At 42.0% G+C, this 288,358-nt stretch overlaps 4 protein-coding genes across 6 annotated transcripts; 3 read left to right on the top strand and 1 right to left on the bottom strand.

Moving 5' to 3' along the window:
• The first annotated feature begins 83,206 nt into the window (after positions 1-83,206).
• Positions 83,207-181,014, top strand: UBE2E1 (ubiquitin conjugating enzyme E2 E1). 2 transcript variants are annotated; one of them, XM_049871040.1, is made up of 6 exons: positions 83,207-83,373; positions 84,500-84,684; positions 89,018-89,068; positions 176,939-177,071; positions 179,229-179,376; positions 180,200-181,014. In XM_049871040.1, the coding sequence occupies exons 2-6, from the start codon at positions 84,533-84,535 to the stop codon at positions 180,295-180,297; spliced, it is 582 nt and encodes a 193-aa protein (XP_049726997.1). In that variant the 5' UTR covers positions 83,207-83,373; positions 84,500-84,532; the 3' UTR covers positions 180,298-181,014. The 2 variants fall into 2 exon arrangements, with proteins under 2 accessions (XP_049726997.1, XP_049726998.1); XM_049871041.1 differs by having other exon boundaries at positions 83,209-83,373; positions 84,593-84,684.
• A 1,763-nt stretch (positions 181,015-182,777) lies between these two features.
• NKIRAS1 (NFKB inhibitor interacting Ras like 1) lies at positions 182,778-199,673 on the bottom strand. 2 transcript variants are annotated; one of them, XM_049871042.1, is made up of 4 exons: positions 199,552-199,673; positions 191,725-191,835; positions 188,883-189,124; positions 182,778-183,283 (listed from the first exon to the last, which is right to left on the bottom strand). In XM_049871042.1, exons 2-4 carry the CDS (start codon positions 191,816-191,818, stop codon positions 183,041-183,043), a joined length of 579 nt encoding a protein of 192 aa, XP_049726999.1. In that variant the 5' UTR covers positions 191,819-191,835; positions 199,552-199,673; the 3' UTR covers positions 182,778-183,040. The 2 variants fall into 2 exon arrangements, with proteins under 2 accessions (XP_049726999.1, XP_049727000.1); XM_049871043.1 differs by lacking the exon at positions 199,552-199,673 and adding an exon at positions 199,312-199,487.
• A 105-nt stretch (positions 199,674-199,778) lies between these two features.
• RPL15 (ribosomal protein L15) lies at positions 199,779-202,957 on the top strand. The gene is made up of 4 exons (XM_049871038.1): positions 199,779-199,858; positions 200,497-200,678; positions 201,408-201,544; positions 202,605-202,957. Exons 2-4 carry the CDS (start codon positions 200,507-200,509, stop codon positions 202,908-202,910), a joined length of 615 nt encoding a protein of 204 aa, XP_049726995.1. The 5' UTR covers positions 199,779-199,858; positions 200,497-200,506; the 3' UTR covers positions 202,911-202,957.
• A 38,834-nt stretch (positions 202,958-241,791) lies between these two features.
• NR1D2 (nuclear receptor subfamily 1 group D member 2) lies at positions 241,792-277,771 on the top strand. Its single transcript, XM_049871019.1, has 8 exons — positions 241,792-241,914; positions 251,629-251,892; positions 252,799-252,887; positions 255,203-255,347; positions 258,306-258,934; positions 260,791-260,976; positions 263,001-263,211; positions 274,413-277,771. Exons 1-8 carry the CDS (start codon positions 241,899-241,901, stop codon positions 274,607-274,609), a joined length of 1,737 nt encoding a protein of 578 aa, XP_049726976.1. The 5' UTR covers positions 241,792-241,898; the 3' UTR covers positions 274,610-277,771.
• Positions 277,772-288,358: the final 10,587 nt, after the last annotated feature.

Here is a 288,358-nt window from a genome sequence, read left to right as displayed (position 1 = left end):
CCTGGGGTCACACAGGCCACCACATGGCAGGATGAGGATTAGAAGGCAGTCAATCTCACTCTATGCAAAGGGGGTGGCAAAATCAAAACTGACTTTTGTAACACTTCACACCAGTCCTGTGACTTCATCTTTATCCTTTTGTACCTAGGCAAGTAACCATGGGGGGACTGTCACTAGGAGGAATCCTACTTCTCTCAATAAAGCCATCCAGAGAGCTTGAGGTTGTTCCATCTCAAACCTATCCTCTCTCCATCCCCCCGAATCTGCTCATTTACCATTTCTCTGTTCTTCAGACCAGAAATAAAAACCCAGAGTGGAAGACGGTACAATCTTCCACGCCTTTCTGTAGCTTTAGCAGAGCATTACTTTAAAACCCTTATTCTGATCTTTGTTTCACGTTTACAAAAGTGGATTCCTTTTATTCCTTTCCCCTGACAGGAATAATCCCTTTGGAATTTAAGCTTTTAAAGAGTACCTCCTTGGGTTTTTGAAAGGTAGGGCTTGAGGCCGTTGGTTTGCACACCCTCCCCTTCCTGCCAAGGGGGGAGTCTGTGGCCGGTCCTGGCTGTGCGGGGGCCACAGGCCTTGATGAATTGTGAAGTGTGGCAAGCTCAAGCAGCCCTCCGGAAGGGGAGGTGGGGCTGGAGCACTCATTTCGCAGCTTCTCAGCTTCCCCAGTTTACCCTCCCCATTTCTGCACTAGTCAGCCACAGGGCGACCTTGAAAAGCAAGAGGCAGGGGCTGGGGGGAGGCTGTCAGCAGGAGGGGGATGGGTGAGCGGAAGACGATGACACTGAAATGTCACCCGCAGCCAGGGAGCGGCACAGTGATGCCACAGTGAGCTCACCCTAAGGCAGTGCTTCTCATTTTTCAAGGCTCCCTTGTTATTGAAACATGAAGACATAAAGACATGATGACATGGAGGATTAGAGTGGTGGACACTGTGATGCACCACTCAGACCCCCCTCAATGAAGGACTTGTCTCCCAGCTGCTGGGTGGATGATGGGTGGACAGCCTTCAGCTGTCAGTTCCCTCAGGAACTGCCTCCGTGTAGAGAGCCTCCTGGCCTAGGGTAACAACTTCCCAGGGTGGCCCACTTCCAGGGGTCACTCTGAAAGGCCATAGAGAGCTCACCCCAGGGTCAGCTGCCAGTGGGCCACATCACAGCTCCATCTCCAGCTCTGCTGTCTCCTGCTGCCGCTTCTCTCCCCCAGGTGTCTGTGCCAAAGAGACACTCGCCCCCTAATAAAAATGCTGAACCCTAGCTCCATCCCACAGTTGGCCTTGCGGGAGCCCAATCTGTGACACAGAGATTGTTTACATACAAGTTAGCACTCCTTCCATGTACAAACACAAGGCAATGTCATGCTTTCACATGATGATTGTAAGATTACTTTTTTTAAATATTAACAACTTGCCTGAGGTGACACAAGGTATGACGGAGCCCAGATTTGAACCTAGACAGGCTGGTTCCAGAATCTCTGCTCTTTAGGCACTAGTTTCACCTGTGTCTCATCACTTGGCACGTTTCTGGATAGTTCGCCCTACAGGGCTACATCTGGAGGTCAGGGATGATGTCTCAATCTTAAATATCATCCTAGTCAGGAAGGTAGAAAAACTGTGTAAGAATGTGAGAGAAAAGAATAACACAAACTTGAATATAAATGGCAACTCTCAAAGTAAAAAAAAAAATTTAATTAAAAACCTGACTCTTACAGAAAAGTAAAATGAGCCCTTGACAAATATTTATTTAGCTGTATTAGTTTCCTTTGACTGCTGTGGCAAATTACCACAGACTTGGTGGCTTCAAACAGAAATATATTCTCTCACAGTTGTGGAAGCCAGAAGTCCGAAACCAAGGTATCAGCTCCAAAGCTCTCAGGGAGAATTCTTCCTTGTTCTTTCCAGTTTCCAGTGGCTGTTGGCCTTCCGTGGCTTCCTTACCATCTGGTCACATTTCTCTCTTTCTGCCTCCATCTTTATATCACCTTCTTCTCTGTGTCTTCTGTTTTTCTGCCTCTTATAAGGACACTTGTCATTGGATTTAGGGCCTACCTGGGTAATCCAGGATGATCTCATGTCAAGGTCCTTAGCTTAATTACATCTGCAGATATCCTTTTTCCAAATAAGGTCACATGACGGGGATTTGGCCATGGACAAGTCTTTTTCGAGGCCAACATTCAATCTACTACATTCATTAATGAGGGAACCAGCAGAACAGTAAAGTTCATTCCAAGGAGATTTTGAGGAACTGAGGCTTATCTAGTCAGCCAGCAAAGGTGGGCTGAAATAAGTTTGCTAATTTAGAAACTAACTGGTTAGTATCTCACAAAGCAATGAAAGGGTACCCTTTGGGGTAATCTTTTCCCGCCAACAGAAATCTATTCAGATGAAAACTTGTAAGTTAACCTGTGGCTTCGCGGAGTCTGGACCTTAACCAACAGTAAATAGTAAGTCAAACAAAAGCACACCCCTAGAGCACTGCTGTCCAATAGAACTTTCTACAATGATAGAAATATTCTGTCTATATTCTACATTAGGTTGCTATGAGTCAGAAATGACTCGACGGCAACAGATTTGGTTTTGGTTTTTTGTATTTTACATTAGTCACTAGTCATACATGCTTAGTGAGCACTTGAAATATGGCTAATGAGACTAAGAAACTGGATTTATTTTATTTTAATTAATTTAAAAATAAAATAAATAGCTAGAGGTGGCTAATGGGTATCCTACTAGGATGAACAGCTCTAGAGAATTAAATAATCCCCAGCAGGGCCTGATAGACAGTGTTCTCATATGACACTGAAAGGACATATGGTTGCCTTATTTCGAAGTTTTTGTAATTTTTCTTAACACAGTAACAGCAGACCTCAGACTGGGTGACAATGCGGAGTGGTGTGGACTGTGGAGAATTGGCAACTGCATGTCTATGACATCAGGAAGGCACCTCCATTTAGTTCCAACCAGTTGCTGCCCTGTTGCCAGAGCTATTGATTTTTCAGAAGAAGCCACACACATGAGTTTTTATGCAAAGTCTCCTAATATTTTGATATTAGCCAATTGGTGATCTCTGCTCTAAAGGAAATGTGTGCATACTAATTACCGTCTCATATCCTGCTTTATTTCTCATTATTCTTGCTAATATGTGACACCATCAACACTATGCCTGGCACATATTAGATCCCTCAATAGTACAGTTCATTTCAGTTCAACAAACATTTATGGAAGCTTAGGAGGCAGTGAGTTTATATTAATGAGGTAGGAAAAATTCAGGAAAAGATGGTGGGAATGGTTGCACAACTTGAAGAATGTACTCAATGTCAATGAATTGTGCGTGTGGACATTGTTGGACTTGTATACCTTCTGTTGTGTATATTTTCAATAACAACAAAAAATAAAATAAATTATTATTTTTTAATTTATTGAGTGCCTACTGTATGCCAGAGACTGGCCAAAGAGAAGGTCATTATAAAGATAAATGACATTGCCCTTGCTTTCAGTCTGACAGAGACACAACACTGCAAAGTCCTTTGTAAAGTGTGATGATGGAGGTGAGCACCAGGTATCCAGAGAGTCAGTCAGCATGACCAGAGCTTAAAATTTGAAGCTGGAAGTGGCAGAAGTAAAGGTAAGGAGGTAGCAAGAGTCAGGTTAATTACAGTATTATAGTCTATAATAAACCAAAAACCAAACCCATTGCCGTCGAGTCAATTCTGATTCATAGCAACCCTATAGGACACAATAGAACTCCCCTAAAGAGTTTCCAAGGAGCACCTGGTGGATTCAAACTGCTGACCTTTTGGTTAGCAGACGTAGCTCCTAACAATTACGCCACCAGGAAAGGCATTTCATCCCTAGCTTATCAAGATCATGAACTGAATGAATGGATGAATAAATTTATTTCACAAATATTCTCCAGTGCTTGGCGCTGAAGACTCTGAGGAGATAGGTGACTAAAATAATGAGGCCTCTCCTCTCATGGAGCTTACATTCTAGCTGGGTGACATAAATCTTAAAAAAGTAAACAAAAACATAAATACTTCCAGATAGAATCCTTCAGCCTCAAAGAAAAGGAAACTGGAATAATAAAAAAAAAAAAAACCCGTTGCCATCGAGTTGATTCCGACTCATTGCAACTCTATAGGATAGAGTGGAACTGCCCCATAGAGTTTCCAAGGAGCACCTGGTGGATCTGAACTGCCAACCTTTTGGTTAGCAGCCGTAGCTCTTAACCACTTTGCCACCAGGGTTTCCAAATAAGATGCTTCCGGATAGAATCTTTCAGCCTTGAAGAAAAGGAAACTGGAATGTGGGGGAGAAAGATTGGGTACTGGAGAGGGTGCTACTCAGGAAAGGTGGTAAAATTGAGATTGGACCTGAATGTCAAAAAGCAACTACCCAGATAGTGACCTCGGTTCTAGACGAACAGCATTCCATGTTCTTAACAATAAACTCATTTAGTAAAAATTTTTTAGTAGCCGAGCTTAAAAAAAAAAAAAAAAAAAAATTAAATGACAATTACAGAATGTTTGAAAACAGGAGAAAGAATAATCACCTGTAATTTTATTACCTTAACATCATGTCTATTTTTAGTCAGAGTGTATTCCCTTCAATCTGGGCCCACAAACATATGTTCTGGATATAATTGATCTTAATCAACGGTCTATACAATCTTGTAGTCAGCTCTCTTCACTTAAGATGATAAACATTTTCTGTGATAATACATAGTCCTAACATTATAATTCTCAATTTCTGCATATATCCCATCCAGTGGGCCTAAAGTATATAATATTTAACATTTCCCCTGTTGCAGATTTAGAGTGTTTCACAAATTTTCATTCTTATGAATAGAAACATCTTGGCACAGCTGTGTTTTTCCTCTTCTCCTCTTGAATAACTTCCTTCAGATAAATTCCCTTTAAGGGCAGAAAACCTTGACAAAGGGAACACTTAAACCTAGAGCTTTGGATACCAGTTGTCAAATTGTTTTTCAAGGAGATAGTGTTAGGTTGTGTGTGTATGCGTGCGTGTGTGTGCGTGTGTGTGTGTAAGAATGTGAGCAGGCAAAAATACCAGCCATCATACTCTGTGAGGGTGGGGAGCTGGCCTGTTTTGTTCATTACTGTATAGGCAGTGCCTGGCACGCAATAAGAGCTCAATAATGGAGTGAATGACTGACTCCCAAGCTCAAGTTTTACAGCTCAGAAATTTGCAGCTGCATTTGTTGTTGTTCTCCAAAGGTCAGAAATTTACCGGTCAGGAGTGAATATTTTGCATCACTCTACTTTTGTAGCTTTGACTTTTGATTTAAAAAAAACTAGATGTTTAGAAAGACTGTGTTATAAACGTAGTCTGAGCACATGTTCCAGCTCCTTGGCAATCCCTCCAAATCCCTAGAAAAGACTTAAAAGATATGTATGTCTTATGTTATATACCCATTTGTATATGTGTGTTTATGTATCCACTCAGCCTCCTCCTTCCTGCCCCCACCCCCCATCACTGGATCCAGGCTGAGGTAATCAAACACTGTATTCACAGAGAGCCTAGTAGGAGCCTGGACTTAAAGACGAGTACTGTTTGACAGTGGGTTCTGAGGTGAAAATGTGTTAGAAGTTGGTTTACTGGGAAGTATTTCCATGAAGAACACATATGGGAGTGGGAAAATGGGACCAGGAAGGGCAGGAAGCCCCCCAAGTGTGAGAGCAAACAGAGTTCCTCAGAGCGTAATTTGGCTTAATCTGGGGAGCTCTGGAGACAGTGCGGGTCAACCTCGGAGGTGTCCTCATCAAGGAGTGAGAGAGCTGAAGGACTCACATCTCCTGTTCCCATTAGTCAATACATAAACTCCCAGGCACTTCTGGCTCTTGGTGTGCCCTGGCAAGGTGCAGTCTGGCAGCCTGAGGGTGGTCCTACAACAGGGACACAGGTGCTGGTTGTTGGGAATGAAAGCATGCAGGGGAACACCCTTATAGTCTAAAATAGTAAATGGATTTGAGGGCAGGTGGATGGAGCCCTGACAGCTCCTGCTTCACGCTCATAAGAACAATCATGAAGGATAATCTCCTGAAAGAAGACATCAAATTTAACAAATGTAAGAACAAACACTGAGAAACTGTAGTTAACTGAAGAAAACAATATGACTGTAGAATATTACATCCATAAAAATGAATCAACTGGAGATCTTAAAAATTAAGTGTTTGTTCACTAACATTAAGAGGAGAAAAGTTGGACTAAAGAGCTGAAGAACAAATTAGTGAGCGAGAAGTTTGAGCTGAGGAATTCCCCTACAAAGAGATGAAAAGTACGATGAGGAAGTTAGTAACATGGAAAATAATTTTGTAAGTTTCCATATCCAACTGATAACATTCTCAGAATGAGAGGACAAAGAGAAGAGATGGGAAGAAGAAATACTTAAAGAGATAACAGAAGAAAAATGTCCAAAATTTTAAAAAATTGCATAAGTCCTCAGAACAAAAGTACCCAAAAAGATCCAAAAAAAAAAAAAAAAACTATGCACATAGGGGTGACATCATGGTGAAATTCCAGAACACTAAGGACAAAGAGAAAGTCTAAATTTTCCCCAAGAGAAAAGCCAAATGATACATAAGAAAAATGTATATATATCACATTGACCTCATACTGCTCATCAGTGATGGTTGATGAAAGAACACAGTGAAAGTATACCTTTAAAATTCTGATGGAAAAGTTTGTGAATGTAGAATTTAAGTGAAAATATCATTCACGTGGGGAACATGTTCAGACAAGCAAGAACACAGAAACTATATCATCTACAAAACTTGTCTGAAAAGATTGTTAGAGAAGGTACTCTACAAAACAACAAAAATTAATTTATGAAGAGCAGAAGGATAGAGAAACAATAGAAAACACTGGTGAGAATGGGAACAGGTAACACGAATGTTAAGAAAAACACACGTACTATGCAAGCACTCACTGAACTTTGTAAAGTGTGCGGCAGATGATAGTAGCTTTGCTTATGACAGATAGTAGCTTTGCTTATGACAGATAGTAGCTTTGCTTATGACAGATAGTAGCTTTGCTTATGATCATCTTCAAAGAAAATGTCAACCAATGAACATTTTCAAACAGATAGCTTCTGCAACATTTAATGAATTCCGCTGAAAATTAGTAAATACAGGCACAGGTCCACCATGGTCTTGACTTGATGCGGTGAATGTATATAGTGGTGTCAAATTAGCATCTGGGAGGAGCCGCATACCCCAAGTGTTTGTCTTCCACTGGACCCAACAGTCTTTACCCATTGAAAAGGACATCCTGGACTAATACACACACCTGCTGGTATATATTCTGTCTTCCCAAACCACAGGTTCCTTATTTTGTAAAACTTTTGGTTGACTCAGAATGAATTTGTATAACTTGCCCTTCTGTTCTTTCTATTAGCGCACTGAAATTATTCCACAGAAACCTGTCAAAAGCTTTCAGACCTTTGCGTTGACTGGGAAGTGAAACTGAATTACAAATGACCTGGAGTCAGAGGGGAGAAACCCTTGTTTAAAGAGAAAGGAAGGAGCTGCTTCTAAACAGTTTTACTTCACTCCCCCTCTTAGAAGTTTAAAAATATTTGCTTTTCTCTGAGGGATTTGATCCTTTGGAATTGAGCTGCCTTCTTTTAGGGCAGGCGTTGGAATGTGGATGGCTGTTTTTGTTTCAGGGCCCCATCCACCGGCTAAAACACCCCATCTTTGTTTCCGGATCAGGGATTTCCATGAGCTGGTCTCCTTGGGGATTACAGGTTGTTAATTACTTTGCTTAAAAGAGGGAGCCCGGAGCACTACAGCTGGGCAGGTTCGCTAAAAATAGAGGCTCTAGGTTATTTTTAAAAAACCTCATCCAGGGATCATGACCGCGAGTCACATTTATCTCGGGAGTTTGCCTGCTGAAGGAAAAACCACAGGGCTCCTGCCTGAAAGGTGGTCACCTCTGCAGCACAAGCAGTCACCTCAGCCCACCAGTGAGGAAATGGAGAGTGTTGTGTGTGTGGAATTGTAAGACCCACTTTGGCTTAAAATAGATATTCCGTGTCCAAAGAACAGGAAGAATTTTCTCAGCACTGGCTGCTTGCAGGGCTCTTTTTACTTATCGTTAGCTTTGGTTTCCTTTTCCAGGCATATTCGTAATCTAATGAAGAAGTATTGGCTGAGGAGGACTCCCGTCCCATAAAAGGTATCAGTCTTCTCAGAGACATCCATTTCACTTGCTTACAGAACATTAAAGAGAAATTGGAAGTGATAAATGCATTAATCTGCAGCTACTTATGATTAGGCTGTTCGGGCTAAAATGGAATACATTATCTGGAAGACATCTTTTATACTCCCCAGGCACTTTAAAATAATGAAAACATATAAAATAATATCTAAGTAATTAAAGTAATGGCAAATAAAAACTTGGCATTATATGGAATTGCCTATTGGAGTAATAGATCTCTTTTGATAAGCCCTTTGTGATATTGCTATTAATTTTTAAGTAACAAAATATTGCTCTTGAACCAAAAATGGGATATTAACTAACACATACACTATTAATTGCTTTGCAAATGCAAAGTGCTAAATTCTGGTTGGTAAAAATAAGGACAAGAAGTTATCTAATAAAATCTATACACAGTGCACAGTTATGAATCACCTAAGCAGTGGAGGAGGCTCCATTATGAAGCCGTAAAATCAACGGTAAGATCACGCCCACAAGTTGATTTTGTACATCAGGAAGTCTGGTCTTGTCTACCCTTTTCCTCATGTCACATAGTCATTCTTTCCTTTAGCCCAGCCCCTTCCTTGATGACTCAGATATTTATTCTCCCATCCCCTTTCAGCTAATGGGTTCTCTGAGCCACAAAATAAGACAATTGCTTAAAAAAAAAAAAAAAAAAAAATCCAGTTGCAATCCAGTTGACTTCCAGTCATGACAACCCCGACTCATAGCGACCCCTTGTGTGACAGAGTAGAGGTGTGCAGTGTGCCCCATAGGGTTTTCAACTGCTGATTTTTTGGAAGTAGATCGCCAGTTCTTTCTCGCAAGGTGCAGCTGGGTAGACTCAAACCACCAACCTTTCAGCTAGCAGCCAAGCACCATAACCATTTGCACGACTCAATGACCATACTAGCACTTCTTAAGACAATGTCACCATCTTCTAGACGACACTCTGTCTCTAGACCAGCCAGTTCTCTCAGCAGTTTCCTATCATCATGAGGTCTCTGATCCCAGATAATGTCCTGCAGAACTGTCCTGACAGACTGCTTTGTCTTTATTCGTAGGCAGTGGGGGGGAACAGGGGGTTGTGGACCACACCAAGTGGCACTGTGGGGGTGACACCAAAATGATTGTCTATAAAATTTTTGTGTAGTGTTTCAGCACACATTTATTATTTTTTATAAAAATATTCCTATAGTTGATTATAACAAAAAATTTTTTTTCATAAGCCCAGTTTACATGTATCAACATACCTGTTGTTAGGTGCCATTGAGTCAGCTCCAACTCACAGGGACCGTATGTACAACAGAACGAAACACAGCCCGGTCCTGCACCATCCTCACAATCACTGCTATGCTTGAGCCCTTGGTTGAAGCCACTGTGTCAATCCATCTCGTCGAGGGTCTTCTTCTTTTTCTCTGACCCTCTACCCTACCAAGCATGATGTCCTTCTCCAGGAACTGGTCCCTCCTGATAACATGTCCAAAGTAATCAAGACAAAGTCTCACCATTTTCCCTTCCAAGGAGTACTCTGGCTGTACATCTTCCAAGACAGATTTGTTTGTTCTTTGGGAAGTCCATGGTATATTCAATATTCTCTACCAACACCATAATTCAAAGGCATCAATTCTTCAGTCTTCCTTATTCGTTGTCCAGCTTTCGCGTGCATATGAGGCAATTGAAAGTACCATGACTTGGATCAGGCACACTTTAGTCCTCAAGGTGAATCTTTGCTTTTCAACATTTTAGAGGTCTTTTGCAGCAGATTTACCCAATACAATATGTCATTTAATTTCTTGACTGCTGCTTCCATGGGCTATGATTGTGGATCCAAGTAAAATGAAATCCTTGACAATTTCAATCTTTCCTCCATAAATCATGATGTTGGTTATTGATCCAGTTGTGAGGATTTTTGTTTTCTTTATGTTGAGGTGTAATCCATACTGAAGGCTGTAGTCTTTGATCTTCATCAGTAAGTGCTTCAAGTTCTCTTCACTTTCAGCAAGAAAGGTTATGTTATCTGCATATCGCAGGCTGTTGATGAGTCTTCCTCCAATCCTGATGCTGCATTCTTCTTCATATAGTCCAGCTTCTCAGATTATTTGCTCAAGACACAGATTCAATAAGTGTGGTGAAAGGATACAACCCTGATGTACATCTTTCCTGATTTTAAACCACGCAGTGTCCCCTTGCTCTGTTCGAACAACTGCCTCTTGGTCTATGTACAGGGACCATATGAGCACAGTGAAGTGTTCTGGAATTTCCATTCTTTGCAATGTTATCCATAGTTTGTTATGATCCACACAGTTGAATGCCTTTGCATAGTCAATAAAACACAGGTAAACATCTTTCTGGTATTCTCTGCTTTCAGCCAGGATCCATTGGACATCACCAATGATATCCCTGATTCCATGTCCTCTTCTAAATCCAGCTTGAATTTCTGGCAGTTTTCTGTCAATGTACTGCTGCAACCATTTTTGAATGATCTTCAGCAAAATTTTACTTGTGTATGATGTTGAAGATATTGTTCAATAATTTCCACATTCTGTTGGATCACCTTTCTTTGAAATGGGTACAAATACAGATCTCTCCCAGTTGGTTGGCCAGGTAGCCATCTTCCAAGTTTCTTGACATAGATGGGTAAGCACCTCTAGAGCTGCATCTGTTTGTTGAAATGTCTCAGTTGGTATTCCATCAATTCCTGAGGCCTTTCTTTTCGACAATGCCTTCAGTGCAGTTTGGACTTCTTCCTTCAATACCATCAGTTCTTGATCATATGCTACCTCCTGAAATGGTTGAATGTCAACTAATTCTTTTTGGTACAGTGACTTTGTGTACTCCTTCCATCTTCCGTTAATGTACTTTGCTAACTTACTTTTTGAACCTTTTAATGCTCTCCAGTCAGAGCTGTCATTATTACCCAATTACAATGATGCTTTGAATCACATGCTTTTGTCTGGAAGTGCTACAAGCATGTGCTGTTGTTTTTGTTGTTGCTGGTATTTTCGTGGTCATTGATTTTGTGAAATTTTCTGGTGTTTTAGCTACAATATTGTGATAATTAGCATGGGGGGTGATACCATGAGTTACCACACTGGGTTACACCAACCCTAGTGACACCGCTGTTCATAGGAGTATAATTGATTTAGCATATCCTAAGTTTTTTTTTTTTTTTTTTAAGTTACCCCTTGAAGCTCATTTCAGAGCCTGAGCTAGGGTGAGGAGAGGGAGCCCACTAGGGCATATAATTTAAGGAGGCAATCACCCTCCAACTCATGCAAGTGTAGGGTTGGCATTTGCCCAACACTGAGAGCTCGTGCCTCCTTAAATTTTGCAAGAGGACACCTCACTCTCCTCACGTAGGCCCAAGTATTTCGTACAGTCCTACTCTTCCAGCTCCCAAGTTGCAGGTAGATTTCACTGAAAATAGATTGTGTTTTTAACTTCATAGCAATTAATAAACAGATTTCTTGTTAGCTGCTATTGAGCAGCCCCCGACTCATGATGACCACATGTACAGTGAATGAAATGCTGCCCAGTGGTGCACCATCCCCATGATCGGTGGTAGATCAGACCGTTTTGATCCCTAGTGTTTTCACTGGCTAATTTTCGAAAGTAGATAGCCGAGTTCTTCTTCCTAGAATCTTAGTCTGGAAGCGTCAGTGAAAACTGTTCAGCATCATAGCAACGCACAAGCCTTCACTGAAGATGAGGCCGCACACGCGGTGCACTGGCTGAGAATCGAACCCGGGTCTCGAGCATGGAAGGAGAGAATGCTACCACTGAACTGCTATTGTGCCCAGTAGGTAGAGAAAAAAAAAAAAAAGGTAGAGAGGGGAGTCTAAATGGAAGGGTACTTAGAACTGGGTACAAGGCCCCCTTTCCTTGTCTTGCCATGCTACCATCCCTTTCTCTGTGAGGAACTCTTCTTGTATTTTGTGAAAATTGAATCCCTGGAACCAATAGAATGGACTTCTCAGCTTCTGAAACAAGTTTGTTTTTAACATAATGAATCCTTTCTACCAGTGCTTCTATAAACTATTTAGAGGGAAACCAGATGCTATGTAGGTGCAAAACCATGAAATCTAATATTTTTTGAAGGTTACCTCTTTTTCTTCTTGGAGGCTTTGCTTGTATATTTACATATTAAAGGTTCTGAGAAACCCTGGAGAAGAAAAAAGCAGCTTGTTTAAATTTGTTTTAACCAGGATTTGACCACAGAACTCCCTTTTTGGTGGCGGGGGGCGGGTAAGGTAGAGGAAGCACCCTTACTATCATATGAGGAACTCAGTTTAGGACACCCTATTGGAGTCAATAGGACTTTGAACTTAGGACAGGAAACCTGGCTTCTAAGACTGCTCAGGAGTAATGTGACTCTTTTTCATCCTACTCTCAGATTTGTGGAAGCCCTGGTGGCATAGTGGTTAGGAGCTACAGCTGCTATCCAAAAGGTCAGCAGTTCAAATCCACCAGGCGCTCCTTGGAAACCATATGGTGCAGTTCTACTCTGTCCTGTAGAGTTGCTATGAGTCAAAATCAACTCAACAGCAATGGGTTTGGTTTTTTAGTTTGGTCTCAGGTTTGTAAACTGAGGGGTGGACCAGATCAAGGCTAAGGATTCTTGTGGCTGTAAGATGAAAGTGCCCTTTGACTCATCTCTTCCTTCCTTTACTGGCAATGACTCTCTCCTGATGGGTGGGTGGTGGGAGGCTGCAGGGGAAGGGAGACGGAGGGGTGAATATATAAAAATGCGTGGGCCCCAAGTTGGTGCTCTTGTATGTGGCTGCAGTTCGTGAACAAACTTTGATGTTTCATTTAAGGAGAATCCAAGGAAGGAATCTCAGTCAGGAGATTTGCTCTTCTTAAATATATCAGAAACCCATTTAGGTAAATCAAACTATGAAGTAACAGAGTAGTGCCATCCCCTCAGCTAGCTCAGAGACTGAGGAGTTTCTTAGGGGCTCCCGGGTGTAGAAACCCAGTACCAGGAAAATCTACCAATACTGCAACCCCCTAAGCCTTAAAATACTTTTGATAAGATTCAGGGTTTTTTTTTTTTTTTTTTAATTGTGGTAAATATGTAGATAGGACCCATTGCCAGCGAGTCAACTCCAAGTCATAGCGACCTTATAGGGAAAACCCTGGTGGCATAGTGGTTAAGATATATGGTGCTAACCAAAAGGTCAGCAGTTCGAATCCACCAGGTGCACCTTGGAAACCAAATGGGGCAGTTCTACTCTGTCCTATAGGGTTGCTATGAGTTGGAATCAACTCGACGGCAGTGGGTTTGGTTTTTCTTATATAGATAGGTAACAAGACATTTGCCATTTCAATAATCTTCACATGTATAGTTCAGTGACATTAAATACGTTCATCAAGCTGTGCAACCATCACCATTAACCGTTCCCAAATTTTTCCATCACACTAACAGAAGCTCAGTGACCTCTTAGCTTTGTGCCTTCCTTCCCCTCTCCCTCCCATCTGCTTCTAGTAACCACTAATAACCTTTGACCTCTATACAGGAAGGCTCAGGCTTTTGATTCTGCACCAAATTTTAGTGACTTCAGTTGATTTCAGCTTCAAGCAAACCTCGGATGTTAACACTGATTAATTGTCAACCTGATCTTTCTTCAAATCCATCAATACTTTTCAGGCCAGCAGAAAGAGGCAAATATTTGCCTCTAGTGCTAAAGTAGCCAACTTTTAAACAATAGACTTGGCCTGAATCCCTACTGACTATTCTTTACCATTTTCATCCACGTTTTGAGAGATCTTGTCTTGCAAACTGTACTTATTAAGTCATCGCTCATTGGTTTTCCCTTAAAAAAAAAAAATCCAAAACACTTATCATTTGGCCATCTTCCCAGCCAAAAGCAAAGGCGCTCGTTGTCTGATTTATATCGTTATCTGAGTTATATTTATTTCTTCAGCTTTAAGTTTTTAAAATTTCTTTTGTTGTAGTTTGTAGCTAAGTGAATGTACAGAGCTTTTATGACTCTGTTTAACAAAGTACCTAATGGATGCTAATAAATGCTTGTGCTGTTCTCAGGGCTGAAGAAAAGGAATTCACACACGTATTAATTCATTAATCATTTGGTTTCCAGTGGACTACTGTGGGAGCTTTCCTCAGACGAGCTTGTGTCACACTGAAATTTCCTATCCTTGGTGTAATAAACCTGTCACCAAGATCCTAAAAAATTGGAAAGGAGCACTTATTAAATGCAGACCTGTGATGCTGCACGGCAGTTCCAGCCCCACGCTCCAAGCACCTGTTTGCCCAGGGCTCCCTGCACCCTCCAGCCTCTGGTGGGAATACCTTGCACCCAGCCGCGGAGAGTGGTAGTTGGGTTGGCCATTCCTCAGAGATGGGGGATCTCCCTCTGGGACTGTGAGGTTACATTTATGAGCTCTCTGGGATTTGGGGTTTTTCCTCTATAAGGAACTAGACCTTACCATGTCTGGCTTAGTTCATCCCTGAATGTATTCATTCATCTGCTCAAAAAGCAGTTAGCTGGAAGTACCAAACCGCTGACATTAATGACAGATGGCCCCTCTTTCTTCGTTACCCCATCTAGTTGGGGAAAGAGATGTATCAAACATCACATTTCCACCACTATTGAAGTGGGTAAATAGTCTGAGAAGTAGCCATCCCCTCCCCACCAGTTGCTTTTTCCCCCATCGCACCCCCACCACCAGTTCAAGCTGTGAGTTCATTGCTTCAGATGAGGGATGTGCCTAGGCAGAGAGAAACAAAGACGTCTTCCTGCTTAAACTCCAGGAGCTGACAAAAATATCTGCAGAAGCAAAATGTTAGAGAGGATTAATGTTTGAGGGAAGAATTTTTCCCTGTGGGCTGCAGAGAGAAGAGACATGGGTGGGTCTAGGGAGAGAAGCCCTGTGTCCTGCTTTGTGGCAGAACCCCAGGGAGGCAGCAAAATCCCTAAAAGGTATGTGAAATCCAAGAGCTGGGGGCACCTGTACTTTGTTTCCACTAGAGCCCCACATAGGTGACAAGACCCTAGAGAGGAAACAGTTCTGTGGTGTGTCCAGGCAGAGGGATGTCAGTGACTCAGAGATTTCTGTCCCACAGGAAGGAACAGAACAGTGAAATGAGGTCCCCCCTTCATTACAGGGCCCAGTTAGTGTCTTTAGGTGACCTGAGTAGAGGGCTGACAGAGAACCCAAAGGACCCTGCCACCCATTGCTCTGACAGTACCTAAGCACAGTGGGGAAAGGGATAAACTTATTTAGGCTGAGGTGTCACCAGCCTAAAAAGAATGGAGACTTAAAATAGAAATCTGTGAGTTTTAAAGATTAAGTAATGTTTACTGTCTATCAGAGTTATGAGCTGAGAGTTCTATCCATCTCTGAAGCATGCATCTGGACTTCCAGCATTCCCTTGACCTTCTCAACACCCCCTTCCACCTGCCTCCCTGCTATCTTCCCAAACTGGTGAAATCCTTGCCCTCAGAGAAGTCAAATACTTGCCTCCCTAAAAGCCAAGAGCCTACCTCTCAAATGGTCAATGGGAATCTAAACCTGGGGCTTTGGATAAAGACAGGGCTAATGCCAAGGACTTAATTCCAAAGACCAACAATAATTGACCATGAGGAGGACCAAAAAGGGAAGATTATGATTCTCCAAGCCTGGACCAGGCTGACTGTTTAGTTGCAAGTGTATCTGGGGTGACTGGAGAGAAAGAAAGGCAAAGGGGGAAATCATCTGCCTTTTTCTGTTAATTGAGATTCCTAGTCTTTTTTTTTTTTTTTCTTCAAGTTTCCAGTGGCAACAAATTTGAGGGTGGGGTGGGAGAGAAAGGTTTAATTTGTCTTATCCTTGAACATATTATTCCTCCTTTGCCCCACAAGAATGATAAAAATCATGCACACCCATCCACACCCTAACAAAATATCAGATTTAAGCAGACCAAGCTCCTCTTTTTATAAAAATGTGAAACAAAATCCCATAATTCATCATATAATTTCACTGAAACCCGGTACCATACAAATATGTTTTGGTAGACTGCTTTTCTTTGGAAAGGAAAGAATGCTTTAATACTCAAAGGTTAAGATTTTGCCTGGGTAATTCTCCATTGGCTATAAATCCCCTAGCCTTCCACTCTGTCTGTCCATCTTGTTAAAAAATGAATGGCAACAAGTGAAGAAAATGTAGTAAAATGTGATAGCTCTGGTGGGAATCTGTCCAGAATTGTCAAACTGACCCATCTCCTGGTAGTGGAGGTTCATTGGAAGGTCCTAAGATCAATTCCTGTTCTTTGCCTTTTCACCTGCTAAGCCAGCCTCCTCTTAACTAGATCTCACTTTCATCAGGTAATTTAAAATATGGAATCTTTCTCCATAAAAGCCAACTCTCAATAGCTCACCCTGCTAATTAAAAAAAAAAAAAAGTATATGTGGAAACCCGAGATAATCCAGGTAACTAATTCTAGCCATTAATTTTGACCTTCTGCCTCACTGGGAGATTCACGAGCTGCTGAACCACCAAGAAATAAATGACTGAATTGGGTTTCACTTCTCATGTCCTACCATCTGGTGAAGGCGCTAATGAGCAATGACGTGCCCCACAGGAAGGAAGAAATTAGGGGAAGTAGGAGTGGGACGTGAATACCACATGGACGGGTAATCAAATCCTTGGTGACTCAAAGTTGCCAGGACTGTTAACCAAATCTGGCTTGGGTTCTACTTCTCCAGGTTTCATTAGCCATTAGAGATGAAAACTAGCTAGGCTCCTCCAGAAAACATTTCCCTTCTTCCGCTTGCCTTCCTTTCCTTTTCTCTTCCTTCCCCCACTCCCTTCCTTCCTTCTTTCCTTTCCAGAAGCATTGTTGAGCATATACAGAGTGCTTGGCTCACCATCAGTCTTACACTGGAATGCCAGGAGTCTGGAAGCAAACATGGAACCGCCAACCTTTCCAAAGTTGCTGCCAAGTCATAGTGCTCTGGGCTCTAACTAAATTCCAGGAGGAAAAGACGACTCAAAGGTGGGCTAATTTGTCTTTGTAGCTATTATTAATATCTGTTTTTTTTAAGCAACCGGAATGCCTATATTGTCTCCCTTTGAAAGCTTAACTTTGTCTCTTTCAATGTGGTCGCTGAAGAATGAACAAAAACCAAAGTTCAGTGAGTGAGGGGGGAAAGAGAGAGAGGGAATATTAAATAAAGATTTCTTCAGATGACTTAGTTGAAGGGCCCTCAAGCCAGGGTAAGTTAGAAAGTGCGGAACCATGTAATATATGCAAATCAGGAGATACTTGGCAATTTTGCTCCAAAGTTAACATGTGGGAATAATGAGAGGAGATTTTCCTCACTATAGAAAAATCTATATTTTGCATTTCCACTTATCTATTTTGATTTCCACCTTCACATTTTATTATCAGTGGCTGTAACTCTAAAAATGTGTTAAAACGAGTTTTTGCTTAAATAGAATAAAAGACATTGCTTCACCAGAGCATGAGGAAAAAAATAGTAATTCTGTCCAGTTGTATAAGCTGAAGCTATATTATAGTGATCCATTACTACTCTGTGTGTCTTTTTCTGGGCTTCTGTTAACCCTCATAACATTTAAACCATTAACTATAATTGCCTTCTAAAAGGGAAGGACAATGTGGGGAGTGTTTTCCCGTCTTCTTCAGTTCAGTAGCAAATACTAGTATTGGAACCAGATTCTGGGAACTTCAGCCTACACTATGTTTTATACACATATCACTTAGAAATCAGGTAAAGAAGATCTAATTCTGGTAGAATGTGAGAGCAGAGAGAAATACAGGGCTAGCGTTAGTCAAAACCAGGAGATTTGTACCTTCATCTCTCATTTTCAGCTGATTCCGTTTGGGTCTCCACCTTCCCTCCCAATTTGCTATAAAGTTCTAAATGTGGTGAAAGCATAAAATATCAGCAAATTTGATAAACACAGAAAAATCAAGGAAGGAAGGAAGGAAAGAAAGAAAAGAGGAACGGGAGAAAAGAATCAGGTGTTAGAGCAGAAAAGACACCGCTTAGAGTCAATGAAAGTGTGTGAGAATCCGAGCTCCACAATTCATTAGCTGTACGGCCCTGGACAAGTCGCTTATTCTCTCTGAGTCTCAGTTTCCTCATCTGAAAAATGGGATAGTAATACTTACCCCGCTGGGTTTGCTAACGGAATTTAAAAAGATAATGCACATGGAACTCGAGGTTAGCGCTCAGTGGTTTTCCCCGATGAACCTGCGTAAATTAAGGTTTAATAGCTCAACGTGTTGTCACTTCTCAGAGATAATTTTTTGCTTTCACATTTTTATAAGAGTCTCTGATGCTTTAACTCAAAAAAGGAAGCCCTGTGGGCATTTCCCACATTGTGGCAGATCAATTGAGAAAGATATGTTTGAGACATCAGGGCCTTTGGGGAGTTTATCCAATTACGCCACTAAGCTTTTTTTTTTTCCCCCTGGTATTTCAATTCAGATCCACCCTGAACCCAGGGCTGTATGGGTCACCAAAGAAAACCTGGCCTCTTTGTTTCTGTTGGTGGTATCATTATTTGTCCTGTCATTACGGCGGATGCTGGCCTGGGGCATGGCACTCAGATAGACATCTAGAGATGAGGTATCTCTGTGATGACTGACACACTCCTCTCAACAGTCTCAAGAGTCAGAGTTAGGGTGATCCTACATCCATGTTAGCCGGCGGCAGTGCCAGCTTACACCTGTTGTCCCTGAGTAATCATTAATAGCATCCCGCCTTCAGTCCTAAAGTTTTCTCAGTTTGAATAATAAATTATGTAATTAATCAGGGTGAAGTTTAAATGAACAAGGACCAGAAGTCACAAAAGGGAAAATGATCAAGTACCTGAATTCATGGAATCTAAAACACTCAGATTGCATCAATTGTAAGATGTACCACCGTGTTATGTACCATTAAGGAAGAAAAAAACCCACCAATTAAACTCTGACGTGCCATGGGTTGGCAGACGTAGCCTGATGTCAGAGATATTAAAATGTGAAAAACTGTGCATCTGAGAACTGATAACATGTGGTAGGTTTGGAAAGGGGAGAACTACGTCCATTCCATGTGGTAATGGTGAGGATGGCAGTTTATAAACCTCTTTGTCACTTTGTCCTGTCACCCTCCTGAGGGACCTGGGAAAGGAAGGGAAAGCAAAGCCACCCAGATAGTCATCTTGATTGCTTCCCCTCCCTGGTGCCTCACTTCCTGCTGGTTCTTCTTTTGTAATAATGCCTGTGACTGCCCCTTCCATTCTCCCTACCCACACCCGCATCCAGCCCTTAGCTCATTACTGAACAGTTTCCACAGTTTCTGAACCAGCCTTTCCACATCCATTCCCTTCTCCCTCCTAATCCACCCTGACACGAGCACGGATCTGCAATATGACTCTCAAATCTGCAGCCTTGATGCAAGCAGCCATCCAAGGTACAACAATTGGTCTGTGTTCACCTTGAGCAACAGAAGAAGAAGGAGAGTCAGGAACAGGAGGAGGAAATGGAATGTGTGGCTAATTGCCTCCATACACAACTGTGTCCATTGCCATGAGACCAGAACTGGATGGTGTGTGGCTACCACTACTGAATATTTGATCAAAAATTCTATAGAAGAATCCTGATCAAAGGGGGAAAAATTCAGAACATAATTTCAAATTCTCATATACTCCAGACTTCCTGGAGCATGAAAGTTGGGTGAACCCCTGAAACTATTGTTCTAATCTTTAAACCTTAAACCAAAACTATCCCCTGAGTTCTTCTTAAAACCAAATAATAGTTTAGATTAACTAGTAAAGAATGTCTGCCTTGAGTATTATGCTCTTTAAAGATCTATCTATATAGGATCAAATAGACAACAGCAACTCTAAATATTAGATAGGAAACTTAGGAGGCAGTGAATTTATATTCATGGTGGAAGAACAACCCAGAAAAGGAGGGTAAGAATGGTTGCACAACTCAAAGAATGTAATCAATGTCATTGAATTGTACATGTAGAAATTGTTGAATTGGTGTACGTTCTGTTGTGGATATTCTCAATGACAATAACAAAAATGAAATAAATTATTTTTAAAAAACTGCAGCCTTATATCACACCACGCCATTGATTGAAAGTCTTAGTGGCTCTTCATTCCTAAAGAATAAAACCAAAATGTGTCTTAGCCTACCAGTCAGGTCCTCCGGCATCAATCTGGCCCTTGGCCTCCTCATCCAGCTGTATCCCCTTCCACCAACCATAGCCAGGATTCCCACCTCAGGGCATTTGCATATTCCATGCCCTTAGCCTGACTGGTCCCTTCTCTGAGCCTGCTGAATGACATCATGTAATCATTACATGTAGTTATTGTTGAAGAGGAAAATTAATAACAGGCATGTTACTTAGGTTGTTAAAGTTTGTCTTATCCATGAAACCCAATATTAACCATAAAAAGTGTGACTCGTACTGCAAACCCTGCCAGAAGCTGCTCTATAGCAACGTACATTTGTCTCATCCTGCTAGAAAAGGATAGTTGTCAAACCATTGCCTCCTAATTTAAATCTCAAAAAGCCTCATGGCTGCAGGTGGGTGGAGGGCCACATTATTAGCAACCAGGCCAGAAGTAAACTTGCATCAGTTGATCTCAGTAAACGGGGAAGGAAGAGTTCAATCAATCATGTTAACATTAGCCAATGGCCGATCTTGCATATTTCTTCCTTTTCTCTTTATAAGCCCCATTGTACCTAGCTTCTTTGAGCCATTTGCTTTTTCTGGAGTCAAAATGGCCTCCCAATATGCATATAGAATAACTGCTCAGAATAAACCTTATGTTCAAATTTCGATGATTTTTAGTTATTTTTAACATTTGGTGTCGAAAGTGGGATCCAGAGACCATCGGGGATCCATCCAGAGAAGATCGCCAGGCTGAGTGCAACATTTTGTGGTGAGAGATCAAACACGTGATACTAAACATGGACCTCTTGCATCTAATTGCTCCCTCACCACAGCTAAGGAACTTGGTAAAAATCTGGGTTTGAGTTCTACTCCTTGTGTTGAACTCTCTTTATATTTGAGCAGTTATGGACTTCCCTTTTCCTTTGTAAATTACTCTCTTTTGTTGTTTGTTTGGGGAACTGGGTTCCCATCTGCTCTGTCCTTTTTTTTCCACTTTGGGGTATTTCTGTTTGATGTTAGGGGCTTATAGGGAATTTTTTCATTTGCGTTATCTGAATTCTCTCCTTGGACTGATTTCAAGGGATATCAAACTGAGTTCAATAAAAAATACCAGATTTGATTTGGAAGAGGCCTCAGGAAATACCTGGTCTGGTTTCGATGCAAAGGTTACCTGTCCAGTTTGGCTACAAGGGTTACTTGTCCAGTTTTGGGGCAAGGATTCTTGGTCTGGATCCAAGGGAGAGCTCCAGTAATTTTAAGATGGGTTGACCTGACTGAAACAGTTTGGAATTACATAGCTCCTTGTGTGCGTGTGTTGCCTTGTTTTGTGTTATGGTGTTTTAAGAGTGTTATGCTGTTGCTGATCATCATAAAATGGAAAATCATAAGGCTGAACAGAGGCATAGACCCTACAAGCCTGTTGTTTGAGCTGGCTGCAGACACCCAGTGAAATCATGATTCTCACCCAAGATGATATCCGCTTGGATGAAATCTGTGATGGGTCACCTAGAAAGGTGGCTGAGATCCTGTCTTTTTTTTTTTTTTTTAACTGAAAGCATTTTTTTTTTTTAATTGTACTTTAGATGATGGTTTACAGAACAAATTGGTTTCTCATCAGTTAGTACACACGTTCTGTGACACTGGTTAACAACCCCACAACATGTCAACACTCTCCCTTCTTAACCTTGAGTTCCCTATTACCAGCTTCCTTGTTCCCTCCTGCCTTCCAGTCCCTGCCCCAGGGCTGGTGTGCCACTGAGTCTTGTTTTGTTCCATGGATCTGTTCAATCTTTGGCTGAAGGGTAAACCTCAGGAGTGACCTCATTACTGAGCTGAAAACGTGTCCTGGGGCCATACCCTTAGGGTTTCTCTAGTCTTTGTCAGGCCAGCAAGTCTGGTCTTTCTTTTCTGAGTTAGAATTTTGTTCTACATTTTTCTGGATGAGATTCTGTCTTAAAGACGTCAGTTTTGATCTAGAGAGAGCACCAGTCCAGGTTTCTTTGGGGTCTTCTTGATACTGGTTTGTGGGATATCTATCTGTGAAACTTGTTATTCTTGTTGGGTATTTACTTTCTTCTCTTCTTTGTTTCTGTAGTCACAGTGAGACTATTTGCTGTACCTTCGATGGCTGTTCGCAAGCCTTAAGACCCCAGATACTAAGCAGCTTAGTAGCTTAATATGAAAGATTAAAATGAGGAAAATGCATAAGCCAATGGTCTGAAAGCTTATCTAGTCCCTGAAGCCAAATTTCTTACCTATGACCACAAATAGCAAGAAGACGCCCTGTTAACAAGGGGGACAGAGTCTTACGAACTTATATAGATACCTATTTTCTTAGTCATCTAGTACTGCTATAACAGAAATAGCACAAGTAGATGGCTTTAACAAAGAGAAATTTATTTTCTCACAGTCTAGTAGATTACAAGTCCAAATTCCGGGTGTCGGCTCCAGGGGAAGGCTTTTTCTCTCTGTCTGCTCTGGAGGAAGGTCCTTGTCTTCAGTGTTACCCTGGTCGAGGAGCTTCTCAGGCACAGGGACCCCGTGTCCAAAGGACGTGCTCTGCTCCCGGTGCTGCTTTCTTGGTGGTATGACGCCCCCAGCTTTCTGCTTGCTTCCCTTTACTTTAATCTCTTGAGAGATAAAAGGTGGTACAGGCCACACCACAGGGAAACTCCATTTACCTTGGATCAGGGAGGTGACCTGAGTGAGGGTGATGTTACATTCCCACCCTAATCCTCTTAACATAAAATTACAATCGCAAAATGGAGGATAACCACAGAATACTGGGAATCATGGCCTAACCAAGTTGATACACACATTTTTGGGGGGACAAAATTCAAGCCATGACACCTGTGTAGCCATAAAAAATAAGAACACTCATTAATAGTTTTCCAGTTCTGGAGGGATTAGGAAAAGAGAAATGTTTCATCTTTGTTTGCATAAATGTAGTCAATTAAATTGTTATAAGTTATAGATAGTTTAGGAGAAAAGAGAAAATGATTTCTTATATCCAGAAGACAGAAGATTAAAGATTAATAATCCTTTAGTCCACTCAGTCTTGTAATTAATTTCAGTTCCATTTATGCTGTATCAGCAGTTGTGAACCCATCCACTTTTTCACAGAATTCTGGAAACCTTGATTCAGTCTAGTGGTATAAGAAGCGCCATTTAGAAGTTCATATCCAAATACCCGGCGTAGTCCTCTTTGTGGAAAAAAAAATCCAGACCTGTGGTTTATGGCAGGCACCTTCAGGACATCAAAGTAAGAGCTATCTGTAGGTGATTAGACTTAAACAAATAACCATGGTTAATTTATTACTGACAATAATTCATACCACCTACATCATTTTATTACCTGCTTCTTCTTGTAAGCATCTGAATTTTCAACCCCTGCTTAGACCCACCAACAAGAAGGCATTAATTGGAGGCATTACAGGGAAACGAGATGGTGGCCATGAGCTTCAAGAGTGAAAGAGGGCATGACCACTCCATGGGTCTTTAGAACCTAGGCCTACCCTACCGTACCTTCCTGAGGGGCCAAGATCCGGACAGACATGTCTGGGTGGGTGCCTGTGAGGACTGGACTATAAGCGTTTGGGAAGCTTCAGGGAAAATCCTTGTGGCTGAGCTGGGCCTAGAGGAACTGGAGCCATCCTCAGAGGTGACCACACAGATACATACCTTTATGGGCAAGGAGCAGCAGCATCGGGGACCACAAAAATCGAAGACTTGGGCCTACCTCCATTTTTCTGCCTAGCATAAATCTCATAGTTCTTGTACAATCCAAGTGGGGTGCAGGGCATTACACTGCATTACAGCAACTCCAGAAGGGGCCATTCCTATCTTGTCTATGGTATACTCCCCCTTCACTTGTGCAGTGTACAATTTGAGTGACCATAGATACAGTGGCCCTGGCTAGGAACAGTGTTTGTGTGTGTGTGTGTGGGTGTGTATGTGTATGTGTGTGTGAAGCCTCTCAAATGGACTGATGTTGGACTTCTCACCAACCTTGAGAGTAGGAGCCTAGAACCTTAATTTTATTTTTAAAAATAAATGTGGTACATCTTGCTCTCCAAGTGTGGTTTAGTGATCTAATCCTGTAACAAAAATATACGCTTCTCAAGGACAGAAAGCATGTTTTGTTCTACACTCCTCCCCAGTGCTTTGTAAAATAAACACATGTTGACTCTGAATATAAGTCTGAGCACAGAATCTCTCTCTCTGGTAAAAATTAAATTTGCATTTTCCTGGGGTGATCAGTCCTAGGCAATACTGGCTTATGCCACTCCAACTCACTTGAGGCTAAAGGTCACTTTAATGTTTTGTAATGAAAAGTTTAATTGGCAAATGAGTTTCCATTCATATAGGTCAGTCTGTATGTGATCTTTCCAGGAGAGAATTCAAACAAAACTCTCTGCCATTGATATGTTTCCACACCCTTAAAACTTCAAGTCCCTTTGATCCAGAAATTCTACTTCTAGGAATTTATCCTGAGAAATTAGCAGGGAATGTGAACTAAGATTGATGCACATAGATGTTCATTGTAACATGTTAATTACAGCAGCAATAAAAGAATGCAACCTAAATATCTAACTGATGAAATGCGTTATGATACATTTGTATGATGAAGTACCATGCAGTCTTTCGAAATGATGTCTTACGGGTATTGAATGGGATGGGGGAAATGACCACCATATATATGTAATATTTCTAACCAAAAACCTGTTGCCGTTGAGTTGATTCCGACTCATAGTGACCCTACATGACAGAGTAGAACTGCCCCATAGAGCTTCCAAGGAGTACCTGGTATATTTGAACTGCTGACCTTTTGGTTAGCAGACGTTGTTCTTAACTACTACACCACCAGGGTTTCCATAATGCTTCTAAACATGTCATTAATATTGGAAAGTGGTGTGGTACATTAGATTATTGTTTAAAATATTCACTCTTCCCCATTCCTTGACTCTGGGTTCAGCCATGAAGCTTGCTTTGACCACGGAGATGTAAAAAGATATGAAAAAGAGGACTGAAAACAATTTGCATGATTTGGTTTGTTCTCTTGAGCTTTTGCCATTGCCATAAGAAGAATATGTCCAGGCTAGGCCATTGGTTCTGGAGAAGGATGACAGACATATGCAGCCAAACCAAACCACCCCAGCTGAGAACAGCCTGGTTCAGCCACCCTCCAGCAAACCCACAGATCCAAGAGAATAAATTACTGCAAACCCCACTGATGGTTTTTGTTGGTTGGTTTGTTTTAGTACACTTTATTTTTTAGAGAAGTTTTAGGTTTATTGAAAAATTGTGGAGAAAATACAAAGAGTTCCCCTACACCACTTAACCTCCTGTACCATTTCTTCTATTACTAACACCTTGCCTTAGTGGGGTACATTTGTTACAGTTGATAAACCTTTGTGTTGCTGTTGTTAGGTACCACTGAGTCGATTCCAACTCATAGTGATACTACAGGACAAAGTAGAACTGCCCCATAGAGTTTCCAAGGAGTGACTGGTGGATTTGACCTGCCAAATGACTGCATCCCTGGCCAACATCTTAACAACAACCTTATGAAATACTCGGAGCAGGACATCCCAGCTAAGTTACTCCCAGATAACTGACCCTCAAAAACTGAATGAGGTAATAAATGTTTATTGTTTTAAACTGCTAAATATTGGACTGTTTGTTATACGACAGTGCATAATTAATTTTTTTTAATTGCCGTTGAGTTGATTCCTACTCATACAGACCCTATAGGACAGAGTAGAACTGCCCCATAGGGTTTCCAAGGAGCACGTGGTGGATTTGAACTGCCAACCTTTTGATTAGCTGCCTTAGAAAATTAATACATCACCATAAATGAGAAACAAGTGTTACTTACCATAAATATGAGCTATCCTGAAAATAAATAAAACCAAAACAATGTCATTAAATTTTAATTAGATACCTAACCAAGATTCTAAACCTGGACCAATCCTCTTTCTTAAAAATGCATCTTAAACAAACAAAAAAACCCACTGCTGTCAAGTCAATTCCGACTCATAGCGACCCTATAGGATAGACTAGAACTGCTCCATAGAGTTTCCAAGGAGCAGCTGGTGGATTCGAACTGCCAACCCTATGGCTAGCAGCCCAGCTCTTAACCACTGCACCACCAGGGCTCCTAAAGACAATAGGAACTCTAAATCCATCAGCACTTTCCTGTATCCAGGGGATGTCAGAAAGTGGTCCTTCCCCATGGTCTCGGGGAACATCTAGCTCAATTGACATAACATAGTTTATAAAGAAAATGTTCTACATTCTACTTGGGTAAGTAGTGTCTGGGGTCTTAAAAACTCGGGAGCGGCCATCTAAGATACTCCACTGGTCTCACCCCATCTGGAGCAAGGGAGAATGAAGAAAACCAAAGATGCAAGGGAAAGATTAGTCCAAAGGACTAATGGACCACAACTACCACATCCTCCACCAGACTGAGTCCAGCACAACTAGATGGTGCCTGGCTACCACCACCAACTGCTCTGACAGGGATCACAATAGAGAGTCCCAGACAGAGCTGGAATAAAATGTAGAACAAAATTCTAACTCACACACACACAAAAAAAAGACCAGATTTACTAGTCTGACAGAGACTGAAGAATACTCGAGAGTATGACTCCCAGGCACCCTTTTAGCTCAGTACTGAAGTCACTCCTGAGGTTCACCCTTCAGCCAAAGATTAGACGGGCCCATACAACAAAACGAGAAAAAATGGGCACACCAGCCCAGGGGCAAGGACAAGAAAGTAAGAGGGGACAGGAAATCTGGTAATGGAGAACCCAAGGTCAAGAAAGGGGAGAATGATGACACGTTGTGGGCTTGGCAACCAATGTCAAAAAAAAAAATGTGTAATAATTGTTTAATGAGAAACTAGTTTGGTCTGTAAATCTTCTTCTAAAGGACAATAAAAAATTTTAAAAAACAAAAGTGGTCCTCCCTAGTCCTTCCTAGTCTAGTCCTCCCTAGTCCTTCCTAGTCTAACCCTCCCTAGTTCTTCCTAGTCTGGTCCTCCCTAGTCCTTCCTAGTTTAGTCCTCCCTAGTCCTTCCTAGCCTAGTCCTCCCTAGTCCAGCAGAACATCTACAAGGTAAACAAACACACCTTTCTTTTACTAACATTGACCAATCTTTATAGCATGACTATTATATTCATTTGCTAACAGCCTAAGTCTTTTCTCCAACTTGCTGAAGATTGTTCAGCAGAAGATTGTATTATTCTTCTAGCTTGAAATGGACCAAGTCTCTAAGAGAAGAATGAGTAATAGGAGTACCAAATACCCATCCTGCCACAGGTTATTAAGTTTTATAAGCAGATTTTCAAACAATATGCACAGCATAATTCTATTAACATATACACTTATTAACGCTTAGGAAAAAGACTGGAAGATATCCACTCAAACTTTAACAGTGGTTAAAGATTAGCCCCATAGGGCTTCCAAGGAGTGCCTGGTAGATTCGAATTGCCAACCTTTTGGTTAGCAGCCTTAGCTCTTAAATGCTACGCCACCAGGGTTTCCAAGAAGAGTATGCAGGGTGGGAAATACTTTATGGCCTTATCTGGAAAGTATAATCTGCCACATAAAACTCCCAGAATGTTGCTTTATAAAAAAAAAAATTCCAAAAATCCATTGCCGTTGAGTCTATTCCGACTCATAGCAACCCTATAGGACGGAATAGAACTGCCCTACAGGGGTTTCCAAGGAGTGCCTGGTGGATTCGAACTGCCAACCTTTTGGTTAGCAGCTACAGCTCTTAACTACTACGCTACCAGGATTTCCAAGAACAATATGCAGGGTGGGAAGTATTTTATAGCCTTATCTGGAAATATATAAACATTACATTACATATGCTATTTTCATTCAACAAATACTTAACTGAACACCTACTACGTGCTGGTTACTATGCTAGGACCTGGAGATACAGCAGTGAACATCACAGAACTGGTCCCTGCCTTCATGGGCTAACCAAACACTTCAGCTTAAAACACAAGAACCCCCTAGTAACTGACCAGATGAGCTATTGGGCTGGATGGTAATTTTCTAGTGAGTAGACCAGCCCCAGAGGACCAGAAGGTAATTCTGGCTATAGATTGTGTGTCGCTGCGATTGTGGCTGTGGTGATAGAGGCTTTCTTGGCAGCTTCTCTGAGTGGAAGAAGACGAGGCCAGAGCTCTCAAAGGGCTTAGAGTCCAATTCCATTTCATCCAAGCAGTTACTGAGGCTTTAACGCAAAGCAGCTGTTGGGCTCGTTAAACAGAAACTGAAGGAACCTGGCTGTACTATCTAGGCTCTTGCAACTCAGAAGGCAATCCTTGGCAAAAAGTAAGGTTGGAATTGCATAGGCATCACTGGGGATTTTGATAGAAATGCAGTATCTCAGGCCCATGCCAGAACCACTGAATCAGAATCTGCATTTCAACAAGATCTTCAGGTTACATGTACATGTGCCTCAAAGCCTGAGAAATCGATTAGAATCGATTAGATTATTGGGAACTAATACAAGGGAGGAAATGAAGTCCAAGAGGACAGTCCTAGCAAGGATTCAGGCTTTCCTTATTCCTCCTAGAGCTACCTGCCTTGTGTGGGAGCAATTCTGGATTCCTCAAATCCATCCCTTGGACTCTGATCTACCCCCGCATGGATAGCTAGCTAGCCTGTCCCCTGGGCGTGGAAGGTTTGAGGAATTCAGGAAAGTCTTGTGAAAGTGTAACTAGTACATCATCCCTTTAATAGCGATGACATTGAGATACCTGTGGCTGGACTACATGGAGTTAGCACCCCATTTAATATTAAAATTTCAAGGTAATTGGGTTCAGATTCTTTTAACAAAACTCATACACTTATACAGTGCCAGCTGTTGGCCCAAGTAGTTATCAAATATGAATATCTTTAACTCTCATGACAATGCTAGGAGTAAGAACTATTATTATTCCCATTTTACACATGGGAAAACTGAGGCACAGAGAGGTGAAGTTGCTCACAATTGTCATATGGCTGGTGAGTGGTAGAGCTAGGATTTGAACCCAGAATTAAGGCTCCAGGCTCTTAATAACTATACTGTACCTGTCTCCTGTAATTGCTTGTTAGTGTATTCTGTGGAAACTGAAAAAGACGAAATCATGCAGATTGTGGGTATGTTTGTGGAGAGGGGTCTACTTCAAAACTTAAACCCATTGCCATCGAGCAGATTCTGACTCATAGCAACCCTATAGGACAGCACAGAACTGCCCCATAGTGTTTCCAAGGAGCGGATGGTGGATTCGAACCATTGACCTCTTCGCGGCTGAGCTCTTAACCACTGAGCCACGCAAGGCTCCACTTTTAAACCTAGGGGTTAGTTTAATAAGAACAAAAACCCAGAAGCTAGAAGGTCAGAAAGTAACTAGGAACCCTTTGTGATCTGGTATATATTTTCTCAGTAGGGTAGAAGCAAAGATTTGTGTCCATGTCCACATTACTGAATAGCCAGATGGACTGGTTTCTCTTCCACCACCTCCCTAGCCAATCCTCCTCTGTCTCCTTAATAGGCTCCTCCCCTCAACCTTCTGCAGAGCCTCTCTTCTCTCCCTTGCTTGCTCTCAGTAATCTCAGCTGTTCTCTTGGCTTCCAAACACATATCCCCCAGATCCAAGTCTCCTGTGTGATCTTTCTTCCTGATTCTGGATCGTATTTAATTGCTTCCTGTTGTCTTAGTGAGGATGTCACAGCAACATCTGAAATTCCACATCTGGGAGGATGAGCCACATAGGTTGAAAGGACATCTGGGAAGATGACCCACATTGGTTGATACAGGGGAGATCAGCTGGGAGCCCAAAGTCATAGCACACTGGTCTCACATTCAGTTCACCCCAAAGAGCGTTCATCATCTCCCTGCCCAAGCCCACTTCCCTGTATCCCTGTGTCATTCCTGGCTCCCTGTCATCCTCTCTGTGAAGACTTGAAACCGTCATCATTTTGTCCTCCTCCCTTTCTCCAAATTCTAAGGAGACTCTGTCTTAGTCATCTAGTGCTGCCATAACAGAAATACCACAAGCGGATGACTTTAACAAAGAGAAATTTATTTTCTCACAGTCTAGTAGGTTACAAGTCCAAATTCAGGGCGTTGGATCCAGAGGAAGTCTTTCTATCTCTGTAGGCTCTGGAGGAAGGTCCTTGTCCTCAATCTTTCCCTGGCCAAGCAGCTTCTCAGGCACAGGGACCCCATGTCCAAAGGACGTGCTCTGCTCCTGGTGCTGCTTTCTTGGTGGTATGAGGTCCCCAACTCTCTGCTTGCTTCCCTTTCCTTCTATCTCTTGAGAGAGAAAAGGTGGTACAGGGCCCACCCCAGGGAATCTCCCTTTACATTGGATCAGGAATGTGACCTGGTAAGCGTGTTACAATCCCACCCTAATCCTCTCTAACATAAAATTACAATTACAAAATGGAGGACAACCACAGAATACTGGGAATCATGGTCTAACCAAGTTTATACACACATTTTTGGGGGGATATGATTCAATCCATAACAGTCTCCCTCTTCCAAAAACCAAACCCAAACCCACTGCCATCAAGTCGATTCCAACTCATAGCAACCCTACAGGACAGAGTAGAACTGCCCCCATAGAGTTTCCAAGGAGAGCCTAATGGATTCAAACTGCCAGCCTCTTGGTTAGCAGCCATAGCACTTAACCCCTGTGCCACCAGGATTTCAGGTCTCCCTCTTCAGCGAGTCTCAAATCCATTATCACCTGCCCTCCAGTTTTCCTAGCTGCTTCCCTGCCTTCCTCCCCAGCACTCCTACACACAGCTACAAAGCCCAGATCAGCTTGTGTCTCTCCCCGGCACTGCCCTTGACCTCCACCCATGCAAATCTAGAATAGATTTGCCATTCAGTGACCTCCTTCCTTGGTCTTTTTTTCGAAAAACAATCTCAAAGTTACAGAAAGTGGCAAGTATAGTACAAAAAAATTATTGTTCCTGAGCCATTTGAGAGCAAAAGTTGCTGACCGGGTGCCCTGAAAACTTTAGTATGTATTTTCTACAAATGAGTACAGTACAAACATTTTTTAAATCAGGAAGTTAACGACGACACGTTACTGCCATCTAAACCTCAGAATCCGCTCAAGCTTTGCCAGCTATCTCCATACGTCAATTTACAGCCAAAGGATCCAGTTAAGAATTATGTACTGTGTCCAGTTTTCACTTCTCTTTGGGCTCCTTCAATCTAAAACAGCTTCACATTATTTCCTTGGTTTTTATGGCTTGACTTTTTTGAAGACTATAGCTTACACTACAGGGTCACTATGAGTCAGAATTGACTCGATGGCAGTGGGTTATAGCTTACACTTCTTGGAGAATGCCCCTCAATTTTAGTTTGCCTTGATGCTGCCTCTTGACTGGATTCAGGAAGGAACTTGGCATCTTTGGCAGGAATATCGGCAGAAGTGAGACTGAGTTCCCCTCGGTGCATCCTATCGTCTAGTCATCACTCTCGTTTGTCTCATTCCTGATGCTATTTGTCTGGATCCCTTGATTAGAGTGTTGTCTGCCAGGCTTCTCATCTGTATTGTGACTCTGTCCCCTAAGCGTTTTGAAACTACATAAATATCCCGTTCCTCATAAGACTTTCAATTGAGTCGTGCATTTATTTATATCAGAACAGACTCGTGGTTTCCTATTTTACTCCATGTGTTATATATAGTCTGTGACTTTCATGACTTCTTGCTCTCTCTGACATCTCAGTCATCCCACAGCAATTGCCAACAGAGAGAAGTTTTCAGCCACCTTTTTCTTGGCCATGGAGCCCTGTGTTTATCAAAACCTTGGCTGTGTTCCTATACAGAGGATATTTGTTATCTGAGTATTGGTTACCCAGGTGCCTACAGTTAGGGCTTGCTTATGAGGCAAAAGTTGTCATAGCATGAAACTCTTTGCTGATGGACCATAGCACAGCCCACCCTCAAATAACGTCTGTTTCACACCAGCAAGCCGTCCCCACCGGTTACATCCACACCTTTGCAGTTTCTAGCAACATTCGAAATTACAATTCAAATTCCATGCAAATTGGTTCACAAGGTGAAACTGCAAATCTTGCAAAGGGTTTCATGAAGTTTATGAAAGTCACAGAGCAAGACTGCTCAAAGCCTTGAGAGAGACCCGAGGAGAAAACAGACAAGGAGGGTGAGAAGACAAAGGATCCAGAAAGTGCCTTCAAAATGGATAAGACCATCAAGTATTTTTGTAGAAAAAAAAAGACTGTCTTTATGAATGTAATGTAAAAGTCAGAAATGAAGTGCAGGATAGCATACAATCCTATCAGAAAAAAAAATAATAATAATTAGATTCTTGTTCTCAGAATTAGCACATAATTGAATTTTGTTAGAGGGTAAAGGTACTTTAAAGGTGGCGCAAGAGTTAAGCATTCAGCGGCTAACAGAAAAGGTTGGTGATTCAGACCTACCCAGTGGTTCCTTGAGACAAAGACCTGGTGACCTGCTTTGGTAAAGATTACAGCCAAGAAAACCCTATGGGGCAGTTCTGCCCTGTCGCGTAGGGTTGCTGAGTTGGAATCGACTTGAGGGCGCCTAACAACAAAGTTACTTTTATAATGTTGTTGTCTTTTTTTGTGTGTTTTTTTTTTTCCCCTAGGATAAAATCCCAATCGAATGCTTCACTTATCGTTTACTGTAAAGTGGGGGTCCCTCCTGTAAGTGGACCCACGAAGTAGCCTCATCTTGGAATGAGTTATCTAAGGGCTGGGCTCCTCCTGTATGTATCGCAGAAAACTCAAAGCTTCTGGGTGAAAGTGAGCCTCGATCTGCCTTGATGTCCCCTTGCATTTGTTACCCCATCTCCCAATTTCAAGCACATCTCCTCTTTCTCATCCCTCTAAACTCCCCAACCCCTGTGCTTATTATTTACTTTCTGATCTCACTTTCCTCATTTACCAAAGGAGAAAGATATCTCAGCCCAACTACTTCACAAAGGGTTGTTCAAATGAGTTCGTGGATAGTAATAATAGCTAATAAGAACTGAACCTTTACATTCAACCATGTGCTAAGAGTTTATGGTGGATTATCAAAGTGAATTCTCCCCAAATTTGTGAAGGTAGAAGCTATTATTATCTCGCATTTTACAGATGAGCAAACCGAGGTTGCCGGAGGTGAAGTAATTAACTGAAGTCCCTTAGTCATTGGAGAAGTCAAGATTTCAATCCAATAGTTCAAGCACCTAACCACTTAGTGCTTTGAAGCCTGTATGACGCTCTAAGATAGGCATTAATATTACTGTGCTTCCTTATATAAGCTCTGAACTCCCAAAGACCCTGAATGATAAGAGGAGAAATTATTAAAAGACATTCCTTGTGTGTGTGGCTGATTGTTTGGGCCCCATCATACTCCACTACTGGCACCCAGTGGCACCCACAGGCATTACTTAACCCCACTCAGACCAATGACCCTAATCTATGGGCCTTGGAAGTCCAATTTGGCAAAAGAAAAAAAAAAAAGGGTAGTAAAATAGGAGATCACTTCACCCCTGGCAAGGGCTCCTCACACAGTCCAGCCCTCCCCCAGCAGCTCTGGCAGAGGCTAAACTGGGTCACTCTGCCGTAGCTTTCCCAGGCCTAGGAGGGCGGGACTGTCCACTACCTAAGAGGAAGTTTTGGTTTCTGTTAGATAACAGAGGAGTAAGATATTTTTGAGGTTCTGTGGTGGAGGCCTGGTGCATAGTGGTTAAGAGCTATAGCCACTAACCAAAGGTCAGCAGTTTGAATCCACCAGCTGCTCCTTGGAAACCCTGTGGGGCAGTTCTACTCCGTCCTGTAGGGTCACTATGAGTTGGAATCAACTCAACGGCAAAGGGTTTTGGTGGTGTGAGCTAGAATTTACTGTTGACAAATGTAAATAGGGATGTTCAAAGGCTCACGTACAAATTGATTAAGAATCCATCCACACTTGCGAGTTTGTTCTCAACACTCTGGTTGGCTCCCTGGGACAAGCAGGAGAAGCTGGGTTTATACTGCCAAGGTCCCTTCCTTCTCTACAAACCATCCACATTTAAAGGGATCTTCTTTGCTCAGCCTGTGAGTGCCTAATCCCCACAGGACAGCCATTGCTGTACTTTGCATATTTAGTCCTTCAGACACATCGCTTGTGCCCCTAGCCAGATTCTGTAGGGGCCCAGGTTGGTGAGTGGGCGCTAATTTGCCTCACTGGCATAAAGAGTGTGTGTGGGACGACCAGCGACTTATGGGAGGGAAATTACAAGATGAGGACAACCTGGGGATGTTTGGATCTCAACTGAGGGCAGTAAGAACACCAGTTACACACATCTGAGGAGACAGTCAGGGAAGGAGGTGGGGGAGGGGGGTAGGAGAATTCTATTTGTAGATATAAGTAGTGGGAGGCTGGGAGAAAGAAAGACCCTAAACTATCAGACCTCTTCCCCATCTAGACTTTTGGTGGGAGGGCAGTGTTCATGAAAGAATCCTCCTGTCCTATAGACAAGGAAACTGAGACCCAAAAAAGCATCAAGGCTAGGACAAGTAGACCTAGATGGTAAAGAGTAGAGCTGGCGATCAACCCGGACCTCTTGAGCCCCAGGTCTGGGCTCTTCCACCCCATGCACCCCCTACCAGTGAGCAGCATTGAAAAAGAGCTAATGTGTATGCAAGGGATCTATTTTAAGATGGTTTTGGGTGGGTGTCAAGGACATCTGCTGTTTTTGCCCACTCACCACTGCTGCCACTTACAGTTGTTCAGGTGTCACACTGCACAAGTGTGCCCTGCTGAGGAAGCAAGTGGGCCAATATCCAGCTTTAGCTTTGCTCACTCAACTGTGCGTCCTGGGTGTGAAGCTGCTTCTGCCCAGAGTAAGGCCTGCCCTCACTAACTGATCACAAGGCTGCATCAGCCTGGAGGGGGCACCTTTTTCTAACTCATAAGGGCCTCATAAGGAGCGGTGGTGGCACAGTGGTTAAGCTCTTGGCTGCTAACTGAAAGGTCGGTGGTTTGACGGGTCACTCCTCAGGAGAAAGATGTGGCAGTCTGCTTCCGTAAGGATTACAGCTTTGGAAACGCTGTGGGGCAGTTCTACCCTGTCCTAGAAGGTCGCTATGAGTGGGAATAGACTTGACGGCAATGAGTTTGGTATGAACCAATTCATTGTCTTTTTTTGCATAGGCCAGCTTGTGTTGGGAGCCCTGGTGGCACAGTGGTTAAGAGCTACGGCTGCTAACCAAAGGGCTGGCAGTTCGAATCCACCGGCCGCTCCTTAGAAATCCTATGGGGCAGTTCTATTCTATCTATAGGGTTGCTATCAGTCCGAATTGACTTGACAGCAATGGGTGTGTGTGTGAAAAGCTTGTGTTGAGTTCTGCCCCTTGCAGTCAAGAGTCCTCACCAAAACAGTGAGAGAGTGAAAAAAAAAAAAAAAACTCACCCACTGCCTACTCATAGCAGCCCCACAGGGTTTCCAAGACCATAAATCTCTACGGAAGCAAACTGCCGCTGCTGGTTTCAAACTGCCAACCTTTCGGTTAGAAGTTGGTCACTTTAACCACTGCACCACCAGGGCTCCATCGAGAGAGTGAAAGTGTCACCTTACACGAAAACTCCTCTGGCCTCCTCTAGCAGATTCGTCAAGTGATCTTCCCAAATTTGAACTGATGCAGGTGTGTGCTAATAACACATCACACGCACCTGCCCCTACCCACACCCCCACCGCCACCCCTCTGGCTTGTTAGAAAGATCGGGTAGTATGGGCCTGTCCCACATGCATGTAAGTTATGTTGAGGTTTATTAGCACACACCTGTCCATCTCTTCTCCTGGTTCTGGAAGATGCTGGAGCTCTTATCCCTCAGGTCACAAACAGTACTGCCAAGCAAAGACCTGCATTTTAAATTCCACTGAAGCTCTTTCTGCAGAGCTGGGTAACCAAATGAGACAGCCATGGAAAATATATGACTTTCATTATTATGACATGGAAAGCAGAGCTGTCTAATTGCTTTTGTCCACTGGTGTATAAAGATTGAGACCAGATGTGTTCTTTAAAAAAAAAAAAAAAGGAAAGAAGAAGCTTGCATTGACCATTGCAGTTACTTTGAACAAAGCACCCTGATTCCCCCATCCCACCCCACCGCCCCCCCCACCCTCTTTCTTTCTCTCTCTGTCTCTCTCTAAAGGAAAAAAATGTGTTTAACGGCTTGTAATTTTTCAGAGCCTTGTTGATTTTGCTTTTCACAGAAGATGCGATCATGAAATTGGCCTTGAAAACTTTTATTTTTGCTTTTCTCAATTCAAATGGACATTTGTGGGACTACAGAACTGAGCTGCATGTCAGACAGACGCCCTTCTTTTTCTCTGGTCGGCTGCTACATTGCAGAGGGCCATGGCAGGAGGTGAGCCCCAATGCTCATCAGACCCTCCTTCTCTCTGCCGCCTGGCCCTGCCCAAGGAATGACGTTTTCGTGAGGACATCCACAGGAAAGAATGAAAAGATGCTCTTCTTTAAATAGAACCTCCTGGGGACTAGCTTCTGGGTTTCACTTTCCAGAAGAACCCTCAATCTGCTTCAACAATTTTGTTTTTATTTCTCCAGTTATTTTTAGCACACCCAGCCAATAGAGGCCAGCAGGCCATTAAAAACCAGTTGTCATGGAGTCAGTTCCAACTCCCGGTGACCCCATGTGTATCAGAGCAGAACTGTGCTCCATAGGGTTTTCAATGGCTGACTTTCCAGAGGTTGAACGCCAGGCTTGTCTTCCCAGATGCATCTGGGTATACTCGAACCTCCAACATTTTGGTTAGCAGCCAAACGTTTTAACTGCACCACCCAGGGATTCCCACAGTCTCCCTTAAAAGGAGGATATTTGAGCACACGTCTCTTGCACAGGGCCTTAGAAGAGAATGTGGTGTGACCCTGGGTTCTAAATTGTACCCGAGCCTGTGTTCCATTTATTGAAGTGCCAAACTCCTCCTTATAAGACAGTCACACTTCCGGGGGACATGCAGCATGAATCCTGGGGTCACATTACATGTATGCTCTGATAATGATAAACAGTTGGCCCTCTGTATCCGTGGATTCAACTAATCACGGATCTAAAATATTGATTGGGAAAAAAGGAAAGTTCCAAAAAGCAAAACTTGAGTTTGCCGAGTGCAGAGCACTGCACTGAATCCACACGAATGAAGGGATGTGTAGGCTTACCCTTCTGCAGCCTCCCGTCATCTCGCGACCCTCAGCCTCTCTCCAGCACTCATGGCTTGAGCATTGTTCACCTCCCGTCTTGTCATTATTCCCTAGGCAATACAGTATAATAACTATTTTCATAGCATTTACATTGCATCAGGTATTATAAGGAATCTAAAGATGATTTAAAGTGTGGTTTTTTTTAGGAGGATGTGGGTAGGTTATTTGGAAATACTATGTCATTTTATATAAGGAGCTTGAGCATCCTTGGATTTTGGTATCCTCAGGGGTCCTGGAATCAATCCCCTCTCGGAAACCAAGGGATAACTGTAATCATGTATCAGTTCCATTTTCTGAGCACCAGACACTTTCATTTTCTCATTTCATCTTTATAGCAATGCTGCAAGGGCCTCCTTAGCGTCCAGTCGCTGCCATCTCCGGGGGAAGAAATCAAGGCTTAGAGAGAGGCTAAATAATTTGCCCAAGGTTACGTGGCCCCTAGGCAGAGCGCTAGAACGTGTCCGCAGCCTTCCCCACAGCAAGGTCTCTGTAATGCCTGTTCTCCTTAATGCTATGTACCGATCATTCCCTTTGGAAATCACGTTGGAATTAATTTAAAGCAAAGGGCACTACGTTAGAAAGAGGGGGCCTGAATTTTGTGTCACTCTGAGTTGGAATGATTAGATATATATGAGCATGGAAACAGTGGGAGTGTGAAAATAAGGGCTGGGGAAAGTTGCCCGTTCCAGCAAACTATTTACAATTCTCCTATTCTTTCACACAATCATTTTTCCTTTCTCTAGGTGTTATCACAAAGGGCTGGCTGGCTGACTATAAAATATGTGAGGGTAATTAATGAAAGTCATTTCTTTTCCTCAAATCAGAGATAACCTGTGGGGGGCTCAAGGGGGGAGTGGACAGGACCACCACAAAGCTATGAGATCCCTGCAAATATTCTGAGATGCAACGGCATAGCTTCGGACCCAGGAATGAGAAAGAAACTTCAGCCTTAGAGCAGCAGTGAATTCTTAACCCTCCCCTCCCCCAGAAAGGTGATAGTGATGCCTTCAGCTGCTATCCAAAAGGTTGGCAGTTCGAGTCCATCCAGAGGTGCCTTGGAAGAAAGGCCTGGAGATCTATTTTGAAAAATCAGCCATCAAAGACTCTAAGGAGCACAGTTCTACTCTGATACATGTGGGTTCGCCGTGAATTGGAGTCAGCTTGATGGTAACTGTTGGTTTTTAAGGGAGACTCTTGTTCCACTAGCCCCACTAGAGAGAGACCTGAAGAAGCCCGCCTGGGAGGCCATGTTTTGAATAATATGGCTCCGTACATCTCTATATACCTCCATCTCCCCAAGTGATTGGAGTAGGGAAAGGCACCTGACACAGGACCAGTCCATCCCCAGGCTGGCCAGCAACCTTTGAATGTTCGGGAATTTGAATTGGGAAACCTGGAAGGACCGAGGCAGTAGTAGGGTAACATCTGAAGCTGAGGGGCGTGAAGGTGGGAGAAAGGGGATACTCTGGGAAGCAAGAACGCTTGAGGAAGCACAAGGGAGCAGCTCTGTTCTCCTTACCACGAACCTCCTTTTTTCCGGTGTGGGAGAAACGAGGGACACTTCATGCCTTGTGTATGGGTTGAATTGTGGTCCCAAAATGATATGTCCACATCTCAGCCCCCAGAATTGTGACGGTGACTTTATTTAGAAAATGGGTCTTCAGAGATGTTACTAAAGATCTCAAAATGAGATTATCTTGGACTATCTGGGCAGGCCTTAAATCCAGCGACAAGTTTCCTTATAACAGAGGAGGAGAAAGCTACACAGAGAAGAAGACTGGGTGAAGATAGAGGCAAGATTGCAGTTATGCAGCCACAAGCCTGGGAAAGCCTGGAGCCACCAGAGCTGGAGGAGGTAAGGAAGGTTTCTCCGCTAGAGCCTTCGGAGGAAACGTGGCCCTGCTGGCACCTTGATTTCAGATTTCTGGCCTCCACAACTATAAGAAAAAAAAGTTCTGTTTTAAGCCATCAAGTTTGTAATATTCTTTTTACGGCAGTCATAGGAAACTAACACAGTTTACATATCAAAATTGCCTGACTGCAACCAACACGTCTAAGTTAAGGGAATGCTTCCCTTTGAAAGATTTGCCTACTTTAAAAAAGGAGCCCTGGTGGCACAGTGGTAAAGCAATCGACCGCTAACCAAAAGTTTGGCGGTTTGAATCCACCAGCCACTCCAAGGGAGAAAGATGTGGCAGTCTGCTTCCAAGGAGATTTAAGCCTTGGAAACCCTATGCGGTCGCTGTCAGTCAGAATCAACTTGACAGCACACAAACAACAGCAACAAATAAGTAGCTACCGTGAACTAACATCTGTTTAGTTTCACCTCTAATTTATTTTACCTCTGCGGTTCCATTAAAAAATAACAGAAATAGCTACCATTTATTGATCACATACGAGGTACCAGGACCACCCCTAGCTGTCAGTTTGTTGTACTGTGGTGGCTTGTGGGATGCTATCATGCTGGGAGCTGTGCCACTGGTATTTCAAATACCAGCAGGGTCACCCATGCTAGACAGGTTTCAGCAGAGGTTCAAGGCTAAGACAGACTAGGAGGAAAGGCCTGGCAATCTACTTCCAAAAATTAGCCAATAATAATCCTATGTGGATCACAACAAAGTATTGTCTGATATAGTCCTGGAAGATAAGTCCCCTAGGTTGGAAGGCACTCAAAATACACAGTGGCTGTAACAATGGACTCAAGCAAACCAACAATCATGAAGGTGGCTCAGGACTGTGCAACGTTGTGTTGTGTGGTATATGGAGTCGCCATGAGTTGGCACAACACGATGACAACAATGTACCAGGAACTTTAATAATTGTTTTACACTTTTTTTTTTTTAACCCTCATAATCCTCTGAATCAAATGATAAGGTCATTTCCATTTTACAGTTAGGGACACTGGAGCTTAGAGAGGTGAGGTAACCACAGCTAGAAAGCAAGCAAAACCCTCCAGTCCAAGGGAGGGGGAATGTTCTCTGCTTCCACGTTCTGAGTGGTAGAGGCAGCAGAAAAGAAGGAAAGGTCTAAGGAAGCCAGGTAGGAGAGGCTCAGCAGGTTCACGCTGCCACACTGGACCAGGCACTTACGTGTGATGGAGCCAGGCTGTTTGGCATCACTTCAGGTAGAAAGAAGTTGGTCTCAATCCAGGTCCCAATGCTACTTACTGGCTGAGTGACCTTGGGCCCATTACATACCCTCTCTGAGCCTCAGTTTCCTCTTCTGAGTGACATGGATTATAGTGCTCCAGGTCTCATGTTAGGATTAAAATATACCTGCTCCTCACTTATCAACTATCTCTTTATCCGACATTTCCCATTTATGACAATAATAAAAAAATCTACTATCCGACTATTTTTCCTGTTAATGACGTACATCTGGCATTAATGAACGCCGAGGTGCAAGGTGAGAGAAACACTGGCTGTGATAGGTAAGGTTATGTGTCAGCTTGGCTGGGCAATGATTCTCAGTGGTTTGGCAGTTACGTAAGGATGTAATTTGGCAGTTATGTAAGGATGTAGTCATCCTCCACTTTGTGATCTGATGTGGTCATCCTCCATTTTCACATAATGCCAATTTCTGTGTAATGACCTGGTCTTTGAAACCTTGTTTTTGTTGCTAGGTGCCGTCAGGTCAGATCCAACTCATAGTGATGCCATGAACAACAGAACGAAACGTTGCCCAGTCCAGCACCGTCCTCACAATTGTTGCTATTCTTGAGCCCTTTGTTGCAGCCACTGTGTCAATCTATCTCACTGAGGGTCTTCCTCTTTTTCGCTGACCCTGTACTAAGCATAATGTCCTTCTCCAGGGACTGGTCCCTCCTGATAACATGTCAAAAGTAAGTGAGACAAAGACTCACTATTCTTGCTTCTAAGGAACATCCTGGCTATACTTCTTCCAAGACAGATTTGTTCATTCTTCTGGCAGTCCATAGTATATTCAATATTCTTCACTAACGCCATAATTCAAAAGGCGTCAATTCTTCTTAAAAAAAAAAAAAAATAGGTCTCCCTTATTCATTGTCCAGTTTTCACATGCATATGAGGCAACTGAAAATACCTTGGCTTGGGTCAGGCACACCTTAGTCCTCAAGGTGACATCTCTACTTTTTAACATTTTAAAGAGGTCTTTCGCAGCAGATTTGCCCAGTGCAATTCATCCTTTGATTTCTTGACAGCTGCTTCCATGGGTGTTGATTGTGAATCCAAGTGAAATGAAATCCTTAACAACTTCAGTATTTTCTCTATTTACCATGCTGTTGCTTATTGGTCCAGTTGTGAGGATTTTTGTTAAGGTATAATCCATACTGAAAGCTGTAGTCTTTGATCTTCATCAGTAAGTTCTTCAAGCCCTCTTCACTTTCAGCAAGCAAGACTGTGTCATCTGCATAAAGCAGGTTGTTAATGAGTCTTCCTCTAATCCTGATGCCATGTTCTTCTTCATACAGTCCTGCTTCTCAAATTATTTTCTCAGCATACAGATTGAATAGGTATGGTGAAAGGATACAACCCTGGTGCACGCCTTTCTTGATTTTAAACCACGCAGTATCCCCTTGTTCTGTCTGAACAACTGCCTCTTGGTCCATGTATAGGTTCCGGATTAGCACAATTAAGTGTTCCGGAATTCCCATTCTTCACAATGTTATCCATAATTTGTTATAATCCATGCTGTGTGGATCTTTGGAACCTAACCTTATCAATAAGTGAAGAGTGGGTGTAGACAGATACTGTGTTTGGCATGGAACAGAGGCTTTACAATGCTTGGTCTGAGGTGGGAGAAACAGCAGACCCTGAGGCTGGCAGTCCCTCCTGAAACCCCAAGGCATTTCAGAAACCCTTAAGATAACAGTCACTCACTGAAAAAAAAAAAAAAAAGCTTATAATTTTTCTCTTCAGGACACAAGCCAGTTGCCTTTGAGTCCGTTCTGACTCATGGCGACCCTCTGTGTGTCAGAGTAAAACTATACCCATAGGGCTTTCAGTGTTTGATTTTTCAGAAGTGGATCCCTAGGTCTTTCTTCTATAGGCCTTTCTTCCAGGTACCTTTGAGTGGACTCAACCTCTAACTTTTTGGCTAGCAGCCAAGCTAATTGTTTGCACCAGGATTTCAAATTGGTTCCCTCTGGTTTGAAGCCCTGCTGAGTATTTGCGTTTCTAACAAGTTCCCAGGCAGTGCCACATGCTGCTGGTTAGGGTCTAATTCTGAGAGCCACCAGTAGAGCAGTAGTTCTCAAAATTTATTATACATAAGGATCACCTGGGGATCTTGTTAAAATGTAGATGCTGATTTAGTATATCTGGTGGAAATGCAAATTCTCAGCAGGGGTTCTAAGCAGAACAAAGCAGTTTGAAGACCCTGTTTGCACTGCCCAGGAACTCCCTCCAGGGCATAGATTTCCCCTTTGTTTTCAAAATTAGCTTTTGAAGTATTGTTTACCAAACTTCTGTGATCAGAAGACTCACCTACAGCCTTGTTAAAAATGCACATTCCAAGGCCTCACCCTAGATAATTTGAATTATAGGCTACCAGGAAACCAGAGCCATACACCAACAAACAACAATTTTTTTTGTTTGTTGGTGTATGGCTCTGGTTTCCTGGTAGCCTAGTGGTTAAGTGCTACAGCTGCTCTCCAAAAGGCTGGCAAATCGAATCCACCAGGCACTCCTTGGAAGCTCTATGGGGCTGTTCTACTCTGTCCTATAGGGCTACTATGAGTCATAATTGACTGGACGGCAACAGTTTTTTTTTTTTTTTATGGCTCCGGTGGGCATAGTGGTTAAGCGCTCAGCTGCTAACAAAAAGGTAGAAGTTCAAACCCACCAGCTGCTCCTGGAGAAAGATGTGGCAGTCTGCTTTTATAAAGATTACAGCCTTGGAAACCCTATAGGGCAGTTCAACTCTGTCATAGAGGGTCGCTGTGAGTAGGAATCAACTCAATGGCAACGGGCTTAGTTTTAGTTTGGTATCTTAGAGGAGCCCTGGTAACGTAGCAGTTAAAGCACTCGGCTGCTAACTGAGAGGTCAGAGGTTGGAACCCATCAAAACATCAGCGGTTCGAATCCACCAGGTACTCCATAGGAGAAAGATGTGGCAGTCTGCTTCCGTAAAGATTACAGCCTTGGAAACCCTATGGGGCAGTTCTACTCTGTCCTATGAGGTCACTATGAGTCAATATCAACTTGATGTCAACAGGTTAGGTTTGGGTTTTAGAATGGCTTGTAGGAAACAGCCCCAGTGGTTCTAACCGAAAGATCGGCAGTTTGAACCCACTGGTGGCTCCACGGGAGAAAAGACTTGATGATACACTCCCATAAAGATTTCAGCCGAGGAAACCCTACGGGGCAATTCTACCCTACTACATAGGGTCACTGTGAGTCAGAATTGACTTAAGAGCACACAACGACAGCATGGGTCATGGGTACATGAATTCTTTAATAAGCAGTCACAGATGATTGTTACAACTAGAAAGGTTTGGGAGTCTCTCCATCAAAGCGGTGCTTCTCAAGCTTTACTGTGCACGCCAATTCCATGGGGATCTTGTTGAAATGCAGGTTATGGTCCAGTGTCTAGGCTAGTCTGGGGTAGGGTGGGCCTGACAGCCTGCATTTCTATCAAGCGTCTAGGGGATCCCGATGCCTGGTTAGGGGACAGCACTCCGAGTAGCTGGAGTAACTAACAAACACTGGTGTGAACTAAACATAGATGTCTTGGGTGTAACCCTCAGTCTACCGCTGCTCTCCAGCCTTTGCAGGACTTTCACATTTATGTTCTCACTTAACCATCAAAACAATCATGTGGGTGATCCCAGCACAGTGGTAGCCGAGCAGATTTTTTAAGGGAAATTGCAGCTTCCTATGGAGGTCCATTTATAAAAGCAACTTCCCTGCCCATGCTCACTCAGGCATTCAGTTACCAAATGGGTTGAGCTCCATCAGAGGTGCTGCTGCTCCCTAAGGAGAAGGAAGACAAAGGCTGGTGTGGGCTGGGCACACCAGTGTTCTCTCTGCTTGCCCCGGGCCGGGTTTCTGATCATGGAAGTGCTTTCGTAGCACTTTCAGAATGCGTCACCCCTTACAGAAATTTCCACCCTGGAATCTCCCCTCAGCTGCCCTGCCTGTCACTCTCACCACCTCAGTTCACCCCATGGCTCCCCTGTTGGGTGAGGCTTCTTCATCACTCCCCCAGGTATGTGAACATAGGTTTCTGCTTCCTTCTGCCTGGGCGTGCACACTACTCCCCCCGCCCCCTTAACTTCTTATTTAGAAATACTTTGAAACGTCCAGAAGAGTTGCACAAAAAGTACAAACAGTAAAATGATGTGGCCACTTTGGAAAACAATTTGGCAATTACTTTAAAAGTTACCATAAACTCAGCTTGTGCAAGGCAAGGTCATGGAAGCTCCACAGACACATTCAAAGCCCCTGAGGGACCGAATTGCTGGACTGAGGTCTGTGGGGACCACGGTCTCGGGGAACATCTAGCTCGATTGGCATAACATAGTTTATAAAGAAAATGTTCTACATTCTACTTTGGTGAGTGAGTGGCCATCTAGGTTACTCCACTGGTCTCACCCCTTTGGGAAAATGAAGAAAAGCAAAGATACAAGGGAAAGATTAGGACTAATGGACCACAACTGAGGCAGCCTCCACCAGACTAAGCCCAGTATAGCTAGATGGTGCCCAGCTCCCACCACTGACTCCTCTGACAGGGATCACAATAGAGGGTCCTAGGCAGAGCTGGAGAAAAACGTAGAACAAATTTCTAACTCATAAAAAAAGACCAGACTTACAGGCCTAACAGAGACTGGAGAAACCCAGAGACTGTGGCCCTTGGACACCCTTTTAACTCAGTAATGAAGTCACTCCTGAGGTTCACCCTTTAGCCAAAGACTAGACAGGCCCGTAAAACAAACGAGACTAAAGGGGCACACCAGCCCAGGGGCAAGGACTAGAAAGCAGGCGGGGACAGAAAACCTAGTAATAGGGAACCCAAGGTCAAGAAGGGTGAGTGTTGACATGCCGTGGGGCTGTTAACCAGTCATAAAACAATACGTGTACTAACTGTTTAATGAAAGCTATTCTGTTCTGTAAACCTTCATCTAAAGTACAATTAAAAAAAAAAAGTTACCATAAACCAAACCTGTTGCCATGGAGTCGATTCCGATTCACAGCAACTCTAGAGACAGAGCAGAACTGTCCCATAGAGTTTCCTATCTTTACGGAAGCCGACTGCCACATCTTTCTCCCACAGAGCAGCTTGTGGGTTCAAATCGCTGACCCTTAATCACTATAACCACTTAAAGAGTGCTTGAACACACTCTGCCACCAGGACTCATTAAAAGTGACCCAGCAATTCTTCCTAAGTATACCCCAAGGGAAACAAAAACATACGTCCACCTAAACGTACAGAGCAGCATGGTTCACAATAGCCGGAGTGGAAACAACCCAAATGCCCATCAATTGCTGAAGGAATAAACAATGTAGTATATCCATACAATGGAATAGTATTTGACTATAAAAAAGGAATGAAGTACTGATACATGCTACACCATGGGCGAACCTTGAAAACATTCGGGATTTCCTTTTAGGGTGATGAAAATGTTTTGGAACTCAACAGAGGTGGCAATTGCACCACGTCATGAAGGTACTAAACGCCACTGGATCGTACACTTCAACATGGCTAATTTCATGTCATGTGAATCGTAGCTCAATTGAAAAAAGCCCTGCACTAAGATTCGTGGGAAAATATATATATAGAAACCCTGGTGGCATAGCGGTTAAGTGCTAAGGTTGCTAACCAAGAGGTTGGCAGTTCAATTTCCACCAGGTGCTCCCAAAACCCACTGCTTGTTGAGTTGATTCTGACTCATAGAGACCCTATAGGACAGAGTAGAACTGCCCTATAGAGTTTCCAAGGAGCGCCTGGAGGATTCAAACTTCTGACCTTTGATTAGCAGCCGTAGTATTTAACCACTAAGCCACCAGGGTTTCCATATATAGGTATATGTATACGTATATGCGTATGTATACACACACACACATTTTCTGAACCATTCATGCCAACCAAATATTTAAGCATGTATCCTCTAAGAACAACGACATTCTCTTACATAACACCAGTAAAATTACCCAATTTAGGAAACTTAACATGAATGCAATACTATTATCTAAGCTACAGTCCCTATGTATATTTTGTCCACTGTGCCAATGATGTCATTTGTAGCAATTTCCACCCCCCCCCACCCCAGTTCAGGATCCAGAGTCATGCAACGTGTTTAGTTATCAAGGCTCTTTTACTTTAATATTTGTAATGGACTGATTCCTTGAATTGTTGGAATAAGACGCAAATTAAAAGGAATACTGAGAGAGTAAGACAAATAAGTACCCAACCAGGAGGTATAGTGAAACTGCTGTTTTGTGAAAAAAAATGTACTTGTTTTCACTTATTCATTTTCCCTTATGTGACCAACCTTTATTGTCCCCAGTGTGAGTTGTCAAAAAGGTGGAGTGGGGAGCATACTGAAAAAAATTCATTTCTTGTACAACTTCCAAGTATTTATCATACTGGGTGGCTTTATTAATTTTGAGTGCTGGAAGAATGGTAAGACAATAGTGTTGAATTAAAGAATAATACATGTATATGGCTCAGGTATTTGAAAAAGAGAGTTTCCATTCTATTATGTGCTTAATTTGGATAATTTCACATTGATTTTACTATTAAGATGATCCTTTTTACTGGGAAAAAAATGCTGATTTTTAAAAATCATCCAACGGACCATCACAGGTTCAGTTTGTCACAGTTTCCCTACAGCCTTGGACCAAACGCCCTGGACCAGTCATGTTTTCGTGTTTCCAGGTCTTTCCTAGAAGAGACCTGCATCATTGTCTGACAAAAGCAACACAGATAACCCAGAGGAGGGTGGTCGATGGGTATTTTAGGCCACTGCTTTTCAATTAAAAAAAAAAAACATTGCTCTCAGTCTGCCTTCTCTTGGGTCCTGTTACATTTCTTGGTCTGTCAGTTGTGAGATAGTTTTTAAAACAGTCATCATTTTCTGTTATTTAAGTAATACATGCTCACCACAGAAGAGGTAGAATGTGGCACGTAAAAAGAAAAAACAAGTCATAATGCTCACCCAGAAATTAAAGGAGCCAAACCAAACCTGTAGCCATTGAGCCAATTCTAACTCAAGTCAACCCCATGTGTTACGGAGTAGAACTGCTCCACAGGGTTTTCTTGACTATCCTCTTTATGGAAGCAGATTGCCAGGGCTTTCCTCCATGATGCCACTGGGTGAGTTTAAACCGCCAGCCTTTAGGGTAGTAATCCAGTGCAAACCATTTGCACCACCCAGGGACCTCATCCATAAACAGTTATATGTAAATAATTGTATATATATATAAATATTTAGGCATATTGACTTCTCTTTCACATACAAATATATATATACTACACACAAACACATACTCTGTATTTAAGCATAAAAAACCTTTGCTGTCAAGTCGATTCTGACTCATAGTGACCCTATAGGACAGAGTAGAACTGCCCCATAGGGTTTCCAAGGAGCAGCTGGTGGATTCGAACCGCTGACCTTTTAGTTAGCAGCTGTAGCTCTTAACCAAGGCTTCTTAAACTGTGCTGCAAAAAAACTAGCCATACATTCCACAGCAAATGTAAAGCCCACCTCTATCCCACCCCTGGCCAAACCTTCCTGCAGGTTCTCTGATACCCAACCGGTGACACACCCGTTTGAAAGCAAGGACAGCTTTTTCTACCCTTTGATTTCCTGGTGTATATATAAGGGAGAGCCCTGGTGGCACAGAGTTTAAGAGTTTGACTGCTAACTAGCCGCTCCTTGGAAACCCTATGAGGGCAGTTCTACCCTGTCCTATAGGGTCACTATGGGTGAGAATAGACTAGACGGCAACGTTTTTTTTTTTGTTTTTATACATAAGGACCTATTCCCACTCACCCCTAAGTAGCACTACCACCCCAACCTGACTGCTGGGCAAGCAAAAGGGGTACCAGGTAGAAGCCACCTCTTGCTGTTAGCTACCTGCACTTTCGCTTTGCTGCATCTCAGTTCAACGAAGTGACAGGAATATCTTCGAAATTTTTTCGACCAACAAAAATGAGGCAATTTTTAAAAATTACATTAGTGGGTGCATTGTGCCTATTGGAAGATAAAAATATTTTTGACTCATATATATTAAAAAAAAAAAAAGTCATGGGCCTCTTCCTTCAGACACGCATGTGTATGCTGAGGTGCAAGGCTGGAGGACTCCTGACAAAATAAAAGAAATGGTGGAGCTGCGAACAGAAATCCTAGGGTAAACACTGCTAAGCTAAGTAGTCCTCCTAATAATAGCCAATATTTAGCAAGCGTTGCTACTGGGCCGCATGTTACGCTAAGCACCTAACAGGCCTTATTGTATTTCCTCCTTCTTATAAGAATTACGGTTATTCTCCCTTGTCAAACTAATACAGGAGGCTTTGAGAGCATAGCCAATGTTGCTAGTAGTCTGTCCCTAGCCCTTACTATTTTGATGCGCCCAGGCCTGACTCCCAAAGGCCAGCCCCCACCTCTTTCTGAGAGCTGCCTTGGGCTGTGGGAACCCACTTTCCCATGAACATGACAGGTTGGAGATGCCCCTCAGGAAGCCCTTAACATAAGCCTGACAGGAATGGGAGTATAAATACCCGCAACTCCCTCACCTTGAGGCTGGGATGATTCTGAGCTGTGTGTTCCACACCATATCTGGAGTTTCCCCACTGGTTTAGGCTACAGTTGCCCACTATGGTAGCTGGCTTAGTAATGTACCCTTCTTCCTCCCCTTCCCCTGGCTGGTGTCCCTGCACCTCCCAAATAACGGACCGCACTTAATCGTCATCCTAGGGTCGGCTTCTGTGGAGGTACTCAACTAAAAGAAAGGCTGAATAACTTGCCAAAAGCTGCACAAGCAGTAAATAACAGAGCCAAGATTGGATCTGGAAAGTTTCTCTCCAGAGCCAACTCTCAGAGCCTCTAAGACATATTGCCTCCCCAACGTGGGTCTACCATGGCGACCCTGAACTCTGGGCTGGCAGAGACTCAAAGGGGTGGGGGAGAAGGAGGTACTTTATATGGTGCGTTTATAAGGCCCTGCAGTTCAGCCCCTAACTCACCACAACCTTCATGGCTACCCCAGCAAAGGAGACATCCCTTGTCAGCCCATGTCCCACCCTTGAAGGGCCGTGCACTCTCCTCTGTCTGTCAAACTAAGCTACCTGTGCCGGCCCTTTTAACCTCACTGTACTGTGCAGCATGCTGAGGGTCAGGCGGTGAGAAGGGCATTTGGGGGCCTGAGGCTCATACCTGGGCAGCTCGCCCACTGCTTGGGAGAGAGGCAATGGCGGCCTTTGTTCCAGAACCACGTTCCCGTCGCCTCGGTCTGGCAGAAGCCGGGGCTTTGCCCTCCCTGTGGCAGATGGGTGGAAAGTTTGGGCAGTCTGCAAGGCTGGCACAAAGCCCCAGAAGGACACACAAATGTCTTTGTGGCAGACGCCAGAGCTGAGTCGTGCCACAGAAAGCCTTGTTATATCCTTTAAAAAGGACAAGGCATCTTTCCTTTCAAGGGAAAACCCATGTTGCAGAACCACTAGGGAGTAAGTAGTCAAACAACATGAAATCATTATCCTTTGTTCCTCAGGGACTGAGTGTGAGGTTGCAAATTTCCCAAGAAAAGCATGTGATTCCTTTCTGTGAGGAATGATTCATTCCAGAAAAGCCTACTTTGTTCTCCTAGTGACAAGGAATTAGAATCAGTATCTTCAAAGTATAAACCAGAGCAACCTGCCTATTATCACGTAGCAGAAAGAATTCAGTTCTGTAAGACTTATTAAAATAAACCCATTGCCATCAAGCCGCTTCTGACTCATAGCGACCCTGTGGGACAGAGTAGAACTGCCCCGTAGGGTTTCCAAGGCTGTAATCTTTATGGGAGCAGATTCCCACATCTTTCTTCCTCGGACTGGCTGGTGGGCTTGAATCTCCAACCTTTTGGTTAGTAGCCGAGTGCTTAACCGTTGTGGCACCAGAGCTCTTAGTAAAATAGGGGGGATAATGATATGCAGAGTTTTCTGATACAGAATAGTTTAAATATTTTAATGTTGCTTTAATGTAATGCCAACTTGATGCTTACAAAACAGATTTATCATTCTAAAGTGGCAATGGTGCAAATGGCTAATGTGCTCAGCTGCTAACCCAAAGGTTAGAGGTTCGAGTCTACACAGAAGTGCCTTGGAAGAAAGGCCTGGCAATTTTTCTTCTGAAAAAATCAGCCATTGAAAACCATCTGGAGCAGAATTCTATTCTGACGCCCATGGGGTTGCCATGAGTTGGAATAGACTTGAAAGCAACTGGTTAACTGATTAAAAGTGGCAAAATATTTCTTCTGTTTCAACATTGCTTTCTCGTGTGTTTTTTTGCTACAGTCCCCTTTTTAGGTTAAACTGTACTTTAGCCCTCATTACGAACCTTCAGGTCATTACCTGAAATCTGTGGCATTCTGGGGTGAGCAGGAGGTGGCCACACCTGGATTTGCAGGGAGGAGGCAGGTCTGCATGGAGCCATAGGCCGCCCTCCACTCAAAGGCCACAGTGGTACCAGGGCAGCTCTGAGACCAACCATCCTCAGGATACCCTTTAGCTTATGGGTGCCCAGGCCGTCCTCTTGGAAAAGGCTCTCTCTCCCTTACCTTGCCTCCAGGTCCCCACAACTAAGACCACTTTGCCTCCCTCTCTCCCCGAGCACCTTCCTCTCCAGGTCTTGAGGGCTCCCCTCCTGGCAAGCCTAGTGCAGTCTTTCCTGCTTCCCTTTCCTATTGCCCTTGAAGAAAAGCCCACGAGCCCTTTTCACTTAAGGCTTTTACTACTAATAACAGGAAGACTGCTGGGGAGAAAGAAAATCAACAAACATGACAGAGAAGATTTTTTTAAACAATCATAAAATTGCCTAATGATTATTGTGAGAATTAAATGAGGTCATATAGAAAAAAATGTCCAACCAAAGGAGATAAAGAAATGGTAGAATTGCAAAGTCCTGGCATGGGACTTGCTAAGCTGAGCTGTCTCAGTAGTAACAGTCTTTCAATGTTCACAGGAGTCCCTGGGTGGTGCAAAGAGTTAACATGCTCGGCTGCTAATTAAAAGGTTGGAGGTTTGAGCACGCCTAGAGGTGCCTTGGAAGAAAGATCTGACAATCTACTTCCAAAAAATCAGCCACTGAAAACGCTATTGGAGCACAGTTCTACTCTGACACACATGGGATTGCCATAAATCACAGTCGACTAGACAGTAGCTGGTTTGTTTTGTTTTTTTAACGTTCACACGTTAAGGATCTAACCCAGCACTATCCAACAGAACTATAATGCGAACCACATATATAATTTAAAATTTTCTAGTGGCCACATTAAAAAAAGAAACAGGTAAAAATTGTTTTAAAAACCTATTTTATTTAACCAAATATTATTATTTGAACATATAATCCATATAAAAAATTATTGATTATTTTTTCATACTAAGTCTTAGAGACCTGTGTGTATTTTACGTGTAGAACCCATCTCAATGGGACCAGCCACATTTCAAGTGCTCTATAATCACATGTGGAGCCCTGGTGGCACAATGGTTAAGAGCTATGGCAGCTACTAAGCAAAAGGTTGACAGTTCGAATCCACCAGCCACCACTTGGAAACCCTATTGGGGCAGTTCTACTCTGTCCTTTAGGGTCACTATGAGTCAGGATAACCAGACGGAAATGGGTTTGGATTTTTTGGTATAACCACCTGTAGATAGTGGCTACCGTGTTGGGCAGTACAGGTCCTCCCTGCAAGATGAGAACCATTACTCTTCCTCTTTTACAAATGGGAAAACTGGGGCTAAAAGAGATTAAGTAACCTGCCAAGGTGATCAGTAGGGAATGGTGGTTTTAATATTAAACAGAATCCAGTTTGAATCCTGATTTTGCAATTCCTACTTCTGTGACCTCTGGCAGGTTGCTTAACAACTCCTAGCCTCAGATTCCAGAGGTGTAAAAGAGAAAAAATAATACCTACTAATAGAACAGTTGCAAAGATTAGAGGTCATGTATGTGGAGGCCCAGCAAGGGGTTGGCATGGTCAAAGAGCTAACAAAGGTTGGCCGTTTTGATAGAAAGGATTCAGTGAACCTTCCCCGTTAGGTTAAGTGAATAACTGGTTCCCGGGTCTATGAATCTGAACTGTGCACCTTTTCCTCTTGTCCACAATCCTTCCCCTGTGCCCAGCACCCTCCTGCATCCCTTTGGCTGCCCCCAGACCCATGTTGTCCAACCCACCTGTTCCTGCCTTCTAGGGTAGCTCCACATGCTCCAATCTGACCCAAGAATCTCTCCCTCATCGCTGTCTTATTCCCTGTGAGTCTTGCCTTTGGATGGGCAAACTGGTAAAACTAATGGGATCATAATATGTCTATTCTAGTTTTTTATTACTGCATAAAAATGACCCTAAAACTTAGGGGGTTAATACCAATAATATTTATTTTGCTCATGAACCTGCAACTTGGGCATTAACCCAACTACCAAATTTGAGAGGTATTTTTTGTGAACCTACTCAGTGCCAGGAACTATGAAGAAATCCGTGGACATAGAAATGAATACGATTTAGACTCTCTGTTTTTTTTTTTCTCAGAGAGCCAAGAATCTGGTAGGAATTCTCCACAGCAGTGCCTGCCTCCTCGTCCTACATCAGCCATTATGCTCCTCAGGGAGGTCACACCTCAGGAATTCCTTGCTGGTTTGTGGGTAGAGTTTCCACTCCAGGCAGCATCAGGGTCTGCACTTCTAGGGACTTGAGAACCCATGGTGGGTCAGGGAGGACTATAATGTGGATAAGGCTTCCTGTAAGGTATCCATTTGGAAATGCACTAAAGGAGATCCCCATTAAGTAATTCCATTTTATTCCTGAAGCTAGATTTTTTTTCACTTAAAAAACTTCACGGCAGTTAGACTTCCCCATAATCATACTTGTAAATATTCTCCTATTCTAGTTTAAGTACAAATGATTAAATTTTAAAAGTTCAACATCTTCTAAAAGCCCTTTCTGGGGTTTTTGGTTCAAGATGGCTGATGAAACATGTGCGCTTCTATCTCTTCACTGCCTAAATACCTAAGCGGCCAAAGAAATATAAGAATCTCATAAGCCTGTGGCAGTGTTGGGAGCTGAGTGGAATGCCATCAGGAGAGGAGACCAGTGAGGAATTTTGAGGTTACATGAGCAGCAGAGTCTCATGAAGCTGAAGGACTCAGCCCAATATATCCCAGAGAGAGTCTTTCTCTCAAAAGTGAAATTTCCCGGCAGAATTATGGAAAAAGCACAAGCAAGAAAAGAGGCAACAAGAACAGGGAAAAGGAGGGAGCAATGGGTGGTCGACTGGATAATTAATTAAAGGGCAGCGAAACTAGGCCATGCTCCTCAGGGGCTGACTTGAATTTGTCCCTGAGGAAAAGCTGTGAGAACCTGGTTATAAAAAGGAAGTTCCTCCTCAGAAAACTCCCTGATTGGGTACTGGGCCCACTATTCCCTGGGTAGTGCCACAGGTAACTTTCGCTACCATAAGGAATAGGTAACTCCTCATCTAGAAGATATCCAAAGGACACCTGGGTATATTCACCACCTCCCTTCCCTCTCACAATTACTGGAGCTAGGGCTGGGTCATCAGAACATGCATGGCTAACAGGAGTACAAGGAGTGGACACTCCAGCTATCAGTACTATTCATTCTAGATCATCGTCTACAAATATATGCAGACAACCCAACTTTACCAGATACTTGAGAAAAATCAACAGAATGAAAGTCATCTAAATTAATCAAGAAAAAGAAGAAAGCTTTAAGTTACATATTAAAGTGTTCTCAGATGTAGTCAAAGTTGGAAGACCAATAATAAAAAAAATAATAGACCAGGAGAAAATATTTGCAAACTATATGACAAAGGATTATTATCCATAATGTATAAAGAGATTCTACAAATCACTAAATGAAAGACAAGCATCCCAACAGAAAAATGGACAGAGGATATGAATAGGCAATCCAGTGAAAAAAATACAAGTAGCCAATAAGCAGAAATGCTCAATTTCATTGGTAATTAGGGAAATGCAAGTTAACTGAGATATATTTTTGCTCATCAAATTGGCAAATTTCAAAGGCTGATAAAATACGGTTTTGGCAAAAATGTGAGTAAGCAGGCAATTTGTCAATATCTATCAAGATTTTAAATTCTCATAGCCTGTGACCTAGCAGTTACACTTCAAGAAATCGAGACTACAGATATATTTGCATGTATGCACAAAAACATATGCAGAAAGAAGTTTATTGTGTCAGTCTAGTAGTAAAAACAAGATCAAAATTGGAAACAACTAAATGTCCCTCAATACAGATATGAATTAAGTACATGTGATACGTGTATAATATATGATGTACATGTGCAATGTAGTCATGGACAAAAAGTGGCAAATGTATGTATTCTGGCATGAAAAGATCTCTAAGTCATATTTGGTAAAAACAAAAAAGTCACAGAAAAATACTTACGGTATGATCCCATTTCTTTCATTCATTCAACACGTGTATTGGCCAATGACTATGTGGTAGAGCTTAGGATAGAGACTGAGGATTTAGCACTCGAGTCGGTGTTCCAGTGAGAGAGTTAGACAATAAACAAACAGATGAATCCATAACAATTAGATTGTGAGAAATGCAATGAAAGAAAACACCAGGTGATGAAAGAGAGGGTATTAGTTTCTAAGAGCTGCCATAACAAAGTATTATAAACTGAGGGGCCTAAAACAACAAAAATTTATTGTCTTGAAGTTCTGGAGTCTAGAAGTCTGAATTTATAGTGTCAGTAGGGCCATGCTCTCTCTAGGGGAGGATCTTCCCTTGTCTCTTCTAGTTTCTGATAGCCCCAGGCATTCCTTGTCTTATGCCAGCATAACTCCAACCTCTACCTCTGTGGTTGCATGGTTTCTTCCTTGTGTGTCTCTCTCCTGTGTCTCTCTCCTTACAAGGATATCAGTCATAAAGAGATTACGGCCCACCCTAATGACCTCATCTTAACTAATTACATCCTCAGTGACCCTATTTCCAAATAACGTATGGCCCATGTACTCTCTTTTAACTCAGTACTGAAGTCACTCCTGAGGTTCACCCTTCAGCCAAAGATTAGACAGGCTAAAACAAAACGAGGGGCAAAGACAAGAAGGCAGGAGGAGACAGGAACCTGGTAATGAGGAGCCCAAGGTCGAGAAGGGGAGAGTGTTGACATGTTGGGGGGGTGGCAACCAATGTCACAAAACAATATGTGTACTGACTGTTTAATGAGAAGCTAGTTTGCTCTGTAAATCCTTGTCTAAAATACAATTGAAAAAAAGAAAAGAAAAAAAAAAACATTGAGTCCATTCCAACTCATAGCAAACATTTTTTGGTCTTGACTTCATAGGCAACAGGTTCTTGGTCTTGAACACATATTTTTGGGGGGACCCAATTCAACTCATAACAAAGAGTAACTGGGGAAACCACTTTAGAGTGCGCTGAAAAAGCTTCTGTGAATGGGGTGACATTTTTTAAAGACCTTGAAGAATGAGAATAAAGCAGCTAAGTGAGGAGCTGAATGAAGACCTTCCTGGGCAGATGGGGAAATAAGTGCAAAAGCCTGAAAGAGGGAAAGGGCTTGGCGCATCCAAGGAAGAGAATGGGGCAACACAGTGAAAGGAAGCTTTGTGAGAGGAGGCTGGAGAGGACAGGAGATGTTGGTCCAAGGACAGAATGTTTGAAACGGACATTTTGGACATGATGCAATCACTGGTGCTGGCAGTCAGAGATGGGAGGTGGGGAGTGGGAACTGAGGGGTGGCGGGACATGTTACTGACAGGCTGAGGTACCAAGGTACCACATCCCTGATGTGAGTGTCGACATTACCTAGACCTAGAGCAGAAATCAAATGGAGAGAAAGATGGTGAGCCGGGGGATTAAATACTCAAAAAATAAAGTGAAGGGAGAGGGTTGATGACTTCATGGAATGACGCCCGGGGGTACAGTGAGTTGTCATGACCTTCCACAGTCATTTAGGTCTTTGAAAGAGGAAGAAGAGGGAATGGTTTGGCAATAGCTCTGAGGAGCAGAGTGAACATCTATTTCCCCTCCTGGCCCTGACGAACATGGTGTATATATATATATATACACACACACACGCATATGTACATATATATGTACATATATATACACACACATATATATAATTGTATTTATTTTGTTGTTGGTGAGAATATAAACAGCAAAACATACACCAATTCAACAGTTTCCACATGTACCATTGAACAATATTGATTATATTCTTCCATTTGTGTAACCATTCTCATCCTCCTTTTCTCAGTTGTTCCTCCTCCATTAACATAAATTCACTGACCCTGAGGTTCCTAGCTAATATTTTGAGTTGCTGTTGTTAATTTGATCTCATATAGATAGTTCTTAAAAGAGCATAATGCTCAAAAAAAAAAAAAAAAAACCAAATCCAGTGCCGTCGAGTCAATTCCGACTCATAACGACCCTATAATGCTCAAGGCAGATCTTTTTTACTAGTTAAGCTAAACTGTTGTTTGGTTTTAAGAAGACTTCAGGGGATATTTTTGGCTTCAAGTTTAAAGATTATCTCCTGGCAATAGTTTCAAGGGTTCATCCAACCTTCATGGCTCCAGGGAGCCTGGAGTCCATGAGAATTTGAAATTTGTTCTGTATTTTCCCCCTTTTGATCAGCGTTCTTCTATAGAATCTTTGATCGAAATGTTACTTAAAGATAGCCAGGCACCATCCAGTTCTTCTGGTCTCGTGACAAAGAAAGCAGTTGTTCATAGAGATAATTTTTAGCCACACATTCCATTTCCTCCTCCTATTCCTGACTTTCCTTCTTCTTCTGTTGTTGCAGGCAAATAGAGACCAATTGTTGTGTCTTGAATGGCCACTTGCAAACTTCTAAGACCCCAGGTACTACAGATTGAACTAGGAGGTAGAACAGAGGCACTAAACACATTATTAGGCCAATTAACTGGGATGCCTGAACATAGTTTTTTTAATGCATAGAAAATGGTCTGAAATGATATGTACCAAATGAGTAACCATGGATATTTTGTGGTGGAACTAGATTTGGGAAGGGGATTGGAGGGGATTTTCTCTTTTGACTCATATACTTCTATTTTGTTTGATTGTTGTTGTTGCTGTTTTTAACAATGAGTGTATATTCATGGTTTGTGCATTTTAAAACAATAAAAATGGAGGATGGGATTACTGTACACACACACACACACACACACAAAGGCAATACAATATTACACCATGCCCATCGCAACTATTAACAGAATAATTTCCACAGACAGTAACAAGTCTTGGGATATACAGGTTGGCATTACTGGATTCCCCTGTAGATTCTATGAAATGAGCAACTCGACAGGAGTTATGCTCATCTTTCTAGTCACTGTTCTAATACCAGAAATGAGCAGTAAAGAAACCATAATGGGTCCAGAGGAGCCATTATAATTGATTGGGTAGGCCAAGACAAGACATTCTTGAATTTTAAAAGGAAGCATCATTATGAATCTATCATCTTAACAGTTGCCTTGATAAGATTAACAAGAATTTTCATTTGAAGGTAATAATCAAAAGAGGACGACATCAGTTTCCTACCACTGTCATAGCAGAGCACCACAAACTGGGTGGCTTCAAACATGAGAAATTTACTCTCTCACAGTTCTGGAGGCTACAAGTCAGAATTCAGGGTGCCGGCAGGGACATGCTTTCTCTGAAGGCTCTAGGGGAAGAACCTTCCTTGTCTCTTCCAGTTTCTAGTAGCCCCAGGCATTCCTTGGCTTGCAGCGGCTTAACTCCAATTTCTGCCTCTGTCTTCACGTCGCCATCTTCCCTCTGTGTCTCTCTGTGTCTGGATCTCTTCTCTTTTTTATAAGGATACCAGTCACATTGAATTAAGGTCCATCAAACTCCAGTATGACCTCATATGAACTAATTCCATCTGCAAAGACCTTATTTCCATGAAATTATGTGTTTCCAAACATTTTTTTAAGTCAAGTTTTAAAAAAGCTTATTCCTCAAATGCCTGAAGCTCTCTACCCTGGCATTTAATCTTTAAACCCTTGTACCCTGTTGCAAGGACCAATGGCTAGGTATGAAATGATAATGCCAGATGTCCCCCTCATACACACGTGCATGATATTTTGCCCTTTATAAAATATACCAGGAAACTCAGGCACATGAGACAGAATCAGATCCTATCTATTACGTAGCCTTGTTTGTGGCACAAATGAAAAAAATCATCATATGTTTTATTACCCTTCTGAATCTATTTACAACCACCTGGACAAGTTATCAAGAAAGACCAGTCCTGGAGAAGGAGGACATCATGCTTAGTAAAGTAGAGGGTCAGCGAAAGAGAGGAAGACCTTCAACAAGGTGGATTGATACAGTGTCTGCAACAATGGGCTTAAGCATAACAACAATTATGAGGATGGCGCAGGACCAGGCAGTGTTTTGTTCTGCTGTACAGAGGGTCACTATGAGTTGGAACTGGCTCAATGGTGCCCAACAACAAGTCATTCTAAGTTTGAATTTTCCTTTAAAATGAAAAGTCCTATAATAAAAAAATAATAGAAAGGGATACTGTATTGGAAAAATGGTAATGGAACTATAAAAGGAATAAAAATGTATTATACTATTGCTGTTCTTTAAGATTTATTCAATGTGCATATATTAAAAAATACATTAGGATCCAGCCAACTTCCTAGACACACAGCAGCAGCAGTGAATCAAACTAAACAACCACCCTTGTTCTCACAGAGCTTTTATTCTAGTTGGGAAGGAGATCAATAAATATATGGAATGTCATGTGGCAAGAGCATGTCGTAAAAAAAAATTAACAAGGGTAGGGGATGGAGAGTGGCAGTAGTTTTTTTGGGGGGGGGAAGGTATCACTATTGTAGGTGAGCTGGTCAAGAAAGGCCTATCTGCTAAGGTGACATTTGATCAGAGACCTGAAGGAAGTGAGGGACTTATTCAAGCAGGTAAATAGGGGGGGAGTGGGGGGGGGGAATGTTTCTGACAGAGGGATCAGCAAGGCCCTGAGGTAAGAGAGTGCTTGGTGCATTTAAGAAGAGCTACAAGGCCAGTAAGGTCCTGGGTGGGGCAAAAGGTTTGTGCTCAACTACCAGCCTAAATGTTGGTGGTTTGAACCAGCCCACCGGTGCCACGAAAAAAAGGCCTGGTGATTTGCTTCAGTAAAGATTACAGCCAAGAAAATCTAATGCAGCAGCTCTAGTCTGTAACACACAGAGTCACCATGAGTCATAATCAACTCAACAACAGATTTCCTTTAGGAGGCCAAAGTGGCTGGAGTGGAGTAGCAACAGTAAAGGTAATAGAAAAGGAAATGGGGCAGGTGGTGGGGAACACCAGATCATGCAAGACCTCGTAGATGTAGGTTCAGATTTTGCTCAGAGTGAGGCGGAAAGCCACTGGAGGGTTTTGAGCAGAGAAGTAAAATGATCTGACTTACGATTTGTGGATAAAGGACAGCCAAAGGCCACAGTGGAACAGAGAGGCCGATTATAAGGCCATGGCAGGAATCCAAGAGAAAGGTGATGACAGTTTGGACTAGGAAGGTAGCTGTGAAGGTGGTAAGAAGTGCTGGGCCCCTCTTTTACTTCCTCTTGGTTGTCAATATGATTAAGATATAACTTCTCTACCAAGACATGCCTGGAGCAAGCCCAAGGTTACTGAGCCACCTTTCTGTTCGGGTGTGCCTTCTGCTTTGCTGTTGTAGCCATCTAGTGCTGCTATAACAGAAATACCACAAGTGGATGGCTTAACAAAAAGTTTATTCTCTCACAGTCTAGTAGGCTAGAAGTCCGAATTCAGGGTGTCTGCTCCAGAGGAGGCTTTCTCTCTCTGTCAGCTCTGGAGGAAGGTCCTTGTCATCCATCTTCCTTTGGTCAAGGAGCTTCTCAGAGCAGGAACCTTGGGTCCAAATGACACATTCTGCTCCCGGCGTTGCCTTCGTGGTGGTATGAGATCCCCCTGTCTCTGCTCACTTCTCTCTTTTATATCTCAAAAGGGATTGATGAAGATGCTATCTAATCCTGTAGATCTCGTCAATATAACTGCCTCTAATCGATCTCATTACATCCTAGCAATAGGATTTACCACACATAGGAAAATCACATCAGATGATAAAATGGTAGATACTCATACAATACTGGGAATCATGACCCAGCCAAGTTGACAGATATTTGGCGGGGGTGGGGGGGGAGCACAATTCAATCCTAGACCCTTGCTCAACTCTATTTCTCACTAGTCCTTCTGGAAGAAGTCTCCAAGTTGTGGGAGTCACTTTCTTTCTCATCCCAGATCAGAGTCCTTGCCAGGAAGAACAATATCACCCCCATAAAGCTTGCATCGAGAAGATTCCTTTGACCTCTCTGCCCTCTACTCCTTGAGCTTTAATGGCAAAGTCTCCTTACTCCTGGGGAAGACACTCCTGAAGGGTATACGATTTATGAATATTCAAAAGGACAGCTCAGGAAACACCATGGTTTACCCAGCAAGTTGTTGGACTATGCCAAACTACGGGAAAACCCTTTCCTAAAATCCCAGCATCAACACATTTGCAATTGAAACAGGTACCCCCCCACCCCAGGGATGCTTGCTTTTGAAAATAGGCCCCCCAAAGAGTGGTGCAAAGAAATACTGTTACGGTGCAACCTGAGGTATAGAGAGGAGATGTTTGGGGCCAAGGTGGTAGTCAGGGGAGATGTCTAATCCATGGCATTAGACAGCTGCCCACCTTCTCCGCTTCTATTCATTCAGTCATTCATTAACTCATTTACTAATCTATTCATCAGTTCATTTGGGAAATTTCTTGTTGGATACCTACTATGTTCCCAAGGATCCCTGGTGGTACAATGGTTAAGCACTCGGCTGCTAAAATAAAGGTTTGTGGTTCAAATCTACCCAGCAGCTCCGAGGGAGAAGACCTGGCAATCTGCTTCTGAAAAGATTGCAGCCTAGAAAACCCTGTGGGGCAGTTCTATTCTGTTGTGTGGGGTCACTATGAGTTGGAATCAACTCAACAGCACCTAACAACAACTGTGTGCCCAGCACAGATCTGAGCCCTGAGGTACCCATTGGAACCCCTTGCTGCTGAGTCAATTCCGACTCATAGCAACCCTAAAGGACAGAGCAGAACTGCCCCCATAGCGTTTCCAAGGAGCAGCTGGTGGATTGGAGCTGCCGACCTTCTGGTTAGCAGCCATAGTTCTTAACCACTGCACCACCAGGGCTCCCTGAGGTACAGAGATTTAAAAACAAAAACAAAAAATGCAGACAATTTCTGCTTAGAAGGAGCTTATACAGTTGAAATGCCACCTTTTATTCTGGATCCCAAAGGTCAAAAACACCAGAAAAAGGGGGCTGCAATGCCCAGAACAGACATGAGACCCCTGCAGGTCCTTTGAACCCTAAATTCCGGTGGTCTCCTGGGTCTGCCTTTAATCCCACCCCTGGTGCTGTTTTCTCTCTGAACACCTGGGGTCTACTCCTGAAATGCTCAAGTACAGGGCAGTTCCAATCTTAATTTCTAAATTGCAGCTAAAAGAAAATTAGATGAAAGGAAAAAAAACTCAAGCTCAGAGTATGAGCCGTGAGAAGCAGTTTGTATATTCACTGGTGTCTTAGTTATGTATATAACTAAGAAATATCACAAATAGATAGCTTTAACAAACAAAAGTTTATTCGCTCATAGTTTAGGAGGCTAGAAGTCCAAATTCAGGGTGCTAGCTCCCGGGGAAGGCTTTCTCTCTCTATCAGTTCTCAGAGAAGGTCCTGGTCATCAATCTTCCCTGTTCCAGGAGATTCTCAGCTCCCAGCGCCTCTTTCTTCGTGGTATGAGGTCCCCTCCTCTCTGCTTGATTCTCTCTTTAATATCTCAAAAGAAATTAACTCAAGATGCAACCTAATCCTGTAGACTGAGTCTTGCCTCATTAACACAACTGCCTCTAATCTTATGTCATTACTGTCATAGAGATTGGAATTTACAGCACACAGGATCATCACATCAGATCACAAAATGGTGGACAATCACACAATACTGGGAATCATGGCCTAGCCAAGTTGACACATATTTTGGGGAGACATAATTCAATCCATGACAACTGGTTTAAATTATTTCAAAAATATTCATCATGAAAATGCAAAGCGAAAAAATTTAGGATGCAAATGTATGAGACAGAATGATTCCAATTTGGTTAAAAAAAATGATATATTTATACACACATATAGAGAAAATTTAGAAAAGAAACACAACTAAGTGTGCCCAAGGTTATCTCAGAATGATGGATTTTCTTGAAATTTTTGTTTTCTTTATCTTTTCATTTTCCAGATTACTTACAGAGTTGTGTATTACTTTTATTATCATTAAAAAGCTACTCTCTGTACACCAGTGTTCATTGTAGCACTTTTCACAAGAGCCAAAAGGTGGAAACAACAGAAATGCCTATCAACAAACGAATGGATAAAAAAATGTGGTACACACATACAATGGAATATTACGCAGCCACAAAGAGAGAAAGGAAGTTCTGATGCATGCCACAACATGGATGGACCTTGCAAACATTAGGCTGAGTGAATTAAGTCAGTTGCAAAAGGATAAATACTGTACAATTTCACTTACATGAAGTAAGCAAATATACAGAAAGCAAAGATTAAAATGGTTACCGGGGTGAGAGCGAGGGGAAAAAGGGGAGTTTTTGTTTGGAGGGCAATGAGTTTATGTTAATGGTGGTGGAATATTTTGAAAAAGGATAGTGATAATTGTGACATGACATGAAAAATGTCATCAATGTCATTGAATTATATAAATGGGGACTTTTTGTGCTGGCCAATGTTTTGGTGTGTATTATCTTCACCACAATAATATATATTTTTAAAGCTATTCTTTGAAAACAAATTTCAATTATTGCTATCGTTTATGTAGTACCCTTTACTCAAATTTTAAGATGCCCTATAGATACGTGGGAGCTCTGGTGGCACAGCGGTTAAGAACTTGGCTGCTAACTGAAAGTTTGGAGGTTCAAACCCCCCAGCTGCTCTGCAGGAGAAAGATGTGGCAGTCTGCTTCCATAAAGACTGCAAACAGCCTCAGAAACGCCATGGAGCAGTTCTCCTCTGTCCTAGAGGATCGCTATGAGTCAGAATCAACTTGATGGCAACAATTTCGGTTTATACAGACATTTAGAAAGCTGCCGCTAAGCTCCAAGCACCTTACACATTTTAGCTCATTGAATTCTGAACAACAACCTTGAGCCTGTCTTCATTTTGCAGATGAGCAACTGAGCCTCAGAAAAGTAAGAAATATGGTCTTCTAAGTGTCTGGATAAGAAGATGTGCTCAGAGAGGCAGTACACTTAGTGATAGGGAGCACCACTGGCATGCGTACGTCTATTGCCTGGGGATCTTGTTAAAATGCAGATTCTGACTCAGCAGGTCTGGGGTGGGGCCTGAAATTCTGCATTTCTACCAAGCTCCCAGGTGATGTCAATGCTATTGGTCCATGGACCACCCAAGAGTGGCAAGGGTCTGGAGTCAAGGCTGCCTGTGTTAGAAACTCAGTTCTCAGACTTTAGATCCCTTAAATCTCAGTTTTCTCATCTGTAAATCAGCGATATTAGTTTCTACCTCGAGGGGTGGTTATGATTAAATGAGAAGATGATATAGGTAGCACATTTAGCACACTGCCTATCCTCTTGAGTGCTGAATAAATGTTAGACGCCTTTCCCAAACCCAGAGCTCGCTCTGTGTTTTGCACCATGCTTACTCCTCAATATCTGCCAGCCTTACTGGAATCTCTCAATGCCTCTCTTATTCCAGTGCCCCAAGCACAGACCCAACTCACCCACACATAGATGTAAATATTGTCTATGGGGCCTCTGTTTGCAAGAAGGCCCAGGAAAATACTAGGTCTTTCTTTGCTGGAGAAATTTACTTTGCACTTTTTAAAACAGGTATGGGATCTTTGGTTGAAATATTCGCTTGGGGGCTGAGAATTAAATTTTATGTTCCAGAACCCACCAAACAATTTTCTGGAAACGTTTAAGTTTTAAAAAATTAGTGCCAAAAACCTAGGAGGAAGGAAAGAGGCAAGTTTTTTGTCTCAGAGATACTTCAAAGGGTTTCCTCTTACAGAGATTGAAGGAGAGGGTGTTGACAGGGAGAAAGGGGGAGGAAAGAAGAGAGGAAATAGAGAGCATGAGAGACCCATGAGAGAAGCAGCATTTATTCACCAGGTCTCTGGCTCACTTTGTCATTTCTCTAAGGTCCAACTGTTGGAGGAACAGGCCTTCCTGAGGGAGTGTTAATTGTCCCTCTTGCTCAGATAAACCCCAACCAGGGCGAGGAAACAAGTTTGGATGGATTCTGGATGAAAGTCAATGCACCCTGAGTTTTGTTTTCCCTTCTTTGCCCCAGTGGAGGCTGGGTGAAGAGGGAAAGGTAGGCCGTAGCCTCGTGATGATTGGTGGAACATGCCCACCTACGCAGGTGCTATGGCTCAAGCCCAGCCTTTCAGATGACTGTCTCAGGGTGATTGCATAGCTTAATTACACAATCAGGTGGCTGTCTGTCAGTCTAGACAGAGCCCTGACTGCAGACGGGTTAGGGTTGAGACTGAGACAAGGACATGCCAGGCCATTCCAAAGGGGCCTTCAGGGGCCTTTCCTTGAATTCCCTCAGGTGTGGCCTGGCGGCTGGACTTCCTTACTCCGAGGATCCGACTCCAGTAGCCTGGTCTCATGAAAGTCCTAGTTGTGGTTTGTTTATTCCAGCGAGTGGCATCAGGACCCTGGAATTCTCTCCACAACACCACCCTTCTTGAGCAATACCTTCAGGTTCCCCAACTGGATGTACAAAGAGTACAAATAGCAGGGGGCCAATAAATGCACCACAGTGACAGCATTAGAAGGCACTATATAGTTTACAGAGCACCACCACACGGGGCTTTATTTGATCCTTATGTCAACCTGAGAGGTATGACTTAATAGCATCTTTTTATAGCTGAGAAAACAAGGATCAGAAAGATCAAGTGGCTGGAGCCAACTGCCCAGAAAGTGAAGTGTTAAATAATACTGAGGCAATGAAGCACGAAATGTGCAGTAAATAACATGATATCTAATCTAGTACAGAATAAATATTCCCTAACTGCACGTGAAGTTTGGTGGAATTTACATACTGGTCAGGCTGGGGCTATTTTAGGCAAACAGCTGGCTATTTATGCACCTCTGCATACGTCTTCATCTGTGGCTGGTTGACTGTTGTTTGTTCATTCACTTATGCGTTCATTTATTCATTCAACAAACACTTGTTGATTCACCTAAGGGGATATGAAAGAAGACACACTGCTCACCAGAGCTTCGAGGGGGAGGCAGAAAGGGAAGGGGTACTGGGGCAGCTGAAGACACTCAGGTATTTGTGAAGGTCTATATGAAGAGCTTCCTGCAGGCAGTTCAGAAAGGTGGGACACCAGGGAATGGTGAGAAGCCTTTTCTGTTGCTGGTACATGAAAGGTAAGTCTGAGTCTCAGCTTCTAAAACTGCATTTACAATCAGCTTCTTCTGTTGAGTTGTTCCTAAACTCTGCACAAAGCATTCTATTAAGTTTTGAAGTTGCACATTGTTAAGATTTGAGATTCCGTTGATGAAAATTATAAACAGCCAAGCCAATCAACTCATTGCCATCAAGTCAATTCCGACTCATAGTGACCCTATAGGACAGAGTAGTGCTGCCCCATAGGGTTTCCAAGAAGCAGCTGGTAGAATCGAACTGCCGACCTTTTGGTTAGCAGCTGAGCTCTTAACCACTGTGCTACCAGAGCTCTGATGAAAATTATAGTCATTATTTATTATCTACGGGCAACTGGGGAACTTAGGCTCTGGAGTCAGACAGTCCTGGATTTGAACTCTGGCTCTCCCACCTAACAGTTGTATGATCGTTCAAGTTACTTAAACACTCAAAGCATCAGTTATGTTATCTGTAAACTGGGGATGATAAAAGCAGTTACCTTAAATTTAAGTTGTAAAGATTAAATGAAACAATGCAGGCAAAGTGCTTAAGGCATAGAGAGCAATCAATGCATATCTGCTAGTATTGATAACACTGTACAATCTTTGGAGCTCCTGGGTAGTGCAAATGGTTAAGTGCTTTGTTGCTAACCAAAAGGTCAAAGGTTCAAGTCCACCGAGAGGTGCCTCAGAACAAAGGCCTGGTAAGCTACTTCCAAAAAATCAGCCATTGAAAACCCTACGAAGTATAGCTCTACTCTGATACACATGGGGTCACCACGAGTCAGAGTCAACTCAGAGAGCAACTGGTTTGGTACAACCCCCAAAAAGATAATTTTTAGGAGCCTTAGAGTGGAAAATGGTTATATGAAATTTTCATTAAACTATTTTTTATAACCATCCAGGCATGAAAAAAGATAATTATAATTTTTCAGTTTTGTGATATAGTAACCTTACCACAGCTTGCTGAGGTTTTTTTTTCTCCTCATTGGGTTGATATATGTTTTTAAATCTGTGTCCAAGGTCTTACTGGCCTTCATGTAAAATTACAACAAATATTTCCAGAGTAGGACTATTACAGCTACCAAATTAAACATTTCGTGTTTCTTATATTTGAAACAGAATGGAAAGAAACCTCCTAGTGGCTTCAGTGATCAAGATCTTAAGAAACGCATACAGTTTTCACAGCCATCTATCCCGTGTGTGGACATAAAATACCTGATGGCTTTGGCTGAGGGTTCTGGGGCACAGATGCTGTTGCCAAGTATGATTTCACACCTTGGAGAAGACAGATGCTCATCTGAGAGGTTTAACATAGATAATCCACTGGTGGCCATGCTTCTTTGGATAATTTTAACCTCGGCCTTTAAAAAAGAAGTCACATGGTCACCATGTTTGGGTATAATTGACCAGCTGATTTTCTTGATGCAAAAATCCTGGCAGAAAAAAAGGAAAAAGCAAGGAAACTTTTTTTTTTTTTTTTTTACAGAAACAGCAGATCTTTCCAGAAACCACATGGTCTGTTAATATTATTTTAGAACCAAGTAAAGCTATTTGGAAAGCAATATTTAAACATTTTTATGAAGTAAGCCAGATGTCAAACTAAACAGGACAAAAGGACTAGCACTATGAAGAAGAAAATACAGAATATCTGTTTATGGTGTCACTTCGTCTGTCTATCTCCCTCTAGGCAAAGCTTTTTTATTATTGTTCATGTGATTCCCTTTATTCTCCTGTCAGTAGCACTATAGCAGGCACTTAATAAAAGGTTTCTGATTGTTATTTTGCGTCCATATTGTATGTCTTATTCTGTAAGCACCTACTCATTCCGTGGTTATTAAAGTAATAGAATTACATCAGCAAACATCTGAAAAAGAGAAAAAGCAAAACAACATCATCTTGATCCCCTAACATAGCAACTGATATTTCTGTGTCCATACATCACTGTTGTTTGGTACTTACATTGGTTTTCTGCATAGGCTTTGTAGACCAAATGGTTGGTTGGTTTACATCCCATCTCCCTCTCTTTGACCTCAGCCACACGAATTAAACTCTCTGTGCCTCAGTTTCCTCCCTTGTACAATGGAGATAATGATATACTATAATGATAGCACCAATCTCTTACGGTGATTGCAAGGATTAACTGAAAGAGTGAATGGGAAGCTCACAAATAGTGCTTGATATAGTGATTGCTCAATGGTAGTTATTGTTGTCGTGGCTGTTATCACTGTTTATTTTCCCCTGTGGTTCTTACCACAACCCTTCGAGGTTACAGAGGCTAGTACTGGTTTTGTTTCTCACAAAAAAACTGAGGATCAGAGAAGTGTCATGGTATTGACAGTTCTGGCTTCAGGTTTCGTTGTGTTTTTTAAGACAAGTGAGAAACGCTGCATGTTTCAGCTTCTCAAAAGACGCCTTTTAAGGGACAACTGGCCATCGCACACTTCCTGATGTGATGCAGCGGAAATACACAGCGCCGCCTACCATTTGACTGTCTTGACAAGAATGTTCAACTGTAGTTCAATCACTCTTTTCTATAAAAACTCAAATTTATAGAATGTTGAAGGGGTTACATTAAACGGTACCACAAGGAAAAACAAGAAAATCCAGAAAATTCTCCAATACAAACTGGCTGGGTTGTTTCGACAAGACAATGCTACAATTAAAAGAAAGGGGGGAGGGAGGAAATTGGAGGATTGTTCTAGGTTAAAAGAGACGTTAACAAAGGCAATGTACCCGGTCTTTGATAGGATTCGAACCAAAGAAAAAATGAGGGAATTAAATATGAACAGACTATTTAGATAATACTAGGACTTTTTGGGTTAGGAAACTATTGCTAGTTTTGTTGGGTGTGATAATGGTATGTAGTTATATTTTGGAGAGGCATGCTGAGAAATTTAGGGGTAAATTTTCTTAAAGTCTGTAATTTCCTTAAAGTGATTTAGCAAAAATATAAATAAATAGAGCAAATTTGACAAAATATTATCAATTCTTGGATCTGGGTGGTAGGGTGAATATATGAGGATCTTTGTATTAATGTTTATAAATTTATGAATGCTTGAAAATTTTCATAATAAAAAGTAAACATATAAAGAAACAAACATAAACCAACCAAATAAAGACCTTTCTAGAAATCAGAAGCTGTGTGTTAAATTGTTCCAGACATGGCCCAGCATAGCTCCTTGTCCAAATGTCCATTCAGTGATGGTGACTCACAGCACAGCTCCACTTTCCATGTTTTACACCATTAGGACTTTCATGTATACTTCATAAGAAGAGGATGTAAAAGTCCCATATTGAAAAAGAAAAAACACCCTATACTCCTAAGCAAAACCTCTCTAACCATTCCTATGAAGGGCCAAAGCCTAAATGGTCTAGTTAGGGGGCTGCACCCCATTTAGATGATCAATAAGTACCTAATGGAATGGTATCAATAACAGTGTGTGTTTATAGTGTAAACACATTGGAGTTTTAACTGTTTTTTTATTTTAAGTAAGAGGATGGTTGATGATTTTGCTAAAGATTGATCTATAAGTAGGGACAGAGCTAAGAAAAGTTTATAGAATTTGAATTCCCAACTCTGGGCTCTGCTCTAAACTACTCATTTAGAAGTGAGAATATTTGAGAAGAGTAAATGTGTTCACCTTCCAGTTCATAAAATGTTTATTTTACTTTCCAGCCAAGTTCTAAGAAAATTACAAGTTTTCATTTCATTCTCTAGCAGTCTCCAAAAATAACATCTTAAATATATACCTCTTAGACCAATCCACCAACCCAAGGATTTATTTATTTTATTGTTGTCGTTGAGAATATACATAGCAAAATGTATGCCAATTCAACAGTTTCTACATGTACCATTTAATGACACTGATTACATTCTTCGAGTTGTGTGACCATTCTCACCCTCCTTTACTGAATTGTTCCTCTCCCATTAACATAAATTCATTGTCCCCTAAGATTCCTACCTAATCATTCGGGTTGCTGTTGTCAATTTGATCTCATATAGATAGTTCTTAAAAGAGCTTATGCACAAGGCAGATCTTTTTTACTATTTAAGCTAAACTATTATTTGGTCTTAAGAAGACTTCAGGGGACATTTTGGGTTTAAGGTTTAAAGGTTATCTCAGAGCACAAGTTTCAAGGGTTCCTCCAATCTTCATGGCTCCAGAAAGCCTAGAGTCCATGAGAATTTGAAATTCTGTTCTGTATTTTTTCCCCTTTTGATCGGGATTCTTCTACGGAATCTTTGATCAAAATGTTCAGTAATGATAGCTGGGCACCATCCAGTTCTTCTGGTCTCATGGAAAAGGAGGAAGTTGTTCATGGAGTCAATTAGCTACATATTTCACATCTTTCTCATATTCTTTTTATGTGTTTTTGTGTGTGTGTGCTTTAAGTGAAAGTTTACAAATCAAGTCAGTCTCTCATACAAAAATTTATATACACCTTGCTATGTACTCCTAGTTCCTCTCCCCCTAATGAGACAGCACACTCCCTCTCTCCACCGTGTATTCCCCCTGTCCATTCAGCCAGCTTCTGTCCCCCTCTGCCTTCTCATCTCCCCACCAGACAGGAGCTGCTCATGTAGCCTCAAGTGTCTACTTGAGCCAAGAAGCTCACTCCTCACCAGCATCATTTTCTATCTTATAGTCCAGTCCAATCTCTGTCTGAAAAGTTGACTTTGGGAATGGTTCCAGTCTTGGGCTAAGAGAAGGTCTGGGGACCATGACCTCCGCGGTCCTTCTAGTCTCAGTTAGACCATTAAGTCTGGTCTTTTTAATGAGAATTTGAGGTCTGCATCCCACGGATCTCCTGCTCCATCAGGGATTGTCTGTTGTGTTCCCTGTCAGGGCAGTCATTGGTTGTAGCTGGGTGCCATCTAGTTCCTCTGGTCTCAGGCTGATGTAGTCTCTGATTTATGTGGCTCTTCCTGTCTCTTGGGCTCATAATTACCTTCTGTCTTTGGTGTTCTTCATTCTCCTTTGCTCCAAGTGGGTTGAAACCAATTGATGTATCTTAGATGTCCGCTTGCTAGCATTTAAGACCCCGATGCCACTCACCAAAGTGGAATGCAGAATGTTTTCTTAATAGATTTTATTATACCAATTGACCTAGATGTCGCCTGAAACCATAGTCCCCAGACCCCCGCCCCTGCTACTCTGGACTTCGAAGCATTCAGTTTACTCAGGAAACTTCCTTGCTTTTGGTTTAGTCCAGTTGTGCTGACCTCTCCTCCTTCTCATATTCTTGACTCTCCTTCCTCTGTCATTCAGGCAAACAGAGGCTAATTGTTGCCTTAAATGGCCACTTGCAAGCTTTTAAGACCCCAGGCATTGCACAATGAACTGGGAGGTAGAAATGAAGCACTAAACATTTTATTCGGCCAGTTGACTGGGATATCCCGTGTAACCATGACCCTAAACTTCCTTAGCAGCTACTCTTTTGTTTATCCACTCATCTGTTTTCAAAACATACTATATAGCTACAGTAATCAAAACAGCCTGGCACTGGTAAAACAATAGACAAATAGACCCATGGAATAGAATTGAGAGTCCAGAAATAAACTCATATGTCTATGGTCAACTGATTTTTGATAAGGGTGCAAAGTCCACTGAATGGGGAAAGAAGAGCCTCTTCAATAAATGATGCTGGGAAAATTGGATTTACACATGCAGAAAAATAAAACAAGATCCATGCCTCACATCACACACAAAGATAAATTCAAAACGGATTAAGGACCTAAATGTGCAAGCTAAAACCATAAAATTCTTAGAAGAAAAAGCACGAGCAATGCTGTCAGGCCTAGGTTTTAACAATGGATTCAAACCAAACCAAACCCAGTGCCGTCGAGTCAATTCCGACTCATAGCGATTATCTAATGTAAAAACAGCAAAAAACAAAATGGGACCTCATAAAAATGAAAAACTGTTGTTCACCAAAAGACTACCAAAAAAGTGAAAAGACAAGCTACCGACTGGGAAAAAGTCTTCAGAAACTCTATACCCGACAAGAATCTAATAACGAAAATATGTATAAAACTTTGACAGCTTAACAACAAAAAGACAAATAACCCAATCATAAAATGGACAAAGGACTTGAACAGACATTTCACCAAAGAAGACTTTCAAATGGCCACCAAACACATGAAAAAATGCTCGGCGTAATTAGCCATCAGAGAGATGCAAGTCAAAACCACAATGAGATACCATACCACTCCCACTATTACGGCTAAGGTTAAAAAAAAAACTGAAAATAACAAATGTTCAAGAGGATGTGGGGAAATTGAAACCCTTACCCATTGTTGATGGGAATGCAAAATGGTACAGCTGTTGTGGAAAACAGTCTGGTGATTCCCCAAAAAACTAAAAATAGAACTACCATAAGCTCCAGCAATTCCCACTCCTAGGTATATACCCAAAAGACTTCAAAGCAGAGGCTCCAATAGAGACTTGCACACCAATGTTTCTTGCAGCACCATTCACAATAGCCAAAAGGGGGAAACAACCTAAATGCCCATCATCAGATGAATTGATAAGCCAAGGCTTTCTTTTAAGCTAAGACACAACTGGAACTAAATAAATTCTAAACATTGGAACATAAATGTCAGTGTTGGAAAGGATCCTTCTGATCCACCCACTGACAGAACTCAAGGCCACAATAGTGCCAAAGAGAAATCAAGGGTTGTGGATAACTGGCTTTTTCAGTATTCCAGAGTTTCAGGATATAAATTTTTACTTTTCATAATTATAGGGAAAAAATCTCTTTTCAAAGGGCCCTCAACCCCTTAAAAAAATAAAAATGTGGAATTTCAAGAAGAAGACAAACGTTCCCCCAAATTATCCAGTTCTAAATTTCTCTCCTATTGGCGACCCTATAGGACACAGTAGAACTACCCCACAGGGTTTCCAAGGAACATCTGGGGATTCAAACTGCCAAGATTTGGCTAGCAGCTATAGCTCACTGTAGCTCTTAACCACTGTGCCACCAGGGCTCCAGAGTGGGTACAAGCATCTGGAGTGCTCATAGATGTTGCAAAAAATGATCTTTTCAAACAAGAAGTCCAATAATAATAACTGTATTGCCCTCAGGAAACCAGTGGGCAAATCTTATTAGCGGACAAGAAGCATGTTAAGGAATTAAAAAATTTTCGCCAACATTTTTCACACTTGCTCAGGTTGTGATTGACAAACTTCCCAGAGAAGTCCCTCGTGTTTTAACATTCCTTGAAAATTCTAACTTGCCCAGTCAGTTTTCTTTTACATCTCTTGATTTAATACTTTTAAGAGGCTGGACTAACTTTCCATCTAAAGAGAAAGAGAATTAATTCCATGTAAAAAAAAAAAATTTTTTTTTTTTTTTTTAATGGACACAAATCCTCTAAAACAATCCTTCACCAGATAGTTTTCCAAACAATTTAAGCGGAAACGTCACTCACATACTTGGGCCGTTCTGACTCACTCTTGGAGCGGAACATTAGTGGGCAAAACACAGATGTTTTCTGGCTTACCTGCTTCTTCGTGCTCTTTCAGAGGCTCTTGTCAGCAATCAATCAACAGGTGGTTACTCAGCTCCTAGCATGAGCTTGGCATTGGCCTGAGCTAGGATAAGGCAGGGACCCTCCTCTCCTTTTGCTTACAATTTTTCGACCAACCGGAAATAACACAAAATCATATATAAGTTCAGATGGCTGCCTGTGCTATTCTAATTTGTTAATTTCGGAATAGCCAAGAAATCTGAGGACACTGAATTGAGCCATGAAAATAAATTAAGTCAGGATATGTGTTAGACTCAACTGAAAATAGCTATCATTGATTGGGCCTTTAGGTTATGCCAGGCACCGGGCTAAGCACTTTGCAGACATTTCTTGTTTAGTCTCCAAAAAATCCTACGAAGCGACTATTACGATCCCAGTTTTACATATGCAGCAACAGAGATACAGTGAGTTTAAGAACTTTCCTGAGGTCATGCAGTTAGTAAGTGGCAGTGCTGGGATGGACATTCAGGTCTGTTCATGCTCCTAACAGCCCTGAACTGTTCTTCTCTCTGGGGAGGAGGAGTGGGGAAGAAAGAGGAAATGGGAAAAGAGGGCAAGGAGAATCCCAAAGTCTTAGCCCCTCACAACCTGCAGGAAGCCCCACAATGATGTTTTTAACCTCAGCCACCAAGCCAAAGTGATCATGCCTGTAAAATACTGGTCACCTAGGGCTGCCATAACAAAATACTACAAGCTAGGTGGCTTGTAAGAACAGGAATTTGTTGTCTCACAGTTCTGGAGTCCAGGAGTTTGAATTCAAGGTGTTAGCATGGCCATGTTTTCTCAGTCTGCTCTAGGGGAAGGACCTTCCTTGTCTCTTCTAGCTTCTGGTTGTTATTGTTATGTGCCATTGAGTAGATTCCAACTCACAGTGACCCTATAGGACAGAGTAGGACTGCACCATAGAGTTTCCCAGGCTGAAATCTTTAGGGGAGAAGATTGCCAGGTCTTTTCTTCATTACACCACCAAAGCTTCCTCCAGCTTCTGGTAGTCCCAGGCATTTCTTAGGTCTTTAGTTTGTAGTTGCATCTTCTCATGGCTGTCTTTACTCTGTCTTTCTGTGGCTCTTCTTCTTTATAAGGACACCACTTAGATGGGATTAGAAACCCTGGTGGTGTAGTGGTTAAGAGCCACCAGGGTTTGGCAGTTTGAATCCACCAGGCACTCCTTGGAAACTCTATGGGGCAGTTCTATTCTGTCCTGTCCGCTGTGAGTTGGAATCAACTTGATAACAATGGGTTTGGTTTTCGGTCTGGCTACTCCAACATGACCTCACGTTAAATAATCTTAACATCTTCAAATACTCAGTTTCCAAACAAGGTCACATTCACAGGTGGGAGGAGGGAGCATTTCAGAACTTCAATGTATCTTTTTTGGAGGACTAGAATAATCCATAACAATCCCCCACCATTTTCCTGTTTTATACTTTACAGAGACCTAAAAAGACCTCTTAAAGTGATTAAAGTCAGGGATGAAGAAGGAGACCTAGGAATCTTCATTCCTACCCTGGCAGCCACGCAGTCAGGTTGGACAAATGTCTGTTCTGCTTAACCGTGAGATTTAGGGTTGCTTTAGGAAATAAGGTATGTGGGTATGTTTGAGTATTGAATTTGTGCCCACCCCAGTGCCCACTGCTAAGGGGATACCAAAGACTATGACATAGTCCAGCTCCACAGAAAGTGGTGCTGGGTAGAACAAGAGCGTGCTTGCCTCCATGGAGGTTAACTCTGGCTGTGTGCTAGTTGGCCACTGTTCTGTGTTTGAGGCATAAAGGTGCGGATTTCACAAATCCCCATAACCCGCCTTGACGCCCACAAGGGAAAGGTTGTGGCTTTGCTGCTAACTAGTTGTCTGACCTCAGAAAAGTTATCTTCCGTCTCTGGATCTCAGCTTCCCCCTCTGTTAATTGAATAAGGTACATTTGATGATCCCTAGAGTGCTTCCCAGGGAGCGCTGCTGGCACAGTGGTTAAAGCGCTCGGCTGCTAACTGAAAGGTCGGTGGTTTGAACCCACACTGTGGGAGAAAGATATGGCAGTTTGCTTCTGTAAAGATTACAGCCTTGGAAACCCTATCCTATAGGGTCACTGAGTCAGAATCGACTCGATGACAATGGGGTTTAGAGTGCTTCCAGCTTGTAATTCTGTGACTCTAATATCATCCTTTCCACGATGGGGGCTGGGGGTCACTTCAGGCCTTACCCTGTGGTCACCCATGCTCCTTCAGGGAGCAACAACACACATCCTACACGATTCTTGTTAACCACTAGATGGTGTAATCATTTATGGGTGAATGATGGAAAGGTGACAATAATACTACCATACTAAAGAGGAGGAAGGTTGTTATTCCCTTCCTTTGTAAATTTTTATTGAGTGCCTACTAAGCACCACACACTACCCTAAAAGCAGCTTAAACAGACAAATTCTCTGCTGTCATGGGATTTTAATTCCCAGAGCTTCAGCATTAAACATTGATGAATTAAAATAAGCATGAAGAATTAGGACTTAGGAGCTGCTTCCCAGGCTTCTTCGATAGTTTCCTCCCTGGTTTCCTTGCCTCCTCTCTCTTCTATTTGGCTTTTCAATTTGTGCTATCAAACTAATTTCAAAATACTTCTTAGGCCAAAATGCCTTTATTGTCCTTCCGGTGTACCTTTTATCCTGTAATGAAATCCAGGCTTCTTAGTTCACCATTGAGCCCTCCGACAATCTCCTGTTATCTACAATTTCATCCTTCTAGCCAACCACTCCTTTTCTTAGTCCTTCAACCAAATTAATCTATTCGTGGTCTCCCCAGTCACTTTCTGAATCATTCTTCTTTCATATCTTTTTGTTGTTGTTCCTTAAAGATTTAGTGGTTGGATTTTAAAAACTTACTGAAGTCGTACACACTCATTTTAACAAGTAAAACAATACAGGATTATTTAAGGAGTCAGTAATCTCTCCCCTACCTCCTTCCATTTTCATTCTTTTTTTATTTCAAACCTACAAGAAAGTCACAAGACTAATACAGAGAATATCCTTTTATCCAAATTCACCGTTGTTAACATTTAGTCATATTTGTTGTATTTTTTTTTCTCTCTCTCTCCCCACATAACAGAACCCGTTGCCATTGAGTCGATTCCGACTCATAGAAGCCCTATAGGAGAGAGTAGGACTCCCCATAGAGTTCCCAAGGAGCGCCTGGTGGATTCGAACTGCTGACCTTTTGGTTAGCAGCCGTTAGCACTTAACCACTCTGCAACCAGGGTTTCCCGCTCCCCACCTATACATTAACATTGTTATCTATTTTTCTGATTCCTTGGAGAATAGTTTGCAGAAATCATGCCCCTTTCTCCCACAATATTTCAGTGTGTCTTTCCTAAGAAAAAAGATATCCTCAGTATAGTTATTAAATTCAAGAAATTTAACATTGATATATTTTATCTAATCTAGCTTCCATATTCTAATTTTTTCAATTGACTCAGTTATGTCCTTTATCACTTTTTTTTTTTTCCTGTACAGTATGGTATTCAGTCCAGGATCACACATTACATTTAGTTCTCATGCCTCTTGACTCCCAGTTTTTCTTTGTTTTTCATGTCATTGACATTTTTAAAGATTAAAGGCCAGTTTCTTCTTCCCTTTTTTTTTTTTTTAAGTAATAAGATGTTCTTCATTTCGGATCTCTCTGGCATTTTTCCATATCTTTTTAAATGTAGTTTCAATACTCTGTGTTACCTCAAACCTTACTTGTCCTTCTAGGCTCAGTTATAATCCCTTCTGCCTTAGCCCTTGCTGAAGGCCAGAGAATACCTTTTAAACCCGTTGAACCAAACCCATTGCTGCCGAGTCCATTCTGACTCATAGCAACCCTATAAGACAGAGTAGAACTGCCCCACATGGTTTCCAAGGAGCACCTGGTGGATTCGAACTGCCGACCTCTTGGTGAGCAGCTGTAGCTTTTAACCACTACGCTACCAGGGTTGCCAGAATACCTCTTAGACTCCTTTATATCTGCCGCAGCACCCAGTACTGTGATTAGTACACACCCAAAACCAAACCTGTTGCCCTCGAATCAATTCCGACTCATAGCAACTCTATAGGACAGAGTAGAACTGCCCCATAGAGTTTCCAAGGAGCATCTGGTGGATTCAAACTGCTGACCTTAACCACCACACCACCAGGGTTTCCTTAGTACACACGGGGCAACTAGTAATTATTTCTTGATCAGTTGATTTGAGGCTCAGACATGAGTACTCTCTCCCACAAAGACAGCACTTGTCATGTAGGCTTACCAAGTCAAGATTGATTGATACCTTTGCTATCTATTGCTTCTGGGGTTTGCAATTATTGAGATAAATTTTGGGAAAAACAACTTACTTTATATGTTCAAAACTGGATCCTTGTGGGGAAGTTGAGATATATACATATAATTTTTTAAATGTTTCACAACAGATAATTAAGAGTGTGAAATAAAACTAATTTTTCTCCTACTCTTTCATTCCTCCAAATTTCAGTAAGCTAAAAAGGTGTTAAGTTCAGGAAAAGGTTTCAGAGACTAATGAACCGAACTGTTCAAACTGCAATACAATATATTCCAATATAATCTGTCCTTGTGTTATCAATGTACAGAAGGTTGAAAGAGGTTAGCTTGTTTAGAGAATAGGCCTCACAGAGGCAACCCTAAATTATAAATTGAGACAATTGCTTTAATATTAACCATTATCCATTTGTGGACATCAAACAAACCTTTTTGCCCTTGCTTGATTTTTTCTCTGAAAAAAAGCATTTGATTCTTAATCAAGTGATGGTAAATTTTGAAAATCACATGGTGTTCAATGCCTCCATGTGGTAGAAAAAATAATTTAGTTCTGTCCTAGCTTCCTGTAATAGTCATATTCAGGCCCAATAAAGTCAGACAATGTTTAGGGTCCTTCAAAGGTATATCAGTGTTTCTTTTTTTTTTTTTTTAATAAGTCCATGGAAAAATGACCTGTATTAAAGATAAAAGCCCCAGATCTAAGGCCTCATGGAACAGGCCCTTCTTTGCAGAACTTTCTTATTTTTCTGTATAAGGAATGAATATTTTCAGCCAAAGGAGTATAATAAAATGAAACAGATGTCCTGAAATCTGCAGTGAATCCATCCTTCCAGAAATTCTTTATAGAAATTCTTAATTTCAAATCAATTTTTTTTTTTTTGCAGAAAAAGGAAATCCTTTCTACCAGCTATAAAGTAAGATTAAATATATATATATATTAGCAAATGCTAATTTACTTGACAACTGTTTGGATATGAAATTGGCCAAACAGAATGGTCATCTTTATGAAATACTGTTTGTCATAAGCAACTGGCCAAAAATAAGAGTGCTGGAAAGTTAAACTGGGTCTCTTTTAAATCAACTGTAGCCGTGTCCTCCCAAGGGTGGGAATTCTTGTTCTTTCACCTTCTAGGGATCAGCCTATGACTGTAAGCACCTTGATCTTCAAGTACTTTACTTAAAAGCACTTGATACTCTAAAGATGACTTGAAGAAGAGAGCTGGATCATTCTGAGAACCAGGAATAGGTACTAGCAAACACTGGAGCCCCCTTTCTCAAAGCCCGTGGATGTTGCAGTGCTGCCCCACTTGGGCTTCTGTGATTGGACGCATCTTTTAAATGTCAGTTGAGCATTTCTGTTGATGAATTCAGTGTATGTACACGCGTTTGCTTGCACATGCGTAGATTATACGAGCAAGGATACGCAGAAAACTGCCCTGAAGAGGGAAATAAGAGGGATTGGAAGGAAGAGCTGAGGGCTCTTCCCTGACATATCCTTTGGTATCTTTTGAATCATAAAGCATGAGAATGGATTGCCTGTTCAAAATATGTTCATAAATGTAAAACAAATAACCAAGGAGGCTTACTCTCCGGATGGCAAGCAAGGAACTTCAATGGCAGTCATCCATTGGTTCAAGTGAATGTTAAAAATTCAGGTGATTCCCTCCCATTTTTTCCCCTTTCCCAACTATGTCTTGATAATATATTCTTGGAAATATTACCAAAGTTCTTTCATGTATAATATTTGCCTCCAGTGTAATGGATTTTCCAGGACTGACAAAATCATCTGTGGGCAGCAGGGGCCATAGCCACAGTTCTGCCACCGACTCACTGCATGACCTTGGCTTTCTTTGCCTTATTTTCTTCATTTGTAACATGAGGAGTTTGAACTAGAAGATTTCTCAGGTCCTGTCTAGTACTGGAGCCCTGGTGGTGCAGTGGTGAGGGACTCGGCTGCTAACCCAAAGACTGGCAGTTCAAATCCACTAGCCACTCCTTGGAAACCCTATGGGGCAGTTCTATTCTGTCCTATAGGGTTGCTATGAGTTGGAATAGATTTGACAGCACCGGGTTTGGTTTTTGATTTTATTGTAGTGGTAAAATCCTATGATTCCTTGACTATCTTTCACTTCAGAGGGTTTCTTAAGTTCTCACCATACACTCTTTAGGTGCCCTAACAGCATTCTGGAGAAGTAGGACCTAGGTGGGATTATTAATAATTTACTTTGTGTAACAGTTAATAAGCCACCTTCATTACAGACACACACTGATCCTTACAATAGCTTTGCCGGGCCACATAGTGCAGGTATCCCAGCCCTTTAGAGATGAGGAAACTGAGGCTCAGAGAGGTGACTTCAGGTCTTAGGCCTTGTAGTTAATATGTAGAAGAGCTAGAGGGTTGCAAACAAATTTTTTTTTTTTCTCTATGAGACAACAGTGTATTTAAAATAACATGACCTAAAGATTAGACTTTCAAGAACAGTGAATTCTTTTCTAAGCATTTTGAGGTTTTTATACCCGACTCAGTAGGTCATTCCAAAACCATAAAGCACTAACCGGGGGTTAGTGTGTGTTAGAGATAAGAGGGAATGGTACACAAGGGAGGGCTGGTATCCTTCCAGACCTGTGCTTGGGAAAGCACTCCCTATGTAGGAGGAGCCCTTAGATTACATGGTTTATTTCCCCGGGGACCAATCCAACCCAGGCATCAACAATGAAACAGAAAATACCATGCTCAGTTAAAAAAAAAAATTATCATAGTATCTGTTATAGATTGAATTGTGTCCCCCAAAAGTATGTTTTGTAAATCCTGACCTCTATGCCTGTGGTTATAATCCCATTTGGGAACGGGTCGTCTTTGTTATGTTAATGAGAGAGGATTAGTATAGGGTGTGTCTTAAATCAATCTCTTTTAATGTATAAAAGAGATTAAAAGAACAAGGGAAAGAAGCAAGGATGGGGGAAGAGAAATGCCAAGCCACAAGAAGATGGCCCAGGAGCAGGAGCTCAAAGAGACAGCTGAAAAAGAAAGAAAGCCTTCCCCTAGAGCCGGCTCCCTGAATTCGGCCTTCTAGCCCCCTAAACTGTGAGAAAATAAATTTCTGTTTGTTAAAGCCACACATTTGTGGTATTTCTGTTATAGCAGCACTCATAGATAACTAAGACAGTATTCAGGTATACGATTTATAGAAATCAAACTTAAAGAAAAAATATACCACCATCCCAGTCACTTCAGCAAATCAAATTTTTTATTTTCCTGTGATCCTACCAGGTCTTGTCTTTATATATACATATACATATAATTGGCTTTTTTTAATATATATAATTACATATACAATTTTTTTTACTAGTTGTAATCATAGTGCAGGATTGGATTTTAAAGCATCAGAAATCCAAATTTTCGTAAGATTATTTTCTTCACCCCCAACTAAGTTTATTTCATCTGTTTGCTTATTGTTTTCTGTTGAACTTTTTCGTCAGATGTACACAAAGTCTACAACCTGTTTTCTAGGAGATTTTTTGTTTTTAAGGACCATACAGCAGGGAATGTCATTATTTTTGTATGGTCTACCAGGACTCCTGAAACCAAACACTAAGAAAAGTTGTCCGGGGATCTTTTCAAAATCGATATGCATTTTGGTGGTTAAGGGATAGCTCTGACTGGGCAGGAGGCTGAAGTGATGACTACGAGGTTTCCTCCACCTTTTGGACTCCTTGATTCTATGGCAATACCTGGTAGATACAGGTTTCCTAGTAGGGACTGAACAAGAATCATACGCTATTATTGCTTTATGAGTCTTGATGAAGTTGGAGTTTCAGGATGAAGAGTAGAAGGGGTTAAGCTGGGCGGTGAGAATCCTTGTTTTCCTGGTTACTGGATATGTCATGGGCTTTATATCTTGTGTATATGGTGACTGAAACCACTGTTGCCACGGGAAATGATGGTAATTTGAATGAGATAATTTAGAGTGACCCATGGAACTCTGACTAGGCTGTCTCCTTAATGTAAAGATCCTGTGAGTGTGTCACTTGTATTTGGATGGTATATATCTCTTCATTTCCCTTCAACTGAAATGACAAATAGGTGAGAAACTGAAGAGTAATTTGGTGGCTTAATAATAGAAAGTCAATCTTATTTAAAATGCTAAACGAGGAACAATTTAGAAGAATTACTGATTATTCTAAAAATATTATTATTTGAATAGCATTTATGTTGTAGCTGAAGTAGGTACAGGGGTCCCCAGAACTTCCTAGCGAATTTCCAAAAATCAAACTTTATATCCAATGCTGACGCCCAAAAACGCTAAATCTAGTCTAATTCAGTATATGATTTATTCCCAGTGATTTCTCACATTCATAAACCTGTAACCCTCTGCTCTTACCTGTCATGAAATCATTTGTATCACTTTCAAAAACCCACATCACTTTCTATAAAATGTGACGTGAAGAATCTAAAATTTAGAATTGTACATGCCTCATGCCCTGGAGCAGAAAAGTCCCAGTTTGGGATTTTCTCAGAGGCGTGTCTAACTAAACTGACCTCTGCTCCTACCAGGTAAATTGCCAGAGAGAGAAGCAAGTGTCAGCCCAAAGGGAAATCCCTTTTGTGGGATTTCTTTTTTCCCCTTAAACTGATCACTTTTTAGGAGTTTCCATTGCACTCTCTAGTCCCAAGTCTTAGGCATGAGATTACCGTCTTATTCACCAATTTGCCAAACGCCTTTTCCAAAAGCCCTCTGTGGAAAGAACTTCTTCTCTAGTGACCCCCCGCACCTCTATTCCAGCTAGTACCAGCCGCTCCCAGCGCCCCCCGTCTCGGACCAGCTCCCCGTCTCCTACCCAGGATCCAGATCCCAAACCCCGTAAGAGAAAATTCACACCCCTCGCCCCTTCCCGGGCGTCCGAAGGAGGCGCCCGGTGGGGGTGCAGGTGTGGATGGGGAGGGGGACAGGGTTTCCCGGGGTCCCCCGTGTCCTCCCCGTCCCCCCGCTCCCGGAGGTGCAGGGGGAGGGAGCGCGGGTGGGTGGGACCGGGCGGGTGGGGGAGGGGTGAGGAGGAGGAGGAGTGTGTGTGCGAGCGTGTGTGGCTGGGGGAAGCCATTGCCTGTTTAATAGTTGCTGTTGCTGCACTTCCGCTTCTCTCCCAGCGAGAGAGAGACACGAGTGGCCAGGCCCAGCCGCAGCCGCAGCAGCAGCCGCCGCGGCGGCACGGAGGAGCCAGACACAAAGAGAGGTACGGGGATCCCCCCGTCGCCCGCCGCCCCCCGGCCGCGCCGCCGGGCCTCGGGGACACCCCTTGCCGCCTCCCCCAAGCCGCGCCGCCCGGGCCGCCGGGCACGGGGCTGAGGAGGGGCGAGGGGCCGGGGAGCCCCAGGGGTCCGGGGCCCGCCCGCGGGGGATGGGCAGGGACCCCGGGCCGCGTGGGGTGCGGGGGCCGCCGCGTCGGGGGCGAGGGGGGCATTGTGGCTTGAACTGTCAGCGCCGTCCCGGGAGCCCCCCACTGGCCACTGAGGGGGCCGGGAGCGGGGGGTGGGGGAGTTGGGGGAGCCTCGTTTTCCCCCCGGGCGGGGGCCCGCGGGGATTAACCCCTCCGGGGCGGACGAGCTCATTGTTATTCCTTCTCTGCGGAGGCCAACCCCCCCACACACCCGAACCCCCCACCTCCTAGAGGTGGCGATCGGGCGTGGGCTCAGGACCCCCGCCCTGGCCGCGGAGCCCGGAGCCGGGCGGCTGAGGGGCAGGCCGACAGGGAGGGGCGTCGGGCGCGGCGTGGGGGGCCTCGGGCCTCGTCGCCCCTGTCCCCGCCGGCCTCTCCCTTCCCCCACCCGGGCACCCGTTCCCCGCCTCCGTCCCCCGGTTTCGGCTTCCTCTCTTACTCCTCCCGCCCCTCCTCTCTTCCCGACCTCGCCAAACTCCGCTCCCGGCCCCGCAGCCTTGCCGGGGCCACAGGCCCCCGCGACCCCCAGGAAGCGCACAGAACAGTCCGAAGGCCACCCGGCCGCCCGGGTCTTTCCTCCTCGCCTCGTCGAGGCGCCCCGCGCCCCTGCCCTGCCCTCCTCCTCCGCCCCCTCGGCCTCCCCCCTCCGTGCCCAGAGGGGAGCCCCGGGGGGCGAGGGAGGGGCTGCCCTCGTAGCTCCGGACCGTTTCCCCCGGCGTCCTCTACTTGGGGCCCAAAATAAACAAACAAGCCGCGTCCGATTTGCCGAAGCCTTAATGGGCCTAGAGACTTTGAAAGCAATAAGAGGGAGGTGGGCGGCTGGGTGCACCCCTGCCCCGTGCCTTCCTGACAGCACCCGAGTTCCCTATTCACACTGCCTGCCTGGTTTACGTGTGTCTGTTTTGTTTCCCTCCTCCTCCAGGGGCTGTTTGCGGGGTGGGGTGGGGGGTTCGCTATGTCGGATGACGATTCGAGGGCCAGCACCAGCTCCTCCTCATCTTCTTCCTCCAACCAGCAAACCGAGAAAGAAACAAACACCCCCAAGAAGAAGGAGAGTAAAGTCAGCATGAGTAAAAACTCCAAGCTCCTCTCCACCAGCGCCAAGAGGTACCGTACGCTTTTCCACCGGCTTCCTATTTTTCTGAACGCCTCTGCTGCATTCGGTTTAGCTCCCAAAGAGGGTAGCTAAAGTGCCCCTCCTGGTTTGTGTGTCCTTACAAATGAAAAAGGGGCCTGGGAGGCCCTAATTATTCTCTCCGTTGCTTGTTCTGTTTTTCTTTTAATCATTGCCCACATGCAGCCGCTGTGGCTTGCCTCTCGCGTTTCTTGTTGAAGTTTGTAAGAATCCTCATTGCTTTTAATAGTGACCCCCAAACCCCATTTCAGGTTACTGGTTTTATTAATCGCTAATCTGTAACTCTCCTCACGGCTGCCGTCCCACTTCTTAATCACTAATACCTGCCCAGATAACTCCCTATCAAAATGTCTTACTTCCTTCTCACCTGTTGCACGCCTGATCTTTGTTGAATAGTAATTTATCCAAAAATTGCATAAAGAATAAATACATCAGTGGGGTAGAAATTTTAGAAGTTGAAGACAGGATTCCTGATGGAATTTAAAGGGATTTTTCTGGTTTGGAGAGTTGACGCAAATGAATGAAGCAATAAATGATTGTAAGCTGGTGTATTGTAGGTTATTTCTGGGATCCTTAATTTTTTTTCTCTTTAAGAACTTCACGTTACCAATTGTAGGAAAACGCAGTTTTTTCGTGCTGTCTTATGCTGTAAAAATGCTACTATTTTTTTCCAAGTTGAATTAAAGCAGTGGCTCTTTTTCCTTACTTTTTTCCTCTTACATCTCTGGAGAAAGCCACTTTTTACCTCTGTCATCCTTTAGTAATATCCTCGGATTCCTGTGACCCTTAAAATAATCTATAGCAGATTTCTGGGAACCCCCAGACACCTTTTCATAAATCCTTCTGCTCTCTGGTAAACAGTTATTAAACGTTAAAGTGGCATACTAGGAAAACAGTGGCACCCTGGTGGCGCAGTGGTTAAGAGCTCAGCTGCTAACCAAAAGATCGGCAGTTTGAATCCACCAGTCGCTCCTTGGAAACCCTATGGGGCAGCTCTACTCTGTCCTGTAGGGTTGCTATGAGTCAGAATTGACTTGCTGGCAACAGGTTTGGTTTTGGTTTTAGTTTAGGAAGATAGTAAGGAATCTGAATGGTGGGTTAGATAGGGATGTCTTTCTTAAAGGAATTTAAAATAAAATGGAACCTGAGACTTAGGTCTCTCCGTTGAGTAGTAAGCCAGAACTCAAGAGTTCAAGAGTTTGTTTTGTCATTTTCCCTGACTTGAAATTTGAAAAGTTGGTAAAGTGCTGATGAAGGGAATGACTTTTTATTTTAAATAGTGTAGAGATTTAAGTGCTAAGGTGTTTTTTGCAAGGTATTTCCCCTTTTCAGAGGGTTGGTTTGATTGCATCTCAGCTTCCCAGGAGTCCTCATTGATTAACCCAGTGCTAGCTAGTTCTTTAGTTCTTTCAGAACCCTGGTATCTAACCCTGCCCGCTTTGGATGAGGCCTTCCTTAAGCTCCCCAGGGCAGCCTCTGGACTCCCTGATCCTCATTCAGACAGCCTTTGGCCTGACCTGCCCAAGGCAGGGTATTTGGCTTAGGTCATTAGATAATTTTGTAATTTGCTGGTTATCTCTGGTGTACATGAATATATTGGAGTGAAGACACAGGTGGCAAACATAAAATAGTCTGCTTCGTGTCAGCAAATTACAGAGGGGGATTTTTTACTAGACACAATTCGTCCATTTATGCTAAGGAAGCTAAAAACTTTTTCTTTGGAAATGGCTGGGAAAGAGATGGTAGGTGTAGAAAATGAAAGGTAGGAAGCTACAAATAGTAATTTTACCTAAAAAGTTAACATTTTTTTTTGGCGGTAAGTTTAGTTTTCTGCATATCTTGCTGAAAGAGTGGGTATTAGTGTTAAGGCAGAGCTAAGGTTAATAGCAGGGGCCCCTGGGTGACCCCTACTAAGTGTTCCACTATTAGTTAAGAGGTTGGCAGTTCCAATCCACCCAGAGATGCCACGGGAGACAGGGCTGACAATCTGCTTCTGAAAGGTCACAGCTTGAAAACCCTATGGAGCACACACAGTTCTACTGTCGCACGATTTCGCCTCGGGTCAGGATCAACTCAGCAGCAGCTAACAACAGGTTAATAGTAAAGGTCAAAGTGGAGAGGGATGGTGGCGTATCCAGGAATGAGCTAAAAGAAAATTGATGTTAGTAGGACTCTGTAGAGGCTGCTCTGTGAAAATACCATATATTGGTTTGGAAATTAGATGTTGCCCGCAGAATTGGAAGTGGCACCAAGTCCAGAAGATAGGGTTTACAAGAAGCCTGAATTGGTAGACAGGTTACTAACTGCACATTGGAAAGTGGTTTCTAGTCCATGAGCCGAGGAAAGCCCCTACTGAGAGTAGTGTGGATAAGAATTACTCTGCGAATTCTTATGAATGAGTTCGTTTTGCAGATCTTTTGCCAGTACCATGGAAATGATGCAAATGCTTGTTTTAGAGATAAAGCGGATAAGGCTGTCTGGTATTACACTTTTTTGGCATTAAAGAAACAGTGACTATTTTACAGAAGTTGGGTTGGCAAGGAGAAGCCAAGTCAGTATGTATTTTCATGTGTCTTGTGCTCAGGGGGAAGACATTTTTGCCTATGTACGTAAGTCTTAACATGCAGTCACTCTAAGAGATACCAGGTAAAGAATCAGGAGCCCAGGGTTCCGAACTTTCAATCCATAACAATAAGGAGTCAAACAGCAGGGATGGGAGTGTTTCAGATCTGAAATTCTTACTGGTAGAATTTAGCAGAATGACACAGTACAAATAAATAGATCTCAGTAGAGATGGTGAACAAACCCCTCTCTGGAGTTGACCAGATTTGTAGGGGACAGGAAATGGCCTCAACTTTCCCAGTGGAGACCCTTAATTTATTTTGTATGTGAGAAAAACAATGCCTTTAAAAACCTATTTCCTCCTCTCACATCCAGCCAGCCACTCTTTCTACCCTCAGAAAACCTTTGGAAATAGAAAAGCATCCGTTGTGACTCAAATTGCAGAGTTTTGTGTGTGTGTTTAGTTTTTTACTACAGAGCTGCCTCTGAGATTTTTAAGTTGTACCATAGCCCTTAGGGCGTTATATGGTAGGAGGAGGAAAGGTTATAAAAATAGAAGGCACTGTTTGGAAGGTGGAAGAAGCTTCAAGGGCCCCAACTTTGTTGTATGTCTGGATGCTCTAGCACCTAGGTTAGCAGAAGACAAAGGCCAGGGGGCCAGGGCTTGGTGTCAGCTGCGTGGAGGCTTCGGCCTAGGAGTGGGGGGTGGACCTCTTTGTGAAATGCAAGGTTGGTGTGGAGGGAGAAAACTGGGCCTGGGGGGCTGTCCAGTGTGGGATGGAGGGGAAACCGTGGAGGATGGGGGCCGACTCAAGGGAAACTGAGGACGCCTGGGAAAAAGCAGGTCCGGAAAGGTGGGTGAGGAGTCAGAGCAAACGTGTAGGGCGGAGGCCGCGGCCCGGTGCACCTGTGCGGGCCGGTACTGGGGACCGGCCTTGCTGGAGGGGCGGATGGGGAAGTTCGCGTCCCGGCCTCGCGCTCGGCCTCGGGGCTGGGCGTCCCGGGGCGCGATGGACAGCGAGCTTGGAGGTTGCAGGGCGGCCCTCGGCGGGCACCCGCTCCCCGGCCCGCAACTTCACCCGCGCGGCCCCGTGCGCGCGGCCCGAACCGTCGGGCGCGCGCGGGGCGGGCGGGGAGGCGGCCGCGGAAGCCGGCAGAGTGGCCGCCTGGGAGGGTCCCCCTGTGTGCTAGGCCCACCCGGCCCCCCGCGACGGTGGGCAGGTCAGTCAGGGCCCGAGGGGCCGCGCGGGGAGCGGCCATGTTGGCTTCCTCACCGAGGACGCGGAGGGGCCGGTCTTGGGACCCTCAGCCTGGGACCGTTCCGCCGGGGTGGGAGTGGGGCATCCGGGGCTGCAAGCCTGGCCCCCGCGGGCCCCGAGGGGCAGGGAGAGGCCGGAAGCAGTCGCGTCCGCCCCCCGCCCCGGCTCTGACCCCTCCGTCCAGGGGTGCAGGGGAAGGATGAACGTGCCGCGACACCTAATACAGTTCAGGAAATCAGTCCTCAAGTGAGAAACTTTAGTTATTCCCCAAATGGCGAACCCCAAGGAATAGACGGCCTCAGTGTGCCAGGCAGGATTCGAACCCAAACATGCAGATAATAACAAGAAACTCAGCCCGCCTGCTCACTGCCTCTGTGAAAAAGTGTTTCTCTGCAGGGGTTAAGTTTCTCTGCCAGACCTATACGTTAGAGGTGGGAGGCTCCCAACGTCCTAATGCTTCCCTGTCTCTCTCTCCCAACTCCAGGATTCAGAAGGAACTGGCGGACATCACTTTAGACCCTCCACCTAACTGCAGGTGAGCTTCTTTTACAATTTTCTCTTTTTAAAGTTCCTCTAACCTTTATCTTCGGTTTTTTTTTTTTTTTTTTACTGTAAACCTTTGCTTTTGTTCTTTTGGTTGATACTTGTTTTGGTGCTAACATCAAGTTAACAGTTGAAGTTATTAACCCAAGTATGTTTTGATGAATCTCTGGCAAGCTCAGTACTACGGTGAAGTAACGGATTTGTTTGGAGTGGCCACTTAGATATGTATGAATCAAAATTGTAAAATAAATTTAAAGGTGTACTTTTTTCTAATTGTGGATCTTTAACTTATTGAGGATGGTATAAAAGCTTTTAGAGGCTCTGGTACATTTTGGTTTGGAAAACTGCTTTGCCGTATTAATCTCTAACTCCAGCTCTTCTAGAGTTAGAGTTGAATCAGACGCTGGATCTTTAAACTTATTCCAATGTATATAAATTTGTGTTGAGTTTTTGGCAGACTAAAGTAGGGAATAATTTGTGGCTTGGATAGAAAGGTTTTGTTTTAAATTATTTTACAGATTTAAGCTCTTCCATGGGTGTGTTTTTCATCCAAATTGTATATGTCTGTGTGTTTCAGTTTCAAAGCAATTTGAAAACAGCTTTTAAAGGGTTTGTTGGTCATCTGATTTATTTAGAATAGCCATTTTGCTACCAATGAGCCAAGGTGGATGACTCGATCACTTTACAAAATCAATGGTCGGTGGAGGAAGGAGCTATCTATTTAAGGGAGATTGTGCAATTCCGTAGTTCCCATAATTTAAAAATTACATAGAACATTTAATTCTTAGCGTATAGGATTGGCATTGGAATGGTCCGTGAGATTTCAGAAGTGTTTTAAATTTATAGCTTAAGGTAGAGGTTACAGACAAAATATTGAGTGGTCATACACAATTGAAGATAAACATGAAAATATTTGGGTCGACAAGCTAAATGAAATATTTTGCTCATTAACACTCAACTTTCCAAACTACAGTTAGTGGATCAAATGCAAACTTTAAAATGACGATTTTGGTTACATATGTTTTAAAGGGGTTAATTGGGGGCAGGATACTTTTTGGTGAAACTTTGCCCTGTTTTTTAAGGAAAGACATTGTGAGTTTGAAACATACTGTTTGTAATCATTCTTGAAGCTATCTTTCTTGGGTAATGCAAATCTTTTCAGATTGTTGAGAAAGTGGGTTAGGCTTTGGTCTATGATATTTTTTATTTTAATGGAACAGTTGTTCCCTTGGAAGCCTGGTAACCTATAGTTTCTCTTGGTTGTTTGTGTTGAATCCACGGACATTCCCCTTGGTAGATCTGTGCTGTGTAGTTATTGCCCCTGTTTGGTATTGTGTCTCTCTTCCATGTGTCTCTTGTGAGTTCAGATGGACTTGGCTGACCAGATTATAAAGGTTTTAAAGCACAGTTTCAAAACCAATAACATTTATTAAAATGTATAATGGCGTTCTTGTGAATGAGTGTAATCGGATTTAAAGTTGTAAACAATTTTGGAAGGTTTTCACGGGGTTAATGATTTTGAAAAAATAGGATGAGTACCATTTTATCTCAGCTCATATGTTAGAGACGTGAGCTGCTGAGCCCGTGTCTTAGTTACCCCATCAAGGTGAAACCCTTGAACGTTATCTGTGGTCTGGGGAAGCACCAACCTTGATGGCTGTTGGGGAGGAGAGCACAGTAAAACCTTGATGTACATAAGCATTTTGAGAAAAATCTCTTCCATTAAAAAAATCCCAATATGTTTGGCATCTTTATTTTACAAGAATGTATATTATGTTGTCTTTTAAAAATACCGATTTATTTTCTGAAGGCATTTTCCAGTCAGGCTGTTTAAGTAATGCAAATTAGAGTTTCTGCTTTTGGTTGGCTTACCAGTGTTACTGTCTCCGTGTTATGTAGTAGCCCCAATATGTTTTGTGTTGGTATCTTATGGGATTGAATTATTTAATTTTTGTATGTTCTTTATTGTTCGCGATGGAAGTGGATAGCTTAGTTTGGAGATCCTTTTTGAAGCTAGTTTCCACTGAAAATGTGTGACTTAAATGCTATCTTAAATGCATGCATGTTCATATTTTTATACCATTTTTCTACCCGCAGCATGAGAGCTTCATAGTTTGGTTCTTACCGAAATTGTGATTTCATCAGCTATAAATTAGATTTTCAATGAGTTAAATTATTGGTTTTCTATTAACGTATCTTATGTGTTAATCCCTTGTAGGACTTCCTTTCTTCAGTCGGTATTGTGTGTGGTTTTAAATTTAAACACAGAACTTTATTAATGTTTAGCACCTGGCACAAAGAAACCTCTCAATAAATGGTTGATTATTGCAGAGTAGTTGGGGGATTGCGTCAAAGATACACTGATTTTAGCACTTGGCAAAAATACTTAGACTTGAAGTTACTGAACTTCAGCATTTTGTGGGAAATGCAATGGCTAAATATTATATTGCATGAAAACATAGGTAACAAGGTTAAATCTTTAATGTTGTATATTATGTTGAATGGATTTTTTTTTAGAATAAAATAGAGAATATATTCAATGAATAGGTCAAAAGTATTTAAGTGAATATTTAAAAACTACTTTATATTGCCATAGAAATAAAAATCTTTTTGTTATCTGTGAACTATATACATATGTACAGATGAAATAGTCTCCTGACTGATTGTGCGTTAGATTAGGTGTCTTCCCCCATACTGTTTTGACTGTTAGGAAGAACACACACACATATACATATAAACTAATGTTATGATTCCCTAAAGCATGCCCTATCTTGGATTGTAAAATTATGCTTTATAGATAGCTGGTGAACTCTGGGCCACTAGAGTTGGTTTTGCAGCTGTTATTTATAGCCCACAGCTCAAGCTTTGCTAAATCAACTAGTTATAGCTGTATCATTGGCCTGTAGACATATAGATGTCTGTAGATAGTACATCTGTGTGTCATAAATGACATATTTTGTCCAAGGCTTTTAAATTTCAGATTTTTTATAATGGATACATTTGTAGTGTGAGTGAACTACTCATAGAGTGACTTGACACTTAAAAATTCAGGGTTTTTTGTGGCGGGGGGTGCTATATTAGGATCGAATGTCTTTGAGAAGTCATTACACATTTCCAGCATGAGGGAGAATAAAAAAGTTTTTGTTTCATTTAACTTTATTATATTTTGACCATTATTTTTGTTTCCTGAAATTTTTTTTGAAGTTTTTAATTTTTCTGGGAGAACAACAATGAAACCTGTGAGAGCTGTAACTGCCTTGTTTTTCTGGGTCTTGGAAGTTTTCTGCCTTTGACAGGGTGCAGTCTTACCGCTTTTCTGTCACTGTCTATTGGTGGAAAATACTTGCATTTTCCTTCTCTGACAGGTTTCTGCCTTTTACAGGTTTCACTGTATATCATGTAATCAGATACAGTTGGTTTTAAAGTTTGACAGCGAAGTTTCACTTGTAGAAGTGGATTTAATGGCAAAAGTGAAGAGCATTTAAAAAAAAAAAATAATGAGATTGAGAGGTTAAATTTTCTCAGCCTTTTTCCTTACCTACTAAAAGGGCCTAATACCTGGCTTTTCTTGTCTCAGAGTATTGTGAAGTTCAAATGAGATTAGGGTTTTCTGTATGTGTTAGATGGTGGTATTATTAGAAATGTTTCTTTCTTGCTTAGTCTCTTTTTCTTATATATTTTTGCGTATGTGTGGTAAATATATAGGTAACATTTGCCATTTCAGCAATCTTGACATGTACTATTTAGCGACATTAAATATTTCATCACATTGTTCAACCATCACCATTCACCATTCCGAATTTTTCCATCTGGATTCTTTTTAATAGCTCATCTTTCTTACTAACGTTGCCTTTTGTCGCTTGTATTTTAGATAACAGTTTTAAGCCGTTACTCAATAACATAGGAATGCCTGTTTTTGAAAAATCCGGATGCAGAAGTTTGTGGGATAGAAAGTGATCTCTTCAGTCCTGCTTCCTGCTCAGAGATGCTCCAAGTGAACACTTGGTGTGCATCTGTCCAGATAGGTCCTGTGCATTTACATTGTTGTAGTTCCCTGGCTTTACTAAACCTCCTAGGATTGGTGGTGAGACTGAGATGTCGGTTTAGAAGTCCTATGCTGCTAACCTGGGTTAGAAGGAAGGGATCCTTTCCTCCCAACAGGAAAGTTCAGTAGGTTTTAAGTGGTTGCATGGGCATAAGAAATGGATTCATCTGAAGTTGTTCCCGTCAAGTTGGCTCTGACTCACAGTGTCCTTATGTATAATAGAACGAAGCATTGCCTGGTCCTGTGCCATCTTCATGATTGTTGGGAGGTTTGAGTTCACTGTCAATCCATCTCACTGCCGTTCCAAGTCATTCTTAACAAAACTCCATATCATGTTACCTGCTGAAAAAGATCCTTCGTTTTATATACCTTTTATTCATCTGATGTTACTAAACACGCTGTCATTGTTGTGTGACATCAAGTCAATTATGACTCACAGTGACCCTATGGGACACAGTAGAACTGCCCCATCGGGTTTCCAAGGCTGTAATCTTTGCGGAAGCAGATTGCCACATCTTTCTCCTGCAGAGTGGCTGATGGGTTTGAGCCACCGACCTTTTGGTTAGCAGCTGAGCACTTAACCACTGCACCACCAGGCCCTTCCTGAGTGCTCTAGGGTCATAAATATGACTTAAATGTCTGCATGATTGCCTACTGTACTTTTCATCTGGAGTGTTACCACTGCAGAATATATGCCTTTATGCATGTGAAGGCAATGCTGCAAAATAGAACCAGGAGACTGAAGTGGCAGCACCGTTAAAATAGCACTCAGACCATCTAGATGGCTCCAGGTCAGGTTCCTGGGAATCGGATCATCACTTGTGGCCTGATTGGGTAGGAAGGAAGCAATCTTAGCCAGAAGTGAATTGGTTCCCAAATGTGTAGAACTCTCATGGCTGTTGTTGACCAGAAGACCGTGTGCCTTGAGTTGTAACCCTGTACTGTGTTAAGATATTGCTGTCAGTAATTTGAGAACAATGCTTAAAGCTTAGCAAGCAGCACTGCACAGTTTTTAGTGATTCTTGAAAAGGATGCTGATGGTAGATTCCTGTCACAAACCTTGAGTGCCTGGTAGGCATGAACACTGCCTTCAGGGAGTTCATACTCTAGCAAGGGCAGTAAGAAATGCACCCAAAGTGTGACTGTTATTTGGAAAGTAATAAATGCAAATAACATGTTATAAAGGTTCCGAGATGGGAGAGATTATTTTGACCTGGGTGTGAGGGGTTGTAACTGGAGCCAATTAGTGATCCGGGAAGGCTTCATGGAGGAGGCGAAAAGAAGGGTAGTGAAGGGTAGTAAAGGGACATCACTGAGTAAAGACATAGCAGAAGGAAGGTAGAGGGGACTGTTCAACAATAGTGAATAAACCTGCGACTGAAGAGTAAGATACTAGTGGGTGAATAAATAGAAGGAGATGGAGCTTGTGTTTCTCAGTGTCAGGCACTGGGGCTTTGAATTTTGTTTTACTGATACTGGAGAATCAGTGAAGCCTTTTGAGCAGGGAATGTAATAATTATAGCTGAGCATCAGGATAGAGACAAAGCAAGGATTAATTAGAGCACAGTGGGAACCAGGAGACTTGAGAGTGTTGCAGTGGGCCACATGGGAGGGAGGTTAGATGAGCCTTAGGTACAGGTGGTGGTCATCAGAATAGAGAAAAGAGAGAGGCGAAAGGCAGTAGAATCCAGAGAGCTTGACCACTTATTATTTAGGGGGGGACTTAAAAGGAAGTAAAAGTTGTTTTGGATGTTGGAGATGGCGATGACATTAGTAGAAGTGGATATGGTAGGAATATGAGCTGTTTTTCAGGAGGCAGAGAGGTTTATTACCTCCCCCCCCCACCACCCCGTGTTAAAAAGCAGCTTAATTGTTTTGTTGATCTTATACAGTGCTTAGCATATTGTTGCCACTTAGTAGGCCTTCAGTAAATATTTATAATTTGATTATACATTTGAATTTATTAATCAATAATGTCAGATCTACCTGTCTTAATTTTAGATAATATTAGAGAAGTAGTTAGAAACTTCCTGAAAGGTAAGGACCATTGCTTCTGTCTTTGATCCTGACCCTACATGTCTTCCCCCCACAACTTCTTATTTTGAAAAATTTCAAAGTTTTAGAGGAATTGAAAGAATAGTAGTAAGTACAGTGAATACTCACCCTTCACCTAGGTTCACCAACTCTTTTAAAATTTCACTGTGTTTGCTTTGTCTCTTTGGTCTCTGCATATTCATTTTGTTGAATCTTTGGAAAGTAGGTAAGCCCCAAGCATCGTACACTTCAGTGTGTTCAGGTTTTAAACCCACTGAATTTGAGGTGTGCTAGTGAGACATGGAAACCCTGGTGGTGGAGTGGTTAAGTGCTATGGCTACTAACCAAGAGGGCAGCAGTTCAGATCTGCCAGGTGCTCCTTGGAAACTCTATGGGGTAGTTCTACCCTGTCCTATAGGGTTGCTATGAGTCGGAATCTACTGTACAGCAGTGGGTTTGATTTGGTTAGTGAGACATAGAAGGAGTCCTGGTAACGCGATGGTTAAGTGCTTGACAGCTAACCAATAGGTTGATGGTTTAAACTCATCCAGCAGCTCTGCAGAAGATACAGTGATCTGTTCCCATAAAGATCATAGCCTAGGGAATCCTACGGGGCATTTCTACTCTGTCACATGGGGGGTGGCTTTGAGTTGAAAATGGACTTGACGGCACCTAATAACAATAACAGATGTTCAGCTGATTCTGGACCTGGCTTTGGGAGTCCACATCAGATTTAAAAGTTTCGGTGATAGGAAGAGTACATGAGATTGCCTAAGGGAAGAGGAGGATTGAGAATCACACTCTTTGGGATGCCTGCACATGAAGGGGCGGAAAAATGAAGAGGACCTATAGAAGGAAGAAGCAGAGAAATAGGATGAGAGTCACAAGGTTGTGAAAGCCCTAGGGGACACCAGTAAACGTTTCTCTTTGAGCTTTAAAGTGTAAGAATTTATGAGTATTACTTGATGGCAGTGAGTTTGGTGGTTTGGTGTTTGTAGGCTGAGAAGCAGCAGCAAGTAGACAGGAGAGAGTAAAAATGCAAGAGAACAGAGTTAATGTTTTTTAAACTTGATCTTAGAGAAGGAGGTAGAAGAGGGCATTGAGGTCACCAGTGGAGAACATCTGTTTAGAAAGGCTGATAGCGTGGAACTCTGACAGAGTGACCATTTGCTAGAAGATAAGAAGCATTTTTGGTGCTTGAGTAGCACCCCAGCTCCTTGTATAGAACCAGGGCTTCCAACCCCTGCTGAGCATTTGCGTTTCTGACAAGTTCCCAGGCCACGCTAATGCTGTTGGTTAGGGACCAGTTCTGAGAACCACTAATAGAGCAGTGGTTCTCAAAGTTTATTATACAGAAGAATCACCTGGAGATCTTGTTAAACGGTAGATTCTGCCTCAGTGTATTTGGGGTGGAAATGCAAATTCTTGGCAGGGGTTTGAACCAAATGAACTGGATTGAAGCCATGTATAGAGCTGAAAAGAAGCCATATCTGTCGCTAGTGTTAACTTGGTTGATTCATTCCCAGTAGACTTTAAGTGCCTTGAGAGCAGGAACATATCTTTGCCCCCTCATGGTGTCCAAGGAAGGGTGGATAAGCAATACATATTTGTTAAATTAAAACACAAACAGACCTAATTTGAATCTAATAGTTTAATAGAACATCTTCATTATCCTCTTTAGAAAATAATGGAAAGAGCCAGAGAAATTGCTGTGGCATTTGACAGCTGTCCATTGCTGGCAGTCTTTCTCATTTGGCACCCAAACAGTTTTGGCAATTTTTACCTCCCTGGAATCACAGAGGAGCTCTCTGGACTTCATGTGATACAAAGATGCTGCAGGCTGGTGAGGAAATGTATAAAGAAAATACCAGTACCTCTGGTTTGCATGTTTTGACTTTATAAGATCTCTGCCAACAAGTGAACATGGATCTGGGGGTGCTAAGTAGATTGGTCTTCCTGGAGAAGTTCCCCAGAGTCCTAAAGCTATTCCAGATAGTTGGCTATGTTAGAGACTCTGGCACCCAGCTGAGACATCTGACACATTCCCCATCACCAGTGGAGTGGAACAGGGTTTCATAATAAGCCCATTTCATGATTCAGCCTCTCTTATACAGCTGTGCTCTAAAGTGAAACAAAAGACCTAGTAACTGGTGGCAGAGTATGCTTCTAATCCTCTGGGAAACTTCCTACTCTATAGGCTAAGAAGCTCATCAAAGCCCCTTGCTTGAGAACGCTAATCCAGGAACTGCTGTGTGCTAATGGCTCTTCTCTTCAAACATAGATACAAGTGACTAAGGATTGCTCTGCAGAGCCCATGCCACACTACATGAATGATAAACCTGCAGAAGGCCAGTCGGGAAAGTCCTCCAGAAAGCCAAAGATTTTCGTAAGCACATACTCGAAAGCTGTCGCTGAATTTTGCCACCTGGGCAACATACTATCCACTAATGCGTTAGTTAACAAAGTAGTCAAAAACAGAATTCTCTCTCCTTTCCTAAAGAACATGACCAAGTGAAATGCCAGGCCAAAGTAAAGGATTGTTCTTATATAGCATTGCCACGGATGTCACGCCTGACTTGCCTGTAGTGACCTTAGTACTAAATCTTAGATAGTAATAATCAAGGGAACGGTCCCAGTAGGGTCTGCAATACGAAGACATGGGACGTGTAAGTTGTAATACCAGAACGTTGGACTTCTACGTTGTAATATCAGGACCTTGGATGTTTAAGCTGTAATACCAGGATGTTGGGCGTTATCTGAGTTGATAGATGGAATGTTGATGTGTTAGGAACTCTAGGAAGTTGCACAAAAAAGGCACTGAAGCACACGTTCAGGCATCAAGATGGAACAGCTCGGAGTGACCTCACCTGGGGGGAAAGTTTAGCTATGACGCAGCCTAAGAAGTTAGGACTATAATCAGGAAGCAGTGTTGCACAGGAGTGAATGCAGCATCCATAGGTCAGATCACATCCATTCATTTAAAATACCGCGAGTGCTGTGCCAAGCACTGCTGTGTGTCTGACTAAAACACACCTGGCCTCCGACCAGTGGAACTTGAATTTTAGCAGGTCACACAGACAGCAACGAAATAAAAGAGCTGAGTAACTACCAGCTGTGCTGGCTAGTAGGAAAGAAATTCACAGGGTGCAGTGATGGAGAATAATTAGAGGGGTCACTTAGAGACGGCCTCCCTAAAAACACATTTAGGCAAAGACCTGGATGATGAGAAGAAAGGAAATAGCAAGGGATGCAGGGTCAAGTAAACAATGGTAGAGATTTGTATTTCTTTCTAAGAACAACGGGAAGCCATTAAAGGTTTTGAAGCAAGGAAGTGACATTATCTCAGGAATATTTTTAAAGGCTCTTCCCACCTTTCCTGCTGTGCGGAAAATAGTTTAGGGGAAGGCAAGAGTGGAAAAAGGGAGACTCTGGAATATTGCTGTATTCCAGGTAAGTGGTGATGGCAGCTAGGATTGAGGTGGTGGCGGCGGAGATGGTGTTAGCACACCTGGACCTGCTGATGGAGTGCGTGTGGAATATGAGGGAAAGAAACGAGGATGCTGAGCTTCTGTGGTCTTAGCAAATCAAGTAGATGATGGTAACTTTCCTCTAACCTAAATAAATATTTCTAAGCGAATGTACATTAAGCGACTATAGTAATGTGTATACTGTTAGTAAAGCTAGCAATATCATTTACTACTACTTACTAGTATGTCCTATAGGGTCGCTATGAGTCGGAATCGACTCGTTGGCAGAGTGGGTTTTTTTTTTTTTTTTTTTACTAGTATATGATACTGCTTTGGACTTGTTCCTTTTTCTGACTATGGGGGAGACTGCAGTAGGACCGGGGAGGGGGTGTGTGTGTGTGTGTGCGTGTGTGCGTGTGCGTGTGCGTGCGTGTGTGCGCGCGTGCGTGCGCGCGCGCACTGTGGTGAAGGCAAGGCGGAACATGGGTCTTCTTTGGATGTGTTAAGTTTGAGATAGGTACCCGTGAGGCACCCAAACGAAGGTGTCAGAAAGAAGTTAGATACAGGTGAATTGGAGCTCAGAAAAGTATTTTGAGCTCAAGATACATATGCATTTGGAAGTCGTCAGCACATGGAGGCTTTTGAATGTATTCAGAATGCCTCTAGCTCACCTGGAGAGGAAAGACTGGTGAGAAGAGGGCCCAGGCTGGAGAGATTTGGGCCTCTGGCACTTAGGGGTTGTGTAGACTAGGAGAGAGAGGAGTAAAATCAAGAGAGTGTGGTGTCAGAAAGCAGTGAGTGAAGAATCTTTTGAGGTAGAGGGATCAGAAACTGAGAAATGATGCCATGAGGTAGAAAAAGATGAGGACTCTTGGTTATACAATTTGAAGTCTGTTGGTGACTTTCACAATATGGGGGTGGGGGGAATACAACATGGGGGTAATGTTTGTTAAGAAGGAATAGATGTTTATTTGCATTACTCTTCGCAGTTAGGAGAGTTCCCTGTATTTAACCAGGGATGTGATTTGGTATTATCTCACTTTTACACTTTGGGGCAGAGTTTTTAACATTTCTATTATTTTTCTGGGGAGGTCTAGCATTCCTGAAGGATTTTTGTGTGTGTGTGATTTCCTTCTCCCTCCCTCCACCAAAAAAAAAAAAAAAGTAAGCCTCTGCTTTATTAGGTTCAAATCCCTTGTGATCTTTATGACTAACATCGCAGTGTGGATATCATAAAGTTACAGTGCTGAGTTCATATACTACAACTTGGTGAGTCCCTTTTGCAGGGCTTAGTTTGAAATACTGGGCAGTTTGTAAATTGGAAAATCAGTAAATTGCTGCTGTCATCCTTTTAAACATTTTTACATGCTTTGATTTGCATTGACCTTTTGGACTCTGTTTTAACTAGTAAATGTACTAGAATGAGTGGGTGCACATGTTTGCTTTTAACAGAGTGCAGGTTGGAGCTCTGACTCTGACTCATGGTGACTTTACATAGGACAGAAGGAAAAGTTGCCTGGTCCTGTGTTATCCTCACAGTCACCAGCATGTTCAAGTCCATGTTGGGGCTCTTGTGCCCGTGCATCTCACCAACGGTCTCCATGCCCTCGTAGGCGCTCTCCTTCACCAAACTTGATGTCCTCCTCTAACGATGGATGCCTCCAGGTGATATATCCAAAGCAAGTGAGTCGGACAGTGTTTGCGTGTTCTGTTGTGATCCGTTAGGTTTTCATTGGCTAATTTTTGGGAGCAGATCGCTAGGCCTTTCTTGCTAGCCTATCTTTTAGTCTGGAAGTTCCGCTGACACCTGTCCACCATGGGTGACCTTGCTGGTATTTGAAATACTGGTGGCGTAGTTCCTGCATCAAAGCAACATACAAGCCACTGACAGCCAGATGGTCGCCTAAGTGAACTAGCTGGTATCTTTTTATTCATATCACAAAAATTATCAGTCATGGTCTACGTTTTTAACAGTCTCAAAGATATAGTATGTTTTATTGAAATTAACTTTGCTTAGAAGTGGAAGTGGGTTCTCTGGATTATGGTTGATACTTTTCACATATTCAGACAATTGGAGGCCATCTTCCACTATCCCTTTACAGTCACTAAGTATTTGGAGGAGAAATTATAAAAATAATTTTTTATTGCAGATAACTTTGACATCATTTTTAAATAGGGAATTTGATTTTATTTGCATGGCTTGAAGTTTCTGACTTGAATTCTGGTTCTGGAAGTTATGGGGAGGTGTAGGCAGCTAGTGGAGCATGTTGCTTGGGCAAAATGGTGACTACAACGTCAGGGAAAAGGGGTAGCAGAAGCCCTGGGAGCACTGAGGGTAGAACTAAGGAAATTTCAGGATTGGAGACATTCTTTTAATCCAGGGAGTATTCTTTGGAACACAAACGTTAGGTACTGCCAGGGTAAAGCAGATGTCAACCTATGGAACCACAAGTTTTGGCTACATAGGAACTTTGCTTCCCAAATAATTTAAATTTCTCCTATCACTGCTCACAGCCCTTCCTCTTCTATGGGAGTACATCTCAATTTCTAAACGTAATTTATTGGAACTGACTTTATAAAAATTTATTTCTTAGCAGACTTCACTAGAACACATTTATTCTAAAGAAAAAGAAATTGCTGAATTGGTATACCTGAAAGACCCTAAAAGAAAACATTTGTTTTATTACAAGCACCCAGCGGGATTTTTTTTTTTTTTTAATAAACATGAAAGAGAATTTTCTCTAACTTAAGTAAATATTTCAAAACATATTAAGTAAATATGTTAAAGGATTACGGTAATGTGTGTACTGAGAACAGCAGTAAAGTTAGCAGTATCGTATGCTAAACCAAACCAGTTGCTGTTGTCGGTTCCAACTCAGGGTGACCCCACGTGTGTCAGGAGAGAACTGTTCTGAATAGTGTTCTCGATGGCTGATTTTTTTCGGAAGTAGATTGCCAGGTCTTTCTTCTGAGGTGCCTCTGGCTGGACTCGAACCTCCAGCCTTTAGTTTAACATATTAACCATTTGTACCACCCAGGGATACTGCACTGACCTTGTTCATTTTTCTGAGTAACCTTCTCTGTGAAAGTCCTCAGAATGCATAGCTTTATTTTTCTCTGAGACTGGTAGTAGCCCTCCAGAAAACTTCTTTGGAGCTTAGTATCCTGAGATGTTTTCACATCCAAAGTGTATTTGTTACATACTAAACACTGTCGAGTGATATGGACCAATCCCGAAGTGTCACATGTCCAGGATACAGCTCTTGTTAGAACTGAAATTTGAAGCTGTTTCCATTCTCTCCAGCCATACTACTGGACCCTGTAGATGTAAGGATTTCTTCTTCTCAATTTCACTGTGACTGTTTACATTTATAAATATTGGAGGGAAATTGTCTATTGTAGTACCTGCAAGTTAAAATGCATGTTCATACAGTCATTTGTGGAAAAAGTAAAAAGCCATTAAAATCTTGGAGCCTAAATTTATTTCTGTTATGGAAATTTTGCAACTGGGAAGGACTGGATGCCCCCTTTCTCTGTCTCTGTGCCTTGTTTAATGTGAGGTGTATATTAATAATGAATTTGTGAGGAAAAAAAAGTGAGCATCCTATGAAGTGGTGACTTAGCAGAGAGAAAGTAACAGTAAATTGTTTTGTCCATTCTCTCCTTTCTGTCACCAGGTGGCTGGTACTGACTGTGTCTCCCTTTCTGTTCTCTTTATTTTCCAGAGCCACTCTAGAAGCCTTTCTACACATAGTGGTTTGTTATAGTCCAACTTTCATTTTCTTCCAAAGATTTAAACTTCCCACCCTGGTAGGAAGCCCCTCCAGGGCAGTTGTCTTCCAGTTCCGTTTCCAAGCTTCTCTGCCATCGCTCAAGCCCGTAATGTAGTGCTAGGTTTGAGGATGGTAACATTACTCATTGTCATTTGACCTGAAGGTACATAAAAAGAAATGCTGTCTTGCTGTTTAATGGGCTAAGTTGACTCTCAGTATGTACCTAATGGCATTATTGCAAGCTTAATTTGCAGTTTCCTTTCGGGTTGAAATCCTTGTCAGTTCACACGTGCATTTCTGGCTTTCTCTCACCCTGGTGTGCTCCCTGCCCTTCCTACCCCCTTCAAGGAGAAAAAAAAAGGGAGAGCCAGTTGGGTTATGTTTTTTCCGACATTTTCTTCTGGACATGCTCACTTGAGACCTAAAACTGATAGTCTGTGATACTCTTCAAGGAGAAGATAGGATTGTGTGTACCCAGAGTATGTATGAATGGTCGCTATGAGTCAGAATCGACTCGACGGCAGTGGGTTTTTTTGTTCAACTTCGGGGATAGGATTTATTCCTCAACAAGTATTTACCAAACCTAATGTAATTAATGTGATTATTAGTTAAGTTCCTTGAATGAGTTTTTAAAACATGTAATATATGAAACCTGCATCATTTGGATCATGAGAATTAACTGTTCTAATAGCAGATTTTTGCTTTTTCCAGTTAAATCTTACTCCTAGTTTTGCAACCCTGGCAGGGCTGTCAGTGACTCCAGGGAGGTGAATGGAGCCTCCCACGTGTCTTACCCTGCCGCCTCCTCTGCCTGTTCACCGTGATGCAGGCGGAGCAGTGAAAATCACTGACCACACAACCAGTACTTTGGTCTGAGTCTGTGCTGGCTATTCTGTTGTGTGGCCCTTTGACTTAGGATACAGCAATAACCAGCTGCTCCTCACAGTGTCCCTGCTGTCATGGAGATTACATTTATATGGAGGGAGGGAGATGGACAATACAAGAAACAAATATACGGGAGTTATTGCAGACAAAAGCACTAAGAAAACAAAGCAGGGCCGTAGCGTATAGAGGATTGGGAAGGTTGGGGTGTTGGTAGGTGCCATTTGGGGAGATCGCCGCGAATGATGACAAGGATCCAGCTATGAGAAGGGCATTTTAGCCTGAAGAACAACAAATAGAAAGATGCTGAGCTGAGGAAAGCCAGTGTGGCTGGACATAGTGAGGGCGAGAGTGGTAGGAAATGAGGTAGGCAGGGGTCAGTGTTTGTTCTTAAATTGCAGTAGAAAGCCATTGGAGAGTTTTAAGTAGAAGGGTGATGCACTACCAGAGTCGGCCTCTACTTCAATAATACATCACATAAAACTTCCACCTTATAGAGATTATGGAGTTACTCCTTATAAATTTTATTACCATTATTATTTTTGCATTATGTATGGGTCATTGACATTACCTTATGTACAGTTCCAGTACGTCTAGAAGTAAAATTTTACTAAAAATCAAGACATGGCTACTCAAAATTTGTGTCTCAACCCGTGAAAGGAAGTACAGCAGTACCCAGTCTGTCTTGACGGAAGATTGGATGGAAATGTAAACGATTGTGATACGTACATAGCAAACACCTCCTTAGCTGTCTGTGTGACCTGCTTGCCTGTGTCCCTAACTGTCCATCTGGAGTGAAGACAGCTGGCATCTGGCGGTAGAGGAGCATCAAGAGGTTGGCCTTCTACCTTGTCAGAGCAAGAACAACCAGTGAGATAGGTGGAAAGCTAGGAGAGTTGGTTAGCTTGGAAGTAAGCAGTCTGGGAGGCAGCTTGCTACATCTTCCACCAGTCCCCGCTTGGTTCCTAGTGGTACTCAAAAGATTTGTCTATACAGTGTGAAGCCCTGAATCCGCCTGATGTGACTCGGTGGAGAGCACGCCTTTCCAGCTTCCTTGATTTGGTACGACGCTTCAGTGGAGTAATAATTTTGCCATAGTTTTTTAGTTATGATAGCTGAAATATTTAATCTAAAGGGGACATTTAGGCCAAAAACAGCCGATAAGGTGAATAAATAGATTGGCTTAGTGATACAGTAATTCTTGAGTGTGTATATGAAACTTCAGTTACTGAATTCTTTTGATATGTTTATATGACACAGAAGTGACTTATAAAGTGTAATTCCAACATATCTTAATAAACTGTTACAAGAGGTTTTGGGGTTACGTTGATAAGGAATTACGTATCACTTCTTACGGAAGAAACCGAAGGAGCAGTTTCTCATGACCCTCTCCTCCACCCAGCTAATCAGTGGCTCAGAACAGTTTTTTTTTTTTTTTTTCACTTAACCGGTATAGAAAGGTTACACATACCATTCAAAATTCTTGAAGAGACAGAATTTCAATGCAGGCATTTATTTGCTCCAAGAGGGACAGTAATACCAATAATTAAAAAATAACCCAAAATACGGAAAGACCGCAAGTAATTTATATTTGACTTTGAAATGAATTTTGGTGGCTATATTTTAAAATGATATAAATGAGTGTGTCTGGTATTTTGGGTATTCATTTTATACAAAATAAGGTTAAAAAATTTTTTTCTTCGTTTTGTTTTAAGGAACAGTAGGAAGTCTGATTTATAATATTCTGGACAACTCTTCAGACTTACCATACAAATCTTAGCTTCTTTTTGCTTTATATTCTGTGTTGTGAAGATTCTAAAAATAGAATAAAAAATAATATTGATAGCTTTCTGAAGTATGTCAATACGGTTGTTATTCTCATTTTACTGAGGAAGAAAGAGAAGCATAAAATGGTTATATAGCTTGCCCAAGGTCATTTGGTGCTTTAAGGGGTGAAGCTGGTATTTAGGGCATCTTCAAAGCCTTGAATGTCTAACCATTGTGCTCTATTACCTGTTGTAGTAGCTCTGTGAATTGTAGACCTCACTTTGAGTTATTGCCTGTTAAATTTTGTTCAAAGAGAAAAATTACCAGACATCTTACTATGATTTTAAGATTTTCTCACCTACAGAACCAAATATACACTATAAAGAAATTCCAGAAATTAATCCTTCCAGCGGCTTTTCTTTTACCCAAAGTTGCTAATCTTTTTTTTCGTGTTAGAAGCCAAGTTTACTAATTTTGAATTTCAAAAGATATGGCTAGGTGGAGGGCTAGAGACCAGCCTGGTATTAGTTGATCTCAGTAAAAGGGGGAGGGCAGGGCTCAATCAGTCGTGTTAAGATTAGCCAGTGACAGATCTTTGATATTTCTCCCTCCCGTTCTCTTCGTACGCCTCACTGTATCTAGCCATTTGCTTTTTCTGCAATTAAATTGGCCTCCCTGTATGCATATAGGATAACTGCTCAGAATAAACCTTCTGTTTAAATTTCACTGAGTTTAGATTATTTTTAACACTGTATTTAGATTAAAAAAGACAGGTTTCTTTCAGTTTAGCCGTTGACATTGTTTCATCAGAGTGACCATCCATCACTACTTGTCTTCCGACATAGAAACCCATGATCACCACGACATTCCTTTTAAAAATTTAAGGCCTCCAGTTGCCCCTAAGAAGCCCTGATGGAACAGTGATTAAGAGCTTGGCTGCTAAGCAAAAGGTCAGCAGCTCGAATCCACCAGCCGCTCCTTGAAAATTCCGTGGGACAGTTCTACCCTGTCTACTGGGATACTCTGAGTCAGAATCGAATGGACAGCAACAGGTTAATTGCCCCTAGAGTTAAGCACCTGGGATTGTTGATGTGCTGTAGAAATCCCTTTGTACTCTGATCCCGGTCTACTGTCCCCATATAGTTATCCTTCCTATCCTATAAATTCACTAGGAGTCCCTTGGTGGTGCACATGGTGACCATGCTTGGCTGCTCACAGGAAGGTTGGAGATTGGAGTCCATCCAGAGGCTCCTTAGAAGAAAGTCTGCTTCTGAAATATCAGCCATTGAAAGCCCTATGGGTCGCAGTTCTACTCTGACACACACGGGGGGTCGCCATGAGTCAGAATTGACTTGACAGCAACTGATACAACTTACTGTGTTCAGTCTACGTCCTAGGATGTTCCCTCTCCCAACTTTGATCCTTATTAATTCTCCAGAGCTCGGATTTAAAAAAATGGCTCAGCCTGCTCATCTGTGACCCCGTGACGCTTTATACATACCTCTTTACAGCATTTGTCACATTCAGCTATGGTCAGTTGGGTCTGCCAGTCCAAGAGACTAAGCTCTTTAAACTGATTGTTCTGTTTTTATTTCTTGGGCCTAACGCCAGAGAGGCCTAAAAAGTTTGAATGAATTACCGGAACAAGTTACAGTACAGTAGTATTTGGTTAGTAGTGGTTGTGCAAATGTTATCAGTTTATTTCTTTAGATGATAACATCAATCACTGAGAAAGATTATAGTCAGGTTGAAGTAATGAATCCACTAAATAAATCTTAATCATTCTTTGGTATAAAACCCCATTTTTGCTATTTTATATAAATTTAACATTCTTAATATTTTTAAAAAGGTTTAATTTTTTTTTAATTAAAAATTTATATCAGTTTTACAACATATTTGGATAGTTACCAATGCTGACTGAAGCAATTGCTGGTAAAGGCATTGGAATGGCTGCATTATAGGAAGATGTAAGTTACTGTTTTTCATAAAATCTTAGGGTAACAGTCACCATCAGAAAAGGAGACTTGAAAGATTTTGTGTGACTGAACTTATAAGCTGAGCATTCAGCGTATGTCCGTGTATGTGCATAGAACTGAACTAGATTGGATGGAGATAGGAAAGTATGATAGATGCTTCCTACATAAAAGTAACATGAAACAGCTAGTGAGCAAGATACTGCATATTACGGCTCAGTAGCAACCTGCACTTGAAGTTTGTTTGTAATTTCTGTCATAATTCCTTTTCATCCAAACCTTATCGTGTGATTGCAGTGGTTTCCTTAGCTATGTCTCATTTTCCAGTCTAGTATTTCCAGTCATTTCCCTGACCCAGCACACCTGAAGGATATGGGACATGCCCATTAGTACAGTGGCTCACTTTGCAGCGATGAAAGTGAAGGAGGGGAGAGATGATCGAGGATGGGGGAAAAATAAAAGCCTTCTAGTGATCCTGACAAACTACAGATTGGGATTGGTATAGCTGGAGGAAAAGTCTCTCCCTCTTCTCTTCCTTGAGAGGAAATGGGGGAAAGAAGTGCTGAAGTGGGAGGATTTACAGATTCAGAGAATTGGAGGGAAAGGTAGAAGCCTTTTAATGACCTGAACTGAGCTGATGAGAAATGGTGAAGGAAAAAGGAACAGAGAAAGAAAAGGGATCTAGGAGAAAGAAGAGGACACGTGCCTTGGGGTTAGAAAGAGGGTCTTAGGTGTTCTCCCCCACAGGCTTAGTTTGCTACTTTGGGAAAACCTCTGAAAGAGAAGCAGAAAAAGGAAAAGCAAAAAGCCACCAGAACCTTGAGTCTGTGACCATTAGCATGGATCGATTGTCTCTGCTGGGCCTGAGTTCCTGGGGAGAGAAGCCCTGGCGTTGTCAGAATATGGCCATGCTGTGTGTTTCCCTTCCTCACCCCTCTTTCCCAGCACTCTTTTCTGTTTCTTAGCTAACTAGACACCTGGAATTTTGGCTCTAGAATAGCTTGAGAGGTATTTTTGCTGAGAAAATATCTTTAGGGAAAAAAATCTGTTCATATGTTTTTTTAAAAAATACTTCCTGGTTCTTGAGAATCCTTGATTTCTTAAATTCAGGTGCTTGATTTCTGGGCCAGGCTTACTGTAAGTAGCTTCTCGAGCCTTTCAGGATGGTATTCAAATTCATGTTAAGCCCTTCACATAAAGTCTTCTTGTAAGGTGGGTAGAGAGAATCTCAATTGTTATGCGTTATGGATTTAGGGTTCACAACTGCCAGTAGCTGCCATCTCTTGCCCTCTCCCCGCTACACACAAAAACAAAAACCAAAATAATGAAGAGTTGTAATGTTTAGATAATGGTCGGGATGTAGAGTGTTTTTTAGCAAGCTGAGGTCATCCGTTGAATCTAAAAACACATTGCAGTCCTAAGTTTAAAGGAGGACAGCACAGAAGGGAGAGAAGTGTGAGTAAATGCTGAGGGGGAGGCAGGCTTGGGGCTTTGGTTGTGTGGAAGCTTATGGGGCAAGAGTGTCATGCTTGGAGCTGTGGAGAATCTGGCACTGCTCTCTCTCTCTCTTACAACTGTTGTCCGCTCACTTAAATATGGAACATATTCCTGCCTGGCGAGTGGCCTTGCCATTCCTTTCTGTGTGTCATACAGCAGACAGTGTGCCTTGCCAGATGAGTGGTCACGGAGCATTATAATAGTCAGCATACTACAGCATTAGATCCACTGGGGAGGTGGTGGTAATGGAACAACAAAAACAGTAACAGCTAACTCCTGTTGGCCAATTACTGTAGGTTAATTCTGTTCTAATAGCTTTAAATGTGGGAACTCGTTTAACCCTTTAATGACCTGTGGGACATGCATATCCTACCCACTTTTTCTGGCTCTCGGGTTTCTTAGGACTCTGCTTTTCCTGCTAAAAGTATTTGCTGCCTTCCAGTGGGGACTTGTATAATGGTGAAAGGTGAAAGAAACATTTATTGAAGCAAAATACCAGGGGTAGCAGCCTTAAAGGTGAGGTAGTGTATCCAGGAAGTGTGATTGAGGAAAAACTTTGTTTTGGCTAGATAAGCTTTGTGAGTACATTTATGGTTTCCTTGTGATAGGAATTCCTGGTAGGTTTGGGTTTTTTTGTATGTGTGTCACAAGAAAACCTGGCACCCAAGAATCCTCTGGGGTTTGTGGAACCCATGTATGCCCAAATAATATTTCTCAAAATCCATGTTAAACCCGTTGCCGTCGAGTTGATTTCAACCCATAGCAACCCTATAGGATAGAGTAGAACTGCCCATAGGGTTTTCAAGGAGCAGCTGGTGGATTCGCCACCAAGGCTCCAAAATCCGTATTAAAACAAAAAAACAAAATAAAACCATATTACCAACCAAAAATTTAAACGTGCTCCGTGACTTAGCATGTTTCTGTTAATGAAAACACATGGTATCCAAAAAAAAATTCAGAGCAAAAAATAATAGGGTCATTTTACAGATGATGAATTCAAGGCATAAGGTTATATGGCTAAGAAGTGGAGGAGCCAGGAGAGGCCCACAGGCAAGCAGGCTTCAGGCCCCATATTCTCAACCGCTCCACTTTGGGGAGGGTTAGAAGGTTCAGTCTAAAACTGCTTTTGTTACTAGTTAAGAGTCTTTATGTCGTAAATAGGGCTGTTTGGGTGGCACAAATGGTTAAGTACTAGACTACTAGGCAAAAGGTTGGAGGTTTGAACCCACCCAGAGGTGCCTGAGATGATAGGCCTGGCAGTCTGCTTCCAAAAGGCCACAGCTTTGAAAACCTGTGGAGCACAGTTCTACTCTGCAACACGTGGATTTGCCATGAGTTGAAATTGACTCTACTGCAACCAACAACATGTTGCAAATAACAGAAATCTGATTCTAATTCAATTAAATAAAAAGGTGAGATGATTGTAAAGATACGAGAGTGTATGTCTGATAAGCCAAGAACTGAAATGTTATAGATCCCAGGTATAACAGAAGCCAGAGATTCTTCCCAACTCTCACCTCTCTGCAAGTGTGGCTTCATTGTTTTCTCACCTTGCAAACGGCTGTCTGCTGCCCCACAGCCTGCCTGGAGCAGCATAACCACAGACATGAGGGGCTGGTTAGTCCAGGCTGGCTGGCTCCTAGTCCAGTCAGCTGTTTCGGTAATTAAAGTGAAAGGGTCCAGATAACACTGATATCATGAGCCTTCGGTATTACCTCATCATGTGATTATCTCTGCTGTAAGAGCTTGGGGTCGAGTCTCCCAAATGTGGGTTCAGATCTTAGCCCTGCCTCTTATTAGCCCTGAGACTTTGGGCGATCACTTAATCTAGCTTCTCACATAACTTGGATCCATCAAGTTCTCCTTTAGAGGGCAAATATTTGCTACTAGTTAGGGTTATTTTTCTGAAACACATCTAATTATTTAATTCTTAACACTGAAATCCTTCCTATCCATGTCACTGCTGATGTCAGATGGGTCCTGGCTGAAAGCAAAGAAGACCAGAAAGATGTTTACCTGTGTTTATTGACTATGCAGAAGCATTTTCACTGTGTGGATCATAACTAATTATGGATAACATTATAAAGAATGGGAATTCCGCACTTAATTGTGCTTATGAGGAACCTGTACATAGATCACGAGGCAGTCGTTCTAACAGAATGAGGCAGTACTGTGTTGTTTAAAGTTAGGAAAGTATACATCAGATTGTATTCTTTCACCGTACTTACTCTTTATGCTGAGCAAATAATTCAAGAAGCTGGGACTATATGAAGAACAGGGCATCAGGATTGGAGGAAGACTTATTAACAAACTACATTATGCAGATGACACAACCTTGCTTGCCAAAAGTGAAGAAGACTTGAAGCACTTACTGATGAAGATCAAAGACCACAGCCTGCAGTATGGATTACACCTCAACGTAAAGAGAAACAAAAATTCCTCACGGTTGGACCAATAAGCAACATCATGGTAAATGGAGAACAATTGAAGTTGTCCAGGATTTCATCTTACTTGGATTCACAATCAACGCCCATGGAAGGAGCAGTCAGAAAATCAGATGATGCGTTGCACTGGGCATATCTGCTGCAAAAGACCTCTTTTAGAATGTTAAAAAGCAAAGATGTCACTTTAAAGACTAAGGTGCACCTGACCCAGGCCATAGTGTTTTCAGTCGCCTCATAGCATGCGAAAGTTGGGCAATGAGTAAGAAAGACCAGTGAAGAATTGACGCCTTTGAATTATGGTGCTGGCAAAGAATATTGAATATACCATTGACTGCCAAAAGAATGAACAAATCTGTCTTGGAAGAAGCACAAGCAGAATGCTTCTTGGAGGTGAGGATGGCGAGATTCTGTCTCACATACCTTGGACATGTTATCAGGAGAGGTCAGTCCCTGCTTGGTAAAATAGAGGGTCAGCAAAAAACAGGAAGACCCTCAACGAGGTGGAATAACACAGTAGCTACAACAGTGGGCTCAAGCATAGCATGGATTGTGAGGATAGCGCAGGACCAGGCAGTGTTTTGTTCTCTTATACATACGGTTGCTATGAGTTGGAACTGACTGGACGGCACCTAACAACAACATCTATGTCATTCACCTCTGTAACATGTCTCCTCACCCTGTAGCTCTTCAACAATGACCTCTAACTTCTCTTCTTCCTCCCCTTCCTTCCTCCAATTTCTCCTTTTCCCTAAATGGATGGTACTTGCTAGCTTCTCCTGGCAGCTTTTTATAAAAAAACAAAACAACTTCCCTTCCCTTCTCTTCAGTGCTAGGAAAGTTTTTTGAGGATGGAAATTGGATAGTTTTGTTCTTAAAGGTTTGTTTATAAATATTTGCTTAAAATTATTTATGTGATGGGAGAATTCACTTGAATATTTCTTTAAATGTGGTACTCACTAAATATAATGTCTGTAACTTTTTAAGTACCAGTCAATATGTGTTTGCCTAATATGTAAACAGAATTTACATAATTCTTTTCAAACTTTATCTTATAGGAGGAAAACATATTTCAGAAACTCAGTTTTTTGGGGAGTTAACTATAGACAGAGCCCTGGTGGTACAGTGGTTAAGAGCTCTGGCTGCTAACCAGAAGATTGACAGTTCAAATCCACCAGCTGCTCCTTGGAAACCTTATGAGGCAGTTCTGCTCTGTCGTGTAGGGTTGCTATGGGTCCAGATTGCCTCAACTGGTACAGTTTTGGTTTGGTTTTTTGGTAACTGTGGACAGGTGTAGTTGACTTTGGGTTTCCTAAGGCTTTTGACTTCCACTCAATCTCTTAAAACCTTTAAAAAAGGACATGCACAACCCTCACTTCCTTCCCTTCAGGGAAAAAGAACATTTTTAGATTTTACATATTGAATTAGCCTGATCACTTAATTGAAGTAATCATTTAAGACAGTCTAGATTTTTTTTTTTTAGCATTAAATATTCATATGTTCAACACAGTGGTTCTGAACCCTGACTGCTATTTTAACTACATGTGTTTAAAAAAAAAAAAAAAAGATGCCAGGGCCACACCCCACTGAATTGTCATCTCTGAGGCCAGGCCAGGCATCTGCATTAAAAGAAAACACAGACTCTAGTAGGGTAAGAAGGAAACCCTGGTGACATAGTGGCTAAATGCTGCAGCTGCTAACCAAAAGGTTGGCAGTTCAGGTCCACCAGGTGCTCCTTGGAAATTGGGGCAGTTCTACTCTGTCCTATAGGGTCGCTATGAGTCAGAATCAACTCGACGGCACTGGATTTAGTAGGGTAAGAACTAAGAGATTAATGCATATTTTGCATATAGCATACTTCTGGTGCTAATGTCCACAAAAATGCTTTCATGACATAGAATAAATTATTTAAACAAACTTAAAAAGCTATTCAATTTTAGAAACTTTTTTTTTCTTTTTTCAGACTTTAGAAGTAAAACCTCAGAGTAAAGATGAGTATAGCTGCATCAATTTGTTGATTCTTGTTAGAAGAACCCTGATGAGTTGAGACTGCATTAAATTTCAGGCTCTTGCTTTGTGGATAGTCTGCAGAAATAGTCCTTGAACTAAATTTCAGCGTGTAATAGCTTTATACTTAAAGGCGTTAGGAAAAACTGTTTTTTCTGAGTTTTAAGCTGTTTATAATAACCAGCTTTCAGCTGCTAATTTTATAATCTAGTTGTGGCAAAGACAAGATACATACTTCAGGAAGAATTTTTGAGCTTTTACTACTGATTTCAGATTTTTATTTTAAATGGGCCTTTCGTATTTAAAGCCATTTAGAATACAGATGAAATACATGGAAACGCCAAGAGGTTAAAACATCGTAGGGCCTTGTGAATAAATCTCTAAAGCAGAATTACTGTAACCGAAGTGAATAGGAACATCTAAAATAAATGCCCAGATAATGAAATTAGCCGTCCATTCATGGAATTGAGGAAATAACTAATTTAATGTTAGACGTAAAAAGCATTTTCTGGTTTGACTTTATTACTCACAGGTTTACACCTGTAATGTGTTCACTCATTAAACATCAGATGTCTCCCTTGTCCCAGGTGCTGTACTGAGGAATACAGGAAAACTAGACAGACTAGGTCCAGGCTCTCGTGGAAGCCTACAGGAAGAAGGGATATTAAACAAGAAGTAAAAGAACTCTGAATGTTACTGTGAAAAACTGCAAGGTGCTTCTGTTCCACTGGCCAGTGAGGAACCTCTCCTGCTGCTTCCGTAAAAGAGCTATATTGGCTTTTCTTGGAAATTTTAGAGGTGAAAGGGAACTTTTATCTAGTTCAAGTCCTCATTTTACAAAAGAGAATACGCAAATCCTGAGAAGTAGTGTTGACATCTCTAAAGCCACATAGCCAAGGACCAGTCTTCAGGTTTCTAACCACGTAAGCACTCTGCCCTGCCCCTAGGGCCATGTGCTAGTACGTGATGTGTAACAAACAGAACGTATCCAGAATCTGTTTATTTAGGAAAGTTTAGTTGAACTCCTGCTTTATGTTCTCTTTCTGCTCGATGCTGGGATTACTCAAAATGGAGATTAAGCCCTATTCCTAGGGAGAAAAGACACCCAATTTTGAGGTGGGGAGATAGAGTGAAATCTATAAATCAGTTATTTGTTTAACATATTGGTTGAAATGGTAGATTCTGGAACCAGATTGAGTTAAAATCCTAGCTTCTCACTTAATAAAAGGTATATAAATTTGGGAGAAACAGGAGTCTTTCTGCCTCAGTTTCCTCATCTGTAAGATGGGGACAATAATATCTACTTCATAGGGTTTTTAGGATTTAAAAATCTTCGGAAAGCACTTGTAAAACTGCTTGGCTCCTAGTAAGCATTCAATACGTAATAGCCATTATCACTATTAAAAAGCGTTCTTTAAAAAAAGTTAAAGCCCAAAGAAGTTAAGTAACTTGCCCAAGATCGTACAGCTAGAAAGTTTGGAATCTGGGCTTTAAATCCAGGAATTCTGGCCCCAGAGCCCATACTCAATTTCTGTTCACCTTTAAACAACTAGTTTGCCTGTCTTCCCACACCAGTTAACAAGGTTTTTAACTGAATGCCGTGTTCAGATTTAGGGGCGGAGTCCAAGAGTGTGTTCCAAATCTACCACCAGTACTAGAAAATCTCTCAAAATTCTAAGCATCTCAGGATATTGGTGTCTACAAAAGAGAGTAATGTGTTAACTCTGAAATATTTGGTGATATATTTGTTTTCCACTGAAGAGAGGCGGGGTTAAATTTTGGGAATGGTGCCCACTTCATCCAGGTCCAGCTTGCCATGTGTTTTTATTTCTAGCCATTGATGGACCTCAACTTGAAATTCAAAGAGTTTATGCTACGTTAAAAATAACAAGCTGTTCTTGAGAAATAGTAAACCTGAGAAGAACACATACTTTTGTGGTTACGGGGGGGGGGGGAGGGTTTTTTATTGATTAATCAGTAGATAAGAACTGCTTTAGGTGAAGGGAAAGACAACACTCAATACATGGAAGGTCAGCTCAATTGGACTGGACCAAAAGCAAAGAACTTTTCAGGATAAAATGAATGCTTCAAAGGTCAGCGGAGCAAGGGCGGGGGTCTGGGGAACATGGTTTGCGGGGACTTCTAAGTCAATTGGCAAGATAATTCTATTATGAAATCATGCTGCATCCCACTTTGAAATGTGGCGTCTGGGGTCTTAAATGCTAACAAGCGGCCATCTAAGATGCATCAGTTGGTCTCAACCCACCTGGAGCAAAGGAAAATGAAGAACACCAAGGCCACACGACAACTAAGAGCCCAAGAGACAGAAAGGGCCACATGAACCAGAGACCTACATCATCCTGAGACCAGAAGAACTAGTTGGTGCCCGGCCACAATCGATGACTGCCCTGACAGGGAGCACAGCAGAGGACCCCTGAGGGAGCAGGAGATCAGTGGGATACAGACCCCAAATTCTCATAAAAAGACCAAACTTAATGGTCTGACTGAGACTAGAGGTATCCCGGCGGCCATGCTCCCCAGACCTTCTGTTGGCACAGGACAGGAACCATCCCCGAAGACAACTCATCAGACATGAAAGGGACTGGTCAGTGGGTCGGAGAGAGACGCTGATGAAGAGTGAGCTAATTAAATCAGGTGGACACTTGAGATTGTGTTGGCAACTCTTGTCTGGAGGGGGGATGGGAGGATAGAGAGAGAGGGAAGCTGGCAAAATTGTCACGAAAGGAGAGACTGAAAGGGCTGACTCAAGAGGGGGAGAGCAAGTGGGAGTAGGGAGTGAGATGTATGTAAACTTATATGTGACAGACTGATTGGATTTGTAAACGTTCACTTGAAGCTTAATAAAAGTTAATTAAAAAAAATAACAAGCTGTGTTTTATAAAGGATTGGACGTAGTGTTTTTATGTTTTTGTTTTGTTTTTTAATTAGAGTAGCCTACATCTGATTTGAGTGAGAACAGTTTGTATGGTAAGTAGCATTTTTACCGTTCTCAATCATTTAAGGAACTTTCGACATGTGGACAATGAAATAGTATAGTGAATACTTTTCACTAGAAGACAGACTCTGGTCATATGAATAGAGAATTGTAAATCTTTCTCAGGCTATTGAAAATTTCCCTGTCTTTCCACTTGTCCACTAACGTCTGTTGCTTATTACTACAACAAGGAGCCCTGGTGGTACAACGATTAAGTGCTTGGCTGCTAACTGAAAGGTTGGTGGTTTGAATCCACCCAGCAACTCTGTGGGAGGAAGACCTGGTGATCTGCTCCTGTAAAGATTACAGCCTAGAAAACCTTGCCGGCAGTTCTACTCTGTCAAGTGGAGTCTCTGTTGAGTCAAAGTGATAGCTGGTCCATGACTTAGAATATTTAACACAAAATATTTAACTACGGTTGGAGTTTTATTTTTCCAGTCTGACAATCTATGCCTCTAAATTGGAGGGTTTAGACTGTTCAGACCATTTTCATTTAATGTTATTGTTAGTGTGATTGGTTTTAAATCTATTACCTTACTGTTTGTTCTCTTTGTTCTTCATTCTCTGTTTCTTCTTTTGGATTGGGTTGTTTTTTTTAATGATCCTGTATTCTTTGTTAGATTACCAGCAAAACTGTGTTCATCACTTTAGAGCTTATAAAATACATCTTTAACTTGTCACAGTCTACCTTCAAGTGGTCTTATAACCCTCCAGGTGTGGTATAAGATATTTAAACATTTCCCTTCAGGATTTCCCCCTCCTGGCCTTTGTGCATTGTTGTCATAAATTTTATTTCTATATATTTTTATAAACCCCACGATACATTATTATTAATTTTGCTTTAAACGGTTAATTATCTCTTAAACGGATTTAAGAAATAAATAAAATTCTGTTTCCCACAAATTTATGATCATTTTTGGTGTTATCTGTTCCTTTGTTGTATAGGTAAACAGGTTTTCACCTACCGTCATTTTCTTCTGCCTGAGGAGTTCTTTAACATTTCTTGCAGTCAGGTCTGCTATTGATGAATTCTTTTGGTTTCTGTATATCTGAAAAAGTCTTTATTTTATCCTTGTTTTTAGAACCGTATTTTTGCTGGGTATAGAATTCTAGGTTGACAGTTTTTTTTTTTCTTTCTTTCTTTCAGTGCTTAGACGTTGCTTCACTGTCCCTGGTTTGCATTGTTTCTGATGAGAAGCCTGCTGTCATCCTTGCCTTCGTTCCTCTATATAATGTCTTTTTCCCCTCTGGCTGCTTTGAAGATTTTCTTTTTTATCACTGGTTTTAAGAAATTTGATTGTGATATGCCTTGGTGTAGTTTTTGTCATGTTTCTTTTGCTTGGAGTTTGTTGTTCTTGGATGTATGGATTTATGGTTTTCATCAGATTTGGAAAATTTGGGCTATTAATTTCTTCAAATAAATTTTCTGGCCCCTCCCCCTTCATGTATTAGGCTGTTTAAAGTTGTCTTACAGCTCTCTTTACTCTGTATACTTTTTAAAGTCTTTTTTTCACGGTTTCGTTTTGAATAGTTTTATTGTTCTGTCTTAAAGTTCATTAATCATTTTTCTTCAGTGTCTAATACGCCATCCCCCAGTATATTTTCCATCTCAGATGTTGTATTTTTCATATATAAAAGTTTGATTTAGGTCTTTTTTTCATTTTCATGACTCTACTTAACACGTTCAGTAATTACTCTTATTTTCTTGAACTTAATGGAATATAGTTGTAATTGTTTACTGTTCTTGCCTACTAATTCTGTTACCTGTGTCATTTCTGGATCTGTTTCTCTTGATTGGTTTTCCCCTCATATTTTTAAGCTCCTTTCCATGGTTGGTGACTTTTTTATTGGATACTCGACATTGTGTGAATTTTACCTTTTTGAGTGCTGACTATGTTTGTATTCCTAAAAATATTCTTGAGCTTTGTTCTGGGATGCAATTAAGTGACTTGGAAATGGTTTGATCCTTTTAAGGCTGGCTTTCAAGCTTTGTTAAGAGTCACCAGGGCAGCCATAAAAGCTAATTTTTCCCCGCTACTGAGGTAATACCCTTCTGAGTATTTTATCCAGTGCCCCATAAATTACAAGGTTTTTCCTCTCTGACTGGTGGGAACACAAACTAGGGAATTGTTCTCTCTGTTCCTTTTGGGTAGTTCTTTCCTGGGCTTGTGATAATGTCTTCTCATGCAAGTTCTCATCAGTACTCAGCCTGATAACTTGAGGGGGACCCTCTGCTGATCTCGAGTTCTCTCTCTGCAGCTCTTCCTTCTCTAGTACCTGTGAAACTCTACCTGAATTCTCTCCCTCACCACAGGAACAATTATAGGCCTCAATGTGTTTTTTCTTTCTCTGGAATCACTGCCCTGCTCTGCATAAAGCCCAGTGTCTAGAAACAGTTGTTTTATATTTTTTGTTCATATTTTTAGTTGTTTAAGGTGGCAGGATAAATTTGGTCCCTGTTACTTCATCTTGGCAAGAAGCAGAAGTGACTTACAAGGTTCAAGACTTTTTTATATAAATAAAGATTAGTCATTAGAAAACAGTACTTTCATGTTATTCCAGCTTTTATATATTTATAATGACAACATTTACTTTTAGAAATGAGGGTGAACTGTTTGAAAAAACAGAAAAGACACAAACGGTTATTATTATTAAGCTTTCGTACAAATTTTATGTGTTTATAGATGAGTAAGAGTTAGAATTTATTTAAAATGCATCTTAACATTTGGAGGCTGGTGCTATTTTTGGATATCAACTGCACATTGCAGTTAGAATTTTAATTGTTTCAGGCTATTTCTTTGGAATAAACTATCGTGTTTTTTTTTTCTCCTGCTGCTTTAGGGTTAGGTGTATTTTGAGTACATGTGAATTCTAAGATGATTCCATGTCAAGCCACATCAGAGAATCTTCACATTGTATGTGTTGACTGTAGTAGGGTTTATAATGGATGGACTGTTCGAGGCTACGTTTCTACAAGTTCTGTTGGATTTGCAAACGAGAAGAAACGCTCTGTGTCTAATAGGAAGAAAGTATAGATGTCATGCACTCACCTCTCACACCTTTTCATTTTGGAAAAGTGCCTTTTCTATGCCAGTGCCGTTCATAGCTCTGGGATTCTACAGCCACATGTATAGTCACCATTAATAAATAGACAAACAAGAAATATAACTACTGGTTTGAGTGTGGTATTGTACTGTACTATTCTGACACAGAAATTTGAAATCTTGTGAAAGAGCCACATGCAGCTGAGAGTCCCAGTTTTTATATCATTGTCCTAGGTCTTTTTGTCTTGTGGGAGTGTGTTTGGGGGTTAGGTGGTTTGGAGTTCTCTTAGGAGAGGGGTGAAGATGCTCTGGTTGGTAGATAAGGGGTGACTGCTATTAGAGGGCAGGATAGAAGCTGGCAGGAGTCTATTTTCAAAGACTTGCACCCAATTTAATACTTCAGTAATCCCAATGATGTTTACATTGGATCAGAGCATATTTATCTTAAAACACTATAGATAAAAGTAATCATGGTATAAATTTTGATTTGAATGTGATGGATGGTAAATCTCAGATTTAATAGACTTTATGTTGGAATCAGGAGTGCTGGTAGTGCAGTGGTTAAAGCTCTGTACTGCTAACTGAAAGGTTGGTGGTTCGAACCCACCAGCCACCTCCTTGGGAAAAAGACCTGGTGATCTGCTCCTGTAAAGATCACAACATAGGAAACTCTATGGGGCAGTTCTGCTTTGTCTCATGGGGTTGCTATGAGTCAAGATAGACTCGACGGCACTCAGCGACAGCTCTCTGACATTAATTATGTTCGTCGTGTTGTGTAACCAGCACTACTGTTTGTTTTCAAGTGTCTCTTCTTACATACACTTCTGTTAAGACTTGGCAGTATTTTCAGTGATGTGAAGTCTCATTGCCACAAGTTATAGGTGTGCTTTTAGATTTTTGTTTTTTATTTTGACTCTTGAAGTCATACATAAGATTTTATATACTTTTTGAGGGAGCGAAGATTCCTCATTGTGGAGGAGTAAGTGGGATAGACAGTCACAACCCAGCCGGACTCGTAAGCTTGATTTTTTCCCCCTTACCTGATACCTAACTATGGGTGCTAGACACTAGGTCTGTGGCAGTCTCTTTCATACTGAGATATGACCTGTTATATGACCTCTGAGGAGGGCAGTGGCTTCTTTTATTGGAACAGAGAACCCTACAGTAGTATGATTATTGTCGTCACAGTATAACTTTATACCATAAAGTGTACCATAGTCTGTATTCTCTGTATATTATAGTGGTGCATAGTATGATTATTTGGTATAAAACTTTTTCTGTCAACAGCGTAGTTTGAGAACAGTTTCCCTCACGTTTCTCAGGTTAAAGTTGACTTTTTTGGGGAAGGTTTTGTTGTGTCAGGGGGTGGGAGGGAGGGGAGAGTGTTAGGGTCTCATAATAAATACCTTGACTTAGTCTGTATAAATATGATGTTAATGCCAGTCTTGCTTGCCATAGGATATGTGCTTCCTACCATATTGCCTAGCGCAGTAAAACCAAAAAACCAAACCCATTGCTGTCGAGTTGATTCCGACTCCTAGCAACCCTATAGGACAGAGTAGAACTGCCCCCATACGGTTTCCGAGGAGCGCCTGGTGGATTCGAACTGCCAGCCTTTTGGTTAGCAGCCGTAGCTCTTAACCACTAGGCCAACAGGGTTTCCAGCACAATAGTGTGTGTTAAATATTTATTGATAAACACTCTGAACTGTTAACTGCATGCTATTCTGCTGTTAAATGAGTCAGGGCTGCTGGGTTATGTATACCTCTGTGAAGCACTATTCGCATAATGACAGTCTGGATTTTCTCAGTGTTAAGTTTGCATAAATTTGTCTTAAAATCTTTGGTGCTGCTCGTATTAAGAGTATAATGTAATGGTATTTGAACACAATATTAATGCATTTAGTTGTTGTTACACATAGTCAACTTTCAGTGAATGAGAGCCATAAAAACGTACCTCCTACTTTCTCCACTCCTACCTTTCACGGCTATTTCCTCCCTCTGCTTCCTATTGTTTTTTTTTGTTTTAAACCAGCACCCTTTTACCTTGCCCTAAACATCCACATCGTAAGAAGCACTGTGAGGCTCTCCCAAGCTATGTTCATGTGCAATGACTGTGGCAGTTAGGACGATCAGCAATCCAAATGACTCTCGAATATGTCTTCATCCATCCTTGGCTGCCCTACCCAGTCAGTATTTTCAGTGACACATGGAACTTAAATTTAGTGTGTTATCTAAAACCTAATTCTTCTTTCACCCACATGCTTTTCCTGAGTTCCTTTATCTCTCTTATTTTGTGGCGGTTGTTGAGAATATATATAGCAAAACATACAATTCAACAGTTTCTGCATGTACGGTTTAGTGACACTGGTTACATTCTTTGAGTTGTGCAACTATTCTCACCTTCCTTTTCCAAGTTATTCCTTCCCATTAACATAAACTCACTGCCCCCTAAGGTTCCTGTCTAATCTTTCAAGTTGCTATTGTCAGTTTGATGCCATGTAGATAGTTCTAAAAAGAGTATGAGGGCGGAGCCAAGATGGCGGACTAGGCAGACGTTACCTCGGATCCCTCTTACAACAAAGACACGGAAAAACAAGTGAATCGATCACATACATAACAATCTACGAACCCTGAACAACAAACACAGATTTAGAGACGGAGAACGAACTAATACGGGGAAGCAGCGATTGTTTCCAGAGCCTGGAGCCAGCGTACCAGTCAGGTACGGCACAAGCACAGAGACCTGCTCCACCCCCCTGAACTAACCCCGGGAGGGGGACCAGCCGGTTCCACGGGCGGCGTGGGACGCAGCCGGTAGGAGAAGTCCCCGGGAGGCAGTGACTGATCTTGGAGCAGAAAGAGCAGCATCCGAGCCGGGGAACCATCCCGCAGGGATTTGGACTGCACGCAGGTACGCCATAAACACGGAGAGTTGCTCCACCCCCTGAACTAACCCCGGGAAGGGGACCAGCCGGGTCACGCGGGCGGCGTGGGACGCAGCCGGTAGGAGAAGTCCCCGGGAGGCAGCGACTGGTATTGGAGTGGGGAGAACAGCGTTCCAGCCAGGACACTCGGTCGCGGCACAAGCACAGGGAGCTACTCCACCCATCTGAACTAACCCCGGGAGGGGGCCCACCTAGTTCACGGGGGCGGCACGGCCACGCGGCTGGAGAGACAAGAAGTCCCCGGGAGGCAGCGACTGATTTTGGAGTTGAGAGTGCACGGTCCCAGTAGGGGAGCCTTGACGCTGGGCGTGGGGCTGGAAGCGGAGGATCTGACCGTGACTCCAGCGGGCCAGACCCCCTGGGGGCAATCTCCACACAGCCAGCACACATAGGCGACGCGCCCGCGGGAATCTCAGATATAACAGTCATTCCAAGCAAGACAAGCAACTCTGGCTATATTCTGAGGTGCTACTCTCCTATCTCTCTGTTCCCTCCCCCACCCTTCCCAGGCGGCTTCATTAACATCTGAATAGCCTGAGCCAAAGGGAGAACTCTGATAGGGATCTGACTGCAGTTTTTTTTTAGCGGATTTTCTGGAAAACCTAGTTTCCCAGTGATGGCTCGGAGACAACAATCCATATCAAACCACTTAAAGAAGCAGACCGGGACAGCTTCTCCAACCCCCCAAACAAAAGAATCAAAATCTTTCCCAAATGAAGATACAATTTTGGAATTATCAGATACAGAATATAAAAAACTAATTTACAGAATGCTTAATGATATCACAAATGAAATTAGGATATCTGCAGAAAAAGCCAAGGAACACACTGATAAAACTGTTGAAGAACTCAAAAAGATTATTCAAGAACATACTGGAAAAATTAATAAGTTGCAAGAATCCATAGAGAGACAACATGTAGAAATCCAAAAGATTAACAATAAAATAACAGAATTAGACAACACACTAGGAAGTCAGAGGAGCAGACTCGAGCAATTAGAATGCAGACTGGGACATCTGGAGGACCAGGGAATCAACACCAACATAGCTGAAAAAAAATCAGATAAAAGAATTAAAAAAAATGAAGAAACCCTAAGAATTATGTGGGACTCTATCAAGAAGGATAACCTGCGGGTGATTGGAGTCCCAGAACAGGGAGGGGGGACAGAAAACACAGAGAAAATAGTTGAAGAACTTCTGACAGAAAACTTCCCTGACATCATGAAAGACGAAAGGATATCTATCCAAGATGCTCATCGAACCCCATTTAAGATTGATCCAAAAAGAAAAACACCAAGACATATTATCATCAAACTCACCAAAACCAAAGATAAACAGAAAATTTTAAAAGCAGCCAGGGAGAAAAGAAAGGTTTCCTTCAAGGGAGAATCAATAAGAATATGTTCTGACTACTCAGCAGAAACCATGCAGGCAAGAAGGGAATGGGACGACATATACAGAACACTGAAGGAGAAAAACTGCCAGCCAAGGATCATATATCCAGCAAAACTCTCTCTGAAATATGAAGGCGAAATTAAGATATTTACAGACAAACACAAGTTTAGAGAATTTGCAAAAACCAAACCAAAGCTACAAGAAATACTAAAGGATATTGTTTGGTCAGAGAACCAATAATATCAGATATCAGCACAACACAAGGTCACAAAACAGAACGTCCTGATATCAACTCAAACAGGGAAATCACAAAAACAAACAAATTAAGGTTAATTAAAAAAAAAAAAAATACACATAACAGGGAATCATGGAAGTCAATAGGTAAAAGATCACAATAATCAAAAAGAGGGACTAAATACAGGAGGCATTGAACTGCCATATGGAGAGTGATACAAGGCGATATAGAACAATACAAGTTAGGTTTTTACTTAGAAAAATAGGGGTATATAATGAGGTAACCACAAAAAGGTATAACAACTCTATAACTCAAGACAAAAACCAAGAAAAACGTAACGACTCAACTAACATAAAGTCAAACACTATGAAAATGAGGATCTCACAATTTACTAAGAAAAACGCCTCAGCACAAAAAAGTATGTGGAAAAATGAAATTGTCAACAACACACATAAAAAGGCATCAAAATGACAGCACTAAAAACTTATTTATCTATAATTACCCTGAATGTAAATGGACTAAATGCACCAATAAAGAGACAGAGAGTCACAGACTGGATAAAGAAACACGATCCATCTATATGCTGCCTACAAGAGACACACCTTAGACTTAGAGACTCAAACAAACTAAAACTCAAAGGATGGAAAAAAGTATATCAAGCAAACAATAAGCAAAAAAGAAGAGGAGTAGCAATATTAATTTCTGACAAAATAGACTTTAGACTTAAATCCACCACAAAGGATAAAGAAGGACACTATATAATGATAAAAGGGACAATTGATCAGGAAGACATAACCATATTAAATATTTACGCACCCAATGACAGGGCTGCAAGATACATAAATCAAATTTTAACAGAACTGAAAAGCGAGATAGATACCTCCACAATTATAGTAGGAGACTTCAACACACCACTTTCGGAGAAGGACAGGACATCCAGTAAGAAGCTCAATAGAGACACGGAAGATCTAATTACAACAATCAACCAACTTGACCTCATTGACTTATACAGAACTCTCCACCCAACTGCTGCAAAATATACTTTTTTTTCCAGCGCACATGGAACATTCTCTAGAATAGACCACATATTAGGTCATAAAACAAACCTTTGCAGAGTCCAAAACATCGAAATATTACAAAGCATCTTCTCAGATCACAAGGCAATAAAACTAGAGATCAATAACAGAAAAACGAGGGAAAAGAAATCAAATACTTGGAAAATGAACAATACCCTCCTGAAAAAAGACTGGGTTATAGAAGACATCAAGGAGGGAATAAGGAAATTCATAGAAAGCAACGAGAATGAAAATACTTCCTACCAAAACCTCTGGGACACAGCAAAAGCAGTGCTCAGAGGCCAATTTATATCAATAAATGCACACATACAAAAAGAAGAAAGAGCCAAAATCAGAGAACTGTCCCTACAACTTGAACAAATAGAAAGTGAGCAACAAAAGAATCCATCAGGCACCAGAAGAAAACAAATAATAAAAATTAGAGCTGAACTAAATGAATTAGAGAACAGAAAAACAATTGAAAGAATTAACAAAGCCAAAAGCTGGTTCTTTGAAAAAATTAACAAAATTGATAAACCATTGGCTAGACTGACTAAAGAAATACAGGAAAGGAAACAAATAACCCGAATAAGAAATGAGAAGGACCACATCACAACAGAACCAAATGAAATTAAAAGAATCATTTCAGATTATTATGAAAAATTGTACTCTAACAAATTTGAAAACCTAGAAGAAATGGATGAATTCCTGGAAAAACACTACCTACCTAAACTAACACATTCAGAAGTAGAACAACTAAATAGACCCATAACAAAAAAAGAGATTGAAACGGTAATCAAAAAACTCCCAACAAAAAAAAGTCCTGGCCCGGACGGCTTCACTGCAGAGTTCTACCAAATTTTCAGAGAAGAGTTAACACCACTACTACTAAAGGTATTCCAAAGCATAGAAAATGACGGAATACTACCCAACTCATTCTATGAAGCCACCATCTCCCTGATACCAAAACCAGGTAAAGACATTACAAAAAAAGAAAATTATAGACCTATATCCCTCATGAACATTGATGCAAAAATCCTCAACAAAATTCTAGCCAATAGAATCCAACAACACATCAAAAAAATAATTCACCCTGATCAAGTGGGATTTATACCAGGTATGCAAGGCTGGTTTAATATCAGAAAAACCATTAATGTAATCCATCACATAAATAAAACAAAAGACAAAAACCACATGATTTTATCAATTGATGCAGAAAAGGCATTTGACAAAGTCCAACACCCATTTATGATAAAAACTCTTACCAAAATAGGAATTGAAGGAAAATTCCTCAACATAATAAAGGGCATCTATGCAAAGCCAACAGCCAATGTCACTCTAAATGGAGAGAACCTGAAAGCATTTCCCTTGAGAACGGGAACCAGACAAGGATGCCCTTTATCACCGCTCTTATTCAACATCGTGTTGGAAGTCTTAGCCAGGGCAATCAGGCTAGACAAAGAAATAAAAGGTATCCGGATTGGCAAGGAAGAAGTAAAGTTATCACTATTTGCAGATGACATGATTATATACACAGAAAACCCTAAGGAATCCTCCAGAAAACTACTGAAACTAATAGAAGAGTTTGGCAGAGTCTCAGGTTATAAAATAAACATACAAAAATCACTTGGATTCCTCTACATCAACAAAAAGAACACCGAAGAGGAAATAACCAAATCAATACCATTCACAATAGCCCCCAAGAAGATAAGATACTTAGGAATAAATCTTACCAAGGATGTAAAAGACCTATACAAAGAAAACTACAAAGCTCTACTACAAGAAATTCAAAAGGACATACTTAAGTGGAAAAACATACCTTGCTCATGGATAGGAAGACTTAACATAGTAAAAATGTCTATTCTACCAAAAGCCATCTATACATTTAACGCACTTCCGATCCAAATTCCAATGTCATATTTTAAGGGGATAGAGAAACAAATCACCAATTTCATATGGAACGGAAAGAAGCCCCGGATAAGCAAAGCACTACTGAAAAAGAAGAAGAAAGTGGGAGGCCTCACCTTTCCTGACTTCAGAACCTATTATACAGCCACAGTAGTCAAAACAGCCTGGTATTGGTACAACAACAGACAAATAGACCAATGGAACAGAATTGAGAACCCAGACATAGATCCATCCACGTATGAGCAGCTGATATTTGACAAAGGACCAGTGTCAATTAACTGGGGAAAAGATAGCCTTTTTAACAAATGGTGCTGGCATAACTGGATATCCATTTGCAAAAAAATGAAACAGGACCCATACCTCACACCATGCACAAAAACTAACTCCAAGTGGATCAAAGACCTAAACATAAAGACTAAAACGATAAAGATCATGGAAGAAAAAATTGGGACAACCCTAGGAGCCCTAATACAAGGTATAAACAGAATACAAAACATTACCAAAAATGATGAAGAGAAACCCGATAACTGGGAGCTCCTAAAAATCAAACACCTATGCTCATCTAAAGACTTCACCAAAAGAGTAAAAAGACCACCTACAGATTGGGAAAGAATTTTCAGCTATGACATCTCCGACCAGCGCCTGATCTCTAAAATCTACATGATTCTGTCAAAACTCAACCACAAAAAGACAAACAACCCAATCAAGAAGTGGGCAAAGGATATGAACACACATTTCTCTAAAGAAGATATTCAGGCAGCCAACAGATACATGAGAAAATGCTCTCGATCATTAGCCATTAGAGAAATGCAAATTAAAACTACGATGAGATTCCATCTCACACCAGCAAGGCTGGCATTAATCCAAAAAAAAACACAAAATAATAAATGTTGGAGAGGCTGCGGAGAGATTGGAACTCTCATACACTGCTGGTGGGAATGTAAAATGGTACAACCACTTTGGAAATCTATCTGGCGTTATCTTAAACAGTTAGAAATAGAACTACCATACAACCCAGAAATCCCACTCCTAGGAATATACCCTAGAGATACAAGAGCCTTCATACAAACAGATATATGCACACCCATGTTTATTGCAGCTCTGTTTACAATAGCAAAAAGTTGGAAGCAACCAAGGTGTCCATCAACGGATGAATGGGTAAATAAATTGTGGTATATTCACACAATGGAATACTACGCATCGATAAAGAACAGTGACGAATCTCTGAAACATTTCATAACATGGAGGAACCTGGAAGGCATTATGTTGAGCGAAATTAGTCAGAGGCAAAAGGACAAATATTGTATAAGACCACTATTATAAGATCTTGAGAAATAGTAAACCTGAGAAGAACACATACTTTTGTGGTTACGAGGGGGGGAGGGAGGGAGGGTGGGAGAGGGTTTTTTATTGATCAATCAGTAGATAAGAACTGCTTTAGGTGAAGGGAAAGACAACACTCAATACATGGAAGGTCAGCTCAATTGGACTGGACCAAAAGCAAAGAAGTTTCCGGGATAAAATGAATGCTTCAAAGGTCAGCGGAGCAAGCGCGGGGGTCTGGGGAGCATGGTTTGCGGGGACTTCTAAGTCAATTGGCAAAATAATTCTATTATGAAATCATTCTGCATCCCACTTTGAAATGTGGCGTCTGGGGTCTTAAATGCTAACAAGCAGCCATCTAAGATGCAGCAATTGGTCTCAACCCACCTGGAGCAAAGGAAAATGAAGAACACCAAGCCCACATGACAACTAAGAGCCCAAGAGACAGAAAGGGCCACATGAACCAGAGACCTACATCATCCTGAGACCAGAAGAACTAGTTGGTGCCCGGCCACAATCGATGACTGCCCTGACAGGGAGCTCAGCAGAGGACCCCTGAGGGAGCAGGAGATCAGTGGGATGCAGACCCCAAATTCTCATAACAAGACCAAACTTAATGGTCTGACTGAGACTGGAGGAATCCCGGCGGCCATGCTCCCCAGACCTTCAGTTGACACAGGACAGGAACCATCCCCGAAGACAACTCATCAGAAATGAAAGGGACTGGTCAGCGGGTGGGAGAGAGATGCTGATGAAGAGTGAGCTAATTATATCAGGTGGACACTTGAGATTGTGTTGGCAACTCTTGCCTGGAGGGGGGATGGGAGGATAGAGAGAGAGGGAAGCCGGCAAAATGGTCAAGAAAGGAGAGACTGAAAGGGCTGACTCAAGACGGGGAGAGTAAGTGGGAGTAGGGAGTGAGATGTATGTAAACTTATATGTGACAGACTGATTGGATTTGTAAACGTTCACTTGAAGCTTAATAAAAGTTATTATAAAAAAAAAAAAAAAAAAAAAAGAGTATGATGCTTCAGGCAGACTTTTTTTACTAGCTAAGCTAAACTGTTGTTTGGTTACAACACTGGAAGACTTCAGGGCATGTTTTTGGCTTAAGGTTTGTCTCTTTAATCCTGCCATTTTTTTTCTGGTTACAGCTACTGGCATCTTTATTCTGTATTCCAGTGGTATCGATTTAAGATGTCCTCTTGATACTTTTTTTTTTCTTGATACTTCTTTCATCATTTATATATTTTTAGGCTATTAAAAACCAAAACCCAAACCCACTGCCATCGAGTCAGTTCCTACCCATAGTGACCCTACAGGACAGAGTAGAACTGCCTCGTAGGGTTTCCAAAGAGCCGCTGGTGGATTCAAACTGCCAGCCTTTTTTGTTACCGACGGAGCTCTTAACCACTGCACCACCAGGGCTCCGATGGACGTGATACTTTCTCCTTTTACTTCTTACCCAGGAGCCAAGTGTCTGGCAATACATGTTTATGTTCTTAGGAGAAGGAGGCAGAATTGGTGGTTCACATATGGACTGTATCTTGTTGGCAGAAGAAAGGTAGCCTCCATTTACTAAATGCACTAGGCTGTGAGCTCTGGAGCCTCCTATATGACAATTCTCCCTTTTTTCTGAGCTCATCTGTAGGGGAATGTAGTCTAGATCCCTGCTTTCTGCATGGATTGTCCATATCAGAATTACCAGGGGCACTTGTTAAAGATAGAAATTCTCGCTTTTTCCATCTCTCCCTCCTCCATTGTTTCTATATATGAGGTGGGGAGGAATTTGCATTTTTTAAAAAAAAAGTCTCTGTAGAGCAGGAGTCCCCACACTTTTTAGGGAAAGGTCCAGATAGTAAATATTTTAGGTTCTGCAGGCCATATGGGCTCTATTGAAATTATTGAATTCTACCTCTAGCGTGAAAGCTGCCATAGACAGTATGTAAATGAATGAGCACGGCAATATTTTAAGAAAACTTTATTTGTGGACGCTGATATTTTAATTTCATGTATTTTTTATGTGTCACAAAATAATATTTTTCTTGAGATTTTAAAAAGTTATATAAAATTGTAAAAACCATTCTTAGCTCATAAAACTAAACCAAACCTGGTGTTGTCGAGTCAGTTCCAACTCATAAGCCATACAAAAATAGGCAGTGGGCTGGATTTGGCCCACACAGGTCTAGTTTGCGACCACGCCTTCAAAATGATTCTTAAGACAATTGAAGCTTGAAAACCAATGCTGTAGATCATCTGATGTAAGTATTATTTTTGAGAACTTTCTTCTATCACAAGAGAAGTTCTGATGCCTGTGGGGGAAGGGAGAGCCCCTGGGTGGTGCAGTTAATGCACTTGACAGCAAACCCAAAGGTTTGAAATTCGAGTTCACCCAAAAGCGCCTGAGAAGAAAGGCCTGGCAGTCTACTACTGAGAAATCAGCCACTGAAAATCCTTTGTAGCACAGCCCACTCTGACCCACATGGGGCCTCCGCGAGTCTGACTCGAGATGACAGCACCTGGTTGTTTCCTGAGGGAACGGAGTTCCTGGTGATCAGGAAGGAGGGGTTAAACAAATGTCCCGTAGTCTAATGTAGCATTTAACTTCCTCCTGCTTCTCAAACAGGTTCAAGATAATGGAAATGGTAACTGGAGTGTTTAATCTATATTTAATACATCTTGAATTATATCATCTGAGATGGAATTTTTAGAGATGAGAAACAGACTTTTTTGCTGTCTAAAGCTAGGTGCTATCTTGAAATAGTCTAAAGGCGGCGGAGGGGGCTAGGTGTGCCATGTGAGGTCAAAATGTTAATCATGTCCTTTCATATTTTAAGAAGTTAGCCAATTCTTGAAACTTCTAAAAGGGAATTAATTATATAAAATTATCATAATTTCTTCCCTGTGTTGGTGGAGTGGTCTTCCTGATCGATGTTACGAGAGAATAAACTTTGTATTTTCCCTTTGGTTCATCAGTAGTGTGACCATATAATTACATCAGGACAATAGGCATAAACAGTACTGACCCTGGGCACCAGACCCATACAGTACTGTTTAAATAAAGGGTGAATCAGTCCTTTAACTTTCTAGATGAGAAGATGTCTATTAGTGTCATGTTTCAGTAGAACATGATGATGTTAAAACAAGCATATTCAAAGAAAGGTGGAGATAAGTATTAGTAAGATGACTGTAATGGACGTGAAATTTATTTTTACCCCCAAGGGTAGAAATACTCTGTTGTATTAATATTTTTTGAAATAATTTTTATTGTGCTTTAAGTGAAAGTTTACAAGTCAAGTCAGTCTCTCACACAAAAACCCATATACACCTTGCTACACACTCCCAATTACTCTCCCCCTAATGAGACAGCCTGCTGTCTCCCTCCACTCTCTCTTTTCATGTCCTTTTCACCAGCTTCTAACCCCCTCCACCCTCCATCTCCCCTCTAGGCAGGAGATGCCAACATAGTCTCAAGTGTCCACCTGATCCAAGAAGCTCACTCCTCACCAGCATCCCTCTCCAACGCATTGTCCAGTCCAATCCATGTCTGAAGAGTTGGCTTCAGGAATGGTTCCTGTCCTGGGGCAGCAGAAGGTCTGGGGGCCATGACCACTGGGGTCCTTCCAGTCTCAGTCAGACCATTAAGTCTGGTCTTACTAGAATTTGGAGTCTGCATCCCACTGCTCTCCAGCTCCCTCAGGGGTTCTCTGTTGTGTTCCCTGTCAGGGCAGTCAACGGTTATAGCAGGGCACCATCTAGTTCTTCTGGTCTCAGGATGATGTAGTCACTGGTTCATGTGGCCCTTTCTGACTCTTGGGCTTGTAATCACCTTGTGTCCTTGGTGTTCCTCATTCACCTTTGATCCAGGTGGGCTGAGACCAATTGATGCATCTTAGATGGCTGCTTGCTAGCGTTTAAGACCCCAGACGCCACTCTTCAAAGTGGGATGCAGAATGTTTTGTTAATAGATTTTATTATGCCAGTTGACTTAGATGTCCTCTGAAACCATGGTCCCCAGACCCCTGCCCCTGCTACGCTGACCTTTGAAGCATTCAGTTTATTCAGGAAGCTTCTTTGCTTTTGGTTTAGTCCAATTATGCTGACCTCCCCTGTATTGTGTGTTGTCTTTCCCTTCACCTAAAGTAGTTCTTATCTACTATCTAATTAGTGAATACCCGTCTCCTACCCTCCCTCCCTCCCCCCTCTTGTAACCACAAAAGAATGTTTTCTTCTCAGTTTAAACTATTTCTCAAGTTCTTATAATAGTGGTCTTATACAATCAATATTTGTCCTTTTGCAGCTAATTTCACTCAGCATAATGCCTTCCAGGTTCCTCCATGTTATGAAATGTTTCACAGATTGCTCACTGTTCTTTATCGATGCGTAGTATTCCATTGTGTGAATATACCGTAGTTTATTTATCCATTCATCTATTGATGGGCACCTTGGTTGCTTCCATGTTTTTGCTATTGTAAACAGTGCTGCAGTAAACATGGGTGTGCATATATCTTCGAGTAAAGGCTCTTATTTCTCTAGGATATATTCCAAGGAGTGGGGTTGCTGGATCGTATGGTAGTTCTATTTCTAACTTTTTAAGGAGGTGCCAAATCTGTTTCCAACGTGGTTGTACCATTTGACATTCCTACCAGCAATGTGTAAGTGTTCCAGTCTCTCCGCAGCCTCTCCAACATTTATTATTTTGTATTTTTTGGATTAATGCCAGCCTTGTTGGAGTGAGATGAAATCTCATTGTAGTTTTGATCTGCATTTCTCTAATGGCTAATGATGGTGAACATTTCCTCATATATCTGTTAGCTACCTGAATGTCTTCTTTAGTGAAGTGTCTATTCATATCTTCTGCCCACTTCTTAATTGGGTTGTTTGTCTTTTTGAGTTTTTGCAGTATCGTGTAGATTTTAGAGATCAGGCGCTGATGAGAAATGTCATAGCTAAAAACTTTTTCCCAGTCTGTAGGTAGTCTTTTTACTCTTTTGGTGAAGTCTTTGGATGAGCATAAGTGTTTGATTTTTAGGAGCTCCCAGTTATCTAGTTTTTCTTCTACGTTCTTTATAATGTTTTCTGTACTGTTTATGCCATGTATTAGGGCTCCTAACGTTGTCCCTATTTTTTCTTCCATGATGTTTATCATTTTAGATTTTGTATTTAGGTCTTTGATCCATTTTAGTTAGTTTTTGTGCATGGAGTGAGGTATGGGTCTTGTTTCATTTTTTTGCAGATGGATATCCAGTTATGCCAGCACCATTTGTTAAAAAGACTGTCTTTTCCCCATTTAACTGTTTTGGGGCCTTTGTCAAATATCAGCTGCTCATATGTGGATGGATTTATGTCTGGATTCTCAATTCTGTTCCATTGGTCCATGCATCCATTGTTGTACCAGTACCAGGCTGTTTTGACTACTGTGGCAGTATAATAGGTCCTGAAATCAGGTAAAGTAAGGCCTCGCACTTTGTTCTTCTTTTTCAGTAATGCCTTATTTATCCGGGGCCTCTTTCCCTTCCATATGAAATTGGTGATTTGTTTCTCCATCTCATTAAAGAATGTCCTTGGGATTTGGGTCAGAATTGCATTAAATGTATAGATCGCATTTGGTAGAATAGACATTTTTATAATGTTAAGTCTTCCTATCCATGAGCAAGGTATGTTCTTCCACTTATGTAAGTCCCTTTTGGTTTCTTGCAGAAGTGTACTGTAGTTTTCTTTGTATGAGTCTTTTACATCTCTGGTAAGATTTATTCCTAAGTATTGTATCTTCTTGGGGGCTACTGTAAATGGCATTGATTTGGTGATTTCCTCTTCGATGTTCTTTTTGTTGGTGTACAGGAATCCAATTGATTTTTGTATGTTTATCTTGTATCCCGATACTCTGCTGAACTCTTCTATTAGTTTCAGTAGTTTTCTGGAGGATTCCTTAGGGTTTTCTGTGTATAAGATCCTGTCATCTGCAAATAGAGGTACTTCTTCCTTGCCGACCTGGATGCCCTTTATTTCTTTATCTAGCCTAATTGCTCTGGCTAGGACTTCCAGCACAGTGTTGAATAAGAGTGGTGATAAAAGGCATCCTTGTCTGGTTCCCAATCTCAATGGGAATGTTTTCAGGCTGTCTCCATCTAGGGTGATGTTGGCTGTTGGCTTTGTATAAATGCCCTTTATTATGTTGAGAAATTTTCCTTTTATTCCTATTTTGCTGAGAGTTTTTATCATGAATGAGTGTTGAACTTTGTCAAATGCCTTTTCTACATCAATTGATAAAATTGTATGATTCTTGTCTTTTGTTTTATTTATGTGGTGGATTACATTAATTGTTTTTCTAATGTTGAACCATCCCTGCATACCTGGTCCGAATCCCACTTGGTCATGGTGAATTATTTTTTTGATATGCTGTTGAATTCTGTCGGCTAGAATTTTGTTGAGGATTTTTGCATCTATGTTCATGTGGGATATAGGTCTATAATTTTCTTTTCTTGTGGTGCCTTTACGTGGTTTTGGTATCAGGGATATGGTGGCTTCATAGAATGAGTTTGGTAGTATTCCGTCCTTCTCTGTGCTCTGAAATACTTTTAGTAGTAGTGGTGTTAACTCTTCTGTGAAAGTTTGGTAGAACTCTGCAGTGAAGCCCTCCAGACCAGGGCTTTTTTTGGGGGGAAGTTTTTTGATTACCTTTCAGTCTCTTCTTTTGTTATGGGTCTATTTAGTTGTTCTACCTCTGTTTGTGTTAGTTTAGGTAGGTAGTGTTTCTAAGAATTCATCCATTTCTTCTAGGTTTTCAAATTTGTTTGAGTATAGTTTTTCATAGTAATCTGATATGATTGTTTTAATTTCAGTTGGGTCTGTTGTAATATCGCCCATCTCATTTCTTATTCCGGTTATTTGCTTCCTCCCCTGTTTTTCTTTTGTCAGGTTGGCCAATGGTTTATCAATTTTGTTGAGTTTTTCAAAAAACCAGCTTTTGGTCTTGTTAAATCTTCAATTGTTTTTCTGTTTTCTATTCCATTTAGTTCAGCTCTAATTTTTATGATTTGTTTTCTTCTGGTGCCTGTGGGTTTCTTTTGTTGCTCTCTTTCTATTTGTTCAAGTTGTTGGGATAGTTCTTTGATTTTGGCCCTCCTTTTTGGATGTGTGCATTTATTGATATAAATTGGCCTCTGAGCACCACTTTTGCTGTGTCCCAGAGGTTCTGATAGGAAGTGTTTTCATTCTCATTGGATTCTCTGAATTTCTTTATTCCATCCTTAATGTCTTTTATAATCTAGTCTTTTTTGAGCAGGGTACTGTTCAGTTTCCAAGTGTTTGATTTCTTTTCCCTGCTTTTCCTGTTATTGATTTCCACTTTTATGACCTTATGGTCAGTGAAGATGCTTTGTTATATTAATATTTTTTAAAAAATACATGTCATATATATCTGTGTGTATGTTCACACTTACGGATTTTGAAATTTTTACTTTGAAGGTAATGAATGCAGAGGGTAGACAATTCCAACAGTATAAAAGGCAATATAGAAAAAGTAAGATTATCCTTTTCCAGCTCCAAGGGCAATTGCCTTTGCCAGTTGCCTGTGCATCCTGTCAGAGTGACTTTAGGATATGCAATCCACAGGAATGGATACACCTTTCCGCCCGCACTTTTTTATATAAACACAAATGGTACTGTGTTACAGACACTGATCCGTACCTTGTTCTTTTTCACTTAAGATATCCTGGACCTCTGCCCTCTGTACATAGAAGTTGTTTTCACACTTTCGCTACTATATAGTGCTACAACATCATTTCATACATGTAAAAGTATACCTATAGGATAAGGCCTACAACTCAGATTTCAAAATCCAAGGGACTGTGCATTTTAAATATAGGCATTACTAAACATATGCCAGATGATGTATGGAAAAACACTTCCACCAAAAATATACAAGTGTCTTGTTTCTGCCTTACCAATAACGTATGGTCTTTGTCATTCTGATAACTTAAAGGAAAGATGTTTTAATTTGTGTGTCTTTTGGTAAAATTCAGTTTGAACTTTTTTTTAATCATTCAAGTGACTTTTTAGCTAAGGTATAATGATAAATCATTTAAACAAAATTTAAAATCACATGTTGGTAGCTTGTCACTTGTCTGTTCAATGTAATGTAACCCATATATATATTATTGTGCTTTAGATGGTTTACAGAACAAATTAGTTTGTCATTAAACAATTAATACACATACTGTTACGTGATGTTAGTTGCCAACCCCACAGCATGTCAACACTCTCCATTTCTCGACCTTGGGTTTTCCATTTGCATTCGTCCAGCTTTCCTGTCCCCTCCTGCCTTCTCATCTTTGCCCCTGGGCTGATACACCCATTTAGTCTTATATACATGGTTGAGCTACATGTATTATTGTTTGTTTTATGGGCCTGTCTCATCTTTGGTTGAAGGGTAAACCTTAGGAGTGACTTCAGTACTGAGTTAGCTTCACCAGTCTCTGTCAGACCACTAAGTCTGTTTTTTTTTTTTTTTTCTGTGAGTTAGAATTTTGTTCTGTGTTTTTCTCCCGCTCTGTCTGGGACCCTCCATTGTGATCCCTGTCAGAGCAGTTGGTGGTGGTAGCCAGGCACCATTTAATTGTGCTGGACTCTGTCTGGTGGAGGTTGTGGTAGTTGTGGTACATTAGTCCTTTGGACTAATCTTTCCCTTGTGTCTTTGGTTTTCTTCATTCTCCCTTGCTCCAGAGATAGGACCAGTGGAGGAGTATCTTAGATGGCCACTCATAAACTTTTTTTTTTAATTAACTTTTATTAAGCTTCAAGTGAATATCCACAAATCCAATCAGTCTGTCACATGTAAGTTCACATACATCTTACTCCCTTCTCCCACTTGCTCTCCCCCTATTGAGTCAGCCCTTTCAGTCTCTCCTTTCGTGACAATTTTGCCAGCTTCCCTCTCTCTCTATCCTCCCATCCCCCCTCCAGACAAGAGTTGCCAACACAATCTCAAGTGTCCACCTGATTTAATTAGCTCACTCTTCATCAGCATCTCCCCCCCCCCCCCCCCCCCGCTGACCAGTCCCTTTCATGTCTGATGAGTTGTCTTCAGGGATGGTTCCTGTCCTGTGCCAACAGAAGGTCTGGGGAGCATTGCTGCCGGGATTCCTCTAGTCACAGTCAGACCATTAAGTTTGGTCTTTTTATGAGAATTTGGGGTCTGCATCCCACTGATCTCCTGCTCCCTCAGGGGTCCTCTGCTGTGCTCCCTGACAGGGCAGTCATCGATTGTGGCTGGGCACCAACTAGTTCATCTGGTCTCAGGATGATGTAGGTCTCTGGTTCATGTGGCCCTTTCTGTCTCTTGGGCTCTTAGTTGTCGTGTGGCCTTGGTGTTCTTCCTTTTCCTTTGCTCCAGGTGGGTTGAGACCAATTGCTGCATCTTAGATGGCCGCTTGTTAGCATTTAAGACCCCAGACGCCACATTTCAAAGTGGGATGCAGAATGTCACTCATAAACTTTTAAGAGCCCAGATGCTACTCACCAAAGTAGAATGTAGAACATTTTCTTTATAAACTGCGTTATGCCATTTGAGCTAGATGTCCCCCAGACCGTGGTCCTCAGTCCTCGGCCAGTTAATTTGGTCCCTCAGGGCATTTGGATGTATCTGTGAAGCTTTCGTGACCTTGTCTTGGTCAAGTTGTGCTGACTTTCCCAGTGTTGTGTCCTGTCTTACCCTTCACCAAAATTACCACTTATCTGTTCTTATTAGTGTTTTTCCCTCCCCATCCTTCCCCTCCCTTATAACCATCAAAGATGGTTTTTGTGTGTAAACCTTTCATGAGTTTTTATGATAATCATCTCATACATTATGTGTCCTTTTGTGATTTACTTATTTCACTCAGCATAATGCCCTCCAGATTCATCCATGTTGTGAGATGCTTCACAGATTCATCATCGTCCTTTATCGTTCCGTTGTGTGTATGTACCATAGTTTGTGTATCCACTCATCTGTTGATGGACACTTAGGTTGTTTCTGTCTTTTTGCTGTTGTGAACAATGCTTCAGTGAACATGAGTGTGCCTATGTGTATTCATGTGACGGCTTTTACTTCTCTAGGATGTATTCGTAGGGGTAAGATTGCTGGTTTGTTTGGTATTGCTCTTTCTAGCTTAAGGAAACGCCATGTCTTTCCCCAAAGTGGTCGTACCATTTTACATTCCCACCACCAGTGCGTAAGAGTTGCAGTCTCCCTGCAGCCTCTCCACCATTTACTGTTCTCTGTTTTTTTGACTCGTGCCAATAATGTCAGGGTGAGATGGTATCTCATTGTAGTTTTTATTTGCATTTCTCTGCCGTCTAGTGATCGCAAGCATTCCTCATGTGGCTGTTAGCTGCCTGAATGTCTTCTTAGGTGAAGTGGCTGTTCATATCCCTTGTCCATTTTTAAATTGGGTTATTCTTTTGTTGTAGAGGTGTTGGATTTTCCTATAGGTTTTAGAGATTAGACCTTTGCGTGGATTTGTCATAGCCAAAAATTTTTCCCAGTCTGTAGGTTCTCTTTTTACTCTTTTGGTGAAGTCTTTTGATGAGCATAAGTGTTTCATTTTTAGAAGATCCTAGTTATCTAGCTTATCTTCTGGCATTTGTGTATTGTTAGTTATAGTTTGTATTCTATTTATGCTGTGTATTAGGGCCTCTAGCATTGACTGTAATTTTTTCTCTATGATCTGTATAGTTTTTGGTTTTATATTTTGGTCTTTGATCCATTTTGAATTAGTTTTTGTGTATGGGTATGGGTTTTGTTTCATTTTTTTTTTTTGTTGCAGATGGACATCCAGTTTTGCCAGCACTATTTGTTAAAAGGACTGCCTTTTCCCCATTTAATGGACTTTGGGCCTTTGTCAAACATCAGGTGACCATAGGTGGATGGATTTACATCTGGGTTCTCGATTCTATTCCATTGGTCAATGTGTCTGTCATTGTACCAGTACCAGACTGTTTTGACTACTATACCTGTATAGTAGGTTCTAAGGTCAAGTAGTGTGAGGCCTCCTACTTTATTCTTTTTCAATAGTGCTTTACTTTTCTGGGGCCTCTTTTCCTTTTCATATAAAGTTAATGATTAGCTTTTCCATCTTGTTAAAGAACGCTAGTTGGTCTTTGTATCAGGATTGCATTTGTAGAATCCTTTGAGTAGAATAGACATTTTTACAGTGTTGACTATATCCATGATCATGGTATGTTTTTCCATTTATGTAGGTGTCTTTTGGTTTCTTGCAGTAATGTTTTGTAGTTTTCTTTGTATAGGTCTTTTATGTCCCTGGTTAGATTGATTCCTAATAAGTACTTTATTTTTTTTATGTGCTGTTATAAATGGCATTGTTTTCCTGATTTCTTTTTCATAGTTGTTTATTGGTGTGTAGGAATCCAGTGTAATTTAGCACATATTTGAATGCTTGTTCCGGGACTAAGGTGATAAGTATATTCATCCATAACACCACTGCAGCACCAGGAGCCCTAATGAGCAAAAGAGTGCCGTGAATGCTCGTGGCCTTTTGCGTTTGGCTTCTTTCACCTAGCATGATGTTCTTCGGGGTCATCATTGTCATAGCATATATCAGTACTTCACTCCTTTTATTGCTGAATAATATTCCATTTTATGGGCATACCACATTTTGTTTATCCGTTTGTCATCTAATGGACATTTGGTTTGTTTCTACCTTTTGACAATTATGAAGAATGCCGCTGTGAGCATTTGTGTACAAGTTTTTATGTGGACATCTGTTTTCATTTCTCTTGGATATAATCCTGGGGGTGGAATTGCTGGTCAAGTGGTAACTATATAACATTTTGAGGAACTGCAAAATGGTTTTCTAAACCTTTTCTAAAGCAGCTGTACCATTTTACATTCCCACCTAGCCAACACTTGTTATTATATTTGTGTTTTTTATTATAGCCAGTCTAGTGGGTGTGAAGAGGTGTCTCGTTACGGTTTCAGTTTGCATTTTTCTAATGGCTAATGATGTTGAACATCTTTCCATATGCAAATTGGCCATTTGTATATCTTTGGAAAAATGTCTCAAGATCTTTCACCTATTTTAAATTTGGGTATTTGTCTTTTTATTATTGAGTTTTAGGAGTTCTTTATGTATTCCAGATAAAAGTCCCTTATCAGACATAAGATTTGCAAATATTTCATCCCATTCTGTGGATTGTCTTTTTGTTTTCTTGATGGTACTGTTTGCAGCATTTTTTTCTTACATGGTTCAGGCTTTTTGTGTCTTAAATCTTTACCTAACCTAAGATCAAAGATTTTCTTCTATGTTTTCTCCCAGGAGTTTCATAGTTTTACCTCTTATATTTAGGCCCATTATTCATTTCTGTTCACAATTTGGTTTTAAAGATTAAATGAGTGTTGGAAAGTTGGCTGGGAAAGGAGGTACTTGTCGCTAATGACTTATTTCTTTGTGGTAAATTAGTGAGAATAACTGCATGTAAACCTGTAGCCTTGCTTTGTACATTTTGGTGTTTAATAATTCTGACAGTCCTCTTTAAAAACTCCTGATTGTGTCAGTCAGCAGCATCTGTGGTGGTCGTATGTTATTTATCCACCTAACACTCCGTTAGGTGCCCTGGTAGCACAGCGGTTAAGAGCTCAGCTGATAACCAAAAGATCGACCTTATGAAGCAGTTCTGCTCTATCCTATAAGGTCACTATGAGTCGGAGTCAACTCAGCGGAAGTGGGTTTTAGCATCCCTTTGTGGTAACAGCACTTCTCATTTTATAATAATCCTTCCCATCCCATGTGTTTCATATGGATCCCCCTTTTCCCTCCAAGGGTGGTATATGACCCAAGTCCACCCTACTAAAACTCATCATCTTAGTAGCCACAGTGATTAGTTCAGAACAGGGCATTTGACCTAATCTGAACCAGTCAGAGCCATGACAGAAGTATTGGGGAGAGCTGCTTATTTCTCTTCCTGAAGTAGATAAATCAGTTGGCTGCGAGTCTTAAGCTTCTGATATCCATCTTTCCCAAGCCATCATATGTGGGCAAGCCATCATATGTAGTCTGCTTGTCTTGAAGCTCTGCTAAAACCTGTTCAACATCATGGTAATGCACAAGCCTCCACTGATAGATAGGTAGTGGCTGTGTTTGAGGTACACTGGCTGGGACTCAAACCCGAGTCTCCTGCATGGAAGGCAAGAAATCCCACCACCTATCTCACTACCACTGCTGCCTATTTTATAAATAGCCAGACTGTAAACAAACAGTAACTTTTGTGTATGCTGTGGGGAAATTAGCTCCTTGTGGCTTCTACAAAAGTTAGGAAATGCTGTTGAACACCTGGGATCATGATACTGCTTTTGTGAGACTGAATTTAAGTCCTAAAGTTAGATGAGAATTAACTGAGAAGTGTTATCTTTTTTTTTCAATTGTTCTTTAGGTGAAATTTTACAACTCAAGTTAGTTTTTCATATGAAAATTTATACACATGTTGTTGTGTGACACTAGTTGTAGTCCCCACAATATAATTGCACATTCCCCTTTTCCACCCTGGGTTTCCCGTGTCCATACAACCAGCTCCTGTCCCTTCCTGCCTTCTCATCCTGCTTCCGGACAGGAGCGACCCATTGGGTCTCTTGTATCTGTTTGAACTAAGAAGCGTACGCCTCATGGGTTTTATTTTACGTGTTATAGTCCAGTTTAATCTACGTCTGAAGAGTGGGCTTTGGGAGTGGTTGTAGTTCTGGGTTAACAGAGCGTCTAGGGGCCATGGTATATAGGGTTTCATCAGTCTCAGTCAGACTATTAAGTCTGGTCTTTTTTTGCGGATTTGAGTTCTGCTCCACACTTTTCCTCTGCTCCATCAGGGACTCCCTGCTGTGTTCCCTGCTGGTGCGGTCATTGGTGGTAGCCGGGCACCATCTAGTTCTTCTGGTCTCAGGCTGATGGAGTCTCTAGATTATGTGGCCATTTTAGTCCCTTGGGCTAATATTTTCCTTGTGTCTTTGGTGTGCTTCATTGTCCTTTGCTCCAGGTGGGTTGGGACCAGTTGATGCATCTTAGATGGCCTCTCTTAAGCTTTTAAGACCCCAGACACCACTCACCAAAGTGGGATGCAGAACATTTTCTTATTGACGTAGGTGTCCTCTGAAACCTAGCTCCAGCTACTCTGTCCCTCATAGTGATTGGTTGTGTTCAAGAAACTTCTTAGCTTTTAGTTTAGGCCAGTTGTGCTGACATCCCCTGTATTGTGTGTTTTCTTTCTCTTCACCCAAGATGATTCTTGTCTACTATCTAGTTAGTGAATTCCCCTCTCCCTTCCTCCCCATCCTTGTAACATCAAAGAATGTTTTGTTCTGTGTTTAAACCTTTTCTTGACTTATAATTGTGGTCTCATAAAATATTTGTCCATTTGTGACTGACTAATTTCACTCAGCATAATGCCCTCCAGATTCATCCATGTTGTGAGATGTTTGGAGGATTCCTCATTTTTCTTTATCATTGCATAGTATTTTGCTGTGTGTATGTACCATAATTTGTTTATCCATTTGTCTGTTGATGGGCATCTAAGTTGTTTCCATCTTTTTGCTGTTGTGAACAGTGTTGCAATGAACATGAATGTGCATATATGTATTCGTGTGTATTATTTCTCTAGGATATATTCCAAGGAGTCAGATTGCTGGATTGTATGGTACTACTTCTAGCTTTTTAAGGAAGCACCAAATCGTTTTCCAAAGTAGTTGTACCATTTTACATTCCCTCCAGCAATGCATAACTGTTACAGTCTCTCCACAACCTCTCCACCATTTATTGTGTTTTTTGGATTAGTGCCAGCCTTGTTGGGATGAGATGGTATCTCACGGTAGTTTTGATTTGTATTTCTTTAATGGCTAAGGATTGTGAGCATTTCCTCATGTATCTGTTAGCCACCTGAATGTCTTCTTTGGTTGAAGTGCTTATTCATATCCTTTGCCCATTTTTAAATTGGATTGTCTTTTTGTCGTTGAGGTGTTGCAGTGTCTTGCAGATTTTAGAGATAAGACTCTGACTGGATATGTCGTAGTCAAAAGTTTTTCCTGAGTCTGTAGGTGTCTTTTTACTCTCTTAATGAAGTCTTTTGATGAGCATAAGTGTTTGATTTTTAGGAGTTCCCAGTTATCTAGTGGTGTTTGTGCATTGTTAGGGTTTGTATTCTGTTTATGCCATGTATTAGCGCTCCTAGTATTGTCTCTCTTTTTTCTTCTATGATCTTTATCATTTTCGATTTTATAATTAGGCCTTTGATCCATTTTGAGTTAGTCTTTGTACATGGTGTGAGGCATGGGTCTTGTTTCTTTTTTTTTGCAGATGCATATCCAGTTATACCAGCACCATTTGTTAAAGAGACTGTCTTTTCCCCCTTTAATGGACCTTGGGCGTTTGTCAAATATCAGCTACTCACAGGTGGATGAATTTACATCTGGATTCTCAGTTCTGTTCCATTGGTCTGTGTATCTGTTGGTGTACCAGTACCAGGCTGTTTTGACTACCGTGGCGGTATAACAGGTTCTAAAATCTCAAGTAGAGTGAGGCCTCCCGCTTTTTTGTTCTTCACTAATGCTTTATTTATCTGGGGCCTCTTCCCTTTCCATGTGAAGTTGGTAATTTGTTTTCTCCATCTCGTTAAAAAAAAAGTCATTGGAATTTGGATCAGGATTGCATTTTGTCTGTGGATAGCTTTGGGTACCGTTGACATTTTCACAATGTTGAGTTCCAATCCGTGAGCATAGTATGTTTTTTACTTACGTAGGTCTCTTTTGGTTTCTTGCAGTAGTGTCTTGTAGTTTTCTTTGTATAGGTCTTTTATTTCCCTGGTTAGATTTATTTCTAAGTATTTTATCATCTTGGGGGCCATTGTAAATAGTATTGATTTGGTGATTTCCTTTTCAAAGTTCTCTTTGTTGGTGTAGAGAAATAAATCCAGCTGATTTTTGTATGTTTATCTTGCATCCTGATACTTTGCTGAAGTCTTCTGTTAGTTCCAGTAGTTTTCTTGTGGACTCTTCGGGTTTTTTTGTGTATAAGATCATATCATCTGCAAATAGGAATACGGCTTCCTTACCAATTTGGATGTGCTTTATTTCTTTTTGTTCCCGTATTGTTCTGGCTAGGACTTCCAACACAATGTTGAGTAAGAGTGATGATAAAGGGCATCCTTGTTTGGTTCCCGTTCTCAAGGGGAGTGCTTTCAGACTCTCCCATTTAGGATGATGTTGGCTTGTTGGCGTTTTATAAATGCCCTTTAAGAAATCAAGGAATTTCCCTTCTGTTCCTGTTTTGCTGAGAGCTTTTATCGTGAATGGGTGTTGGACTTTGTCAAATGCCTTTCCCATATCAGTTGATAAGATCTTGTGGTTTATATCTTTTATTTGTGTGATAGATTATGTTGATTATTTTTCTAATGCTGAACCATCCCTTCATACCTGGTATGAATCCACTTGGTCATGATGAAATTTTTTTTTTTTTTTTTTTTTTTTGATGTTGAATTCTATTGGCTAGAATTTTGTTGAGGATTTTTGTATGTATGCTCATGAGGGATATTGGCCTGTAATTTTCTCTCTCTCTCTCTCTCTTTTTTTATTTGGTGTCTCTACTTGGTTTTGGTATCAGGGTTATGCTAGCTTCATAGGATGAGTTTGGAAGTTTTCCATCCTTTTCTACTCTCTGGAATACCTTTAGTAGTAGTAGTGTTAACTTTTCTCTGAAAGTTTGGTAGACTTCTCCAGTGAAGCCATCAGGGCCAGGGTTTCTTGTTGGGAGGTTTTTTTTTTTTTTTAACCTCTTCAATCTGTTCTTTTGTTATTAGGTTTATTTAGTTTTTCTTCATTAGTTTAGGTAGGTAGTATGTTTCTAGAAATTTGTCCATCTCCTCTCAGTTTTCAAATTTCTCAGAGTAAGATTTTTCGTAATATTCTGTTACAATTCTTTTGATTTTATTTGTGTCTGTTGTGATATCGCCCATCTCATGTCTTCTTCAAGTTATTTGCTTCCCGAGGGGTATAACTTTATACATTTTTATATTTCTCTTGTTAATGAATATATGGTATCCTTAGATGCAAGGATGGTAAAACTTTGTCTCATGTACTCTGGACATGTTATCAGGAGGGACCAGTCCCCAGAGAAGGTAAAGTAGAGGGTCAGCCCAAAAGAGGAGGACCCTTGACGAGGTGGACTGACACAGTGGCTGCAACAGTGGGCTCGTACAAAACGATTATGAGGAAGGCACAGTCTGGGCAGTGTCGCGTTGTGTTGTACAAAGGGTCACTATGAGTTGGAACTGTTTCTGCAGCACTTTACAACAACAACGTGAGAGAATTGAATGCATGGATAGGCTGCACATTTATAAAGACGGATTTTTCCCTGACAGGTGTTAGGATTTTCAGATGTAATTTTTACTACTTTAGAGTTGTAATTATTTTGTTAAAATTACATCTTTGAAACTAAAATGGGAGATAGGTTTCGATTTACAGATTCACAGAGCAGTGTTTTCGAGTATGTAACATAAAAATAGAGTTCATTCTATAGTGGTGAAATTAAAGCATGCTTTAAGGAATCTTTGAGCTTAAATAGGTAAAACTCTAACATGTCTGTCTTTTTCCTCCTCCTTTGTGCAGTGGTTAAGCATTTGGCTGCTAACCAAAAGGTCAGCAGTTCGAGTCCACCAGCCGCTGCATGGAAACCCTGTGGGGCAGTTCTACTCTGTCCTATAGGGTAGCTATGAGTTGGAAGCATCTTGATGGCTACGGGTTTGGGTTTTTTGTTTTTTGGTTAACTAAGGGGTGTCAATATGCAGTTTTCTGTAGGAAGCATTTCCATCGTTCTTACTAATGTATGTATTTTAAGTTTTATTAAATTAAATTAGTACGTATTAATTATTGAGGAAACCCTGGTTAAGTGCTACGGCTGCTAACCAAAGGGTCGGCAGTTCGAATCCGCCAGGCACTCCTTGGAAACTCTATGGGGCAGTTCTACTCAGTCCTGTAGGGTTGCTATGAGTTGGAATCAACTCATCGGCACTGGGTTTGGGTTTTATTAATAGTTGATATAGGTTAGTTTTTGTATTATGTGATTTCAGTGTTGTACCTTCATAGTTATATGGAATTTTACTATGTTAATTTTGACCTTTAAAGTGAAAAGATTAGCTGTTGATTATTGGAAAGCCAATATGTGGCTTTAGAGTTTTGTGACAGCTGTCACTGACAGTTGTGTAGTCATTATTTCTATGGTGGTGTTAGCAGTTGTTGCTTCAGAAATACCTGCATGTCAGTAGTGCTTTGGTGCCCAAAGGAATTGAGTGTAGTGTTCCCTTCAGTTCCTCAGCCGCTCAGTCAGGTGTTACGCTGGGTGTCATTAGCCGTATTTTCCAGATGAGGAAGCTGAGGGCTAAGTTAGAATTTGCGCACTGTTCTAATTTCAGCTTTTCTGTGTGCTTAGTTGTATTATTAAGTGTATTTTTCAAGTTTTTGAAAGCAGTGGAAACCAGACATTTAAGACATTAAAGTCTTCTCTCCCCATCTGGAGCACGGTTTGAAAATCATTGCTGTATAGTAAGGCGTTTTTCCTAGTGTGTTGCCAAGGCCCAACAACTGTTAAGACAGTAAGCTAAAATTTCCTACTAAATTTATATCAGATTCTGACTTTGACTTCTCCTTTTGTCCTCCCCTTCATGCCCAGTAAAACTGCTCTGGCCCTCACGTATATTCAAACCCCTTTTCTAAACTGCATTCCTTCTTTGTATACCTTTCCAATAGGAGCTCCTGTCACCTTTGTCCCTGTGCCCTTACAGAGGGCATGGAAAGGCCTGTAGAAAAGAGGAGTCAGAGTTAAGAAGAGAATGAAGATTAATGTCCTCATAGCCAAGGGAAGAAAGTTTCAAGGAGGCAGGCTGGTCAGGCCTGGACTAAAAGAATGATGAAGAAAATGGAAAACACCATTTAATTTTGAGACTGGGAGGTTGTTGATCTTTAAGAGATTAGTTTACTGCAAAATGTTGGAGCAAAGGAGCCCTGGTCGCACAGTGGTTAAGAGCTCAGGCTGCTAACCAATAGGTTGGCAGTTGGAATCAACTCTGCGGGGCGGCTCTACACTGTTCTATAGGGTCCGACTATGAGTCGGAATTGACTCGACGGCAGCGGGTTTGGTTGGAGCAAAGTAGGATTGAATTGCAGGTAGAGGGAGGTGTATAGGTAGAAGAAGCAGAAAGCTGACCCTAATGGCAGGAGAAGGTTGCTGGAACAGTGGCTTGAAGGGTAGAGATGTTTAGGAGTATGCCAGGCTTTGATTCATAGTTTTTTTCTTTCTACATAGGAAAGTTTGAACTTTTTGTAACCAGGTTTTAGATCAATTAATAAAGTAGGAAAAAGGAATTTGATAAAAAACACAGGTTTGTCTTGGAAAAGACAACATACATTTCGGAAATGAAAGGGGAAAAGGAAGAATGAAGATAGAAATTTTTATGTGGGGAGAATTGGAGTTTGCAGGGAGCAAGGGATACCAAGATAAGTGAGAAGTCCTTATAAATAACACTTTCAGTACTTGAGGATGTTATTTCCAAAACCTACTCTTCTTTGGATGCTTGTCAAACCAGAGATGTGTACCTGCCAAGTCAAAATTACAGTAAATTTAGTGAGGAAGTTGTTTGGTGCACCGGAGTTCCACTTCACCTGCCACTTGTGAAGGATTTGTCTCTTATCAGTGTGGTGTCAGCCCGGTGGTGAGATGGACTGGCCTGTGGTTTGGAAGCTTTCTATGGACAAACTGAGAACCCTTAACGCTCTGCTTCTTTGTGAGCCTTCTGTGCTGTGGAAATTTTCGGTACATGTTCCTCTCCAGACTGCATCTGAGTGACGGAGGTTCCAGTGGGCTGTGAGGGCAGCGTTGGACTTGCCAAGGCTCTCATGAGAGTCTGGGAGCCTGAGGACAGAGTTGAGTGCAGGGCCAGTTGAACTGCTGGAATCAGAGCCCCAGGCTCAGTTCCTGTTCTAGTCCCTTCTTAGGCCTCTGTGGAAACTGCTGTGGCAGATACTACCCAGGGTATAGAAGCTGTTACCTACAGGAGTAAATTCTGGATTTCAGCACATTGGAGCCTGGCATAGGGCTGCTATTTTTTTTTTTTTTAGTTTATTTTTTGTCGTTGAGAATATACACAGCAGAACATACATCAATTCAACAATTTCTACATGTACAATTCAGTGACATTGATTACATTCTTGAAGTCGTGCAGCTGTCCTCACCCTTCTTTTCTGAGTTGTTCCTACATCATTACCATAAACTCACTGTTCCTAAGTTCCCTGTCTGATCTTTCGAGGGGTTGTTGTCAATTTGATCCTGTATAGGAAGATCTTAAAAGAGCGCAGTGCTTAAGGCAGACATTCATCACTAGTTAAGCTAAACTATTATTTGGTTTAAAGAAGACTTCAGGGGATATTTTTGGTTTAAGGTTTAAAGATTATTTCAGGGCAGTAGTTTCAAAGGTTCATCAGGCCTCGGTGACCTTAAAAAGACTGGATTCCGTGAGGATTTGAAATTCTGTGTTACGTTTTCCCCCTTTTGATCAGGATTCTTTTGTGGGATCTTTGATCAAAATGTCCAGTAAAGGTAATCGGGCACCATCCAGTTCTTCTGGTCTTATGACAAAGGAGGCAGTTGTTCATAGAGATAGATAGCCATATATTCCATTTCTTCTTATTCCTGACTCTCCTTTTTCCTGTGTTGCTCCAGGTGGATTGTTGTTGTTGGAGGCCATCGAGTTGATTCCGACGCTCAGCAGCCCTGTGTACAACAGAACAAAACACTGCCCAGTCTTTGCCATCCTCACAATCCTTGTTATGTTTGAGCCCATTGTTGCAGCCACTGTGTCAGTCCATCTTGTCAAGGGCCTTCCTCTTTTTCACTGACCCTCTACTTTACCAAGCATGATGTCCTTCTCCAGGGACTGATCCCTCCTGACAACATGTCCAAACTTTGTGAGATGTAGTCTCATTATCTTTGCTTCTGAGGAGCATTCTGGCTGTACATCTTCCAAGATGGATATGTTTGTTCTCCTGGCAATCCATGGCGTATTCTTCGCCAACAGCCTAATCCAAAGGTGTCAGTTCTTCCGCAGTCTTCCTTTCTCATGGTCCAGCTTGCACAGGCATGTGAGGCAATTGAAAACACCATGGCTTAGGTCAGGTGCACCTTAGTCTTCAAGGTGACATCTTTGCTTTTTAATACTTTAAAAAGGACTTTGGCAGCAGATTTGCCCAATGCAGTTCTTTGTTTGATTTCTTGACTGCTGCTTCCATGGGTGTTGATAGTGAATCCAAGAAAAATGAAATCCTTGACAACTTCAGTTTTTCTTTGTTTATCATGATGTTGTTTATTGGTCCAGTTGTGAGGATTTTTGTTTTCTTAGTTGAGATGTAATCCATACTCCAGGCTGTGGTCTTTGACTTTCATCCATAAGTGCTTCAGACCTCTTCTCTTTCAGCAAGCAAGGTTGTGTCATCTGCATATCGCAGGTTGTTAATGAGTCCTCCTCCAATCCTGATGCCCCATCCTTCTTCATATAGTCCAGCTTCTCAGATTATTTGCTCAGCATACAGACTGAGTATCCAGGTGGATAGAAACCAGTTAATCGTGTCTTGGATGGCCACTTGTAAGCTTTTAAGATCTCAGGCACTATACGATAAACTAGGTTGTAGAGCAGAAGCACTAAACACTATTAACTGGGATGTCCCGTGAAACCATGACCCTAAACCTCCAAACCAAGAAACCACATCCCATGAGGTGTTTGATTGTATGTCAGCAGCCTCAGCAGCTGCTCCCTTTTTTTTTTTTTCTTTTCTTTTGTTGTTGCTGCAAATACATCTATCACATAACTTTTGCCAGTTGCGCTTTTTGCAGGTCTATAACTTACTGACAGCAGTTACAACAATTGGCTGTCCAGGGCTGCTAAGTTTATTTTGTGCTGCCAGGACATTGAAACAAAATCACCATACGCTGTCATCAATATTTTATAAAAGGAAGGATGACTTTTTTAATCACAAAATGGGAAGAATTGATAACAAAATGGTTAAAATATTGAATAAATGAAAATTTATGAAAAATGTAAACGCTTTATCCTTTTCCCTTATTCTTTGCCATTTGGTGAAAACTCTGTGCCGGACTTGCATGTAAGAACCACTGACCTACAGCACTGAGGCTGTTCTTTTGCGGGGACCCGTCCCTAAATGCTCGTCCTTCTTCCCTGCTTAATGGGAATTTCTCTAAGCTTAGCCAACGCCATTCTCCTCACTAGTGAAAGAAAGGGAGTGCCTGTGGCTGGAAACTAACGTGCCTGGGTGCCTGGGTGCACGTGTGTGAGAGGCGGCAGGGAGCACGCTCCCCGTGGGAGAGTTTAAGTTGGGCCCGTTTCTAAGCTACTCTCGCTTGACCTCACATCTATTCAACTTTCCTTGTACCCATCTCCTCACGTTTTACCTTGTGTTTTAATCATTGTCATTGGCCCCTCTCTAAGCTGGGAGTTTGATGAGACTAGAGCTAGCTTTTATCATTTTTGTGTACCTTGTAAAAATTCTGCCATAGTTGTTAAATGAAAGTGAAACTGATGTCTAGCCTAAACCTCCTGCCACCCTTACCTCACTAAACACTGACCAAGCAGCACCTCGTGCCAGGTCTAGCTCAGCCTGCCTTGGCCCGAGGCCACACCCGTGTGCCCAGCCTGTGGAAGCTTGGTGGGTGGAGAGGAAACATGTTTAATCCTTGACCTGCTTTTCATCTCTTCTCCTCCGACTCTTCCCAGATCCTGACGTGCCTGCAGCCATCCTTCCACTTCTTTTTAAAGTCTTGCTTTCTTTCACTAGTGTAGGGAAGAATGAGACGTGGACATTTTCCTCTGTACCCGATGTCATCACCCTGTTCTCTTCACCTGAACCCATACTCATGTCTATCCATATTGCTGCCCTCATCTTTTTTACTTTAATCATCTGTATTGATGCACCCGTATCTGTCTGTCCTTAGCAGGTTCTTCACCCAGAAACATCAGCCCAAATGAAGCCTCACTCTCCCCTGCGGGACAGTGGGCATTCTGTAGAGAATGTGGGCTTTGGAATGCAGAGGATTGGGTCCAGCCTCTGCCACAGTTAGCTGAGTGGCCTTAGGTTAATTACTTAAGGTTTCTGAGCCTCGGTTTCCTCTAACACAAAACAGGGATATTGTCTCCAAAACAGCCTTTTAAAGAACCTTTTGTGGCTTTGCTTTACCCAATTCGTTGAATGCCAACTTTTCTCCCTGGAGGTTTTTTTTTTTTTTTAAACATTTTATTGTGGTTTGGGTGAAAGTTTACGGGGCAAGTTCATTTCCCAGTCGACAGTTTATACACATTGTGCTTCATGACGTTAGTTGCGTGCAGTTCCTCCAGTGTGATGGCACTCTGCCCACTTCCTCTCTGGGTTCCTCATTTCCATTCGTCCATCCTTCCTGACGCTTCCTGCCTTCTGAACTTTATTTTGGGTAAACGCTGCCTTTTGGTCTCATATGGTTGATTGTTCTAAGGAGCACATTCCTCACAGGTGTTACTGTTCACTTGGTAGGCCTGCCTGTTATTTGGCTGGAAGGTGATCTCTGGGAGTGGGTTCTGTTCCAGGTTTGAAGGGTGTCTAAAAGCCATAGTCTTGGGGGTTCCACCAGTCTCTATCAGACCAGTGAGTCTGGTCTTTTTTATATGAATTTGAATTTTGTTCTACATTTTTCTCCCACCCTGTCCAGGACCTTCTGTTGTGATCCTGATCAGAGCAGTCGGTAATAATAGCCGGGCACCCATCTAGTTTGTCTGGCCTCAGGCTAGTAGAGGCTGTGGTTAGTGGAATCTGTTAGTCCTTTGGACTAATTGTTTCCTTGAGTCTGATTTTCTTCGCTCCACGCGGGAAGAGACCAATAGTTGTATCTTACATGGCTGCTCACAAGCTTTTAAAACCCTAGATGTTACTTACCAAAGTAGGATGTAGAACATTGTCTTTATGGACTGTGTTATGGTGATTGACCTAAATGAAATGACCCCCGAGGCCATGGTCCTAAGCCCTCAAGCCCGGTGACCCAATCCCTCAAGGTGTTTCATTATGGCTAAGTAAGTTTTTGTAACCGGGCCGGCTGTGTGCTCTACCGTATACATGGATATATTTGCAGCACATACAGATACATATGTAGAAAATATTCTCTGCCAAACCTGTATATGCTCCTGGGTGTACTCCCATATGCCATCCCACACCTGTTCAGCTTACATGTCTATGTCTGTGTCCACTCATAAATTATTGTTTATACTGTTCTTGCAGGATCATGTATGTAATAGCATTTACTGTTGCTTCCTTTTACTCTTGAGTTCCCCCCAGTGTCTTCCTTTGTCTTGGTCATGTTGTGCTGACATTCCCCTTACTGTGTATTGCCTTCCCCTTTACCCAGGTTAATACGTGTCTACTATCTAGTTAGTGATTTTCCCTCCATACCCCTCCCATCCCTGGTAACCATCAAAGATTGTTTCTTTCCATGTGTAAACCTTCTCTTGACTTTTTGTAGTAGGGGTCACATACACTATTGGGCCTTTTGTGATTGACTTACTTCACTCAGCACAATGTCCTCCAGGTTCATCTATGTTGTAAAATGTTTTGCAGATTTATCATTTGCGTAGTGTTCCATTGTGTGTATGTACCATAGTTTATTCATTCATCCGTTGATGAGCACTTAGAATGTTTCCATCCTTTTGCCGTTGTGAATAGCACTGCAGTGAACATAGGTGTGCATATATCTATTTGTGTCGTGGCTCTTATTTCTCTAGGATGTATACCTAACAGTGGGATTATTGGATCATAAGGTATCTCTATTTCTAACTGCTTAAGGAAGTGCCGTACCATTTTCCACGGTGGTTGTACCTCTCCCTGGCTTTTAAAGTCCTTGATAGTTTGGCCTCAGTCTGCACATCCAGCAAGGAAATCTCTTTTCCATCTAGCAAACAGTTAAGTGCTAGACTATTGCCCGAAAAGTTGGAGATTCAGACCCACTCAGGGGCACCTTGGAAGACAGGCCTGGTGATACCAGAAGTTCACAGCCTTGAAAACCTTATGGTGCAGTTCTGCTCTGTACTCATGGGGTTGCCATGAGTCAGAATCGACTAGGTGGACACTAACAACAATGTGGGTTTTATTGGTTTTATGGTACTATTATAAAACACATTAGAATTTATTTTATTTTATACTTGCACTGTCTTATGCCTGGCTTCTCCAACTGCCTCAGCCACTGAAATTTTACTTTTATTTCCTTTTGAGGAACCATGTCCCGTGTGTAGGTTTTGCACACAGAGCAGAAGTATAAAGGTGTCTTGAATGTAGATTTGGGTCTCAACATTTATTATTGCTGAAGGAGAAAGTCAGGTTCTTTCCTCTTTGGCCTGCCGTTGCTGCTGTCTTCTCCTTGGCTTCTGGGCGCGTTCACCTTGGCTGAACGAAGATGAACGTCCTGTCCCCTGCTCAGGTTTCTGTGGGTTGGGGCTCGTGCTGGCAGCTGCTCCTCCACTGTTGTTGACTGCACCTCACTAACTTAGTTGTTTTGCTCAACAAATCTTGAGTACTCTGGTATTATCTTTTTACTAAAGTCCTAGCTGGTGTGCCTCCTCATGGCTTTGTGTGGTGTGCATTCTTCATGTATGTGCACATTAACAGAACAGTGCCTTTGGTTATCAGAATTCCGGTAGAGGTGCAATCAGCGGTCAGAAACACACTGTTGTGGGGGCTAGCCCATAAGTTTACCTTGATAAACGTACCTCATGCTTGTGCTTGCCTGAATGAGCCTGTTTGTGAGTTTTTAAACTTGCGAGCTTTGGAGAGCTGCACCAAGCTGCCAGGTGAACAGATTAAATGTACTTCTGATCCCTCATTTTGCTTTAATTTGTTCTTTCCAGTACACGTACACGTTTATTTGCTGTAAGCTGTGAACCTATTTAAATAATGTTTTAAAAAGAGCATTAAACCTGCTTGTTTTCAACCTCTTGAAATAAACCTAGGCCACATCTGCAACAGCATGCACACTACATTTTTAAACTCTTGCATGTAACAACAGACAAATCAATTAAGCATTTAACTCACGGTTAACCATTTCTGAACTAAAATCAGGGTAGATGGATTAATAAAGAGTTTTTTGAAATAACATATTAAGCGTATAAGGCAATACGCATAAGCTCACGTTTTATTTATTTAGAAACGAAGTGCTGCGTGGTAGCTTGTGGGTGGTGCTTGGGATGCCTGGTTAATAGCATCTCATCAGGTGGGCCAGGGGATGGGTCGGCACCTTCCTGCTCATTGAGGGTTGAGTGGATGCGTTGTATTTGTTGATGTATTCAGAGGACCGGTGGCTTATTAATAATTCTTTAGAATTGTCACTATGAAATTATTATTTCCCCAGGGACCGTTTTGTTCTCCCTGCTGCTGGTTCTGGTCCTGGTTATTAAATCTCTGTGGCCTCTTACTTTGGTCTCTTCATTATCCATTCATCAGATACTGATTGAACACCTCTTATGTGTAGGCTTTAGTCTAGGTATTAAACATACAACATGGAGCAAAATACTGTCTCTGTTCTCATGAAGCTTACATTTGAATTCCACAGGGGACAGAACAGATGACTAATGGGTCGGGTAGTGTAAGTGCTGTGGGAAAAATAAAGCAGGGTAGCGGCTCCAGTGAGAGGGGCGGATGCTATTTTTTATAGAGTGGTCGGGAAAAGTTTCTTTGAAACGATGCTCCTGGAGCATAGAACTTCACAAAGTAAGTGGGTATGCAGGGGTAGAGGCCCTGAGGCTGAGGCTGTAGTGGGCTGGGTGTGTCTGAGGAGCAGCCAGAAAGCCGGCCCTGCTGAAGGAGGGCAACCAGAGGGGAGAGTAGAAGAGATGTGAACAGAGGTCATCCGGGGTGCTGTCAGGTACAGAATTGGTATTCTGTTCTTGAGTAAAATGGAAGGCCACATGAGAGTTTGCGAAGCAGTTGACCTGACTTAAGTTTTAAAGGATCATCTGGCTCTCTGTGGAGATGAGCCAGCTATAGGAGAGGAAGGGCTGAAGTAAGGGGTCTGCTTTTCTACATATATAAACTCCGGAAAGGCTAACTGAAGGCTGAGTATAACTTTTCTGAATAGACTGATGTTTTTAGAAATGTTTTGAGTTTTCCACTTCTTAAAAGTGTTTTTGTTTTTTTTTTTGTGCTTTAAGTGAAAGTTTACAAACCAAGTCAGTCTGTCATATAAAAACTTTTATGCACCTTTTTTTATACTCCTAGTTGCTCTCCCTCTAATGAGACAGCACACTCCTTACCTCCACTCTCTGTTTTCTTGTCCATTTGGCCAGCTTCTGCCCCCTCCTGCCCTCTCATCTCTTCTCCAGACAGGAGCTGCCCACATAGTCTCATGTGTCTACATGGTCCAAGGAGCTCAGTCTTCACCAGTATCATTTTCTATCCCGCAGTCCAGTCCAATCCCTGTCTGAAGAGTTGGCTTTGGGAATGGTTCCTGGCTTGGGCAAACAGAAGGTCTGGGGACCATGAGCTCTGGGGTCCTTATAGTCTCAGTCAGACCATTAAGTCTGGTCTTTTTATAAGAATTTGGGGTCTGCATGCACTGCCCTCCTGCTCCCTCTGGGGTTCTCTGTTGTGTTCCCTGTCAGGGCAGTCATCGGTTGTAGCTGGGCACCATCTAGTTCTTCTGGTCTCAGGCTGATGTGGTCTCTGGTTTATGTGGCCCTTTCTGTCTCATGGGCTCATAATTACCTTGTGTCTTTGGTGTTCTTCATTCTCCTTTGCTCCAGGTGGGTCAAAACCAATGGATACATATTAGATGGCCTCTTGCTGGCGTTTAAGATCCCAGATGCCACTCTCACTCTCGAAAGTGAGATGCAGAATAAAACAATGTTTCTTGTTACTTCTCTACTATAGACAGTACAAAGCTATTAAAATCTAAATTACAGGCTTTTAAGTTCCTCTGTGATCTGTTTTCATTTATTCTCTCTAGTTCGGCTCCAACTACATTTCTGCAGGGGACACAAATCTCTGAACCAAAAGTTCTCCATTTTGGTCACACCCACTCTTCCCACCTCCCTCATAAAAAGCCTATTCAGCTTTCTAAGCATAGGTTAGATGCCATTACACTATGAAGCCTTCCCGGTTCTCCTTAGAATAAATTTCTGTACCATATCTGTTCCTTTTTAATGTTTTTGTTATCACTTTAGTTTGCACTGTGCTATGTAGTACAGTGTATGTTAAACTAAATGAAGTAAATCCATACTGTTGGGTTAATAGTTTATGTCTGAGTTCTGGTAACCGACAGATGATCGTTTGGAAAAATAACTAAAATACAATATGCTAGAGGTGATAGAGGAACGTGAATTGAGAAGAAGAGCATCACGTGGTTGTAATATCTTTGTTTTTCCTTTCCACATTATTTTCTTTTTGTTTTTATTTCTATTAAAATTACACACCAATGTAATTTGAAAAGTCTAATAGTTCTGTAAGGTTTGTTACCCAAAAAAAACAAAACAACTGTTCCTGCAGCCTTGACCACATTTTGCTGTGTAGTGGAACTACATGTACTCCTTGACCTGTGACAATGTTCCCTTCCAACGGATCCATCATGAGTCGGTCCTGATGTAAGTTGAATACCCCCTTTTTTTTTTTTTTTTAAGTTTTCATTACTATTGCCATTTATTATCAGTATCTTTATAAATCCGATCTTTATTTGTCTTTAGGGGTTGGCATGAGAGTGGTAACACTGCAGGTGTAAGTGTGGTTCGTAGTGACTCTGAACAGGTCGTAAGTCGGGGGCAGCGTCCTGCTCTGTTCTGTTAACACAGAGGGATCGCAGTGAGTCGGAACAGATTTGGTGGCACCTAACAACCACCACCTGGACTCTACTCTTTGAGCTATTTTCCTATTTACTTCCCCGTTTTTAAATAGCATACTTATGGGACTTGATATTTCAATTTTTGGCGATAGCTCTTGATTCAGAACAGTGGACTGTGAAGGTTTAGTTACATCTTCCCCAGGGGCACCCATCTTACCTTGTTTAGATCGATAGTCGTTTATATTATGTGAACGTTACTTATAGTTGCTTCATGTAGCACACTGTGATTTACCTTTCCTTTGCTATGTAACTTCTTTCCTCTAGAGTTATTCTCTACCTTTCTCCTCTCTTTTTCTCTCCCTTCTCTCTCCTTCTCTACCTACCCCGTAGTTTTCTATATGTTTTTGTTAGTTTGTTGTCAAGTCAGCAACTCATGACAACCCCATGCACAACAGAACAAAATGCTGCCCGATCCAGTGCCATCCCCGTGATTGGTCGCTGATCGGACTGTTGTGACCACAGGGTTTTCACTGGCTGGTTTTTGGAATTAGATTGCCAGGTCTTTCCTCCTAGTCTGTCTTAGTCTGGAAGCTCCTCTGAAACCTGTTCAGCACCATAGCAACGTGCAGGCCTCCATTTACAGACTAGTGACGGCTGCACTTGAGGTGAATTGGCCAGGAATCAAACCTGGGTCTCCCACATGGGCAGTGAGAAGTCTGCTGCTGAGCCATCTCTGCCCACCTCCTCTCCCCCTCTCCAGCCGGTTCATTTAACACTAATCGAACCCCAAATGCTTTCACAGTTGTCTAAACTGCTTCAAAAGACATTGAGATGCAGTGGGTATAATAAGAATTTTACATTTCCAGGAAGTCTTTTTTTGGACCGTTCTGACCTGTCTAGCCTGGACAGGCTTTCTGTCAGTGGTACACAGCTGTCGTTCTGGGCTCTCTTCTCCCTGTCTTTCTGGGGATTCCATTTACTGGTCTACATAGAATCTTGTTTCCTTTATCTTTTTTTTCTTTGTTCACTCCCTTGTTTTGTAGAGTACATCCCCTAGTAACTTCCTGAAAAATACTCCAGGGAGAGAAATTTTTAAGACCACAGATATCTGGGAAGATTGCTGTTCTTCCCTCACACTCGATTGATAGTTTGGCCGGGTATGGAATGTGTGTTCACAATCATTTTGAAGACAGTGTTCCAGTACTGTTGAAATCCAAAGCCAAAGCTGAATACGGATTCTTGGTACATTATCGCTGTTTTCTCCCTGGGAACTTGATATGCCTTAGGTGGGTCTCTTTTCATCTTTGTACTGCACCTTTTCAATCTGGAAACTCATGTCCTGTGAAGTTTTCTTACATTATTTTTGATCTCCTTGTATCTGTTTACCCTTTCTGGATTATTCTTATTCAAATCTTGGACCTTCTTCTGGCCAATTTTTGAGTCTTTTCTGTCCTATTTTCTACCTTTCTTTGTTCTATTTTCTTGGGAAGTTTTTCCAGCTTTATTCTTCATTGAATTTTTGAAATACTTTTATTTTTAATTTCCCAAAGCTCCTTTTTCTCCACTCCCCCCCGCCCCCATGTTGTTTTTTATATCCTTATTCCTATTTCATCAGTGCAGTGTCTTCTGTCTCTCTGGGTATTAATGATGTTTATTTTGAAATTTTGTTTTCTCTGCATGATTTCTTTTTTCTTCGGTTTACCATCTTCCAGTTTGGTTTGGTCCTTGGCTTCCATGTTAAAGACATTCTCTGGTTTTCTGTTACTTGGTTAGCCTTTTATGTCAGTATATTGAGGTCTTCCCTCTGGGCTTCTCGTGTTCCCTGGAGGAGATTACTTGGAGGGTATAGGTAGCTGAGTAAAGGAAGAAAACTGGAGATCTTCCTGTCTGGCGTACATAAGCTCATTTTTTATCCCCTCATTTCCAGCACAGCACCTCTGCCCTCACCCATATGAATGTACTCCGGTGAAGAAACCATCAATCTTGCAGGATGTCCACTGCCATGTAACAAACTACCATAGATTTAGCAGCTCAAAATAATACACATATTTGCTATATCACAGTTACCTTGGCTCGGCAGTCTGGCATAGCTTAGCTGGGTGGTCTGGTCCGGGCCTCACAAGGCTTACAGGCCTCAAGGTGCCGTGGCCTGTGTTCTCATCTGAAGCACAGGTTCCTCTCCCAAGCTCACGCAGGCGTTGGCAGTATTCAGTTGCTTGCAGTTGCAGGGCCTGAGGCCCAGAGCTCCTGCCGCAGGCCACCTGTGGCTCTTTAGCCCTTGCCACAGGCAGCTTATATCATAGCACCTTGCTTCTTCAAGGCCAGCGGGAGTCTCTCCAGTCAACCAAAACTGAGTCTTACGTAACATAGTAAACAAAACAAAAAAACTCATTGGCATGGAGTTGGTTCCAACTCATAGCAACCCTATAGGACAGAGTAGCACTGCCCTATAGGGTTTCCAAGGAGCGGCTGGTGGATTCGAACTGCCAATCTTCTGATTAGCAGCCGAGCTCTTAACCACTGTGCCACATGACATAGTAGTATATATAAAACATAGCCTGATCCAGGGAGTAGCATAGCATCACCCTTGCCGTGTTCTGCTGGTTAGAAGCAAGTCACGGCTTCCGCCCACACTCGAGTAGATCATGTAGGGCGTAACGTTGGGGAACAGATCACGCAGCCCATCTTACTTGGAATTTCACGGCTTCTTAAATACATTTTTAACCAGTCCTTATTTCAGAACCTTCCCTTGCCTCACTCCTCATTTCCAGAGGTGCCACAGATTCTTAAGTCTTTGGGGGGATTATGTGGTATACACAGGCTCGATTCTTGGCTTGGCCTGCCAGCTGAGGATTCCCATTTCTTGGATATGCCAAGTCCTTTAGCACTTACCCATTTGCCTTCTAGCTTCCAAACTTTTGTTACTATTGTCTCCTCTCCCATTCTTCCCATCCTTATACATTTAATGCCTTTTAAAAAAAAAAAAAATCCCTTACCGTCGTTTTGGAGAAATAAAAATGGGTGCATGTATTAAATCTTCCATTTTTATGTTCTGAAATATATTTTTTTCCTGTAGTTACAATTATCCTTTCCTTTTAAGAAGGAAAAAAAAAGAGAAAGGTTAAAAATTTCTGACGTGCTTCATTTTTCATATCCTTCTATTGGAGCCCTGGCGGCGCAGTGGTTAAGAGGTGCGGCTGCTAACAAAGAGGTCAGCAGTTTGAATCCACCAGCCACTCCTCAGAAACCCTATGGGGCAGTTCTCCTCTGTCCTGTAGGGTCGCTGTGAGTCAGAATTGCTCGACAACAATGGGTTTTTGGTGTAGTTTCTTTTCTTTAATCTGCTTATTTTCCATTCATGCTTATGCATTCTTAGCCCCATTTTGTACCTCGAAGCTAAACTCTCTCAGGCTTGTAATGACTATCTTCTTCTCTCTTAATCAGAATGTTCTCACCTTTGTCGTTCTCCATGGAGCCTGTCCTGAATAGGCACATACCTTACCAATTAATTCTCTGAGAGTGTGTTTCATATGAAGTTAGAGATTACTAGGTGACTTGTTAGTCCAGACCCTTCTCTGTTGGGGGATAATGCTTTGCAGTCCCTTGGTTTTAAATATTAACTGGTGATAAGAGTCGTTTTAGGAAGCAACCAATACAACACGAGGTGGCTGGCACTGCCATGGGTTAATTTACAAGGTGGAGTGGTGACTGAGTGGTGGCCAGTGGTGAAAAGTGCTGTGTATCTATTCATGGCCCCAGCACTTGATAGACTTGGGTGGCTGTGACATGTCACATGTGAATGCTCACCCCGGGCCTCTTTAGCAACTTTTGCAACACTTAGCTTTGTTGAAGCTGTTCTCTCTGTACTGTTCAGCTAGAAGTGTGTGCATAGACCAAGAGTCTGCACTTCAGTGAGAGAACTGGAGAAAGTCAGACCTCCCCTCCAGGCCCAGCCCTGGATTTGGCATAGAGGACACAGCCTTACTCGCTCAGTCTCTCAGCCTTAAATTTTAACAGGCAGGCCTGCTGGGGCCAAGAGAGAAGCCTCTGACTCCCCAAGTGCAATAATAGCAGTCCTCACCTTCTGACCCGGTTATTTCCTGGTGGCTCTGACTTGTAGATCCTGCAGTGGAGAGGGAGGGAACAAAGAGGTTGCAGAGGCCTCAGCTTCACAGAGCGTTGAGCAATGGGTGATGTTGTATCCGCAGGCAGGGGCTGACCTCTCATTTCAGTGCAGGTCATTCCGGTGATTGCTGGACCTCCCAGGGCCACTGTGAAGTAGAATGGACTGGAGTGGAGCTGAATTCCTGGACTGTGTCTGGGACCACCCTAACTTCTGAGCTGGGGAAATCGGAGGCCTGTCCTACACCTGCTTTTTTGCTTTAAAAAAAAAAAAAAAAGGGAATTGTGCTTCTTTCTTGTTCTCTCTTTGCCAATTAGGGGCATTACATTTGGGCTGTTAATTCACCTGAACTGATGCTTGTTTCCCCAAACCATCTTTGGTTTCCACTAAGCTGAGGATTCTTAGCATTTTCGGAGTTGTCACGTTGTTATTGAAATCCTCTTCGCTCTACACTAAGCGCTCTGAGTAAGTGCTCTGTGTAGAGTGTGTTTATTTTCAGTTAATTCATTTCTACGGAGAAAGTGAATTTTTGTTTTAAGATATTTTAATAACACGTGTCAACCCTTAGCAGATGACAAGATTTTCTCGTTCTTGTTTTATCCCAGCTTCCATCCAGATGTGAAAGAGACATGAAATAATAAGGTAGGAAAGGCGGACACCGTAAATTTGAATCAGCAGCTTCCGTGGTGAGTCCCAGAACAGGTGACTTCATTGTAAGCTCCGTGGAGGTAGTGAAAGGAGTATCACTGTTGGAGAACCTGGATTGTGCTGGCCAGAACCGTGACTTCCTAGCTTTAATACTTGTACAAACACGTTCCTTCTTCTAAATCTGTTCTCCCATCTTTAAAATGAGTATAATGTTACCTTTCCTAACAGGAAGGGTTTGGGTAAAGATCAAAAAATTTATGAAAGAACTTTGAAAAGTATATATTTCTCTGCAAGTGTAGGATATTCTTCTGCTTTCGATTGATGTTGACTGTTGGAATGATACTTTAAATGTATATTATTTGAGTCAGAATAAACTAATAGCTAATAAATTCTGGAGTACTGAGTTCAGACTTGGCTTGAATTTGGATACTTATTTAAATCAATTTGTATTCATCGTGACACCGTGACGAATACATCTTTTATCAGCATTCAAGGAAGAGGGCCCTCTCTTGGTAGAAGTACGCTCTGTGGACGTCAGGCTCCTCCCTGCCCTGTTCTGAAAGCGGAGCTGCATCCTGCAGTTGCAGTAAACTTGAGCCCCTTTGGTTTACACTGTCGCAGGCTTTGCAGTCTCCCTGGGCCTAGTTGTCCCTCAGCTCCATGGCTGGGAGTGTGGTAAAAGGAAGAGGATGGAAAAAGTTGCCTGAATTGAAGAGAGGAGGGGAGGGGAAGGCAAGAGAGTGAGATAATACCCGGTCAGTGTAGGTATTTCCAGTTTAAATGTCAATGGGAGCTTTAATTATAAGGCCAAAATCTGTCCTTTAGTGTGACCGCAGAGCCACAGGAGACCTGGACCTCCTTGTAGTTGCTGATGGTTTTCATAGGGTTGTGGTTGGTAATGGGAGCAGTGATAAACAATTCTTGTGAATGATTTTTCTAGATCCTTTACCAAAAAATGCAGTAAATCAGTGGGCCGCTGTTGAAAAAGTATTTGGACCCTAACAGGCAGGAATAGACCTGTCAAAGGGCCTCCCCTCCAGTCCTTAGCAACTCCGTTCACATCATTCAATGAAAACTGGGCTTAAATTAAAGATTTGTATGGCGGGAGTAAGAATACTGATTGCCCAGATCGAGTAATCCCAGCCTTTAGAGCACTCGGAAACCTTGCTTGCCCCAAGGTAACCGTAGTGAATTATTAGATTGCATCTCTTCTACCTTTGTTTTGTTCTTCAAAAATGGAAATAACATTACTATTATCAAAGAAGTACATGATCATGACTTTTTGAAATCCCAGTCGTTCAGATCTGTTAACAGGAGAAAGTAAATCCCTTGCATCTCATTCTGCGGGTGTAACCACTGTTAATGGTTTGGTCATATCGCGTGTCTCAGAAAAATGGAATTGTTCTGCATAACCTGCTTTTTTTCAATTTACAGAACGTTACAGATTTCTTTCCCTTTCAGTGTGCGTACCTCATCTCATTTAAGAGCCACATGGTATTACCACTGTATGGATGGACGTACCGCATATTATTTAACTTACCTCCTATTGATAATTTAGCTCATTCCAAAAGCTTCTCATCATACGGAAGGTTATTATAAAGATCCTTATACTACAGCCAGTTATGTCCTGAGGATAAGTTCTGAGAGGCAGAATTTCTGGGCTAAAGGGTCTACCTTACTTAGGCCTGGGGATGTATTTACCTGCCTGCGATCTAGAAAGACTGCTAGTTTACTCTTCCATCCACCATGGAGGGAGATGCCTGTATCCTCACACACATGCACAGAGGGTTGTCAGTGCTTTCAGTTCTTGTCAGTCTGATAGGTAAAAGGTCCCTTAATGTTTAGTTTGCATTTCTTTGAGTCTAAGTAAGATTGAGAATGTGTTTATTGGCCATATAGGTGTCTTCTTTTGAGAAATGCCTGTGCACTTTATCCACTTATTAGTGTGTTTCAAGTATTTTTGTATCAAGATAACCCTTAATTACATACTGCACAGAATCTTCACCCTTTTATAAGCTTTGTTAGTGTCCTTCTCTTAAGAATTTTAGGTTTTTAAGTAGTCACATCTGTTCATCTTTTCCTTTGTGGGTTTTTTTTTTTTTTTTTCCTTTGGTGGTTCCCAGTTTTGGTGCCTCCACAAGCAGACTCTTAAGATGAGGATTTGAATACAGGTAGCTTAGTTAGAGTTGCAAGGAACAAAGGTAGAGTAGGGAAGGAAAGACAGTTAATAAAGGGCACCTTATTAAGCCAGCCTTTACAGTGAAAGCTACCCAGGGGGACACTGGGATATTGGAAAAAGCACTCACCTCAGAACTATCTCACCCACCCAGTCATCAGTTATTGGCTGAAGGATGTTCTTGGAGATTATTCCAGTTAATTATTGCTCCATAACACAACGCCAGATGAAGAGGTGTAAACCAACCACCGCTTACATTATAAGCCCTCATGGCTCTGGGGGTTGGGTAGTGCTGGGCCCAGCTGCATGGTTCTCGCTTCGGTGCACCCTTGCAGATAGAGAGGGCTGGGGCTGGAGTCACCTGAAGGCTTCCTCACTCAAACATCTGGTGCCTAGGCTGGGAAGACTGGAATAGCTGGGGGCTGGAACAGCTGGAGCTCCTCAGGCATTTCTCAGCCTTCACATGGCCTCTCCACATGGTCTCCAGCAAGGAGGCCTAATAGAGGTTAAGAGTAGCTGCTGCTTACATGGTGGTCTAGGGTTTCCAAGCTACATGGAGAAAGTGACCCCGCACGTAAGCCAAGGAAAACAATCTCCCCTTTTAAAAAGAGGACCTAGCTTGGGAAGTCACACCACATCATTTAGATGTCATCACTACCAGCCCATATTCAGAGGGACAGGAGTTAGACTCCACTTCTTGGCTGGGGCGGGGAGTGGGGGAGTGGGGCGGGGGGAGTGTCAAAGAATCTATGGACTGTGTTGTAAAACCACCATAAAAAAAGACAAACCAAACCCATTGCCATCCAGTCGACTCTGACTCATAGTGATCCTATATAACAGAGTAGAACTGGTTTCCAGGGAGTGGCTGATGGATTTGAACTGCTGACCTTTTGATTAGTAGCAGAGCTCTTAAGCACGGGGCCACCAGGGCTCTGAGAACCACCTTGGAGAGTTAACTTACCTGCACTTCTGTCCGTTGCCACAGGCAGAGCAGCTTTCGGGCCCTGAGACGCAGCTAGGACAGCCGACGTGGGTGGGAGCATGCCATAACAGTGAGGCGTGAGGGAGACGGGTGGGGCATTGACAGCCCTGGTCAGGTTATCAAGATAAGAATGGCTTCCCGGTTCCCAAGGATATAAAACTATTCACTTATGTTTTCTTCTAAGCACTACTTGAAGTTTTTTGTTTTGTTTTTAATTCTTGGTAGGAGAAGGAACCAAACATGTGTTTTAATGGTTAGCTAGTTGTGCTAGTATTTTAACATAATCCACCCAGTGGTTCTCAAACATTTTGATTGCAGGACCCGTTTTTACTCTTAAATGTTACTAAGGATCTTAAAGAGATTTTGTTTATGTTAGAGTGTATAATTATGGGTTTTTACTATATTCAGAATTAAACCTGAAACATTTAAAAATATAATTCATTTGACATACAATAAAAACGTGCAACAGAGTAACATTTTTAAATGAATGATAACTATATTTTCCCAAACTAAGAAGTTCGCTGACAAGAGTGGCGCTGTTTCACATGTTGCAGACTGCTTCAGTGTCTGACTTAACGTGACAGCTGGAGTTTCCTTTCCGTGTCTGCACTCTGTCTGTGACACCTCCTACTGTGATTACCAGAGAGTGAGAGTAAAGAACAGTGTTAGACATTGATGAAAATAGCGTGGACCTGAAACGCCAGCTTGAGCTGAGAACGTTTGTATCCTCCAAATCCACGTGAGGCCTGCACCGAAGGAATCGTGGGTAGCCGGACCTAGAAGGAGGGTTGGGGTTGAGGACGAAGAACCAGCATGATGGCTGGAATTAAGATACTAGCAGGGGAATTCCAGGTGATGGGGCAGCGTGGGAAGGTTTTCTGAGATCTCTTCCTGAGTGGGCAACCGTGTAACATCCAAGTCTGAACACTGGGAGAGTGAAAGGGAACAATAAAAAAAATTTTTTTTTAATTTAATATTATTAAATAAAAGCTTTACCAAAACAGTCAAGTGATTATAGATTCACACCACGCAGTAAGTGATCGAAAAAAAATCACGGTGGCCAGACCATTCAGACAACTGTCTCTTGCTTTATAGCAAGATGTAGAACGTCTGTTTCTTGCATGTACTCGTCTCTGTCACTTTCCACATTCCTCACTGACCGCACGCCCCCTGCCTGCCCTGCTTGCAGCCTGACTTTGGCAGCAGTTGCAGTGTAGAGGCTAACCAGGAGGTGAGTGTAAGTGAACAGGAAACTTCTGGTTATAATAAGTTTTATAATCAAAGATGTGTTCTAGAGTTTTTCTTAGAACTGAGTAAAACCTAGCAAGTTTCTCTGGGGGAATTTTGGTGTCTTTTAATAGCTTTCCTTGTGACACAGTTGCCTTTGGGGACCAGCACCAAATGTATGGAGGGTACAAGTATTAGCAACTATGCCTTCTCCCCTCAGAAAGTCTGAGGAAGATACTCTGCTTTCCCGCCAGTCGCCTCTCTCATCCACAATACAGTTAACCCAACAGAAAAGCTGGTCTTTGCTTGTTTGGGCCTGCAAACTGTTACGTAGAAACAAGAGACTAGTAATTCATCTCTATTCACTCATTTGGATAGCAGTTTTAATATATGCTAATATGTGCATGTAACTAAAAAAAAAAAAAAAAATTCAGGACTCAGCTACATGGCTCTTAGGCAGATATCCTGGCTTTGGGTTATCTAGTGGGAGTAGAGGAGTAACCCCCACAGCTTCAGAACTTGATTCTGCTCTGACCGTGTTCTTCTCACTTCTCTGGGGGAAAGAGCAGGTTAGCGTCAGACTTCTGTAGTTCCTGCAGAGAGGACATATCGTCTCATCTGCCTTTATCCCGAATCCCTACCTCTTCAACCTTGTATCGGAGAATGGCTTTTGAGACACACTAGATGCTGATCTTTGAATAGCAGACACACACAGACACAGACACACACACACACACACAGACAGACACACACACACACGCACCCCAGTTCTCTCAGGCCCTTGAAGTAGAACTGGTTTGTCGTAGGCCAGACGTTAAAGCCTGATTCTTTAGCTCAGTTTACAAAACCTTGTCATTCGGCCATCCCTAGTTGAGATAATGACCCGGTGATGTCCGTGTCCTTTAGGTCTGCTCTTCTGTCACCGTCCCTACTGGAGCCTCTTGGCTGTCCCTGGGTAGTGCAAATGGTTAAGCGCTCAGCTGTTGGCCAAAAGGTAGGCAGTTTGAATTCACCCAGAGGCACCTCAGAAGATAGGCCTGGTGACCTGCCTCCGAAAGATCACAGCCTTGAAAACCCTATGGAGTAGTTCTACTCTGCACACATGGGATCGCCATGAGGAACAACACTGGAGTCTCTTAACCCTTTATTTACAGATTATCTTAAAAGCGGTTTTAAAAATCATATCCTTATTCTCTTTGCGTGCATCTATGTATTTTTCAGTATTGGAACATAGATTTCCAGAAGAGCTGGATTGTGACTGTTTTCTAAAGCAGAAGCATATAAAGTAAAACTACAATCGAATGACTGGTTGGGTAAGATTAAGCTGTTGTGGTGTTTTCTTACTTCACCAAATTTGGGAACACTGTCATGTAATCCTAAGCAGTAGTCCATATTTTGACCAGCTAATTAAATATTGTTAAACACTATTATACCCAGCCCTGTAGTGTAAGTGTGGGAAATTACTGCTCTCTACCAAAAAAAAAAAAAAAACCGTTGCAGTCACATCGATTCTGACTCAGCACCCCTATAGAACTGCTGCCCCGTAGGGTTTCCGAGGAGCGAGCAGCTGTTGAATTCGAACCACCAACCTTTTGGTTAGCAGCCATAATCCTTAACCACTATGCCATCAGGGCTCCTGCTTCGACTTGAAATCTGATGTCAGAGAGATGGTGCACCTAAATGACTGCAGCACTCTGTGTGGAACTCCACAGACAAATTTGGAGCAGGTTTCAAACGTGAACTCTACCATTTGTCTTCCTCCCACAGGCCACAAATCAGCCTTGTGCTTCATGAAAAGTTATAGCAGAAAATCCTTTGAATGTTAATCTACTTTCTGCTGAAAGAAGAGAATAAACACTTAGGTGGAGCAAATGCTTTGTGCTTGACTACTAACCTAAAGATTGGAGGATGAAACCCACCCAGCTGTACTGCAGAACAAAGGCCTGGCAACTTGTTTTTAAGATTAAGAAAACAAAAATACCCAAATCCATTGCCATTGAGTCAGTTCAAATTTATGGTGACTTCATGTGTTACAGAGTACAGCTACTCCACAGGGCTTTTTTTTTTTTTTCTCTTCCCATAGGGTCTTGTTGGCTGTAATCTTTATCAAAGCAGATTTACAGCCAAGAGAGCCCTATGGCGCAATTGTACTGTACTCTGTAACACGTAGGGTTGCCATGAGTCAGAATTAACTCAATAGCAACAGATTTGATTTTGGTTTTTGGTATGATGCGATTTGTGGGGGAGGCTTTGTGGGAAGACTTCCTAATGGGCACAGGTCATGTTTTCGATCCTGAGCGTCTGAGTCCATCTCTCTCCCATATGTTGGAAGATACACCTCGTTTGGGCCTGTTCTGTTCCAGCATAACAGCTTGGCCCTCGTAGGAATTCTTAGTGAGCACTAGCTTTTCGGGGGAGACCTTTAAGTTGACCCTTGGTCTAAATGTCCTTTCCAAGGGGTACTAACCTGAATGATAAGTCTCTAGCAGTACTAGAGCCTCTTCCTTTCTTCTCCCTCGCCTCCCCTCCCCTCCCCCAGCTTTGTATGACCATCTCTAACTTCGTTACTAGGATTGTGGCAGTGGCTGCCCCCTCCCCCCCTTAATAGCACTCATCAAGCCCTGTCACCAACCCATTAGTGACCTTAGTGTGGTTTTCTGAATTTTCAGGTTTTTTTTCTGCCATTCACATCTAGGTTACAAATGACTACTGGTTTATGAAGGGATGTTTAGTGTAGGAAAAAGTTTTTTTGTTTTTTATAAAATTCCTCAGGATGTGCTCAATAGATTGAGTGGAGCAGGTGGCTTCCCCCTGGAGAGGAAGTCTCTTGGGAGATCACTGGGGGGACCTGAGAATTGCCTCTGATAGATTGTTACCTTCGTACTATTTTAACATATTTTTGGTGGATTTCTTAGCAAGAGAAGAGTAAACTGAAGAGTGGGTTTTGCATGGTGCGAATGTTTGTCGTAGGGAATATAGAATTGATTGTGGATTTCTTCCTTATAAGCATTTTCGTAATTCGATGTTTGGGGTTGACTTTTTCAGTCTTAACATTGCAGGCGTTCGTTACCAGGGTTGATAGTTGTTTCTTACTGCAGAGTTGATAGACAGTGGAAGAGAGAGCTGGGTAATATAAACGGTGAAATTAAATCTAGAAGATTAGAAAGAGGACTTGGTATTTATTGTCACTTAATGTTTTCCATGGAGCCCTCATGGCATAGTGGTTGAGAGTCAGCTGCTAACCAAAAAGGTGGCAGTTCAAATCCACCAGCTGCTCCTTGGAAACTCTATGGGGCAATTCTGCTCTGTCATATAGGGTCCCAGTATGAGTCGGTGACTCGAGGGCGCCTAACAACAAGTGTTTTTCCATAGCAGGCTTTTCAAACTTTAACTTGCATAGGAATCATTTGAGGCTCTTATTAAATTTAAATGCAAATTCTGATACCTTAGGTCATGGGTCCGGAGGTCAGAGATTCTGCATTTTCAACAGACTTTCAGGGGATGCCGATGTTGTTTGCCCAGGGACCACACTTTGAGTAGAGAGTGTCTATAGAACAGTTAAAATGAAAAACCTGTTGCCGCTGAGTCGATTAGGACTCATAGTGACGTCGTAGGGCATAGTAGAACTGTCCCATGGGGTTTTCAAGGAGCAGTTGATGAATTTGAGCTGCCAGCCTTGTGGTTAGCAGCCACATCACTAAGGTATATGTAAATCTAACTTTTAATAATAATAGCCATGTATATTGAATTTTTTTTCATACCAGGCACAGAGCAGTAAAACAAAGAAGGTGGGCACTGAAGCCTGACACTAGGCATTCAGATCGAAGCTCTTCCCTTTACTAGCTTAACCTTCAACAAGTTATTTCACTTCTCTAAGCCAGGTTTTCTCCACCTTGGCACTAAGGACATTTTGGGTCAGATAATCCTTTGTCATGGGGGGCTGTCCTGTGCTTCACAGTATGCGTAGCAGCCTCCCTGGCCTCTACCCACTAGATGCCAGCAGCAGCATTCTCCCTACCCAAGTGTTGACAACCAAAAATGTCTCCAGACACTGCCAAATGGGGAGGAGGGGGTGTCACTCCCTGCTGAGAACCACTGGGCTAGGGCCATTGTTGAAATGTGCGTGGCTTTGAGAGTTCTGTGATACAAGGGATGCACGTCATATAAGCAAGTAGTTTGCTTTATCATGTCTTCTCATTTTCAGAGAACTTCTACAACTGTCATCATTTGGAAAACTTAAAAAAATTTTCGTTTGAGCAAGAGTATTGCTTTAGAGAACTAACTACAGCATCTTTTATAGCTTTGTTCTGTAAACTAGGTTTCTGATCAGCCACATGTGACAGAAAGCCCAAAATAATGACTTAAGAGTATGTTAAACATAAAAGTTAATTTCTTATGTAAATGAGGTCTTAAAGGGGGCCTTAGAAGCATTTGGGTGTATAATGACCTCTCAGTCATTAGAGATATAAGCCCCTTCTGGCTCATGACTCTGCCATCTGTAGTCTATGGCTCTTGTCCTTGTGGCTCAACATTCTTGTTCCAGGAAAAAATTATAAAGCAAAGCGTATATATACAACCAGTTCAGGAACCCTGGTGACACAGGGGTTAAGCCCTCAGCTGATAACTGAAAAGATTGGCAGTTCAAACCCACCCAGCAGCTCTGCGGGAGAAAGACCTGTCATCCGCCTTGTAGATTATAGCCAAGAAAATCCGTGGGGCAGTCCTGCTCTGTCACATGGAGTCGCAATGAGTCGGAATCAACTCAGCAGCACCCAACAGCATTCTCCTGTTGTCTTAAGAAGGCTACCCAGAGCTGCCATAACTTGTGCCTCAGTTGCCCAGAACTTAGTCATATGACCCATCTAGCTGCAAGGGAGTCTGAGAAATGTAGTCCTTATTCTCAGTGGTCCTGTACCAGCTGTAGATTGAAACTTCTGCTTAGCAAGAAGAGGACAATATGTAGAGTGGCCAGTCAACAGTCTTTGCCAGATCTGGCTTCTTGGGGATGATGGTAAACCTACTCAAAGTGCCAGTCCTTTATTTTTATGGAACATTAGTCATTGTACTGTGATATAGTACCAGGGATTATCTGGGATTTTTACGTAGGTAGAACTGAGCTTCTAATGCAGTTAGTCCTGAGCCTCTGCCCTTTTTTGAAATATGCTGGCACCCTGTTGCTACTCCACCCCTTTCTTCACTCTCACTTCTAACCCCTCCTGAGAATTTGCATTTCTAATAAGTTCCCAGGCGATGCTCATGGTGCTGGTTAGGGACCAATTCTGAGAGCCACTAGTAGAGCAGCAGTTCACAAAATTTATCATACAGAAGAACCACCTGGGGTCTTGTTAAAATGTAAGATCTGATTCAGTATATCTGGAGTCAAACCCAAAACCAAACCCAGTGCTGTCGAGTCGATTCTGACTCATAGCGACCCTATAGACAGTGTAGAACTGCCCCATAGAGTTTCCAAGGACCGCATGGTGGATTCGAACTGCCAACCCTTTGGTTAGCAGCAGTAGCACTTAACCACTACGCCACTAGGGTTTCCATATCTGGAGTAAAAATGCAAATTCTCAGCAAAAGTTCCAGCTGGAACCAACCAGTTCAAAGATCTGGTTTCCAGCATGTTTCTTATACTCCTGTCTTCCTAACCTCTCATCCTTTACTTTTTCAAGGAGTATGAGACTAAACTTCAGAATTATCCCTAAAATAATAGCAGAATTTAGGGTTTTATGTGTTTATATGCAAGGATTATTTCTTCCAATAAAAAATTTTTTAAAGTTGTTCAGATAGGAATATAATTTTTAAGAATTGATTATATTTTTGTTTTGCCCTACCGATGGAAAATTAAAATACCTTTGGCAACAGCAGAGTATCTGTAATAACTGAATACTGAGGAAGGGATGGGGAAGACTCAAACACATGATTTTAAAAAACAAAACAAAACGAATCTTAAACTTTATTTTGTGGAGTTATCCTGGGAAATTTTAAATAATCCCAGGGAGCACATCAAAATCTCATAAGAATGCTCTAATGATAGTTGTTTTAAAAAATTTATTAATACTTTTTTAGGATTACATCTTAAATAACTTGTATTGATTATATTTCATACTGTTCAAATCCTGTTGAAACGATACGGTTAAGCGGAAGTTACTACCAGTTGATAGTTCTTGCTTTGTATGCTCACCAGTATGGTGTTAATGAGGCATAGGAACTATGACCTGTTGCCGCCCTGTCCAGTGATCGTTGGAGAGAAGACAGGGTTTGCAGGATTTGAGATGAGGCTGTCAGCAGTGAGAGTCCTTGTCCTTGAGTTTGTTCAGTTGAGACATTGCCTGTCAGTCAGCAGACCGCTAAGGCACCAGACAGAAGGGTGTCGCAGCTCACGATGAGCCATGCTCCAGTGTTTATGTACCTCTGTGAAGGCAGAAGCCATTACAGAAATAAGAAAATATGTGTCAAAAGTAGAAGTGACTATCGTTTTTCTTAAAATGCTTATCATAGCAGATTTATTTTGACTAGAAGGAAAGCAAAGGGAGTTAAGGAGACTTTTGTTCTCTTTTTGCCTTGTGTAGGAGTTGTATACATTATGCTTTTATTTTGAAAAGTGGTTACACCTTCAAAGTATGGACACCTTAGGCTTTGGAGTAAGAAAATCTGAAGGGCACAGGCATTGCCTCTGTTCGCCTTCTAAGTCACATCCTCAAGCTGAGATTCTAATCAGTTACATTTCAGCATCTTCAGACCAAAAAAACAAAAACAGACCCACTGCCATCGAGTCAATCCTGACTCACAGCAACCCTAGAGAATAGAGTAGAACTGCCCCATAGGGTTTCCAAGGTTGTAAGTCTGTACGACAGCAGACTGCCACATCTTTCTCCCATAGAGAGCAGCTGGTAAGTTCAAACCACCCACATTTCAGTTAGCCATGCACTTAACCTCTGTGCCACCAGGGTTCCTTCGGCATCTTCAGACAGATAATATGTATTTTGTTTTGTTTTTATAAAGGACAGAATTTTACACTAGCTTTTATAACCCCAATGATACCTTAAATAGTGGGCTTTTAAAAAAATCATATTCTGCAAATCTGAGATGACCCAATTTAGAGCATCCTGATGAGAAGAAATGCCCAGCACAGACGGGGTAGAATTCATGCAAAATTGTGAGGTATGAGTTTTTGTTCCCAGCTTTCCTTACGTAATACCTTAATTTCAGCCCTCCCACTCCCCAGTTCAGGATTTGCCATACGTTCTAATCATTTGGATTGATTAATAACTAAATTACATGCCGTTCTAAAATGTACTTCAACCAGTGCTTGAAGTTGCAATTCATGTGTATTTCTTATTGCAGAACCCAGAGTGTCTTACCGAAGTCTGGTAAAGGCATACTTAGCTGAGGGTAAAGGTGGGTAATCATTTTATTGGAGAAATGGGTGAAGCAGCGTAGTGCTTGAACAGGTCTTTCTGTGAACCAAGCCCTCGTTCTCACAGGGGCCTGCTTAGAGTCCTAGACCTCTGCTCCCAGCTCTCCCCGATCCCCTCACTCTCTTTCTGCCTACTTTCTTGACCAGTAGAGCCTAACTTCTCCAGTGAGAATTTTTTTTAAAAAAGCAAAAAATTTTCAGGCCCCTCTGAGTGACTCGATGGCAAACACTTTGGTTTTATATCATAATTAAGGAGCTCTGGTAGCACAGCAGTTAAGTGCTCTGCTGTTGACTGAAAGGTCAGCCGTTCGAACCCACCAGCTACTCCGCTGGAGAAAGATGTGGCAGCCTGCTTCCATAAAGATTACAGACTTGGAAACCCTATAGGGCAGTTCTACTCTGTCTTATAGGGTCTGACTTTGAGTCGTAATTGGTTTGGTTTGGTTTTATGTCATAATTATTCTCTGTCATAATTCATTCAGTAGCTGTTTCCAGTGATTATCTACAATTTTTTATTCAGAAGTGCCCCTTTCTTTGCTTTTATTATGTAGTTACGTTTATGTTGAAGCCCTGGTGGTGCAGTGGTTAAGAGCTATAGCTGCTAGTCAAAAGGTCGGCAGTTCGACTCCACCAGCCACTCCTTGAAAACCCTGTGGGGCAGTTCTGTTCTGTCTGTAGGGTCGCTGTGAGTTGGAATCGACTCAGTGGCAGTGGGTTTATGTTTATGTTATTCACTTGATTCCCTAGTGCCCTTTCCCCACACTTTTTCTTGAACTCAGAAAAATTTACACCCAAACTGAAAGGAATCAACAAGTAGCAATCTTGATTTGGGTTTCTAGTTAATCACAGGTGACAAGCTGTAAAATGTCAAAGCTTGTGTTCCTGATCGTCCTACTTCCAGTAACTTGTACCAGTGCAAACCATCTGCTTAAAAGTCATCTGGGGAGCTTTTTAAATATATAGATTCTTGGGTCCCCTTCTGGATAGTCTAAACTCAATAGATCTGGGAAGGGGCCCAGGAATCTTTAATTTTTCAATTTAAAGTTCTGCAGAGTCTTTTGATGAACAACAAAATTTGGGACCTCCAAATTTCTGTAAAATACGTAAAATCTGCTTGTCGTGGCATACTGCTATACCTTCTGTATTCTTCTTTTATCTCGTCTCTGTAGAACTGGGCCTGTGCCACCATGCCACCTCCAGGGTAGACTGACCTCACTCTTTTTCCTCTGGGTGGTTTCTTAGCACCATCAAATGAAGAAAGCAGCATGGCTGTTGATTGCTAGTGTTTTAGGAGGCCGCCTGGGATGCTGAAAAACAACAAACAGCAACAAAACCCCTGAGTTTGAGGGCTTCCCGTCCCCTCCTGGCCTTGGTTCCTCGTCATCTGTGAAAAGCGTTTAGAGTAGGTGACAGCTTTTGCCTTTAAGTCTTTGATATCATGAACTGGATTAAAAAAAAAAAAAGATCATTTATTTATTTGCAACCTCTGTTAGTGTCGTCTTCATCTACAGCAAAATCTGTGTAAGGCGGGAACCTGTCAGAGAAGAAAAAAGCAATTTTCCATTAAAATGAGTGATAGAAAAGTGGTAAGACTGCATGCAGCCAGGCAAAGGTGGGAAACTTTCAAGACCCAGAAAAACAAGGCAGTTCCGTCCAGTTCCGGCTCTCACAGATTTCACTGTACTTAGCCCACTTTTCCGTTAACCACAGTCTGATAAAACCGGTGGTGTGGCTCTATCAGCCGCTGTCTGTAGACTTTCTGCCAAGTACGTACATTGGATGCAAACAGGCAGGCATGTAAGCAAACGTCAGATGACCAAGGACCAGCTCTACCGGCTAGAGATAAAGCAGTAGTTCGGGTAGTATCCTTTCTTTAGAGAGGTTACTGCACGTTCTCGTTCTCTCGTCATGTCATTTTAGTTCTGAAAACACTGTTGTGAGGCAGGTGGGGTGAAGTTAGGTCTAGGTTTAGTAACCAGCTCAAGGTCATGCAGCTAGTGAGTGCTGGAGTCAGCATCTGAGCTCTTTCTGCCTCCTCGTGGCCTGTGTGGCCAGTCTCCTCCCATTAGCCCTATTCTGTTGTCTGTGTTTTTCCCTCTTTTTTTTTTTTTTTTTTTACCACATCATGTTTTCTTCCCCAATTTTGTCCATGATTTTCTTTCTTAAGCTCATTCTCATGACATATGTTTCTGTTGCTTCTCCCCCTACCATATTTAAGATCGAAGAAATGGGGACACTGATAGGATTTTTTTTTTTCTTTTTGATTTCTTTCTTTCTCTCTCACCCTCTTCCTCCTCTTCTGTCTCTTAAATGAGGTACTTGCACCTGATTTTTAATCAGTTAGCCAAGGGCATCGGAGGGCAAGAAGGTTGTCTTGTTCAGTGTTGATACGCCTGACATTTAGCACCGCCCGGTACACGGGCATTCAATCAGTGTGTGAGGGGATGAATCCAGTTCAGTTATACCTTTATTTAAAACAACAGTTTTTGCCTGCTCTGTAGAAATTATTTTAAGTATTGACTGAGATATACAGGTCTCTCCAAGTAAAGACATTTTTGTTGGTTGGCTGATAAACATCACTATTCTTGAAGTAGCTGTTAATAGTTAAGCTTCCAGAAGCCCGGGGATGAAAAATTGTAAGTTAGCCACTCTGTACCTTTCCCCCTCTTAGAGCCAGGTTGTGAGAAGGCATTTTTAAATTAAACAAGACCATTTCACAAGGTGTCTTTTTCTGTCTTCTCATGCCAGAGTACTACGCTTAGCAGTTCGGGCAGGTACATTAAGCTCTTCTTAGGTTTGAAGAGTTGGAGGATAAATTAGAAAAAATTTGCTTATTAATTTACTTGAATAAAAAGCACCCTAGAAACCAGCACAACTAGTAGAGCAAATGCCTTGGAAAATATTGTGGCCAAATTAGGGTGTAACCATGTGTAAATCACAGTGATTTCACAGGTAAGGAGTGGGTTAACTTCCCAACTGTGATACTTAGAGAACCTTGATTATAGAGTTTAATATATATTGAAATGAACATTGAATACCTTATAATTTGATACTTGTCATCCTTCTCCTCCCACTCAACACAATTTATAATGTAAAAAGCACTGCCATCTATTGGATTCTTTTTAGAGTGAGATTATGGAGATAAAAAGGCCAGGAAGGAGAGCCACAGCTAGTGGGACAGAAATGAAGCTCTTATGCTTAAAATTTGTTGCCAGAAACCATGTAGCACTGAGCAGAAACGGTTATTTGGCACTAACTGAGCTTGTGTGAGATTTTTCTCTTTTTTTTAAAGTACTATTTACCTTTTCTTATGACGTATAAAGGAAAGATTTGAGAACTGCGTATTTCTTGTTTATTCATAGCGACGAAGGCTTAGAATAGTTTTAATGTTCCTTTTTCATCCAGTGTACCTGACTGAAAGTTGATGGGTTTGTTGCTTGCAGCAGTCGTTAAAATCTGTCTGAAAGATACGTGTGTTTTATGAAGAGAATCCACACATTAAATAAAAAGGGAGAGGAGAAGCAATCTGTCCCTTTTTTTTTTTTTTGGTACACTATACTGTAAAAGCCGAGATGGTTCCACCCATGTCTGCTTATCTGTTGATGTGTTTTTCCCAGTGCTGGTCCCAAAGGCGACAACATCTATGAGTGGAGATCCACCATTCTGGGGCCTCCAGGATCCGTGTATGAGGGTGGTGTATTCTTCCTTGATATCACTTTTACACCAGAATATCCCTTCAAGCCTCCAAAGGTAAGAAATTCCCCTGATTTATGCTTAAATTTACTAATTCCCTTAAGAGAAAGACTCTTGAGGTTTTTTTAATTGAGTTTTTAATCACAAATATTAGCAGATTTCTATTATGTGCTCATGAATCTGATGACACAAACACTGCTCTGGGTTGACTCTGCCTCATTTGAGAGCCCGCTTCTAGAGGTAAGCGCTTTGTCGTCGTTTTTCTCCCCCCTTTTCTTACTCTGTAACACATGGGGTCACCGTGAGTTGGAACTGAGTCCGTGGCAGCTGGTTTTTAATGGCCCTGAGGCACAGTTTGATATGTTTGTACCTGACCAGAGTCCACAGACCAGGGTCTGAGCCCGTTGCCACTCGTATGGACCAACCAACCAGGCTAGAAATCATCGTTTCCAAACAGTGTCAGCTTCCCGTTAGGGGGGCATGAGCTGCTTCTCCGTGGTCAGTGGTTGGGTATCATGTTTACTGTGACCTTCCACCTGGGGCTCACATGCTGGCTTTCCAGTTAGGAGGGTGAGGTATTTTGCAGTAAATGCATTTAAGCCTTTTAAGAGTGTATAGATCTGAAAGATATTTAAAGAGTTAATAATAGAGGTGGTGGCGGATACGGTAACAATATTTTCAAAGGTGTAAGTACTTCGTTTTGATGGTCTGTAAAATCATGCTATTTATAGTAACATGGTCAGCAACCCAGAATTAATCCCCCGTTTTCAACCCTACAGGAAAAAAGTTTAACCCAAAAACAGGAAAAAAGTTTATGAACAGCTAAAAATGATGTCAGAATATCCACACACTAAAGCAATTTGGAAGGAGCCCTGGTAGTGCAGTGGTTAAGCACTTGGCTGCTAACTGTTAAGTCAGCAGTTCAAACCCACCAGCCGCTCCGTGGGAGAAAGATGTGGCAATTTGCTTCTGTAAAAGATGACAGCCTTGGAAACCCTATGGGGCAGCTCCACTCTGTCCTGTAGGGTCGCTGTGAGTCGGAGTCAACATGATGGCAGTGGATTTGGCCTGAGTGTTAAAGCAATTAGAGAATCAGAATCTCCTCCCAAAAGCCTTGGATTCTGGCTTTTGACACCTTTTGGTCTTGTTCAGATCCTTATCTCCAGGTCTTGGTGTTCTCATCTAGGACAGGTGGGCAGTGCCCACTCACACGCAGCTGTCCTTGATTCTCACTCAAGCTGTCAGAAGGAAAACCTCTTGGGGATGGCTAGACTGCTAGATAGAGGCTCAGTTGCAGCAGCAAGAAGTAATTAAAAGCTGGTCATTTTTAAAATGTGGCAGAGTTACGGATAATTGTTTAGTGTCTTTCTGCGTGTTCTATAAATAACAATTAGGAGACCCAACAAAATAACCCACACTAACGTGGCCTGGCTTGATTTGTTGATTGTGTGATCTTTACCGATTGCTGGCTCCCCACCCATGGAGACTCCCTTGTGGTCAATTCTTGGATAGGATGGCTGCAGGATCTGATGTAAAGGTCAGAAAAAGCAGAAACAAATCTTACCTTCTGGTTTTTTTTACAGCTTTTTGGGTACGTGGTCATTGTTTGCTAAACAAGCATTTTGTTTATGTATCCATGGCAGTTCGAATCCAACAGCCACTCCTTGGAAACTCTGTGGGGCAGTTCTACTGTGTCCTATAGGATTGCTGTGAGTCCGAATCGACTCGATGGCAACAGGTTTATGTTGCACCTCAGTTTGAATTTATAATTCTAAAGCTTACTTTGAGGCAGTGTAGTACTATCAGTTAACACAAGAGGTCAGCAAACAGCTATTCAAATCTGGAAATGTTAGGAAAACATTAAAACCGCAAAAGATGAATTTGAGAAGTACTGCACTTACCTCGCGTTCTGTCGACGGATATCACTTTTAAAATAAAATGGACCATCCCTGAGATTAGAATCAAGGTGAAATTATAATCTCAAATTTATTAAAGTTTCTTAACCCATCTCTTGTTAAACTCAACGTTTAAGTTAAACTTAACGTTTCAGTTAAACCCAGTGTTAAAACTGTCGCTTCATCTGCTTTTTAAAAACGAAATACCAGGTTTTGTTCTTGCTGTTTTAAATTAGGGCTGCTCCGTTGAAAAGGTAATTTAGTGTAAAGAGTTTCATTGTGTGCTATTTAAATAGTTAATACTGCCTTATTTTTTTAGGTTACATTTCGGACAAGAATCTACCACTGTAATATTAACAGTCAAGGAGTTATTTGCTTGGACATACTGAAAGATAACTGGAGTCCAGCACTAACCATTTCCAAAGTCCTCCTTTCTATCTGCTCACTTCTTACAGACTGTAATCCTGGTAAGGTTAATAATTCCTCAGCTTGCCTATTCTTCCTCACCTGAAAAAGACTTGTTTCGCTTACAAAGGCTCTATTTACATTTCAGAGCGACACTGTACTAATTGGAGGTCCAGGTTTTGCCCTGGCAACCTGGCTCTAAGTAAACAGTGTAGAGGTAAACAGTGTACACTGCAATAGCCCCAAGGACTTCACAGTGTTATCGTAGTGCCGTAATTGTGCCATTGGCCGAGAGATCCTAAGAACATAGTGGGTGTTCGTTGTAGCCTGGAGCCTTGAACATGCCAGTCTCTGTTGAACTTAGCTTAATGCATAAGAGCGAAAAAGCTCCAATTGGGTGTAGTTTGTTGGGAAAGAAATGGAACAGACTAAGGAGGTGAAGCCTGACCAGGACTAAGCGCTCAGCATTCTACTTTGGTAAGAATTTTTCTCCCGTCCATGCTATGTTTTTTAAAGCCTACAAGGAAAAGCACCCAGAATAGTGGGGCGATGTTTTAAGATAAGGTTCCTGGGTGGCACAAACACTTTGCCCTGGCACTTTGAACCCACCCAGTGGCACTGTGGAAGAAAGGCCTGGCGATTTGCTTCCATAAAGACTACAGTCAAGGAACCCCTATGGAGCAGTTCTCTGTAACACACAGGATAACCATGAGTCAGAATCGACTTGACAACGAGAGTTTTTGTTGGTTTTTCTTTTGTTTCATAGGCGGGTTTGATCACAAATACTTTGTTGCATATTTCTACCCAAGCTAGCACGGATTTATTTGCTAAAGTTGAAAATGTTCTTTTCCTTCTGCATAAGTAATCTACACTCTTTTCTTCCAGCCGACCCTTTGGTGGGAAGTATTGCCACTCAGTATATGACCAACAGAGCAGAACATGACAGAATGGCCAGACAGTGGACCAAGAGATACGCTACATAAATTGGGTTTTCAGAATTCTTACATTATTTGTCTGTCACAGAAGAGAGCTGCTTATGATTTTGAGGGGTTGGGGGAGGGTGGGAGTTGGTAAAGAGTAGGGTATTTCTATAACAGATATTATTCAGTCTTATTTCCTAAGATTTTTGTTGTAACTTAAGGTATCTTGCTACAGTAGACAGAATTGGTAATAGCAACTTTTAAAACTGTCATTAGTTCTGCAATATTAGCTGAAATGTAGTCCAGAAAAGAATGTACATTTAGGCATTTGGGTTCAGTTGCTAGCAGTATGTAAATTTAAAACAGCTTAATTTTGTACAGGTTATACACGTGGCCATTTATGTAAAGTCCTTCCAAGACAACACACTTTTTTGTTTATTAAAAAATAAAATAAAATTGGAATTTGTTTTTCCTCCTTGGAGGGAACATTGATATTTAACAGAGTTTTTAGAGACTGTCATCTCATATATATAAAATGGACACGAGGCTATAAGACACCATATAGGAAATGAGTAGTTAACGTATTTTATTTTATATGCCAATCTACTTTATTGTGAAAAGATTAAAGGTTTGGATCAGGACTTGTAAAAACCTGTAGTGAAATACCTTAAGCTGTTAACTGTAAGGTGTGGACTAGGAGTCGCTCAGTGGATTGGTTATATGTTGTGGACTACTTAAGTCTGCATTTGTTACTGTGCTAATAAACATTATTAAAAACCACCACCCAGTGCTGCTGTGTTCATTTACTCTCTTTTGCATGTTGATTGCAGTCTGCAGATTCTTTCTTCTAAAGTTGATTGATCTTTACTATTACAACAGCCTAGAAGTAATCGCAGACAATATAAATAGATATAACTTACCAAGCACCTATGTCAGGATTGGCACATTAATTTACATAACACCCTTGCAGGGTAGATTTTGGAGTGTCTTAGAAAAGGTTATATAACCTAACCTATCATCTTTCCAAGATGAGCTCTACAGCAGCATCTTTGTAAAAGCATTTTCTAACGTGCAGACACTGTGGTGGCAAGTACATGGGGAGATGGATCTCTCCTACAGGTAGTGGACAGATCAGCTGGTACAGCCACATTAGAGGGTAATGGGGCAGCACCTAGGTGTACATACTCTATAACCCAGCAGTCCTACTTCTCTGTATCTCCCCACGGAAAAACTCGGCCAGGTGCACAGGATGAAAGCACACGTAAGTTTATTACAGCATTTAGAAAGAATGCAGTAACTCTGAGTATACTAACATAGATCTAAGTTGCATTCAGTAGAAAAACGCAAACTGCAGGTGATCTAGCATGTTATTTAATGTTAAGAATAATTATCCTTGAATGTACAAAGCACAGGAAGAAAGGTTAGAAGGATCAGTACTCAGTAACTGGGGGAGAAGGCAGAAGGTGATTTACATCCAAGTGATTTTTTTTTTTTTTTGACGAAAAATAAATTATACAGTAGCAGCGGTAGGTGATTTGTGACTGTCATGCCTTTTATACTTGCAGTAGTTCTTGGCTTGAATTCACTGAACTGAGCTGCCTGGGCATATTAAAAATATTCCATTTAAGAGATCACAGTTTACTAGATGTTTTAACATGTTCTTCGCTGAATAGCTTATTTCATATTTAAATCAAATAGTTAATTGTCTTCATAGTTGAAACCATAAATAGCTTGCTTCCTACATTTTAAATTAGTTATAATGCTGTCAGCTTTCTAAATACAGTCACCACATTGCTGAAATCCTAGATCTTCAGAAAACCATAGCGTAAACTCAGATATCTTTAACTTTAAGGCTACCTGTAGCCCAATGTTTTTATGATACATTTTATTCCAAATGGCTAGGTATCCAGAATACTATTGCAGAAGGTACAGTATTCCTCCTGGAAAGTGGAAGACTTTTATGGTCCTTAAGTTCTGAGCTGTTTTCAAAAGAACAAGTTTCACCCTCTTAACATTTGGTGTGTCAGTCAGGGTCTAGCCGAAGGGGAAAAAAACGGCTTTTGAAGGATGAATCTACTTCCCAGCTATCCCACATCCCGTTAAGCACACGGTCTGAGCTATGTTAAGTCATGGGTTTTGTCCTATTTGGCATAATCTCCACAGGAGAAAGTTCGGCGTACTTAGTACCCAGATTATTTACCGTTGATCCAGTAAACCAAAAACCAAACCCAGTGCCGTCGAGTCGATTGCAACTCACAGCGACCCTACAGGCCAGAGTAGAACTGCTCCATAGAGTTTCCAAGGAGCGCCTGGCGGATCTGAACTGCCGACCCTTTGGTTAGCAGCTATAGCACTTAACCACTACGCCACCAGGGTTTCCGTTGATCCAGTACAGACAGAAAAAAATGTTAAGTTTTAGAACCCTAGACGTTAGATGATTAGTGAACTCTTAAAAGTTTTATTCAAGCTGAGACAGAATTAGGATGACAACTTTTGAAACAAACTAAGGAAACAAACAAGAAAAAGTTACACATAGGTGCACTGCATACTACCCAAACTTTATTTTAGTGTTTTGACAACTGTAACAAACAGATAACAAAGGTGCCAATTTCAGGGACAGGTTTCAAAGGATGGGAATGCGAAAACATCTTTGAATCAGGCAATAATAAACATAAACCACATCTTTTAATTATAAGCTAAAGTGCTTTAAATTACTTCCTTAGGGGTTTTAAATATCACCTTACCCATGTCCACAGACACTTGAAGGCAACCACTATTTAACAAACAATTGTGGAATTAATGATTGTCAGTTCTCAGAGCTCGAGTTGCCTTTGTTTTTCCTGCCAGGCAAAGGAAAGCTGGATTTGCTCTGAGGTTGGGAAAGTTTACTGGCTAACAAAGTGAAGGGTTCAATCAGCGTTTTCCGGTCTGTAACAGTAACCTCCCACAGTCTCACTTTCTCACTTTTTGCCCACTGCTGTGCCACCTCAGCATCCACTTGTCTCTGCTCGGAAAGGTCGAGTTTGTTGCCTAGCACAACAATTGCTACCTGAAAGAAAATGGATTAAGATCATTCTCGTTGTTATGGATTGAATTACGTCCCCCCAAAATGTATGTTATAAATCCTAACCTCTATGCCTGTGACTGTAATCCCACTTGGGAATGGGTTGTCTTTGTTACTGAGGCAGGATCAGTGTGGGTATATCTTGAGTCAGTCTCTTTTGAGATATAAAAGAGATTAAAACAAGCGAGCAGAGCAGAGACGAGGAAGAGACATGCCAAGCCACGGGACGATCACCCAGGAGCAGAAGTTCAGAGACGAGGACCTTTCTCCAAGTCAACCGAGAAAGCCTTTCTCTAGAGCGGGCACCCTGAATTCAGACTTCCAACCTCCTAAACAGTAAGAAAACAAATTTGTTTCTTAAAGCTACCCACCTGTGGTATTTCTGTTATAGCAGCACTAGACAGCTAAGGGTCTGGTACCAAGAAGTAAGGGTGCTGCTCTAACAAATACCTAGTATGTGGAAGTTACGACATTGGGTAACAGGGAGAGGCTGGAAGAGTTAAGGTCCCTAATAGTAAAAGCCTAGATTGCCCAGAAGGGATTGTTGGTAGAATTATGGATGCCAAAGGTGATTCTGATGAGGGCTCCGAAGGAAGTGGGGAGAGCTATAGAGGAAGTCTCTATCATAGAGAATACATATGGCGCCAACAAAGAATGCTGCTAGAAATGTGGACATGAAATGTGCTTCTGGTGAGGCTTTAAAATGATGACCATGTGGCTGGACAATGGAGGAAGAGCAATACTTCTTATGCAGTGGCAAAGAACTTGTGTGAGTTTTGTTCAAATGTTTGGTGGAAGGTAGGATTCATAAGTGATGAATTCATCTGGCTGAGAAGATTTCTAAGCAAGATTTTAAAGAGGCTGCTTATAAGATGTGAGAGGAAAGAGATGGACTTCAAAATGAACTGTGCAAAATGAAAACAGAACTTAAAAGATTTGGAAAACTGTACAACCTAAGGACACATGTCCTAGAATGTTCACCATGGACGTGGCTACACAAACTTGTTAAAGAGAATAAACCTGTGACTGGTGGATCTAACCAACTACCACAGCAGAAAACTCATCAGCTTAGACTGAAAGGGACAGAGAAGGAATGGAAAGAGAATGCTGTCAGCCTCTTGGAATTCTACAGGCAGAAAACAAGCCAAAGGAGCTACATCTGTTGTCCTCCAAGAAAAAAACTATCCCTGGAGCAGCTCAGAGATCAGCAGAACTGTTGGAAGGAGCACAGGAAGCAGAGTTGCCTTGGTCTCAAAGGGTGGGGCCACAGCCTCCTGGGTTTCAAAGAGTTGGATCTTCTGGAGTATAGGGCTACTGTTAAGGTGTGCCAGAGGGATGGGGCTGCTGCCCAAAGCAGAGGGGTCAGGACTGCCATGCCCAAGGGGCAGAAGAATAGGGCCTGCTAGGAGCCGAGGAGGTGGTGTTGCCACTCAAATGGGCTAGGAGAAGGGGGCCACCCAAAGCTGAGGGAGTACAGTTGCTGTCCCAGTGGGCTGGAAGGCAGAGCTGAAGCCCAGGGCTGACCGGTCTCCACCCAGAATCCAGGAGGTGTGGCCAACACCTAGAGTCTGGAGGACAGGGCCAATGCCCACATGGTTTCAGAGAACTGGGGATTATTTTCAAACCTTGAGAGCCAATGTGATTTGTTCTGCTGGGTTTTAGACTTGCTTGGTGCCTGTTATCCCTTTCCCTCCAATTTCTCCCGTTTGTAATGGCAATGTCTACCTTGTGCCTGTTCCACCACTGTACTTTGGAAACATATAACTTGTATTCTAGATTTCACAGGTTCACAGATGAAGAATTTTGTCCCAGGATGGACTAAGCCTAAAGTCTCACTCATATTTGATTTAGGTGATTCAGAAGATGAGATTTTGGACTTGGAGTGGATTTAAAACTTTTGGGATGATGTGATGGGGTATGTTTTGCATGTGGCAAGGACATAAATTTTGGGGGGCCAAAGCGTAGAATGTTACGGATTGGATTATGTCCTCCCAAAATATGTGTTGTAAATCCTAACTTCTATGCCTGTGGTTATAATCTCATTTGGGAATGGATTTTGTCTTTGTTTTGTTAATGAGACAAGGTTAATGTAGGGTGTATCTTCAGCCAGTCTCTTTTGAGTTATAAAAGAGATTGAACAAGTGAGACGAGATGAGGGAAGAGAGATGCCAAGCCACATGAAGTCTGTCCAGACACAGAACCTCAAGGAGACAAGGACCTTTCTCCGAGCCAACAGAGAAAGCCCTCCCCTAGCACTGGCACTCTGAATTCAGACTTCTAGCCTCCTAAACTCTAAGAAAATAAAAACCTGTTTCTTCAGTCACCCACTTGTGGTATTTCTGTTAGAGCAGCACTCAGTAACTAAGACACTCATACTTTGCCAAAGGTAGCCCTATAAAAAATGGAGAAATAGGGACAGCTGCCCTTTAACAAACTGCTTCATTAATACTGATGGTCCATTGTAACCTGAATAAGACAGTAGGATAGCACCTCACTCCTAATTCCTGAAGCCATTTTTGTTAACAATGCTGATGCTTGAATTAACAGCTGATGAGGTTTTAACTTACGTATTAATAGAACTCATTTGGGAAATTAATATCTAGGATACAGATTAGACCCCCAGTACTCCATGTAAGGCCACACCTTCCTGCAGGATTGAAGAGTAGGCCCCAGACCTCCCATTCTCTTGGCAACTCTTGGACTCCTCCATCCCTCAGCAGGAGCTCTCCCTTCAAGCCCTCCTGTCATTCCTCATCACTCAGATTTTCATCTTCATGTACGTGCCCTGGTCTGACTCCCCTCTCCTGCTCCTCCCCAACTGCTGAAACTTACATTCTGCCCCCTCAAAAAATCTCCCTGTATCTCCCACCACCTCTGTTCTGAATGTTCGTTCACCTTCTTGCCTCACTGAAAGTTGGCTCAGCCCTGCAGCCCTCTCAACCTTGCTTTCCTTACCACTCCCCTCCTACAACGACCACTGGGGCTGGGAGACAGGAGGTGTTAAGGTGCCCCCTTTGTCCCTCAGTGCTGCCTCCAACAGTGTCCTTCCCTAAAAACGCCTGCTGAAGGCTCATGCCCTTAGTCTACTCCCTCCTATCCCTCCTCATTGCTGCTTATCACAGACCTGACTCATGCTTGCTCCCACACTACTGTCTTCATTCCTAGTGATTTCACTAACCATGTAGGTGACCCTTCCAAAAACCTGGTATCTCAGTTCCTTGACCTCTCCAATGATCTCATCATCCTCCTTACCTCAGCCAATGACTCCCATGATCACATCTGAGACCTTGTCATTACAATAACTACTCCCCTTCCTGATCTCGTTCCAAGCCTCCCATTCTGACCATCGTCTCCTACCTTCCTAGTTCACACCTAACACTCTGGCTCCAACGATTCTAAACACCACAATCGCACTATCTCTACCACGTTTATCACTGCCCCTCTACCCCCTTTAATTCCTCAGTTCTTCCTTATCCAGCTAAGATAGATCCTTTTTATTCACTCCCTTTACGATTTTATCCTATCAAATTCACCTAGCAAAACTCCTACCCCGTGCCTACACTACATACTTGATCATGGCTGGAGAAAAACACAGAACACTGCTGGCACGTCCCAATTCATAACCTCTGACCTCAAGTGGGCTGATGTTCTCCAGTAAATATATTACATTTCCTCCATTTACTCTACAGCTAGATAATATCTCATACCTTGGTCCTTTCTCCTCCAACTTCCAACATCTCTCCCTTTCTCCACTTTACTCTCACCTGATGACCATCTGTCTCGGTAAGAAAATGGAAGCAATTAGGAGAGAACGTCCACAACCTTCCACACATCCAACGACCTGCCATTTTCTAGGTCCATGGACACTCTGCAACCCATCCCTTTACCAGGACAAGGATGTCAGTCCAGCAAGTATGCCCTCGCCTACATCACCAGCGTTCTCCTCTCTGTGGAATTATCATCATTAGTACAAACAACGTTATTGCTCATCTTAAAAAAAACAAACCAATTTTTACACCACAACCTTCTCCAGCTCCTATGCCAGTCGTTCCCCTTTACAGCAAAATTCTTTCAAAGAACTGTGTTTGCTGTGTTCAATTCTCTTATATTCACTCCAATCAGGCTTCATCTCACTATTTTACTAAAGCTGTTCTTGTCGAGACCTCCACGTGGATTAAAGACAACGGCCAATTCTTAGTCCTTGGCATTTTCGACCTACCTGCAATATATGACTTAGTTTGATCACTCCCTCCTTTTTAACGTGTTGGCTTTACTTGCCTACTGGGACACCCCTATCTCTTGGTTTTCCTTCTACCTCAGTGGCCACTACTACTCAGACTTCTTTGCTGGTTTCTCCTCAACGCTCCAACTTGTAGATGTTAAGATGCCACAGGGTAATAGTGTTTCAGCTGAACTTTCTTTCACCTTGTCCTCCAACTGTCTATTGGCAACAAAGCAGTCAAAGTGATCATTTTAAAACAAGTCAAAAGGTACTCAACCTCCTTCATATGAAGAAAAATGAAACTAATATCATTCTCACCTAGCAGGCACTTGGTATATATGCAACAACTTGGATGAATCTCCAGGAAATTATGCAGAATGAAAAAAAAAAAAGTTGATCCCAAAAGATTACATACTGTATGATTCCATTTATATAATATTCTTGAAATGACAAAACTACAGGAATGGAGAACAGATTAGTTGTTGCCAGGGGCTAAGAAGGGGTGAGGTAGGAGGGAGGTAGGTGTGGCTATAAAAGGGTAACAAGAAGGATCCTTGTAGGGATGGAAATTTCAGCATCTTGTCTGTTTCAATGTCCATATCCTTGTGATATTACAGCTGTGCAAGATGTTACCAAAACTGGGTACAGGATCTCTCTATTATTACAACTGCATGTAAATCTACAATCATCTCAAAATAAAAAGTTTAATATTAAAATAAATAAAATATAAACATCTAGGTTAAGTGCATCCAGCCAGTGCTCTTATCCAGTACGTTATATGGTTCCCTAGATGATGAGTCGGCCATGTGAAGGTTGTCTGTTTAGCCAGTGAGACGTTTGAGACTATGTGGGCAACTCCTGTCTGGTGGCGAGATGAGAAGGAAGAAGGGGACAGGAGCTGGCTGGAATGGACACGGGGAATACAGGGAGGAGAAGAGGAGTGTGCTGTCTCATTAGGGGGAGAGCAGCTAGGAGTACATAGCAAGGTGTGTATAGCTTTTTGTATGAGAGACTGACTTGATTTGTAAACTTCACTTAAAGCACAATAAATAAATAAAAATAATAATAATTAAGAAGAAAAAAAACAACGACCCCAAACAACACAAAATTAAACTGCATAGTAGTCAAGATACGAAGTCATTAAAATTCGACATGGCAGTAAGCAAAAGGCAGAAAGTCAAATGCTGGTCCTGATCAATCGTAATCGGCCCCGTATTTACTGGACTAAGAAAAAAATTCTGAAGATTACACATACTGGGACTACAATTTAATCCTTTTAAATAATCAAAGTACCCAAAAGTCCATGCTACCGTTTAAAGAGGATTATAATTCACATCTGGCACTTTTAACATCTCCGTTTACCTCTTTTTTGTCTTTGAACTTATCGATTTCTTTCTTCAGAAGCTCCACTCTCTGAAAGGATTCAAGGTTATTCACACTGTACACAAGAACAAAGCCATCGGCCAATGAAAAATAATGCTTTGGCAGCTCCACGCCTTCCTGTAGGCCTCGGGTGTCATAAAGGTGTAACTGTTCCTTCACCCCCCGGTCTGTTTCCACTGAAGCCATGTACACATCTTCCATCGTTTCACAGTCTTCCATCCCTGCAATTACAAAGACATGGCTCTTTTGGGATAACTCAGTATCAACTCTTTACTCACTTTCTTGTCCTTTAGAAAACAGCTTTCTGGGTTCCCTATTTACCATATATAGTGACCACACTTCTATTTTACTATCTTTACTATGAAAGATGTTGCAACCTAAGTGCCCAACAACAGATGAATAGTAAACAAAACATGGTACATACATACAATGGATACTGAAACCCATTCCTGTTGAGTTGATTCCAATGCATAGCGACCCTTTAGGACAGAGCAGAACTGCCCCCATAGGGTTTCCATGGAGCATGTGGTGGATTCAAACCACCGACCTTTTGGTTAGCAGCCACAGCACTTAAGCACTATGCCACCAGGACAATGAATGCTACTCAGCCATAAACAAATCAGTTCCCAAATCGTCTTGTAACATGGATGAATCTGGAGGACTTACCATGAGTGAAATAAGTCAACTACAAAAGGAAAAACGCTGTATGACCTCACTTTTATTAAACGACAAGAATAGGTGAACATACAGAGACTAGTGTTCATTGGTGGTTATGGGGAGAGGAAAGAGGGGAGTCATTCTCTAGGTAGTAGTCATTTTTTATTTATGGTGATGGGAAAAGTGGCACCTAAGGTGGGTGAAGTTTGCACAGCTTGACTAGTTGATACCACTACATTGTACACAAGAAAAAGGATGAATTGGTAAACACTATGTTATACATAATTTTGCAACAACAACCACAACCAAAAGCATAGTAATAAAAAGGGACTACAGATGCTGATACTATTTAGATATAATCAATCACCTCACAGGATTAATTTTCTTGGTTTGAAGACTTTGGGTCACGGTCTTGTGGGACAATCCAGTCAACGGGCATTATATAGTTCTTAAAGTTTCTGTTCTACCTCCTAACTTGGTGAGTAGTGTCTGGGGTCTTAAAAGCTTATGAGCAGTCATCTAAGATACAACTATTGGTCTCTATTCATCTGGAGCAAAAGAGAAAGAAGAAAACCCAGGAACCTGAGAAGAAGCCTGACCACCAGACTAACTGTCTCCAGGAACCACTGACTCCTACCTTGAGACCAAAAGAACTAGACGGTGCTCAGCTACCACTACCAAATGTCCTGATCAGGGACACAATAGATGAGTCCTGATAGAAAGGGAAAAAAATGTGGACAAGCACTTCAAATTCTCAAAGAGTCCAAACTTACTGGACCCATGGAGGCTGGAGGAATCTCTAAGAGTACTGCCTTGAAGCAAAACTATTCCCTGAAGTCACCTTTAAACTAAAGAGCTCAAAAGGTAAAAAATGACACCCCCGAGTACTCTGCTCTTTTAAAAAATTATATGAGATCAAACAGACAACAGTTATTCTAAAGCACAGATGAGAGGCTTGGAGGGCAGTGAGACAAAATTAATGGAAGCAAAACAAGTAGAATGAAAATAATGAGAATGTTGGCACAAACTGAAGAATGTAAACAACGTCACTGAACATTATGTGTAGATATTGTTGAATGGGAACCTGTTTTGCTGTGTATACTTTCACCAAAAATACGATAAAATATTGAAAGAAAGAAAGGTAGTTGTTATAGTCAATGAACAAAGTGCTTTCTAAAAATATTTCTTCTGTATAGAAATAAAAGTAGTAATAACAATGAGGCAATGACATTTACTATTATATATTTTTAAAAAGTAACTGGTACAAGAGTCAAAGAACTTAATATATAAATCAGAAAATTAAAATTAGACTGATCTTTAAAGGAGCCTCAACAACCAAGTGGCCCCATTTTTTTCTCCATCAGTGAAAGACAAAGGCAGGGCTCATCAAATGGTAAATAAAATTAAGACAGAAATGTGCTCTGTGCTACTTGTCAGAGATGAACACTTTAAAGACCTATGACTCTTACTTCTCTAATATAAACCTCATTTTATTCTAAATTGTAATGTCTTGTCTTCCTTAGGAAGCATGACCTCCTTAAAGGCAGACATGTGATCTTCACTTCTGCATCCCCTCAAGGCCTAATCACAGCCTGTATCATACGGCAAGTATTCAATAAATATTTAATTCAATGTATGAGATAATGCAATTCACAAAATTTGGTCGCACTGCAGAAAGCAGCTTTTTAAACTCTACCCAGCAATATTGGAAAGTCATGTTTGAAATAAGAATATGAGATCATTTAGTATATTCCTAGGTCAGTGGCTTTATGACTCCTAGACCACTCTTCATTATATAAATGTACAGGAAACCACATATATGCAAAGATATATAAATACTTTTGGGATATAAATACTACATCTTTGGAAATATTTTTACATATATATGTGTACCTACATACACATATATATATATATACATACATACATATATACACACACATAGTAAGGACTGCTGAATTTCAATAATACCAATAACATCAAGATTTTTTTTTTTCCCACTACTTTTTCCTCCCCAATCTGTCCGCTTTTATGGCTCTTTTGGTCCCTCTAGATTACACCTTGCTTTTGTGTACCATCACCCATCTTTAGGTTTAGCATGACCAACGAAAGACCCCTAGCAGTTCCCAGAACCTAGAGGGGAACCAGGGAAAAATAATCTTACCAATAGTATGATTCCCATAAAGAAGCTGCTCCAAAATTGCCGTTTTCCCCACAGATAACAATCCACAAACTACAACCTTGCAGCCCTTGCCCATCTTCTCTCAGGATATCACTGTGAAGAGAACAGAAGGTCCTTCATGTTACATGCTGTTGAAACCAACCTTCTCTTTCTTTCTTCCAACAGTTGAATTTAATAATAGATACACGGGGGTAATCTAAATTTAAAAAAGGCTGTACTGTATAGAATAAGGTATTTCCTTCCAAATCCCACTCCCCAGTCTCCCATTTGCTACCTTGCAGCAATCGGCTTCCCAGTTTCTTATAAGTCCCTGACTTACAACACACCCGAGTTACAATGAACTGCACTTGTGACCGCCATTGATTTCACTTTTGTACATCTCATCGTTACTAATACGGTTTACATACAACGTTGCAGTGCCTAATTTGCTGATGTTATCATTCTCATGCCAACCCCCAAAGACAAATAAAGATCAGATTTATAAAGATACCGATAATAAATGGCAATAATAGTGAACTCTAAAAAACAAAAAAATGAGGTGTTTGACTTACATCCGTACCAACTTACAACAGAGTCATCAGAACAGAACCCCGTCATAAGTCAGTGACTACCTGTATGTTTTTGGAGATATTATGGATAAACATAACAATACAGGTATAGATATGAATACGTGTTTGCTTTCAAAAAGAATAAGCACATTTTATACAAAGAATATTTCAATACTGGTAAGTCAAAGTTGGAAACCCTGGTGGCATAAGTCAATAGGAATCCTAATTGAGTCCTAGATTAAACCAGTCCTTGAAAGACTGCCTACTTGTCAATGTTTACATGGAAAAAAAAATTTTTTTTTCAGTAAAACTTTAAAGAGGAATAAAGATAAAATTTGAATAGAGGCTGGATATAATTTTTTAAAGAAACATTCATGCTACTGCCAGCCTTTTTTCAGGAGTGAGAAATTGGATTTTGGTAGCCACATAGGCTCTCTTGGTCACAGTTATTCTGAGGAAGAATAGACTGAATGCTAGGAAAACTACTCAAGCACTCTAAAAGAAAAGGAAAAAAATTATCTCTCCTCGATCCCAGCTTATACCCAAGGAATTTTCTGGAAAGCTCTTGTTTTCTCACCCTAGGTACCAGAAGCCGAGACAGAAATGAATAACAAAGTACATTAGTAATTTACTGATTACAAGGACAATTCTTTAAATACAATAATTTGGTAAGAGAGTTCAAATTTCTACATTGCTTTTTGCCATCCCCCACCATCTCCTTCTTTCCCGAAATTCTCTCCTTATCTAGAGATGTAGAGCATGCTGTAGCCCAGGCTAAAAGAGATGTGAACCAAGCCTTGAAGTCAGAAAACAATTATAACAAGAAATTCAAAAAGCATTCTAATCAAAGGGATGCTGCTTATCTATTGGGGCTTATCTGTTTACTGGACTGTGGCAATGAAAAACCCAAGGCACACCTTAGTGGTGGCAGAATAATAGTTACAGATGTAGGCATGAGGGGTCCACGTCGCTTTCCATTTTGTTTTTGCCTTTCATCAATGCTGAAGACATTGAGCGACAAATGAGCTTCTCACAAGTCTTCTCTGTTTTCTCATAGTCTGTCATTTTTATGACTCAAAATCAGTCACAACAATAACCTGATGACAGGAAAAATTGTAATGCTACCACTGTAACCCAGTAATAACACAGCACTCATTTCCAGGGCAGTACACTACACGCCAGGAGAGAAATAACTCTCACTTACGTGACAGAACCATTATTTCCCAGGTGGCAGGCTGAGGATCCTTCTAAATTTTCCACGAATACTCATCACTTGCTTCCCAAAGAACCCCTTCTCTTAGGGGACTCTCTTTGCTTTACATTTCTAACATAACCTCGTTAGGAAAATTCTCAGCTTTTATTTATAAAGGCAGAGCTTTCTGTAACGTCGATCACTTACGGTACACTATTGCCCATGTCTGCAACCATGCCCTATTTTAAAAGGTTTTTTACACATACCTCTGAATTTCTGATTAATTGAATGTCATCTAATTTATCATAGGAGTCTACTCTCGCTCCATATTGTGGTTTCTCTGTAACTTATGATATCACTGGATCTTTCTTTCAAAAGGATTTTGACAGTAGTACTTAAATGTAAAGGAAGTTGCTACCTGGGCACACGGGAAGAGGATGAAAAGGAAATAAATCTGCCAGAGAACAGAAAAATGGTGACAGCACAGCACAACTCTGCTCTCAGAAAAGGTGGCTGTTGGACCCTGCATTCTCATTTTTCTATTATCTCAGTTATTTCCCTTCCTCGGAAAATGTCTTAAGCCTCAGTAGCATTTCTAAATACCAATCCCTACCTCCTCCCCACTTCTTGTTCAATCAAATAAAAAGACCCCTTACCACAGACAATACCAAAGATCAAAAAACCACATGCCTTCAAAGAACAGGTGCGTCCTGTTGCTGAGTGAAGCGGACAGACTGGGTATAAGAAAAAAAAATGCCCCGTGATACAGCAACAGGCCTTCTGTAAAAGACAGGTAAATGCAAGTACTGGAGGCCGCAGTAAACTGGAAAGGAACTCAGAAATCAAATATTCCAAAGAGGATTCTGAATTGTCTTAATACAAGCTCACTGCTGTCAGGTCGATGCCAACACAGCGACCCTACGGTACAGAGTAGAACTGCTCCACTGGGGCTCCTTGGTCTTAATACAGTCACTTAAAAGTGGTATACTACAATTGTACCTTGATTGCTCACAGATATTAGGATTTAATAGAAAAAGTTTGTTTTAAAAATATATTATTATGTATTTTTGTGTGTGTATATAAACTTTAACAGGAAAGATCCAATGCAGTCTTAAATACACACTGCATTGCTTTGCAGGCTAATCAATAGTTGCTGGAGAATAAACACATGACCTCGTTCATTCCTGTGCAAAACACAGCTGGTAAAATTTCTCTTTGAAGAACCATCAGAAACAGCTCCCCCAAATTGTTAGTGCTTCTGCTCTTCTATTACAAGGGGATCATTTTGAGGACTAAGATCCGCCTGACCCAAGCCATGGTATTTTCAATCCCTCATATGCAAGCGAAAGCTGGACAATGAATAAGGAAGACCCAAGAAGAACTCATGCCTTTGGTGTTGGCGAAGAATATTGAATACACCATCGACTGCCAAAAGAATGAACAAATCTGTCTTGGAAGAAGTACACCCAGGATACTCCTTAGAAGCAAGGATGGAGAGACTTTATCTCACTTGCTTTGGACATGTTATCTATCAGGAGGGGCCAGTCCCTGGAGAAGGACATCACACTTGGTAAAGTAGAGGGTGAATGAAAAAGAGGAAGACCCTCAACGAAATGGACTGACACAGTGGCTGCAACAATGGGCTCAAGCATAACAACAACTGCGAGGATAGCGCAGGACTAGGCAGCGTTTCATTCTGTTCTACAAAGGGTCACTATGAGTAGGAACCGACTCGATGACACCTACCACCAACAGCAACATTCTACTTTTACAAGTAAAACTTTTTTTATGCAACCAGAAAAATTTATTACTGACACACTGTTAACATCATAGAAGTGATGCTGTGAATCTAATCTCAAAATTGCCATCACGTGGGGAAAAATTTCTTTACTGTGTATTTATGTGAAAATTTAGAATATGTAAGGTGTGCAATACTTTTACTTATCCACATACGAATAAAATTTACATATAAAAGCATTAAAAGGGTCTTTGCAAACAATATTGTACACAGTAAAATGTAATAAGCAGAGTCCAATTTAGCATCCTTTCATTTATTCAGTAAGTATTTATGGAGGCTTGGGGGTGTGGTGGAAACCCTGGTGGCGTAGTGGTTAAGAGCTATGGCTGCTAACCAAAATGTTGGCAGTTTGAACACACCAGGTGCTCCTTGGAAACTCTATGGGGCAGTTCTACTCTGTCCTGTGGTGTCGCTGTAAGTCGGAAACGACTCGATAGCAATGGGGTGATGTTTGGGCAGTGCAGTGGTTAAAAGCTCAGCTGCAAACCAAAAGATCAGCAGTTCAAATCCACCAGTCGCTCCCTGGAAACCCTACAGGACAGTTCTACCTTGTCCTGTAGGGTCACTATGAGTCAGAATTGATTCGACCGCAACGGGTTTTACCGTAACAGTGCAGGACCAGAGAGTGTTTTGTTCTGTTGTACACAGGGTCGCAATGAGTCAGAAGCAGCTCAATGGCACCAAACAATATCCATTATATCAGGCATTAGGAACTAACTAGGGGGCAAAAACAGACATGACTCCTCAAGAGAATGGCCACTGGACACCCTTTTAACTCAGTACTGAAGTCACTCCTGAGGTTAGCCCTTCAGCCAAAGATTAGACAGGCCCACAAAACAAAATGAGACTAAATGGGCACACCAGCCCAACGGCAAGGACAGGAAGGCAGGAGGGGACAGGAAAGCTGGTAATGGGGAACCCAAGGTCCAGGGGGTAGAGTGTTGACACATCATGGGGTTGGCACAACAGTATGTGTATTATTGTTTAATGAGAAACTAATTTGCTCTGTAAACCTTCATCTAAAGCACAATTTAGAAAACAAAACACATGATTCCTGCCCTCAGGAATCTCAAAATCAATTGAAAATACAAATTCAAATTTTGCAAAACAGAAATTAGCACTGATTATTCATATTACCAGAATCTTCTTTCTAAATGATTCCTCCAACTTTGCAGTCAGTCATGGTTGATTCATTTCTTTACATCCCACATTTGATCCATCAGTAAATCCTGTTAGCTCTACCTTCAAAACACATCCAGGGCTACACCACTTACCACCTCCATCCCTATGGCCATAGTCTGAGCCACTGTCTCCTCTCACCTGGACTACCGCATACTTCTGCGGTACACACAACAATGGTTCTCCAACGACATCCACATCCTAACTCCTGAAACGTGTAAATATGTCACCTTACATGGTAAAAGGGACTTTGCAGGTATGATTAAGTTAAGGATCTTGTGATGGGAAGATGATCTGGGATTATTCAGGTAAGCACAATGTAATCACATGGGTCAGAGAGAGAAACGTCAAGATCCTATGCTGCTGACTTTGAAGATGAAGGAAGGGATCTCGGCCAAGGAATGTAGGTGGCTTTCCAGAAGCTGGAAAAAACATGAAAACTGATTCTCCCCTAAAGGCTCCAGAAGGAAAGTACCCCTACTGGACACCTTGAATTCAACCTAATGACACTTCTGATCTATAGGACTTTAGAATAATAAATTGGCGATGGTTTAAGCCCGTAAATGGGTGGAAATTTGTTACAACAGCAATAGGTAAGTAGTATAACCTCCTAACTGGTCTCCCTGCTTCCACCACCCGCCCCCGCCCCCTTCGTTTTAGCCTCAAAGCAGCAGAGATCCTCTTAAAATGTAAATCACACCAAGTCACTCTTCTGCTCAAAACCTTCCAATGTCTGCCAGTCTTACAAAAAGTAAAACCCCAAAGTCCTTATAAGAATCTTCACCTCTCTAACAAAAACAAACAAACCCAAACCCGTTGACTTCAAGTTGATTCCGACTCACGACCACCCTAAGTGTATCAGGATGGAACTGCACTCCACAGGGTTTTCTTCCAATGGCTGTAATTTTACAAAAGTGGTGCCACTGGTTGGATTCAAACTGTGACCTTTTGATTAGAGGCTGAGCACAAACCATCTGTCCACTCAGGGACCTCTCTTCTCTGACCCAACCCGTTCCCATCGAGTCAATTCCAACTTATAGCGACCCTACAGGACAGAGTAGAATTATTCCATAGGGTTTCCAAGGCTATAATCTTTCAGGAAACGACTGCCACATCTTTCTCCCACAGAGAGGGTAGTGGGTTTGAACTGCCAACCTTTTGGTTAGCAGCTGAGTGCTTTAACCACTGTGCCACCAGGGCTCCTTCTCCTCTGACAGCATTTCCTGATTTTATGGTTGATTACAGCCAAATTGGCCTTGTTGCTTTTCCTCTATGAATCTTAGTATGCTCCAGCCCTGGCACTTTTCCCTCTGTCTGAACAGGGCACTTCCCCCTTCCCCTGAGGCTCACATCCTAGAAGTCTTTCCTCAAATCTTCTTAAGGAGACCTTCCCTGAACAGTCCCTCTAAAATTGCTACCTCCACCCAACAGGCCCTCTACCCCTGTCCCTCCTTATTTTTTTTTCTTAACACTTACCATCTAACACAACCCATATCTTATGATGCTTACTGCCCGTTCTGAAGGAGGCTAGAATGTCTGCTTTGTTCACTGCTGCATCCTTCCCAGTTAGGACGCTGCCTGGCAAATGTTGTTGTGTTAGGTGCCGATGACTCTGTTCTGACTCACAGTGACCCCTCCACACAACAGAACCTAAATGTTGCCCAAACCTGCACCATCTTCACAATCGTTGCTATGTTTGAGCTCCCTGTTGCCACCACTGAGTCAATCCATCTCATCAAGGGTCTTGCTTTTTGTTGCTGACCCTCTACTTTACCAGCATGATGTCCTTCCCTGGGGACTGGGCCCTCCGGATAACATGTCCAAAGTAAGTGAGACAAAGTCTCGCCATCCTCGCTTCTAAGGAGCATTCTGGCTGTACTTCCTCCAAGAGAGATTTGTTCGTTCTTCTGGCAGTCCACGGTATATTCAATATTCTTTGCCAACACCACAATTCAAAGGCGTCAGTTCTTGTTCAGTCTTCCTCATTCACTGTCCAGCTTTGGCATGCATCCGAGACGACTGAAAATACCATGGTTGAGTCAGGCACACCTTAGGCACATGTTAAACATTTCACTTTGTTGAATGAGTCAATGAACCATGTGATGACTCTTACAATGGCAAAGCTGTGATTTAAATAATAAAAAAGGATAGAAAAATACTGCTGTTTGCCCTGGAGTGGATTCCGACTCATAGTTACCCCTTGTGACAGAATACAACTTCCCCACAGGGTTTCCTGAGCTGTAATCTTTAGGAAGCAGATTGCCAGGTCTTTTCTACCCTGGAGCGGCTGGCGAGTGCAAACTGCCAATCTTTTGGTTAGAAGCCAAGTGCTTAACCATTACACCTCCATGGCTCCTTAAAAATTAAGTAGTTACCCCCCCCCCAAAAAAGTTAATAATTTAGAACGTAAATACAATTCTTTCTTGAATCTTGGCCGCACTTAAAAACTAGAATTTGGAAGGGAATTAAAACCACAGGACCGCATCAAAATTGAAATACTCTAGAAACGCAATAAAAGCTAGTAAACTATTTTTCAGTAAAGAACGGCTTTTGCAAGCATTTTCTAGGCATTTCTTCCCAACACCCTGACACCTGCCAAACGGGTCTTGGCAAACAATCATTTTGCTTTTCTAAAACACCGTGGTTCTGACGTAGCAACCTGGGATCAGATCTGCACTCTGGAAAAGCACTGCAACGGAAAGGCGCCGAGCCGTCCTCCCCCGACCCTAGGACCCTTTTGGGGGGCGACACCCCTCGAAGCTGAGGGCTGCGGGGGGCTTCAGCTAGAACTGGCCGGAGGAGACGCAATGCGCGGCCCCCCACCCGCGAGGCCCGATCCACGAAGGCCTTACTGCGGGGCAAGGGGAACGTGGGTGCGGGGGTCTCTCAGCCTCCTCGGGGCCCAGATTTCGGCCCCGGTCCGGAGCGGGGAGCCAGCGCTGCACTGGGAACCCTCAGCCACTCGTCCGGGGAGCAGCTGGGGGTGCGCGCAGCAAACCCCCGCACACATCCGCGGACCCCGAGGTCATCCACGCACTCGCTGCACGGCCCCCAGGCGGTCCGCGGCCTTTAGATCCCCGCCCCCAACTTGCCTCCTTCCGGCGGAGGGAACGTCCGAGAGCCCCGTCTGCCAAGGCCTCGCCACCGACCCGCACGCTGTGGGACGCCGGCTGGCTCTCAGGTTCGAATCCTGCGGAGCAGGGGGCGGGACCATCGGGGAGGCTGCGCCCAATCCCGACAGAGCTCCGCCCACCAGGCTCGAGGCTCGAACTACAAGTCCCATGAAGCTCTGGGCGGCCGCAGCTTTCCACCGGAAAAAGAGCCCCCGGGTTGGGGGAGGAGCCCAAAAGGGATTGTGGGAGAAAGCCTTGTTCTTTTCCGTCTGGCGGCAGCCATCAGGTAGGCTGTGTTGGGAATTTGCGCTTCTCTATCCGCCGCTGATCACCTTTTGCTTCAGCCATCCGGGTTCCAGGACCGTGTGTCCTCGGAGGTCTCCCTTTCTTCTGTGCGGCGCGAGTTCGCTCAGGATGCGGGACAGCGCGGGAGTGAAAGGGCGGGCTGGGGGAAGATGTGATGGCGGCGCGAATTCGAGCTGGGCCCGGAGGAAAGGGAGGCCGGGCCTGGAGCGCCTGGAAGCGAGGCCGGCGGGTGGGGGGCGGGGGTAAGGTAAGTCCTTTTTCCTGGAGAGCGGATCTTCGGCGGCGTAGCGTTTTTTGCCGTGATAGTGCCGGCGAGGTCTCCTTACGGGCAGGGCCCTGGGGACGCCGCCCGCCGTAGTCACCCGCCCTTCGTGGCCCAGGCTCCATTCATTAGTCCAACAGGAATCGTAGCGCCTCCGTGCGCCCTGTCGCTGCTCAGCGCTGGCTGCAGAGGGGGCCGAGCGGACGTGGGGGCTGGGCCGGCTGCCGCCTGCCTTTCGCGCAGAGCCATTTTCATCGCCCGGGGTTTCCTCGTTGGTGGAGACCTAAGATGGACGGACGGGGTCCTGCCTTTCTACCGTAAACCCGTGGTTTTTAATACCCAGTTGTATCTCAAAGGTAAGCCGAGATGGGTGCCTACAAGTACATCCAGGAGCTGTGGAGGAAGAAGCAGTCGGATGTGATGCGCTTTCTCCTGCGAGTCCGCTGCTGGCAGTACCGCCAGCTCTCTGCGCTGCACAGGGCCCCCCGCCCCACCCGGCCCGATAAGGCGCGCAGGCTGGGGTACAAGGCCAAGCAAGGTGCGTGGTCCCTTTGCCTGGACGCTTGGTTAAAATTATACTCCCTGGGAAAAGCGAGAAATGGGGGATTGAGGACGAGGTTCTGGCTTCCTTCACAGAAGGGCTTTGACAGATTTTCTTTTTTAGTAGAAATGCAGACGATTTGTTTACTAGCAAATTACTGCACGTGGTTGTCTAGTGTAGCAAGTGTCAGTCTGTATGAGCTTGGATTAAAAGCAGAAGAGCAGTGCGTTGGGAATGAGAAGTTAGTTTACCCTTCTGTGTGATGGTTGATATCCAAATCAGTAATATAAAGCACTTCAGAAAAAACACTGGCATGTGTTCTTATTAAAGTGAGTTCACCCAGCCTAGCATTGTATCGTTTTATTTCCATCAGATAAAAAAACCAAACCCATTGCCATCAAGTCGGTTCTGACTCCTAGCGACCCTAAATGACAGAGTAGAACTGCCCCGTAGGGTTTCCAAAGAGTGCCTGGTGGATTTGAACTGTTGACCTTTTGGGTAGCAGCTGTATCTCTTAACCACTATGCCACCAGGGTTTCCTTCCATCAGATAACCAAAACCCACTGCCGTCGAGTCGATTCCAACTCATAGCATTTAAAAAAAAAAATTTTTTTTTTAACATGGTATTAATTTATGACCTGAGATCTTATTTAACGTTGGAGCAATAAGGCATTGAGCCGTCCACCCTCTGGCTCTCCATAAAACCATTGTACCCTCATTGTACAGGTTATGTCATCTATCGGATTCGTGTGCGCCGGGGTGGCCGCAAACGCCCGGTGCCTAAGGGTGCAACCTATGGCAAGCCTGTCAATCACGGTGTCAACCAGCTGAAGTTTGCCAGAAGCCTTCAGTCTGTTGCTGAGGTAAGTGGCTTTAATTTTGTGTACCAGTTACATTGGTCACCTCCTGGAGGTGGTGGGGGAGGAGGCCAGCACCTTTTGTCGTCGTTCCCTTGTGCCTCAGTGAGTCCTGTGGTGTATAAAATGGGGTTTGTGCAGCTTCACTAACGTAGGTGAAGAGCGTTTGCCACCAGTGCATGGAAACTGTCCGTCTTCATCGCTGATGTATCTGCGCCTGTTGTGTGTATATGGGAGTGTGTGTTTTGATTGATGGGTACCCGTGGAACGTTAGCTCCCCCGCCCCACCCCCCATGTACAAAAGCCAAGTTTTATGATTAGTAACATTTCACCTGACCTGTGAAGTGAAAATTCTACCTCTAGAGTTAATAGTGTATGCTTTTTTTGTTGTTTTGAACTATGTGGGTTTTATATATGTATGAAAATCAGTAAATTGGTGAGATGAAGCAAAGCAGCCCATCTACAAAGGGCCAAAAGACACTTGGAACCTCAGCTTTCGAAGGGCAAGAAACATCGCTTCGAGGAGCATATCTCCTGAAGTGTACTGAAGCTGCGCGTTCGTGTTCCTGATCTTCCAGTACGAGTTGTTGGTGTTTTCTTCTGGGTTGGTAAATTATGCTGTTGTAAGAGTTGGCAAACGGGGGCTTGTGGGCTCCCACTACCCAAGGACGGTCTTGACCTTTTTAATGCATTACTTTTATAAAATAGCAAATAAAATGTCTAGATGAGATTTCATGTACCCTGCAAAGCCTAAGAAGTTTGTTGGCCTCCTTAACAAAAAAGAGGGTCCCAGAATCCTAAATTTTCTTCTCCTGTTACTCATTACATATTCATGCTTTACTTGAGGAGGTAGTAATCAAAAGGAACAGTGTGTTTCAAACCAAGCTAAGCATGTCTGTGTAGCCAGTCTGCCTTACGCCACTTATACTCCCTGTCACTAGGCTGAATAGCCAAGCCTGTCTCTTGTCTCGTGGTGAACTACAGTTAAGAGTTAGACTCTTGTCTTCCTCATTTGCTATTATGGAAAATAGTGGAAGACTGACTTGGACCTTTTTTTCTATTCTAGGAGCGAGCTGGACGCCACTGTGGAGCCCTGAGGGTCCTGAATTCTTACTGGGTTGGTGAAGATTCCACATACAAATTCTTCGAAGTTATCCTCATTGATCCATTCCATAAAGCTATCCGAAGAAACCCTGACACCCAGTGGATCACTAAGCCAGTCCACAAGCACAGGGAGATGCGCGGGCTGACGTCTGCAGGCCGCAAGAGCCGTGGCCTTGGGAAGGGCCACAAGTTCCACCACACTATTGGTGGCTCTCGCCGTGCCGCTTGGAGACGGCGCAATACTCTCCAGCTCCACCGTTACCGCTAACACAAGTAATGTTTGTAAAATTCATACCTAATAAACAATTTAGGACAGTTATGTGTACTTAAAAGTGTTCTTTGTCTGTTAAAACAGTAGTTGTCTGCAGATTGTTCCATGAATGCATTGTCAAATTTTGAAAGTGAAAGTGCAATAACGCTTGACGACAATAAGTGATAGTGTATCTTGTTTCTAATACGGTAAACATTTGTCTTTGCTTTATCTTGTTAGGCAGTTATATGTCAGTGTTTAAGATGACGTGTGTGGTATAATAGGTGTAAAATAAATTCTGTAAAAGAGGAGCGCTGAGATGAGCTCTTTCTGTAGACGGGTGCATGTGTTGAAAACCTACAGCTTCATTGGGGTGATGCGATGCTCTGCTGTTTGAACCTCCCGTGGCTGGATTTTTTTTTTTTTTTTTAGTTTGACAAGGGTAAGTTAGGACCGACTTTGTAAGTGGGATTTTGCTTGGAGATTGTGAGATGGGATGGATACTATCCTAACCTTTTGTCATATGCAGAAAAGTTACGAAGATCGATTGGAGTCCACGTATTTATGTTTAATCCAGTATTCACGTCACCACAGGTCCTGAAAGGAAAAAAGGTTAGCGGTGCCACGATTTTTAGAGTAAGTGTTACAAGAGGGTTCTCTCATAAATGTAACAAATCTGGGTTAACCTCAACAGTTTCCTTGGTGTCCACCGTATTGAAATTGACATAAACGGTGAGAGCTTGTTAAATCCCCTGCCTCCGTTTCTGGGTTGTGTAGGATCCTGAATCTGATGCAGAATAGGCAGCAGCGGTGTTTACACTGAACTTTATCAAAATTGAACATTAGGAGGTAAACAAGGGAATTATTTTAATCTTGAGGTTTGCAAGCTAGTAATGCTAGGATGGGAAGACAGCTGGGGCCATTAGGTAAATACCTTTCAGATGTGAGGACAGAAAGTCTGCTTGAATCAAGATTTTAAAATACTTTGTGAAGTTTGCAGAAAGGTGTGATTGGCCGTAGTTACTCACCCAGCCCTTACAAACCACCCTTAGTTAAGGAGCTGTATCCACCCCCGTAAGGCTACCGAGGAAAGTCACGCCAGGCTCTGCTTTCCGCCTGACCTGAGGGGTCCCTCTGCGGTTGATGCACCCCTGATCAGACTACCTTCAGAACCCTTAACCATTCCACACACTTGCTAGCCTGTTAACTGTGTGGCCGCCATTTAAGCACACCACCACATGTGTTTGTTTTACCTCACACCTAGACTGGACCTCTGTTCCCCAAGGTGGATTTGAGCGTGTAGGAGATACAGGAGAGGAATTGCCCCAATTCTTTCAAATTCTGAGTTTGCTGACTTAATAGGCAATTTGATTTCATCATCTGATGGCTGGTTTCCCTGAACCAATGTCCTGGTGTTTTCTTTTGGGGTCTCAAAAGGCTCAGTTAAATGATTTCCAGAAAACGTTCGTAGCAGTCTTCATAAATGAAACCTTTTCTAAATTCCTTCTACTCAAAAAAAAAAAAAAAATTTTTTTTTGATTGTGTGTAGAAGTTGTTCATTTAAAGGAATAAATGTCTATGAAACAAGCCAATGGACCTTGTTATCGTTTGTCACCTAAATACTGATGCGCTTTAACCTTAACATGCAAAAAGATACTAAAATTTGATAGTAGAAACAGCGTAATTTGAGGGAAAATAAGAGTTGTTCTCTCTTGGTTCTTCGTTCATTGCATGAGTTAGAAAAACTCAATTTTTTTTTTCCCTGAAACTATTCCAGAAGCTTACTTTGGGGAGGATTTGGGCTGAAGGTCCACCTATTTTCAAGAAAGCCTGGTTCCTGTCCTTGCTATCCTTCTTGTCACCCAGCAAGAGTCTAGTTTTGACTTACAGCAACCCCATGTGACAGAATGGAACTGCCCCATGGGGTGTCCTTGGCAGTGATCTTTACATGAACAGATTGCTAGGTGGGTTCCAACCACCACCCTCTTGGTTAGCAGCCAAACGCTTTTGTGCCACCAGAGCTCCTTATACGAGGTGTAGGTACCTTTTTTGCCAGTGAGGAAACTTGAGGCTCAGTGAGCATCTGAAGCAACTTACTCAAGGTCACACAGTTGGTGGCAGTCTGAATTCAAACCATTCCTATAAACTTTTAACATCTTTAGATAATAACATGGTTCAAAACTCAAAGGATACAATAGAATCTGAAGTAAAAAGTCTCCCCATTCCCCAGCTCCCCTCCCAGGTGACAATGTGATCAGTTTCTTGGACTTTTGTCAGGAGTTGTTTTTATGAATTTATAAACATGTGTTTTTGCTTTTATTTTTGTACCCAAATAGCATAAAAAAAATTTTTTTTAAGTAATTATATATTTTAGAGCTGATTCTATATCAGTCATGAAGAGCTTCCACCTTTTTTCCACTGCACAGAATTCCATCGTATGGTTGTACCATCATTTGTTTAGTGTGGCCCTTATTGGAGAACATTGAGCCTTTTTCCGATCTTGCTGTTACAAAAGGGGAAAAAAAATTGTATGTCTTAGTTTATCTGTAAAGAGCCCTGTTGGCGAAACGGTTAAGCACCGCTAACTGGAAGGCCTGCAGTTGGAACCCACCAGCTGCCCTGAGGGCGAAAAGATCTGGCAATCTGCCTAGGAAACCCTATGGGGCAGTTCTAGTCTGTCCTATAGAGTTGCCGTGAGTCAGTTGACTTGACAGCTCACAGCAATAGTTTATCTATAGGATGAACTTCTCTGTAGGATGATTCCTTTAGGCAGATGAGAGGGTTAAAAAAATACATTATTTTAATTACGATTTTAATTTTGCCAGATGGTCTTCCATAGAGGTTGCACCAATTTACACTCCCACCATCAATGTATGAAAGGACTTGTTTATCCACAATCTTGACAACACATTATCCAATTTTTTGATCTCTGCCAACCTGATAAAGGAAAATGATACTGCTCTCTGGTTTTGTTTCACACATCTGAGTGTGGCAGAAAGCAAGCTATGGGCATACCAGGGCTCTTTCCCCCCCGGGCACACAGTTAAGCTATGTTTTCCCAACCTCTTACACACTCACTTAGGAGCTCTGGCGGTGCACTGGTTAAGTGCTCAGCTGCTAATCAAAAAGTCAGTAGTTCAAACCCACAGGTAGCTCCGCAGGAGTAAAGATTCACAGCTCTGGAAACCCTATGGGGGGGCGGTTCTACTCTGTCCTGTAGGGTCGCTATGAGTGGGCATCGACTTGGTGGAAGTGGGTTTGGCTCTTTGGTATACATTTAGGTAGGGGTGCTATGACATTCTGGCCTATAGATCCTCTCTTGCAGGGCAGTTAAGAGTTGGTATGCTTTCTCCAGTAGGAACCCTGGTGGCGTAGTGGTAGTTTTGCTGCTAATTGAAAGGTCAGTGGTTCCAACCCACCAGCCACTCCATGGGAGAAAGATGTGGCAGTCTGCTTCTGTAAAGATTAACAGCCTTGGAAATCCTATGGGACAGTTGTACTCTGTCACATGGTGTTGCTATGAGTCAGAATCGACTCAATGGCAAGAGGTTTATGCTTCCACATTGCCAACAGCTTTGGAGGTCAATGCTCCATATATCACAGCTACAAAATGGAATAGAGCTGCCCAACCCCGAACAGACTACCTGAGTGAGAACTAAGACTTCATTGTGTTAAGTTACTGTGTTAGTTGCAATAGTTCTCACGGCAGCATAATCTCACTTGACTATATAATTCAATAAATTTAGAATAATTTATATATTTAAGAGCCTTTTATATTTTTTACAACCACCTTCCATTATTATCCTTAGTCCATTTTTTCTACAGCAAGTCCACACTCTTAAGCATCATGCTATATTATTAAATGAATTAGAAGAGCAGCTGTTAGCTCGCTGCTGCTACGCTTTATCATTCTCAGCACTTAAGATTCTAGAAGCAGACTTTATGTAGAACAAGTTTTTGAAATGTCAACTCTTTGTTTTAGCCTTTCAATTCTAAACTCTAATCCCATCTGTAAATTCTGAAATTCGTAAGTCAAATTAGTAGGTATATTGTATCAGTCAGGCAGACTAGATTAGGCCAAGTAACAACACCTAAATCTCAGTGGCTTAAAATAATAAGGGTTTATTTCTTGCTCGTGCTGCATGGTCTCTGAGGGTTGGCCATGGTTCTTACCCCAGAAAGCAGGCTGATGGAATAGCCACTATCTGGAGTATTGCCAGTTGCCCATGGCAGAGGGCAAAGAGAGTATGGTACAGCATCTGCTCAGGTTGTCCGAAGCCTGAGTTTAAAGGATGAGGAAGTAAAATCTTGCTATCTACCTGGAAGGAGAGAGAACCAAATATTTGTGAACAGCTCTAGTGGCTGCCACAGACGCTAATGCATTTGGATTTTTTTTTTTTTTTTGGTTCTTGTACACATTTGGAGCCCTGGTGACACTGTGGGTTAAGAGCTCAGGCTTCTAGCCAAAAGGTCAGCAGTTTGAATCCACCAGCTGCTCCTTGGAAAACTTATGGGGCAGTTCTACACTGTCCTATAGGGCCGCTATGAGTCAGAATTGACTCAATGGCAACAGGTTTGATTTTTGGGTTTTTTTGTACACATTTAAGGTACTATGGAGAACGGTGTACCAAGGAGAAAGCCACGGCCAGAGCAGTCCGCGCTGGCAGAGAGGAGTACTGTATCACCCGCGTTACTTAGATGGCCAGCATATGATGATAATAAAAGCAGACTGACTTTTAGTCCGTTTTTGTTATTTTTAAATTCTCTAGAGAATATGCACCCCCTTATTGTGCCTGCACCCAAGGTGAACCACTCTCACTGCCCCCTACCTTGGTATGCCACTGGAGGAGAATCTTTTGTTGTTGTTGTTTTTAATTTTTATTGTTCTTTAAGTGAAAGTTTACAAATGAAGTCAGTTTCTCATACAAAAATTTATATACACCTTGCTATATACTCCTAGATGATCTCCCCCTACTGAGACAGCACACTCCTTCTCTCCACACTGTATTTCTGTGTCCATTCAGCCAGCTTCTGTCCCCCTCTGCCTTCCCATCTCCCCTCCAGACAGGAGCTGCCTACGTAGTTTCATGTGTCTACTTGATCCAAGAAGCTTACTCTAGAGGAGAATCTTTATCTTGCATATACACTGCATAAAATCTTTGCCTTCCATAAAAGAACATAAAAGTTGCTTCATTTGTCAAAATATGCTTACAATTCCATGGCCAATTTACCAGCCACTTTATTATATGACGTGACTTCTTTCCTGTTACCCATACAAATAGTCACTAAAAAACACTTCAGACTCACAGTGTCCAATGTGGGAGCCACTAGCCACATTTAAATTAATTAACTTGAGAAATTTAGTTCTGCAGTCACACTAGCCACATACTAAGTGCTCAGTGGCCACACTGGCTACCATACTGAAGAGTGCAGGAAATGTTTTTCACAGAAAGTTCTATTGTGTAGTACTGATTAAGACCCTTGACATCCTTTTCTCATTTTCTTTGGCATTTCCTAGTAAACAAAGACGAAGCCTCTGAAGCCTGGTTTTCTCACCCAAAATGTTTTTGATGTGAAGATTTCATATCGGGATAGTATTTGTAACTATACTTTTTTGAGTTATACCAATTAACATTTCTTTTGTCAGGCTGATATTTTGTTTTTTGTAAGTTTTTGGCAAGAGTTTTATCTCAACAGCACTAGGAAGGAATTGCTGTAATAGCTTTTCCAAGAATAAAAGTTTGGCTAAGAAGATCTTTAGTTTTTCATTGTCTTCAATTTGGCCCATATCTCCTGCCAAAATGCTGGATCCATGAAATCAGTGTTATGAATATTCATTATTCAGAGAGGGAACAATGCTTTTTATCAAGGGCTTATCTACGAAAAATAGTGCCTATGGCAATTAATTTTAACTTGCTGAGTGATCTCTGGCAGGTAGCCATGGAAACAGTGATGGCCAATAGAGACTGCTCATGAGCGCCCCCTCCTCAAGCAGCATCCGGGGCAAGCACCCTACTACTAGCCATACTTCAGTTCTGCCTCTGCTTCGGATTTGTCTTGGAAGGTCAGGCTGACCTGACATAGAGCAGTGAGGTGACATACTGCCCCAGGCTGCCACTTGACAACCAGCTGCTCCATAGAGACTGACCCAAAGCACGATTTTTACTCCACACACCCATAGCCTCACCCCCCAGTTCAGCCTCGGCTGGATATTTAGCTTATTCGTAGATATTAGCTATCTTTGTGAATGCTGCAATGAACAGCAAAGAACATCATCACTGTACATACAGTACAGCTTTCAATCTTTTATTGTTGTAAAAAATATATATAACATGACATTTGCCAATTCAACATTTTCCACAGGTACAATTTAATGATATCAATTACATCAACCATGTGGTGTAATCATCACCCATAATCACTGCCAAATTTCCCCTCACCGTAAACAGCAACTCATGCTCCCGAAACAACCAGTCCTCTTTCCCCTTCCTTCCCTGGTAACCAATAATGAACTTTGATCTCCATATACTTCCATCTTTTCTTTTTTTAATATGGGGGAAAAAAACAGGAAATAGGAGCTTTTCATAGAGAAAGCTGCTCAAGTTTTCTTTAAAAAAAGAAATCTACTGTGAAGGTAAGGCAGTTGGCCTGTGGCTTTCCGCCTCATAATCAAAGCATTCAAACATAATGAAGTAGTTAGAACTGCATAGCTCTCAGCTCACTCTCAAATCCTGGTAAAAGGTGATTGACCCTCCAAAATTGATTAAATCCTCTAACTTAATTGGTGCACTGTGGACTTCTAACTTGTTTGCTTGCAATTCTCATAGTCATCTAGAGAAAGGTTTATTATATGGAAGTCCTAGTTAGCTCAGAGACACTAATTGATGAGTAAGGTAATTTTCAGTCCTGTAATCACTAAATCTCTTCCTCTCAGAGTGTGAACAGATTATTTAGGTTCCAGAGCTTAATTATTAAGCTCGGATGTTTCACTGATCAGAAAGGAGAATTCAAAAATTGATTGTCCACATTTAAGAATCCTGTCCACTAACTCCTAGCTGGATTCTCCGGGTAGAATCTGTGAGCAACCACCACTGTCAACCTTTAAATGCCTTAAAATTTTGATTAAGATGGAAAAAAAAATGTAAATGCTCCACTCCTCGCTCCCATTTAGTAGTTCTTCAATTAGTTCATTTAGTTTTCGTATAATATAGGTTGGTATAATGAGTGCTCAGTAGACCTTCTCCTTTATGTCCTCACTCTGCTCTTCTTCTTTCCTCCTCTTGTAGTCAGTGAGAAGAGAATTGGGGGTCTAGTAAAGGAAGACCAACACCAAAACATAAGGACAAGACCAAGAAATGCCAACCCCAAGGATGGAAAGAAACTGCCACTAAGGGTGCTAGCTGCCAATTGAAAGGTTTGCCTAATGTAACCCGTCCTACAATGTGACTTGGGAGTTAAGGTGTCTAAGGCCACAGTCTAATTGATTGTTTTTATGTGACTTGTAGAATACTTCTGAAGTTCTGAAAAGGCTTTTAGCAATAGCATTACCATTGTTTAATAACGGTTGTATCCATATGTTAGAAAAACCGTTGTCTTCTTTAGATAAGATGAACCTTTCATCTCAAGGTCTATAAAAGTGGGACATTCTCCAAGAGGTGCTAGGCAGCTGGACTAGTCAAGACACCCCTCACCCCGACCCTCTAGGGCTCTTAGTGGTCACCACTGCACCTCCCTGACTTTCCCATAATATTCTGAGGCTGGGACTAGAAGAAATCATTTAGAGAGGACTTTACTATAGGGTTGCTAAGAGTCAGAATCGACTCGATGGCAATGAGTTGGTTTTACTAGAATCTGGAGCCCTGGTGGTACAGTGGTTGAGTTCGGCTGCTAACCAAAAGGTTGGCAGTTTGAATCCAACAGCCGTTCCTTAGAAACCCTACAGAGCAGTTCTGCTCTGTCTTACAGGGTTGCTAGGAGTTGGAATTGACTCTAGGGCAATGGGTTTGGTTTTTGATTTTGGTTACTAGAATATAGAGGTTAACAAAAGGGAAAGAATTAGGCATACATCTAACTAGATAATCTGGATTTACAAGATAAGGATTGCTCTCTGGGACTCACTCCACTGCCTCAGGCGGACTTCTTACTCTCCCTTCTGCCTGTTTTCATCTTAAACACAGAAGATAATTCTATGTATTATCTGGGCAGTAGTTAAAGGCAAGGGTGCTGGATTCAGGCTGCCTAAATTAGAACTCCTGCACTCCTACTTCCTGGCAGCACTAACCTTGGATAAGTGACTTCAAGTCTTTAAACCTAAATTCACTCATATGAAATGGGTAAAGCAGTAAACTCCACCTCCTAGGATTTGTCAGTCCTACCTGGAAGTAAAGTGTTGAAGAGCAAAGATATCACCTTGAAGACTAAGGTGCACCTGACCTAAGCCATGGTATTTTCAATCGCATCATATGCATGTGAAAGCTGGACAATGAAAAAGGAAGACCGAAGAAGAATTGATGCCTTTGAATTGTGATGTTGGCAAAGAATATTGAATATACCATGGACTGCCAAAAGAATGAACAAATCTGTCTTGGAAGAAGTACAACCAGAATGCTCCTTAGAAGCAAGGATGGCGAGACTGCATCTTACATACTTTGGACATGTTGTCAGGAGGGATCAATCCCTGGAGGACATCATGCTTTGCAGAGTACAGGGTCAGCAGAAAAGAGGAAGACCCTCAAGGAGGTGGATTGACACAGTGGCTGCAACAATGGGCTCAAGCATAACAACGATTGTAAGGATGGCTCAGGACCAGGCAATGTTTCGTTCTGTTGTGCATAGGGTCGCTGTGAGTTAGAACCGACTCAACAGCACCTAACAACAACACCTGGAAGTGGGGCGCTCTGAGAGTCTGGATGTCTAAGTCAAACTCTTCACAGATAAATATCTCAATAGTGGAAGAAGGGATGAGGTCATGAGGGCTTGAATGAAATTTCTCTAAAGAGTCAATTCGCTTCCCTCTAATTCTGCACTTCCCCAAGCAACCACTTAATAATTTGGTCTCTCAGCTGGACCAGGAATAGTTCTCTTTCTGCAGACCATAGGTCTGGATTGTCAGGTCATGTATCACTGATATAAAATGATCGTATTTAAATACCATTAGTGCTCATAAACCCCCTGCCAAAAAACAAACAAACAAACAAACAAACCCATTGCCGTAGACTCAAACCAAACCCATTGCCATAGGCTCAATTCCAACTCACAGTGAGCATATAGGACAGAGCAGACGTGCCCCTACAGGGTTTCCAAGGAGCGACTGGTGGATTATGAACCGCCAGCCTTTGGAGTAAGGGTCTTAGCTCTTAACCTCTGCTCCACCAGGGCTCCTTTGATTATTGGCCAAATTGCTTAACCACTTCACCACCACCCTTCAGCACTTAGTAATTCCTTGGTGAACTGATAACATTAAGTTTCCAATTATGTAAAATGTATTTAATTCCAGTGTATGTCATATCTGACTTGTACTTAATAAATCATATTACACCTTGATTACCATTTAGAAAAAAAAAACCTTTATACTAATGTTTTCCCTAGAATATTTGTAATTTGAGGCAATGCCGTATACAGAAGCAGACCCCAAGACAAGGATTTGTGTGCAAATGACTTATTCCGCAAGTGCTCTTGGGAGAAACCGACAAGGAAAGTGAAGCCAAGCAAGAGTGTGATTTTAGTCCAAATTTTACGGGAGTCATTTTGGCTTGATTCTGCCGGAACTCTGCCCCATAAGCTACATCTTTAGTTTGTACCAACTCGTGGCAAGGAAATTGGCCTTTTTGTTTTTTATTTTTTTACTCTTGCCCTGGCAGCCCCACTGGTTAAGAGCTCGGCTGCTAACCAAAAGGTCATCAGTTCAAATCTACCAGCCAATCCTTGGAAAACCTATGGGGCAGTTCTACCCTGTCCTGGAGGGTCACTATGAGTCAAAATCAACTCAGTGGCAATGGGTGGCTATAGTGTGGAAAATATCCCAAGCAACAGTAGTAGTAAGTAGCTTTAAAAATTTCACATTATTTGAGGGAATATTTAAAACTAAAAATAAAATTAATGCTTAAAGTCATATTTTAGATCGTCTATAAAAATTGTTTCTATGTTTAAATGTGCTTACAATTTGCTGGGGCTCTGAAACTTCTTTCTAAATTTTTTTTCTATCTTTTTTAAAAAATTGTTGAAAATATACGTGGCAAAACATACACCAATTTCTACGTATACATTTCAGTGACATTGATTGTATTCTCCAAATTGTGCTCAAATTTCTTTAACATAATGCTAACAAACAAGGGCTGATTTTTTTTTTTTTAAGTTGTAAGACATTTGGGAAATACAGAAAATTTAAAAATTATCTGAATTCCATTCAAAGAGAATCATGTTAACATTTTGGCTTATTATCTTCCAGTCCTTTTTATTATTATTATTTTAAAAAATATAAGGAAAGAGTCCTGGTAGAGCAATGCTTAAGCACCTAGCTGCTAACCCAAAGGTTGGTGGTTTGAACCCACCCAGCAGCTCTGTGGAAGAAAAGACCTGATGACCTGCTCCCGTAAAGATTGTTGCTGCTACCATGTGCCATCAAGTCAATTCCAACACGACAGAGTAGAACCCCCCAATAAGGTTTCCAAGGAGCAGCTGGTGGATTCGAACTGCCAGCCTTTTAGTTAGTACCCTGAGCTCTTAACGACTTTGTCACCAGGGCTCCCCCGTAAAGATTACACCCTAGGAAACTCTATGGGGCCGTTCTACTCTGTCCTATAGGGGCGGTATGAGTCAGAATTGACTCAACACCACACAACAACAACAACAGTGGTTAACTACATGGTCTGGACAAACTTAGTTCAAGGACAACTAAAAAACTAGAATACAGTGTATTAGAAAAAAAAAGTGGGGGGTGGGGGAAGGTCTACTTAAAGGCATCCTAGGGTCAGCAGTTTGAATCCACCAGGTGCTCCTTGGAAACTCTGTGGGGCAGCTCTACTCTGTCCTATAGGGTCACTATGAGTTGGAATCGACTCGACGGCACTGGGTTTGGTTTTTTTTTTAGAGATAAGAAGCGGTGAAGAATTTCAAAACCCAGTTCTGGGAGAATATGAGGAACCCAGGCAGGGTGCAGCATTGGGGGCTGCTTCACCCCTCGGGGTATTTGCTGATTCTGGAAGGTATAGATCAGAATCTGGGAGACTGAGAAGCCCTCTGATAATGGCCTTGATGAGCTAGACCAAAACCAAACCCACTGTACCATAGGGTTTCCAAGGCTGTAATCTTTATGAAAGCAGACCACCACATCTTCCTTCTGTGGAGCACCTGGTGGGTTTGAATTGACACCTTTTCAGTTAGCAGCCAAGCACTTTACCCACTAAACCACCAGGGCAGTTGATGGGCTAGAAGGATGAAAATGTAGGAATCTAGATCCACCAAGCAGTATGGGGTGAGAACACTATGATTTGGGATCGCCCACAGTCTATTCTCCACCAAGGGGCATGAGTGATGTTTCTGAAACAAGTCAGATCATGCCATTCTTTTTCTTAAAACTCTCCAACGACTTTCTACTTAGAGTAAAAGATAAAACCCTTATGAAAGCTTATTACTGCTGGTTGTTTCCAAGCTAGTTTTGGGTTGAAAGGGCCAACACCCCTTTTTTATAATACGATTTTATAATGCCTCCTTTATTATTTTGAAATGAAATACATGGATAACAACTAACCTACAAATATAATTTCAGAAAAATCAACATAATGCTCAAAGTATAATGCAAAGGAGAAATAAAAGTGATCTATAATAAAAACAATATATTACTTGAATATGTTAATTTCTGGAGTTAACTATAGCAGAAGACATAATGGAGTTGTAAGATGGTACTTATACCTGTAAGCAGAATTACCATGAATACATCCTGATACCAGGTGTGTGCGCTATCAGCGACTCAAATACCATAAACAGTGCTGCCATCAGCGACTTGGTATCTGAGATGGTTTTAAAACTCTTGGTAACATTCCAAACCAAACAAGCAACCTTCCGTTCATTCATGAGGCAATTATATTCCTAGAAAATGCAGGATATATTAAAACTGCAAAAATAGATACTTCATATAGGAAATGCAATTGAGTTCTAGGCTCAGATAATAGTTTTTTTCCCCTCTGCAAATGTCTGGTGAGACATTTGAACCCACACCCACTGCCGTCGAGTCGATTTCGACTCACAGCGACCCTATAGGACGGAGTAGAACTGCCTGGTAGAGTCTCCAAGGAGAGCCTGGCAGATATGAACCGCTGACCTTTTGGGTAGCAGCCGTAGCACTTAACCACTGCGCCACTAGGGTTTCCAGACATTTGAAAGTCGTGTTGAACACAGGACAATTCCCCGTTGAGTAGTCCTGTCTCTCACATTTGCAAGATTTCTGGGCTTACTGGTTCCCACCCACAAAATGCTAATAGCAACCTCTAATCATTGTGACAATCAAAAACTCCCCCACCAATTTTCAAAATGCCCCTGAGACAGAAGAACCACTACCTTTGAGATCACCCTCTCAGTCATCTGGTGCATAGTTTCCTCTCTGACCCCATTTCCAGCTACGATTCTCCTTGTTCTGCCTCTACAGCCACCCTGGTCTCCTTGCTGTTCTTCCAAGTCCATTAAATATGCCCCAGCTTTAGGGCTTTGCAAAGGCTGCTCTTTCTACCTGAAATATTCTTCCCTTAAACACAGACATAGAAATATAGACATGTAAGTTTAACATTGGGCAAATCTGTGGCAAAAGACTTCTTTAAAAGTGTTAAAAAGCAACGATGTCACCTTGAGGACTAAGGTGCGCCTGACCCAAGCCATAGTATTTTCAATCACCTCATTATGCGTGTGAAAGCTGGACAATGAATAAGGAAGACCAAAGAAGAATTGATGCCTTTGAATTATGGTGTTGGTGAAGAATATTGAATATATCACAGACTGCCAGAAGAACGGACATACCTGTTTTGGAAGAAGTACAGCCAGAGTGTTCCATAGAAGCAAGGGTGGTGAGACTTCATCTCATGTACTTTGGTCACGTTGTCTGGAGGGATCAGTTCCTGGAGAAAGACATCATGCTTGGTAAAATAGAGGGTGAGAGGAAAAGAGGAAGACTCTCAATGAGATGGATTGACACAGTGATTGCAACAATGGGCTCAAACACAGCAGTGTTTCATCCTGTTGTACAAAGTGGTGCTATGGGTCGGGGGCCAACTCAAAGGGAGCTAACAACAACAAGAAATATAGACGTGGCTTGCTCCCTCACCTCCTTCAGATCTTTGCTCAAACATTGCCTTCTCAGTGAGGTCTTCCAGACCCTTAGTGAACATTTCAAATTTCCTCACCCTTGCCCTTGGCGTACCTCTTCCCCTTTCCTACTTTATTTTTCTCCATAGCATTTTCACCTGACATTGTCTATGTTTTATGTATTTATTTCTTGTTTATCCAGCTACCCACTCTTCTCAAGGTTTTAAGCTTGATGCAGTCAGATTTCTTGTCTGTTTTGCTCCACTGCTAGGCTCACTATTAGCAGAATGGAGGGAAAGGAGAGAAGAGAGTGGAGGGGGGAAAAAGAGGGGGGAAGGTAGGAAAGAACAGCGGGTCTTGGGAAGTAACAAAGGGTCAATAACCCATTGCTGATGACTCAATTCCTACTGATAGCGATGCTATAGGACAGAGTAGAACTGCCCCATAGGCAGGGATGGAGCAACCAATAAGCAAGGTACACATAGGCTTAATTGTGCTTACTTACTAATCTGTAGCATACAATTTCACCTGGGTTTCGGATGTGGTGAAACCCAGGTGAAATTGTGCACTATACATAGATTAGTAGGTAAGCACAATTAAGCCCGTGCTCACCTTAAAAAAAAAAAAAAAAAAAGCTGGTGCATACTGTATTTACTGGTGAATCCACCCCTGCCCAAAGGGTTTCCAAGGTTGTAAACTTTACAGAACTAGGCTGCTTCATCTTTCTCCCACGGAGCAGCTGGTAGGTTCAAACTGCCAGTCTTTTGGGGCGATCATCTTTTTGGGAGAGATTATCCTGGATTATCTGGGTAAGCCCAATGTAATCACAAGGGTCCTTTAAATATGGAAGAAGGAGGCCGAAGAGGATAAAGGTCAGAGAGATGCAGTGGGAGAAGGACTTGGCTGGACATTGCCAGCTTCGAAGAGGGAAGGGGGGCACAAGCCAAAGAATGCAGACAGTCTCTAAACCAATCGAGTCGTTTGCTGTCAATTCCAACTCATGGCGACCCTATAGAACAGGGAACTGCTCCACAGTGTTTCTAAAACTGTAGTCTTTACAGGAGCAGATCAACAGGGCTTTCTTCCATGGAGCGTCTGGTAGGTTCGAACCACAGACCTTTGGTTTCTCAGCAGCTGAGTGCTTAACCACTGCACCACCATGGCTCCTTAGACTATCTCTAGGAACTGGAAAAAGCAAGAAAATGGGTTCTCTCCTAAAGCCTCCAAAAAGAAACACAGGCTTGCCAACACCTTGATTTTAGCCCAGTAGGACCCATTTCGGACTTCTGACTTCCAGTACCATAAGATAATGTATTTGTATTGTGTTAAGCCATTGAACGTGTGGTAATTTGTTAGAGACACCATAAATTCACTTAAGTAAAATGAGGAAAGAAAAAGCAAAGCTACAATTAGTTTGAGTTTATGGACTGATGTATGGAAAAGGCTTGATAAGCACTCCCCTTGCCTTTGAGTTAATTTCAACTCATAGGGACCCTAAAGGACCGAGTAGAACTGCCCCACAGGGTTTCCAAGGCTGTAATCTTTTACAGAAGCAGACTACCATGCCACATCATTCTCCCACAGAGCAGCTGGCGGGTTCAAAACGTTGATCTTTGGATTGATTAGTTGCCAAGTGCTTAACCACTATGCTACCAGGGCTCCTAATGTGGGGATTATAAACACCAAATTCAGGACAGAGGTAACCATCCCTCTCTAGGGGAGCCTTAGTGGTATAATGGTTAAATGCTCTGGAGCTAACCAAAAGGTCAGTGGTTTGAACACACCAGATGTTCCAAGAATAAAGATTTTCAGCCTTGGAAATGCTACAGGACAGTTCTACTCTGTCCCCTAGGGTGGCTATGAGTAGGCAGAGACTTGATGGCAAAAGTTTGGGTTTTTTTTCGTTTGTTTCTTTGTTTTAGAGAAGCTGAGGGGTCCCTGGGTGATGCAGAAAGTTAATTGCTGAAATAGTAACCAAAAGGTTGGCGGTTCACGTCCACCCAGGGGCACTTTGGAAGACAGGCCTGGTGATCTGATTCAGAAAAGTCACAGCCTTTAAAGCCCTTTGGGGCAGTTCTACTCTACACACATGGGGTCACTATGAATCTGAATCGATTCATGACAACTAACAACAACCAAACCAAACCTGTTGGCATTGAGTCGAATCCAACTCAGAACAACCCTATACGGCAGATAGAACTGCCTCATAGGGTTTCCAAGGAGCAGCTGGTAGATTTGAACTGCTGACGTTTTGGTTAGCAGCTGAGCTCTTTACCACTGTGCCACCAGGCAGAGTCTGAATTTCACCCCTCTTGGAATGTTGACTTCACACGGGTCACCTGAAGAACTAAGGAATCATTAGGATCACCTTCAAGGTACAACAGGAAAGAGCAAGTGGATTAGATGGAGAGGACCCTACTGAGCACTCACCACTGTACTACTTCGTCATTCTCTGAGGATTTAGAAGGCATTTACTACATGGATCTCTTAAGCAAACTTTTATAGATTAAAGAAAAAAAAAATCTATCAGAAAATGTGTTTCTGACATTCACTGGAGTTTTTTTTTTTTTGTGACAAGAGAGCAAGGATGGATGCCTTCCAGCTCCTGTCTGGAGGGGAGAGGAGAAGGCAGAGGGGGACAGGAGCTGGTTGAATGGACACGGGGAATACAGGGTAGAGAGGAGGAGTGTGCTGTCTCATTAGGGGGAGAGCAGCTAGGAGTACATAGCGAGGTGTGTATAAGTTTTTGTATGAGAGACTGACTTGAATTGAAAACTTTCACTTAAAACACAATTAAAAAAAAAAAAAAAAGAATGGATGCCTTCATTTAAAGGAAGGAAAAAAAAAAAAATCTCCAAAGAAAGTTTTACTTTCTCAGGAAGATGGGCAAACTGTGAATAATAACCATTGTGGTTAGCGTTAATTCTTGCAGGGTTGGTCCTTGTAGGTCAACCAGATCCCTTTCTTTTCCTTTATAAATTGAGCTGAAACAGTTTCTGCTGACCCGAGAGCGCTGGCTGCCTGCCCAGAAGTCCAGCCCCTGCAGGCACTGTGTAATGAGGCAATCTACAAGGCTGATCTCAGCACACTAAAAGTTCAAGCTGAGACTGAAATTCTTAACACATTTGCAGGATGAAAGCAAAATAGCCAGAGGAACTGAAACAATATGACATCATTCAAATAACTGAATCATCGTTTTAATCATTCAAAGAACCAATATCGCAAGAGATGTGTCATTATGACAGCATTGCCCACAGCTGCCTAAATGTATGTTTCCTTCTTACTTTACACCCATAATGAAACATAAGGATACAATTAAGGTTGGTTTTGGTTTATTGGAGTGGTTTGTTTTGGGCGTGAGGAAGGGTGAAAAGACGTTTAGTTTTTCTTTGTGAAAAAATTTTCTACACATATGTAATGACAAGGAGGGAGGAAAAGAAGAAAGGAAAGAAGGAAGGAAGGAAAGAGGCAAATGATAAACAGACAAACATACACACACACACACACCCCTTCTCATGTCTTTTGGATAAATAAAATGTTCAGTTCATCATTTTGCTACTCTTTGATAATCTAAATTTAAAAACCTCCTCTCTTAAGCACTGTTAACATTTACATATGTATTAGAAATTAGAAAAAATGAAAAATTGCATTTTTGTGGACATACGTATTAGGCTGCAGGTATGTTGTTGTTCTTAGGTGCTATTGAGTCAGTATTGACTCATAACGACCCTATGTACAACAGACTGAAACACTGCCCCACCCTGCGTCATCCTCACAATCATTGCCATGTTTGAGCCCATTCTTGTAGCCACTGTGTCAGTCCACCTCATTGAGAGCCTCTCCGTCTTTTTGGCTGACCTCTATTTCACCAAGCATGATGTCCTTCTGCAGGGACTGGTCCCTCCTGATAACATGTCTGAAGTACATGAGACAAGGTCTCCCCATGATTGCTTCTAAGAAGCATCCTTCCAAGACAAATTTATTCGTTCTTCTGGTTAAAAAAAAAAAAAAAACCTTGCCATCCAGTCGATTCTGATACATAGTGACCCTACAGAACAGAGTAGAGCTGTCCCATAAGGTTTCCAAGGAGTGGCTGGTGGATTCGATCTGCCAGCCTTTTGGTTACATTTTGGCCAAGCTCTTAACGACTGATAGTCTATGGTACGTTCAGTATTCTTAGCCGACCCCCATAATTCAAATGCATCAATTCTTCTTTGGTCTTCATTTTTCACTGTCCAGCCTTCACATACATATGACACAATTGAGAATACTATGGCTTGAGCCAGGCACACTTAGTCCCCAAGGTGCAATCGTTGCTTTCTAACACTTTAAAGAAGCCTTTTGAAGCAGACTTGCCCAATTCAATATGGCATTTGATTTCTCAACTGCTGCTATCATGGGCATTGATTATGAATCCAAGTAAAATAAAATCCTTGACAACTTCAATATTTTCTCTGTTTAGCATGATGTAGTTTATTGGTCCAGTTGTGAGGATTTTTGTTTTCTTTATGCTAAGGTGTAATTCATACTGAAGGCTGTAGTCTTTGATCTTCATCAGTAAATGCTTCAATTCCTCCTGGCTTTCAGCAAGAAAGGTTGTGTCGTCTTCATATTACGAGTTGTTAATAGCCTTCCTTCAATCCTGGTGCCTTGTTCTTCTTCATAGAGGTCAGCTTCTCAGATTATTTACTCAGCACACAGGTTGAATAAATTTGGTGAAAGAATACAATCCTTTCCAGATTTAAAACCCTGCCAGAAAAAAACCCTGCAGTATCCCCTTATTCTGTTCCAGTGACTGCCTCTTGGTCTATGTACAGGTCCTACATGAGCACAATTAAGTGTTCTGGACTTCCCATTCCTCGCAATGTTATCCATAATTTGTTCTGGTTTTTGCATAGTCAACAAAACACAGGTATACATCTTTCTGATATTTTTTGCTTTCAACTAGCAGCCAGCTGACATCAGTGATGATATTCCTTGTTCCATGTCCTCTTCTGAATCTAGCTTGAATTTCTGGCAATTCGCTGTTGATGTACTGCTGCGATCACTTTTGAATGATCTTCAGCAAAATATTACTTGTGTGTAATAGTAATGATATTGTTCAATAATTTCCACATTCTGTTGGATCACCTTCCTTTGGAATGGGGACAAATATGGATCTCTTCCAGTCATTTGGCCACGTAGCTATCTTCCAAATTTCTTGGCATAGAAGAATGTGCACTTCTAGCATTTCAGGTATTTGTCGAAACATCTCCGTTGGTATTCTATCAGTTCCTGAAGACTTGTTTTTTACCAATGCCTCCAGTGCAACTTGAACTTATTCCTTCAGTACTCACAGTTCTTGATCATGTGCTACCTCCTGAAATGGTTGAATATCGACCAATTCTTTTCGGTACCGTGGCTCTGTATATTCTTTCCATCTTCTTTTGATGCTTCCTGTGTCATTCATTTTTTTGCCTGTAGAATCCTTGAATATTTCAACTTGAGGCTTGAATTTTTTCTTCAGTTCTTTCAGCTTGAGAAATGCCAAGTATGTTCTTCCTTTTGCTTTTCTAACACCGGGTCTTTGCACATTTCAGTATAATACTTTACTTCGTCTTCTCGAACTGCCCTTTGAAATCTTCTGTTCAGTTCTTTTACTTCATCATTTCTTCCATTCACTTTAGCTACTGTACATTCAAAAGCAAATTTCAGAGTCTCTTCGGACATCCATTTTCGTCTTCTTAAAAAATACTGCAAGTGTACACCATATAAACCATTATGAAGAGCTGCTTAACAGAAAACACAAAGTACTATGTGATGTTGTTGTCGCTCGGTGTCGTTGAATTGGTTTCGACTCATAGCAACCCCAATGTGACAGAACAGAATTGCCCCATAGGGCTTCTAAGGCTGTAATCTTTACAGGAGCAGACTGCCACTGATTGGATTCAAACTGCCAATCTTTCTTTTTTTGTTGTTGTTGTACTTTAGACGAAGTGTCACAGAACAAACTAACTTCTCATTAAACAATTAGTACACCTATTATTTTGTTACACTGGTTACCAACCCCACAACATTTCAACACTCTCCCATGTTACCAGCTTTCCTGTCCCCTCCTGCCTTCTAGTCCTTGCCCCTGAGCTAGTGTGCCCCTTTAGTCTTGTTTTGTTTTATGGGCCTGTCTAATCTTTGGCTGAAAGGGGAACCTCAGGAGTGACTTCATTACTGAGCTAAAAGCTATCTGGGGGCGAGCAATACTCTGGCTTTCTCCAGTCTCTGTCAGACTCATAAGTCTGGTCTTTTATTTTTTATTTTTTTGTGAGTTAGAATTTTGTTCTACATTTTTTTCCAGCTCTGTCTGGGACCTTCTGTCAGAGGAGTTGATGGTGGTTGATGGGCACCATCTAGTTGTGCTGGACTCAGTCACGTGGAGGCTGTAGTACTTGTTGTTCATCAGTCATTTGGACTAATCTTTCCTGTGTGTCTTTGGTTTTCTTCATTCTCCCTTGCTCCAGAAGGGGTGAGACCAATGGAGTATCTCAGATGGCCACTCACAAGCTTTTAAGACCCCAGACGCTACTCACCAAAGTAGAATGTAGAACATTTTCCTTATAAACTATGTTATGCCCATTGAGCTAGATGTTCCCCAAGACCATGGTCCCCGCAACCCTCAGCCCAGTATTCTGGTCCCTCAGGGAGTTTGGAAGCGTCTACGGGGCTTCCATGACCTTCCCTTGGACAAGTCGTGCTGGCTTCCCCAATATTGTATGTAGTCTTACCCTTCACCAAAGGTACCACTATCCATTGTCTATTTAGTGTCAAACCAACAATTTTTCAAATAGCAGCTGAGTGCTTAACAATTGCACCAAACTGAAAATACTCTATAATTTCTAGCATTTGTAGTCATATATTCATGACTAGGGCACACTACTAGATTTTCTTTCTTCAAATTAATGACCTGTCCTGAAAAAAGGTAATGACCAAAGGAAAGATAGGGCAAAGCATTTCAACTAGACATTAGCAGTGGAATAGTTGTCTTTATGCATATATTTTTTAAAATTCCTAAACACGCAAATTTACAAATAAATTCTCTAGTTTGCAAAAACAGTTATTCATTAATGCTCTTTGCTTGTCACTGGACTAAACAGCACAAATACTCTATCAAATAATAGGCAAATTTCCCTTAAACCTGACAAAGAAGGCCAGAAGATCATCTTTTAAAGGGATTAATGACATACCCCGTACTTTAGTGTAAAGCAATGTTTCTCAACATTTAAAAAAAAAGTCACCCCCAAGGAAAAAAATTTCAATATAATTTAAATTCTCCCTAATGGGTCACAAATTTTGTAATATCTAAAAAAAATTTTGCCCTTCTGAAAACAGTTTTCACTCCCTTGGGATAGTTATTACCCACCTTGAGGTTGCGTGGTATAAAGAAAACAGGACAAAAAAAAAAAAAAAAGTGGGGGCGGGGGGGAAGAGGCAGAAGTAAAGGAATTATTTGCCTATAGGCCCTTATCCGCCACTCCCACATCACATAAGATGGATAGCACAGTGCAGGGGTTCTCAACAGTAGCACTCTTGACATTTTGGGCTGGATAATTCTTTGTTGTAGGGGGGTAGCCTGTGGATTGTAGGATGTTTAACAGCATTTCTAGCTGGTACCCACTAGATGCCGATAGTAAAACTTTCTCCTAACCCCCGACAAGTTTAACAACCAAAAATGTCTCCAGACATTGCCAACTGCCCTCTAGGGGACAAGCTTCCCCCCACTGAGAACCACCAGCCAAGAGTGATTCCTGAGAAACTGTCAACAGTGGAGAGGAGAACTAGTGGCCTGGAGTTCGGGGTGGGGGGGGAGAATATGACTTCTGTGTTTGAGACTAAATGACAAATACAGACAGCAAAATGATACTTTAGTTTTTTTTATTGCTGTTGTAACAAATAACCACAAACTTAGTGGATTAAAAAAAAAAACCCAAACCCATTGCCATTGAGTTGATTTCGACTCATGGTGACCCTACAGGACAGAGTAGAACTGCCCCATAGGGTTTCTAAGGCCGTAAATCTTTATGGAAGTAGACTGCCACATCTTTCTCTCATGGAGTGGCTGGTGGGTTCAAACAGCTGACTTTTTGTTAACAGCTGAACACTTACCCACTGCGCCACCGGGGCAGTTTTAGTGGGTTGAACACAATACAAATTTACTATCTTATGGTTTTGGAGTTGCAATATTGAAGGATTCTATGGGGAAAATATTAAACAATGCAGGAAGCATCAAGAGAAGATGGATAGAATGCAGAGTCACCCTACCAAAAAGAATTGGTTGACATTGAACCATTTCAGAAGGTAGCATATAATATAGGAACCGACGGTACTGAAGGAAGAGGTCCAAGCTGCACTGAAGGCGTTGGCAAAAAACAAGACCCCAGGAATTCCAGGAATAGCAGTTGAGATGTTTCAACAAATGGATGCAGCGCTGGAAGTGCTCACTCATCTATGCCAAGAAATTTGGAAGACAGCTACCTGGCCGACCAACTGAGAGATCCATATTTATGCCTATCCCCAAGAAAGGTGATTCCACTGAATGAGAAAATTATCAAACAATATGATTAATATTATATGCAAGTAAAATTTTGCTGAAGATCATTCAAAAGTGGCTGCAGCAGTACATCAACAGGAAACTGCCAGAAATTCAAGCCAGATTCAGAAGAGGACTTGGAAGGATCCTGACTGAAAGCAGAGAATACCAGAAAGATGTTTACCTATGTTTTATTGACTATGCAAAGGCATTCGACTGTGTGGATCATAACAAATTATGGATAATATTGCAAAGAATGGGAATTCCAGAACACTTAATTGTGCTTATGAGGAACCTGTACATAGATCAAGAGGCAGTCATTCTAACAGAACAAGGGTATACTGCATGGCTTAAAGGCGGGAAAGATGTGTATCAGGGTTGTATCCTTTCACCATACTTATTCAACCTGTATGCTGGGCAAATAATCCAAGAAGCTGGACTACATGAAGAAGAATGGGGCATCAGGATTGGAGGAAGACTCATTAACAACCTGCATTATGCCGATGACACAACCTTGCTTGCTGAAAGTGAAGAGGACTTGAAGTACTTAATAACCAAGATAAAAGACCACAGCCTTCAGTATGGATTACACCTCAACATAAAGAAAACAAAAATCCTCACAACTGGACAAGTAACCAACATCATGATAAATGGAGAAAAAATTGAAGCTGTCAAGAATTTCCTTTTATTTGGATCCACAATCAACGTCCATGGAAGCAAGAGTCAAGAAATCAAATGTCACATTGCGTGTGCAAATCTGCTACAAAAGACCTCTTTAAAGTGTTAAAAAGCAAAGATGCCACCTTGAAGACTAAGGTGCATCTGACCTAAGCCATGGTATTTTCAACTGCTCATATGCATGGGAAAGCCGGACCACGAATAAGGAAGACAGAAGGAGAATTGATGCCTTTGAATTGCGGATTTGCCAAAAGAAGGAACAAATCAGTCTTGGAATAAGTACAACCAGAATGCTCCTTAGACACAAGGATGGTAAGGCTATGTCTTACATACTTTGGACATGTTCTCAGAACGGATCAGTCCCTGGAGAAGGACATCACGCTTGGTAAATAGAGGGTCAGCAAAAAACAGGAAGACCTTCAATAAGGTGGATTGACACAGTGGCTGCAACTTTGGGCTCAAGTGCAGCAAAAGTTATGAGGATAGTGCAAGACTGGGCAGTGTTTCGCTCTGTAGTACAAAGGGTCACTATGAGTCAGAACTGACTCAACGCCTAACCACAACATAGTTTTGGGGGACAGGGTTCTGATGCAGTTCTCACTGGGCTACAACTGAGGTATTGGTTGGGCTACATTCCTTTTTGGAGGCTATGGGGGAGAGTCTGTTTTCTTGCCTTTTCCGCCTTCTACAGATTGTCCACATTTCTTGGTTCATGGCTCCCTTCCATCTTCAAAGCCAGTAATGTTGAGCCTGGTTGCTCTCATGCTGCCGCTCACTGACTCCCACCTCTGATTTCACACATCTTTGCACGGGATCTATCTTCCAGGACCTTTTGTGTCTTCCTTTCATCTCTGTTCTCCCACTTGGCTCCCCTCCCAAATGCTTGCCCTCACCATCTGAGTTTCTACTCATCATTCAATCAAAACTCACCTCTATTGTGATGGCATTTCTGACATTGTTATATTCCTCTATTACAGCTCTTTCTACACGACATTCATTTATTCATTCATTCCACAAATATTTATTGAGGAATAACCATGTGTAAGGCACATGGGATACGCCAGTGATGAGGATGGATAGGGTCTTTGCTCTCATGGATCCCACATTCTAGAAGAGGAGACGGACAATAAACAAGTAAATGAATTAAACAATTTCAGTCAGTAACAAGGATTGTGGAGCAAGGGTAGCACAACATTAAATAGGGATCAGGGAAGTCTCTAGAAGGTAAGGAAACTGAGATAAGATATGGAAGATAAGAGGGGGCCAGCCATGTGATGATGTGAGGGGAAAGGGTTCCAGGCAGAAGGAATAACATATGCAAAGGTCCTAAGCTGGGAATAAGCTTGTGTGGTTTGAGGGAAGGCCAGTGAAGTGGGTATGGAAGGGTGGTTAGAGAGAGTGGAAGGAGATGAGGTTGGAGACCCATAGGGGCCAAAAATCATACGGTACCTTCTAAGCCATGGTAAAGACCTTGGATTTTACTCTACTTAAAATGAGGTACTATTGGAAGGTTTTAAGCAGAGGAGTACCATAATTTGATTTAGATTTTAGGAGGATCACGCAGAATGAGTTGTTGGGGGGGGGAGGGGCAAGACTGGAGGCAGAGAGACCATGTAGGAGGCTTTTGTCATTGTCAGGATGGAGAAAATCATGAGGTAGAGAGACCAGGGAGGTGGTTAGAGAAGATGGTGCATTACACCATGTCCCCTGTAGCCTCCAAAAAGGAATACAGCCCAATCAACACCTTGATTGCAGCCGGTGAGACCTGTGTTAGCTTGCTGGCAAATCCTAAATGCCCAACTTGGTAAAAGATTAACTATATTCCACTCAGCCATTAATGAGCATATTTTAAAGACTATGTAATTGACCTTATACCTCACTAGAAGTCTTTGAGCTCCTTGAGGATAAAGACTAGTACTTTTTCATCCCCAGGGCTTAATATCGCCTGGCATATATCAGGTTACTAAAAGTGCTGAAGGATGTTTATAATCTTGCTATCCCTAGTTTGTTTTTATGAAGTAGTAGAACATTTTGACCTGGCCTTTTCCTCTTTGCTCCCTCAGCAGCTGGGTTACTTGGTACAAGGTAGGAAAAATGATTAGGAGACTTAGCTCAATGATTCAGTAGCCCAGTCATGAATTTTGTATCAATCCTGAAATATCTAAGGAGGGATTATCATATATTTTTTAGTGGATTAGATATGACGTAGAGTAATGTCACACACTCAGTGTAAAATAAAATCAAGAGAGACTTATTGGAAGGAAAGGCAACTCAAGCTGGGGAGGCACTGAATCCTACAATGTGAAATTCCGCACACTCTGAGGAGTTACAGGCATCCAGGCAATATTTATATTGTTAAACCAGGAACTAACGGTATAATATTCTGATTGGCTTACTAGTGATTTGTAAAAGTCGAGGGCGGGGTAACAAAAGCAGGGGCTTTACAGTGACTGGTAAATACAGCATACATGGGTTTACATGATTGGTTCAAAGACTTTTTTGCTGATTAGTTACTACTTGGTGACTATAGGGGGCTTCACAGGGGGTTTACAAGACATTTGCAAGACATTTCTTTCTGGGAAGATAGAGGTTAGATACGCTTTGTATCAAGGCTCTTTGGGAATAAGCTGGCAACATGCTTTCTTAGCTTGATTCCAAAGAAACATTTTCATAGATACAAGATTAAGTCCAGACAATGGTTAACTGTTACTGAGGTGAAGATAAAGGTTTAAAAGGGGTCAGGCCCAAGCCTGTACTAACCATTTCAGATATGCCAGTCCCCTCTACATTAAAAACCCCTTCACAGATTAAAAAAGAAGCAGAAACCATCAGGCTTTTTGTCAAATGCATATTGAATATTACTGGCAAAAATAAAGCTGACAATGGTTAAAACAAAACATGGTAAGATTTGACTAAAAAATAATAGTAGAATTAAATTTGGGCAAAATAAAATCTGCAAAATTAGATGGTCTTAGAAGAAATAGGTTTATGAGAGAAAGCTGCTAATAGTGGGATCTGCAATAGGCCTAAAAATGAGTCAACTCTTTTTTAACAAGATTTTTCAGAAAGAAGTTCAGTTTCTTTGAAAATAATTTTAGTAAACTCAAATGAAGTGGGAACTATTTGAAATAGTTTTTCATCATGTACAAAATTGATCATTTATTGATTCATTCACCAATAAGTTATTAAGTCAAATCGACCTAATGGATTTTTCCATATAATATTTTCTTGCTGAATATTTATCAATGTTGGGATAATTTTGATTAAGATGTTTATGTTCATAAACTTGTCAAAGAGTCAACTATCTACGGGTTTGAATGACTGCCATGAAAAAAATCTGGTAGGTGAAAACTTTAAGGCCAAATTGGCAGAATCAAAATGGTAGGATCAAAACAGTTTTTAACATAAAAATCAATTTTAATTCATATTTTCAAGTACTTTTTCATTACAAAGTTCACATAAAAAATTTCAAGGTTTCCAAAAATGCACAAAGGAAAAAGAAGAAAAACAATGATCCATAGCATCTTCCTTGAGACAAAACCACTGTAAACCTCTGGGGTATTTTTTTCACTGTATATTTTAAAATACACTTTAAAATTTTAAAACTTAGTTGTAGTAACACTTCATATGCAATTTTATGTACTGCTGTTTTCGCTTAACATTAGATTATAGACATTTTTACATTATGACATCATCTTCATAATTAGTCTTTTTAAAGGCTGAGGGAAATTTACTCTTTTGGTTGGGCAGTTAAGGATTTGCCAATTTTTTAGGAACTTATAAATAGTGCAATACATCATTTCACATGAAGATTTTTCTGGATTTTGGATTATTTCCTTAGGATAAATCCTTAGAAATGGAATTATAGGATCAAAAGATTTTTTTTTTTTTTTTTAATGTGGAAGAAAGAGATTGATTCTCATAAGTAGCATTCGGACCAGAAATGAGACAATGAAAAAGCAACTCAAATATCTAGCCTTCTGTGTTTAGCTGTACATGTTCTCCACCTGGGAACCCTAGTGGCGTAGTAGTTAGGTGCTATGACTGCAGACCAAAAGGTTGGCAGTTCAAATCCATTAGGCACTCCTTGGAAACTCTATGGGGCAGTTCTACTCCGTCCTATAGTGTCGCTATGAGTCAGAGTTGACTCAATGACAATGGGTTTTTTTTCTCTCCCTATAAATCTGGAAGACTGTGATGCTTAAAGGGAATTGGGCTTTTTTTTTTTTTTTATAGCTTAAGAAATAAAGTAGTACTACAAGTGTTATTTGGTTTTGTTTTTTTTGGTACAAGTGTTATAATGAAAAATAGTGGTACCTCACCCTATCCTTTCCCATCCTCCAGCCCCCAGGTTTAACTCTTTTAATAGTTCTTTGGGTATTTGCTTTCATGTTTCTAAGTGATATCTTTAAAATGCGATTTCTTTTATTTATAAACTCCAGGCATTAGCTATTGAATTCCTATCATGGAAGATGAGAATTTAGATACCACTTCCCTGTCACACGTACCCCATCTTGATACACCTCACGTGTGTGGGTATCCCGGCACACCCATACCCACGTGCACACACGTACCCACATGCTTCTCTTACTTCTCTCTCCTAATCTATGTTACATCACCTCTTTTTTTTTTTTATTAACTTTTATTGAGCTTCAAGCGAACGTTTACAAATCAAGTCAGACTGTCACATTTAAGTTTATATACACCTTACTCTGTACTCCCACTTGCTCTCCCCCTAATGAGTCAGCCCTTCCAGTCTCTCCTTTTGTGACAATTTTGCCAGCTTCCAACTCTCTCTATCCTCCCATCCCCCCTCCAGACAGGAGATGCCAACACAGTCTCAAGTGTCCACCTGGTATCATTAGCTCACTCTTCATCAGCATCTCTCTCCTACCCACTGTCCAGTCCCTTTCATGACCGCTGAGTTGTCTTCGGGAATGGTTCCTGTCCTGTGCCAACAGAAGGTTTGGGGACCATGACCGCCAGGATTCCTCTAGTCTCAGTCAGACCATTAAGTATGGTCTTTTTATGAGAATTTGGGGTCTGCATCCCACTTATCTCCTGCTCCCTCAGGGGTTCTCTTTTGTGCTCCCTGTCAGGGCAGTTATCGATTGTGGCCGGACACCATCCAGTTCTTCTGGTCTCAGGATGATGTAGGTCTCTGGTTCTTGTGGCCCTTTCTGTCTCTCGGGCTCTTAGTTATCGTGTGACCTTGGTGTTCTTCATTCTCCTTTGATTCAGGTGGGTTGAGACCAATTGATGCATCTTAGATGGCTGCTTGTTAGCATTTAAGACCCCAGACGCCACATTTCAAAGTGGGATGCAGAATGTTTTCATAATAGAATTATTTTGCCAATTGACTTAGAAGTCCCCTTAAACCATGGTTCCCAAACCCCCGCCATTGCTCCGCTGACCTTTGAAGCATTCAGTTTATCCCGGAAACTTCTTTGCTTTTAGTCCAGTCCAGTTGAGCTGACCTTCCATGTATTGAGTATTGTCCTTCCCTTCACCTAAAGCAGTTCTTAGCTACTAATTAATCATTAAAAATCCCTCTCCCACCCTCCCTCCCTCCCCGCCTCATAACCACAAAAGTATGTGTTCTTCTCAGTTTATACTATTTCTCAAGATCTTATAATAGTGGTCTTATACAATATTTGTCCTTTTGCCTCTGACTAATTTCCCTCAGCATAATGCCTTCCAGGTTCCTCCATGTTATGAAATGTTTCACAGATTCGTCACTATTCTTTATCGATGCGTAGTATTCCATTGTGTGAATATACCACAATTTATTTACCCATTCATCCGTTGATGGACACCTTGGTTGCTTCCAGCTTTTTGCTATTGTAAACAGAGCTGCAATAAACATGGGTGTGCATATATGTTTGTGTGAAGGCTCTTATTTCTCTAGGGTATATTCCGAGGAGTACCTCTTTCTTTTGTACAGCACATCCTTCAGTAGTTTCTTAAGGAAGAGTGTACAGAAGGTGAGTTTTTCAAAACTTTGCATGTCTGGAGAGGTCTTTGACCTACCTTTACACTTGACTGATGTCTTGCCTAGGTTTTGAGATTAAGGGTAAAATATTTGTTTCTCAGAACTTGGCAGGCATTCTAACAAGTTCCCAAGTGATGTTCAACGTGACAGTTGAGAAGTCAGATGACATTCTGATTTCTATTATTTTGTATGCGATCTAGATATTTTTATGATCTTTTCTTTAGCCCTAGTGTTTTGAAAATTTTCCATGACATGCCTTGAAGATAATTATGCTTTTCATTCATTGTGGCAATGTAATCCGTGGGGCTTTTAAACTGGGACTTTATTTTCTTTAACCCGTTGCCGTCGAGTCTCCAGAAATTTTTTCTTGAATTGTTTCTTTGATCATTTTCTTTCAGGAACTCCTGAATTAATCCTTAAAAAAAAAAAAAAAAAAATTCTTTTAATGTCTAAATCTTTGGGTTTTTTTTTTTTTTTTTGCTCTGCTTTCTGGTGATTTCCATGACTTTGTCTTCTAACTCTTCTGATACATTTTTCATTTTGTACATTTTTTTTTTACTTTCAAGAACTTTACTTGTTCTATGTTCCTTTTTTGTAGCAACCTGGTCTCATGGGTGCTCTGTCTTCTCTTACCTCTCTGTCAACATTGAGTGTTTTTTCTTGCTCCTTGTCTTGTTTCTGAGTTTCCATTTTCTTTCTGTCATGGTGGAACCTTTCCTCAAAAGTCTAGTGATCTATTGCCATCTGTTTATATTTGAATGAAGCATCAAAAAGCTGGTTAGACACTCTGTGTGTGTGTGTTTGGAGCTCTGGGGAGCCTTGCTGACTGGAGGGCTTTGCTGTAGGGTGCTAGTTGAGATCTGCTGCTTCACTGGGGGATTCCCCTTGTATTAGTCATCTTTTGTTGAATAACAAACTACACCAAAACTTAAAGCTTAAAACAACAGCATTTATTATCTCATAGTTTCCGTGAGCCAAAAATCTGTGTTCAGCTTAGCTGGGTCCTCTGCTTCAGGATTTCTTAGAGGCTGCAATCAAGGTGTTGGCTAGGCTATAGTCTCATCTCAAGGCTGAACTAGGGAAAGAGCTGCTTCCAAGTTTAGTTACATGTTTTTTGGTGGGACCAGGGGCAGACTATCCAAAAGGTAAGATAAGCACGGTGCTTCCTTTGCTTACCAGATCATCTGAGGTGAACAATATCACATTTTATGACCACATCAAAGATTCTGCTTCTAGGTATGGCTGGCATTTGTCTCTCTCCCAAGCCCACAGTACCTTCCTACAGAATCAATGCCTCTTTTTCAAATTTACGGTCCCTGACAGGGGTGAATGACCCAATAAGGAAGGTAAGCATGGGCTTACTTGTGCTTACTTGCTAATTTGTAGTGAACAATTTCACATGTGAAACCCATGTGAAATTGTTCACTACAAATTAATAAGTAAGCACAAGTAAGCCCATGCTTACCTTGCTTACTGTGTTATCCATCCCTGGGCAGGACCCAATTTCTTGCTGGCTGTTCATTGGAAACCATCATCAATTTTTTACTATGTGGGCCTCTTCATAGGATAGCTTAAAACTGGGGCTTCCAGCCAATTAGCAGCCAAGCACTTAACCCAAAAAACCAAACCTGTTGCCGTCAAGTCAATTTCAATTCATAGCAACCCTGTAGGACAGAGTAGAACTACCCTATAGGGCTTCTAAGCCTGTAAATCTTTACAGAAGTAGACTGCCACGTCTTTCTCTCTTGGAGTGGCTGGTAGGTTCAAACTGCCGACTGAAAGGAGTAGGATTGCTGGATCATAAGGTATTTCTATGTCTAGCTTTTTGAACACACACCATACTGTTTTCCGTAGTGATTGTACCATTTCACAACCCCACCAACACTGTATGAGTTCCAATCTCCCCATTACCTTGCCAGTATTTGTCGTTTTCTGGGCTTTTTTTCTTTTTTTTGATCAGTGCCATTTTTGTAGGGGTAAGGTGGTATCTCATTGTAGTTTTGATTTGCATCTCCCTTTTTTTTTTTTAATGGCTAGTGGGGAGCCCTAGTGACACAGTGGTCAAGAGCTCAGCTGCTAACCAAAAGGTCGGCAGTTCAAATCCACCAGCTGTTCCTTAGAAACCCTATGTGGCAGTTCTGCTCTGTCCTATTGGGTCCTGTGAGTCGGAATTGACTTGACGGCAACTTTTTTTTTTTTAAATCAGATTTGTCATTACCAAAAAATTTTTCCCAGTCTGTAGACTCTTTTTACTCTTTTGGTAAAGTCTTTTGATGGGCAAAATATTTAATTTTTAGGAGGTGCCAGTTATCTTATTTATCTTCTGTTGTCTGTACATTTTTAGTTGTGTTTTATAGCGTATTTAAGCCAAAATTTAGGACCCCAAGCTTTGTCCCTGTCTTAGTCATCTAGTGCTGCCATAACAGAAATACAGTAAGTGGATGGCTTTAACAAAGAGAAATTTATTTTCTCACAGTAATGTAGGCTAAAAGTCCAAATTCAAGGTGTCAGCTCCAAGGGAAGGCTTTCTCTCTCTGTCAGCTCTGGAACAAGGTCCTCATCCTTAATCTTCCCATAGTCGAGGAGCTTCTCAGGTGCAGGGACCTGGGTCCAAAGGACACGCTCTGCTCCCAGTGCTGCTTTCTTGGTGGTATGAGGTCCCCAACTCTCTGCTTGCTTCCCTTTCATCTCTTGAGAGAGAAAACGTAGTGCAGGCTATACCCCAGGGAAACTCCCTTTACACTGGATCAGGGAGGTGACCTGAGTCACAGTGGTGTTACAATCTAACCCTAATCCCCTTAACATAAAATTACAATCACAAAATGGAGGACAACCATACAATACTGGGAAGCATGGCCTAAACAGGTTGACACATTTTTCAGGGGACATGATTCAATCCATGACAGCCCCTATGTTATCTTCCAGGAACTTTATAGTTTTAGTTTTAACATTTAAGTCTTTGATCCATTTTGAGTGAGGTTTTGTGTATGGTGTGAGGTATGGATATGCAAATGGATATCCGATTTTGCAAGTGCCATTTGTTAAAGAGGCTCTCTTTTCCTTGTTGAATGGACTTTGAGCCTCTGTTGAAGATCAGCTGTCCCTAGATGGATGGATTTACTTCTGGGCTCTCAATTCTGTTTGATTTTCATGTTATTTTGTATAGATTGCACTCATTACGTGTCAGATGTAACCCTTTTACCTACTAGATTCTTCTCTGAAGGAGTGGTCCTATTCCAGAGTCATGAGGTATTATTGCAGTTGGGCAATAAAGGACCCAGGAGGGACAAGAAACTGGGTCTGTATCTGAAATAACATTCAACTCTCCTTTAGATCCATAGAGAGAAAAAAACTCCTCAAAAATAGAATGGAACCATCACGTGGAGTGAGGGTATTTCTGTAACCACTTCTTACCTGACTCTCGTTCCAGTCGTTTCTCCTTATACCGCTTAGGAAAATGCTGCCAGTTGGAGGGAATGAAAATACTCATCTTGGGAAGTACATCTCAAAGCTTTGACACGCTAATGTGATTTTCAAATCAGAGCGGACTGTGTGTGCATGTTATTTTTTTAAATTGTTCCTGTGGAACAATGATGGCAGCGACAACATAGCTCATCTCACACACTCTTCAAAACATGCCCTTGACACGCCACTTATGGAGAGATGAAGTCTATGATCCCCACCTTACAATCTGGGTGTGCTTGTGACTCCCTTGTAACCAATCATGCAGTAAAACGGATACAGCGTGGTGACTTCTGAGCTACAGCAGAAAAGCTGATACAGCTTCTGCCTTATTTTTCGGAACTCTCTCATGGGAGTTCGGAGCCGTCCTGCAAGCAATCTGATTGCCTGGAGACCACCATGCTGTGAAGAAGCCCAAACAGGTCCATAGGAAGAGACCACATGCAGCAACCCTGCAACTGCCTGAAGAGAGAGAGAGGCCCCAGCACAGGGGCCTGAACACAGAAAAATAGGGCCTACGGCAATTAGTGTTAAATTGCTGAATGATCTCTCATAGCTGGCTATGGAACCTGTGATGGCCAAAAGAAACTGCTAATGGCACCTCACTTCAAGCAGTGCTCAGAGTATGCATGCCACACGCAGGGCACGGCGTCCTACCTGCCACCCCAACCCCGGGGTTAGGCCTCTGTAAGCAGCCCAGCCAGCCCCTAGCTGCTCCGGCCCCTGCTATTCCAGCTCCAGCCACTGATTGCTACTGCCTGAGAGATCGTGGGCCAGAAATGCCCAGTCAGTGCTCCCCAAATTCTTGACCTGTGGAAACCATCAGAGATAATAAAATGATTGCTGTTATTCTAAACCACTAAGTCAGAGGGCGATTTGTTACACAGCCCTAGTAACTGGAATGTTCTCTGTAAAAGATGGAGAATGAGTTAAGGCAGGTTTCCTTAGTTACAAACAACAGAGACTGACTCTGGCTAACTGAAGCAAAATTAATGCGATAAGTGTCTAAAATAAGAAACTAGAAAAGTTATATTAAAAGAAAATGGAGGTAAACAAAATCTGGCACAATGGAATATTACTCAGTTGCAAAGAGAAATGAAGTCCTGATACACGTTATAATATGGATGAACCTAGAAAATGTTGTGTTAAATGCCATTGAGTCAGTTCCAATTCATAGCGACACTGGGTACAATAGAACAAAACACTGCCCAGTCCTGTGCCATCCTCATGATCATTGTTATGCTTGAGCCCATTGTTGCAGCCACTGTGTCAATCCATCTCATCGAGGGTCTTCCTTTTTTTCGCTGACCCACTACTTTACCAAGCCTGACGTCCTTCTTCAGGGACTGATCCCTCCTGATAACATGTCCGCAGTATGTGAGACGTAGTCTTGCTACCCTTGCTTCTAAGGAGCATTCTGATTATTGTTCTCCCAGGATAGAACTGTTCATTCTTTTGGCAGTCCATGGTATATTCAATATTCTTCACAAAACCACAATTCAAAGGCGTCAATTCTTTGGTCTTCCTTACTCATCGTCCAGCTTTCACATGCTCATCAGGTGATTGAAAACACTATGGCTTGGGTCAGGTGCACCTTAGTCTTCAAGGTGACCTCTTTGCTTTTTAACTTTTAAATTATGCTGAATGAAATATGTCAGACACCAAAGGGCAAAGATTGTATGATTCCACTTATTTGAAATATCTAGAATAGACAAATGCTAGAGACAAAAGTTCATTAATGGTTACTAGACCAAAAGGGGAGAATAGGGGTACTTTATTGCTTATGGGTACTGGGTTTTTGTTTGAGGTGATGAAAAACTTTTGTAAATAGATGGTAGCAATGGCTGTACAACATGGTGAATGTCATTAATATCACTGAGTTGTACACTTTAAAATGGTTAAAATGACAAATTTTTTGTTATATGTATTTTACCAGGATAAAAAAAAAAAAAGAACCAGGACTCCTTGGAGAAATGGCTGATTTTATGACTGGTGTAGGAAATATACAAGATGAACCTGAAAGGAAGAAGAAAAAAAAAAGAAAATGGAAGGAAGGAGATCATGAAAAAGAGCAGAAATCAGGGAAATTGAAAAGAAATGTACTCAATCAAAAAGGAAAAAATTAGGCCTTTGAAAAAGCTAGTAAAGTAGATACATCTCTAGAAGGACTGATAAGAAAAAAGATAAAAGCATAAATAAAATTAAGAATGAAAAATTATAGACTTGGTAGAGATTAAAGAGCTAATAAATGGAACACTGTGAACAACTTTATTCCAATACATTTGAAAACTTATGCAACACGGAGCCCTGGTGGCTCAGCGTTTAAGAGCTCAGCTGCTAACCAAAAGGTCAGCAGTTCAAATCCACCAGCCGCTCCTTGGAAACCCTATGGAGCAGTTCTACTCTGTCTGTAGGATCGCTATGAGTCACAGTTGGCTCGATGGCTACGGGTTTGGTTTTAGTTTATGTAACTTAGACAAATTCCTAGAATAATAACTTATCAAGCTGGCTCAGTGAGAGTATGAAAAGCTGTAAATCTGTGATGACCACCATGACAGCCACTAGTCACATGTGGCTACTGATCACTTGCTTGAAACGTGGCTAGCACAACTGAGGGACTGAATTTTTAATTTTATTTAGTTTAAATTTAAAAACTGGAAGAGTGTAAAATATTTTTCCATTAGTGCAACTTGATTACTTATGACTACATTTCACTTGAACCGTTGCATTGAGTAAAATACAACTGTTGCATTGTAGCGTTTGTGTTGGATGTGTGGGTCATCTCTAGTGTCACACATGAACACATCACCCGTCTGGTTAGAGTCAATGGATTCAGTTGGAACGATTTTTTTTTTTTTCTATTTACAGATGTAATATTGTAATGTGTTTATCTGAATATTTCATGAAGTCATAAAATGAGAAGCCACAGATTTACCTGGTGGTATCTATGTAAATCATACTCGGTAATTAAACTGAAATACTTATTATATTAAATATAATTAAGCTACTCTTCCAGTTTGAAAAATAAGCATGAACCAATATTTGAATTTAAAATAAAGGCATACTATTGGTACAGAATTACATGGCGATGCAGAAGCTGGTACCATGACAGGAACAGTAAAGAAAAAAGAGGCTGGAAGAAGGTAGATCACAAATGTCGTGATGAATGGCAAATACAAAACGCCAAAGCTGTTTGTTGACATGTGATGGTGTCATTGCTCTGACTGCTATTGTAATATACGCCGTGTATTCTTGTGTTTTAAACATTTCTCGGTTTTCACTTCTAATGTCCAAAAGCAAAAACCTGTTGCCATGGAGTCAATTCCGACTTATAGTGGCCATGTAGGACAAAGGAGAACTGCCCCATAGAGTTTCTAAGGAGCAGCTGGTGGATTCAAACTGCTGGCCTTTTTGGTTAGCAGCCACAGCTCTTAACCACTATGCCACCAGGGTTTCCCACTTCTAATACAGTGTATGTTAACAGATACAATCCACCAAAAAAAGCTCTTTGTGGTCTTCGATAATTTTTAAGAGAATAAAGGGGTCCTGAGGAGTCCCTGGTTGGCAGAAATGATTAGGTGCACAACTACTAGCCCAAAGGTTGGTGGTTTGAACCAACCCACAGAGGTGCCTCAGAAGATAGACCTGCCAATCTGCCTCCGAAAGGTCACAGTCTTGAAAACCCTGTGAACCAGTTCTACTTCGCACAGATGGATTCATCATGAGTTGGAATCTATTTGATGGCAACTAACAACAACAACAAAAGGAGCCCTGGTGGTGCAGTGGTTAAAGTGCTTGGCTGCTAATGGAAAGGTCGGTGCTTCAAACTCACCAGCTACTTCTCAGTAGAAAGATGTGGCAGTCTGCTTCCATAAAACATTTACAGCCTTGGAAACCCCAAGAGGCAGTTCTACTCTGTCCTATAGGGTCACCATGAGTCAGAATTGACTGGACGGCAGTGGGTTTGGTTTTGGTTTTTGGTAACAACAACAACAAAGGAGTCTTGAGATCAGAATGTTTGAGAACTACTGATCTAGAACATAGAAAGGCAAAGTTCAGGTGGAAAGCTATCGTGGTATTGGGAACCAGCAGGATTCATTAGAACATTTTAAAATGAGGAATGACCTTAAAACTGGCCTTGTCTTTAAGAAAACTCCATCTCCCCCCCCCCCCCCCCAATTCTTCTCCTTCCTCTAGGGTTCTCCTATTGCAGCACCTCACTTGGCCTATTTTGCTTGAGTTTGAGATTAGAGAATTCTAATATTTAGGCTCTTCCTTTCTTTGCCCACATCCAGATTGACTTGCCCTGGGTCCAGTTTCTCGGAAGGTCAATATAAAGGGTAATGTGGTAGCTCTCCCAGGTGACAATTTGCGTTTTTAACAGATAATTTTTGAAGATACAACCAGTCGCTTTGTTCGGTAGTTACTATTTTAGTCAGAGGAATGTGAGGTGGTAGAAAGCCATCATTAACAGTCTAAGAATCTGAACAGACTGAGCCATAGACAACAGTGGGCTAAGAAATGAGGCTCCTTGGGATGACAGCAGCAAAAGGCAATTTCCACTGCAGCTACAGCCCTCTGGGGACTGCCTACCCCGATGCCTCTCAGCATTCTTTTCTGGTATGGATGAGCTCAACGACTTCCAGGGGCCAGTGGCATGGCTGTGTCCTCTGAGGGTCATCCACAAAGCCTCATAGGAAAGAGGCAGTCTTATAAAAAACCTGGGTCGCACAGATGCAGATTTTCTTAGGCTTTGCTGTGGAAAAGTGGTTCTTATTTCCTTTAATATATACCTCCTTTTCACTTTCATTCTCCTTTTCGAATTTAAATGGTGGTACGCTCTTTCAGGATTTCTTTCTGTCTCCTAAGCTGTTCGTTTTAGCCTCATTTTACCTGTGTAGAAGCAATAGTGGTTGACACATAAAATAAAAAAGTGAGCTACAAAGTGTGGCCTGAGGAACTCTTGTATGAGCATCCCGTGGGATGATAAAGCTGGAGGTAGGGAAGAGGACAAGTGTGGTTAGAGCACCCTGGTTAGAGGGGTTAGGTGGCAGGAGAGCCTCTGGAGAGAAGAGCAGCGCCCACAGGCTGTGCTGGGCTTGACAGGTCAGGGCAAGGCATTTCAAAGAGCAATAGAAAGCCACTGGAGGTTTTGAGCAGAGTAATCAGATCTTACTTACATTTTAAAAATAACACTGACAGCCAGGCTGGAGAAGAGACTGTAGACAGACGCAAGGACAGTCTCCTGCAGGGGAATATTGATTGCAGTAGCCTGGGCAAGAGATGATGGCGGTTTGGTCCAGACGGACAGCAACAGCATAGGGATTGGAGACCTACTTTGAAGATAGAATAGCTCAGATTTGTTCATAGATTGAACGGGGTATAAGAAAGAGAGAGAGGGGAAGAGAGTGAGAGGGAAGGAGGAATGGAGAGAGGGAAAGATGAAACCCAAGACACCTAAATTTGCTGGCCTCAGGAACTGGCAGACTTACTGCAATAGTAAATTTTGAGATGAGGAAAGAACTTGTGTGTGTGTTGAAGGGACGGGAGGGTATGGGGGTGTCTCACATGTAAAAATGTTTTACATGCTACATTCTCTCCCAACATTTTATACCGAAAATTTTCATACCAAGAGCAAATTGGAAAGAATTCTACAGTGAACACGCATGTACTCACCACCTAGATTCTACAATTAATATCCTACTAGACTCCATCTATCCGTGCCTCCAGCCTGCAGTCGGTCTGATTTTGGTAACGCATTTCAAAGTAAACTGCAGACATCAATGTACTTGCCTTTACATACTTCAGCCTGCATGTCATCTGTCTCCTGTTATTTATTTATTTAAATGTAAAATTTACATACAAGGTGATACGGGCAAATCTTAAGTGTACCTTCGCTGAGTTTTGATGCACGGATACACCTGCCAACACTTTAAATTTGAGATGCCTGTGGGACACCCAAGGGGACATAATCAAACCGGCTTGCTGGATGCAGGAATCTGGAGCTCAGACGGGAGGTGAGTTTGGGAATTGTCAGGACACAGCTGTACCTAAGCTGTGGAAGTGGATGAGATCACCCAGCGGTCAAAGAGGGAAGAGAAAGGGCTGCGGTCTCAGAGCCCAGCGTTGACAGAAGTGGTGGGGGGCAGACGGGGACGTGGGGGTCAGTCAGGGCTGGAGCTGGGCCAGGCCGGGGTCCCAGTGAGCGGCTCTAAGAGGTCACCTGAGGTGTCACTGGGTGGGGGGGGGTCCCAGCTCCAGGCGGGAAGGTCAGCAGGCGGAGGAGGAAGAGGAGAGGGAAGGAGGAAGAGGAGAGGGAAGGAGGAAGAGGAGAGGGAAGGAGGAAGAGGAGAGGGAAGGGTACGGGGAGGAGGCAGACGGGGACGTGGGGGTCAGTCAGGGCTGGAGCTGGGCCAGGCCGGGGTCCCAGTGAGCGGCCCTGCGAGGTCACCTGAGGTGTCACTGGGTGGGGGGGGGTCCCAGCTCGAGGCGGGAAGGTCAGCAGGCGGAGGAGCGGGAGGAGAGGGAAGGGTACGGGCAGCAGGCAGACGGGGACCCGCAGGGAGACCCGGCTCGGGGCGGGAGGCGGAGGCGGGGGCCACGGGAGGCCAGCGAGGCAGGCGGAGGGGCGGGGCCGGGCGGGGCGGAGCCGCCGCAGCGGCCGGGCGGGCGGGCGGCCGGGCGGAGGGAGGGGGTGTGTGCGCGGGTCACATGGTCGCCGCTGCCCTCCCCGTCAGCCGCCCTCGCCGCCGCGGTGCGCTGGCTGCAGGAAGCCGCCGTGCCGCCGCTTTTGTTGTCAGGGGCCCCGCGAGGAGCGCCGCTCGCCGGCCGCCGCCCGCGCCTCCGCAGCCCGCTCTCCGGCCGCCGGGCCCGGGTCTCGGGCGTCGCGCCCGCCCTGCCCATGAGGGCGCCCCGCGACCAGCGCCGCCTCCAGCCCCGGACGGCGCGGCGCTGAAGCGGCGGCGGCGGCGGCGCTGCCCCTGTGGGAAGCGGGCGGCCCGGCCCCCAGCCCGAGGGCGCCATGGAGGTGAACGCGGGTAAGAGCCGGGCTGCGGCGGGTGGGGGCGGCGGCGGGGGGCTCGGAGCCCGCCGGGCACCTCGGGGGGCGGGCAGGGTGGGCGGCGGCGCGCTGCTCGTCCGCCTCGGCTCGGCGCCCGTCGCCCCCCGCACGAACCTCCGCAGCGCGGCCCGCCGGCGCCCGGCCCGGCCCCCCCTCACATGGCCTGGCCGCGCGAGCCACGTGCGCGCTGTGTTTACGTTCGGCGGCGCGCGCGCGCCGGTTGGCTGGGCGGCCGAGTGACGCGACATTACATAATGGGCGCTGAGGCGGTGGCGGCGGGCGGGGACACGTGAGGCCGCTGGGCTCCGTGACCCACATTCCCCGAGGCCGCAGGGACACGTGGGGGTGGCTGCGCGCGCGCGCGGTGGGGCGCGCGCCTGTGGGGGGCGCCGCCGCAGCCTCCCGGGAGGCCCGCCCCCTTGGAAGCCTCCGGGCTGTGACGTGGCCGCGATCCCCCGCCCCCGCGGGCTTGCACACTGCGGAGGAGGCCGCGCGTGCGCGCTGGGAGCGCCCGGGTGGCCCTGAGACAGGCGCCGCAGTGCAGCGGCCGCTTCCCGCGCGGAGAGGTGACCCCGAAGTGGCGAGCCGGGCGGGCAGACGCAGGGGCGCCCCGGGGGATGCCGGCGGCCGCAGACACTGCAGGTCCCCAGGAGGAAGTGCGGGCCGAGGGCCGCCACCCGTGCCGGGGGAGGGGTCCCGAGGAAGGCGGGGGGCTTCCCAGACGAGAAGGGGCTGGACGTCCTGAGCCGTGTCCCGCAGACAGAGGGCACAGCACCGTTGTCATCAGGCTGTTTACCAAAAGAAGAAGAAGAAAAAAAAAGGTTTCCTGGAGGAAGTAAACTATTCACACACCCTCAAGTATTAAAAAAAAAAAAAAGGTTAGAAAATCCCCTCTGGTCGGGAACCTCGCTGTGAGTGGGTCACACCCATTGCGGGTCATTCTGCTCAAAGTCTGCCTGACTCATGATCCTAGGTGACTCCCAGACATTGTATAAGACTGGTTGTTCGTTTAAACTGATATTTTTTTCAGCCAGGGAGTCCCCTACCTTTTCTGAACCTGATCAAGAGAATTCTGGCTTTATAAATCTTTTTTTTTGTTGTTTTTTTCCCAGAAGAGTATTGCCTCAGGACAATACAGTGTTCCCTTCCTCTTTTTTTCTGCCCCCAAACAAATGATGGCCCTTATACCTGTCTACTCTGTCACATGGGGTTGCTCTGAGTCGAAAATAGATTCCAGGGCACCAGCAACAACTGCCCAAAGCAAGTGAGCTTATAGAAGCCAGTTTTCATTTATACTTTTTTTAGTTTATCATATGGTCTCCCAAAAACCATGCCTTGATAATGAGCATGTGAATTTTCGATGAACAGCAGAAATAAAGTCGATTTTCAAACGTGTATTGATTTCCTAAGGGCCTAGGTAGATTTTGAGGATATTTTGATTCCCTGGTCCTCACTCAGTGGTGTTTTTCCTGATCTCTCACTATCTTGGTGGCTTTTGGGAAGTGACACTCAGAAGTGGACAGGCTCCTATGGAAGTTGTTTCACCACGACCAGGCGCCTAGTTGCCCCCTTTCTTTTGGACCCTGCTGTAAAGGAACTCTCTGGTGGGTTTGTTTGTTTATTTGGGTATTTTGCTTTGCTGACTGCCATGGATTGAATTGTGTCCCCCCAAAATACGTGGATCAATTTGGCTAGGCCATGACTCCCAGTATTGTGTGATTGCCACCATTTTGCTGTCTGATATGATTTCCCTGTGTGGCGTATATCCTATCTCTATGATGTTGATGAGATGGATAAGCGGCAGTTATGTTGATGAGATCTACAAGATTAGATTGTATCTTAAGCCGGTCTCTTTTGAGATATAAGAGAGAGAAGTGAGCAGAGAGACATGGGGACCTCATACCACCAAGAAAGCAACACTGGGAGCAGAGTGCGTCCTTTGGACTTGGGCTGGCATGCTCCCAGACCAAGGGAATACTGATGACAGGGACCTTCCTCCAGAGCTGACAAGAGAGAGCCTTTCTCTGGGGCTGGCACCCTGAGTTTGGACTTCTAGCCTACTGCATTGTGAGAGGATAAGCTAGCTTCTCTTTGTTAAAGCTGTCCACTTGTGGTATTTCTGTTACAGCAGCGCTAGATAACCAAGACACTGACTCACAGTAAACTTGAAGTCAACTATGACCTTTTCATGTCCATAATTTTGAAGCTAGATTTCATCCATTGTTCAGATAATTGCTTGGCCTGAAGTGCAGAGATTTGCAACCTAAGTTAAATCTTGTTATTCCTGGTAGTTATGATGCCCGGAACACTGAATTAGGGAATCCTGAACTATTGCTTCAAGGAAGAATACAGGGTTAGGTTCTTGGTAGCCTCTGGTCACGACATTTTCATCAATGGGTCAATACACAACCAAGTTTTATGGGTATTTCTGTGTAAAGACACCTTGTCTAATATAAGTAATGTGTTAACATTGAGCTCATGGCCAATAGCATTATAACTCATGGCCGAACCCAGCTTACCTAACGCATGTGTTTTCTCCATAAGGTACAGCACAGCCTTCTTGCACTTAGGAACACTGGACAGCACTTCAGTACTGTGTTTGGGGCCATCTTAAACAGCAAAATCACCAACAAAAAGCATAAAGTGAAAAATGTGTTACCAAATGGACACCAAACAAAAATGGCACCGTTTACACTATGAGAGCAGAAACAAGGCAGAGCATTGCCTTGTTCAGCCTCAGCCAGGAACGTGTGCGTTGGGTGACTCGACTCCTTCGCCGTTCCGAGCAGGTCCAGCTGCATAGGTTCTGTGAATGTTGATTTTGGGGTTACAGATAAATCTTAGTGAAGAGGCACATCTGTAAATACCAACCCCACAAGTAATGAGAATCACCTGTATCTTTCTTAAATTTTCTTTTTGTTTCCTGGCCCCCAGGTTTAAGGCTGTTACAAGCTGTTACCCAGTGTATTAAAAATTTTTTCCATCTGTCAGAGGTGGCTTTGTTAAGCATTCCCTTTGATGCCTTTGAAATTGTTGCTGCAAATATTCACTGGGGCGGGGCCAAATTCAGTGCTGTGTGGCACACCTGTGGCCCTTTGGCTTGATACTGTCGTGTCAGTCAATATACGTTCAGCCAGTAACCATTTCACGTAACTGTCCTGTACTCCATTACACTGTGTCTGCCGTCTCCGTGACTAATACAGATGTGAAATAGAGAAGCGATAGGAGAAATTGACTTGCTGTGTTATTATCACAAAGATTTTAGTTGAGTATACCAAATTCTTTTGAGTAAAAGGTAACTCGTACGAACTTTTTAAATACACATACAGTTTATATTTTAAAAATTCAGAAAACATTCCCGCATAGTCCATTCTTATTTTGACAGATCTGTTCTACTGTGTTTTTCCAAATTTGGAAAGGAAACATCAGAACGAGGCAAGGGTAAAGAAATCTTCACTTTGAGAGAGAAACAGCAAGATAGTGGGAAGACTCAGAAGTGAAGTAGGAAGTTGCTTGCAGATCAGTGGAGTTGAGGAATTTGGAAGGTAGCACGGAAGTAAGAACCTACAGAGAAACCACTGGGTCCGTATGACATTCAGAAATGAAGGGAAGAAGAGGGGTAGGAAGAGTTAGTTTTGTATATTCTGACTGAGCTCTTGTGATATTATTGTGGCAAACTAATAGCCTAGTATCTTTTGAGCACTTACTGTATATACCAGGCCCTTTATATGTGTTTGGATACCCTGGTGACCTAGTGGATAAGAGCTACAACAGCAGTTCAGATCCACCAGGTGCTCCTTGGAAACTATGGGGCAGTTCTACTCCGTTCCGTAGAGTTGCTATGAGTCAGAATTGACTCAACAGCAACACGTTTATATGTTTTCCTGCTTCGATTCCTCACATTACCTTTATGAAGGAAGGTACTGTGGCCACCATCTTAAAGATGAGGGGCTAAGGAAACTGAAGCTAAGTAACTTGCCCAAGTAAGTGGTAGAGTCAGAATTTCAACTCATACAAGCTGTTCACTGCTGGAATAGAGGTAAGCCTACACAGCGTCTGAAGGATTATGCAAAACTTGGTGGTCGGGCTGTTTTAGGGGTGAAGGAAATACTGCGTGAGTCTACTTGGTTTCAAGTGCTGTAGAGTCATAGTTAATGGAAAGGGCAGTCGCCTGCACAATCTCCCAGTTTAATCATTCCTCTCTTTTATAATCTACTTGCTAGTCAATTCTGGCCTTTTTTCCAGATACCAGATTACACGTGGCACCCCTTTTGCAGCAATTTACAGAGAGACAAAAGACTATTTTGCATTGCCATTTCATTCTTTTTTTTTTTTTTAATATAACCTCTTACATGGTACATCGTTGAATAATTTACACATTCTATAAGGTACCACTTAGATATTGTCACTTGGGCTGTGTTGTTTATCCCTCCTGATTTCTGTCCCTCTGGTGCTCTTGTGTGATACTCAGTAGTTTGCAGACATTTGCTCACATGGCGCTGGAATGGACGGTTAACATAGCTGTTTCCCAGGGGGCCTGTAAGGCTTTTTAGGGAATCTACCATGCCATGCCCCGGAGCCCCAGCACCTTGGACACAGTCAGACGTTTATGCTTCAATTAGATCTACTCTGCCATTCTGTGAGTAGGCTGTATTACTTTAAAATGAGAAAAGTGAAGCTCTTTGATGTAAAAATGTTTCATTCTGAGTCACAAGGCAAAAATACACATTCACGACTTGAAGTCAAGCATATCTTCCAGGATGGTGGACCGTGGGAGAGGGAAGGCTTTGATGATGGGTGAGCCTAGCATTGGGGTAGGAAAACCCCTGTATAAATAGGGAGAGTAAGTGCTTCCTAGCAATGCGAAATTGGATACTGACTTCTGGACTAGCCCAAGCTGACCACTGGGTATGCCCTAGCCTGGGAACCTGGCTCAGCTCCAGGGTCCCTTTCGACTAAAAATAGAGAAGATTGTGCCTCAGCTAATTTTAGCTTGAAGCGCCTAAGAAGAAGGTTCTGCCTGTTTCTGGAGGTGTTGGAACTTGCTGGTTCGGGGATTTTTACCCTTCCTGCTTTATCAAAAAACTGTGCAGGCAAAAAGCACTTTAATAATCCCCTTTATGAACACCATGTTAATCCTGTAATAATTGTGAGCAGATATTCCCAGTGTATAGAAGATGACTCTTGTTGGAGAGATTGAAAGTGACTTACTTGCCCAGGTCTTCTCAGTAACAACTAATAGTCTGTACTCTGGAGTTGGACAGCCTTGGCTTTCAAACCTGGCCCTGCCACTCAGTAGCTATGTTACTTAACATCTCTGAGCTCTGAGTTTCTCATCTGTAAAATGGGGTAAAGGAAGTTAATTTGCAGGGTTATTGTGAGGGTGAAATGTGACGTGAAATGGTGTCTTTTTATTCTTGGCATCCATTAGGTACTCGGTGACTTGTTGTTTTCACTTCCCTTTTTTCATTGAGTAGAGGAACTACTAGATGTGCTCCTTACTTTCTAGGAAATTAAAATGTAACCCATTTGGGTTGCTAACCGCCATGTTGATAGATTGGTATCTGGTAGCAAGAGTAGATGCTGATAGAACTAAATGAGTGTGGAGTGTTTTGTTAGCTTCTTCTGGATGGGTCGTCTTTGATTCCATGATGCTTGGTGGAAATGGTTGTTCTAAATGGTTGCTGAACTCTTCTAAGATAGGAATTGAATCTTAAGATTGATAGTAGCCCACTAATTTTTCTTAGGGTTGATTTTGGAGCTTTCGTAAAGGAAATTGTGTTTTGGGTGCTTAATAACAATACTTGTTATTGCTAAGTCAGTGCTTTTAACCAGTTCCTAAGCCTCATCTGACTTGAAGCCAAGGTTAGAAGACCTTGTGAACATAAATGGCTGACTCTGAATGCGGCCTTACCAAAGACCTGCTTCAAAGAAAAAGCAGCACTTTCTCACCTTTTATTCTCTTGAGATGTTAGGAAATGAATTTAGTATCCAAGGTGGTACTTTAGGAGAAGACATATGGCTGTGAGGCCATTCTTTAGGAATTCATTGAGGACTAAGAATAATATTTTTCTTTGTATGCTAGTCTCAGTGAAGAGACGTGTGAAAAATGAAGTGGTTAGCTAACAGGTGTAATTTCTAACGTAAATTACAAATCTCTGAAGTTTTATGAAGACAGGTGTCACAGTGGTTTTAATACAACATAAGATAGGCTTCTAGGTTAAAATTGTTTCTCTTTGAATTTACAGCTTCTTAAAGGTCTTCAAGCAGCCACACCAATGAAAACATCAATCTCTAAGACTGTGGGCCAGTTTGTGCTTGAATTTACTGACAGTGGCCACTCTTAAATTTAGTGGGCAAAGAACCACCTGTGGAACATGTTAAAATTGCACATTTACCGAGGGCGCATTCTCTAGATTGGGCAGGGCCTTGGAAACATGTATTTTGAAAAAGTCCTACTGACTTGATGTGGACACATTGTCAGGAGAGGTCAATCGCTGGAGGAGGACATCACGTTTGGGGAAGGAAAGTGCAAGGAAGACCCTTGGTGTGATGAATTGCCACAATGGACTCAGACATGCTGGCGATTGTGAGGATGACGGAGGACCGGGCAGTATTTCTTTTGTACATATGTTCGCCATGAGTTGGAGCCATCTCGAAAGCAGCTATTTGTTTAGTTCTGATGATCCATATTTTACGTAATCTCTCTAGATGATGAGAATAAATTCGAAGTTGGGAAGCTTTTTCTCCTTGTGTTTTTAAGTCTTAAGAGCCTTTAGACTTTAAAATCAATGGTAGGTGAAAATTCCTATTGTCAAAACTATCCTTGGTCTCTTTTCCATTGAGCACAGATGAAGTTGTTGGCTTGCGGCAGTAGTTCTCAAACTTCAGTGTGCGTCACAATTCCCAGGAGGACATGTCATAGTTTCTGATTCAGTATATCTGGGCTGGGAATTGAAAGTTTGCATTGCTAACAGATTTCCAGGTGAAGTTGATACCTCTGATATAGGGACCATACTTTGCGAATGACTGGTTCGTAGTTAGGGGCCTCTTTGCAAGAAAAATATGAATCTTAAAGCTCTAACTTCATACTGGGCAGGTGAGCTGCCTATGCCAAGGGAGCATTTGGGAAGTGAGTCCAGCTACAGGGAGAGTTGTTTCACACCTTCCACCTCAAGATTGATGCCATGTACATGCTTAATGAATAGGATACCCGTTGCTGTTAAGTCGATTCTGACTCAGGGTGACCCTATTGGACAGAGTAAAACTGCCCAATAGAGTTTCCAAGGAGTAGCTAGTGAATTTGGACTGCTGGCATAGCTCGTCATAGCTCTTAATCACAACAGAGGGTAGAATTGTCTACATTAATTTACATTTTTATGTTTAAAAATCAAGTGCATATAGTAGAATTTATGCATGATAAATTTGCATATAACACACTATTGTGTGTTTCTTGGTACAGCCCAAACCAAATCCAATGCCAGCAAGTCAATTCCGACTCATAGCGAACCTACAGGACAGAGTGGAACTGCTCCATTGGGTTTCCGAGGAGTGACTGGTGGATTCGAACTGCCAACCTTTTGGTTAGCAGCCAAGCTCTTAACCACTACACCACCAGGGCTCTTTGGAGTTGTAAGCAAGTCCCTGGAGAATTGTGATTGTGCTTCACCCTCAGGGTTTTCCCAGCCTGGGTGTGTATGATTGGTGCTTAAGTACATACCTGGTACCTAATTTCAACATGATGGATTAACCAAAAAAATTAAAAAAACCAGAAGAAACCAAACCTGTTGTTGTTGAGTCGATTCCAACTCATAGTGACCCTATAGGGGTCTATATGGTAGATTTAATCTATATGATAGATTAAAAGTGACTTCAAACCCTTCTGCCTGTTTTTTCTTGTCTGTACATGGAAGTCCCTGTCTGGTTCTTTTTGGACTTGTTTTTGGCTTTAGTATTTGGCTTTATGGCTTGTTAGTTTAAAAAAAAATTACTTGAAAAGTGTGACTCCTCTCTAAAAAAAGATTGGGGAGTCATTTCCCTTTAGCAGAAGTTTTCAGGGTGAATGCTTAATTGCAGCTATTACTTGGGGTATGTGGAAAATTCTCCAGTCCCTAATTTAGTAGAGTCATCTAGACAGTTGTCAGAGATGCCATGCCTGTCTGTCTTACGTATGACTCCTGGTAATATTTTATAGTGCTTTGGATTTGCTTTGTTCAGGTTATTAGACATGGGCTTCACAAAGGCAGAGAAATAGGTCTTAAAAATATTTGTGGCAGGCTTGTTACCTGTAGAGCACTATTCTAGATGGTCAGAGAATTAAAATTGGAAGGCACTGTTTGTGCACCACAAGGAGCCCTGGTGGCACAGTGGTTAAGCCCTCGACCGTTAACCAAAAGGTCAGCCGTTGGAACCCACCAGCTGCTGTGTGGGAGAAAGATGTGACAGTCTGCTGTAGAGATCACAGCCTTGGAAACCCCAAAGGGCAATTCTACTCCATCCTATAGGGTTGCTATGAGTTGGAATGGACTCAATGGCTACGGGTTTGGTTTTCGTTTAACAGCTCCATGAAGAGGGAGTTAGCGTCAGCCTTATGTTACTCTTAGGATGTACCTTCTTCCTTCAGGCTCCTTTAACATTTACCATAAATAGCGAGTCAGAAAAACAAGTAGTGTGTCTGGTTTTCCTGGAGATGAGTGTGTCTGTAAGTCTGATGGCAGAATTGGCTGGAGAAGGGAGAGTATGGAACTGGGAATTAGTGGATAGCCATGGAAACCTTCGGGGAGCCCCAAGCAGAAAGGTTTTGGGAGCAGCAGCTATGATAGGCTCCCCATTTAGAGGTAAATGACTTTATCCAGAGTTCCAAATGTTGTGTCTGTTCTTGGTTAACCTGTGTTTTATCCAGATGCTGGGGGAGGCAAAGGATGAACCCATTGTTTTGCAGATTGTGTCATATGAAGGTTTAATGGAGGAGGCAAAGAGGGCCAGAGCCAGGTTTCTTCGCAGCCAAAACAGTTCGTTTACTCTAAGCTCTGCGGTCACTCAGGAAAGTTTTTCAGTCCTTTTAGGACAAGATCAGGAAATGGAAAGCTTTAGGTTTGGGTCAGCTTGTGCTCAGGATCACTAAGCCAGAGAGAGCCTTCTCCCTTTTTAGATCAGTAGGAGTTACGTGCACTTTGAGCCATGTGGGAGCAGGAAGAACGGTAGGAAATAAGAGAGTAAGTTCCTTTTGGGTTAAGCAAACTTTTTAAAAAAATATTTAAAAAAATTAATTTACTTTTATTATGCTTTAAATGAAAGTTCACAAATCAAAGTCTCTCATACAAAAGCTTACACACACCTTGCTACGTACTCCTCGCTGCTCTCCCCCTAATGAGTCAGCACACTCCTCCTCTCCATCCTGTATTCCCTGTGTCCATTCAGCCAGCTCCTGTCCCCCTCTGCCTTCTCGTCTCACCTCCAGACAGGAGCTGCCCACATAGTCTCACGTGTCTACTTGAGCCAAGAAGCTGACTCCTTACCGGTATCATTTTCTGTCTTATAGTCCAGTCCAATCCCTGTCTGAAGAGTGTATGCAAACGTTAAATATCAGTAGCTCATTTCTAAAGTTAGTGACTGTTTAAATGAGCACACATAGAAGATAGATGTTATCTTATGTCTAATTACCTGGTTTCCCCCCTTTCCCCTTTTCTAGGAAGCGTGATCGCCTATATCAGTTCTTCCAGCTCAGCCTCAAGCCCTGCCTCATGTCACAGTGACGGTTCTGAGAATAGTTTCCAGTCTTCCTCCTCTGTCCCATCTTCTCCAAATAACTCTAACACGGACCACAATGGCAATCCCAAGAATGGCGACCTCTCTAATATCGAAGGCATCTTGAAGAGTGATCGAATAGATGGTTCTATGAAAACAAGCAAATCGAGTGTACCCGGGATGACGAAGAGTCATAGTGGAGTGACAAGTAAGTTAGTTTTCTAAAGGTTGCCACTGTTTTTGCAGATGGGACTTACTTTATCACCTTTTCACTTGGGGGACCATCATATTTTACATTTTCTCTCCCTCTGGGTAATAGTTGGTGAGTAGTTAGGTGTGAAATCAATGATACCATGATTGATTCTTGCCCTAGAGCAAGACAGATGTTTAGATACGCTGCCTGACCACGTTGCCTCTGGGGTACCTCCTTGTACACATGCCCACGGATACCTTTCTTCTGGACCTCTGGTACTGAATCTCGTCCAGTAAAGAGTACTTACTTGTGGTACGGGGTTTACTTTCATGAAGTCAGAGCTGGGAACATTTGGGATTAGGAAACAAAGAAGGATTGGGATAAACCAAATGAGTAGTGGGGTTTGGACCTGTGCTCCTCAGTGATTGTGGAGGTAGGATGAGCAGTTGCAGGAGAGAGTCAGGAAGAAATGGGACCTGTCGGCTCCTGCAGGTGAATTGAACTGAGTGTCTGCACAGCTGTCTGTGGGGACATCCCTTTGTACCTCGTATTGATCGACTTCACTGCCTGACTTCTTAATTCTTATCCATGAGGATTGTTTTCTTAATTGTGCCACCATACCTCATTTAAAGTAACTCCAGGTTTACAAAAGATCAGTGGATGCCTAAAGTCATCAGGCAAGGAAAAACCCAGCACTCAGAGGTATTTTCGGCAGTTCCATAAGTTGTGTTTAAAAGACGACTTTGGATTTGATAATTTGGTGTAAAGGTTTTTCTTTTAACTTTATAAAAGCAGATATGTATATTTTTTTAACGTACTCACAAATGGAACAAAATATTCAACTGAAAAGAAAATAAATGGTTTTCGCAAACACGGCAGTGCTTCTTCCGGCTTTTCACCTGGTGTCTGTTTGTGCCCTAGAATTCAGTGGCATGGTCCTGCTGTGTAAAGTCTGTGGGGACGTGGCATCAGGATTCCACTATGGAGTTCACGCTTGTGAGGGCTGTAAGGTAAGCTAGTGATTCTGGAATTCAAGAAATTGGGGTTAGGTTTGCCAGATTCCACATCTGCTCGTCTGAAAGAGAGAGAGAGACCAGCTTCTCCTCCGAAGTTGTAAGCATTTTATGTAGTGTATAAACATTGGTATATTTTGTATACATGTATGTAGCATACATACATGTATGTAGTGCATAAACAACTTGCTTTGAAAAGTACCGTTTTTAATTCCATGAAAGTACTCCTTTTTTCTTCAAGATTTCGATTACATTTGCTGTCTCAGTTAGAGACTACTCTGGTGTGAAACTAAACGCAGGAAAGCTCGTTCGTTTTGTGGCAGCCGCTGTTCCAGGTGGCAGGGAAGCAGCTAGGAGCAAAACAGGCCAGGTGTGAGTGTCTCGTTGGAACTTAGTCTAAACCAAGCTTTGAATTAGGTCTCATCAGATACTTGGACATTCTGACATGTCAGGTAATGGGAATTGGGATGTGGTTTATCTTCAGCAGTAATGCCGAGTAAGTAAAATAATCTTAGCTATAAATGGAACACTTGGGAAAGCTACATTTAATTCGTAAGTTTAGTAGGCTATTTCTTAGTTATCACCATAGAGCGTTTGTCAGATAATTCCAAGTGACATAGTCTGTACCTCCTAATTATACCCAGGCAGTCTCTTTTATCTGGCACAACCCTTTCTCCTGAGTATCAAAAATTAACACGCCAAGACGCTTCTTCTTGCGGTTTTCTAACTTAGAGCCAGAAGCAGGAATCCAGTTTGTCAGGGCACGGTGGAAGAATATACGTGGCGAAAGAGGAAGTGTTTTCTAGGGTGGCTCTGGATGAATCAGTAGCTCTTCGTGGCTGGATTGCTTCACAAGACTGTTGTCCTCGGGTGCTGTGGAGTCGATTCCGACTTCTGACAACCCCATGTGACAGAATAGAACTGCTCCATAGAGTTTCTAGGCTGTAATCTTTATGGAAGCAGATGGCCACGTCTTTTTCCCATAGAGCTGCTGAGTTTGAACTGACAACCTTTCTGTTAGCAGCTGAGCGCTTAGTCGTTGCGCCACCAAGGCTCTTTTCACAAGACTAGTTAGTATTTTATATAAATGTAGGATTTGCCCACTGTTTTTTTTTACAAAAATATGAAGTAATCGTCAGCTATTGTTGTCACTTTAAAGAGAAACAAAAACACAAATGAGCTTAATTGTGTATTCTTGATAAATGCACATATTTGTTTTATACCCTCTTAAACTGTTTCTCCTTCAGAACTTATAGTATCCAAATCCAGTTGTTTTCCAAATAATAGCATAGTACCAAGGAGGGCTAGTGGCGCACAGGTTAAGCACTCGGCTGCTAACCAAAAGGTCAGCGGTTCGAACCCACCAGCTGCTCTGCAGGAGAAAAGACCTGGCAATCTGCTCCCGTAAAGATTTCAGCCTAGGGAACCCTATGGGGCGGTTCTACTCTGTCGTGTTGGGCTGCTATGAGGCAGAATTGACAACGACAACAACCTAGTACCACAGTAATAAGATACGAAGTTGTCGTATCCCATAGCTACTTAATATAAATTTATGAAATGTATGATTAATAATGATATTTAAGGAAAACGCAGTCTTCATTATTTTGGTAATTGTGGTCTTGAGTTTTCTGTTCTCCCTGGAACCATTAAGCTGGAGATCTTTAAGATCTATCACAGAGCATGCACTTAAATTGTTTTTTGTACTAAAGGCAGCTGGCTGTAGCCCTCTAGCTTCTGGAATTGTCTTGCCTTGGGACATAAGTTGGTCTGTGGCCATGTAGTATAACACTCACCTGTTGCTGACATGTAGCCAGGAACATCTGGCCCAAGTAAGTAGGTCTTGCTGATGTCAGCAGGTGATGACCCAGGGAAGACCACGCTCTATTCATGTAAAAAGTCATGGAGCTCTAGTGAGGGAATCATAGCTGCTGAATACCTCTCACTGTCAGCTCTTTAGAATCAGTCATTCACATTTCAATAGCTTTAGAATTTGTAGGTGATGAAGAGTATGAGATGGAAAATGTGGCTGTCGGCAGGTCTGGTAACAGAGTAACGTGAGGTAAAAGGGGTGCTTTGGGGGTCAAGTACAGAGAACCTTCAAAGGAGAGAGGTGTTTTCTTCGGCTAGCAGGTGTAGATGCTTAATGGTACTGGTAAGAATCCAGTTAAATTCTGTGCATCAATATGTTTCTCTCTGTTCTAAGCCGAAATGATTCCCTAGTCCTATACCGGAGAGTCAGGCTTGGGGCGGTGCTTATAAAGAGTTCCTCTGGATGTTTTTAATTGCCTAGGTCTGTCTCCCTTCGTCCTCAGGGTTTCTTTCGGCGAAGCATTCAGCAGAACATCCAGTATAAGAAGTGCCTGAAGAATGAAAACTGCTCCATAATGAGAATGAATAGGAACAGATGTCAGCAGTGTCGCTTCAAGAAGTGTCTGTCTGTCGGGATGTCGAGAGATGGTGTGTGCCTAGTTTAAAGAGTGCTCTTTTTAAAGCACACCAGCTCCACTTTTATTCCTGAGAGTACGCCAGAGCGAGGAACCAGTTACCAGGGACCTGCCTGTGCTGAGAGTGAAGCCGATTTCAGAAAAACGCTCTTTGATGCCTAATTCATTCAAGTCACATTTTAGCATCATCATCCCAGAAACAGCTTTTGGATCAACTTCTTTGTTGTTTTTTGTAAAAAGATAGTTTTTTTTTTTCCCTATAAAATTTAAATAGCTTTTTTCTCCCCTCTAAATCTTTTGTTGGGAGCCCTGGTGGCTCAGTGGTTAAGAGCTTGGCTGCTAACCAAAAGGTCGGCAGTTTGAATCCACCAGCTGCTCCTTGGAAACCCTCTGGGGCAGTTGTACTCTGTCCTATAGGGTCACTAGGAGTCGGAATCGACACGATGGCAACGGGTATTTAAATCTCTTGTTAGAACATTGGGTTTTTCTTGATATAGGGATCCTGGGTTTTTTCCCCTTGATTTCTTAGCATTACTGAGGAACCCACATCTCCTTACGTGAATTATTTCTCTCACTTCCCAGCCCTTAGATGATGGTGGGCCTTTGGGGCTCAGATCATGAATGCGTGCGAAGGAGATGCAGAACTGAGAGAAACATTCGGGTCTGGAGTGGAGGTGGTTGCTCAGTTCTGATATGCTCTGTTCTCGTGGAACAAAAACTACTAGTATTATCTGTGAATGACGGCTTTGGAAGCCTTGATTCTTCTCTTGAGCTTAGGGAAGTTATTTTTGGAGAGTCTCATTTTGTTCTAAGTAATACAACAGGTTTCGGAGGGATTCTTCTAGTGGGGTTAATTAAGAATTGCTGAAAATGAGCCTGATACTTACCTTGGGAGAGGTCATTTAAGCAGTCCCTCAGGTGACCCTAACTCTGGCGTCTCACTGATGGAGAAATAAAGAGTGTATTGAATAATGTCTTTCCGCAGTTGATGTTTTGATTTTCAATTGCCTGAAAATTTTTTTTTATAGCACTAGAAATGCTAATCCAAGGTTGATGGATATTGTGCCTGCTGCAAAGGGTAAAGATGGTTAATCATTTGTGAAGGGAAGGCAGTGGAGGCAGAGCAGGGGGACTCAATAGAATTATCTTTGGTAGTGATAATGGGAGAGGCTGCAGTGAGATTAGCAAGGCTTTCTCACTGGGTGGACCTATTGAATTGTTATTATCTTTGTGTAAACATTAGATCAGAAAGAGCCTTTCCTTTTCTTACCTCCAAGGGTTCAAAACCAAACCCACTGCTGTCCAGCCGATTCTGACTCATAATGACCCTGTAGGACAAAGTAGAACTGCCCAATAGGGTTTCCAAGACTGTAATCTTAAGAAAGCAGACTGCCACATCTTTCTCCCGTGGAGCGGCTGGTGAGTTCGAACCGCCAACCTTTTGGTTAGCAGTCAAGCACTTAACCACTGCACCACCAGGCCTCCTTTACTCAAGGATTCCAAAACCAAAAGCCAAACCTAGTGCCATTGAGTCGATTCCAACTCGTAGCGACCCTGTAGGACAGAGTAGAACTACCCCATAGAGTTTCCACGGAGCACCTGGCGGATTCGAACTGCTGACCCTGTGGTTAGCAGCCATAGCACTTAACCACTACGCCACCAGGGTTTCCACTCAAGGGTTAGGATTGTTAAAAACAGGACACATTCTATGACCAGCTTCTGAAAGGATGGAGGATGAACAATCTCCATTTTATTTATTTCATTGACTAAAATACAGCAAGTTTATTTTCCAGCAACTGCATTTTTATTGATTGTGGTTTTTGTTTTTAAAGGATTTTTTTTTTAACCTTTTCATGACTATTGGGATACACAGTTGCCCACCCACTTTTTCTGCCTCTCAGGTTCATTGGGAGGTTGCTTTCCCACTGACAGTTCATGCTGCCATAAGGCAAGGGGCCTTTATGACTGTTGGAAACTGAAAAAACAGGCATGTGCTGCAAATTACAGTTTCTACAAGGTGTTGTATGAGGCATGTGTGTTTTTTGTAGAAGAAAGAGAAATCTTGAGAATTCTGGTTTGGGTCACTGTGTGGCCCTCTGGACCCTAAGGGGTGTTGGGTAGAATTAGTGGGACAATGTGTATCCCTTGGGACTTGGAGGGTAGTATTGTTGGAGGGGGTTCAAAAAAAAAATTCATACTGCCTACCAAAATTTCAACAACACTTAATGATTGAGCATGCTTCCATTAATGAAAGCACATGGTATCAGCAAAAAATTCAAAGCAGAAAATAATTTGGGTCTTGAAAGGGTTGAGGTCGGAATAGAAGAAAACAGCCCATTTAGTAGCTGTTGGGTCTTTTTTTTTTTTTTTTTCCACTGGGTCTTGAGAATAAGGATACGAAAATGAATTGACAAGGGGTCCGTTGTTTAGGGAGTGATTGTACCCTTAGTTTCTGTTAACATAAATGGACGTGGGTAGATGAATCCCACATGCTTTCTTGAGAACAGAGCCCTTGGCATTGTTAATAAAGTGCTGTGTAGTAATGCTGGGCTGCCTCAGACTATGGTTTCCATTAGTCAATTTCACATTTCTTTCTTAGATTTTTCTTGAGAACAGAGCCCTTGGCATTGTTAATAAAGTGCTGTGTAGTAATGCTGGGCTGCCTCAGACTATGGTTTCCATTAGTCAATTTCACATTTCTTTCTTAGATTTACCTTATAACTGAGAGAGACCTTCTCCTTAGCTTTGTTTTGGGAGAAAAATGGAAAATCTCTGTTTCCTATTCCTCATTCCCTTTGATGCTTTGAAAAACATAACCAGCAAGTTTAGAATAATTGGGGCCAGAAGCATATAGACATTCTTTACTTGTGTGATTGGAGGCCATACCTATCAGAGATAATTTTGTGTTATTCTTTGGTACTAACAGGTCTTTCTTCAGAATATTGATGTTAAATTTCCTTTTCTTCAATAGCTGTTCGGTTTGGTCGTATTCCTAAGCGTGAGAAACAGAGGATGCTAATTGAAATGCAAAGTGCGATGAAGACCATGATGAACAGTCAGTTCAGTGGTCACTTGCAGAATGACATGTTAGTAGAACATCATGAACAGACAGCCTTACCAGCCCAGGAACAGCTGAGACCCAAGCCTCAGCTGGAGCAAGACCACATCAAAAGCTCTTCTTCTCCCTCTTCTGATTTTGCAAAGGAGGAAGTGATTGGCCTGGTGACCAGAGCCCACAAGGATACCTTTATGTACAATCAAGAGCAACGAGAAAACTCAGCTGAGACCGTGCATCCCCAGAGAGGAGAACGGATTCCCAAGAACCTGGAGCAGTATAACTTAAATCATGACCGTTGTGGCAGTGGGTTTAGCAGCCATTTTCCCTGTAGTGAGAGCCAGCAGCATCTCAATGGTCAATACAAAGGGAGGAACATAATGCATTACCCGAACAAGCATGGCATTTGTCTTGCAAATGGACATTGTATGAACTTCTCCAACGCTTACCCTCAAAGAGTATGTGATAGAGTTCCGGTAGATGGATTTTCTCAAAATGAGAACAAGAACAGTTACGTGTGCAACACTGGAGGGAGAATGCATCTGGTATAGTGAAATCAATTTTTTTTGCTCACCTTGAATCAAGGAACGCTTTGAAGTTTTCTTTTATTCAGGGAATATACCAGCTTGGCGGGTCAGAAAACCTAAGAGATGTGCAGCATCAGTTTATACAAGATTTTCGGTCAAGTAATTTTAATAAACATCAGTTGCTGAGTGACCTGATTTTATACAGAGCTGTTGATGTGATTGATAGTAAGATTGGGGTTCAGATTTTATATAAAATATGGATCATGCAGAATTGGTCTTTGAATCCTTGGAAATCCTGTTCAAAATGTTTAAGCCTTCTAATTAATCAGTATCTTAGTAGCTTTGGGATTTCCTCAAAGGGCTGATCTTGTAGCTCGCCCCAGTCAGTAATTCTTTGATTTTTATGTCAAGAGTTTTCTTTAATGGTTATAATCCAAAAAAGGTCTTTGGATATAGAACACAGATGTTTTGTTGTTTGGGAATTTAGAATATTTTAATTTAACGGGCAGGTGTTTAAGGATTTTCTCAGACTTCATCCTATGAGTTAGTGTTATTTATATCATTCAAGTTTTTTTTTTATCAAATGCTCAGAACACTGTACATGAAAGTTCATAATTCAACTCAAATTTCATCAAAAACAGCAGCACCACACCATTTCCAGTTTAAACCATGAGGTTCCTTGGTAGTGCTTGGTATTTTCTACAGCCAGGTACTAAAGCCTTTTTTGCTTTTCAAAAATAGGCAACTCTACCCCAATCTTTGTGTAAGTTTTTTTTTTTCTTTGCAACTATTCGATTCCATGAATCTGAAAGGTGACCTTATTTATGTTTTATTAGACTCAGTAGCTGTCTTAAGAGTGGAAAAATCTGTAGGCCCTTAGGTTCTTTTTTTGTGATACTCCCCACCCACAGTTACAGAATCATCCCATTCTGGGCTCTTCTATAGATTTAGCAAGACTTTAAAGGCTGATTTTACTAAGAGAGTGTATGGCGCGTGTTTCTTAGTCTTTTTAGTTTTCTTATCATTTTTCTGACTTCCTGTCCTCCCCACAATTCCTCATTGAGAAGGCTCCCCTTGTCTCTCCAGTCATTGTCTCCAACTTGAACGTACGGAGGTCAGTGGTTACCCCATTGTTAATAAATGGTCAGTGCCCATCTGTAAAATGTGGGGTACATCGCTCTCCTTTCCTTTCCTTTCCTTTTGGAAATGACAGCATTGTAATTTCACCATTTTAGAAAAAAAGTGTTAGTCTCGAGATATTAACTAAATGTGGATTTGGGTCCTAGGCCCTTAGGCTGGTGACTTCTGTGGTTGGATATGTCGCTAAGCCTCTTAGAGTCTCATATCCTCATCTTAGACATTATAACATCTGCCATAACTAAATTCAACAGAGTTGAGAATCAAATACAGATGTGTGAATTTACTTTGAAAATCATAAAGCACTACATGCCAGCCTAAGGAGGCAGTTTACAAAATAAACTCTTAAAACCTGTACAGCAGTTTTTAAAAACAGCTTGTTGTAGATGGCATTTTTGCTTACACCCAAAGCAGACCAAACCCATCGCCGTTGAGTTGATTCTGACTCCTTGTGACCCTGTGTGTGACGGCGTAGAGCTTTTCCACAGGGTTTTCCTGGCTGGGATCTTTATGGAAGCAGAGTGCCAGAATTGCTATTTAAGTTAGGTAACTGTACGTCTTTGTATAGTAAGGCAGGTAGCAAATGGAGAAAGTGCTCAAATGCTTAAATCAGTAGATTTTACTCGTGGTTGGGGATTGTTTACACCTTGGGGGTTTCTGATGGTTGAGACGCTGCTTTGGAAACTATTTTTATCATCTCTCACAATTTAAGAATGCTTCTGTTTTGTGTATACCAGGTGTGTCCAATGAGTAAGTCTCCGTACGTGGGTCCTCATAAATCAGGGCATGAAATCTGGGAAGAATTTTCTATGAGCTTCACCCCAGCTGTGAAAGAAGTGGTGGAATTTGCAAAGCGGATTCCCGGGTTCAGAGATCTCTCTCAGCACGACCAGGTCAACCTTTTAAAGGCTGGGACTTTTGAGGTATGTTTTATTTATCTTGCATATGGATGCGGGGCATGTGGTATTTTATTTTCGTGGAAATTTTTATTCTGTTCAAGTAAGTGTTTATAGTCCAGAGACTGAAACTACCAACAGCAGAGTGACTACCTTGGGATCTTGGGAAGAGACCAGGTAAGTTCAGAATTACCTGGGGCTTGAACTCTAGGTGCTCTGTGTCTCCAGCATACCCACTTCCAAGTTCTAGTATTGCTTTCAGGTGTGGACTTTGCAGTTTCTGCAGAGTGTTAGATAGCCACTGAAAGCCTGGCCTGGCATTGACGGTGCTCAGTACAGAATAAGAAGGGCCAGTAGAATGTGGTTTTGTCTTAGGAGATTATAGAATATTTTAGAAATACATCAGATACCTCTTATGTGGTACCTTGGTTCCTTGGGGCCTTGCCTCACGCCAGGACCCTTGGCTACTTTTTCTACCCCAGCTTCTCTGGCAGCGATGCATTCTGCCTGGGCTGGGGGCAGCCACGGGCCTGGGGCAGTCAGTGCTGCCAACTTGAGTAGGACACAGTCAGATAGGACCTCTCCTGTGCCGTCTGCCCCAGGGCTTCCCTGTTGCCGCTGAGGTATGAGAAGCCTCAGGACCTGCTCAGAGCTCACTCATGTACAACCCAGAAATGCAGGGTGGTGGGTGAGGCGTTGATGTCTGATGGGCTGTACCTCTCTCTGAACCTTTGTTCAGCAGGAGGCAGGAGCGGGGGTACCAGGGCATATATGTTCACTTGCTCTCCCTGGATATTTTCACAACATTGAAGCATCAGGTGCTCTTGGTATCAGGTCGTAGCCAGCTCAGCAACATACCCCGAATATTTGCTGTCCCTCCTTCCCTGCTTTATTCTTTTTCCCTCACGCCTGCTTTCACCCGAGCCAGTGTCCACCCCTGTAGAAGCTTTGGCCTTGGGCTCTGTTTTCTGGGGACCAGAGGCTAGGACAGAGAGCAAACCATATTAATAAGTAAGGCAGGTGTGGAGTAAATTCAAGGGTAGCACCTGTAAAAAGCACCTGTAGGTCGGGATTTTCCGTTTACAGGAAGGAAATCATTAGACTTAAGATTTAAAGGCAGAAGGGACGGTAGTGATCCATTTTATTTCGTTCGTATTGGATGTTAGGTAACCAAGGCTCATAGAGGTGAAGAGACTTTCTTGGATGACCAGTAAATTCATGACATGCCCAGGAGAGCAACACATGTCCCCGGATTCCAAGACTTGTGTTCTTCCCACTTGTCATTTAGCTGTGTTCTAGAATTAGCCCCAGCTTCATTTTTCATAGAAGGCTCACTCTTTTTTGAGTAGAACAAATCTTTGTTTTTATTCAGTGTTCCTCTGGTTATGAGAGAAATGTGTGGCATAGATGCCACCATTTAGTATAATGGAGGAAGTGCTATAGATAAGCAAACTATAATTGAAAGATTTGGTTTGATTTCACCTATAATTTGGCGTTTAGGACACTTTTATTGTCGTAGTTTTCTTTGTATACAGTCTCTTTGGGTTATAGGTTCTTGAATAGTCTATTAGAGTCCATCTGGTGTGTTGCTTTGGCTGTATTTGGTGTTTTAATATTTCCAGGTGTTGCTGTGCATTGCACTGCTGCTCTTTTTATCCAGGGCTTAGAGACCCTGTGAGGTACTTGGCAGCCTAAAGAGTTTCTTTGTGCCAGGACTCAGCGTCAAGCTTCTTGGCATTATTGCCTACTTTAATTCTGTATTCGCATTCAGAATCTTTACTAATAGAGCTTCAGGGGACCACAGGACTCAGGTATTCCACCACTGGTGGCTGGAGTTTCTTTTGATGTTCTTGGCCTGTTTATTGCTTTGGTGTAAAGACTTTGTCCAAAGAAAGTGGTCCTGGGTAAAAATAAGCTTAGGTTTTTTTTTTTTTTTTTTTACAACTTTCTTTTCTATGCAGGATGTTTATTAATTGACTTGAATACTGAGCTCTGTCTTCAGTGTTATTATTGAGCGTATTGAAATACATTGAAGTCTTTTCTTTTTCCAGGTTTTAATGGTGCGGTTTGCATCATTATTTGATGCAAAGGAGCGTACTGTCACCTTTTTAAGTGGAAAGAAGTATAGCGTGGATGCTCTGCACTCGATGGGAGCGGGGGACCTACTCAACTCTATGTTTGAGTTTAGTGAGAAGCTGAATGCCCTCCAACTGAGTGATGAAGAGATGAGTTTGTTTACAGCAGTTGTCCTGGTGTCGGCAGGTAAGAAGGCTGGTTCGGAACTGGGCGACACCTAGAATGTGGAACCAACAGGGGAGAAGGTGGTACTGGACGAGGTTCCAGCAAGCCGTAGAGAAGGGAGAAGGCCTTAAGGAAGATGCTCAATTATGGGAACCTATTACTTTTACGTAATTTTTTTTTTTCCACCATGATAGTAAAAGTCCAAAGTGCTGTGATGATAAAATAATGTTTAGACCTGGGTGTGGGTTTACCACTCTCAGTCCTTCGCTTTTGTTCATAATTTTTTAAGAGTGTAAACCATTTCTTCGTGGACTTAATTTTGGGAAAATTGTATAACTCCAGGCAGGTGATACTAGTATGAATTTAGCTTTAACTAAAATATATATTAAAACAAAACAAAACAAACTGTTGCCGAGTTGATTCTGACTCATAGCGACCGTATAGGACAGAGTAGAACTGCCCAATAGGGTTTCCAAGAAGTGGCTGCTTTGAACTGCCAACATTTAGGTTAGCAGCCATAGCTCTTAATCAGTGTGCCACCAGGGCTCCGAAATATAATATGAGCTACTCAAAAATGGCAGAAGTGTCAAGAGGTATTAGGTTTGTTACAAAGATCAGTGTATTTTGAGTTGTAGGCTTTAGCCCAGCTCTGCCTCTGCAGTTTCTCTGTGACTTGGGTAGGTAATCTTATCCTTTTGGGTCTCGGTTTTCTCATCTTGTCACATGAATGGTTTGCATTGTGTGAGCCTACCGTGGTGTCTAGCACAGAATACTCAGTCACTCTGTGAGTGAATGACTAAGATCTTTGAGCCCTGACATCTGATGTTTATTTGTATGAGTCACCAATGGTGTTTCCCAAGATTCCTGCCCCTATTTTTTTTTTATTTGTTTTTAATTGTGCTGTAAGTGAAAGTTTACAGTTCAAGTCAGTTTCTCATACGCACATTATAACGTGACCCTAGTTGCTTTTACTGCAGTTATTTCTTACCCAAGCAGTTCAACTCAGACAGTAGCCGTGAAGGCAGAGATTGTTGCTGTCAATAGCAAATTGCAAATTGAGACCCAATGACTTTCCTAGGGACACCCAAGCAAGTGCCACCCATTTTTAGGTTATTACTGTTTTAAAACATTTGCTGAGAATTTTACAGTATTTTGTTATGACTTGTTTTTAGTTTCCTATTTAAGTGCTTCCTACTGTGTAAAGTTACAAAGTTTAAGTTATGTGCCCTAATTATGTGGCTAAACGATAAATAACTCTGAAGGAGAGCAAGTTCACTGTATATCTTAGAGGGTCTACACATACATCAGTGGTATAAAGAAAGGCTTAGGACATTTTGGAGCATGATAATGGTACTTCTTCTGCCTATCTCTACCTAGGTAGCTAAAAATGAATTTACGACATGGGAATAGTATGGGCTGTGTTTGCCTAGTAACCTGATAGTGCCTTTCACACTTTGCCTGCCAATTTGCAGAGTTTCTGGATAAGTAGTTAATACTGGTTGGAGGTGACCTCAGACTGATAAATCTATTACTGTGAAACCAAAGAATCAATACTTGTTAATTTCTTTACCTGGCGAAAGGTGCTGGGTGGAGACAAAAAGGGCATGAAGGCACAAGCTTGCTCTCAAAGCGTTTACGTTCAATTTGAAGAGGCAGAACTAACATAAAAAGCTTTGTGGTGTTCAGCTGTGTGGCTCTGACTGAATTAAGTACAGAAAGGAAGATGAAGCCACCTGAGAAGGCTATGTGGGCAAGACAGATGTGGAGCTAGAATTTGAAGGATGGATTGTTAGGTTGTTTTTTTTTTTGGTGAAGAGAAGATGGAGAGGCATGGGAGGCCATGAGATAAAATAGTGGGAGGGCCAGGTGGTTTGAACCTGGAGTTACATCGGGAGGAGCGGGACAAGAGGCTCGCGAGTTAGGGGGTGACCAGGTTATAGAATGACAGCTATGAGAGCTAAGCAGGGAAGTATTACCGGAGATATGGAGCAGCAGAAAGTCAGTGTAACTTCTTAAGTAGAGGAATGGTTGGGCATGAACAGAGCGATGCTTTACTCTTAACGTCTACGTTTTTATCATGGGTGAGTCATTAGGGCTGGTGAGTCAGGTTGAGAGGCTGTTGAAATAATATGCGATACGAAGCAGTGGAATGAACTCTGTTGAACTAGGTTGTATCAGGGGAGATGAAGAAGGGGCTATGTCCCAGAGTAAGAAGTCAGGGAGAAAGGGGCGAAACGGAACTGTTTGCCATGGACTGTGCTACTCACCTCATTTATATTTTCTACCAGAAACATGATTTTTGTGTTGTTTTCACCTGCTTTAGAAAAAGTTTTGTTTCTGTTTTCTGATTATGAGAATAATGTGGTTTTTTTTTAACCTTAAATTCTTAAGAAATCCAGACTTACTGGACTGGTTGAGACTGGAGGAATCCCCAAAATGGTTGTCCTGAGATACTTTTTAAACCTTGAACAGAAACTTTACCCTGAGGGGTCAGATTTTAGTTAAATAACAGTTTGACTCATAAGAATATCACCTGTGAGTACTGCATTCCTTTAAAAAAATCACCTATATGAGACCAAATGGTCAACAGTTACTCCAAAGCAAAGACAAGAAGGTAGAGGGGCAGGGAAACTAGGTTACTGAAAGGGAACAACCAGAACGGAAATAATGAGAATGTTGACACCATGTGAAGAATGTAACCAGTGTCACGGAACAGTTTGTGTAGAGATCGTTGAATGGGAACCTATTTTGCTGTGTAAGCTTTCACCGAAAACATAATAAAGTATTAGAGGAAAAAAACCAGTATGGGTTCTTTAAAAATTAGAACATATTAAGGTGAAAATAAAGATTAACATATCACCACCAAAAGAAAATCACTGTTAACATTAGGGGCCCCTTATCTGCCCATTGATTTATCCATTCACTTGCTTATATGATGTATGGTACATGGAAAAATACAGCCATGTGCCCCATAACATCTGTTTGGGCAGCATCTGACTACATACATGTCCGTGGTCCCACAAGGTTATACAGCGCTGGGAGGAGGAGAAGCCCCCGCAGGAGCGAGGGAAGGAGAAAGGCTTCCAGTCATGTGTTGCTTAATGTCCAAGATACTTTCTGGGAAATAGGACGTTACGTGATTTGGACGTTGTGTGCATACCATATTACTGTATTTTTACACAAACAGCGTGTGCTTTCTACGTTTGTCAGTGCCCTTGCTATTAAAAAAAAAAAAAATTGGTATAGTCGTGTTTACAAACATACCTAGCTGAGGGGAGGGCACAGTAGGTAAACAAATGAAGAAGGTGTGTGCGGCATTTGCATAAAAATACGGTATATACACACATGTCTCTTTCTGAGCCTCATCCTGCTCAGCTTGCCACTGGCTTGCTCACTCAGGCACAGGCCTGGCCTGCCGCCCCCTCCCCACACTTCCCGCCCTCTTCCTTCCCCATGAGCCTTTCTCCTTCCCTCTTTTGTGGGGAAGGGGCACAGGTTCCTCCTCCTCTTGGTGCTTTATAACTTCATGGGACCACGCATGTGTACCACGGATGTGTAAGTGGTCGGACATTGCCCGAACAAACATTACGTGGCGTGTGACTGTATGGTGCTGCACAGTGTCCAAATCACTTAACGTCCCATTTCACAGAACGTATCGTGGACGTTAAGTGACACATGACTGTATTTGAAATATTAAGTGGAAAAGACTGATTATAAAAGATTATAATACATTCTCATTTCTATTATATCTGCATATGAAGAAGTTCTTTGGGTGTTGCAAGCCATTTGCAGTTGTCCACAAAGGAACCCTGGCGGCGCAGTGGCTTAAGCATTTGACTGCTGACCGAAAGGTCGGCAGTTCAAATCTGCCAGGCACTCCTTGGAAACCCTGTGGGGCAGTTCTACTCTGTCCTATAGGGTTGCTATGAGTCGGAATCGACTCAGTGGCAATGGGTTTGGAAACCCTGGTGGCGTAGTGGTTAAGTGCTGTGGCTGCTAACCAAAGGGTCAGCAGTTTGAATCTGCCAGGCGCTCCTTGGAAACCCTATGGGGGCAGTTCTGCTCTGTCCTGTAGGGTCACTATGAGTCAAAATCGACTCGATGGCACTGGGTTTGGTTTTTCGGTTACGAATCTAAAGCCCTGATGGGGCAGTGGTTAAGAGCTTGGCTGCTAGCCAAACGTTGGCAGTTTGAGTCCACCAGCCACTCCTTGGAAACCCTGTGGGGCAGTTCTTACTCTGTCCTGTAGGGTTGCTATGAGTTTGAATCGACCTGACGGCAATGGGTTTGTTTGTTTTTTTTTTTACTGACCTGAAGGTTGGCAGTATAAACCCACCCGGCGGTGCCATGGAAGAAAGACCTGGGGATCTGCTTCCTTAAAGATTACAGCTGTGAAAACCCTATGGAGTAGTTCTACTCTGTAACACATGGGGTCTCCGCGAGTCAGAACTGACTTGATGGCAACTGTTTTTTTTTTTCCCTTAAATATATGAAGACAGTGGTGTGGTTCAGTGGTAGAATTCTTGTCTTCCATGCAGGGCACCCGGGTTCAGTTCCTGGCCAGTGCATCTCACGCACAGCCACCACTCCACTTATCTGTCAGTAAAGGCTTGAGTGTTGCTGTGATGCTAAACAGGTTTCATTGGAGCTTCCAGACTAAGACTAGGAAGAAAGGCCTGGTGATCAGCTTCTGAAAATAAGTCTGGAAACTGTGGATCACAATGGTTCAATCCTGTTGTACACGACCGTGAGTCGGGGGCCAATTCCACAGCCTAAGAGCAGCATATATGAAGTTACATAAGCACACACACGTACATGCACGAACCTATGCATTTTTTAAGTAACATGTTCTTTTCGCTTACATATATGATAGCTTTCATATCAGATTTAAATATCAGTTAAAAAGGACTATTGTTAATTTAAAAATCTAGACAGGAAAATAAAATATAAAAACTTGAGTAGGGTATAAAATTCCTTCCTTTCTCTACTCCCGGTTCCATTCTTCAGAGAACTTGATTCTAGCCATCTGTCTTTTTAATTGTTCTGATGGTTGCTTATATCTCTTTTTATTTAGTAGATAAAACTGATAAAAATACTTACTTTTCCCTCTGAGGTTTTGTTTTGTTTTTCATTTACTTTATATCAATAACTCTAATATACTCACCTTCTTTGGTCTTTCAATTTTATGTATTTGTTTTGGACACTTTAGGTAGAATCTCATGATACGGGAGACAGTATCGTCCTTCCATATCCTGGCTTCTTTAACTATACTGTTTCTTTTACATCGTCGTGAATTATAGCATGTACGTTCTGTTTTATAACTGGTGGTTTTCCATGTTTAGTTTATTGTTTGGTTGATTCTAAAAATTGAAGATAAAAACACAGCATTTACAGTACTGTGATCATGCAGATAGCCTTCACTGTGGAACCACACAGTGGACATGGCAGAAAAGGGGATGTAAATCTCTGTCCTAAATGTGTGCCACCTGTAGGGGAATGTTCCTAGCATCGGATAACAGCTGAGTTTTTTTATATTCTCTATTAATTGCTTAGAATTAAGCTACATTTTATTTTTTAATTAAAATTTTAATTGTACTTTAGATAAAGGTTTACAGAGCAAACTTGTTTCTTGTTAAACAATACACACATTGGTTGCCAACCCCACGACATGTCAACACTCTCCCCTTCTTGACCTTGGTTTCCCCATTACCAGCTGTCCTGTCCCTTCCTTCTTTCTCGTCCTTGCCCCTGGGCTTGTATGCCCGTTTAATCTCATTTTGTTTTATGGGCCTATCTAATCTTTGGCTGATGGGTGAACCTCGGGAGTGACTTCATTGCTGAGCTATAAGGGTGTCCAGGGACCATACTCTTGGGGTTTCTCTAGTCTGTCAGGCCACCAAGTCTGGATTTTTGTTTTTTATTGTTTTTGTGTGTGAATTAGAATTTTTTTCTACATTTTTCCCCAGCTCTGTCTGGGACCCTCTATCGTGATCCCTGTCAGAGCAGTCAGTGGTGGTAGCCAGGCACTATCTAGTTGTGCTGGACTCAGTCTGGTGGAGTCCGTGGTGGTTGTGGTCCATTAGTCCTTTGGATTAATCTATCCCTTGTGTCTTTGGTTTTCTTCATTCTCCCTTTCTGTTATGCTACATTTTAGTTCTCTTCATATTTAAAGAAGCTTTTTGTTTTCTTTGGAATCTACTGTTTTTTTCTTGTCAGAAGAAGTACTAGTCAATTTCTAGATGTCATTATACAATTAATCCTCACAACAGACCTTTAATGGGAGCTAGAACTTGTTATCTTCAGTAATACAGGCAAGGAATCTGAGGAACAGAGGTGTTAAATAATTTGCCCAAGGTCACATTTTTAATAATTGGCTGAGCAGGTATTTGAGCACCCATCAGCCTGGCTTCAGAGCTTTCCACTGCACCCTTGTTAATAGCTCTAGATGTTGAGGGAGAGAAAAATCTCAAAGATGATGATTGCCTGTGAGGTTGAAAGAATCCTGACGAGTTCTTTTTCAAACAGATTGTGTGAAGTGACAACAGTCATTTCCAGTGACTATCAGGGACTGGCATGTAGGCCTGAGATCAGGGCTCACCTAGATGGGGATTTTGATTGCCTCCATTGTAGTTTTTACTGAAAGAATTTAACTTCCATCCATGAGGCTGTAAATCTCCATTAAAGAAGATTTGTTGAGGAGCACAGGTTTGGGAGTGGGAGAAAGAACCACCTAAAGAAGAAAGATAAAACAAAACAAAACAAAACCCATTGCTGCCGAGTCGATTCCGACTCATAGTGACCCTATAGGACAGGGTAGAACTGCCCCATCGGGTTTCCAAGGAGCACCTGGTGGATTCAAACTGCCGACCTTTTGGTTAGCAGCCTCTCTGCCACCAGGGCTTCCAAAGAAGAATATAGATGTTGTAAATTAGACCGTACAGGTAGTGGTGAGACTCAGTGCACTGTTTAAAAGACACATTTCTGCTTGATTCCGTGCATTTCGCTAAAAGTCTCCAGAAGGTGGTTGTTTATGATCTATCCAGATTTGTAGTTAGCTCCCTTGGTCTTGAAATCGTGAAGATGATGGCTTGAAAAGTGGAGGTTTTAGAAACATTTAGTAAGGTTTACATGTGTAGACATCCGAGTCCCCAAAGTTATGAGTTGTATAGAGAAGCATGGTTATCCAGACACAAAGTTATCACTGGAGGACCCCGACCACTTGTAATAGTAGTTTCCACTGAAACATTCTTCCCCTCTTACCACTGGCTTCTTTCTTTGCCCATCTAGATTATTTTATTTTGGGGGATCACTGTTTTTCTCTCCCTGTTGATGGTATTATAAATAGCTTATAATGTGATGCACACCAATTATTTTCTTCTGCCAAAATATAAGTTCCCCGGAGGAAGGAATTTTGACTTGTTTTGCTCAGTGCCAATTCCCTAGTGGAACCCTGGTGGCTCAGTGGCTAAGAGCTCGGCTGCTAACCAAAAGATTGGCAGTTCGAATCTACCAGCAGCTTCTTGGAAACCCTATGGGGCAGTTCTTTGTCCTAAAGGGTCACTATGAGTTGGAATCAACTCAACTGCAACAGGTTTGTTTGTTTGTTTGTTTGTTTTGTAATTCCCTAGCAGCTAGAACAGTAATTAGTACATACATCCAATGAGTGTTTGGTAAGTGAATTAATGAATTATAAGAACGTGGTAAAAAGCAATTACTTGAATGTAAAAGATGAGAGAGACTCTTGGAAGCATTACTGGAATGCTTTAAGTGTATTTGTGTGGCCAAAGGAAAAAAAAATCTTTTGTCCATAAAGCAATTTCGTATGAAAAGCTGTGACTCCCAAACCATTAGTTAGCAGTCAAGTTGTTTCTTGTCCTGTGAGAATTATGACATAGTTGGAATAATAATCCCAATTTTGTTAACTATAAGATAAACTTGTTTTCACCATTTAGAGATAAACTTTTTTTTTTGCCTGTTACTATTAAATTTTAGTTCTTGTTCTAAGTGCTTGCACTGCACGTGACCTTTTTCATTTACCGGTTTTAATATAAGACCTTCTCAAACTCATTATAAAATACAAAAACAGGCATGAATGGCTAGAGAATTTGCTTCCTTGTAAGTCTTCCATCAATTAGAACCTGTCTGTAATGGAGGCCATTGGATATTTCTTGTGTGTTACTGCCTCCTCTGGCGAAGGGAGGAGATATAACCCTTACTGATGGCAAAAGTCCCTGGGCAAGCTGCATTGTTGGGTGTGACAGCTCTGACTCATGGTAGAACGAATCATTGCCTGGCCCTGTGCCACCTTTATTAGTTGCAAGTTTGAGTCCGTTGTTGGGGCTATTGTGTCATCCATCTCATCAAAGGCTTCCCTTGCCTTTGCCGGCCCTCTACTTTACCAAACTTGATATCCTCCAGTGTTTGGTCCCTCCTGATGACACATCCAAAGTAAGTGAGTTAAAGCCCCGAACAATATTCTGTGATCCATTGGCTAATTTTTGAATGCGGATTGCCAGGCCTTTCTTCTGAGTCTTAGTTTGAAATCTCTGCTGAAACCTATCTACCGTGGATGACCCTGCTTGTATTTAAAATACTGGCGGCATAGCTCCCAGCATCATGGCAACACACAAGCCACCCCAGTATGACAAACTGGCAGACAGGTGGTGGTCGCAAACTACATAGGCTTGGCTAATTTTCAGATACCAGAAAACCAAACCCTGTGCCATTGGGTTGATTCCGATTCATAGTGACCCTATAGGGCAGAATAGAACTGCCCCATAGAATTTCCAAGGAGCAGCTGGTGGATTCGAACCACTGACTTTTGGGTTAGCAGCTGGGCTCTTAAGCAGTGCACCACCAGGGCTCCCATTTTTAAATTTTTTTTAAAGATACTTTATTGCTGGTTCATGCTAAATCACTAATTTATTAACAGTTTCCTAAGGCCGCTATAATACAATATCACAAAGTTGGGTGGCTTTTAGATAAAAAAAATGTGTCATTTCACAGTTTAGGAGGCTGGAAGTCCAAGCCAGGGTATCAGCCGTATTGATTCCTTCTGAGGGCCCTGAGAGAGGACCTGTCCCAGGCCTCTCCTAGCTGCTGCTGGCTGCCGGCAGCCCTTGGTGCTCTTCTGCTGTTCGTAGGTGTCTCCCCACATGGCGCCTTCTCCCTGTTTGACTCCGCCTCCATGTCGGTTCTTCCCTTTTGTGAGACATCTCTCAGAAGGGCTTGGGATCCACCCTATTCCAGGATGACCCCTTAACTGATGATATTTTCAAAGAAAGACTATTTCCAAACAAGGTCACGTTCACAGGTCAGGGCTTAGGACTTCAGCGTGATTTTTTTTGCCACACAATTCAATCCATGATATTAACATTTTGTATGATGAGTTTAATAAACAAAATATGCTAAATGAATGTGAATTCAGGGTACTATAACTAGTACAGTGAAGTTGCATGGTGTATTATTCCTTTCATTACTGCATTTTTTCTCAGTGTTTTTTTTTTTTTTTTGATGGCAGGTGTTTTCAGTATTGGAATGCATACTTACTAAGTGAATGTGTTTAAATTTTTGGTTGGTAATAATGGATTTTGAGACATAGGATCTGGTAATACAAGCCAGCAATGAGGTGAGTGGCACTGTGGTGCCACCGATCTGTGGTGTGACAATATACCAATGAGAGCTAGGTAAATAATTTTTTTGCAGGTGCCTTTCTATTAGGTTACTTTCCAAATATGACACAGAAAAACCAGAACTAACCCATCAGGGCTCCCTAACTATCACACAGGAAAGCCATAATTAGGCTTGCAAGCCTTATCTTACAGAAATAAGGGGGAAAAAAGGCAAAAGCTTACAAAACTAACACATCCAGGAGGCATCACCTAATAGAATGCTCAACCTACACAACAGTGAGGCCCCAGCTCCCGTCTGCTGAGCTTCATCCATTTTGAAAGGGACCCACCTTGATGCTAAATGCATTAGAACTGGAACAATGTCTTACTTCTGAGATCTAAGAATCGGCTGGTATACCGTTAACCTAATGGTAATGAAAGAGTTATTACTGTATAACAAATTATCCCAAAACTAGTGGCTTAAAAACAAATATTTATCATACCACAGTTTCAGAGGAGTGGGAGAATGGCTGTGGTGTAGATGGGTGCTTCTAGCTTAAAGTCTCTTACGGGTAATCAGGCTGTTGGGCAGGGCTGTGGTCTCACCTGAAGGCTTGACTGGGAAAGGATCAGCGTCTAGACTTACGTGGTTGTTGGCAGGATTCAGTTTCTTGCAAGCTTTTGGGCTGAAGGCCTCAGTTCCTTGCTGGTTGTTGGCTGGAGACCACCCTCAGTTTCTTACCACGTGGGCCTCTCCATGGGGTAGCTTACATCGCAGCTTACTTTTCTCAAGGGTCAGTAAGTGAGAGAGCAGCTAAGATGGAAGCCACAGTTCTTCTGTACACTAATCTGAGGAGTGACATCCTGTCACCTCTGCATGTTTTGTTTATTAGGAGCAAGTAGTTAAGTCTAGCCCACTCAAGAGGAGATTCCGCGAGGGTGTAAATACTAGGATGAGGCCATGTTAGAGGCTGCCTACCACACATAATGCAAAAAAACAATCCAAACCCACTGCCCTTGAGTCAATTCTGATTCATAGCGACCTTATAGGACAGAGTAGAGCTGCCCCATAGGGTTTCCGAGGCTGTAAATCTTTATGGAAGCAGGCTGCTGGCATCTTTCTCCTGTGGAGCCACTGGTGGTTTCGAACCACTGACCTTACGGTTAGCAACTGAGTGCTTTAAACACTGCACCACTGGGGCTCCTCTACCACACGTGGTAACATACAAATGTGGACATATTTCTTATAAAGTAAATTTTTAGACTACATTATCTTGCCAATTAGAAGCAGGTGAAATCAGTAGATGATAGCTAATTTAAAAAATCAGAACCTCTAGTTTTTGTGAACAAAAATACCTAAGCACCAAAGAATTCCGATTTTTCAAGTGTGATACGTGATGTCTGTGCTTCAGAATATATGATATAGCTTAAAAATTCACAGTGGGGATTTTTAAAATGTTGTCAGTTGTTTTTTGCGTTTGTTCCACCGTATCAGACCTTGTTTTGGAGTCGTAAGTGAGACTGATGAGCAAAAACTGTGCCTATATTTAATGTTAATAATAGCGTATTGAAAACGGCCGTCACATCTCTCCATTCTTTTCTCCCCATTAGATCGATCTGGGATAGAAAACGTCAACTCCGTGGAGGCTTTGCAGGAGACGCTTATCCGTGCATTGAGGACTTTAATCATGAAAAACCATCCAAATGAGGCCTCTATTTTTACAAAACTTCTTCTCAAGTTGCCAGACCTGCGGTCTTTAAACAACATGCACTCTGAGGAGCTCTTGGCCTTTAAAGTTCACCCCTAAGACCTTTGTTCGTTCAAACACGAACTGATTCATGGTACCTGTACCTCTTGTGCTAAAATGCTTATTTATATGTGTATCCCATATGTGGAGATAGAGAAGACCTCTGAGACGTTGCGAGATCGTAGGCTCTCTCTGTCAGCATGCAGTAGCTGTTTGGACCGAGAACTCTTCCCGCCATGACCAGACGCCCACCGACCGCGTCGCCCGATAGACCAATCAGCTGTGTCGCACTTAAACTGGAGAAGTTACACTGAATTATAATCACACTGAATGTTACAGACTTTTTCATCTGCCAAAAACCAAAAATCATTTTGATCTCCCTGTGGTACGAATAAAACGCACAATCACAAAGTATAGGAGGACTTAGAAAGTTTAGGTTAAAGGTTTTAGAAGTTCTGGTAAATGATGGAAACCTTAGCTTCACCGTAAGACCATCTGACCTGGTAATGGGAGACTTGGGGAGTTAGGAGACGTCTCATTTTATTCTGTCACTGTTAAAGTGTGTGATCGTGGGCAGGCTACTCGGTTGCGGAAAGTAAGAACTGATCGTGTTCCCGATGCCCCAGCTCACAGACATACGAAAACACGTCTATAAAGCATATTTACCTCTTGGGAGATAGGCACTATGTAAATAAGGTGAAATTTTTGTTATAATTATCCATAATATTCTTTTCTTACTTGTGAGCATTTTTGGGGAATCATTTCACGACCCACACCCATCTATTATTCAGGTTTCCTGCATAGGTGTGGGATATCCTCCTGACACATATTCAGTGTTTATGGGTACATAACGTGTACATAATATGTATGTGAATATAGTTATACATAAATATATCTCTTCACAATATTTTAAACTGTGAAGAACTTTATCATACAATAAACTTAAAAGGTGTCAAAAGACCCAAATTAGGTGCATTTTACCTGTTGAGGACATGACCATTGCTTCAAGATGTTTAGATGGTAGAATACTGAATTTATGCTCTATTTTTGTTAATTTAAGCCACAGTTAATGTAAAAGTGCAACAAGCAGTCGAATCCAAATGTTAAAATATATGTATTTTAAAGTTCATCTCGGTAAAATAATTTGTTCAAGGTACTAGCTGTTTAAAAGTTCGTTCAGATTCTTACCTTGTGCTAGAAAAAAATGGTTGCATTGTGGCCCCGTATACACATGCTGCAGCTTGGTGAGGAGGAATTTTGATTCTTTTTGGAGACCTAATCAATATTTAAGAAAACTGTGTTTAACACGTTGGCACGTGTGTGCGCCCACGCACACGTGTGTGTATGTGTATTTTGAGTCCGCTTTTTTTCCCCCTGAGTGATACTACAGGGATTTTGTCAAATTAGGTTTAATTTATAATTTGAAAAATCATTTAGTGTGTGACCTGCAGACTTAGAAATGGGAGAGTCAAGTACATCTCGTCCACATTTCTAATATTGGGGTTTATTAAACAGAAAAAATGAACCTCTGTTGATGACAGTTGGAGAAATTAACCAAAGTTGAGAATTTTGTATACATTTCTCTGTTTCCCTGGAAAATAACAATTAATTAGGTTTTTTGGAGGGGCAAAGATTGCCTTCTGTATAATTTTTTGATGACATAAAATTACAAAAATGAAAAGAACCCAGTTTACTAAGCTTGTTAACTTTCATGACATTTGAGCAGAATTGTCTTATTTTGTAATCTTGCTAAACTTGTGGCTACTGGGACTTGAATTTCTGTGGCACTAGTTAAGTCAGTTAAAAAAAAAGTTAAACCCTCTCATCATGAAAGAGGAAAGATGATGGTGATGTCTCTGATATAGTGGAAACCATCCTTGTGATTTTCCTTAAGTAGGTCTGACTTTTATGGGATATTCAGCATAGTTTTCGTGAATTCTTTACATGATAGCATTATCTTTTTATAATTTTTTTTTCCTATGATAAACAAATGCATAGTTTTGTTGTATGGGAGATAGAAACAGCTTTTTGAAGTAATATTGAAAAACCTCAAAGATCATGTCAATCCTTAATTTTTGCCTTTTGCGTAAGTCTCTTTATAACGTGTATCTTTAAAACAATTACTAAGTCTTTAGGAACGTGTAATCAGAGCTATGCTAGCGTTGCTTACGAAACTTCCATTAGGTTCAGTATATACACGGATACAGCTATATCTAAGTACACAGATCCGCATTTTGTCTTATAAAATTTTGAGTAAATTCTTCCTGTGGATAACGGGAAACAAAATTAATAATTCGTATGCCTCTCATAGCATTTCTATCTCTGAGAATAGCCCAATATCAAAACTTCTCAAGTTAAGCCAGCAGCCTATATTACAAGCACATTCGTTGGTTGAGTCGTTGGTTATAAACTTAGTGAGGAAACTTGTGAGTCGGGGAGACACTGTCGAGTGGTGAGTACATGTACTGTACAAATTAAGTGAAGCTTTAACTCATTTTACATTTCAAAGTTAAAGTAAGGGCATTATGTCAGCAAACTTAAGGGCATTATGTCAGCAAGTGAAAAAAAAAATTTTTTTTCCCCTGTGCTTTTAATGTATCTCTTTACATGATCTGAGAGAGGATTCAAGCATTTAGAGAGAAATAGCTGAGGGAAAAGGGAACCATCTCTTGGGATGCTGCTTTTCCTTATGGCGATGGTTTAATTACAGATTAAAAAATTAGAAGGGAATTTCCGTGGATTAAGTGTATAGCCTTCATATCTATCTACATTTCAAGAAATTACCATTGTAATAAAATGAACCGTATGATTTATTTTAGGCAAACATCATTGCAAAGTGTAGAAGCTCGGCTGAATTTATTACCATGCACGAAAGTAAAATAAATACCTATCTCAGTTGCTCTTTTTCTTTTCCAATATAAAGTTTGCTGAATGTACAAGAAGAGTTTATCACTTAGAATATAGAATTTTTTTTTTTAGGGGTGGGGGGAGGGGCTTTGTCAGGAAATTGTTGCTTACAAAGATCGTGTTGATTTGATCCAAAATATGAAACTTGAACCTATTCTTGAACTAACATGGAAAAATAAAATGGCTATTGTTTAAAAAAAAAAAAAGTAGAAATATATTGTTGACAGCATATGAATTAAGTTCATTTTCTACAAACTGTAATTGATAAGGACATGGATAACATCCCCATGTTTCCCAAAAGTAACCTGTACATGGCGGGGGGGGGGGGGTGATAATAAATATTATTTCTAACCAAATGTGGGTTTTTGGTGGCTTTCTATTTCAACATTTTTGTAAAATCATTTATAATTTAACTAACTGAGTTATGGGCATAAGATGACCTCTCATGTAGATCTCTGGCTCAGTATTGAGGAATCTATATATGCAGGTTTCTTTTTTTAAAGATTTTAGAGTTTGTTCAGAGATTCCAGCAAGGACTACTGCTCTTTTCTAAAACCCGGACTGAGCAGTGGTTCACTGTATCTGGTAAGGTCTTTTTGGGAAGGAGGTGATGAGAGAGGAAGTGGGGCGGTGGGGCGGATGGGTACTTCATCTAGCCAAGAATCAGCCTTGGCCGATGAGATAAGGTGCTTCTCAGCAAGGCGGCGCTTTCTCCCTCTCCTGGCAAAGTCAAGAACAAACTAGTTTCTCATAAAACAGTACACATACTGCTTTACGACGTTGGTTAACAGTCCCACGACATGTCAACACTCTCCCTTCTCAACCTTAGGTTCCCTATTACCAGCTTTCCTGTTGACACGTGCCTTATAGTCCTTGGCCCAGGGCTGGTGTGCCCCTTTAATATCATTTTGTTTTATGGGCCTGTCCAATCTTTGGCTGAGGGGGGAACCTCAGGAGTGACTTCATAACTGAGTCGAAAGGGTGTCTGGGGGCCATACTCTCAGGGTTTCTCCAGTCTCTGTCAGGCCAGCAAGTCTGGTCTTTCTTTTTGGGTTAGAATTTAGTTCTATGTTTATCTCCAGCTCTGTCTGGGACCCTCTATTGTGATCCCTGTCAGAGCAGTCAGTGGTGGTAGCCGGACACCATCAAGTCGTACTGGACTCAGTCTTGGGGAGGCCGTGGTAGATGGGTCCATTAGCCCTTTGGACTAATCTTTCCCTTATATCTTTAGTTTTCTTCATTCTTCTTTGCTCCCAGTGGGGTGAGACCCGTGGAGTATCCTAGATGGCTCCTCCCAGGCTTTTAAAACCCTGGATGCTACTCACCACAGTAGAATGTAGAACGTTTTCTTTATAAACTATGTTATGTAAGGCAGTTTTTTAAATCAGCATGACCTGCAGTGTTTCCCAGACCAGTAATACCCCCCACTCTCTGTGGATATTAATATTAGGTGGGAGAACCGATGAAATTAAACCAAGGTCAGTGAGATGTCTATCCTGTCCTCTAAAGCTGACATGCATTGTGGATCCTTTAGGGATGGGTTTAATGGGAGGCAGTTTTTCCTAAACTTCCCCACCCATAACTTTTTTTTCCCCTTGTGCTGAGCACTTCCCGGGGCTCCTTGAAGAGTGTGCTATGAGGAGAAAAGACCCTATCACCCTTGTGCCCACTTTGGGTGTTGATCAGGACATTATTCAAATGCAGTGGGTTATTGTACATGTTTGCATTTTTTTCACCCCTGTTTTGCAGTCTAACAAACACTGCGTTCCAAATGAGTGTGTGTGTGATGGAAAACAAAATTGATTACGTGCTCTTCTGAATTTTGAAAATGCTACCTGTGATAAGTGAGCGAAGATAGCCAATTTACAGATGGCGTTTTTGTTTTTACATTCATTTGGGCCCGTGTTGAAATTTGTTAATGTTTGCTTTTCTTAATTCTCAGTCTGTCTAAAAGTTTAGGAACAGCCATGGCCTGTGTTCCAGTCACCACCTCAGAGGCTCTCGTCACTCTCTGAGCTAGTTGCTTTGGGGTGAGTTTCAGACACCAGAGTCTCAGATCCGCTTCCAACAAGACTCTGGATCTACTGGGCATAGGAGCCATAGTGCAGGCTTGGAGGTTTGGCACCTGTCCACACTGCTTGAAAGCGAACAAAGTGACAGGGCCAGCCCCCAGAATGTAAACATCCTGTCAAAAGTAGCTTTCCCATAATTTATAAGTTACTGAAGAGAGATCAGTGTTCTTAAAAAAAACTCAAATACCAAAATACCTGAGATGAACGTGGTGTTTCCAAATTTTTGTCCCCCATTTTTCCTGCTGGAATCTGTAAAGTCAAGTATGATCTAAAATTTCTGAGGTAAGTTCTGTGTTTTTTTTTTTTCTTATTGTCTCATTTTCCTTTGAATTCCTTATCCTTAACCTTAGCAGTTTCCCACCTATTACTTTGTAGATTAGCTTGCAAATTTTCATTTAATCCCACCCTTCCATAATAACCATTTTATTTCCTGTTTAGGAGCTGCAGTTAACAGACCCAGGCAGAGTAGTTTCCAAGGTGGAAAGCACCTACTTTCATTCTGTCTTGATCATCTCTTGGCTTCCTACAAAGACCGCTCTTTTTCTAAGCAATTTTACCCGGCAAGATTTTCAAGAATAGAAAGATGATTGTGTAGTCATTCATGAATTGCACACGTATTTACTGAACCTTTATGGGTCAGGATTTGCTTTTAAATCCAATTGCAAAATGAGGTTCTATGAAAATCCAAGGGACAAATCCAGATAGTGTGAGGGCTGTGTGCACGTGGAGTTCGTGGCTGCTCATCACAGCATCTTTACAAAGAGTTGTCAGACACTGCTGTTCTAGCTACAGTGTATGGGAGCCCATTTGGAAGAGGTTGTGAAATCTGATAACTTTTTTCAGGAATCTTGGGAGTCAGTTGTTACAAACACAACCGTTATTAAAAATTAAATTATATAAACAAACAATATCAGGTTCTATTTTAAAAACATAGTAGAGCCCATCATTTCCTCATTATTTTACCACATTGTACTGTTATTTACACCTTTGAGGTTAATGACCTTCCTTTTTAGCTGTATGGTAGAATACTTCAGAATGTCCTGCTTCATCAATGATGTTGCTCAGAATTGGCCGTGATGGGAGTGTTTATACCACAGAAATCTGCAAATGCTATGAATCAGGGTTTGATTTATAATTTTCTGGATTGTCTACACTTAAGAAAGCAATAGGGGAAATAATAATGCAGGTTACACTTTGGGTGTCATGTTTGTAGCCATTATATTGTGAGTGCTACAGAGAATTGAAGAAATATCCCAGCATTTGAAATGACGACCTGATTCGGCAAAGGAGTTACACCATTGGTGAACAAATTCTGACATGTTCTTTATTGTTTCAATTTTGTTTTGCTAATTGATATAAGTTAAAATATCAACCAGCATTCATGTCAGCACTATAAAAAAACCCCAAAAAGCCAAACCTGTTGCCATCGAGTAGATTCTGACTCATAAAAAAAAATAAAAAAATAAAAATATACTGACCCTATAAAAAATTGTTAATTACAACTTAGGCAGAAATCAAAGAGTTTTGTGAGAATTAATTGGCTATATGGAATTGACAATAAAGACAGGTGTATGTTTTCTTATTTATAAACTGTGTGCCGTACATCCTTTCAATAAAATTAGTAATAAACACACACATTTTTCTCCCCCAGAGAGCTAGTTGTCAAGCCTTTATCAGTATACCACTATTTTTGAGTAGTCATTTGATCTTAACCCCATGATGTAATACTGTTTCCTAGATAAGGAAATCAAGGCTCAGACAGTTTACATTACTCAAGGTCACACAGCTAAGTGGGGATGGGTTCAAACCCTGATATTTGGGCTCCGGGATCTGCTTTTAAGTGCTGTACCTTTACAGAAGAGGACCGGACTGGCTGGTGTCTCCTTAGCAGAGTAGTTTGAGTAAGTCTGCTTTTCTCTGATCTTATACCCAACTCATGGTGTTCTCTGGGAGTAGGTAAAAGCGGAAGCTCCTAGCAAAGGATTCAATGCATGTTGTTGTCAGGTGCCGTTGAGTGGTTTCCGACTAGTAGCAACCCTGTGTACAACAGAACGAAACACTGCCCAGTCCTGGGCCATCCTCACAATCGTAATGGCTGAGCCCATTGTTACAGCCAATGTATCAATCCATCCCGTTGAGGGCCTTCCTCTTTTTCTATGACCCTCTACCTTACCAAGCATGATGTCCTTCTCCAGGGACTGGTCCCTCATGATAACATGTCCAAAGTATGTGAGATGAGGTCTTGCCATCCTTGCTTCTAAGGAGCATTCTGACTGGACTTCTTGCAGACAGATTTGTTCATTCTTCCGGCAGTCCATGATATATTCTGTATTCTTCACCAACACCATAATTCAAAGGCATCAATTCTTCTTTGGTCTTCCTTATTCCTTGGCCCGCTCTCACATGCATATGAGGCCATTGAAAACGCCATGGCTTGGGTCAGGCACACCTTAGTTCTTAAAGCAACATTTTGCTTTTTAACACTTCAAAGAGGTCTTTTGCAGTAGATTTGTCCAATGCAGTGTGTCATTTGATTTCTTGACTGCTGCTTCCATGGGCATTGATTATGGATCCAAGTAAAATGAAATCCTTGACAACTTCAGTCTTTTCTCCGTTTATCATGATATTGCTTATTGGTCCAGTTGTTAGGATTTTTGTTTTCTTTATGTTAAGGTGTAATCCATACTGAAGGCTGAACTCTTTGATCTTCAAATCATTTGATGTCATTCCTTCAACTCCTAAATAAAATTTTCTCATGCTTAACTCATAGTGGTAGGAACAGATGTCTTCAAAAACCCTTTACAAACAACAAAGTCCTTACAGACATTAGCTGATTGTTTTGCCTTAGAAAATGCCAGAAATAGAGAAATCAGGAAAGGTGGAGTCCCTAGATGAGAAATGAGGAGGAGACTGAGAACCACAGCTCTAGAAGAATATACCTGGGGAACGTGGTCATATAATAATTTATATTTCCGTCTTCTTCTGACTTCCTGGTTGTAAGCTTCTGAAGGTCAAACACTGGGTCTTGTTTTTATAGTTCTAGCGTCTTACATAATGCCTAACAGTCTCTCAATAAATGTCATTTAGATTGGTTAACTCCTGATGGAAGGGCTTTTTGATGTTTTATTGGGGTTATAATCATAAAGAAATTTTTGGGTGTGTGTGCAAAACACACATCTCTAGACTTAATATGGTTGCAGGCCTTTTCTTAAAAAAAGAAGCCTGAAGTAGGACACCTATTAGATGCGTTCTTAATACCTCATGTTGCTATAGATTTCTGAATTGCTTAATCCTGAGTCCTTCTCTTGTGCAGTGTGTGTGTATAGTGAGTGCATTCTTTTGGGCCAGAGAAGAGGGCTGCCATTTAAGCTCCTTCAGAAAGTTGTTTGTTTCTTCTTTCCTGTTTGAGAGCTTAAGAAAAGGGAAAATACCCCCTCTTCACTCCAACATAACAAAGGATTCTAGGTGTTTGTATTTTCAAGTTCTCAAAGCCAGTCTGTAATAAGCAGACAATTGGCATTGAGAGGTATCACACTTTATTTTCTAGGGATTTTCTATTGTTGCTTTTCCATTTAATAGACAGTAGAATTACACGTTGCCATGGCAACCCATCCATAGCCAAAGCTGCCTGGGCCTTAAAGACACAGGGACCACATTTGGTTTTCTTCCATAGATCTGACACTTGTAATGCCGAATTAGAGCAGAGATCCTGCTCCCGCCTTCTTTTCCTTCCCTCCGCTCTTGTGGTTTCGGTGTTTACCAGGCCCTTGAATAGCCTAGTGTTAAAAATTGTATAATTTGGTCTCTGGTGTTCTTTTAGGAAAACAACCACATTGCTGTCTCCCATGTAGTTTTGCTACCTTTGTTGGTTAGCAACATACTGTGGGATTAGAAAGAAGCTTTGGGGATGATTGGCAGAGTTGTAGTCAACAAATTCCTGCTCAAACTGAAGGTATGACAAGTGATAAACTGTCATTTCTATGGCCACACTTTCTTCATTCAGTTGAGGCATCAAAAGAAGGTTCCGAAGCAACAGAAGACCCGTTCTTGAGACATTTCTGACTTGAGGGAAGCCAGGAGGGCCTGGCAGACCTGGGGATCTAGCCTTGGTTATGCTGAGACATTGAATTAGCAGGCTAAGCTGGAGGAGACATTGGAACTTCTGGCAACTGCTCTGGGTGGGTTTTCTCACTCCTTGAAGCTTTGCCCGAAGCCTCTGAATGCATTATGTTATAAGGCTAAGGCAGGGCTTGATCCCTCTGATAAGCTACTTTTGGAGCATACGTCGAGCCTAGGCTGTGAAATACTTCCAGGAGGCATGATTGAGAAGTTAAAGAATAGAACGAAACCCACCCTTAACTACAGAACTTGGAATTGTCTGAATTCTGCTGGTTAGGAAAATTTACATTACTACGGAAATGCTTTCTGGGGAGGTATTTCATCTCAGTCTTGCCTAATTTGTTTCCAGGCTTTACACCTGTTGTTCACAGCTGAACTTGATGGTGCTTTAAGGGAGCAGGGGCCTCTTTTTTGGTGTAAAAAGTTCTCTATTTCATTCCGAAGAAGAGATTGACTAATTAAATCCTGGTTGACCCTCTGTCATTGGGATGGCTTTGGCTTTACCCTGGGAGTTCTCTGAGAACTCGGAGACGTTCCAGAACTTCTCAAATGGATGATAACAGGAACAGAAATTTAGACTGGGGAGGGACCTCAGAGATCATCTCTTGTAACAGTTCTCAGACTTCACTGACCCCAGGACTCATATAATGGGTGTCTTAGTTTGGATCCTTTCCAAAGCAGACTCCAACACAAGAAGCGGGGGCAGGAAGGTGATGCCAGGAAGAAGAAGTGAGGAAGGGAAGAAGAAGAGGGAAAGGAGGAAAGTCAATAAAAGCTACACTAAGGAGCAAGGTCCCTAGGTAGCACAATTTGCACTTGACTGCTAACCTAAAGGTTGCCGGTTCAAACCCACCCACCAGTACCACCAAGGAAAAGACCTGGCAGTCTGCTTCTGTTAAGATTATAGCTAAGAAAACCCTACAGAGCAGTTCTACCCTGTAATACATGGGGTCACCATGAGTCTGAATTGACTTGATAGCACCTAACAGCAAAAACAGTGAGCTGGTTGCCATTGATGGTAACTGGGGCTCAGTCCTGTTGGGGACCTCCTGAATGTGCCTCAGAGTTGTCCCACCAGGGGACTGGGAAGTTGGGATATTTATCAACAGACTCTGTCTCTTATTGGTTGAGGGCTGCCCCTGAGGGCTAAGCAAACTACCACACACCAGAGAAAGCCCTTAGCCTGGGAAACAGAGAGGCCCGGACACGTGAGGTGGGAAGCCATAGGCAGTCTTGAGGACTGTCCACTGCAGTTGCAGGTAAACTCAAATGTGGGCCAGAAGGATACGGAACAGGACATCCATAATGTCTGCCTCAATTGATAACTTCCAATTACAGAATAAACTTCTGAGAGCGTACCCATGGTTATAGTGATAGTTTTAAAATCTCATCCGCAATTCTTGACACATCTTCCATTGAGAGATGGATATCCATGGCTTCTTCCCTTAAATCTGGGCAAACTTGTGATTGTTTTCACCAAGAGTATGACAGAAGTAACCTATGTGACTTCCAAGTTTAGGTCATAAAAGGCCAAGCAGCTCCCACCTTGGCTGCTGGAAGACTTGCATTTGGAGCATTGAGCTGCTATGTAAGAAGTCCAAATACCCAGAGAACATTATGTTGGAGAGGCCACATATAGGCGCTCTGGTCAACAGCCCCAGCTGAGCTCCCAGCCAATGGCCAACATCAACTGCTAGCCACAGGAGTGAGGCATCTTGGATGTCTAACCCAGTTAGATCTTCAGATATCTGCAGCCTCAGCCGACACCTGACTGCAAACTCTCGAGAGACCCCAAGTGAAAACTGCCCAGCCAACCCTGCCTGAATTCCTGACCTACAGAATCTGTGAGCAAAATTAAATAATTATTGCTTTACACCTCTAAGCTTGGAGTTCTTTGTTACGCAATAATAGTAACTGGAACACTTCTGCACAACTTTTAGGACCCTGGTGGTAATCCCCCCTTTCCTTCTCAATCAAGAAAGTGCTCACAGGAGTGGTATTTTTCTAAGGATAACCTCTAATCCAGTTGTACTCATATCTGAAAAATGTGTTATTGAAAGATCTCCATACTTACTAGTAGCAACTGACATGTCACACTATCCACATCTGAGGGCTGATAATATTTTGAAAAGAGCTTTGTGAAGAGACTGTTAGCACTTGGTATCCATGCTGTACCTTTTATTTCCTTGCTATAGAATTCTCCAATGTTATCCCGTTCCATTCAGTTGCTGAGAAGGCTGCAAAACTCTACGAACCGTTGCTTCATAAAGAAATTTCAATTTCTTTATCCAAAGCAGTTAGGATCAAGGACAAAAGGGGATGGAGAAAGACTCGTTTCACTAATCTGGAAGTCTTCCCAGACCCACTTCCCATCATATGCACGTTAAATTTGGACTAAAACTTTTAAGAACTTGATGTTCCAAGTGAAGAGTCAAGTTTATGATGTGAAAAATGTGGTATACTTTGAAGGGCTGGGAAAATAAAATTCTCTATAATTTTAGCCTTTGGTTCGCAGCCGTAGCACTTAACCACTAAGCCACCAGGGTTTCCCAAAATCATTTGGGCTTCGAAATAACTCCCATAATAAAAAACCCGGAAACCACACCCATTGCCGTTGAGTCCATTCTGACTCATAGAGACCCTATAGGACAGAGTAGAACTGTTCCATAGAGTTTACAAGGAGTGCCTGGTGGATTCGAACTGCCAACCTTCTGGTTAGCAGCCACAGCTCTTAACCACTCCACCACCAGGGTTTCCAACTCCTATAAGAGACAGTGTCAATATTGTGTTATGTAATGTAGTGGAGTGTAAGTACATTCAACATCACGTGGATTCCATTTTCCCTGGTAATACACTTGTATTTAGAAAAGAACGAGAAAAGCCTTAAGAAAATATGTTTTGGGTTTTTGAAATGTATAACATCAGTTAAAAAAATTTTTTTTTCCAAAACCTCAAACTATTCCAGAGTCCAGATGAATCCACGCTCCCGTCAAACTTACTGTTCAAGTTCAAATCCCTGAGGCTGATTTATCGCCTGCATCTTGCAGAAGTTGATAATAAATCCTTCCTTATGTCAATGTGAATAAAAATTGAGAGATGAATAATGATTAGTCTACTGGTTTTCTCTGACTCTGAGTAATTCACAGAGACGGCACGCCTGGGCTCTAGAAGTGTTAAAATGGTCCTAAAAAAAGATTTAGCTGAGTAGTGATCAATTCAGTGGCTGCATATAGATAAAGCTCCGTCAAAGAGTCTAAAGGGGTAGGACTCAACATCCTTCAGGATCCCTGAAATGCAGCTTTATGCCTTCCGTTTACAATCGGGCCACTGGTTTGACCTGTTTCTTTTTTTTTTTTTAGACTAGTTTAGATTTTAGGCACAGATGAAGAGAAGTGCTGGGAGAATGTCCACAAAATGTTCTCAATGTGTCCTCTATCTTAAAACAACAAACAAGGGTGTAAACCGATGTGTGTGTAGAGTGGGAATGTGTGTGTGTTTATTTATATAAAATATATACGCTGCCTAATTCCAAAACAGAAGTTAGCTTGTTCCTCTAGCCTTTGTATTTCCTGGAAGCTGGAAATTAGATCTAAAGACTTGATTAGGCTCAACTTGTAGAGTGTAGAATATCCTACGGACTCTGGCCCACCACTTGCCTGTCACTTTGTTGTACTGTGGTGACTTGTGTGTTGCTCTGATGCTGGAAGATATGCCACCAGTAATTCACATACCAGCAGGGTCACTGTCTTGGTCATCTAGTGCTGCTATAACAGAAATACCACAGGTGGATGGCTTTAACAAAGAAAAGTTTATTCTCTCACAGGCGAGTAGACTAGAAGTCCAAATTCAGGGGGCTGGCTCCAGGGGAAGGCTTCCTCTTTCCGTTGGCTCTGGAGAAAGGTCCTTGTCGTCAGTCTTCCCTTGTCTGGGAGCATCTGAGTGTAGGAACCTCAGGTCCAAAGGACACGCTCTACTCCCGGCTCTGCATTCTTCGTGGTATGAGGTCCCCATGTCTCTCTGCTCACTTCTGTCTTTTATATCTCAAAAGAGATTGGCTTAAAGCACTATGTAATCTTGAAAATCTCATCAGTATAACTGCCACTAATCCATCTCATTACATAGTAGTGATAAGATTTATAAACATAGGGAAATCTCATCAGATGACAAAATGGTAGGCAACCATACAATACTGGAAATTGTGACCTAGCCATGTTGACAGATATTTTTGAGGGACACAGTTAAATCCATGACAATCACCCATAGTGGACAGATTTCAGTGGAGTTTATAGGCTAAGACAGTACTAGGAGGAAAGATTTGGTGATTTACTTTAGAAAAATAGCCAAGGAAAATCCTATGGAGCACAACAGAATATTGCCCAATACAGTGCTGGAAGATGAGCCCCCCAGGTTGGAAGGAACTCAAAATACAACTGGGGACACAATACCCACAACAACGGATGGCACAGAACTGGGCAACATTTCACTGTTACACATAAGTTTGCCATGAGTTGGAGACAACTCGATAGCAACTAGCAATAACAATGGACGATGGCAAAATGGAGCCCTGGTGGTCCAATGGTTAAGTTTGAACCCACCAGCTGCTCTGTGAGAGAAAGATGAGGCGGTTGTTTTCGTAAAGATTACATCCTTGGAAACCCTATGGGGCAGTTCTTCTCCTCTGTCCTATAGGGCTGCTTTGAGTTGGAATTGA

This window comes from Elephas maximus, chromosome 27 (assembly GCF_024166365.1).
Source record: "Elephas maximus indicus isolate mEleMax1 chromosome 27, mEleMax1 primary haplotype, whole genome shotgun sequence".
Classification (NCBI taxonomy): domain Eukaryota; kingdom Metazoa; phylum Chordata; class Mammalia; order Proboscidea; family Elephantidae; genus Elephas; species Elephas maximus.
The sequence above is the reverse complement of the archived record's forward strand: the minus strand, read 5'-3'. Positions and strand labels throughout refer to the sequence as shown.

Coding starts and splice junctions, on each gene's coding strand:
- UBE2E1 (XM_049871040.1), top strand. CDS start 84,533: ATGTCGGATGACGATTCGAGGGCCAGCACCAGCTCCTCCTCATCTTCT. Junction 84,685..89,017: donor CTCTCCACCAGCGCCAAGAG/GTACCGTACGCT, acceptor TCCCAACTCCAG/GATTCAGAAGGAACTGGCGG. Junction 179,377..180,199: donor TCTTACAGACTGTAATCCTG/GTAAGGTTAATA, acceptor CTTTTCTTCCAG/CCGACCCTTTGGTGGGAAGT.
- NKIRAS1 (XM_049871042.1), bottom strand. CDS start 191,818: ATGGGCAAGGGCTGCAAGGTTGTAGTTTGTGGATTGTTATCTGTGGGG. Junction 189,125..191,724: donor TTATGGGAATCATACTATTG/GTAAGATTATTT, acceptor TTGTAATTGCAG/GGATGGAAGACTGTGAAACG. Junction 183,284..188,882: donor AGTTCAAAGACAAAAAAGAG/GTAAACGGAGAT, acceptor ATTTTCTTTCAG/GTAGCAATTGTTGTGCTAGG.
- RPL15 (XM_049871038.1), top strand. CDS start 200,507: ATGGGTGCCTACAAGTACATCCAGGAGCTGTGGAGGAAGAAGCAGTCG. Junction 200,679..201,407: donor GGGGTACAAGGCCAAGCAAG/GTGCGTGGTCCC, acceptor CTCATTGTACAG/GTTATGTCATCTATCGGATT. Junction 201,545..202,604: donor GCCTTCAGTCTGTTGCTGAG/GTAAGTGGCTTT, acceptor TTTCTATTCTAG/GAGCGAGCTGGACGCCACTG.
- NR1D2 (XM_049871019.1), top strand. Junction 260,977..263,000: donor TAAAGGCTGGGACTTTTGAG/GTATGTTTTATT, acceptor TTCTTTTTCCAG/GTTTTAATGGTGCGGTTTGC. Junction 263,212..274,412: donor AGTTGTCCTGGTGTCGGCAG/GTAAGAAGGCTG, acceptor TCTCCCCATTAG/ATCGATCTGGGATAGAAAAC.